This window comes from Arvicola amphibius, chromosome 2, assembly GCF_903992535.2.
Source record: "Arvicola amphibius chromosome 2, mArvAmp1.2, whole genome shotgun sequence".
In the NCBI taxonomy this organism is placed as follows: domain Eukaryota; kingdom Metazoa; phylum Chordata; class Mammalia; order Rodentia; family Cricetidae; genus Arvicola; species Arvicola amphibius.
In genome coordinates, this window is record NC_052048.2 from 24,474,732 (window position 1) to 24,700,432 (window position 225,701).

General features: G+C 49.2%; 14 protein-coding genes and 1 non-coding gene across 27 annotated transcripts; 11 read left to right on the forward strand and 4 right to left on the reverse strand.

The window, feature by feature from the left end:
* The first annotated feature begins 12,091 nt into the window (after positions 1 to 12,091).
* Positions 12,092 to 19,104, forward strand: Cops7a (COP9 signalosome subunit 7A). 5 transcript variants are annotated; one of them, XM_038320082.2, is made up of 8 exons: positions 12,092 to 12,233; positions 12,665 to 12,869; positions 15,198 to 15,273; positions 15,437 to 15,525; positions 16,672 to 16,874; positions 17,756 to 17,861; positions 17,971 to 18,122; positions 18,292 to 19,104. In XM_038320082.2, the coding sequence occupies exons 2-8, from the start codon at positions 12,708 to 12,710 to the stop codon at positions 18,329 to 18,331; spliced, it is 828 nt and encodes a 275-aa protein (XP_038176010.1). In that variant the 5' UTR covers positions 12,092 to 12,233; positions 12,665 to 12,707; the 3' UTR covers positions 18,332 to 19,104. The 5 variants fall into 5 exon arrangements, with proteins under 5 accessions (XP_038176010.1, XP_038176008.1, XP_038176007.1 ...); XM_038320080.2 differs by having other exon boundaries at positions 12,117 to 12,257; XM_038320079.2 differs by having other exon boundaries at positions 12,181 to 12,341.
* On the reverse strand, positions 13,198 to 13,304 carry LOC119808515. Its single transcript, XR_005284454.1, has one exon. It is a non-coding gene; the product is annotated as a U6 spliceosomal RNA (small nuclear RNA).
* Positions 19,105 to 36,891: 17,787 nt separating the features above from the next.
* On the reverse strand, positions 36,892 to 41,467 carry Mlf2 (myeloid leukemia factor 2). Its single transcript, XM_038319136.2, has 9 exons — positions 41,272 to 41,467; positions 40,684 to 40,761; positions 40,304 to 40,430; positions 40,020 to 40,055; positions 39,041 to 39,094; positions 38,580 to 38,708; positions 38,274 to 38,433; positions 37,622 to 37,834; positions 36,892 to 37,425 (listed from the first exon to the last, which is right to left on the reverse strand). The coding sequence occupies exons 2-8, from the start codon at positions 40,731 to 40,733 to the stop codon at positions 37,647 to 37,649; spliced, it is 744 nt and encodes a 247-aa protein (XP_038175064.1). The 5' UTR covers positions 40,734 to 40,761; positions 41,272 to 41,467; the 3' UTR covers positions 36,892 to 37,425; positions 37,622 to 37,646.
* A 13,503-nt stretch (positions 41,468 to 54,970) lies between these two features.
* Ptms (parathymosin) lies at positions 54,971 to 59,246 on the forward strand. 2 transcript variants are annotated; one of them, XM_038318826.2, is made up of 5 exons: positions 54,971 to 55,339; positions 57,976 to 58,047; positions 58,230 to 58,308; positions 58,474 to 58,535; positions 58,696 to 59,246. In XM_038318826.2, the coding sequence occupies exons 1-5, from the start codon at positions 55,295 to 55,297 to the stop codon at positions 58,744 to 58,746; spliced, it is 309 nt and encodes a 102-aa protein (XP_038174754.1). In that variant the 5' UTR covers positions 54,971 to 55,294; the 3' UTR covers positions 58,747 to 59,246. The 2 variants fall into 2 exon arrangements, with proteins under 2 accessions (XP_038174754.1, XP_038174753.1); XM_038318825.1 differs by lacking the exon at positions 54,971 to 55,339 and having other exon boundaries at positions 55,639 to 58,308.
* A 2,071-nt stretch (positions 59,247 to 61,317) lies between these two features.
* Lag3 (lymphocyte activating 3) lies at positions 61,318 to 68,868 on the forward strand. Its single transcript, XM_038319267.1, has 8 exons — positions 61,318 to 61,577; positions 61,805 to 61,952; positions 62,471 to 62,724; positions 63,273 to 63,536; positions 63,934 to 64,209; positions 67,777 to 68,013; positions 68,283 to 68,413; positions 68,668 to 68,868. The coding sequence occupies exons 1-8, from the start codon at positions 61,520 to 61,522 to the stop codon at positions 68,866 to 68,868; spliced, it is 1,569 nt and encodes a 522-aa protein (XP_038175195.1). The 5' UTR covers positions 61,318 to 61,519.
* A 23,760-nt stretch (positions 68,869 to 92,628) lies between these two features.
* Cd4 (CD4 molecule) lies at positions 92,629 to 124,218 on the forward strand. Its single transcript, XM_038320127.1, has 10 exons — positions 92,629 to 92,735; positions 103,284 to 103,379; positions 103,506 to 103,667; positions 116,765 to 116,923; positions 117,382 to 117,618; positions 119,935 to 120,270; positions 121,791 to 121,988; positions 122,643 to 122,767; positions 123,076 to 123,143; positions 123,637 to 124,218. The coding sequence occupies exons 2-10, from the start codon at positions 103,331 to 103,333 to the stop codon at positions 123,665 to 123,667; spliced, it is 1,365 nt and encodes a 454-aa protein (XP_038176055.1). The 5' UTR covers positions 92,629 to 92,735; positions 103,284 to 103,330; the 3' UTR covers positions 123,668 to 124,218.
* Positions 124,219 to 128,258: 4,040 nt separating this feature from the next.
* Positions 128,259 to 131,392, forward strand: Gpr162 (G protein-coupled receptor 162). Its single transcript, XM_038320885.1, has 4 exons — positions 128,259 to 129,125; positions 129,681 to 129,870; positions 130,419 to 130,576; positions 130,841 to 131,392. Exons 1-4 carry the CDS (start codon positions 128,259 to 128,261, stop codon positions 131,390 to 131,392), a joined length of 1,767 nt encoding a protein of 588 aa, XP_038176813.1.
* A 913-nt stretch (positions 131,393 to 132,305) lies between these two features.
* Positions 132,306 to 148,318, forward strand: P3h3 (prolyl 3-hydroxylase 3). The gene is made up of 15 exons (XM_038319930.1): positions 132,306 to 132,797; positions 133,704 to 133,856; positions 134,510 to 134,708; positions 134,796 to 134,927; positions 135,336 to 135,472; positions 137,170 to 137,259; positions 138,420 to 138,472; positions 138,575 to 138,642; positions 138,815 to 138,939; positions 144,056 to 144,157; positions 144,457 to 144,607; positions 144,761 to 144,878; positions 144,970 to 145,045; positions 147,530 to 147,670; positions 147,814 to 148,318. Exons 1-15 carry the CDS (start codon positions 132,306 to 132,308, stop codon positions 147,979 to 147,981), a joined length of 2,205 nt encoding a protein of 734 aa, XP_038175858.1. The 3' UTR covers positions 147,982 to 148,318.
* Positions 148,319 to 149,690: 1,372 nt separating this feature from the next.
* On the forward strand, positions 149,691 to 155,717 carry Gnb3 (G protein subunit beta 3). 2 transcript variants are annotated; one of them, XM_038319108.1, is made up of 9 exons: positions 149,691 to 149,747; positions 150,013 to 150,051; positions 151,511 to 151,617; positions 151,697 to 151,760; positions 151,888 to 152,050; positions 152,149 to 152,215; positions 152,312 to 152,513; positions 154,632 to 154,848; positions 155,611 to 155,717. In XM_038319108.1, the coding sequence occupies exons 1-9, from the start codon at positions 149,691 to 149,693 to the stop codon at positions 155,715 to 155,717; spliced, it is 1,023 nt and encodes a 340-aa protein (XP_038175036.1). The 2 variants fall into 2 exon arrangements, with proteins under 2 accessions (XP_038175036.1, XP_038175037.1); XM_038319109.1 differs by having other exon boundaries at positions 152,149 to 152,212.
* Positions 155,718 to 156,916: 1,199 nt separating this feature from the next.
* On the reverse strand, positions 156,917 to 161,713 carry Cdca3 (cell division cycle associated 3). 2 transcript variants are annotated; one of them, XM_038319111.1, is made up of 6 exons: positions 161,649 to 161,713; positions 159,474 to 159,621; positions 158,804 to 158,930; positions 157,722 to 158,015; positions 157,497 to 157,600; positions 156,917 to 157,378 (listed from the first exon to the last, which is right to left on the reverse strand). In XM_038319111.1, the coding sequence occupies exons 2-6, from the start codon at positions 159,591 to 159,593 to the stop codon at positions 157,226 to 157,228; spliced, it is 798 nt and encodes a 265-aa protein (XP_038175039.1). In that variant the 5' UTR covers positions 159,594 to 159,621; positions 161,649 to 161,713; the 3' UTR covers positions 156,917 to 157,225. The 2 variants fall into 2 exon arrangements, with proteins under 2 accessions (XP_038175039.1, XP_038175038.1); XM_038319110.1 differs by lacking the exon at positions 161,649 to 161,713 and adding an exon at positions 160,277 to 160,457 and having other exon boundaries at positions 156,919 to 157,378.
* Positions 160,647 to 175,280, forward strand: Usp5 (ubiquitin specific peptidase 5). Of its 2 annotated transcripts, none has more exons than XM_038319105.1 (20): positions 160,647 to 160,836; positions 163,669 to 163,794; positions 164,711 to 164,777; positions 164,905 to 165,038; positions 165,186 to 165,331; positions 165,590 to 165,774; positions 166,422 to 166,516; positions 167,160 to 167,353; positions 168,135 to 168,206; positions 168,512 to 168,599; positions 168,718 to 168,843; positions 169,387 to 169,540; positions 169,762 to 169,936; positions 170,503 to 170,591; positions 171,228 to 171,419; positions 172,049 to 172,192; positions 172,275 to 172,420; positions 172,622 to 172,775; positions 173,026 to 173,110; positions 174,651 to 175,280. In XM_038319105.1, the coding sequence occupies exons 1-20, from the start codon at positions 160,726 to 160,728 to the stop codon at positions 174,742 to 174,744; spliced, it is 2,577 nt and encodes an 858-aa protein (XP_038175033.1). In that variant the 5' UTR covers positions 160,647 to 160,725; the 3' UTR covers positions 174,745 to 175,280. The 2 variants fall into 2 exon arrangements, with proteins under 2 accessions (XP_038175033.1, XP_038175035.1); XM_038319107.1 differs by having other exon boundaries at positions 160,648 to 160,836; positions 171,228 to 171,350.
* Positions 175,281 to 176,119: 839 nt separating this feature from the next.
* Tpi1 (triosephosphate isomerase 1) lies at positions 176,120 to 179,410 on the forward strand. Its single transcript, XM_038318968.1, has 7 exons — positions 176,120 to 176,277; positions 177,412 to 177,535; positions 177,620 to 177,704; positions 177,780 to 177,912; positions 178,359 to 178,444; positions 178,669 to 178,756; positions 178,874 to 179,410. The coding sequence occupies exons 1-7, from the start codon at positions 176,163 to 176,165 to the stop codon at positions 178,990 to 178,992; spliced, it is 750 nt and encodes a 249-aa protein (XP_038174896.1). The 5' UTR covers positions 176,120 to 176,162; the 3' UTR covers positions 178,993 to 179,410.
* A 79-nt stretch (positions 179,411 to 179,489) lies between these two features.
* On the reverse strand, positions 179,490 to 181,454 carry Spsb2 (splA/ryanodine receptor domain and SOCS box containing 2). Of its 3 annotated transcripts, none has more exons than XM_038319706.2 (3): positions 181,303 to 181,454; positions 180,143 to 180,885; positions 179,490 to 179,851 (listed from the first exon to the last, which is right to left on the reverse strand). In XM_038319706.2, exons 2-3 carry the CDS (start codon positions 180,804 to 180,806, stop codon positions 179,721 to 179,723), a joined length of 795 nt encoding a protein of 264 aa, XP_038175634.1. In that variant the 5' UTR covers positions 180,807 to 180,885; positions 181,303 to 181,454; the 3' UTR covers positions 179,490 to 179,720. The 3 variants fall into 3 exon arrangements, with proteins under 3 accessions (XP_038175634.1, XP_038175633.1, XP_038175635.1); XM_038319705.2 differs by lacking the exon at positions 181,303 to 181,454 and adding an exon at positions 181,080 to 181,203; XM_038319707.2 differs by lacking the exon at positions 181,303 to 181,454 and adding an exon at positions 181,085 to 181,202.
* Positions 181,455 to 204,660: 23,206 nt separating this feature from the next.
* On the forward strand, positions 204,661 to 213,751 carry Lrrc23 (leucine rich repeat containing 23). 2 transcript variants are annotated; one of them, XM_038320741.1, is made up of 8 exons: positions 204,661 to 204,699; positions 205,468 to 205,634; positions 205,730 to 205,839; positions 206,259 to 206,512; positions 208,491 to 208,621; positions 211,747 to 211,883; positions 212,891 to 213,184; positions 213,614 to 213,751. In XM_038320741.1, the coding sequence occupies exons 2-7, from the start codon at positions 205,509 to 205,511 to the stop codon at positions 213,162 to 213,164; spliced, it is 1,032 nt and encodes a 343-aa protein (XP_038176669.1). In that variant the 5' UTR covers positions 204,661 to 204,699; positions 205,468 to 205,508; the 3' UTR covers positions 213,165 to 213,184; positions 213,614 to 213,751. The 2 variants fall into 2 exon arrangements, with proteins under 2 accessions (XP_038176669.1, XP_038176670.1); XM_038320742.1 differs by lacking the exon at positions 204,661 to 204,699 and adding an exon at positions 204,906 to 205,017.
* A 1,727-nt stretch (positions 213,752 to 215,478) lies between these two features.
* Eno2 (enolase 2) lies at positions 215,479 to 222,744 on the forward strand. 2 transcript variants are annotated; one of them, XM_038319927.1, is made up of 11 exons: positions 215,479 to 215,563; positions 216,019 to 216,114; positions 216,218 to 216,276; positions 216,582 to 216,651; positions 217,031 to 217,164; positions 217,376 to 217,598; positions 219,730 to 219,927; positions 220,619 to 220,820; positions 221,123 to 221,231; positions 222,286 to 222,344; positions 222,631 to 222,744. In XM_038319927.1, exons 1-11 carry the CDS (start codon positions 215,479 to 215,481, stop codon positions 222,698 to 222,700), a joined length of 1,305 nt encoding a protein of 434 aa, XP_038175855.1. In that variant the 3' UTR covers positions 222,701 to 222,744. The 2 variants fall into 2 exon arrangements, with proteins under 2 accessions (XP_038175855.1, XP_038175856.1); XM_038319928.1 differs by lacking the exons at positions 216,218 to 216,276; positions 216,582 to 216,651.
* The last annotated feature ends 2,957 nt before the right edge of the window (positions 222,745 to 225,701 follow it).

The window sequence follows — 225,701 nt, forward strand, 5'->3', positions numbered from 1 at the left end:
CAAAAACCAAAAAAACCCTTGTTTTTTACTTTTTTAAAAGATTTGTTTTTATTATTTTAAATTATTTATATGGAGTCAGTAGTGATGGCACATGACTTTAATCACAGCACTTGGGAAGCAGAGGCAGGTGGATCTCTGTGAGTTTAAGCCCAGCCTGGTCTACAGAATGAGCTCCAGGACAGTCAGGGCTATGTAGAGATAACCTGCTGAAAAATAAATAAATATAAGTAAATTATGTGTATGTGTTGTCTGGATATGTGCACCTGAGTTTAGGTACCCAGTGAGGCTGGAGGAGACAGACCTTCACAGCTGGACTAACAGGTGGAAAGCTGTTTAAAAAAGGGGGGGAATAAAAGGATTACTTGTTACTCTTGCAGAGGACCCAAGTTCAATACCCAGCATACATGGCAGCTCACCATCATCTGTAATACCAGTCCCGGGGATCCCACTTCTGGCCTCCATGGACACTAGGCACAAATGACACATGTGATCCATAGACATACATGCAGACAACACTCATACAGAGGAAATAGATATAAATTAAAAATAGCCCAAACTGATCTTGAATTCTTTTCTTAATGATGTATTTACTGTATTTTATGAGTTTTGCCTGAGAGTAGGTATAATCATCCCATGTATGCCTAGTCCTTGCAGAAGCCAGAAGAGATTAACGGATTCCCTGGGATGGGAGTACAAAGGGTGGCTAGCCACTGTTTATGTTATGGGAACCAAACCTGCGTCCTCTGCTAAATCAGTAAGTGCTCTTAACTGCTGAGCCAACTCTGCAACCCCAGCCTTGAACACTTTGTTTTGTTTTGTTTTGTTTTAGACAGGGTTACCCTGTGTGGTCCTGGCTGTCCTAAAACTCGATTTGTAGACCATGCTGGCCTCAAACTCATAGATATCTGCCTGTCCCCGCCTCCCCAGTGCTGGGATTAAAGGCATGAGTTACCACCACTCGGCTGTCTTGTTCTCTTGAATCCTCCTGACTCAATTTATTGAGTGCTAACATTATAGGTATACAGCTTGGTTTCATTTTGTAAAACTGAAACCCTATATCCATTAAACAATAATCCCCTCTCCAGTGCTAATTGTCCCAGGCAACTACCATTCAATCATCTGGCCCTATGATTTTAACTACTCTAAGAAATATGTGTGTCTGTTTCTGTATAATTTTTCTATGCCATGTATTTAAAGGTTTTTACATTTTATTTTATTTGTGATTATATGTATATGTGTGTGGTTGGGGCGTATAAGAAAAGTGAGTGCAGCTGTCCTCTGGAGTCCAGTAGAACAGGCTGGTCTCCAACTCACAGAGGTCTACCTGCTCCTGCTTTCCAAGTGCTAGGACTAAAAGTATGCGCCAAACATGCTTTTATAGATACTTGACATTATATATATTTGAAATTACATATGGTATAAAAGTCAGGACAATGGCTGGTGGTGCAGGCCTTTAATCCTAACATTTGGGAGGCAGAGGCAGGCAGATCTCTGTGAGTTCAAGGCCAGCCTGGTCTACTCAGAGCTCCAGGACAGCCAGGACTACATAGAGACTCTGTCTCAAACACCAAAAAAGGGAGGAAAGCTCAGTAAACAAGATACCATTATACATGTTAGGTATGAATAGCCTTGTTTTCTTGTTGAGATAGGATCTATGTAGCCCAGGCCGGTCTCTAATTCACTACTTGAACGCCTGATCATCCTCCCATCACTTCCCAGATACTAGGATTATAGGCGATGTCACCAGACTCATCTTACGGTTTTTCTGCAAATGGATATAAGCATAAACATACTTCCTGGGTTTACTTATTGTCAAGCAAGATCCATATATGTGACAACTTATGTGGTCTTCCAGAATGTTTATTTTCATTCAATATAACATTTTCAAAATTCACTCATTTTTGTATGAAGCTGGAGTTCTTTTGGGTTTTTTTTGTTTGTTTTTTTTGTTTTTGTTTTTAATTTGGTTTTTTGAGACAGGGTTTTTCTGCATAGCTTTGGAGCTTGTCCTAAAACTGACTCTGAAGATTAGGCTAGCCTCGAACTCACAGAGATCCACCTGCCTCTGACTCCTCAATGCTGGGATTAAAAGCGTGCACCACCACCGCTCAGCTAGGCTATTCTTAATGTTCTGGAGCATCTAGTACTTATTTGTGTTGATTCTGTTTGGTCCCCTGCAGGGTACAGTCTGTGGTTTTTCCTGGTTATTGTAAGGATGAGGCCTAGTCCCAGTATTGCTAGTCTGTAGCCTGCCATAGCTGCCCTAATGTTAAATTAGGCCTCTTCAAGGATGATCATGTATCCCATGCTGGCCTCAACAGGTATGCAGTTGAGTGTGACCTTGAGTTTTTTTAGGATTTATTCCATCCATCCATCGTGTGTGTGTTTGCTCATGCATGTGTATGACAGAGAGAGAGAGAGAGAGAGAGAGAGAGAGAGAGAGAGAGAGAGAGAGAGAGAGAGAGAGAGAGAGAGAGAGAGAGACCACAAGTGTGTGCCTGCCACTGTGCATGTGTGAAAGACATAGGTCTACTTTTTGAGGGAGCCGGTTCTCTCTTCCCACTTTGTTTGTTTGTTTTGAGACGGGATTTCTCAGTGAAACAACTCTGGCTGTCTTGGAACTTGCTTTGTAGACTAGGCTGGCCTTGAACTCACAGAGATCCTCCAGTCTGTGCTGGCCCCCTGCCCCCCCCACAAGTAGTGGAATTAAAGGTATGTGCCACCACCATTCCTAGCCATCTTAGTTTTTGAAAACAAGGTCTCTCACTGAATCTGGAAATCACTGATTGGGCTAGACTAGTTGGCCAGCAAGCCCCAGGTGTTAGGATTCAGGCACTATGTTGGCCTGCCCTAGCTTCTGGCAGGATGTAAGCAGGTTGTACTTTGGCCAGCCCAGGGGCCTAATCTGTATACAGGTGCAAAGGTCCCTTTAAGAGACAAGCTCCACCCACTCCCCCCCCCCCCCCCCCCCCCCCCCCCATTCTTCTGAAGAGGCAAGTTTCTCCCTCTCTCTCCACACTTGCTCCCTTTCTTCTCTTCTCTCTCCTCCCTCCCTCCCTCTCTCCCTCTCTGTCTGTGTCTCTCCCATCCCTCCCTCCACCTCTACCCTCCCAACACCTCAATAAACTTCACACTCACATTCTCTCTGAATGGCGCATTCTGTCACCCGCTGTGGCTTGGGTCTAACCTGCTATGGGATACTGCAAATGTCCCTCTGGCGCCATAGCTCAACACCAAGGATAGTGCCTCTGCCTCCTCAGCATGAGACTGCAAACCTGTACCTCCTAGCTAGGCTATTTCCCCTGGGTGATGGAGAACCCAACTCAGGGCCTCATATTTGCATGGCAAACACTTACCACTGAGCCGTTCCTCCCAGTCCCTGATTGCTTATTTGAGAAAGGGTCTCAAATATTCAAGGCTGGCCAAGAATTCATTAAGTAGCTGTGAATGACCTTCTGATCCTCTGCTCTGCTTCCTGAGTGCTGGGATTATTAGCACTGGATAAGAGTCTAGGTTCTATTCAAAGCTGGGGGCTGCACTCTGCTAAACCAGCACTCTACTGACTGGGCTATGTTTCCAGTCCCTACACACGTCTACTTGCTTGTCTGTCTGTTTTTGAGACAGGATTTCTCCGAGTAGCCCTAGCTGTCCTGGAACTGGTTCTGTAGACCAGGTTGGCATCAAGCTCACAGAGATCTGCCTGCCTCTGCCTTCCAAGTGCTGGGATTAAAGGCATGAACCACCAATGCTCATAACCACTTCTTTTTGATATTGAAATTCCTGTTATGGATTTGGGTTATCTTTCCATTGATATAGGCCTTCTTTGTTTTGTACAATTTGTTTATTTTTTAAAGTCTGTGTCCCTCTCTTTTTTTTTTTTTTAACATTTACTTATTTATTCTGTATACAATATATGCCTGCAGGCCAGAAGAGGGCACCAGACCTTATTACAGATGGTTGTGAGCCACCATGTGGTTGCCGGGAATTGAACTCAGGACCTTTGGAAGAATAGGCAGTGCTCTTAACCTCTGAGCCATCTCTCCAGCCCCCAATTTGTTCATATGTGTGTATACCCATACATTTCAGAGTGCCTATGGAAACCTTGTCTTGAAAAACTAAAACAAAGTTCAAGACCACATTAGTTCCTACCTCAAAATATAAATGAACAATGAATATAATGTTTACTACAAATTAAGGAAGACTGTTTTAATTTGCTACAACTTCTGTCATGTAGGGGTGTTTAATTCAATGGTGTTTTTTTAGTTGATCTCTTCTTTTTTAAAGATTTATGTTTACTTTTTATTATTATTATGTGTGTATGTGTGTATCTGCCTGAGTTTATATGTCCCACATGCATGCAGGTGCCTGCAGAAGTCAAAAGAGGGCATCAGATCCCTTGGAACCGGCAGTTGTGAGCCAGCTGATGTAGGTGCCAGGAACTAAACTCTGGTCCTCTGCAAGAGTAATATGTGTTCTCAACTGCTGAGCTGTCTTTCCAGCACTGAATCAAATGCTTGTAAGGCCGTTCTTATTTTGAATGTAAGACAGAACTATAAAGATAGCAAAGTATAAAATACAGCGAGGACTTAGAGGGAGAATTAGAGTACCCACATTGTGTGATCTCCATATGAAAACAGCTTTGAATGTAGTTCAAAAGACAGCATCCCGCCCAATTATATGTCTCATTCCTCACCAGTAGGGGGCAGTATAATGACTTTTTATAAAAATCACTTCCTTGTTTGCTTTTTATATATATAGGATCTCTGTCGCAGGTAATACAGCGCAGGTGTGTGGGTTCACACAGGTCCGTGAAATGAAGACTCAGAGACACCTTGAGAATGAACTTAGCCTTTGCAGCCACAGGGGTCCCCAGGCTCTGTGGATTGAAGTCCTTTCCCTTAGCCCTATGGCAATTTTAAAATAAAATGTAATGTTTACACTTTAGCTAGTGGATTTCCATATTAAAACAAACTGAATGAAGTTTCCAAAAATACAATGCCAGGTGCAAATACCTGATTCATGAGGTACCTTGGTTTTCTGGGTTTCCTCTGACCAAGTTTTGCATAGGCTTTGTATCCATGGGAAACTCTCAGACAAGATTCACATAGGGCAACAAAAGGTGTCTGTAACACAAAGAATGGACTAGGGCTGTGTGATAGACAACACAGGAGCTAGGCCGGGTATGGTCCAGTGGGGGCTCATGGCTAGCGGTTGCTTGCTGACCCTCTGGCGCCAGGCCATCATGAATTTCTGTCACAGGTCTGGCTGTATAGCTCTGGTTGTTCTGGAACTCGCTCTGAGTCAGGAAACCACAAAATTTGAGGGCAATCTGGGACAGTTATGTTTAAAAACAAAACGTTTAACCACTAGTCGTCTCATTATCTGTGTAGATGAGTCTCTTTGTTGTGTCCCAATCAACATTTGGTATTTTCAGGATTTAATTTTAGCAGCTCTGGTGTGGACAATGCTACTTATTGTGGCTGGAATTTGCATTTCCATCATTGCAAATGAAATTGAAGAAGTTTTCTCCTGTTTGTTGACCTTGCAGATTTCTTTTGTGAAGTGTTGGTTCAAACCTCTAGTTCACATTTGTAACTTTATTGTTAAGGCTTTCACTTTTGTTTCTCTTGTTCCTGTGTGGTTCTTTATGCATCCTGGACACATCTTTAAATACGGATAGGCATACTGAAGCATTATCTTTCCTTTCTCTTTGTATGGGAGGGAAGGTGGAGGATTGGATCTGGGGCCTCATCCTGATCACATCTTGTTGTTAGCCATGCGTCTGTGTATGCGTATGTGCCTGCCAGGAAACAACCTTGGGTGTCATCCCTCAGGAGCCATCCACCTGTTTTGAGAAGGGTCTCTCATTGGGCTAAGGCTTGCCAGTTCTGCTAGCCCTAACTGGTCAGGGAACTCCGGGAATCTCCGTCTCCATCTCCAAAACTAGGGTTACAAATCCATGCTACTGAGCCCAGCATTGTTTCATGTGGGTACCGGGACTTGATAAAGTCAATACATGCGTGTGTGGAAGCACTCTACTGGCTGGGCCATCTCCCTAGTCCCAGATTCTTCACAGTGATGGTCCTCCTTAGACAGGGTCACACATAGTCCAGCTGGCCTCAAACACTAGGTAACCAAGACGATCCTCCCGTCCCAGTCTCCTGAGTGTTGGGATTACAGGCTTGTACCACCAAACAGTTTATGTGGTACCAGGGATTGATCCCAGTGCTTTGTAAATATTAGGCAAACACTCTACTAACTGACCTATATCCCCATCTGGTGGCTTGTCTTTTGATGAAAAAATGTTGCCAAATGTATCAGTATTTGCACCTAATAGTGGGAATGAGGATTAAATGCTCCTCACTTGCATTAAATACCAGACTAGAATCCAGAAGCAGAGGCAGAGGGCCAGAGGATTCCAGGCCAGGAAGGACTACAGATAGAGACAACCTGTTTCAAAAAGCAAAAATAAATACTTCTCTGTCTTGAATTCATGGGTATATTCTTCTAAATTATATTCTCAAACCTTTTATATTTACTCTATAATGGACTGGGAATAGATTTGTGGTAAGGATTCAATTTTATCTTTTCTCATATATATCCAGTTCTCAGAATCAGTGAGAAGTATGTTATTTCTTTTCTGCACAAAAGGGCAAAGAGTCACAAAGTCATCTATATTTGTGGACCTGATCTGGGCTACTATGATTCACTGTCCATCTGTCTTTATGAATATAAATAGTATGCTTTCTTTTTTTGTTATTGCTTTCGAGACAGGGTCTCTCTGTGTAGCCCTGACTTTCCTGGAATTGGCTCTGTAGACTACATTAGCCTCCTGTTAGGATTGAAAGTATGTACCACCACCACCCAGCAATGCTTTCTCTTTGTACTGGAGATTGAACTAGGGCCTCACATATGTTAAGCATGTAGTCTACCACAGAACTATACCTACGGTCTTGGGCGTCATAGTATATGTCTTGGTATCTGATAAAGATAATGTTTATATCTTGGTCCTCTTTCAGAATATCTCCTTGCGAACAAGTGAGATGGCTCAGTGGGTAAAGGCACTTGGTGCCAAGCCCGACGAGTTAGTCTAATCCCCAGGACCTACATGGTGGAAGGAGAGAACCAACTACTGAAAGCTGTTGTCTAACCCAAACAAATCCATTGTGGTGCATGTGCACTCACACATGCACAAGTAAATGTAATCTTAAAATATTCTTGGCCTTCTATTTCCATGTACCTTTGTAAGTGGGCATAGAAGGGGTTGCTTGTTTGTTCCCGGCCACTGAGACCCAGAATAACCACACAGAAACTATATTATTACAACACTGCTTGGCCTATTAGCTCACACTTCTTATTGGCTAGCTCTTATATCTTAAATTAACACATTTCTATTAATCTGTGTATCACCACATGGCTGTGGCCTACTGGTAAGGTTCCATCCAGTGTCTCCTAAAGTGGCTACCTGGCTTCTCTCTGACTCTGCCTACTCTCTCCTCCTCTATCTGCTTGGAATTCCCACTTACCTTGTTCTGTGCTGCAATAGGTCCAAAGTTGCTTCTTTATTAACCAATGGTATTCACAGCATACAGATGGGAATCCCACACCGTACCTTCCTTTTTTGAGGAGTTTGAGACATCATCTCACACTGTAGGCTGGCCATGAACTCAGAATAATCCTACCTTGATGAATGTTGGTGTGATAGGCATGAGTCATCGTGTCTGGCTTCCAGACAGTCCTGATACCCCTCCATTTTTCACATTTCAGGATTCATATTTTACTGATAGCTTTGGTATCAGTTAATAAGTGATGTTGACTTACAATAATTTCTAATCTAATTTGATCCTTGTCTGAACTTATCAAACTATTTCTGACCTCATAGAATAAGTATTTTACACTTTCTGGAAATGTTTTTATAAATTTTAAGTGATTTGCACTCTGTCTTTTTAGTTGTCGGCCTGACCTTTAGTGGCTGAGCCACCTATCCAGCCCATGAGGCACAATTTAAAAATTTTGTACAATTTACTCTTACGTTATTATTTTGGATTTTTTTTCCCTAAACTTGTAATCCTTTTTCAATCTTCCAACTCTTGGATTTATAGGTGTAATTCTGACTGTAATGTGATTTTCTTTTTAAGGTTTTAGGTTGGTGTGTTAGTAAATGCTTTAAATCCCAGAACTTGGAGGCAGAGGCAAGTTGATCTATAAGATTTAAGCCAGCCTGATCTACCAAATGAGTTCCTGGACAGCCAGGAATGTTATACACACACACACACACACACACACACACACACACACACACAAATTAAAAAAAATTGTATAAGGACTGGAGAGATGGCTCAGAGGTTAAGAGCAGTGGCTGCTCTTCCAGAGGACCTGAGTTCAATTTCCAGCAACAACATGCTTACTCACAACCACCTGTGATGAGATCTGATGCCCTCTTCTGGTGTGCAGGTAGAACACTGTATACATAATAAATCTTTTAAAAAATTTTATGAACCAGGCCAGCCTGGTCTACAGAACAAGTTCCAGGACAGCCAAGGCCACACAGAGAAACCTTGTCCTGAAGAAAAAAAAATTGCACATGTATTAGTATTTTGTCTGCATGTGTGTATGTACATCATGTGCATGTGTGTACATCATGTGTGTATGCATATCATGTGCATGTGTGTATATCTGTGTGTGTATGTACATCATGTGTGTTTATGTACATCATGTGTGTATGTATATCATGTGCATGTGTGTATATAGTGTGTGTATGTACATCATGTGCACGTGGTGCCTGTGGAGGCCAGGGGAGGGAGCGTTGACTGAGGTTTCTGTCCTGCCCAGTTCCCACAGCCATCAAGTCCCAAAGAAACACACAGAGGTCTACATTAATCATAAACTGATTGGCCTATTAGCTCAGGCTTCTTATTAACTCTTATAACTTATATTAACCCATAATTCTTGTCTGTGTTTGCCACATGGCTTGGTACCTTTTTCGGTGAAGCAATCACTTCTTATTTGCTCTGTGTCTGGGTGACAACTGCAGACTGAAACTTCCCTCTTCCCAGAATTCTCGTTGTCCCGCCTATACTTCCTGCCTGGCTACTGGCCAATCACCATTTATTTAAAATACAAGTGACAGGTTACAGACATTGTCCTACAGCAGGGGGGCATCAAAACCCTCTGGAACTGGAGTTAGACAGCTCTGCTATCATATTGGTGCTGGGAACAGAACCAGGACTCTGCAAGAACAGCAAGCACTTTTAGCCACTGAGCCTTATCTCCAGCCCCCATGATATCATTCTTAAAACTCTTTTTCTTTTACACCTTGCATCTAATCCACTTGCAAATAACGTTCCCTCTACCTTTACATTCAGAGTCTGGCTATTCATTTCTGCTGTTTCTGCTTGGTCCACATCATCATCATCGTTCACCCAAACACTGTAGTTGATCTGTTTCTTGTCCGTAGAGCTATCACAATAGTAATTTAAAATTTTTGTAATACCCATGTGTAGTAACACAACTTTAATCTCAGCACTACAGAGGCAAAAGCCCACTCTATATAATGAGTTCCAGGATAGTCAGAGCTACATACATAGTGAGACCCAAAAAAAAAAAAAAAAAAAAAAAGACCCCATTATATCATTATATTATCTGGAGATAAATCTGTGGGGTTCTTTTTTTTTTTTTAAAAAAAAACTACTTACTTGCCGGGCAGTGGTGGTGCATGCCTTTAATCCCCGCACTCGGGAGGCAGAGGTAGGTGGATCTCTGTGAGTTCGAGGCCAGCCTGGTTTACAAGAGCTAGTTCCAGAACAGGCTCCAAAGATGCAGAGAAACCCTGCCTTGAAAAACAAAACAAAACAAAACAAAACAAAAAAACTACTTACTTCCCTTTAATCCCAGCACTCGGGAAAACAGAGGCAGGCAGATCAGTGTGAGTTCGAGGCCAGCCTGGTCTGCAGAGCAAGTTCCAGGACAGCAAGGGCTGTTATACAGAAAAACCCTGTCTCAAACAAAACAAAACAAAACAAAAAACCAACCAAACACTACATTCTTTGAGTTTGCTTTTCATAAGTGTATGTATGTACACCACATGCATGTCTGGTGCCTCATGGCCCATTCAGTTACCTGAAAATAGTTACTGATGCCTGTAGGTGTTAGTAATCAAACCCAGGTCTTCTCTAAGAACAAATGTTTTTAAATTCTGAATCAGCTCTCTAGCCCTGGGATTACCTTCTTGATTAATGATTTATGTGGTAGGGCCTAGCCCACTGTGGGTTGTACCACCACTGGGCAAGTAGTCCAGGAAGGGTATAAGAAAGGTGTTGAATGTGAACCCTGGAAGCGAGTCTGTAAGCAGCATCCTCATGGTGTCTGCTCATTGGGATGCATAAGCCAAATAAATTCTTTCCTCGTCAAATTGTTTTGATTTCAAGGCCAGCCTGAGCTACAGTGTGAGAGACCCTGTTTAAAGAAATTCTTAATCTCGGGTGGTGGTGCACACCTTTAATCCCAGCACTCGGGAGGCAAGGCAGGGGGATTCCTGAGTTATAGGCCAGCATCTACATAGGAAATTTCAGGTTAGCCAAAACTACTACAAAGTGAGAGTATGTCTCAAAACAGATAAGCAAAATCCTTACAGAAATCCTAGAAGGTAAAGCCATCTGTACTGGTACACATCTGTAATCCCATCACGGGGGGGGGGGGGGGGGGGGCGCGGCGCAAGAACAAGAATAGAAAGTTCATAGAATGACCTTGTACCTTGAGAGAGTGTCAGAGGTCTAGAGATAAAGGCTTTCTAAGTAACCTGTGAGACAAAGGAACATAGGATCCAAGTGCATGCGTATCTGATTCCAGCACTTCCCTAAAGAATGCGAGGCATTACATGTTTGTAATCTAGCATTTGGGAGGCTGAGACAGTATTTTAGGTTCAAAGGCAGTCTGGGCTACAGAGTGAGTTCTAGGCCAGGGTGGGTTATATATTGATCTGAGAGTGTTGGGGAAAGGGAGAGAAAAAGATTAGGACAGAAGGCAACAGGAAGGAGAAATGAGAAGTAATCTGAGATTTGTTCTTGATTCGCTTTAAACCACCTGTTTAAAAACAACTTGAAAGCCAGGCAGTGGTGGCGCATGCCATTAATCCCAGCACTCGGAGGCAGAGGCAGGGGGATCTCTGTGAGTTCGAGGCCAGCCTGGTCGACAAGAGCTAGTTCCAGAACAGGCTCCAAAGCTACAGAGAAACCGTGTCTCGAAATTTAAATGCTCAAAATATAACTCAATGATTACGTGTGGTAACCATAACCAAAAGTCTGGTCACGCAGTACAGCTCTGAAAATTTAACGAAAGAAAACCTGACCAATACACCCCCACTCCCTTTACTATTTGGGACATTGTTGTTTCCTTTTGAGACAGGGTCTCACATAGCCCAGGAACTTGCTATGTAGCTGAGGCTGGTTTTGAACTCCTGATCCCCCTGCCTCTACCTCACAAATGCAAGGAGAGAAGGAATGTGCCACCAATCTGGCTCCTTTACCTTTTAAAAGTTTTTTTTTTCTTAAAAACACGAGTGGTTGAACTACTCAGACTATGATTACCGCTAATTTCGTCACATTTTCCTCCTTTCTCCCTATTTATTTTTTAAATACTTTATTTATTTGTTTATCTCTATCTCTCTAGATAGCTCTATCTCTCTATTTATTATGTATACAGCTAGCCAGAAGAGGGCACCAGATCTCATTACAGATGCTTGTTAGCCACCATGTGGTTGCTGGGAATTTGGGATTTGAACTCAGGACCTTTGGAAGAGCAGGCTATGCTCTTAACCACTGAGCCATCTCTCCAGCCCTCTCCCTATTTATTTTTTCGTCTTCTCGCCTGCCTGAAGCTCAAGTCGCCGCAGAGACTTCGTGCCGCCCTCTCCCCTCCTGCAGCACCCGAGGGGCCCAGCGACCCAGGACCTCCCCCGAGCTGGGGTTTCCTCAGCACCCCGCATGCACCGATCTTGCGCCCATAAATCTTAACTACAGAGCGGAAGAGCGCACGTCCCAGGCCGTCGGAAAGCGGAAGCAGTCCATAGCCGCCGGGAACCCGCCTCCCGAAAGCGGAAGTACGGCCATAGAAGCTGGCCATAGACGCGGGCGGCTAGAGCGACCCTGCGGGAGGCGGCCGGAAAGGCTGGGAGCAGCTGCCGGAGGTGACGGAGCGGCCGCCCCGCCCCGTGCGCAGGAAGACGAGGCTTCCAGGTAGCCGCCGTAGTCTGTTCCAGGGTACGACCCGGCTTTGGGCGCGGACCCGCCGTTCCGGGGCTGCCGCTTTAAGGGAGGGTGGAGCCACGAGTGAGGAGCGTGGAGGTGAGGTCACGTGGTTGCGGGCACGTGCAGGACACGAGTTCAGAGCTGAGGGTGCGTCGTCGTTGGGGTGGACACCATGTGCCACCGCTTCCCTCACCACCTCTTCTGTTTTGGGGCTCAATGGGGTGCACGTGGTGGGGCTTGGGATTAGGCCCCGGGTTGGGGGACAGGGTGGGCGTGGCGGACTTTAAGGAACACTAGAGCTGAGTTTTAGACCTCTTGACTTGATTTCTCAGTGCATTTGTGGCTTAGTGCCTCTGGAGTGCATGCAGGTCCTGACAGCGCCCAGGGACCTTTAGCTTCACGTTCCTCTTTCCTTGCAGCTCCAGACGACTTGAAGCCAGAGCCCCGCACCTCGGTGCAGCCATGAGTGCGGAGGTGAAGGTGACAGGGCAGAACCAGGAGCAGTTTCTGCTCCTGGCCAAGTCGGCCAAGGGGGCAGCGCTGGCCACACTCATCCATCAGGTGCTGGAGGCCCCTGGTGTCTACGTGTTTGGGGAGCTGCTGGATATGCCCAATGTTAGAGAGGTGGGTTGTTTGCGCGGGGAGTCCACGGAGAACCTTGGGCCCGAAGTTTCTTCTAAGCGTGGGCCTGTTTTGTAATCAGTAACCACGCAGGTGAACAGGGTACTGATCATTAACCATCAATCAAATAAAGGTCTGCGCTTCTCTTTAGGGATGGGGGGGGGGTCTGTAAATGTAATGCCCCTCCCTCTACACACACTTTTTGAGACAGGGTTTCACTGTGAAGGCTTGACTGCCCTAGACTAGTGTCAGTCACCGCCTGGCTTGACGTTGGACTTGTGACAGTCTTCCTGCCTGTGCCTTGTGCAGAATTAAAATTTTTTTCTTATTTAAAAACGTGGAACATTTCTCGAACTTGCGTGTCATTTTTGCTTAGGGGCCATGCTGATCTTCTCTATATCATTCGCGTTTTTGTGCGTGTGCTGCCAAAGCGAGCAAGGATTTCTTTTGTTGTTGTTGTTTGTTTTGTTTTTTGTTTTTTCGAGGCAGGGTTTCTCTGTGTAACAGTCTAGCTGTTTGGGAACTTGCTTTGTAGACCAGGCTGGCCTAGAACAGAGATTCACCTGCCTCTGCCCCCTAAGTGCTGAGATTAAAGTCATGTACCACCACCTGACTGGATTTTTAATCCCCAGCTGGATTTTTAATTTTTAGGCGAAAGAGCAGGTCATTCAGAATGCTACTTGTAAGTTCCCGCTTTTCCACCAGTGTGATACCTTTTAATAATGTCGCCAGCAGGGTGGTGGTGGTACACACCTTTAATCCCAGCACTCAGGAGTCAGAGGAAGGTGAGTTCGAGGCCAGCCTGGTCTACAGAGTGAATTTTAGGACGGCCAGGGCTGTTTCACAGAGAAGCCCCGTCTTAATAAACAAAACAAAAATCATGTCACCTTGATCAGAGAAACCATATTAAAAGGCTCAGTTTTCTCTTAAAAATGGTGACGAGAAGCTGGAACATAACTCCGTTGATAGAATGCTTGCCTACTTACTGTGCATGGGACCTCAGGGTCCTTTTCAGAACTTGGAGTTCTGAAACTTGCTAAGGCAAGGGCATCATAAAGTTTAGGCCAGCCTGGGCAACTTAGACTCCACCTCAAAAAGGAGTAGGGATGTAGCTCAGTGAAAGAGCCTTTGTCTGTAGTATATGAGGCTGTCTGTGGATTGAAGTCTCAGAACTGCAAAAGGGAAAAACTATGCCAGGTGGTGGTGATGCATGCCTCAATCCCAGCACTTGGGAGGCAGAGGCAGGTGGATCTCTGTGAGTTCAAGGCCAGCCCTGATCTACAAAGCGAGTTCCAGAACAGGTGCTAAAGCTACAGAGAAACCCTGTCTCTTGAGAGAAAAAAGAGAGAGAGAGAGAAAAGAAAAGCCTAAGAAGCAGTGCTCCTCATAGTTACAGAAGTAAAATTGTGGGAAAGTCTAAAATCTAAAAATAGAAAGAATGAACATATTATCATGTTACCTCCCCAAGAGTCCCATATACTAATTCATTTAAGGTAGATAATGAGTAAATCACTATGAACTCAGCAGAGAACCACTCACAGAAATGACCGAGCAAACAGATTGCCCATGCTGTGGCCCCAGCCTGTGTCCTGAGAGGCTGATAGCAGGGTGTGGCTAAACCGAGCTGAGTTTTAGAAGGACTGTGGTTGAACCGGAGGATGTAATGGTTTTTGGTTGTTGTTCCATAGACAACTGGCTATCTTTTGTTCCTGATTTTATCTACAGTGAACTTAGTTGAGGAAACAGTTCCCAATTACCTAACAGTGTTTAGTGTTCTGCAAAGTGCAAGCTACCAGGCTTGCCCTTCAAGCTTGTATTCAGTTAAAGAGATCAGATAAGTGGATGACAATGCGTAAGTCGGTTATTTAGCAAGCGTTTACTTCGAGGGCCACGGTTCTGCTGCATCCTGTAGGCCTGCAGGTGCTGGGGCTGTAGCCTTGTTAAAAGGTACTGTTCAGTGAGCCTGCAGGGATGGCGTGCCAGGATGAGTGAGGGGAGGTATGAAACACTAGTGGATGATGTAAGACCACCTCACTGAGGATGGTCTGAAACAGGCCACAAATTCTGTGGCCTCTGGGGGCCAAAATAGCATAATTTACAATGTCTGCGTGTGATCCTCTGAACACTGAATGTTTTCAACCCTGATTTAGAGTAAGAATTCAATGTGTAGCATGTCAAAGGGCTAGAGGTAGAAGTGAGTGAGCCTTAGGTGTATGTTTGGAGAAGTAGAGAAAGCCTCTTGGTGGACCAGGATAGGTTCTGTTGAAGGACGGGGTCAACAAGTTGAGTTCAAAATAGGTCCTTCCTGTCACTTCCCTTATGTTCTTGCAGTTGGCAGAGAGCGATTTTGCCTCCACCTTCCGGCTGCTCACAGTGTTTGCCTATGGGACCTATGCTGACTACTTAGGTAACTAGGGGCTGGAGCTGTCATGCTGTGGGGGCAGGAGAAGGGTGGTTTCTGGAGAGACCTGGAAGAAACTCCTGGGGTGCCCTACTTAGGTGCCATGAGTGAACCGGGAAGCCTAAGATCGTGATGGGTCAGAAAACTTGGGCTTCTGTTCCTTTCCTAGCTGAAGCCAGGAGTCTTCCCCCACTTACCGAGGCTCAGAAGAATAAGCTTCGACATCTCTCAGTTGTCACTCTGGCTGCCAAAGTCAAGGTAAGTGACAGTCCTGAAGCCTGCCATCCTATTGTTTGTTCCTGGGAGAGCCATTGACCTCCCTCTGGCTCGGTCAGAACCAATTCTCCATTACTGCAGTCACTTAGGGGTGATAGTCTGTCAGTGTGGACCTGAGTTCTAAGTTATCATCTCTTGTGGTGTCAAACTAGCCGCCAGGACACTGTCCTGTTTATTGCCATACAGAGTTCTAGGGCTCAGAGCTGGAGATGGGGTTCTTCTTCCATGAAGCAAGCACCAGGCTTCTGACGTGTGTATCTCAGAAGTGTCCCTGTGGTCGCAGCCTTTTGTCACGGTGCATTAGGTGTCCCTAGTCTTCTCTCCCACGTGCTCACTAGAATTGAGCCCTGGTGATTTTTGCTGGAGTCAGGCTCATAGTTGTGGATGCCTTGACTAAGTTGTGTGCTAAGCGCAGTAACTCCAGACCCCTCCTATGATCCTCTGATGTCACGCTGACGTAATACAATACCCTTAGCTACTGCCAAAGAAATGGCACCGGGAAGATGTCATACTCTTGCTGTGCTGTAGGAGGTGAGGGCTAGTAGGAGAGCATCTATCATGTGTTTTAAGAGGGTCTTTTTTTTTTTTTTTTTTTTTTTTTTTTTTTTTTTTTTTCTTCTTCTTCGAGACAGGGTTTCTCTGTAGTTTCTAGAGCCTGTCCTGGAACTAGCTCTTGTAGACCAGGCTGAACTCGAACTCAGAGATCCGCCTGCCTCTGCCTCCCGAGTGCTGGGATTAAAGGCGTGCGCCACCACGGCCCAGCGTTAAGAGGGTCTTTTTTGAGTCTGGTGTTGTGTCTCATGTCACCTGAGCATTTAGGAGGGTGAGTCAGAAGGATTAGTTTGAGATCAAGTCTAGCCTGGACTACATAGTGAGTTCCAAGCCAGCCTGGGCTGTAGATGAGAACCTGTGTCAAAATACCAGAAAAGAAAAGAAAGAAAAAATGTTATTCTTTTCTGCTGATGTTCTTGGGATGGTACCACGTCTTGCTTTAGAACTAATTTTTTCTAGGAAGTAGTTTAGGGATAGGAGATGAAGACAGGTGGGACTCGGCCTTGTGGGGAAAAGAGGAGAGGGTTATGGAAAGACCTTCTCTGCTTTTGAACCCTCGTCTGCCCCTGGCCCCAGTGCATCCCATATGCAGTGTTGCTTGAGGCTCTTGCCCTTCGGAATGTGCGCCAACTGGAAGACCTTGTGATTGAGGCTGTCTATGCCGATGTCCTTCGTGGCTCCCTGGATCAGCGCAATCAGCGGCTAGAGGTTGACTACAGTATTGGGCGGGATATCCAGCGCCAGGACCTCAGTGCCATTGCCCGAACCCTGCAGGAGTGGTGAGAACTTGTCAGGCCTCGACTCCTTCCTTACACAAGCAGGAGAGCGCAGGGCTGGGCTGCAGAGGATTAGCCCAAGAGGAGAGAAAGAGACCAGCACTTTCCTCCAGAGGCTTCTAAGGGAATAAGCTTGACAGGGATGCTGGGTGCTAAGAGGCAGGATTGTTGGGGCAGTAATTGAGGAAGGGAATGGGAGTGGTGCTCTTGAGGTTTCTTAATGGGAGGCTTATCGCTGTCATAGGCTGAATTTAGTACAATGGCACATAGCACCATGGGCTATGGGGTCTCTGTCTCCTTTTCTTTTTTTGTATCCCTGTCTAAATGTATTATGATCTCACTGTGTATCCCAAAATCCTCTGCCTCTTTTTCCCAGTGTCGAGATTACAAGCATGCACCGTTGCACACCAACCACCATGGCTGGCACTCCTGTTTCGTGTGTGGTTCCTACCCTCGTCTTTTTGTTGTTGTTTGAATTTTAGTTTATCATGTTGAGCTGTGTGTGGTCGAGGGGTGGGTGTGCAGATGAGCGCAGGTGCTCACAGGGCCAGAGGTGTCAGATCCCCAGGAATTGGTGGTTGTGAGTCACTCAGTGTGGGTGCTGGGAATCAACGCAGGTTCTCTGGAAGAACAATACATGTTCTTTACCGCTGAGCCATTTCTCCATCACCCCGTCCCACCCACGTTGTATGTATCACTCAACTGCTTCCTTATCCCTTTCTTATCCAACTCCACGGTTTTGCTAATGAGAATCTGTCGGAGCTGCTCCCCAGGTGCTTAGGCCAGGGTTTCGAGTCCCCCTCAGAGGCTTGCTCTTGAGTTTATTGAATCTGTGATCACAGCCCTCTTCTGCTGACACCTTTCATCTGCCATGGCTCCCACAGGTGCGTGGGCTGTGAGGCTGTGCTGTCCGGCATCGAGGAGCAGGTCAGCCGTGCCAACCAGCACAAGGAGCAGCGGCTGGGCCTGAAGCAGCAGATCGAGAGCGAGGTGAGCAGGCGGGACTCCTGGCTCGCGCACAGGGCTGGGATGTGGATAATCAGGACCTGTCAGGTTCTGGAACCTGCTTTGCTATCCCCCATTCCTTTCATCCTGATAGGTTGCCAACCTTAAAAAAACCATTAAAGTTACAACAGCAGCAGCAGCTGCGGCCACTTCTCAGGATCCTGAGCAGCACCTGACAGAGCTGAGAGAACCAGCTCCTGGCACCAACCAGCGCCAGCCCAGCAAGAAAGCCTCAAAGGGCAAGGGGTGAGCCCGTGCGGGGAGCCGCTTGTTTCTGGGTACCCCACTCTTACCTTGGGGACCTCAGCCTGGCTGCTCCACTTGCTTTAGTCATTTGCATGGGGTTGGGAGTGGGGGTGTCCTCCAGGAATTAGGAGACCCCTTGCATCCCCTCTCTCTCTCTTCCCCTTGCCAGACTCCGAGGGAGCGCCAAGATTTGGTCCAAGTCGAACTGAAAGGACTTGTTTCTTCCCTGGGAATGTGGGGTCCCAGCTGCCTACCTGCCTACCCCTTAGGAGTCCTCAGAGAGCCTTCCTGTGCCCCTGGCCAGCTGATAATCCTAGCTCATGACTTTTCATCTCCTCCACCCCCAAGCATAAGCCACATCCTCTATAGGGAGAAGGCCAGTACAGGTCATGTTTGGTTGGTACTTCTGTGTTCCATTTCCTCTTCCTGCCACGCTTGCTCTCATCTTCTCCACTCAGCACTGTTCGTGCCCATTTCCCATGTCATTGAGCAGGTTGGCAGGCCTATGGAGGGTGCTGTCTCTTCACCACCCACAGGTGTTCTCTACCACGCCTACCCCTGCATGCCTAATCTGCAGTTCCTCCTCCCTCCCTGTGCCTATTGGGCTGCATCTGAAAAGCCATGGGGAAGGGTGTCCTCCACCTTCATCCCAGCCTTAGAGTTCTGGGAGTGGCCGACGCTTTGGTCCCAGAACCCATCACACTACAGTTGTTTCTTGTCCTCCCTTGTCTCCTTGGGTCTGGGAGTACTGCTTCAGCAACCCCAGAGCCTGAGAACAGCTATTTTTGAGATGTTAAGAAATGGTTCTTTGTTAACTAATCATCTTAGGAAACCCAATGGAAATCCTGGAAAGATTTATGTCTCTTCTTGTGATTTTGGTGGGGAAGGGAATATAGATTGTATATTAAAAAAAGGTATATATGAATAGGTCTATATATAACATGACACAGAAATAAATCTATGAGAAATCTGTGTACAAAAATGCCGGGAACTGGGCCTCTTCTGTCTTTGATGTTTGTTAACAGGGAGAAGACTAATCCCCAACCCCTCTAAAGCCGAGTGCTGGAAAGTGAAAGGAACCAGATACTGTTTGCAGACTCCTGGCTAGCAGCCGGGAGGCAGACCCTGGGCAGGTTGTTCCATACCTCAGCCCATGCCCAGAAGTAATGGGCGCCTACTGAGCACCACCATGTCCTAATAGTGGAGCTGCGGACTGACCGCCACTGTCCCTACGCCCAGGGACCCGCAGTGTAGGTACTGAGCACCACCATGTCCTAACAGTGGCTGCGGACTGACCGCCACTGTCCCTGCGCCCAAGGACCTGCAGTGCAGCCTGTTCCTTTCATCTCAGAATCACAAGGGGAGGTGTTGGTAGTGAACTTGAATTTTCACATTGAAAACACATAAAACTATTAGCTTTGTTGGTCTTTGGCCCTTTTGTTTCCCGAGAAGTATGCAAGAGGTCGGCCTAGAAGCGCTGCTTGCTTCCTAGCGGTGGGGGTGCAGGTGAAGGTGGGCAGTTGAACCCTCACCGAGTGTGAAGTGCTGTCTTTGAAGGGCCTAGTGGGTCTAGGTGACTGGGCCTGTGCTGTTCTCTAGCTGGGGATTTAGAACGAATTTCCTTCTTTTCTGTTTTGGACAGCATCTCTATATGTAGCCCTGGCTGTCCTAGAACTCCTGTGTTGAGCAGGCTGGCCTAGACGCACAGAGATCCACTTGCCTCCATCTCCAGAATGCTAAGAATAAAGACAAGTGTCATCCTGCCTGGCTATAGACAAATTGCTCTTAACTGCTTAAACTAGCAGTTATTGGACCAGAAAGTAGGGGCAAAGTCCTTTTGTTTTTTGTTTGTTTGGGGGTAGTTATTGTTGAGACAAGTCTTGTACATTTCAGGCTAGCCTTGAACGGCCTTGAATTTAGGATCCTGCTGCCTCCAGCTGAGCGCTAGGATTCCGTGTGTTTACCACTCTCCGTTTCTCAGCTATGCCCTAGATAAGCAAGCTGCTTGATTCTCTTGCTTCTGAAATAAACCTTTTTTGTCCCAGACCCTCTAGTGTACAGAAGGTACCGGTTTCTGGTGTTCTAAACCTGCCCTCTGACCCCTACCCATGCCCCGGTTTTCCCTTGGAACTTAGTTGTCTCCTTTCATGGAGACTGGTTCCAGACCACTGCTTCTGCATTCAATATTAACAGCTCTGAAGTGCCAAGAGAGCTTTGAACTGCCGGGAAAGGGGTGTGGGGGGTGGAGACACGACACACACCATTCCTGTCCCTCAGGACACAATAGTGCAGCGTGGATTCGAGGCACTGCCAGCTCCTGTTTTAAATCATAAGGGAAGGGAAATGATTGCTAGGCAGAGTGAGAGCTCAGTTTTGTTCGTTTCTTTTTGTTTTGTTGTGTTGAGACAGCATTCCTCTGTGTAGCCCTGGCTGTCTTTGGATCTCTGTAGACCAGCCTGGCCTCAAATTCACAGATACCTCCTTGCCTCTGCCTCCCAGGTGCTGAATCAAAGGCGTGCCATTATGCCTGTTGAGGGCTTGGTTTTTAATCGTGAAATTTGTTCAGAGGTTAAGGATCCCATGTGCTCAGGGTACCTGGAGTCCTAACAAGCACGTCTACCCGAGTACTCACATGTACTGACCCTCTTGTGCTGCAGTCTTACATGTCCCGCCCTAAGTCATGAAAGTTCAGAGTTCACATACATGAAACATGGCAAATGAGTATGCCAGAGGCTGGAGGGAGACATGGCTGAGTGAATAACATCTCTGCTCTGCAAGCTTGAGGGACTGGGCCCAGAATCCACCATACACCCGGGGGGAGGGGGGTGACTGCAACCCAGTGCTTCCGGGAGACGGGCCCTGAAGACTACCCTGACACTCATGGGCCAGCTAGCTGGGCATTCACTGGGGGAAGGAGGCAGAGTTCTGCCAAGAAACCCACTTTCAAATGAGGTAGAAGGTCAGGACTGATACCTAAGGCTGCACTCTGACCTCCCAGACTCTCAGGCTTAACAGGTGAAGCCAGGCAGTGGTACATCCTTTTTCCAGCCTGAGAGGCTCTCAAGTTCAAAGCTAGTCTGAGCTACATATTAAGGTCCTCAAAAAAATACCAGAGCTGGGGCTGTATAGCTCCTTGATAGGGTATTTACCTACTGCTCCCAAGACCGTGATTTTGATCCCTAGTGCTACCACCCTGTGTCATAAGTACCCATTCCCTTGAGCTGGAAAAGAGGGCTCAACATGTAAGGGTCTCTTGCCTTCAGGTCTGATAAAACCATGAGTTCACGCTGGGCAGTGGTGGCACACACCTTTAATCCCAGCATTTGGGAGGAAGAGGCAGGTGGATCTCAGTGATTTTGAGGTCAGCCTGGTCTATAAGAGCTAGTTCCAGGACATCTAGGGCTACACAGAGAACCCCTGACTTGAAAAAAAAAATTCGATCCCTGGACCCCGCATGGAATAAGAGAACTAACCACAGCAGGTATCCCCTTATGTACATGTGTGTGTGTGTGTGTGTGTTGGAAGGGATGCATAAATGTAATGAAGGCAAATTGTATGTACAGATTAGACCATGCCTAGTCTGTTTTTCCTTTGCTTGTTATATTTGTAGTTTTAAATTTTTAATGTATAAAAATGTTTGCATGTGTGTCTGTGTATCAAGGGGACAGGAGCTGCAGAGGGTATCAGATCCTCTGGAACTGGATTTACTTAAGGTTCTGAGCTACCATGTGGATGCTGGGAATCAAATCTGGGTCCTCTGCAAGAGCAGCCTGTGCTGTTGCTCGGGAGTCATCTCTCCAAACCCTAAAAACCTTGAAATTTTAAAAATAAAATAGAAATTAGCTTACAGAGTAGTGGGTTTGCATGGGCTTTTTCATCCTTAGCTCTGCTTCTACTCTGTGTTACGGAGATTACTCCCCAGCCCACCCTCTGCTCAGTTTAGTTTAGTTTTGGTTTTTGGAGCCAGGGTTTCATGTAGCTCAGTTTTGACCCAGAACACAACTGTGTAGCTGAAGGTGACCTTGAATTCCTGGTCTTCCTGTAAGTGCTGGGATTACAGGCATGCAACATCATACATACCTATGGGATCTTGCTACTTAGCAGAGATGCCCTGTGTACTATTTATTGAATACGTTAGAAATCAGACATTCACAGAGGCTGGAGAGATGGCTCAGTTGTTAAGAGTACATACTTCTCTTGCACTGAACCCACATTGTATTCCCAGCCTCCAAAGTAGATGGCTTACAACTGTCTCTAACTTCAGCTCCGTTAAGATTTGATGATTGGCATCTGCATTCCCTTGAACATACCCATACACAGATGTACGCATATCCACAGTAAAAAGAACTCAAGAAAATCCTGCGAAATCCATACATAAGAAGGCTACTAAAGGGGGGGCTGGAGAGATGGCTCAGAGGTTAAGAGCACTGCCTGCTCTTCCAGAGGTCCTGAGTTCAATTCCCAGCAACCACATGGTGGCTCACAACCATTTGTAATGAGATCTGGTGCCCTCTTCTGGCCTGCAAGCATACATGGAAGCTGAACACTGTACATAATAAATAAATCTTTTTTTAAAAAAAGGCTACTAAAACTCATAGTGGTGAGGGAAAGTTTTTTCTACTTAGGTGAACTTAGTCTAACATCGGTGGATAGAAGAGAGTTTCAGGGATGTAATAAATTCAAGCACAGCTGCTCTGAAACAAATCAGCCTGAACTAGAGGCTTAAGGCAGCCTGCTAGCTGGGCGCAGTGGTGCACACCTGCAATCCCAACATTTGTGATGCTGAGGGAGAGTTGCTGCAAGTTTGAAGCCACCCTGGGCTACAGAGTTCCAGGCTACCCAGAACTGTATAGCAAGCCCCTGTGACAAAACAAATCCCCAGCATATTGTCTTTGGTTGTATGGTAATAATCTAGGTAGAGCTGAGCTGAATTCTCACAAGGCTACATTTTAGGTGTGAGCCGTTGGGCTGAGTGTTACTCACTGGTGGTGCACTGGCCTGACATGGATTTGATCCCCCTTCCCACAAAAGGAAAGAGTATTCAATAAGGCCATGGTTCTCTCAAATGTGGTTGACTTGCTTCTGACTCAGTGGTCAGCAGGAATCACCTCATGGGTGTTATCAGGGCACTAAGCAATGGTTAGTGGCCACTCAGGTAGCCCTCACCATCATCGCAAGAACCAGAAAGACTGCACCAGCAGGATGAAGTCACCAAGAATGACAACAGATCATTTCCACCACTGAGTCATCCAGCTTATGCCCGAGAGGGTGGGAGCTTTTTACACAGGGTGACCTGGCAGAAAGCATTGGTAGGGAGCATTGGTAGCCATGATGTAAATGCCTGCCAAAGGCAATATTTCTGTGGACCTCCAGCATCAAAGTCCCTGTGCAAGCCAGGCAGTGGCGGCACACACCTTTAATACCAGCCCTTAGGAGGCAGAGGCAGTCAGACCTCAACATACATTTAAAATATAGCAATAGCCAGATGATTGTAGCACATGCCTTTAATCCCAACACTCTGGAAGCAGAGGCAGGCGAACCTCTGAGTTCAAGACCAGCCTGGTCTACAGAGTGAATTCAAGGGCAACCAGGTCTACCTAGGGAAACCCTGTCTCAAAAACAATTCCTGTAATTTTAAAAGGGACTTTGAGATGGCTTAGTGGGTAAACCTCCCTCAAGTTATCCTCTGACTTTATACACATGTGTACTTGATATGAACATGCCTACACATGTCCACATGTACTAAATACGTAAGAATCTCTAGATCAGGTCTAAGCTGGGAAGTCCTGGGTATGAAGCCCTCTTGCCCAGATGAATGACAAGGTGGTCTGACTGCGACCTGGTATTGAGGGCTTGGGAGGACAGGAAAACGCCCAGCCACCATCGGGAGGGATAAGCAAAGGTGAAACGGAGGACACGGAGCGTGAGCAAGACCGAGCTTGTCTTCTGATGTTCTCAAGTGTGTGGCTATAAACTGAAGGTTGGATGAGCTGAAAAGCGGTTGACGGAAAGCCACATCTTGCCTGGGGTTAAAAAGAAACCTCACAAGGACATGGCTTGGATACCAACCAAAAGCTGGGGTAGGAGTGAACTTACAAGGAGGGAGGCACCATGCTAGGAAGAAGAGCAGGGCCAGTTCCTGGACACAGAAGTATTAGCCTGTGCCTCCTGCTTGGCCAAATATGCGCTATGTGGGGCAGGATATACAGCATCGTGTTTTGTTGTCGTTGATGTTTGTTTGTTTTTTGTCAGACTGTTGGTAAATATATATTGACTGAAAAGCCTGAGGTAATAGAAAATGTTTATATTAAATTAGACACTCTAGGCATTGGAGTTTGGGGTGATTTTTTGTCTTTTTGTCTGAATCTGTTTTCTGGAGCTGGAGCGATGGTTTGGTGGTTGAAAGCACGTGTTGCTTTTGCCAAGGACCCAGGTTTGGTTCCCAGCATCCGCATAGCATGTAACAACTCCCTGTATCTCCAGTTCCCTTCTTCTGGCCACTGTAGGTACTGTGTGCACATGGTGCACAGACATACATGCAGGCAAAATACCCATAGACTTAAAATTAAATACATCTGCCGGGCAGTGGTGGTGCATGCCTGTGGTGATGGGGCTGTGAGCAGGCCTGCTTTTCATTCTGCCCGGATCCCACATGGCTAGCTTTACATCCGAAATAATTACATGGAAACTGTATTCATTTAAACACTGCCTGGCCTATTAGTTTCAGCCTCTTACTCACATCTTAATTAACCCATATCTAATAATCTGTGTAACACCACGAGTGGTGTCTTACCGGAAAAGATTCAGCATGTCTGACCTGGTGGCTGGCTCCATCGCGACTGTCTCAGAGAGGAGAGGCATGGCGATTGCCTGAGGCATCTGCCTGAGCCATCTACCTCACTTCCTTTTTCTTGTTCTGTCTACTCCACCCACCTATGTTCTAACCTATGAGACCAAGCCATTTCTTTATTAATTAACCAATGAAATCATCAGATAGATAGAAGACACACCTACATCACATGCCTTTAATCCCGCACTCAGAAGACAGAGGCAGGCGGATCTTTGTGAGTTTGAGGCCAGCCTGGTTTACAGAGCGAAATCCAGGACAGGCATCAGAGAAACCCTGTCTCAAAAAACCAAAAATGCATGAATGAATGAATGAATGAATGAATGACTGCATCTTTGGGGTAAGTAGGCTCGTCACTCTGTCATTCTGCTGTGCCCATTATTGGACTTAGAAGCCCAGCCTGTGCCCCAGCAAGGCAGGCTTAGCAGCTGTACTCAGTAAGCTAGTTAAAAGAACTAAATTCATAGTGGAAGAGAAAAAGTCTTATTCAGTGTGGCCACACCGGGAAAAGGGACAAAGAGACCCAGTGCCCTGCCCTGTCCATCTTTGAGGTCCTGCAGTGAGATTAAGGTTTAAGTGGAGGGCCAGAGTCACACCTATCTAAGCAGTCTAGGACAACGTGTGGTCAGACCACTACTGTCTCTTCTGTGGTGTGACAAGTTGTGAATCTCTTTCCAAGAAAACAGTCTCCCTTCTGGCTGGGTTAGCCTCTCGACTCCTCCTTACCAGCATGAAGTTTATAGGGAAACCTGGAGGCAGGCAGATCTGAGTTCTACAGCCTTGTCTACAAAGGGAGTTCCAGGACAGTCAGGGCTGTTACACAGAGAAACCCTGTCTTGAAGAGAGAGAAAAAGAGAGGAAAAGTTTCCAGAGAGGTGTCCATTTTTTCAATTGATAGCCAAAACAGGGGACCCAGAGGTCTCTTTAGTGTCCTCATCCCTGCCAGGCAGGTCACACTCGCAGGTGGAATGCATGGAACAAGTATCGGGGATCTCAGGAAAGTGTTAGCAGAGAGAACCTACGACTCAGTATTCTATCATAGCTTTCTCCTTCATTGTTGCCAGGCCTGACTAAAGGCAGCCTGAACGTGAGGTGTGTGTGAGAGGCAGACTGACATAGCTCTGCCCTAGAGCCTCTCCTGCAGATTTGATTTCCCTAGGCTGTCCCTGGAGACCATGGCTATACAGCATGGTGCAAGGATGTGTGCACACAAACACGCACCCTCATTCACACCTGTAGAGGGAGCACCTACACTCTGCACTCCCAGGACTAGGGTAGGGGTCTTGAGTACAAGTCTAGAATTGGTTACACAGCCTGGCCTATATGGAGACCCTGCTTCAAAACCAACCAGTTTCCTTCCCCACCCACTTCTCTCGCCATACGCTTACCTCAAAATGTGATTTTTACCTTTTTTTTTTTCTTGTGGTCCTAGAAGTTGAGCCAGAGTCTTAGTCATGCTAGGCAAACTCTTAGGGCTACATCTGTGGGCCTAGAATAAACTGCTTTGATTGTAATCTTCCCTAGAACTCAGCATTAATTTTCAGTCTGTGGAGTTTCATTATTTGTAGTATTTTATTCTTGTCCTTCTTAGAAATAGGTGTGTCAGCTAACCATAAAAGAAGTTGTCAGGGGGTGGAGAGATGGCTCAGTGGTTAAGAGCATTGCCTGCTCTTCCAAAGGTCCTGAGTTCAATTCCCGGCACCCACATGGTGGCTCACAACCATCTGTAATGAGGTCTGGTGCCCTCTTGTGGCCTGCAGACATACACACAGACATAATATTGTATGCAAAATAAATAAATAAATAAATAAATAAATAAGGTGTTAGGCGGTGGTGGCACACACATTTAAGCCCAGTGGATCTCTGAGTTCGAGGCCAGCCTGGTCTGCAGAGTGAGTTCCAGGACAGCCAGGGCTACACAGAGAAACCCTGTTTCTAAAAAACAACAGCAAAAAAGAAGATAAAGGGCCCTGTGTGATGGTAACCTCCAGAGTTCACTAAGGTGATGAACAAATTCTAAGTAGACAGTGATGTTTGTCTTCTGTAATCCCTAGATGACTTGGTAAACCATACTCCTTAGGCTGTATGAAGGCCACTGCCTCGCCTGGTGTGTGTGTGTGTGTGTGTGTGTGTGTGTGTGTGTGTGTTTGGGAGAGGCGGTCATGTGTGGGTGGATGCATTCACAGAGGTATGCGTGTGTGGTGTAGGTCAAAGGACAACTTTGGTTGGGGATTGCTCCTCAGGCACCAGCCGTGGGTTTTGTTTTGTTTTGTTTTTTGGTGACACTCACTAGCTAGGGACTTACCAAGTGGCCTAGACTGGCTAGCCTGTGAACCCCAGGGGTCCTGTGTCTCCACCTCCCCAACACTAGGATTACAAGTTTGTACTGCCATTGGTTTTTGTTTTGTTTTGTTTTGTTTAAATACAGGTTCTGGGTATTAAACTCAGGTTCTAAGGCAAGTACTTTTACACATAGAGCTATCTGCCCAACACCTACACTGCTTCTTTTTTAAAAAACATTATTTATTTATTTATTTATTTATTTACTTTATATACAGCTAGCCAGAAGAGGGCACCAAACCTCATTACAGATGGTTGTGAGCCACCATGTGGTTGCTGGGAATTGAACTCAGGACCTTTGGAAGAGCAGGCAATGCTCTTAACCACTGAGCCATCTTTCCAGCCCCCACTGCTTCTTTTTTATAAATAAAATTTTAACATAATCATGTCTCATTTATTTAGATGTTTGCCTAATGTTGCTTTTGTATTACAGTGTCAAAGTTGAGTGTTGGGAGAGACATTGGGCCTATAAAGCCCAACGTATTTATTATCTGGCCACAGAAGAAGCTTGCCGTTCTCTACCTACAACCACTAAATATATGTATAAAGAGAGGTGATGAAATAACACAGAGGAATTTAGTGGAAAAAATCAATACATTACTTTCAGTATTCGGTAATACAGGCCTGTAATCCTGACACTTGGGAGGCAGAGGCAGGAATATCGTAGCCTGAGCTCCACAATGTGACCCTGTCTTAAATAACAAAATAAGGAGCAGGAAAAAGGGCTCAGTCACTAAAGACTAGGCTCACAACCCAATGTCAAAAGTAAGAAAAGTAAATCTTTTTAAAAATGGAGCTGGGCAGTGGTGGGGCACGCCTTTAATCCCAGCACTTGGGAGGCAGAGTCAGGTAGATCTCAGTGAGTTCAAGGCCAACCTGGTCAACAGAGAGTTTCTGGACAGCCAGGAGACAGAGAAACCCTGTTTTGGGAAGGAAAAAAAATACTAAAGAACATTCAAATGAATCTGAACAATTCTGGAAAGCAGTAACAGGAGTTACAAATGCAGTGACAGAAATAAGTCACCTACCTGCACATTCCAATTCAAACAGAATGCAGCTATATGCTAGTTCCAAAAATCCTACAGTGGGCCTAAAAGTAAAAGGCTAGGGAAAAATACCATCAAACACTGAATAAAATAAGTTAAATTGGGACTGGCAAGATGGCTCAACTAATAAAAGGACTTCTGTTGAACCTGATGTCCGGTTTGATCCCCAGGACTTTTGGCGCACACACACACACACACACACACACACACACACACAAAAGCATGCACGTGCGTGAGCACACATACACAAAATGAATGCAAAAAACAATTTAATTAAGGGCCAGGAGAGATGACTCAAAGGTTAATGAATGAAAACGAGGACGTGGCTGAGCCTAGGCAACGTCGGGTTGAGAAAGGTTTTATTGTAGCTGTGAGGGAAGAGTTCAGCCAGAGGTATCTGGAAGGGTCCTGACTGAGCCAGCCCTGAGAGGTGGGGGTGGTGGACCAAGAGAGGAGCCAAGAAGTCAAGAGAGATTGCAGTTGATAGAGAACTCAGAAATGGGGGGGGGGGCATGCCCAGGAGCGGGGTGGGGTGAAAAGTGATGGGAGGAGCCACAGGTCGTGAGTGAGATCTGTACCAGGTTTCTTTGGGACCTGACACGGTACTGGCTGTTCTGCCAAGGATTTGGGCTCAGTTCCAAGCACCCACTTGGCAGCTCCAGGGCAACCTGATGCCCTCTCTTGGTCTCCACAGCACCAGCCATCACACATGTGGTACATAGACTTACATGCAGACAAAATACCCGTATACACATAAAGTAATAAAATAATTCATTTTTTCAGTAAAAAAGAAAATTGGTTGTAATATCGGTTAACAGTTGAAGGGGGCATTACATAATGATGAAACCGTTTTCTAAGGAAACACTCTCTGGAAGGCATCTGTTATGCAGGGGCTTCTGAGTCAACACAGAACATACCCAGACACCAGATTCTCAGCACAAAGGAGCATTGCCCCAGAGGGACAGGAGGCAGTAGGGTGAGGGTGAGGTTGGGGGGGGGGATCTGAAGGGGGCTCCCTCTGGATCCTCAGTGGCAAGTGTCTGTGAGGAGTGATTTTTTGGTTTTGGTTTTTTGAGACAGGGTTTCCCTGTGTAGCCAGGGTGGCCTCCAACTAATAAAGATTTGCCTGCCTCTGTCTCTGCTGGGATTAAAGGCATGCACCACCAGTGCCCAGCTGCAGCAGTGGTTAAGGAGAAAAGGGGAAGTCTGTGTTGGGATGAGTTGGTAAGCCCTGATTGGACAGGTCAGTCAGTATGGCCAAATAATGAATTCTGATAGTTGGACCTTGGTGTTTTAGTCGGGCATAAGGAAGTGGTCAAATAAGGGAATAGATCTTGGTGGCTAGCTTTAGAGATGTAATCTGTTTAGAGGGGGAAGAGGAGAGGGCAAACCCTGCTGGCCATGCTCAGATCTGTTAGCCCTTCATGTAACAGTTAGCTTCGGCTCTTAACTCGACACAAACTAGAGAGGCGGGCAGAGGGACCCTCAACTGAAGAATCCCTAAGATCATATTTGCCTATGGCATAGCTGTGAGGTGTTTTCTTAATTGCTAGTTGATTTAGGAAGGCCGGTCCCACTGTGGGTGGCATCCCTAGGGGTGTGGCCTGGACTGTATCAGAAAGGCAGCTGAGCAAGCCTGGGGACAAACCCTGTTCTCCCACCATCTCCGTTTCGGTTCCTGTCTCCAGGTTCCTGCTTGACCTTCTGTTTCGACTTCCCTCGATGATGAACTCTAACCTGTAAGCGGAAACAAACCTTTTCCTTCCCCCAAGTTGCTATAGATCAGAGTATCTATCACAGCCACAAAAAGAAATAAATAGCCCCAAACCTCAATAACCAGCAACTAAATAAACAGGAAGATAGAGAACAGAACACTTCCACCAAGTAGCAGGATTGAGGTGACACGTAGCAAACTTTCGGAGGCTGGAGAGATGCTCAGCAGAGGACTCGGGTTCCGTTCTCAGCACACACATGCTACTCAGAATTGTCTGCAACTCCAGTTCCAGGGGATCTGATGTTCCCTTCTGGTCTCCATGGGCACCAGGCACACACAGAATGCCCATATCTTAACAAATTTAAAATAAATGATACAGAGCTGGGATGTAACTTAGTTGACACAGTGCTTACTTAGAATGCACCAAACCCTGGGCTCAGTCACCAGCACCGTATAAAGCTGGGAACACACACACCTGTAATTCCAGCACTCAGCCAAGAAGGCAGAAGGATCAGAATTTTAAGGTCACCCTTCTTGCTTTGAGAGTGCAAGGCCAGCCTGGGCTATGTGATACTCCATGTCTAAATAAATAAATGAACAGGACTGGGAATGTAGCTTACTTAGTTCTAGAGTGCACAGCAGGACAGGCTGATGACGCGCCTTAATTTCAGTACGCACCAGGCTCAGGTACCAGATTGCCACATATCTGAGGTCAGCCCGGGCTATGGAACGAGACCCTCGCAAACAAGTTAAAAAGCAGTAGAGGACTCACCTAGCATGCACAAGATGGCGGGTTCCACCCTGTGCTGTAAAACAAATGCGGAAGTAAGAGCTGTCGTGGCGGCACGTGACCAGCAGAGTCCTAGCTTTGGGAGACCGAGATGGGAGGATTTGTAGTTCAAGGCTAACCTGGGCTACATAGTGAGACCCTGTTTCAAAACAACAACAAAAATTCTTTTTTATTATGTATGTCTCCCTTCCTCCCTCCCTCCCTTTCTCTCTCTCCCTCCTTCCCTCCCTCCCTCCCTCCCTCCTTCCCTCTCTCTCTCCCTTTCTCTCTCTCCCTCTCCCTCTCCCTCTCCCCCTCCCTCCCTCCCTCCCTCTTTCTCTCTGTCTCTCTCTCTGTCTCTCTCTGTCTCTCTCTGTCTCTCTCTCTCTCTCTCTCTCTCTCTGTGTGTGTGTGTGTGTGTCCAAAAAGGCCAGAAGATGCTGGATGCCCTGGAGCTGGAGTTACAAGCAGTTAGTTGTGAGTCACCCAGTGTAGGTGCTGGCATCTGAATTTTGGTCCCCTGCCATGACTTCTGACCTTTGGTCCTCCACAAAAGCAGCAAGTGCTCTTAACTCCTGAGCCATCCCTCCAACCCCCAGGCCTTGAGCTTTTGATTTTCCTGCTTCTGCCTCCAGAGTAGCTGAGAGCACAGTCTTTCAATTTTGGAATTGTTCTGTAGACCATAAATTAAGTCCCCTCTATACTGGGGATCAGCTGGTTCCTTCCTGCTGCATTCTCTGTCAATTGGCATTTGTCCTTATCGAAAATTCAGGATGGAAATTATATATATAAAATTTTTGCTGGGTTGGAATCAGGACCTCGTACAAAGCAGGAAAGCTCTCTGCTGACTGAACTCTCCCCGTGGCCCCAGGACGTCTTTCCCTAAATTCCCTGATAAGAGCAGCTTCGCTTTCTCCCACCAAACCATCTTCCACCTCATTGTCGCCTTGACCTCCATGCTCTCTCTGTGCGTCTTTTAGAGCCCCAGCTGCAGCCCCATAACACTTTTCTAGGCTCCTCATCTCCTCTCTTCCTTCAGCCCCCTTTGCCACTTGGTCAGCCTCCAGGCTGGTGCAGAACCTGCAGCCCCTCCATGTGGCAGGGAATAGGCAAGAAGAGGGTCCGGTACTGATGCTGGGAGAAACAAGAAGGGATACTGGCCGGGCAGTGGTGGTGCACGCCTTTAATCCCAGCACTTGGGAGACAGAGGCAGGCAGATTTCTGTGAGTTCGAGGCCAGCCTGGTCTACAGAGCTAGTTCTAGGACAACTAGGGCTACACAAAGAAACCCTGTTTTGAAACACCAAAACCAAAAAAAGAAAGAAGAAGAAGAAGAGGAGGAGGAGGAGGAGGAGGAGGAGGAGGAAGAGGAGGAAGAGGAGGAGGAGGAGGAGGAGGAAGAGAAGAAGAAGAAGAAGAAGAAGAAGAAGAAGAAGAAGAAGAAGAAGAAGAAGAAGAAGAAGAAGAAGAAGAAGAGGAGGAGGAGGAGGAGGAGGAGGAGGAGGAGGAGGAGGAAGAGGAAGAAGAAGAAGAGGAAGAAGAAGAGGAAGAAGAAGGGCTACTCCACACTCATCCAAGAGGTGGCTCACTCAGGGAGGAAGAGTGTTAAAGGGCAGAGGAAGGGCAAGGATCTCCGAACACTAACTCGCCCGTCTCAGGGGCACCCACAGGGCCTTAGGCAGCCAGGGTCAACAACATTGGCAGGGCAGATCCTTCAAGGCACTTTCTCTCAAGTAGGGCCAGCTCTGTCTCCGCCACTGTTTCTCCCTAAGGATGGAAGGACAGCGTGGAAAGCCAGCCACACAAGGTCCGTTCTCTGGGCCCAGCCGGGGGCTCGTTGCTTTGACCTCCCAGGACCTACGATACCATACTTTTCCCATCTTTATCCCCTCTCCCACACAGCGTCACACATCTCTTGCCCCTCCTACCTGAAGACCTTATAATATAAAAGAGCAGGAGGTAGTTGGTGTGGATGCTTCTCACCTCAGCTACACAGGGAAACTGAGGTAGGAAGGCAAGTTAAAGGCTTCATAGGAACTTGCCTCGAAAAAGACAGCAAAATGGCCTGGAGATGTAGCTTAATGGGAGTGCTGTCTAGTGCCACACTCATGTACACACAAAGGCTGGGCATTGTATCACATCCATAATCTCAGCTCTTCACAGGCTAAGGTGACAGTGAAGTGGCAAGTTCAAGGCCAGCCTGGGCTGCATAGTAAACCCCTATCTAAAACAACCGAAGCCAAACCCAAACTCCTTACTAACACAAAACAAAACGGCAAGAGGTAAAGGCTTCTCTGCGCTCGCCCCTAGCTTAACAGGAAGGGCCTAAGCGAAGGGCTTCTTGCCCTTGCTGCTCCCTTAGTCCCGGAGCTCACGAGTGGGACATGTCTTGACGTGTGATTAAGTAGATTTAAAATATATGAGCTGAGCTGGGAGTGGTGGCCCACGTCTTTAATCCCAGCATTGGGGAGGCAGAGCAGGCATATCTGTGAGTTCAAGGCCAGCCTGGGCTACTGACCAAGTTCCAGGACAGCCAGGGCTATAGAGAGAGAAGCTGTCTCAAAAAACAAAAAAATAAAATAGATAGATAGATAGATAGATAGATAGATAGATAGATAGATAGATAGATGAATTCTGAGCTGACATCACAGATTTAATTTAGTTTAGTTTCTTTGGAGATATTACATAGCCTGGGCTGGTATGCAGTCAGGCTGGTCATGAATTCACAGTTCTTCCTCAGCCTCCTGAAGGAAGGTGCTGGGATTATAGCATATGTCACCATGCCAGGAATTGCTGTGATCCTCCTCCAGCTCGGTTCCTGATTCTCCAGGTAACAGCATCTATACGACTTGGACACGGAATGAAGGAGGATGAGAAAGGACCAAACCTGGGGTCCTTACCGTAGGAGGGAGAAAAGAATCCAAACCACAGTGGAGCAGAACCTAAATGTTGGCTTACACTTGCCGTTGCAGGAAGGGCTGAGACATGAGGGAGGCCAAAGACCACGGCTCCCAGCCGGGAGAATGGATGGTTAGAGGCCAAGTCCCAGCCAAGAGGAGGATTTCCAGTTTGTGTCTGAAATGTTAGGGGCTCTGAGGCGAGTGGGGCCCAGGGAGCATGGAAGCAGCTGAGGGTAATTGAAATCCCAAAAGCAGGACCCGGCTCTGCGTCGCCTAAGCTGTATCACGGACATCCATGCAGTTCTGAGGCGGGACTCCATTAACCCAAGCCTCCAGTGTGATGCTGGGAACCAGTGCTAAGAGACAGGAGCCCACTTAGCATCATGGCTCCTGAGTGGCTGAGTGCGTGGCTAGGTCTTGCTCATTATTGACTGCATTGCCCTGCTTGGTCCCACACCCCGGACCAGTCTTCTTCCGACTTGTACTTTTCTGGAGGTGGGGCCAGACCTGAATGTGTCTACCCAATGTCTGGGCTGTGGGGGGAGTTGTCGAAGTGAAGCTGAGCCCAGATGGAGAGCTGGCAATGCCAGCATTCCTCGGGAGAGTCCCCTTTTTTTTCTTTTCTTTTTCTCTTTCTCTTGAGAAAGGGTCTCTTAACGGTGTGTGATGGTGCATGCCTTTAAATCCCAGCACAAAGGAGGCAGAACCAACTTCTGAGTTCAAAGCTATAAGGCTATCCTGATTTACAGAGAAAAGGTTCCAGGACAGCCAGGGCTACACAGAGAAACCATTGGTGGGAGGGGGAGATGAGAAAGAGGCAGAGAGAGACTGATTATTTGCATAGCTCTGGCTGTCCTGGAACTCATTTTGTAAACCAGGCTGGCCTCAAACTCGCAGAGATCCTCCTGCCTCTGCCTCCCCAGTGCTGGGATTAAAGGCATGCACCACCACTTCGCGGCTCCTCAGCTCACCTCACTGTGATCTCAGAGGTCAGGTGCTGGGGGCGGGGGGCAGAATGGTTAGTTCTTCTCCTGGCACCTTGTGTCCTACAATATGTCCCTGCTGAGCACTACAATCACATGGCCCAGGCTGAAGCAAGGTGATCATGACCAACCCTAGAGCAGGGACCAGGGGAAAACAGTTCTTTAAGGCCGGGGCTGTAGCGCAGTGGTAGGACACTTGACTAGCCTATGTGAGAAAGCCCAGGTTCCATCCCCAGCCCTACAGAAACAAAACAATTCGTCTATAGACCTGAAAACCAGGACGGGAATAAGAGTGTGAAACACTGGTTGTGGCGTTTGGATAGAAGTCCTTGCCCTGCTCTACTTCGTCTGGAACTACATTCAAAAGCTGCCTGAGGTAGCTCAAGTCTGGAATTCTAGCACCTGGGAGGGTCAGAAGTTCAAGGTCATCTTCAGCTCCACATTGAGTTCAAGGCCAGCCTGAGCTATATGAGATTCCTTCCCACAAAACAAAGGAACGGACTCCGAAGAACAACACAGGAATGTGGACACTAGAAAGAGGCCAGGCATGAAGCACACACATCCTACGACAGAACTATGTAATTGAGGCCCAGGTAAGTGCGAAACTTGCCCAAGACCAGGTTAGAGGTGGACTGGCCCGGGAACCAAGCCTCTGGTCTTCTTCAGCCCTAGCTACTTGAGAGCCACTTCTACACCCAGGAACTATGTGCCTCCCTGCCCATCTCAGAGTTTATACTTGAAGTGCTGGACTTTGAGTTTCCACCAAGGCGATGCTGCTGCCCCTGCAAGCACGCACGTTCACCAACCCTCTAAGCAGGATGAGTACCTGTTCCGGGCTTGTAAGTCAGGGCCTGAATGGCGGGCTCAATTTCATCTGCCTGCTTCTTGGTCAACTAGAATCTATCCCTTATCCACTGAATCTATCAAGTCAAAGGAAATCCTTTCTTCTTTGTGAGGGCCCAGAACCTTAAGGTCTTTTAACCTGTGTTTTGTTTTGTTTGTTTTGCTTTGTTTTCTGAGACAGGGTTCTCACTATGTAACCCTGGGTGGCCTCACCTGTGGAGACCCACCTGTTTCTGCTTCCAGATGCTGAGATTAAAGGCATTCACCACCACGACTAGCTCAATAGGCTTTTATCAGCAGAAAAATAACGGAATAGAAGAAACCTGAACTGCTTCCAGGCATAGTGGTACATGCCTGTAATCCTACCACCTGAGAGGCAGAGGCAGGAGGATCAGGAATTTAAGATCATTTTTAGCTACAGCCAATCTGGAGCCGCATGATACCCTGTCTGCATTAGAAAAAAAAAAGGAACTTGGCTTGGGGACAGAGTGGCAGAGTGCTTGCCTAACACGCAGGAGGGACAGAGTGACCCATTTGGCTGCAAAGCAAGAGGGAGCATGCTGAGAAATGCGAGCTCCTCCTGCCCTCCAGGCTGCTCTGGTTCCAGCCTTCTCCACTGCTCTCCTTCCCTGGCTCAAATTCTCAGCATCTGGGGCTTGATGAGTTTGAGGGATGCTGACTCCTCCTCCCCTCTCGAAGACTTTTGAGAGGTACCCTGTGTAGGTGTCTGCCCAAAGGGCAGGCTGGCCAACCCCACGGGCTACACCCGGCACCCTAACTTGACCTGGAGTGAAGTTACAGTCAGATGCAGGGGAGAGGGCAGGCTAGGCGGGTTTGGCAGTTCCTTTTTTCCTCTTGTCCCCGCTCCCCCGGAGCTGTTCACTGTGACTGCAGAACATGGTGTTTTGACTGAGAACGGCCAGCACAGGTTCATATATTTGGATGTTTGGTTCCCAGCTGGGACGGAGTTCAGGAAGGACTAGGAGGTGTGTGGCTTTCAAAAGCCCCAGCCTTTCCCAGTTGCTCGGTCTCCTATTTGCTGATCAGATACGAGCGCTCAGCTTCTGCTACACCACGCCTGCCTGCCTGCCTGCCTGCCTGCCTGCCTGCCTGCCTGCCATGCCGTCCCCACCATGATGGTTATGTACTCACCCTGGAACTGTAAGTAAGCCCCCAATTAAGTGCTTTCTTTTATAAGCTGCCTTGGTCATAGTGTCTTGGTCAAGCATAAGACAGCTGGGCCACATGTGGAGCCAAGAGGGAAGGTAAGAAAGTGTCTGGGACAAGGGAGGGTGAGCTGGGGAAAAGATGAAAGGACAGCCAGAATCTTATTTTCTCATTCTCCTTTATTCCATAAACACCTAGTTACAAGTTGCACAAATCATTTATTTTTATAAAGGCAGAGAAGGGTATAGGAAAGTGTCTTTTTGTGATGTGGGGTGGGAGAAGGGAGGAAGAGTTGGGAACTAGTCTGCTCCCTCCACAGCCCTCATAGGACTATGGCATCTGCAGTGGGGCTCTGAAGAGGTGGGCAAGGGTCCAGGGGAGCTGAGGGATGGTGATCCCTAAACCCAGAGCTTGCACCCCAAAACCTTCAATGTGTGGCAGGGGCTCAAGGAAGATGAGGCGTCTTGGAGATGGAGCAGTAAAATGAAAACTCAAGTTAGTGGAGTCAAGGTGGGTGGGATCATCATGGTGAGGGGAGAAAAGACGGAAAAAGGAGGTGGGGGCAGTAAAAGGTTCTCCCTGAGACCCCCAGGGAGAGGTGGGGGCCAGCTTGCCTGTTAATTTAATATTAAATTGGGATGAAGTTGGGAAGGACGTTATTTCACGGGATGATCTCTCAGCCTCTCAGCCTGTACCTGAGGAAGAAAAGATGAATCTGTCAGAGGGAGAAAAGATACAGAAGCCTGGGGTCGGAGCTACTCTTCCAGACACTCAGAGAACCAGCTTCTCTTCCCATGATAGCTGAGCTACTCTACCCAAGGCATAACTAGCTGGAAGCCCAGAAGGCACACAGGTCGGTCACCCTTCCATTCCTCCCTCTCAGGCACTTACAAGAGAGACTGAGAGCCTGGGGCCTTCACCAGTCATAGCGACGGGACTGTCGGGAGGGGGAGTCCTCGGGTCCCTGGATAGCCAGGCGGGGAGGCCCCTCGCCCCTTCGTCCTCCACCCGCAGATGCCTCATGCCGTCGAAACTCCAGAGGACGCTGCTGCCTGAATCGGGATGTCTCCCTTCGCCATTCATCATCAAAGGCCGCGGCCTCACCTAAGGCAGACACAGTGCAGGCATGGAGGGGCCGTGAGCCACAGCCTTCCAACATCAGAAATCGGGGCAAAGGTGGAGATCACGCATGTGAGAACAGGGGTAGGGAGCCATTTTGGCATAACCACTGGACAAAGACCGCAGGAGTTATAGGCACCATGGCAATTTAACGAAACCACACTAATCTGAGAGAGATGAAGGCTGGGAAAAGAAAAATCACTGATCCAGGTATGGAACAGCACGACACCATCAACACCTGACTTCAGTCACAGGATCTGCCTCCTCCCTAGCAACACCTGACTCAACCCTGAAGCTGGCAACAAGGCCTAAGCATAGGGCTCACTCACAAGTCTGCCTGAGAGATACCTGTGGGATGGAGAGACAGCTACGATCTAGCCTACAGGAACTAGACGTGGGGCTGCTGGTCGCCAGGAAGACTCACTTTCATCCAGGTTGATGTAGTCCTGCCGTTCTTCCTGGTCCCCTGTGCGGTGATTTCGGGAGCGCTGGAGGATGTGAGCCCTGTCCCGAATGTGATGGCCAATGGACATCTGCTCTAGACCACTGTCTGAGTCCCGGACAGTCCTCCTTGTCTCTCGGATCTGGGATGAGGTGGACACAGCACAATCAACTCCCCTCCCAAAGCCCCAGCTACACCACCCTGACCCACTCCTGAAAGGAGCTATCAGGGTTTCTGTGGATGCCACTCGACCCTGCTTCCTGTGAGAGAGGGGGGTTCCTCACTCACCCCGCCTGGAGCAGAGCGCATCTCAGATGTCTCCTGGTAAACTTTCGGGGCTCCATCCCCAGTGTTGGAGTAGGAGATGACGGTGGAGGAAGAAAAGGTCTGGCAGTTGCCTCCCGCGGCCATGTGTTCCTGAGGAAGAAAGGGGAACGTCAGACTGATGAGGGGAAGCTACTCTGTGGAAGGGAGCTCCCTTCTGCTGCTTGTTCTTGCCACATCCTTCTTAAACTATGTGAGAACATGAGAATCATAACTTGCCCAATTCTTCACCGCTCCACACTAAACATACTTAACCATGCACAGGGATGAGAGCAGACACAGGACCCCGGGGCTCTGGCTCAACTGGCTCATCCACCCCAGCCTCTTCACAAGTGTACTTCTCCCCCTCCCGTCTCAAAGGGTGCCAGGGATGGTGGCTGCCACTGAGAACAAGGCCCAGGAAGACAACGGAACAAGAGTCATACCATGTTCCCAATCATGTCGTTCATCATCCCAAACATGTCCATGAAGCCACCAGACTGAGGGGAGAGAAGACAGTCAGGAAAGCAAAGTAGTAGTGGTGACGCTGTTTTGGAACTGCCACCAGCTCCGACTCCAGGCCCTTTCTCTTCCTACACACCTAGTCAGAACACTCAACCTCCTCCTCCATAAAGAGCTGGCCCCTCCTCAGGCCTGTGGCTGCTTTGATCCTTCTCTGCTTGTTTCCTTATCTTTGGGGAAGTGAACCCAAATCAATGATTTAAAACCTTTAACACTCTAACACAGAATCGTGAAAGTGTCCCAAACTCTATTCCCTGGACCTTCAGATGCATCTTCTCCTTAAGAGAATGCTGCACAGTTGCATTTCCCGTGGCTAAGAACACCCAGGAGCCAGGATTATCTCGCTCCAGGAGATTTTTTTCTTTTTGGTTTTTTGAGACAGGGCTTTTTTCTGCAGCTTTGGAGCCTGTCCTGGAACTCACTTGGTAGATCAGGCTGCCCTGAACTCACGGAAATCCACCTGTCTCTGCCTCCTGAGTGCTGGGACTAAAGGTGTGCGCCACCACCACCCTGCAGATTCCTCTGCGTGTGTGTGAACATTTTATTATTTTTACATGTATGGGTGTTTTCCTGCATGCATGTCTGTGCACTATATTCATGCAATGCATGGTAGGTGACAGAAGATGCCATCTGATCTCCTGGGACAGGAGATAAGACAGCTGTGAGCTTCCATGTGGTGCTGGGAATCGAACCCTGGTCGTCTGGAAGAGCAGACAGGTGCTCTTGACTCTTGACCATCTCTCCTGCGCTAGCTCCAGGATTTAAACCCAATGGGCTCTGAATGTGTCAACTCTCCAAAGAGAAGATTTTGAGACCATCCCTGAGACTACTCCAGAGGGGCACATTTGGAAACAACATCTATCTGTGTCTTAGATACAGGGGAACAGGAACATAAGGACTCACCATTCCCAACATCCCAAAGGGAGAGACAGCCCCAGCCTACAGGAACACACGAGGAACACAAGTTAGAACAACATTCTGCTTTAAAACAGAAGCAAGCAAGGTCCGTGTCCCCCACTTCCTCCTCATCCTTCCCTCAAAAGGAGCCACAAATCCCCTTCCCCAGACTCCTGACCCCACTCCTCAGCCTCCCACACCGATCGTTTCCTTTTTAAGCTGGTTGTAGGACAAGAACAACAGCATGCTTTAATAAGCACCCTGCATCTCTTGTCTGTTCCAACTGTTACCTGCATCCTGCGGCTGGCGGGCCTGGTTGCTGGCATATTACCATCTGTGATGCTAAGAAAGGGGCTATAGCCAAAGCCACCTGACAACATGCGGCTCATGTGCTGGCGGTGAATGGCGAAGGGGTCCCTGTGGAGCGAGCATACACTGTAGACAGCCAAAAGACCAAGCTGTCAACACCCAGCCTTCCCCAGCTCCCCCAAACCAGTTAGGGGCACACAGTGGCACAGACGCCAACTTCCCTCTAATTGAGAGCTGCAGCTGGGTATCCAGCTAGTTCGAACTGGTTCCAGACGGGAACCCGGAGGTCTGTCTGAACTGCTCAGACCTGAAGCAGGCAGAGTGGGGTGAGTGTTCAGCACTCGGGGGAGGGAATTCTCACATCAGGAACATGGGATCTTCAGGCTCCACGTCCCTCATGAAGCGGAACATCCTGATCTCAGCTCCAGGGGGCTCCACGCTGCGAAGATACGGAGGCTGAGTTCCATGCAGGAGCCCGGGTTTCTGCACACCGGCTCAGGGTGGCTACTCTTAAAGCTGTCTCTTACACACACTGTCACTGAGCCCCCCAAACTCCAGGGAGACCCTTCGGCTGCTGGGCCATACCACCTCTTAGTCCAGAGAGCGAGCGGCTCCCCAAGCCCATCTCGCGGGTCATGGAATTTTTCCCAAGGCTCTCGGTCTTGCTCCCCCCACCCCCGCCCGCCATCCTCTTCCCCGAGCCATGGTCAGCTCCTCCTCCGACGCCAGGCTCGACGAGAATCCCGAACGCCGCCCCATTAATGACCCCAGCTATTCCGCCTTCTGCAGGCGCCGGCCTCTGCCAGACCTGCCCGGCCGGCCTCACAGTCCACCGAGCCGGTCGGCGACTGTCCCAGCCCGTGCCTCCCGCCGGGCGAGCCGGAGAGGGAGATCCGCTCCGGGGCTCGCCACCCTGCAAACCGCGCAGGCCGCGGCGCCCCAGCCTCACCGGTCCCCGACTCGGGCTCAGCGGCCCATCCGGCCGGCCTCTTCTCGGGGCGCTGCAGGAGCAGGGTCGTGGCCCGGGACGCAGGGATTGGTCCGCGCGGGAGCTTCTCGCCTCCCGCACCGCCTCCTGCCTCAGCTGCCACCTCCGTACCCCCGCCCTCGGCCCGCGGAGCCGAACCTCGGCCAGACCAGGACGGAAGTGACGTCACGGCGTGCAGCCCCCGGGGCGGGCCGAGGGAGCCCCGCCCACCAGCATGGGAGGGGGCGAGCGGTGCGCGTGCGACAGAGCCCGGGGAGGGCGGGTGCTCTGGGACGGGGGGGGGGCCCTCATTAAGCTGGCTGGGGGGTGGGATCCAGGGACAGGAAAAGGCTCGGGCGAAGGTGGGGGAGGGCGGATCGGATCGGGAGGGACGGGCTAAATGCAGCGTGGGGGCAGGGTGTGCCGCACCTTCTCGGGGGTGCGGCGGTGAGGCCGTCTGTGGGCGACCGGTGGGGCGGATCCCCGTGGGGACCTTTAAACACACTGGAGGAGGGGTGCTTAACCGGGGAGTGCGGGGGCCAGTCCGCTGGAGAGACGCTCCGGCGGGCGGGGTCCTCGCAGTGACGCGGAGGAGGAGGAGGAGGAGGAGGAGGAGGAGGAGGAGGAGGAGGAGGAGGAGGAGGAGGAGGAGGAGGAGGTGACAGTTTAGCTCAGGTCTAGTTCAGGCTTGGAAAAGGCCGCCAGGGAAAGAGAATCCAGGTTGGGGGCCTGGCCGCCAGAGGGCGCTCCGGGGCCAGCCTGGAACTTCAGCGCCTTAGGACTCGGTGTCGGCTTAGGCTTCTGAACCCCTCGACCTGTCTGAGAAGGGCGAGCCTGAGCAATCGCGTTAGTCCTGAAGTCTGTGGTTTTTGTTGTCGGGTTTTTTGTTTTGTTTTTTGGTGCTCAGGAATCCAAGCATGCTCTACCGGTACGCTACAGTCCAGCCCGTTTTCTCTAGCTCTTAATGTCTCCAAAACTTTCTTTTCTCTAAGCGGATAGGTAGGTCAAGAGACTGAAGTTTAGAAGAGTAAAGGAGTGGAAAGTTAAATTAAGCAGAATCACCCAGGGGCGGAGCTACAAAGTAAGCCCAAGAGGCCTGACGCCAAAGCCAAAGACTGATATTTTGACATCCTAATTGTCCTGCACAAAGTCTGGCCGAGCTGCAGAGCCCTCCCTTTGGGTCAGAGGATCTGAACCGTTTTAGGTAGACTTTGACCCACAGAGATCCGAATTCAAAACTCTTCTTTACTCTGGCTGCCAGCCCACATTGGTACCGTGTGGAACCTGATCCAAAGAGAAAGGTTTATTATCTACAATTCCCTTGGGGGGAAGGGTCTATGGTTATTCAGGAAACGATTGGGAGCAGTTTCTTTCCATTTGATTATTACTAAGTGGAAAAAACAGGGTTCTCAGGAGGAACAGTGATATCATTAAGGTATGCTGGCAGATTGGAAAAGCGAAACCAAAAGAATATAAGAAAAATTGTTTTTCATTGATATTTGTAGGGAAGTGTAAAACTTTCTTAAGTCTGTACATCTCAACCTATAATTGCCCGTTTTGCTCCAAAGAAATGCAGTTTGACGTTCTATCAAGGGTACCTCAGAGTGGGGCGGTAGCTGCCCACGCCATTAACTCCGGAGGCAGAGACAGGAGGATCTCTGAGTTCGAGGCCAGCCTGGTCTAAAGAGTGAGTTTCAGGACAACCTGGGCTACACAAAGAAACCCTGTTTTGAACACCCTTCCACCCAAAAGAAGAGTACCCCAGGGTTGTATAGTCGGTTCAGTGGTTAAGTGCCTGCTGCTGTTGATGGGACATGCCTTTGATCCAAACCCTGGGAGGCAGAGACAGGAAGATCTCTATGAGTTAGGGGCTGTCCTGGGCTATACAGTCAGTCTAAAGAAAAAAAATGTAAGCAAGTAAACAAACAAAAACATTAAAAAAAAAAAAAGGCTGGCCTGGAGAGATAGCTCACCAGTTAAGAGCACTGGCTGTTCTTCCAGAAGTCCTGAGTTCAATTCCCAACAACCACATGGCAGCTCACAAATATCTATAATGGAGTCTGATGCCTTCTTCTGGCATCCAGGCGTACAGGCAGATAGAGCACTCAAACATAAAATATATTTAAAAAAAAAATCCCAGCACAAAGGCAGGCAGATCTCTGAGTTCAAGGCCAGCCTGGTCTACACAGAGAGTTCCAGGATAGCCAAGGCTACACAGAGATCCTGTCTCAAAAACAAACAAAAACAGTTTTTGCTGCTATTGCAGAAGAACCCACTATGGTTGCAGAGTTCCCACTCCACGGGATCGCACACCTCTCCAGGCATCCAAGGGTGCTCACACGCCTTATACATCTAAAATCTCAGAAAGAGCACTTCCTGCTCTTGCAGACACCTGGGACAATTTTCAGGACCCACGTCTTGACTCAACAATCACCAGTGAAACTCCAGTTCCAGGATATGCAATGCCCTCTTCTGGCCTCTGTGGAACACACATGGTATGCATACATACAAACATATAGGCAAAATACTCATATGCAAAAATAAAAATAAAATAAATTTGATTATTTTTTTTAGAGTTACTTTAATGAGTATTCTGCCACCTAGACTTAAATAAAGAGATGCCACACAAGCTCCTTGCTGTTGTCTCCTTTCGAAGAAGTCCCGCTCTGGGACAGGGTCTCACTATGTGGCTCTGGGACGAAAGGTGTGTGCCATCACACCTGGCCATCGAAGCAAGTTCTTCACTGCTTGACCAACCAACCGGTATTTAATGAGCTTGTCCTGTGCTAGGAGAGTGTATTAAACATGCAAAGCTAAGTAAGACAGCTCTGCCTGCCACCTTGAGGTGTATAGTGTTTTAGCCTCCTTGCTGTGAGTTGTGTTTTTTGAGATGGCGTTTTGCGCTATAGCCCTGACTGGGAACACTTGAACTAAGGGTAATTCTGCCTCAGCTTCCTGGCTGCAAGGGTTTCAGTTGCATGCCACCATGGCCAGTTAGATCTCCATGTTTCTTTCTGTTCTTGCTTGTTTTGAGACAGGGTTTCTCTGTGCCCTGGAACTTGCTGTGTAGACCAGGCTGTCCTTGAACTCAGAGTTCCACCTGCCTCTGCCTCCCAAGTGCTGGGATTAAAGGCGTGTGCCACCACCGCCCGGCAGCTATCTCTATGTTTCTTTTTCTATTATTTGATATCTTTGTCTCCTGCCTTTAGGCATCTGGAGCCCTTTCTCTTCTGTCTCTCAGACTGTAAGAATGTCACTAGGGATGTTGGGTATACATCTGTAATCCCAGCTGGATACATAGCAAGTCTCTATGTAAGATGTTGTCAAAAAAGATAAAAACCAAGCAGAACACCATCCGCTTTACCTTTGCGTGTGTGTGTGTGTTTTGTGGTGACTCCAGGCATAAACCCAGGACCTTGTATATGGCAGAAAGTGCTCTTCCATTGAGCTAAGTCCGCAGCCCTATTTTGTATTTGGGACAGCCTCATTGTGTAACCCACGCTGACCCGAAACTTACTGTATTGAAGTCCTAATTCTCCTGTCTTCACCAACCAAGAGGTGGGATTCTAGGTATGTGGGGCTATGCCCTGTCTTTGCATGATTTTATTTTTATTAAAATCTTTGATTATATTCATTCGTGTATGGGGCACATATATCATGACATGCATGTGGAGGTCAGAGGACAACTTGAAGGAGTTCTCTTCTTCCACATGTGGGCTCCAGGAAATCACACTCAGAGCGCCAGGCTTGGTGGCAACTCAACCTGCTAAGCCATATCACTGGCTCTACAGGATTTTAGTTTAAGATTTATTTAGGCTAGGCATGGTGGTGCATACCCTTAATCCTAGCACTTGGGAGGCAGAGAGGAGGATTTCTTTGAGTCCAGGGCCAGCCTGGTCTACATAGGAGTTCCAGGACAGCTGAGACTACATTGAGAGATCTTATCTCAAATTATTTCATATGTATGAGAGATGAGTGTTTTGCTGGCATATGTGTCTATGCTTGCCTGAGGGCATGCAGAAGTCAGAAGAGAGTGTCAAGATCCCCTGGATCTGAAGTTATGGATGGTTGTAAGGCACTATGTGGATACTGGGAACTAAACCTGGGTCCTTTGCGAGAGCAGCAAGCACTCTCAAACATTTAGCTATCTCTCCAGCCCCCTACACGATTTTAATTGAGTGTATTTCTTCTCCTAGGCATGTTTACAAATTACAACTTCACTTCTACTAGACACAGCCTGAAATCTAGATTTGTTTGTTTGTTTCTCCTGGCCCAAAAGGTCTTGAGTTAGGCTTGGGCTCTAGTCCAGTGTCAGAGAGCTTGTGTTGTACACACAAGGCCAGGTCTTGGATCCTCAGACAGACAGACAGACAGACGACAGACAGACAGACAGACAGACACACACACACACACACACACACACACACTTGAGCAGCTGAGACTAAGGGAGGCGCTATGAAAGCTCATTTTCAGCATGCCTGGTGACATACATAGGCAGCTCTCTAGGAACTGAAGGGATATAATTTTACAAGCAAGTAGCAGTTATGCCCGTCTGCCTTTTCCCCTCGCCTCCCTGTCTTCTTCCCCTTCTCCCCTCCCTCCCTCCCTCCCTCCCTCCCTCCCTCCCTTCCTCCCTTCCAGTCTATCTCCCTCTCTCTTCTCTGTCCGCGATCAATGAAGGGCAGGAATTTGTCATTCACTGGCGTTTCCCGTAGATGATGTGACTCAGGAGGGGATGCAGCTTCTTCAGGGGATGAGGCTACAGGGACAAGGACTGAATGTGCCTCCTCCATCCGCGGGTCGTCTGGCTGGAGTCAGTCAGGAAAACCTTGAGAGGGGAGAGCTGGGCCGGGGAAGGGGCCCTCTTTGGATGTGAGGTCACACATCTGGAATCAACCCAGGACAGTTGGATATTTGAACAGAACGAGGGTGGAGCAACGTTGGGAGTAGGGAAATTACAACAGCCTGTTTGTATTTTAAATCGAAAGGCCGTTTACACATTCCTGGAAACTTTTTTTTTTTTTTCCTTTTTGATCGTGTACAATACAGCCGGTGGAACTAGGGAAACCGAGGTAGGTGTGACGATACTTAACTCATTATTGACAATCAGAAGGTGCTTAAGCTTAACTTCCGATGGTGTTGAGCCCCTGAGCAGGGACGAGTGGGTGTGGAGATAAGAAGTAGCACCGAACAAGCTAAGAATGGAAAACTGAGGTCTAGTGGGGCCCCTTTGGTGGACGCTTGCATGGAGGGAAGTCCCACCCACCAAGAGAGGAAACATGGGAGACTTCTGTCGGACTCTGTTACTTTGGGGCCCCGTGGAGCACCCGGAAAGAGGAGAAGCTAAATTTCTCAGTCTGGACCTCAGGAATAAAACCAGTGCTAGAGACTCTGGAGTCACCAGAGTTTTGTGGTTGGTAGCAGGACGGGAGCAGACATCCATGGTGGAGCAGCCTGGGGAGCGCACATCAGTGCATCAGGTCTCCCTGTCGTGTCCTCGCTACCCTTTCTGTCTCCAGCTTCTAGGCCAAGGAAGCCTGTCCCATTTTCACGAGCCTTTCATTTTTTTTCTTTACTGGTCCCTAGATAATCCACGGTCTGTGTAATGCGTGAAAACTCTAAACACACACCTAAGGGAAAGCACTCAGCAGTCGCCTGTATGGACTGGAACACAGCAGCCAGAGCTGCTCTCTGACATTCTAATTACAAATTGCAGGGGCTGGATGTGGGCAAGGAGGCAGGCTGCAGGCTGGGTGGTAGCTCAGTAGTGAGGCATGTGATTAGCATGTGCAGAGCCCTGGGTTCAATCCCCAGCACAGCTCAAATAAAAAAAGGGGGGGGGGGCTGGATGGGTGGCCCAGTGGTTGAGACCACATACTGGGCTCTCAGAGAATTAAATGTCACTCCAGCTCCAGGAGACCGGCCCCTCTGTTGACACCTCTACTTCTGCGCACATACTCACACAGAGACACACATAATTTAAAGGGAAAATAAATCTTTTTTTTTAAAGGAGGTAGCTTAAAATAGAGATCTAAGATTGTAGTATTTAATGCGGTAGCCGCTAGGCACATACAGCTATTTAAGTAGGGCTGATGGTGTAGCTCAGTGGTATGAGCCTTGATTAGCATGTACTAGGCCCTAAGTCTGACTTTCTACAGAGCAAAAACAAATAGCAAACTTAAATAACTCACTTTATTGGGCTGGAGAGATGGCTCAGTAGTTAAGAGCACTGGCTCTTCCAAAGGTCCTGAGTTCAATTCCCAGCAACTACAAGGTGACTCACAACCATCTGTAATGAGATCTGGTGCCCTCTTCTGGCCTGCAGGCAGAATACTGTATACATAATAAAATCTTAAAAAGAATTAACTTTATTTCTTAGTGAAACTTGCCACTCTTACTTATTATTGTTTGGAGGAATGGGGTCTTAAACTGACCACAAACTCCCTAAAGAGGAGTTTCTGATCCTCTTTACCCCATCTCTCAAGGACTAGGATTATATATGGGGCTACCACACCTAGGTTATGTAGTACCAAGTACCCAACTCAGGACTTCATGCATGAGATTATAACATCTCCGGCCCATGAGCTAGACACATTTTCAAGTGTTAAGTAATCATGTACCTATTGTATTGAAAAGAACAGATGAGGACTCCCAGGTCTGGCAGTGTAGGTCAAGGATAGAGCATGTGCCTGCTATGCATAAAGCCCGTGTTCCATGCATAACACTATTTAAGTGCAGAGTTGGGAAGCACCTATAAATGCCTGCCTGCTTCCTTCCTTCCTTCCTTCCTTTCTTCCTTCCTTCCTTCCCGACAGGGTTTCTCTGTGTACAGGACTGTGTACAGTCCTGGCTGTCCTGGAGCTCACTCTGTAGACCATGCTGGCCTCAAACTCAGAGATCCGCCTGCCTCTGCCTCCTCTGCTGAGATCAAAGGTGTGAGTCCCCACTGCCCTGCTAAATCCTATCTTTTTTACAGATTTTTCTGACAGTCTAAAAAGCCGTTTTGAAGAGTAAATATGAGGGAGAATTTGAGATAACAGCAGAGTTGGACCAGAGTCAGTGCCTCTAGGAGCACAAATGAAGGAGGAGACAGAGAGCGAGAAAAGCCAACCGACCAAAGAGCAAGGCTTGGTGGCACACGCCTGTAACCCCAGTGTTCAGGAAGCTGAAGCAGAAGAATAAATACTACAAGTTTGAGGCCAGCCTGGTCTATGTAGCTAGACCCTGCCTCAAAATGGAAGCCAGACAAAGGTTCTGAAGAAGTACAATGGTGAAACCGATACTTCACCAAGGAGAAAGTTCAGGAAGGAATGTAAAAGCACTAAAATTCTCCTAGGACAGGGCCAGCCTAAATAGAGGGAATCTGGCTACATAGAAAGATCAAGGACAGCCTAGGCTAGATGTGAAAACCTGTTTTAAAAAAGCAGAAGCGGGCTTGGATATAGTTCAGCTAGTAGAGCACTTGTCTAGTATGTGTGAGTCCTGGGTTCGGTTCCCAGGGCTGTATAAAAATGGTCTTGGTGGTACATTCTATAATCCCTGCTATAATTAGGAGAAGGGTAAGGAACAGAAATTCAAGGTCATCCTTGCCACATACGGACTTGGGGGTCAGCAGCCTGGGGTACAAGAGACCGTCTCAAAACAAAAACATATAAACAGCTGGGGATACCTGGGTGGCACATCTCCTGAAGCATGAGGTCTCAGTTCTATTCTTAGCAAACACAGAGAGAAAAACATAACTCTTATACTTCATCAAATTTTAATTGACCTCTTAGTAGCTGTTAGGGACTGTGGACTACAGTGGAGAGAGAAAAGTGAGAGAAAAAGACTTGGTTCCATGGAGGCTGGAGAGACGGCTCAGTGGTTAAGAGCACTGCCTGCTCTTCCACAGGACCTGAGTTCAGTTCCCATGGCAGCTCACAACTGTCTGGAAATCCATCAGGGGACCTGAAACTTCCCAGGGCAAAACACCAATGCACACAAAATAGAAATAAATAAATAAAAATAAACAATTTAAAAAAAACAAACATGTACGACGATCCCTGTCTGAACGATTTTAGATCAAGAGCTTGTCAGTAGCCTAGATGCTACTGCAGAGATGGGGCTGCTCTTCTTGAGGGCCCGAGTTCCATTCCCAACACCTGTAACCCCAGCTGGGAGTTAGATCAGGAATCTTCTCTGAGGGACTACAGGTAAGTGGTGTGCAGACATACATGCAGGAAACCCCCCCCCTCCACACACACACCCAAGAAAAATAAATACAAAAATGACTTAAAGTACAGCCGAAAAGGGATGCGATATGATCATTCATGAGGCCCAGCAGTCAGCCTCAGAGTGCTGGTTTCACAAGTGTGGGCCCTCACGTCTGCTTTACGATTTAAGTTTGCACAGAGCATGGTGGCGCATGCTCTTCTCCTTGGCACTTGCGAGTCAGAGGTAGGTGGATCTCTGAGTTCATAGAGTAGAGAAACCCTGTCTCAAAACATTAAAAAAAGAAAGAAAAAGCTTGATATGGACATACAATGGAAATTTAAACTTCTTCAGCTAAAACTGACTTATATCGGAGTAGAATTTTGATGGTGGATAAACTAATTTTTAAATTTAATAATTATTCCCATTCTCTCTTCCAACCAGACTAATTACACATGATGTGACTGTTTTAAAGGTGATTTCTTTTTTGATCACTTTTCTTGAGAGGGGGTCTCGCCAGAGCTGGCATGGAATTCACTATATAGCCCAAGCAGACAGAATTTGAGGCACTCACTCCTCCTGCCTCAGGCTCCAGACCACTGAGATCTCAGAGCTGCGTTACCACGTCCTGCTTTATGGAAGCTACTTTTCTTCTCATTTGCTTGTCTGTTGGAACAGAATTTTACCTAGCCCAGCCTGGCTTCACCTCCAACTCTATATGTAAGATAAGCCTTTAACTGCTGATCCTCCTGCCTCCACTTCTCAAGCATGGGAATTACAGTCATGTTCATGCCCCCCATACACATACATACATACATACATACATACATACATACATACATACATACATGAATGAGCTGGAGTCCTGGGCTGAATAAAAAAGGAGAAAGTGAGGGGCCTGGAGAGATGGCTCAGGGGTTAAAAGCATTTGCAGTTCTCGCCAGAAGGCCCAAGTTCAGTTCTCCCAGGTCCAGTTGCCCTCAACTGCCAGTAGCTGCAGCTTCCGGAAATCCAAGTCCTCTTTAGAACTCCAAGGGCACCTGAACATGCTTTCAGCATACACACAATTTCAGCACCGGGAGGGCAGCAGCAGGAAGCTCTTTGTCTGAGGCCAGCTAGGTCTACATAAGAAGTTCCAGGACATGCTGGGTGGTGGCAGCAGCGCATGCCTTTAATCCCCAGCACTCGGGAAGCAGAGGCAGGCGGATCTCTGTGAATTGGAGGCCAGTCTGGTCTACAAGAGCAAGTTCCAGGACAGGCTCCAAAGCTACAGATAAACCCTGTCTCAAAACACCCCCACCCCCCTCAAAAAAGAAAAAGAAGTTGTTCCAGGACAGCCAGTCAGAGCTATATAGTGAGACTCTGTCTCAAAAAAAAAAAAAAAAAATAGGGAGGGGGGGAGGAATGAGGGTAATGAGGGTGGTGGGAAGCCACTAGAGAGGTAGCTCAGCTGTTAAAAGCACTTACTGCTCTTCCTGAGGACCCGGTTTGATTCCCAGCACCCACACTGAGGCTCACATTCCAGTTGCAGGGTTTCACACACCCTCTTCTGGCCTCCTCTGGGGAACAAGGAACACAAGCAGTGCACAGACACACATGCTGGCAAAACATCCATATATACAATAAAAATAAAAGGAGGACGAGCTGAGACGGTAGTGGGTGGTGAAGCACACCTTTAATCCCAACACTCAGGACACAAACACAGACACGGATGAGGAGCTCCGAGCTGGAGACCAGCCTGGTTTACAGAGTGAGTTCCAGGACAGACTCTACTCTCCAGGGCTACACAGAGAAACTCTGTCTCAAAAAACAAACTAACATAAAAGGCAGCGAGTACAAGTGTGCACTGTTCCCTCCTGTCTTTGAATGTAATGAAGGCTGCTGTCTCTTGCTCCCACTACCACAGTCTCCCCTGCCATGGCAAAAAAAAAAAAAAAAAAAAAAAAAAAAAAAAGCCAGAGAGATGGAAAAGTCACTTGTCCACCAAGACTGATCTGAGTTTGATCCCCAGGACCCACTGGCGGAAGGAGAAAAACAATTCTCACAGTTGTGTTCTGATTTCTGCTCAAGCACACACACAGCAAATGTAATAAAAAAATTTATGTAAAAAGCTTGGCTAACTTCTCTCTCTACTCTCCTTACTTGGAGTTAAAAAAAATTAATATAAAGGAAAAACAGGGAATAAAAAAGAGGTCACTGGGAGTGAAATATGGATTTAATTTAGGGTGAGGGAGATGACCCAACTTCTGTCTTCCAGCCTCAGTAATAGGTTTTCTTAGCATTCACCTGAGATAAACATACACACTGACATCCACTACACACACCCCAGGAAGCTGGAGACTTCACTAAGAACACACACACACACCAGGAAGTTGCACTAACACACACACACACACACACACACACCAGGAAGCTGCACTAACACAAACACACACACACACCAGGAAGCTGCTCTAACACACACACACACACACACACCAGGAAGCTGCACTAACACAAACACACACACACCAGGAAGCTGCACTAACACACACACACACACACCAGGAAGCTAGAGACTTCACTAAGAACGAGTCTGAAGCAATTAGAAAGGAACACCTTCCACACTTGGTAGCAAGACCAACTTCTAGGAACTCAGCCAGAGGCCATGGCTTCCAGGGGCTCTGGTCTTTTCTTCTCACCTGGCCTCTCCTTTTTCCCACTTCCAGAAAATGTGTAAGCACAGGTTCCCCCCCCACACAACTCGTGGGAAATTTCTCAATTGGGCTGTAGAGTAGCAGCTCTAGGAATAGGCAGGCCTCCACAAACCTCAGAAGTACGTCTACTGAATGGAGCAAACGTTGGCACTTAACGTTACTGACCCAGGGCACACGACAGACCATAAAGGCCCGTCCCGGTGGGTTCTCAACATCCCATTCCCTCCAAATTCACCCTAAGCTTCCCAGCTGTTTCCATAAAGCCAAACTTTAGGAGTCTGATCTGTGGTCTAACCAGAGAGAAAAAGACGATGGGTGCTTCCTCCACGTAGGAGTGTCCTAGATGCGGCCCTATCACCCTGTAGCATTCCCCCAAGTCCCTGCAGACCCTAATGTCCAGGCTCTTTTAGATTGCCATGCAGTCCCTTGGGCTTTGGGGCAGGATTCCCATTCTCTGCCTCGCCATCTCCCTGGAATTTTCCACTGCAGCTGCCTCCGCTCCCAGACACCCCTCCCTGGGCAAAATTCCCGGCTCCCTCCGCCTCCCCTTCCCTAATCACACCTCATTCCCACCCCCAGGCTTGAGGCCCAGCCCACAGTCCAGCCCACTCCCCATGGTCCGTCCCACACCTCACAGTAACCCTGGCGGCCCCATTTAGAGAAATGGGAAAGTAGGCCCTTTATGTGAAGGTGAACTAGAGGGTCCCACATCTCTTTCCTAGGCTGCAGAGAAAGGACAGTGGAGGGGCTCGTCCCCTGTTGGGCTGGAGTGGGGGAGTGGCCCTCTTCACATCCCCTTATAAGGCAGGGCAAGCAGTTAGGCTCCTGGATTGGCTGATTCAAATGAGCATTCCACCTGGCAACAGGGTTTCCATTGGTTCTCAGGAAAAATAGGAGAAGGTGGATGGAGGTTGTTGGTGGCGGTGATTGGAGGGGGGGGAGGGGAGTGGAGGTGACCGGAGTTGAGGGCGGTTACCAGGGCAACAGGGTAAGAGCCCAGCAGGGTGTCCGAGACAGCAGGCGGGGCTGGAGGTGGAGTAAAGAGACCAACCCGGAGGGAGCGAGACTGGGCGGGCGTGGGGGGGGGGTGGGGATTGGAGGGGTAGATAAATGAAGCCAGAGAGGATACAGAGATGGAATATGGTGAGAGGTTGCTAAAGACATCACTCACTGAAATCTGAGAAGCACATTGAAAAGGGGAAATGGAAAGATATCAGAGAAAAGGTGGACCGAATCCTGCCAGGAAAAACCAGGGTGGGGCTCCCACGATTTATGAGACCAAGACGGAGAAACTGAATAGTCAGAGAAGCCAGGAGGTGTGTACCAGAGACCAAAAGATGGTGTGTGCGTGTGCATGTGTGTGGTGGCTCACCCACATGCTAAATGATGGTGATGGAGATCAACGATGGCTTCTTTTCTAAATTTTTTTTTTGGGGGGGGCACAACAAGATGTCTCACTGTGTTGCCCTGGATGCTACCAAACTAATGGCCTCCCAAGTGCTGGAATAGGTCAACTGGTTAAAAATGTCTTTATTAATGAAAATGATTTGGAAAGGTGAAGAGGAATGATAACAGATAAGAACGGGTGCCACACATACACCAAAGACAATCATTTCCCAAAGCCCGGTCCTCTGCTACACCCACCTTTCTGACCTCAAATCCACATCTCAGCCCCTGCCCCCTTCTGAGATCCCAGGGTTCTCAAAATGATCCACTGCTGCTGAACCTAGGGGTGAGGAGCTGAAGATGCGAGCCCTAGGGTGTGGCTGAAACTCCAGGTGTTTGCAAAGGAGGCCGTGAGAATACAGAAAGGCAGCAGTGAGAGAGAAAAGCAAAGCGAGGAGGCTAGAAAGGAGATTTGGTAATCAGCTAAGCATACAGGGGCAGGTGACTGAGTCAGGCAAGACAACGGTGTTGTCTAGAGAGACGCACGCACGCGGCAGAAGGAATGAGGTGTAGATGGTTGGTTGGTTGTAAGGGAGGAGGTCTTGGTCAGTAAGAATGAAGAGAGTTGAAGAGAAACAGAAAGACCAGGCAAATGAAAGTGAGGTGAGACATGAGACAGGTAAGAAGACAGAGAAAGAGGCAGCAGAGATCAAAGGCCTCTGGCAACCCTCAGATCAAGGAAACAGACGGGAAGGAACCCGCCAAGGACCACAAATGTCAGGTCCAACCTATGAAAGGTCCGGGCTGTCCTTTGCTCTTGCCCTTTCCTCCTCAAGGCCACCTAGAGAAAGCGGACGAGAGCGAGAAATGGAAGTGGCTCGGCAGCCTGTTCCCCTTCTTTCCACTTTTGGTTTCTCAAATACCTGCCCAGCTTTTCCATCTGCGCCTCCCCCCCCCCCCCACATTATGCCCCCCGCCCTTTAGTAAAATTTCACCCGCCCTTTAGTAAAATTTCAGGGCTTTGAGGAGGTCAGCAGGAGTCTGGCCACCTCTCCAGTACGCCCCCAGGAGTCAGACTCCAGCTTCGCAGGCAGTAGGCAGGCAGTAGGCTGGCATTTGGAGCGGTATCTCCCCGCTGGAACCCCACCCCTTCCCACCTCCTCGCCCCACTCGGCTCTCTCCCGAGCCGTCAGTCTCTCCTTTTCCCCCTCCCGGTCTAGTCCTTCTTCCCGCCCCGCTCGCTCTCCCGCCCTTCGCTTTCATCCTCCTATCCCCACCTCTCCAACCTCCTCTTTCATCCCCCTCCCCTCTCCTCTCCTCCCCGCTCCCGCCTGCCCCACCCCTGGGAAGCCCCTCCCGTCGGGCAGCGCCGCCTTAAAAGCGGGTTCCCTGGCCGGGGGCGGCAGCGGCTGGTCGGCGGCAGCTCTGCTTGTGCGGGGGCGGCGAGCAAGACCGAGCGACCGCGACCGGAGCGCGCCGGCCACCGCCCGCATCACCCTCCCGCCCGCCCTCCGGACGGCCGCAGCCCTGCGGGTCTCGGCTCGGGACCCACCCCGCCCCACCCCGCGCGCCTCTGCCGCCTCTTGCAGCGAGCCAGCTTGCCGAGCGGCCGTCGCTGCCGCTGTCGCCGCCGCCACCGCGCCTAGTTCCGGCCGCGGCCACCCTCCGCCGTCCAGGGCCCCTCCGCCTCGGCCCCGGGACCCCGGCTCCCCGCCAGCCCCGGCCCCGGCACCATGTCGGAGAAGAGCGTGGAGGCAGCGGCCGAGCTGAGCGCCAAGGTACAGGCAGGGGCGGCGGCGGCCCGGAACCCCGGCGGCCCCGGGATCGGCGCGGTCGTTCGCGCCCGGTCGCCCCCGACGGCCCCGAGCGGCCCTGGCGCCGGGTCCCTACGGACCCCGCTGCGCCCTCCCCCCCCGCTCGGAGCCCGGCGCTGCCTACCCCGCTCGGCGCCTGCCTGCGCCCTCTAGCGGCCCAGCGCGCGTTGCCTCGGGCCTCGCCGCCCGGCCCCGCCATCCCCACCCCTCTCGTGCCCCGCCGCGCCCGCCGCGGCCCGGTCCGCCCTCCCGTCGGAGAGCGGCGCGTCCCGCCTCCCGGGCCCGGTGTCCGTGCCGCGGCTCCAGGTCTCTTAACACTATGACCTCACCTTTCCTCCGCTAAGCGGTTTGGGATCCTCAAGTGTAAACAGGACTCTCGGGGGAGGCTACTCCTCGGCCCCTCCCCTCGCGGCCAGACCGTCTGTGCTCGTCCCCGGAGGGCTGCGCCTCTTCTCTCCTACACCCTCTTTTCTGCCCATCCTCATTCGTTCTCCCTCCACCACCGACTTCCAGTTTTCTCTTTATTGCCTCCCCTCATGTCGAATTCCTAAAAATCAGAAAGGTGGAGAGAATAGCCTTCGAAAAAGCCGAAGCTCAGCATCGCCTGACCATACGTCAAGCTGTCTTTGCTCTCAGCAGCTGCCTTTCCCGGCCTCATCCCTTTGCCCTTGTCTCTCTTCCAGCCTTCCTCTAATTTCCCCAGGGATACTGCGGAGTGTCGCTTAGGGAAATTAATGCGGCCAGGCTTGGGGGCTGGGAGCCTTGTCTCTTTTTTTGGGGGGGGGCAGTATAGTTCTGGAAGCTCAAGTGGAAGGGGGAATCTAATAGCATGAAAGGCAGTGGGAGAGGGGACATGTGAGATTTGACAAGGTGTGCCTGTGTAGCCCTCCGGTGGGTTGTGCGGTGGCATGTGACTTCACTGAGTAGGCGTCTTTGTATGTCTGAGATCCAGCGAGTGTGTGGGACTGCCCGTGTCAGTTACATGTGTGCATGTGGAGACCGAGATGTTCCGGAGGCATGATGCCGCTTTGTGATTGCCGAGTGGCTGGCTACACTGTGGTCCTGTGAGAGTGTGCCAGAATGCCCAAACATTGGGCCATGTGTCTCTGGAGCGCGTGGGCGCTCCCCTGTAGAGTTGGTGTTAGCCTGTCTGAGCTTGTGTACCCGTGTAGAGGTCAGAGAGCTGCTCAACACTGGCGGCAGGTCTCATACCCTCCTGGAAAAGAGATCATGGGAGGACAGTGACCAGAAGGACAGGACCCGGGAGCAGAGGGGCCAGTCCTATGGACTTTGGTCTCTGGAAGTCTCCCTTCCCCTCACCCCTCCGTCAACCCCGATGGGAAACTCAGGCCAGGGCCTGACACAAGCTATGCTGACTTAGTCGCTGCCTGGCCCAGGATAAAAGGGAAAGCTCACCTGGTAGAACAAGAGCCAGACCCACCATGTGACAGAAATGACAGCTAAGCAGAATGAAGAAGGAACCTGCCTAGAGCGAGAGGGCCAAGTGTTCTTGTGCTCTGCTCCCCTAGAGGGAGAAGAGAGCCGAGTGTCCCCAGGCTGGTCATTTGGCACCAAGTCCCTCTTCTACCCCAGTCTTGTTCAAGAAAGGACATGTCCTTCTGGGAAGATCTACTTATGAAAACTCCGACCCACTTGGGATCCTGCACCCTAGAGTTGCATACTAACATGAGATAAGATCATAGGAGAACATGTACCTGCCAAGGAGTGTGATGGGGGAAAAGCAGAGTCTGCACGGGATAGAAAGGCTCCACTGTCCAGAGGGGCTTACCCACCGGAGCAGTTCCCTCTGTCGGGGCACCTGCTGGGATCTCAGGATGAAGGGGAGGACAGTGGGGGGGCTCTCTATAGGTAACACCCACCTTCCCATTCAGGCACAGACTTCGCTGTGCTGGCTCCTTCTGTGTCTTTCTTTTACCAGACTTTCCCTTTATGTCCACTGAATATGGCCACTTCTACTCATCCATCCCAGTGCATGGCCCGTGAAGGTGGAGAGGAGGGGACACTGAAACTGTCCCGTTGGGGATAGGAACCCATGTGGGAATATGCTAGGGTGATCTTCACACCCCTGTACTGCTTGGCCAAGTAGGAACGGAAGGATTAGGGAGACACAGACAGGGAAACAAAGGCCTCAGAAGCTGAAGGGGACGTTGGGAGGATGCCCAGGGGAGAGAGTACTTAGGCAAAGGCCCCTGAGGAAGACAAAAGGCAGAGCAGGGCAGGCAGAGAGGGTGAAGGGGGTGGAGCGTCGAGGCTGCCAGCAGATGGGGATTTGCTTTGTGGAGCTCACTCAACTCTTAAGCCAGGAGAGGTCTGGAGGAACTTGACAGGGTGGGAGCTTCAGTTACTCTTGGCTGCTTGCTCCCCTTCCCCGTTTTCCAACTCCCCTTGGGTCTTGGGGAAGAAAGTCTGGTACCAGCCAATTCCGGCCCAAATCTCGGAACCTGAGGACTTGTGTTGTACCTTAAACTGTGACCACTTTTCACTTAACACCTTTGACCTAGCTGCAGAGTTGGAGAAACAGATTGGGGGAGTCAAGGCTGTGCACCATTAGTGCTGAAAGGGGACCTTCTGCCTTGCAGGACCTGAAAGAAAAGAAGGAGAAAGTGGAGGAGAAAGCTGGCCGGAAAGAACGGAAGAAAGAAGTAGTGGAGGTGTGCAGACCGCGGGCAGAAGATGGTCCCACTTTGTCCCAATGTCCTTCCTACCTCCTCTTGCCTTCCTGGGGGTGTTGGGGTCCTACCTTTCTCTTGATCCCCCCTCATTTTTTCCCTATCCTGAGTCTTTTTATCACCCAATGGGTGGCCACGCACTCTCCTTGTCTTGGTACCCACAGGAGGAGGAGAATGGAGCTGAGGAGGAAGAAGAAGAAACTGCTGAGGATGGAGAAGATGATGATGAAGGAGATGAAGAAGGTAGGGAGGGGCAGGGGAGGCTGGGCTGGAAAAGTTAAGGCTTATAGGAGCAGAGGCAGGGAGCAGTTGAAGACCAGAAGTCAGACTGAGGGGAACTATGGATTGGCTGTGGGTCTGTGCCCGGAGCCGCCCATCTTCCCCATTGACTTGTTTCTGGCTCTTCAGATGAGGAAGAAGAAGAGGAGGAGGATGAAGGCCCAGTGCGGAAGAGAACTGCTGAAGAGGAGGTTTGACTGGGTTGGGACCCGAGGGACTGTCAGGAACATAGCAGGGGCCCTTTGGAGTTGGACCTAGGATCTTGTGGCACAGGCAGGGCTGGAGCAGGGCCAGCAGGAAGAGGGGGAGGTCTCCTTCGTACAGCAACCTCAACTCTTATCCTTTCCACAGGATGAAGCCGATCCCAAGAGGCAGAAGACAGAAAATGGGGCGTCGGCATGAGCTCCTGCCAGTGGGCTTGGGGATGGGAGGCCCCTCAGGTCCTGGAGGTGGGGCGGGAACACACACGTACAGCCCCCCTTCTCCTGGCTCCCCGCTCTGGCCCTGCCCCAGAGCTGTGACCCTTGTCCTTCCACCCAGCCTCATTTCCATCTCTCCAGACACTGCTCCTCCACCCTCACTGCCATCGGTCCAGCTCCTGATCTGCCTCACCTGAGCTCCCCAGCCGGCCCTCACTTGTCCCCTTGCATTCCTGGTTCTTCCCTGCCTCCCTCACCAGCCCGCCTGTCCCAGCCCCTTGCAAAGCCTGCCCTTACCCTCTGCACCCCCAGCCTCTCATCCAGCCCTTCTCTCTCCTGCCTGATCCCTGGGTCTCCCTCAGATTCCCTCCTCTCAGACAGCGCCAGGCCGGGGTGGGGCCGGGGTTGGGGCCAAGCCCCGAAGCTGCCCCCCTCCCCTTTTTGTATAATTTAATAAAGAAACGGTCGCGCTTCTGTTTTTAACCTGTCTCCTGATTTCCCATGGTCCACTCAGTGCCTGAAAGGGTTGAGAAGGGGTGGCTGATCCTATATCAGGATGGTAGAAGATAGAACCAGCCCTCCAGGGTGGACTAGGAGCCCAAAGTTGTGTTCTAGGGGCTGACCTATGGTCTGTTTTGGATTCCTGGGGATGTTTCTCCTCAGCAATACACACTATCACGTTAACCCACACAAGATCTAGACACTGCTGAGCCCAGTGGAAACCTGGCTCAGTTGTGCTGAACCAGGCAGATAGAAACAGCTCTAGAAACAGGAAGTCCCGCCCCGAAGCGGAAGAGGCTGGTAGGCTTGGGTCTCAACCTAGGGTTTGAAAAGAATTACCAAGCAGGGACTTGTTTTGACACGTGGGAAGCAGGGTCCTCTTAAGTCACGCAGGGGGTGGGGGGGGGTGGGGGGAATGGCTCCACAGTTGCTTATCAGGTCTGTCTCCTTGCCACCTCTGATTCTCTCGACTGAGCTGGGGATTAAGAATTGACAGATTCCTCTAGTCCTGCTTCAGTTCCCATTGTTTTGAGGCAGTCCGGCTATGCAGCCCTGGCTGGCTCCAAATTCACAGAGAACTGCCTGCCTCTGCCTTTCAAGTGGGAGAGAGATCTGTTGTTAGTGGTGTTGTCGTTGACACAAGGGATACCTTGTGGCCCATGATGTCCCTGAATTCACTAGGTAGCCTAAGCAAGCCCAGAACCAGTTCTTCCTGCCCCCACTTTCCAAAATGTCGGGTCACAGTTCTGTATCGCCATTCCTGACTCTTCAGTTTTTTCTCGAGTTTGCTCTGCTGCAAGATTTCGGCATTATTCCGTCTCCATAAACCCTTGCCTTCATTTTTTAGTACAGAATCATTAGGCCGGGGCAGCTTTGAAGATGGCAAAGTATCTTTTTTTTTTTTTTTTTTTTTGGTTTTTCGAGACAGGGTTTCTCTGCAGCTTTTTTAGAGCCTATCCTGGAGCTAGCTCTTGTAGACCAGGCTGGTCTCGAACTCACAGAGATCCGCTTGCCTCTGCCTCCCGAGTGCTGGGATTAAAGGCGTGTGCCACCACCGCCCGGCGATGGCAAAGTATCTTATGGTCAGGGCTGGAGAGAACTATCTGATGAACTCATCAGTTATGAGTACCTGCTGCCCTTCCAGAAGACCCAAGTTTGGTTTCCAGCACCCAGACTGGGCAGCTCACAAGTCACCTGTAACTGCACTTCCAAGGAGTTTAACACCCTCTTCAGACCTCTGGGTATTCATACACAGGCAGCATTCACACTCACAGACACATAAATAGAAATAAATCCTCAAAACGAGTATCCATGGTCATTCTCTTCCTAGAAGATGAAAAGCCACTCCAATAATGCAAATAGGATCAGGACTAGGGCATGCCTTCATGCCCCCTAAGCCCGGCAAGTTATTGAATGCCTGTGAGTCTCAATTTCCTCTCTATTTTCACAAGTTGCTTTATGGAAAATGTATAATACTCTAGCACAGACTGAAGAGTAACACCATGTAGCTGCTATCCTCTGCCACCAAGCCCTTCCTCAGATCTGCTAACGTGTGGTTCGGTGGTACTTCCTGTCTACCTGCCCAGGAGGTTCGGAGTTCTCCTGGAACAAGTTCTTGGAAAGTTTTTGGGAAAGAGCCTGTGAAGAAGAAAATGTGACTGCGGGGACATAAGAGGCAGCTTAGAGATACAGCTGTCGTTCTAGGCAGACAGGCTTGGCAGAGAACCCGAGAACCCGGGAGAGGGGGGCAGAGGGGGAAGAGGTGAAGAGGGGGCGGTGGGGAGACCCGAGTCTGAGGAAGTAAACAAGGGGAGTGCCACAACAGACGGAGGGCTCTGCTGCTGGGAAACAGCCCCCTCACACTTTCCACTGCGAATCGAAACCCTGAGCCCTGGGCTGGGGGGCGGGCAGTGCGGAGGGGAAGTGGGGAAGGTGGAAGGGAAGCAGAAGGACTTCAGATGCAGATCAGCATCCCAGCTCACTGCCCGGCCTTGCGTCTACTCTGCTTTCTGCCCCAGCCCTGCCCTGTCCCAGGGGTGTGTCTTCCCCCACCCCCATCTAACCAGCTTCCTCTGGTCTCCAGCGTCTGGTCATTGGTCCTCCTCCAGACCACTCACCCTCTCCTGGGGGTCGTCTTTACCCTACGTTCTTTCACCCTGTCTCACCTCCCTCTTTGTAGAACTTCTGTTTTTCTTCTCCCAGGACCCCTTTCTGACCTCCCTTGGAGGGCTAGGGAGGCCCAGGCCATAAAGGAGATGAGGGAGACTCTGCTCCTAGGCCTTCTGCTTCAGCGACTGCTGTGGGAAGCTCCAGGTAAGATGGGGAGTTGGGGAGAAGCCAGCAGGGACCTCTGTGACCTGTCTCTTTAGCACTATGATGGTCTTCTAATGCCTTTTTAAAAAGGATAATTCTTCCAATCCCAAAGCCACCTCAGTCTCCCCTTGACAGGGAGGAATGATATTTCTCTCGGAACGCCGAGACCTTTCTCTATTCTCAAATCTCTTGACTCATAGCCCTTGGCCTCTCTTTTGCTCCACTAGCCGTGGTTTCAGAGCCTGGGAGAGAGGACTCCGTGGTGTGGGCCCAGGAGGGGGCCCCTGTCCATCTTCCTTGCAGCCCCCAACTCCCCCACCGGAATCCCGACCTTCTGCGAAGAGGAGTGGTCACTTGGCAACATCAACCAGATGGGTATGCACCCCATGGTCGGGCGACAGAACCTCCCAATCCAGTTCTAATGGCATTCTGATAAAACCCCGTCCAATGGCCAGGCAGTAGTGGCCTTTAATCCCAGCACTCAGGAAGTAGAGGCAGGTGGATCTCTGTGAGTTTGAGACTAGCCTGGTCTGCAGAGTGAGTTCCAGGACAGCCAAAAGCTACACAGAGAAACTCTGTCTCGGAAAAAAAAAATCCAAGCCAGTTTTGTCCCCTCTGTGAGTCCCTCAGAAGCCAGTTGCTCGGCCTCTTCACACAGCCTTTTAGTGACTTCCTTGCAATCCGTGGTCCATAGTCTGCCACCTCTCCAGTAGCAGATGGGGTGACTGGGGGGGGGGGGAGCGGGGAGGCTGCTAATGGTCGAGTGCTCTCTTAGGCGGGTTGCTTTATCCTCAAGAGTGTGTTTGGAGTGCATCTCTTTACGGCTTTTTTCAAATTGCCTCGGAATTCCTCAATCCTATTTCCCACTCCGCCCCTGCCCTTGACCATCTCAGGGGGAAGTCCTTGCGTGGGAGGCCGGCCCCCCATCGCTACACGGTGCTGAGCGTGGCTCCAGGAGGCCTGCGCAGCGGGAGGCTGCCCCTGCAAAGCCGCGTGCAGCTGGACGAGCGCCGCCTCCAGCGCGGGGACTTCTCGCTGTGGCTGCGTCCAGCCCGGCGCGCCGACGCCGGCGAGTACCACGCCGTGGTGCGCTTCCCGGACCGCACCCTCTTCTGCCATCTCCGCCTGCGCGTCGGCCAGGCCTCGAGTAGGTGGGGCGGGACAAAGGGAGAGGGGCTGAGAAGCAGGTCCCTGTCGCCCCGAGGCAGGAAGAGCCTGAGGACCTCCAGAAGTGTTCAGGAAGGGGTGACCGCTTGATGGCAGGGTGGAAAGTGCCCCCTAAAATGCATGCCTCTAGGCGGGGGTGAGGAGCCTACGGAGAAACTGTATCACATATCCCAGCTTCTTCCTCCGCCCCCAACCTACAGCGAGCGGGAGTGCCCTCCTTGGTGAAGGTAGAAGAGGGAGGGCGCCTCTTTGGGGGTCTAGAGTGACTCATTTAAGACATCCATAGCTCATCCTTTATAGGTCTGCCCAAAGAACAGGCCAAGTAAAGTAAGTGGAGGCAGGAGACAGAGGAGTCCTGGATCTCTTGTTAAACACCCCAGGTTTCAAGTACTGAGCTGGAATGGGAGGCTGTGAGGATAATCTGAACACAGCGTCCCTGTTTCCAAGAGTTTTCAGCTTACTTGGGCTGGCTGCATTGAGAAAGTGTTTCCATCTAGTCCACTGATTGGTCCTTTTACTTTCTCACAGTGATCGCCAGTCCCTCAGGACCCCTCAGGCCGTCTGATTGGGTCATTTTGAACTGCTCCTTCAGTCGCCCTGACCGCCCAGTCTCTGTGCACTGGTTCCAGGGTCAGAACCGTGTTCCTGTCCACAAGTCCGCCCATCACCACTTAGCTGAAAGTTTCCTCTTTCTCCCGCAAGTCAGTTCCCTGGACTCCGGGACCTGGGGCTGTGTCCTCACCTACAGAGATGGCTTCAATGTCTCCATCACACACAACCTCGAGGTTCTGGGTAACTCTCCCAAGCTGTCTTTACTCTTGACCCCTTTCTGCCGCCCACCTTTCCTGACTCATGCGCCCCCCCCCCCCACGGGTCCTCAGCTGCCGTGTCCCTTCAGAGTGCCGTGTAGCAGTGTTCAAACCCTTTCCTCTGTGGGAGTCTTTTAGCTGCCATCTCTACCCTAGTTTGTCCCTTGGCTGTCCATCCTTCTGATAGCTTTGGTATCCTGCTGGTTCAGCCCAGTCTGCGTTTTCCAGCTTCCCTAGCCTGTCTGCTTTATTCTGTTTCTTTGTGTGTTACTCCCAAGTACCTCCATCGTCCTCTGCCTTCCTTCCTCAAAGTTCCTGCCTGCTGTCCCATTGCATGCCCACCCCCGGGCATTGATCTTGGTGTTTCCTTTTTCCTCCAGGTCTAGAGCCCCTAGCTCCTCTGACAGTGTACGCTGCTGCAGGCTCTGGGGTGGAGCTGCCCTGTCACTTGCCCCAGGGTATGGGGACCTCTTCTTCACTCACTGCCAAGTGGACTCCTTCTGGAGGAGGCTCTGAGCGTCTGGTGACCGGGAAGAGTGGCAGTTTTGCCCTTCGACTTGAGAGTGTGGGTCTGGAGCAGGCTGGGACCTACACCTGTCGTGTTCATCTGCAGGGGCAGCAGCTCAGTGCTATGGTCACTTTGGCGGTCATCACAGGTCAGCCGCAGGTGGGAACGGAACAGCTTTCCTTCTCAGGGGGAGTGTTGGTTGTCAGAGACTGTGCGGATGGGCTCCATGATGCTGCGCCAGTCCACTCATGCTGTGACTTCTTCCCTTTTCAGTTTTTATGTGAGAGGGGAGAGGACGAGCATTTGAGGGCTGCATGTTCCTCACACATGATGAGGTCACAGGACAACTCTGGAGTCAGTTCCCACCTTTTTTTCTGGGCTCTAGGGACTGAACTCGGGGTGCCAGGTTTGCCTGGCAAGCGCCTTTTCTTCCGTGACCCAGGCTGCTGTGGTTTAGGATGACTTTGAACTCCTGATCCTTCTTCCGCTTCCTAAGCACTGGGGGGGACAGACAAATACTACTGTGCCTGTCAAATTATGGGCTCATTTCTTGTTGTTTGTTTTGTGGTTTTTATTTGTTTCCTTTCTTTTCTTTTCTTTTCTTTTCTTTTCTTTTCTTTTCTTTTCTTTTCTTTTCGAGACAGAGTTTCTCTGTGTAACAGCCCTAACTGTTGTTGTCGCCTCAAACTCGGAGATCCAGCCTCTGCGTCCCAGAGTGCAGGGTTAAAGGCATGCACCACAACCACGCCTGGTTAATGGGCTGTTTTTTTCACCCCCACGATAAAACAAAAGAAAAAACAAAACCGAAACTGAAAATCTCCCCTTGACTCACAAAATAAAAATCCCACTTCTTTTCTAAGGGACTCCCCTACTCTGAACTGGCAGAAGGTCTGAGGAGTTAGAAACAGTAGGTAAGAGTTTAAATGGTTCAGAGGAGGCACCATATATTCTCAAATCCTTGTCTGCTTTTGGCCTGGGACTTGGTTAAAGTTGTGCCAGTTGACCTGAATTTAGAAGGAGTTAATAAATCAGCCCCTAGTCAGCAAATATTTGTTAGGGTTTTCCAAGACAATATAAAAAAAAAAACAGGCCAAAAAAATTAGAAAGTACATGGTCATTGATTGGCAGCTACCAGCCGTGATGATTTATGTCTGCATTAGTTACCTGTGGCCGTTAGCTACATAGTAGGTGCTTAGTAGTGTGTACTGGAGCCAGACGTGGTGGCACATGGCTGTAATCCCAGCCCTTGGGAGGATCAGGAATTCAAGTACGTAGTGAGTTCCAGACCAGCCTGGGTTACTTGAGATCCTGTCTCAGAACAAATACTGATTACATGACCAAGTAAACGAATTAACAAACAACATATCTCTAGGCTGTTAACCCTGAATCCCACTCACCTTACCTGTAACTCTGTCTAGATATATTATACACCCCTCAGCTTTACTGGGAACCCCCTCTTCACATCAGTTCTTTTGCTAACCCAGTCTATTGGTAAGTCCACTGGAATTCCATACACCCCCTAACCCTTCTTTGCCAGTTCTCAAAACCCACCCATACTTCTGCCCAGTGTTAATGGCCAGGGTCTTACTGGCTAAATATCTGAGACTCTGAGCTTGGCCTTGAACTCCTGAACTCTTGATCTCTGGGCCTCTACCACCAAGTGCTGGGATTACAAGTATGACCCACCATGCCTGGCCTCCAATGTCCCCCTCTTCCTCCTCCTTCACTTCCTTCTTTTCTCTTTTGACACAGAGTCTGATGTATCCCAGTTTGGCCTGAAACTCACTATATAGTGGAGGATGGTCTTGACTTTCTAATTCTCCTGCTGCCATCTCCCAAGTGCTAGGACTATAGACGGACAGACAACTACCACACCCAGTTTCTGTGGTGCCTGGCACTGAACCCAGGCCTTCATGTGGTTAGGTAGCTCTATCATCTGAGCTAAATCACCAGCCCTCCAGTGTCCTCTGAAACATTAGCTGTGTTTAGCTACTGGGGTGGGGGAGAGGCACACGTGATACTGTCATTTCTGCTTTGCAGAGAAGGTGTGGTCTCAAGGTGGTACCACCAGGAGATGCTGGGCTCCCGGTCTAAACTTGAAACGTGGATGTCTGTGTCACCAAGTTCCCCCACATGCTATGCTCAGCAGGGTCCAGGCCCTTCGCCGTTTGCCAACTACCACCCTGTTTCTAGTCAGCTTTAGCATGCTCTGCTTGTGGATCCAGCAGTTGGTTACTTGTTCTGTGAACATTCAGCAAGGGGCCATGATGTCCCCTTAGCGGCGGCACAGAGATGGCGGCCCTGGGCGTGTGAGCAAAGTGATGGAGGCAAGGGAGGTTGTTGGGAGTGCTGGCGCTAATCCCCCTGACTGCTCATTGAGAGTCTGAGCATCCCAGAAGACAGTAAGCTTGTGCGAATGCGTTTCTGTGTGAGATGCGCTCGTGCGGTGTCCAAGGAGATGAAAAGAAAGTGTTCAATTCCCTGGAGCTAGTGTTACAGGCGATTGTGAGCTGCCAGGTGTGGGTGCCGGGAACTGAACCTGGGTACCCTGGAAGCGCAGTTAACTCTGATAACTTGGTAAACTGTGAATCATCTCTCCCTTTTTGCTTTATTTAAAGATGTATTTTATAAAGCCGGGTGGTTGTGGCACACTCCTTTAATCCCAGCACTCAGGAGGCAGAGGCAGGCAGATCTTTGAGTCTGAGACCAGCTTGGTCTACAGAACAGAGCAAGTTCCAGGACATCTAGGGCTATACAGAGAAACCCTGCCTGAAACAAACACCAACAACAAAGGGGTGGGTAGTGGTGGCGCATGCCTTTAATTCTAGCACTCTGGAGACAGAGCACAAGGATCTCTGAGTTTGAGGCCAGGGCTGTAATATAGAGAAACCATGTCTCAGAAGAAGAAAAGAAGGAAAGAAAAAGAAAAATTTTATTATATGTGTATGTATATTTTTTGGACTTGTACATCTGTGGCTGATGTCCCCAGAAACAGGAGGGGTTATCAGTCTCCTAGATCTGAGTTACAGACACAATTGTGAGCTGCCAAGTAGGTACTGGGAATCAAACCTGGGTCCTCTGGAAGAGCAGCAAGTACTCTTAATCACGGAGCCATCTCTCCAGCCTTATTTTCTTTTAAAAACAAGGTCTCATGTAGCTCAGCCTGACCTTGAATCCAATGTGTACTGGCTCTTTAACTAATGATTTTCTTCTATCCACACCCAGTTTATATGGCGCTGGGGACTGGACCCGGGGACTTCTGTGTTCTAGGGAAGCATTCTGCCTGCTGAGGTTCAGCCCCAGCATGAATAATGCTCATGTGGCCTTCAGTACTAGTTTGAGTTTAATATAATGGCTGAAGTGTTGGGAACATTCTGAGCAGGGGAAGCAATCAAACTGGAGTGCTGTTTTAAGATTCCTGTGGTCAGGTGGGACACCCCTGTGATCCTATTACTTACAAGAGAGAGCCAGAGGATCAGGAGTTCCGGGTTATCTTTGGCTACGTAGTAAGTTCAAGACCAGCTTGAGCTATTTGAGACCCTGTCTCAAAAATACAAACAAAACCAGAGATAAATTTAATCATGTCCTGTGACCTCTTCCCCTGAGGTTTTCCCAATCAGATTGCCAATGAGAGTAAGGTGACAGAGATATGGGATTGTAACTGATAATCAAGAGGTCAAGACCCCCACAAGAGTTTTTCCTTCTACTTTTTCAGTGACCCATCAGTCCTTGGGGTTACCTGGCTCCCTGGGAAAGCTGATGTGTGAGGTAACCCCTGCATCTGGACAAGAAAGATTTGTGTGGCGTCCCCTGAACAATGGCTCCAGGAGTTCTCCAGGCCCCGGGTTGGAGATAAAGGAGACCCGGTTCCTTGCTGAGCCTTGGCAATGCCAGCTTTTTCAGGGACAGAAGCTTCTTGGAACAGCGGTGCACATCGCAGAGTCTAGCCCAGGTCGGAGGCTCCAAAACGCCATGACCCCAACTCCAAAGCTGTCACCTTGGTCGTCTTCCAAGTCCTCTACTCCCACCTCTTCCCATTCCCATTCCTCGACCTGACTTCAAGCTCTCCAAGCCTGACCTGTTTCTGTCCTTCATTAGCTGAACAATCCTGGACAAGTCCCTTAAACTCTCTGACCTCATTGCATCTGTAAAGGATGAGGGTGTAGCACAGTGTCCTGCTTCATCTCCGACCCTAAGTCTAATCCAGCGCTTTCTTCATAGGTGCCCGCAGTGCAAGGAGAGCCTCAGGTGACCTTAAAGGAGACCATCTCTTTCTCCTTCTGATCCTCAGCACATTCTCACTGTTCCTTGTGGTGACTGGGGCCTTTGGCTTCCACCTATGGAGGAGACAGGTGAGCCGGGGACACAGTTCCCTCTCCTCAGAGTGCTGTGCAGGACCCCTTCCTTGAGGAAGATACCATGACAAATTCTGAATATGCTCCCAGCGCTCCTGTACTGGGAATACCTTGGGGCTAGAAAGTTTAAAGGGGCCAAAAGGAGACCCTGAGCCAAATGGGGGAAGGCTGGAGAAAAAGCGAGGGTCAGGATTTGTCCTGTTCTTTCCTCCTCCTTCGTCCTCCATTGTCCTCTCTGTCTCTCCCCACAGTGGCTATGGAGAAGATTTTCTGCCTTAGAGAACAGGATTCACCCACCTCCCTCTCTGAGTAAGACAGAGGAGCTGGAGCAAGACCTGGAGATAGAGATGGAGCAGGAGCCAGAGCCGGAGCCAGAGCCGGAGCCAGAGCCAGAGCCAGAGCCGGAACTGGAGCAGGAGCCCCAGCCGGAGCCAGAGCCCAGGCAGCAGTGACCTGGAGCTGAGTGGCCAGCAGATCTCAGCAGCTCCAGCCAGAATAAACTCCCTGTCAGCAGCAGCAAGCTGGAGTCTGACTCTTTCTTGTCCAGGGACGGTTCTGTCTCTCCCAGCCACTGGGGGCTCCCTTCTCCCACTCCAGCCTCCCAACCTACTTTTCCAGCCAATCTTTCTCATTCCCTAGCTGTCATTCCCTCTTCTGTTGCTTGCCTCTTTGTTTCTCTTCTCTGTTGCTCCCTTTCCCCCACTAACGCTCCAGAGATCACCCACGTCTTTTCCGTAGCCCTTTCCCCAAGTTCTACCCGCGTTTTGTTGGCTCTCCTGGTCTCCTTTATATTCTTGTCCCTTTGGCCCAACACCAAGCTCAGCTGTACCTCAGCACTGTGCTTAGACTCCTAACTACAGCGACGGGAGACACAGACAGGCAGGCAGACACGTGCACACGAGCCAGCCATGTGAAGTCCTCCAGGAGATGGGGGCCCCCTAATCTTCCTGGGTTATCAGCTGACGTTGCTACCTCTGCCCCTTCCCCCCATGTTTGTCATCTCTGGGTGACTTTTCTGGTCCCAGACATGACAACACACTGCCACCTAGTGGCCACTGCTTGTCACAACCCCGAGGAGACCAACTGTCGCAGGCCTGACATCTAACACACTGCAATAGGCAAGATGGAGCAAGCATGCAGATGTGCTTTCTGGGGTGTGCAGCACCAAGTGTGCTCCCAGAATCTGTCACATGTCTTATTTATCCTGCAGAGAGGGACTAAACAACACAAGTTTCAGTAAATACAGCCCTGGTCCTGGCAAGGTTATAACCCAAGTGTGACAACGGGAAGTCTGTAAACAAAGGCCACAGGTAGCAATAGAAACAACCCACGAGGCAGCTGGGTATCGCTGCAACCGTGGGAGTCAGAGTCCTGGATTCTCACTCTCTTACTGCTGGTGGGGCTGTTGCAAATCTCTTTGAGCCTTTTGTTTTCTAGCCTATTAATTGGGACGATGGCCAGGTACAGAGGGGACGGAGACAGGAGCATCCCCTTGGGTCCAGGAGTGTTGGACAAACATTGATAACATATGAGACCCCATCTTTAACAAAATGGATGTAGAGGTGCCTGTCTGTAATTCCAGCATGTGAAAAAGTCGGCTACCTAGTAAGTTTGAGGCCAGCCTAGTAAATTTGAGGCTAGCCTGGGCTACATCAGACCCTACCTAGTAAGTTTGAGGCCAGCCTAGGCTACATCAGACCCTACCTAGTAAATTTGAGGCCAGACTGGGTTACATTAGACCCTACCTAGAAAGTTTGAGGCCAGCCTAGGCTACGTCAGACCCTGACTCAAAAATAAATTAATAGACTGAGTGGCAGTGGGGTGCACCTTTAATCCCAGCACTCTGGAGGCAGAAGCAGCTGGATCTCTGGAGTTTGAGGCCAGCCCAATCTACAGAATTCCAGGACAGATAGGGCTACACAGAGAAACCCTGTCTCAAAAAGAAAAACCAAAATAATTAATTAGTTAATTAATAGAATCCTGGGCATCGTGAGGGATGTCTTAATCTCAACACTTGGGGCGTAGAGGTAGGGAGATTTCTGTGAATTTAAGTCCAGCCTGATCTACATGGTGAGTTCCAGGATAGCCAGGGCTACACAGAGAGACACACAGACAAATATTTTAATTAATAGACTTGGTGCAATGGGGCAGAGGGTAGAGGAGCTTGCCGTACAAGCTTGGTGACCTGATTCACCAATGCCAGGAACCCATGTAAAGAAGGAAGAAACCACCAATCCCATGAAGGTGTCCTCTGAACTCCACACGCAGGCCACCTCCATATACACAGCATGTGCGCTACATCATCATCATAATAACATAGTATTATAATAAGACAGTGATGGAGCTGAGAGATGGTTCAGCAAATGCAGGGCAAGCACGAGGACCTAGGTTCAGATCCGCACCACCCCTATTAAGACCCTTTAGGACTTGACTTTACAGTGTGCTCGTTCTTGTCCCTCCTTCCTGTGCCACAGTGTTCCCACAGTGACAACGCTATAGTTCCAACCACGATCCTGAGTCTCAGGACCTCAGATTGCTCTAAATGGCTCATTATTCAGGCTCCGGGGCTCCCCCTTCCCTATGACTTAACACAAAGTAATAGCGCTACTTTTCATTCTCTGTCCCCAGGTCTCTGTCCCTTGTGTCTCCATAGAGACAGAGATCTTCAACCTCCTGTTTGCGCACAGACACCTGGGAGGGTGTTTATGCCCCCGGGAGCCTCCTGCAGGTGTAACGTTCAAGCCCCTGACAAATAGGGTTATCTGAGGCCAGTGCCTGCCAGGAACTCCTTATTCACCACAGGCAGAGGTCTCAGCCTTGACTGAGGCCCAGAGAGAGACAGCTGCTGAGGTGGCTTCTCAGCAGCCCTGCCTCAGGCCCTCTTTCCGTGGTCTCAGTGGAAGCCACCATATTTTCACGGGGCAGGGGTTTCCTGGAAAGTTCCGTGGGTGGCGTTTTTGCTTTGTACTAGATGATGACCTATGCCCTTTGGGCTTATGAGAGTTGTTGCGGATTCACTGGGGTTCATGCAGGGACTTCCCCGTGTTCTTTCATGAAGGGAACAGAGGCAGAATAGAGGACCACCTTGTTCCTCTGTCTCACACAGAAGAAGGGAGAGGAGCTAAGGCCTTGTGGATTACAGCGCTGTGCTCTGGGGACTTTCTCAGGGGTGATGTTCCTGCTCGCGTTCCCTCCGCACGAAGCCCCACCCTCTAGCCAGCAGGGTAACTTCTAGCCCTGTCTGTGTCCTCCTAAGGTCTCTGGGAGTTGCATTAATTCGTTAGGTGTCCCCGAGTGGTTGTTCGTTTGTTTCAGTTTTTTATGGCATTGGGGATGAACCTATCAGTTTATCTATAAGCCAGTGCTCTGGCCTGGGAGCCTGGAGAGGAAGGGATGTGAGGAGACATTTGCAGGGAGCTTTAGGGAGTGGGTGGGGGGAGTCATCTCAAAAGCAAAGTTCATATTATAGCTATCTATTGCTACATTTAAAAAATCACCCCCAAACTTAGGAATCCTCCCTCTCACAGCCAGAAATCAGGCTAGCTGAATAGTTCTGATACAGGCTCTATCTAAGGTGTGGCCAAATCTGTGGTCAAGAGCAAGCTTGGCCTGGGCTGAGGGATCTGTTTCTTAAAAGACTTTAAGTGCCCTTTAGTGCAGTGGCAGCTGGCTCCCGTGTGACTGGCAGGAAGGATAAGATTAAAGCAATCCATCCCATCACCTGATCCTGAAAGTGATAAGCTGCCCTTGTCTGCAGATCACACAGGCCAGTTGTGATCCAGTATAGGAAAGGGCAAGATAAATATGTGAACCAAGGGAAGTGGGATTGCTGGGGCCACTTATAGCCTGGCTGTCACGAGGTAGCTGTGCTTGATTGACAGACAGCCTAAGAGAGGGGAGGGGCGGTATCATCCCTCCCTGGCCTTCTCAAGGACCTGACAGTCTCCTCCACTGTCAACTGTCTGGATGTGCTGGAGGCTGATGAAAGTGGAGCCTGTCAGTCAGGAGGCTAGCCTGTGGACATTCAGGCCATTAGCCATTGCCCCACCCGCTCCTGAACTGTCAATCATCAGGAGGCTAGCCTGTGGACATTCAGGCCACTAGCCATTGCCCCTCCTGCTCCTTAACTGTCAATCATCAGGAGGCTAGCCTGTGGACATTCAGGCCACTAGCCATTGCCCCTCCCGCTCCTGAACTGTCAATCATCAGGAGGCTAGCCTGTGGACATTCAGGCCATTAGCCATTGCCCCTCGCACTCCTGAACTGTCAATCAGGAGGCTAGCCTGTGGACATTCAGACCACTAGCTGCTGCTCCTCCCACTTCTGAACTGGTTTTCTGGTCTCCATGGGTCAGAATCAAACCAGAAAATTTTCTGCCCTACATCCCCAGTCAAGCTGAGGTGTTGGGGTTCAAATTTGAGCCCCTGCTGTGATCTTTGTGCAAAGAAGACAGAACAAAGGGCCTAGACTTCCTTCTGAGCCCCACCCGAAGATGGAGTCTTTTCTTTAAAGGGAATGAGGTTGGGGTGGAGTAGGTTCTAGCAACCCCACTGTGGCTGACAGTTTCTCCAGAGTCACAGGTGTCAGCTGGCTGAGCCTCGGCTGAGCCCTGAGATGTGTCACTCCTGTCTTCTCATGGCTGGAGGAAGCCTCTGGGGAGTCCCTGAAAGTGGCCATGGGGCTCAGGAAAATGTGGTCGGGGTGGAGGTGGAATTGGTCTTCCTAGGTACAGCTTCCAAAAAGGTTAAAAAAGGAAAGCCTCTTGTAACCCCATCTAGGTACTCGCCCATGCCCACCCGGTAGCTATCTTACAAGAGTGTTTGTGGGACAGCAGATGGTTCTAAGGAGGTCACCACAGTCTGCACCTGGTGCTCCACTTCTCCAATGCACTGACTGATCTCTAGAGCTGTTGGTAGCCTCTCTCTCATAATGCAGGGAGGGCTCTCATAATGTCGGGGGCGGGGCGGGGGCGGGGGCTTTCTCTCCCTTTGGTTACCTCCCCGTCTTTTATCTAGGAAGCACAGAATCCAAGCAGCAAAAATAGCTCCCACCAAGAACTCGAGCTTACCAAAACACGTGAGAGGACTTTCTACAGTTTTACCTCAGTGGGCCTGAGGATTGGACCCAGCGTCTCATACACATGGGGGAAATGCTCTTCCCTTGAGCTGTCCTCAGCCATATCTATTCATTCGTTTCGAGGCAGTGTTTAACTAGGTAGCACAGGTTGGCCTGCAACTCCTGTTCTTCTAGCATGAGCCTCCTAAAACCTGGGATTACCTGTATTTTTAGCTGATCTATCAAAACATTAAAATGCATTTATTAAGCTGGGTGTGGTGCTACAGGCTTTTAATCCAGCACTCAGGGGGCAGAGTTGGCCAAAATCTGAGTTTGGGGCTAGTCTGGTCTACAGAGCAAGTTCTAGGACAGCCAGGGCAACTCAGAGAAACCCTGGCTATTTTGTCTCTTTAAAGACTTTGTTTTATTTTTTAAACTATTTTTTCTTATAACTGCCTATACCCATTTTCTTAAGCCTACATACATTTTTTAAACACACTATGACCTGTTTAGAGTTTTTTCCCTTAAATCTGTCTTTATTGCGTATCTTTGATCATTTTCTGACCAGGAGAGTTTTTAAAATGCTAAGTGGGCATGACCAGGATCAAAGCTGAGGCTTTGGGTGTTGACTTCCCAACATGGTGGAGGTACATTCACCGCCCACTCTGGGAGCCATGCTCACCGCCCCAACTCCAGAGATGCAGCAGGTTCACATTGCCACCAAGCATCCCACCGCGGCCACCCAGCAGCTTGTAGCACACGGCCCACAAACCCCATTCAAGAGCCCCATAGCAGGACCTCTCGTTCCTTCTGCCAGCACCATCCAGGATGCTCTTAAAGGAGCCGCACATCTGTTCACTGCCAGCAGACAAAGCCTATCTGAAAAAAATGCAGCTATCAAGAAACTGTGCCTGACCTCCATTTTTGTGAATTTAGAAGCCCTCTTTTTCTTTTTTTAAGCCTTTTTAGGTCTTATGTGGATCCATGCCCCACATTGGGCACCATTTTTAACTGGAGGCTCCTCTTCCACCCACCAGTCCCAGAATATCCACACTGAAGCTTAATATTAATTTCGATCTGTTTAGCTGGTGCCTCAGGCTTATTACTAACTAGCTTTTACATCTTAAGTTAGCCCATTTCTATTAATCTATATATTGCCACATTCTGTGGCATTTCCTCACATCTTGCTTCTCCAGCAGCTACTGGCATCTTCTAGATTCTGCCTTCTCTTCCCTATATCTTTGCTTGGATTTCCTGCCTGGCTCTATTCTGCCTGGCTATTGGCCAAATCAGCTTCTTTATTAATCAATGGTAATAAAATATTTTCAAAGCATACAGAGGGCATCTGCACCACAAGATAGCTTTGAATCTATGGTAATCCTTCTGCTTCAGTCTTATGAATACTGAGATTATAGGCATGAACTGCCATATTTGGTTCTCAGCCCAGTTTGTCTTTTGGTATGTGTATGTTCGTCTGCTTGTGTGTGTGGTGTATATGTCTGTGTGCCTGCTTATGAGTGCATTGTGTGTGTGTGTCTGTGTGCCTGCTTGTGTGTGCAATGTGTGTGTATGTGTGCCTGCTTGTGTGTGCAGTGTGTGTGTATGTGTGCAGTGTGTGTGTCTATGTGCCTGCTTATGAGTGCAGTGTGTGTGTGTCTGTGTGCCTGCTTGTGTGTGCAATGTGTGTGTCTGTGTGCCTGCTTATGTGTACAGTGTGTCTGTGTCTGTGTGCCTGCTTATGAGTGCAGTGTGTGTGTGTGTCTGTGTGCCTGCTTGTATGTGCAGTATGTGTGTTTGTGTGCCTGCTTATGAGTGCAGTGTGTCTGTGTGCCTGCTTGTGTGTGCATTGTGTGTGTGTCTGTGTGCCTGCTTGTGTGTGCACTGTGTATGTATCTGTGCCTGCTTGTATGTGCAGTTACACATGCATGTACACAGTAATATGGAGGCCAGAGGTCAACTTTGAGCATCTTTCCTCAGGAGCTGTCCACCTTGCTTTTGTTTTTTTATTTTTGTTTTGTTTGTTTGTTCGACACAGTTTCACTTTATAGCCTTGGTCTCAAATTGACAGAGATACACCTGCTTTGGCTTTCCAAGGACTAGGACTAGGACTAAAGGCATGTGCCTCTCTGATGAGTCTTACAGTGTTTTCTTTTTCTTTTTCTTTTTCTTTTTCTTTTTTTTTTTTTGGTTTTTTCGAGACAGGGTTTCTCTGCAGCTTTTTTAGAGCCTGTCCTGGAACTAGCTCTTGTAGACCAGGCTGGCCTCGAACTCACAGAGATCCGCCTGCCTCTGCCTCCCGAGTGTTGGGATTAAAGGCGTGCACCACCACCGCCCGGCATCTTTTCTGAGACAGGGTATTGTACTGAGTCCTAAGCTTGCCTATTGGATTAGGCTGACTAAGGGGCCCCTATCTCTCTCCCTAGTGTTGGGATTACACGTATGTGCTACTACACTAACATGAGTGAGGGCTCCAAACTCACAGCCTTGTGCTTGTCTGCGAGCTTTATCTTACTGAGCTGTCTTTCTAGGCCCCTCAGCCACAAATTTTGTTTTTTAAATTGTTTTTATTGAGCTATATATTTTTCTCCACTCCCCTCCACTTCCCTTCTACCCTCTCCCATGGTCTCCATGCTTCCAGTTTACTCAAGAGGTCCTGTCTTTTTCTACTTCCCATGTAGATTAGATCCATGTATGTCTCTCTTAGGGTCCTCTTTGTTGTCTAGATTCTCGGGGATTGTAAATTGTAGGCTGGTTTTTCTTTGTGTTATGTCTAAAAGCCACTTATGAGTGAGTAAATATTATATTTGTCTTTTTAGATCTGGATTACCTCACTCAATATGATGTTTTCTAGCTCCATCTATTTGCCTGCAAATTTCAAGATGTCATTATTTTTTCTGCTGAGTAATACTCCATTGTGTAAATATACCACATTTTCCTTATCCATTCTTCAGTCAAGGGGAATTTAGGTTGTTCCCATGTTCGGGCTTTGACAAACAATGCTGTTATGAACATAGTTGAGCACATGTGTTTGTGATATGATATCCTTTGGGTGTATACCCAAAAATGGTATTGCTGGATCTTGAGGTAGGTACTGATATCCAAAGGGGCTGTACCAGCTTGCACTCCCTCCAGCAATGGAGGAGTGTTTCCTTTACCCCACATCCTCTCTGTAGAATGGAGCGGCGGGCTGTGTCCCGCCACCCGGCTAGCTTTACCCAAAATAATTACATGGAAACTGTATTCTTTTAAATACTGCATGGCCCCTGGCCCATTATCTGTAGCTTCTTATTGGTTGATTCTCATATCTTGCTTTAACCCATATTTAGTAATTTATATAGCACCACGAGGGGTGGCTTACCAGGAGAGATCTTAACCTGCATCCATCTCGGAGAGGAGAAGCATGGAGACTGCATATGGCGACTGCCTGAAGCGTCTCCCCACTGCCTGCTACCCAGCATTCTGTTCTGTCTACTCTGCCTACCTAATTTTCTGTTCTCTTAAAGGGCCAAGGCAGTATCTTTATTAATAATGAAAGTAACACATAGACACTCCTCCATCACCTCTCCAGCGTAAGTTGTCATCAGTGTTTTTGATCTTGGTCATTCTTTTTTTTTTTTAAGATTTATTTATTTATTATATACACAGTGTTCAGCCTCCATGTATGCCTGCAGGCCAGAAGAGGGCACCAGATCTCATTACAGATGGTTGTGAGCCACTATGTGGGTTGCTGGGAATTGAACTCAGGACCTCCAGAAGAGCAGTCAGTGCTCTTAACCGCTGAGCCATCTCTCCAGCCCGATCTTGGTCATTCTTACAGGTGTAAGATAGAAACTCAGAGTTATTCAACACAATGCTCAACAAAATCGCAGCAAAATTCTTCACGGACCTCAAAAGAATGCTGGGAGAAAAAAGGTAGAATCAGGGAGAAGCCATGTAGTTCCGCCAGAGACAGATGCCAGTCGGAACCTTGCTGGTCAGCCACAGCCACAGCCACAGCCACAGCCACAGCCACAGCCACAGCCACAGCCACATGGCGATGATACATTGATGAATGGAGGAGATGGGCTAGTGCAGGATATAAGAATTAGCCAGGAATATGCTTAAGCTATCGGCCAAACAGTATTGCAAATAATATGGTTTCTGTGTGATTATTTTAGAGCAGATGGGAACTAACATGCAGGTTCCCATAACAGTATGCCATTTTTTTTATTGGATTATTTGCTCTTTTGATGACCAATTTCTTGAGTTCTTTGTATATTTTGGAGATCAGTCTTCTATCTGATGTGGAGTTGGTAAAGATATTTTCTCATTCTGTAGTCTGCTGTTTTGTCTTGTTGACCGTGTCCATTGTTTTACAGAAGCTTCTCAGTTTCAGGAGGTCTCATTTATTAATTGTTTTTCTCAGTGTCTGTGCTACTAGGGTGATATTTAGGAAGTGGTCTCCTGTGCCAATGTGTTTAAGTGAACTTCCCACTTTCTCTTCTGTGAGGTTCAGTGTGGTTGGTTTTATGTTGAGGTCTTTGATTCATTTGGACTTGAGTTTGGTTTTTTATTTTTAAATTTTTGTTGTCTTTTTTTTCCAAGACAGGGTTTCTCTGTGTTGCTTTGCAGCCAGTCCTGGAACTAGCTCTTGTAGACCAGGCTGGCCTCGAACTCACAGAGATCCACCTGCCTCTGCCTCCCAAGTGCTGGGATCTATTTTTATTCTTCTACATGTTGAGATCCAGTGATGTCAACATTATTTGTTAAATATGCTTTTTTTCCCATTTGATATTTTTTGCTTCTTTGTCAAAAATCAAGTGTTCGTAGGTGTGTGGATTAATATTCAGGTCTTCGATTCAGTTCCATTAGTACTTATGTTTTTAATGCCAATACCAGGCTGTTTCAGTACTGTATCTTAGTAGTAGAGTTTGAAGTTGGGGGTTGTTATGCCTCCAGAAGTTCATTTATTGTACAGTATTGTTTTGGCTATCCTGGGTTTTTTTTTTTTTTGTTTCTCCATATGAAGTTGAGTATTGTTCTTTTGAGGTCTGTGAAAAACTCTTTGAGTTTTGATGGGCATTGCATTGAATCTGTAGATTGCTTTTGGTAGGATTGTCATTTTTAGTGTGTTGATTCTACTTACCCAAGAGCATGGGAGATCTTTCCATCTTCTGGTGTCTTCTTCAATTTCTTTCTTCAAAGATTTAAAGTTCTTGTCATACAGGTCTTTTACTTGTTTGGTTAGAGTTACTCCAAGATATTTTGTGTTATTTGTGGCTATCATGATGGGTGATGTTTCTCTGGTTTTCTCAGCCCATTTATCACCCGTGTAAAGGATGGCTACTGATTTTTTTTAGTTAATCTTGTATCTTGCTACATTACTGAAGGTGTTTATGAGTTGTAGAAGTTCCTTGGTAGAATTTTTGGGATCACTTATGTAAACTATCATATCGTCAGCAAATAGTGAGAATTTGACTTCTTCTTTTCCGATTTGTAGCCCCTTGCTCTCCTTTTGGTGTCTTCTTGCTCTAGCTAGAACCTCAAGAACTACCTTGTCCTGTTTCTGGTTTCAGTGAGATCACTTTGAGTTTCTCTCCATTTAGTTTGATGTTGGCTGTTGGCTTGCTGTATGTTGCCTTTATTGTGTTGAGGTATGTTCCTTGTGTCCCTGCTCTCTCCAGGGCATTATCATGTTGTATTTTGTTGAGGACTTTTTTCTGCATCTAAGGAGATGATCCTGTGGTTTCTTTTTTTTTTTTCAGTTTGTTTATATGGTGGATTACATTGACAGATTTTCATATGTTGACCCATCCCTGCATCTCTGGGATGAAGCTGACTTGATCATGGTGGATGATTTTTTCTGATGTGTTCTTGGATTTGATTTGTCAATATTTTATTAGTATTTTTGTATCAATGTTCATGAGTGAGATTGGTCTGTAATTCTCTTTCTTAGTAATGTCTTTGTGTGGTTTGGGTATCAGGGTAATTGCAGCCTAAAAAAAAGAGTTTGGCAATTTTTCTTCTGCTTCTATTGTGTGGAACAATTTGAGAAGTATTGGCATTAGTTCTTCTTTGAAAATCTTGTAGAATTCTGTGCTGAAACCATCTGGTCCTGGGCTTTTTTTTGTTGTTGTTGGGAGACTTTTGATGACTGTTTCTATTTCTTCTGCTTCATCTATATTGGGGTGTTCAAGTCTTGCTGTTGTAGAGCCAGTAGTTTTTGTTGGTGTCATTGTAATGGATTAAGTAAAATGCTGCAGATCCCCGACTGTCTGCAGTGCCAGAAACACTGCAGGTCCCCAAGCCGTGGCAGTGGGCAGTGGGTCCTGAGAGCAGCCAGTCCCAGGCAGGGATGGCACAATTCCCAAGTGGCTGCATTGGGCTACGAGGGGTAGCAAGTCTCATGAGGAGAGACAGACAGATGGGCATGCCATGAGACCACACTGCAGGCAGGCAGAGAGCCACACAGTGGGGCAAAAGATAGAGACATGGATAGGCATGCCATGCAGAGTGAGGTTGGATATTTATTTAGTGGGTTATGGAAGGGAAAGAGAGAGGGTGTAGGGAGAGAAGGGGGAAGAGCAGAGAGAAACAGAGAGATGGGGGAGGGGAGAAGTGGGGAGAATAGAGTGAGATGGAAGATACCTCTTAGGGGGAAAGAAAGAAAAGAGAAGGGACTCAGATTGGAAGCTGAAGATAAAGAAGGGGGAGTGGGCATGGCTTGTCTCTTAAAGGGACAGAACAGATCATTACAATTATGTTGCTCTTTATGGTGTTGAGTGTGTTCTTACTTTGTCTATCCATCTTTTCCTCTGACTGGTGTAGTTGGGGCAGTGTCTCTGGTGATCAGTCTTCCAGGTGCCAGTGGATCCAAGGCCCAGATGGTTGCTCCTCGCGGTGTTGAAACGGGATCTCATGTAACTTCAGACTCTCATATAATCAAGGCTGGCCTTGGACTCCTGGTCCTTCTTCCTCCCCTCCCGAGTGAGTGCTAAGACTACAGATGTGAGCAACCACACCCATTTTTTAATTTTTAAGATTTATCTTGGGGGGGGGGCTTGAGAAATGGCCCAGTGGTTAAGAGCACTTGCTGCTCTTCCAGAGGACCCAAGTTCAATTCTCAGCACGCACATTGGGCAGTTTGCAAATGCCTGCAGCTCCCACGCCAAGGGATCTGACGCCCTCTTCTGGCTTGCAGCAAGCACTTGTATACATGTGGCATTTACATACAATTAAATAATTATAATCATAATAGTAAAGGATTATCCTATATGTGTGGGTGTTTTGCTTGCATACCTGTTCATATGTGCCCATGAAGGCCAGGTGAGGCATCAGAGCCTCTGGAACTGGAGCTGCTTTTTGTGTGCTGGACATCAAACCCAGGGTCCTCAGAAAGAACAGCCAGTGCTCTGGTTGGCCTGGAATTCATTATGTAGATCAGGATGATCTCAAATTATGTCAATTTTCCCGCCTCTATTTGTCAAGTGCTAGAACAGGTATGAATCACACTCTGAAGAAGAAAAGGAGGAGGAGGAGGAGGAGGAGGAGGAGGAGGAGGAGGAGGAGGAGGAGGAGGAGGAAAGAGAGAGAGAAGTAGGGAGGGAGGGAGGAAGGGAGGGAGAGAGAGAGGGAGGGAGGGAGAGAGAGAGGTAGGGAGGGGGGAGAGAGACAGAGGGAGGGGGAGAGAGAGAGGGAGGGAAAGAGGGAGGGAGAGAGAGACAGAGAGAGAGGAGGGAGGAAGGGAGGGAGGGAGAAGAAAGGGAGGGAGGGAGAGAGAAGAAAGGGAGAGAGGGAGAGAGAGACAGAGAGAGGGAGGGAGTGAGGGAGGGAGGGAGGGGAAGGGAGGGAGGGAGGAAGGGAGGGAGAAGTAAGTAGGTAGGTAGGTAGGGAGGGAGGGAGGGAGAGGGAGGGAGGAGGGAGAACAAAGGGAGGGAGGGAGGAAGGGAGGGAGAGGTAGGTAGGTAGGGAGGGAGGGAGAGAGAGGGAGGGAGGAAGAGAGAGAGAGAGGGAGGGAGGGAGAAAGAGAGAGGGAGGGAGGGAGAGAGAGAGAGAGAGGGAGGGAGGGAGGGAGGGAGGGAGAGAGGTAGGTAGGGGGGAGGGAGGGAGGGAGGGGGAGAGAGAGAGAGGGGGGGGGAGGGAGCTTTAGGCTGGGAGATGGCCTAGTGGATAAGGGCTCTTGCCTTGAGAGAACGATAACTCAGAGCAAATCCCCAACACTCATGCAGCTGTATGTATGCACCCCTAGCCCCAGTGCTGGGGGGCAGAGATCACTTCCCACAGCTCATTGGCAACCAACCTAACTGAAATGGCCTGTTTCAGGTTCATTGAGAGACCTTGTCTCAAAAACCTAAGTGGAATGCCACAGAAAACATCTGACATTGTCCATCTGACCGGTGTGCACACCGGTGCCTATGCACACATATGTACACACCCCCATTTTTAATATACAAAATAACAGGGTTCCACTGAATCACTGTAGTCTGTCCACACACACACACACACACACACACACACACACACACACACACTTTCTTTACCCTTTCTTGTCCAAAAGCAGGTTTTTTGTTTTATTTATTTTTTTAATATTTATTTATTTATTATGTATACAATATTTTGTCTGTGTGTATGCCTGAAGGCCAGAAGAGGGCACCAGACCTCATTACAGATGGTTGTGAGCCACCATGTGGTTGCTGGGACTTGAACTCAGGACCTTTGGAAGAGTAGTCAGTGCTCTTAACCACTGAGCCATCTCTCCAGCCCTTTTGTTTTATTTTTCATTGTTATTTTTTAAACAGGGTCTCTCTGGCTGGCCTAGAACTCACAGAGATCTGCCTGCCTCTACCCCCCACCCCGAGTACTGGCACCACAGTCCAGCAAGCATTTTTATAAGTAGAGGAAGGAAAATGTGAGCGTTTAAAGTATAGCGACTCTTGGCAGTCAGCCACCTGATGTTTGTATATATCAAACCTTTGATATATACATTCAGAGTTGCAGGATATTTTTGTGGTGCTGGTGTTGCTAGCTGAATAGCTTCTCTTGCTGCTCTTCTCCATCTTCAGGCCCTGTTGTTAAATTTAGGGCAGCGTGGAACTTTTCCCTAACATAGTTATAGCATCAACGCCACCGTCCATCGCTGAAAGTTTTTCAGGCTCCCCACCTGAATTCTGTCCTCATGAAACGCCATAACTTCCTACATATGTGCACGCGCGCGCGCGCACACACACACACACAAATGGGGGGCTTGCTAGGTCCCAGCTCTTTGATGATGAATGAACGGATGAACGAGTGAGTGAACAGAAGAGGGTTGGCCTACCGCAGTAGGTCTCCAACCTAACCGTGTGCTAGGTGAAGTGAATGAGAGCGAACTGGCTGTAATAGGGAGAGGTGGGAACGAAAGAAAGTCGGGGGTACCCACCTCATCTAGGAAGCGTTGAAGCCACCCTCATAGGTTCAGCTGAACCAGCAGAAGTTTATTTCAGATAATATCTCACGCAGCCTGAGACTCACTCCCCAGACCAGGCTGGTCTTGAAGGCCCCGTCATCCTGCCTTCTGTCTCCCAAGTGCTGGGATTATAGGTTTGCACCACCATGGCCTGCTCAGCAGTAGAACTTATATCATAACGACAGAATGTGAGCCCAGAGTAGCCAGCTCTGTCAAAATTCTAAAGGAGAGTAAGAAAACCAGCTATTCTGTAATGTCTTCTTAGTCTAATGACCACAGGGAAGTGTTCTGTAAGGCCACTGAGTAGAGCAAAGCTTTCCCAGGCCTAGCTCTAGCTCTAGACCCACAAGTTTGCAAACCAGCCTGCTGGGGTATAGGCTGTGACTGGTTGTACAGCTGGGCTCCTGGGAGTCAAGGATGTGCAAGCCAGTTTCCCCTGAGAGGCCTTTTAGAGAGGACAAGGAAAGAGGAAGAAAGGTCTGTGGTGAGCACTTGACTTAGCCACAGGTTTCCTATGATTGATGTTTGTTTTTTTAAAAATATTTATTTATTTATTATGTATACAATATTCTGTTTGTGTGTATGCCTGCAGGCCAGAAGAGGGCACCAGACCCCATTACAGATGGTTGTGAGCCACCATATGGTTGCTGGGAATTGAACTCAGGACCTTTGGAAGAGCAGGCAATGCTGTTAACCTCTGAGCTATCTCTCCAGCCCTGTTTGTTTGTTTGTTTTGGTTTTTTTTTTGAGACAGGATTTCTCTGTAGCTTTGGAGCCTGTCCTGGAGCTAGCTCTTGTAGACCAGGCTGGCCCCGAACTCACAAAGATCCGCCCGCCTCTGCCTCTGTGCTGGGATTAAAGGCATGCGCCACCACCGCCTGGCCGGCTGATTGGTGTTTATTTAATCCTTACAAGAATGGCAGGAGGGGCTGGAGAGATGGCTCAGCGGTTAAGAGCACTGACTACTCTTCCAGAGGACCTGGGCTTGAATCCCAGACCCACATGGCAGCTCACAGCTGTCTGTAACTCCAGTTCCAGGGAATATGGCATCTTCACACATACATGCAGATAAAACATCAATGCACATAAAATGAAAATAAATAAAACTTAAAAAAAAAACAAGAATGGCAGGACGTGGGCACTATTCCCCAAGCATAGATATGGAAACGGGGGCAGAATGATAGTTTTTAAAAACTGAGCCAGGCGATGATGGTGCCTGCCTTTATTCCCAGCACTTGAGAGGCAGAGGCAGGAGGATCTCTGTGGGTCTGAGGCCAGCCTGGTCTACAGAGTGAGCTCCAGGACAACAAGGACTACACATAGAAATCCCGTTTCAACAAAACAAAAAAATGAAAACAAGTGATTTTTTTTTTTAAAAAAGTTCTTGGCTTGTAAAGCCTAGTGAGTATATTTTCAAGCACTGTTTAACTTTGCTCTGGAAGTCTTGAGAATGTACCGTTTCCTAGCAAGAGTTGGTAATGATTCAATAAACCCTTTTATTTCTGGAATCTCTTGGTCTCAAGAGTTTTGCTGTAAGGTTAAATCAGTAGAGCACGCCTGTAATCACAGCACTTGTGAGGCTGAGACGAAAGGATTTGATCTTTTGTTTTGCTTTTCAGCAGGGTCTTGTGTTCAGGCTGGCCTCGAATTTTCTATATAAGCATAGGATGACCTTGAGCTTCTGATCCTCCAGCTTCTACCTCCCAAGTGCTGGGACTTTAGGCATGTGCCACCATGCCTGGTTTAACAGAAAGAACTTCTGAGTTAGAAGCCTATATAGAATATGTAGAGAGACTGCTGAGAAGGTGAAAGGTTTCAGTTTAATATAGTGAGTGTACTTAATCCCACAAAGGTGTGCATTTTTAAATGGTTTTAATGTGGGCTGGGATATAGCTGGGTGAGAGAGCTCATAGTTAGCATGTGTCCAATCCTCAATCCTCAGGACCAAAAATTAATATATAAAATTTAAATGGTGTAGAGCTAGGTATGGTGGTGCATGCCTGTAATCCCAGCACTTGGGAGGCAGAGGGAGGAAGATTAATAGTTAAAGGCCATCTTTGGCTATGTATCAAGTTCAAGGCCAGCCGGAGATACCTGAGACCCTTTTACCTCCAAAAAAAAAATCATTACCACCACAAGAAAAACATTTACATGGCTAAAATGACAAATTTCATGGTGTGTATATTTTACCACAAGAAGTTTAATATCAATTTCATGTAAATTAATTTTAGCATATACAATATATTCAATAAATGATATGGATATAGGCCATGATTTAGGAAATAATCGCTTGAGAAAATGGTTTAGAAATTGATAAAACAGGGGCTGGAGAAATGGCTCAGTGGTTAAGAGCACTGACTGCTCTTTTGGAAGATCCTGAGTTCAATTCCCAACACACATATCACAGTTCACAACTGTCTGTAATTCCGGTTCCAGGGCATCTGACACCCTCACACAGACATACATTCAGGCAAAACACCAATGAACATAAAATAAAAATAAATCAATCCCTTTAAAAAAAAATAAAAACGTTGATAAAACAAAGAGCCGAAAAGTTGTGGCGTACGCCTTTAGTCCCAGCATTCCTGAGGCAGAGGCAGGCAGATCTCTGAAATCTGGCCAAATCGAGAAATGGATAAAAACAAAACAAAATCATATCCTGGCCAGAGTCTGCAACAGTTCTTGTCCCGATGACCCAAGGTCAAAACCTCATCCACTCAATATACAGGAAGCAAACAACACTTGGACTTGATTCTAAGAAAGTAGCTCCTAATTCTGGAAAAAGTCTGTTCCTGGGTTGGAGAGACAGCTCAGAGGTTAAGAGCACTGGCTGCTCTTCCAGAGGTCCTGAGTTCAATTCCCAGCAACCACATGGTGGCTCACAACCATCTGTACTGAGATCTGGCGCCATCCTCTGGTGTGCGAACATACATGGAGGCAGAATGTTGTATACATAATAAATAAATAAATCTTTAAAAAATCCTCAAAGGGAGGGGGAGGGGAGTGAAGGGAGGGGGAGGGAAATGGGAGGTGGGGAGGAGGCAGAAATTTTTAATAATAATGATAATAATAAATATATATATATTATATATATAATCTTCAAAAAAAGAAAGAAAGAAAAAGTCTTTTCCTGCAACACTAAGACCCTAAAACAACCCAGACAGGTGATAGCTGAGACAGAGAAGGGCTTACCTCACAAGCACGAGAACGTGAGTTCAGTCCCCAGACCCCTGAGCCTTGGCTGCTCTCTGTGTCTTGGGCATATACTCTGCTCTTCTTCTGTTTGTTCCAAGAAATCTGCCTGTCCTTGTTGAAGCTCTTTTCAAAAGGGGGGGAGTCTTGTTATGTGGCCCAGGTGGCCCTAAGCTCAGAGCCCTCTGCTTCCCTTAGTCTTCAGTGTTGGGATTATAGACATGGGCTGTCACACTCACTTTCCCTTGGATTTCTTTTCCCCAGAACACCGAGAACCCCTGGGACGACAATCTGGTGACCTAGGTATGGAATCTGTAGGGTCTCTGTACTCTGCTGGGATCCTGGGGGTGGAGCACTAAGTAAGGCACTGGCCACTGTCCTTGTGTTTAGGGAGATGGACACCACCTAATACGTATTTTATTCTGGTTGAACGATGGCTACAGAGAGGAGGCACAAGGTGTCCCTCCTACCTTACGTTAGGAAAGTGTATTTCATCTGAGGAACTGGCACGGCCTTAGACTATAGGCAGAAGTCAGGATGGGAAAGCAACAGGAAGCCAATGCCAGGCACTAACACCTGGTGCTCCCTCCCACAGAACCGCCTGCCCAGGACCTCTTTCATATGAGGAATAAACTCGCATCTTGGTCAAGTCAAGCTACTGTCTTGCACTTTCTTTCGTTTGCAGCAGACAAAAGCTTGCGCTACTTCATAATACATATGTCGTTGACATAAGGAGACTTTGGTAAGCTCTCTCAGCCCTCCATGTTTTTCCTATTGTAGTGCATGCCCTCTGCAATGAGATCATTCTTTATGGATGTGTTGCCCAAAGCCTGCAGGACCCTATCTGTTTTCAGATTCACTGTCACACCCCAGCCCTGACTAAATTGCCTCAGGCTGGTGGGTAGTTAACACCCCTTGAATATGTGGATGGAGGGACGGACAGATGGACGGATGGATGGACGAATGAATGGATGGATGGATGAGTGGATGGATGGATGGACGAACAGACGGACAGACAGATGGATGGATGAGTGGATGGATGGATGGATGGATGGATGGATGGAGAGTATAGAATCGAGTCACAAATTCAACTGCCTACTGAAGCCTGCTAGGTAATGCAGATGAGATAGGAGGGCTGGCTATATTAGAGAGAAGGTGTTTGCATGCCAGACTGTCAGAAAAGAAAGCCCAAGGCTGGGGGATCCGCACCTGGCTGCTTTTATTTATTTATTTATTTATTTATTTATTTATTTATTTATTTATTTATTTATTTATTTTTTGGTTTTTCGAGACAGGGTTTCTCTGTAGCTTTGGAGCCTGTCCTGGAACTAGCTCTTGTAGACCAGGCTGGTCTCGAACTCACAGAGATCCGCCTGCCTCTGCCTCCCGAGTGCTGGGATTAAAGGCGTGCGCCACCACCGCCCGGCTACCTGGCTACTTTTAAAGAGCAACTCAGAGGTTCTGTCTAGCCCTTTCACTTCGATTCATTCACAAAACTGCGTCACTTGGCCAGGCTGACTGCAAAGGAAACTTGGAAATACGTCATATCTGGGTCGCGAAAGTCAGAGCCGGTTGCTGCAGCTCTGTAATCCCAGCTGCTTGAGAGGCTGAGGCAGGAGGATTGTTTGAGCCTGGGAGCTGAAGACCAGTCTGGGCGGTATAGTAAGATCCCTTCTCAAAATAAATAATTAGTAAAAATTGAACTCAGCTAAAAATCATGAGTTCTAGGGCTAGGGAGATGGCTCGGGGTTAAAGATTGGTCTCGCAAGTATGAGGATTAGAATTTGGGTACCCCAGACCCCACATAAAGCCAGCTAGACGCAGCAGTGAATGTTGGTAACCGATACGGGAGGCAGAGGTAGAAGAGCCCCAGGAAGCTCGGGGGCCCAGGATATGTAGCAGTGAACAAGAGACCCTTTCTCAAATAAGGAAGAAGGCGATGACTAGCAACACTAAGATTGCCCTTTGACCTCTGTATGTATTCAGTGATACACTCGTGCTTGCACTCACACAGATAACCTCTCTCTCTCACACACACACACACACACACACACACACGCACACACACGCACACACACACAAGCTAAAATAATTGAGGGACCTATTACTAAGAAGCAGAAAACCGAATTGAGAAGCAGCTACAAAGAGAGCTAGGGTCTGAAGAATGAATGACACCTCCCTAGATTTGTGAATCTCGATATGTAAGTGTGGCCTGTGGACCCCAGGAGGCCCCGAGACCTTCCAGAGAGTCTTAAAGGGCACGCTAGTTCCACCAAAGTGACAGGACCCCATTTGCCTGCTCCTGTGTTGCATCCCAGCGAGGCTGCAGAAAGTTCCTGTGAGAAACTGCAGCACAAAGCAGGGTGGTAGCGTGAAGACGTGCCACGGGTCCTCCTCTGCCAGGCACTCACGATGTAAGAACATGCCCATAATTTACTGAAGAGTGTCTTTGATGAAACAATAAAATTTAATTTTATTAAAATGCAACCCTTGGGAACACCGTGCTAAGAAGCAAGAAGAAGCAGGGAACATTGTCTGCAGATGAAGCCGCGACAGTTGCTGTGAGTAAAAGCACTATATTCATTGTGGGTGTTACAAGCCTAACTGCACTTTTTAATATCTCTCTTTTATTATCATTATTTTTAAATAACTAATCTGTTTTAGCAGCCAGCACTCTTAACTGCTGAACTATCTTGACAGTTCCTTACTCTATTAAAGTCAGCATGCAAGGTGATGGGTTTCATTATGGCATTTTCATACATAGACGTTATTATACTTTGTTCGTATCTTATTCTTCCCCCTCCCCTCTGCCCATCTTTCTGAAGTAGCCCCCTTTTCTGTTGTTAATGTGTGTGATGATATTTTGCCTGCATCTCTGTGCATAGTGTAAGTACCTGGTGCCTGAGGAGACAAGAAGATGGGAATAATCAGTCCCCTGAAGCTGGAGTTACAGACAGTTGTGAGCCACCAGGTGGGTACTGGGAATCAAACCTGGGTCCTCTGGAAGAGCAACCAGTGTGTTCTTAACCACTGAGCCACCTCTCCAGGCCTGGAACCAGCTAATTTTTTAGAGTAGGGACGGCCAGAGGGCATGTGCACCGTTTGTAGTCAGCACTCCGGACTGCTACGTGGAACATGACCTGGAGGAAGGCAGGATAGGGTGCCATGGCCAGTCCAGCTGTGGGTATCAAATAGACCTGGAGAGAAAGGTCACGGTAGGCAGAGGTCCAAAACTCTGGATTCACTTCAAGAATGAATAATTTTTCCGGGCATGGTGGCACATGCTTTTAATCCTAGCACTCAGGAGGCAGAGGCAGGGATTTCTGTGAGCTGGAAGCCAGCCTGGTCCACAAGGCAAGTTCCAGGACAGCCAGGGCTATGCAGAGAAACTCTGTCTCAAAAAACAAACAAACAAAAAGATGGATACTTTACTTTTCCCACCATCATTTGTGCACTGTTTCTCCAGCTACCAGAGACTGCACTGCAAGCAGAACTTGAAGAAACAGCATCTCTGACCCTTAGATGAGTTCTTCCTTCTACACTCCCTGCCCTGTGGCTTTGTCTTGCTCCACAGGACAATCCCTCCTAGGTCTTATCTGTGCTTGCAGCTTTCCAAAGTCATGCAGTCAGGGGGCCACATCTGGGTCGGGGAAATAGCAAATCACTTGGACCCCAACGGCACGGGTCAGGAGATGGGAGGTTGAGGCAGGAGCTACTGCATAGGGTGGCAGTGTCACCCAAGCCTGGAATGGTGGCACTGGTGCAGAGTGGCCTGGAGAGATTTTTGAAGACATTTAGAAGGTGAAGTCACAGGATTCATAAATAGATACACGAGAGGGGTTACATGAGGAGGTTAGAGCGCTTTCAATGTGTTTGGCTTGAGTAGCTTGGATGGCAATGCCTTCACTCAGTGGTTAGCCTGGGACAAAGGTGTGCAGATGCTAAGTTAGTCTGGAACTAACCTGAGCGGTGTAGAAATTGCTACATCTGTGTCTTAATCACTGGTCCATTGCTGTGAAGAGGCACCATGTCCAAGGCAACTCCTTTTAAAGAACTATTTAATTGGGGGCTTGCTTACAGTTTCAGAGGATTAGTCCGTTTTCATCATGGTGGGGAGCATGGCATTGGAGCAGTAGCTGAGAGCTACATCCTGATCTGTAGAAAGAGAAAGAGAGAGTTTGTATGTGCGTGTGTGTGTGTGTGTGTGTGTGTGTGTGTGTGTGTGTGTGTGCGAGAGAGAGAGAGAGAGAGAGAGAGAGAGAGAGAGAGGACCTGGCATGGACTTTTGAAACCTCAAAGTCCACCCCCAGAGACATATTTCCTCCAACAAGTCTCTCTCTGTGTCTCTCTCTGTGTCTCTGTCTCTGTCTCTGTCTCTCTCTCTCTCTCTCTCAGTTTTTTGAGACAAGCTTTCTCTGTGTAACAGCCCTGGCTGTCTTGGAACTAGCTCTGTAGACCAGGCTCGAACTCACAGAGAGTCCTTCTGCCTCTGCCTCTGAGTACTGGGGTCAAAGGCATGTGCCAACTAAAACCCAACTAAGACCACATCTCTTAATCCTTATAATCCTTTCAAATAGTGTCACTCCCTGGTGACTAAACATTCAAATATATGAGCCTCTGGGAGCCGTTCTTACTCTACCACATTATGGTAAACATGCAACTGGAGATGTTCACTGGGAAGGCAGGTATCTACTCACAGAACTTAGAAGAGAGCTGGGCTAAAGAAGAGTTAGGTGAAATTTTGAAGGGAGCAGGCAAAAGCACTTGGCCATTTGACTTCAGACTCCATTTTAGATGTAGGGTAAAATGGAATTCAGGTTCCCAGGCCCTGGGGAACTGAGAACTTTCCAATGGCCAACCAACCTCTTCCCTAAACCACAGCAACAGTCATTATGCATCTTTAGTTCTCTAGAAATGTAGCTATTCCTAAACACAGAAAGAACAAATGAATCTGATTGGTTGGACTAAACGGCTTGCATTATGTGTTGGTTGATACTGATGGAACAGGCGAGGAAAGTCCCTAATCTTATTTTTTAAACTTTATTTAACTTTATTTCATGCGCATTGGTATAATGATGTCAGATTCTCTTGAATTGGAGCTACAGACAGCTGCAAGCTGCCGTGTGGGTGCTGGGAATTGAACCCGGGTCCCCTGGAGGAGCAGTCAGTGCTCTTAACCACTGAGCCATCTCACCAGCCCCAGTCTCTAATCTCTGATTCCTGATTGTTGAAAATTGTAACTGTAACTTGGCAACAAATGGTTGTGAATTTTGTGCTTATGAACCCCACTTCTGCCTCTGTTCAAGGTTGTCAAAAGAAATAAGGTTCTCTAGTCCTAGTCTTGCAGCTGATTGATCACTTAGGTGGTGATTTAATAAAAATTTTGGAACCCATAAGTGTTGTCTCTCTTCTTCATCTTAATGCATAACAGGCTAGGTGTAACAGTGTTAGCAATGGTGTGGTCCATGGTCACTCTGGTCCTCTCAGGCATCCACAGTGTGGTCCACAGTTACTCTGGTTCTCTCAGGCATCCACAGTGTGGTCCATGGTCCTCTCAGGCATCCACAGTGTGGTCCATGGTCATTCTGGTCCTCTCAGGCATCCACATTGTGGTCCATGGTCCTTTCAGGTCCTCTCAGGCATCCACACTGTGGTCCATGGTCCTCTCAGGCATCCACAGTGTGGTCCGTGGTCACTCCGTTCCTCTCAGGCATCCATATTTCAACCCAGGCCTTCTCTGCCACAGTGGACCAGATACATGGCCGCTACTGTTCACAGCTCTGGAAGAGGCCACACTGCACAAATATGCTCAGAGATGTGTAACAATAATTCTTTTGTGGCATTGCTACAGCTGCTTTCAAGGAAGAAGGGTCGTGTTTGCCCACCTGTCCAAACACAGTGACCCTGCTCTTCCTGTCAGAGAGGCCGTGTAGTCTAAATGACTTATCCATACTTTTTCCATAGAGGAGACACATACAATTCTCATGCTGTTTGCATCTCGGCAGCATGCTGCCTACTCAGTCCCCAGGAACGGAGGGAGTAAAAACCAGATAAGTACCGAGTTCACCGCTGTGGAACACAGGCTGGTTCCCTCTAGGCTCTTTATCATCTCTTAACAGCTGACTCAGTGGGTTTGTTGGGCAATATAATCTCATCTAAATTTTCCACTGATTTAATTTTTGCTAACTTTTCTTTTTCACACGTGGTATTACTATGTAACCCAGTCCGGCCTTGACTTTGTGATTCTTCTGCTAAATCTCCTCAGTTCTAATCTGGGGTTATAGCTATGTGGGCCCTAAGCCCTGCCTCGTGCTGGCTGGGTCTGATTGTGTTGGCCTGTTTCTTGGCCCCCAAACAGACAACAGTGACATTCCAGGCTCCAGCTCAGTTCTGCTTCGCTGTCTCCAATGACTTTGGTGGTTTTAATTTCTCAGTTTCCCCAACAGCTGGGGTGGAAGGAGGGACTCCAGAGGGCTGGCCCACGTCTGGCGCAGCGGAGCCTCGCTACCAGGCTTCCTGTTTCTTCACTTACAGACATCTGTGAAGACATAGCAAAACCCTCTTCCTCAGGAGGCACCTGTTTGTAAAGCCTGGCCTCCTCACACAGACACACCTGAAAGAAGCTGAGCCGAGAAGGGCTGGGCAGAGGTAAGAGCAGTGCTGGACTTCGTTCTTTCAAGGAGCTGGAAGGGGCAGCAAAGGTGGCAGCAGAGGCGCGGGAATGTTCGGGATGTAGCTCTCTGTACCTAGCTGTGGCCCAGTTCTCCTGGGTTTCTCTCATAACAGGCCATGAACCATGATCTCCCACTGGAACTACAAGCTTCAAGAGGTTAAGCAGTAAGCCATGGTCACCCTTGCCCACCCACCCGGGTGGAATACAGAGCTCAGAGCAGCAGGCACTCAGGGAAGCACCCTGGCTAGAATGCAAGATCAGAAAGGCGATGGCCGGGAGAGACAAGAGGAGGCAGCTGGCTGGGGAGTCGTGGTGGAGAGGTGAGGCTGGGAAGAGAGAAAAGGCAGAAACAGTTACGGAGAGAAGGGAAGGCTAGAAAGAATGGACATCTGTTGAGTACGGAGGAGGCGTAAGAAAGGAAAAGAGAAAGAGAAAACCAGGACCATATGCAAGTTTTCTAAATTCTGCCCTAGGAATCTTCACCAAGGGTCAGACACTCAAGAACGATTTAAACCATGTGATCTCTGCAGCCTCTTTCAACTCTTTTGTGATTATGTGAGCTCTTTAACGTTTGTCCTTTTCCGTGAAGTTTTAGGAGTTTGGTTTGTATTTTCCTTTCAGGTCTCACTCTGTTGCCCAGGCCGGTCTTAATAGCCTGGGCTCTGGTGACGCTTTTGCCTCAGCTTCCCCAGTAGCTGGGACCAAGGCACATGCCACTGAGCCTAGATTGATATTTAGAATCTTTGAAGTGTCTCAGGGAACTCTGTTTTCTTTAGCTTGAGTTAGAAAGGGAGGAAGGGAGATCCTCAGAAAGCATTAAAGCTGGACTCTAACCTCTGGAGCGCGGCAGATGGCTGCTTCTTTCGGGAGACAAGTCGTCAGGACAGCTGATTTGGCTGCCGACCCTGATGCTCTTAGTGGGAAGTGGGCATGAAGCCAGGCTCTATTTCTCAAGGAGGGGTGCACTATCCAACTCTAGCCCTGTCCCCGCACCCTCAGACCTTTCTCTTCTCTTAGTCAAAATCATGCTGTGCCCCCGAAAGTCCTTCAGTTCATAGAGTTATCCCCTGAGAGGTCCCCTGAGGTTCAGTCTGATCCTTCAAAATGGAAAAGTTCCATTTTGATAATTCAAAGACTTTACTGGGTGCATAGCACTTCCCAAATGTCCTGATCTTGAAGGGCACAGTGTTTTTTTGTTTGTTTGTTTGTTTGCTTGCTTGCTTGTTTCTGTTTCTGGTTTTGGTTTATTTTATTTTATTTTGGCAAGCAAGGCTCAAGGGCCTGATGAGGGAAGACCGCTGTTATTTTTGTTCTTAGGATTTCTGCTGTTGCCTTAGATTCTGTAGGTTTGTACAAAATGGCTGCCTTACCCTGCTGACAGAGGGCCCCTGAAGAGCTAGAAAGGCAGGAACCACTTTCCCTTTTCAATCCTAGGCACTCTCAGAAGAGGCCTGCCTCTGAATGCAAATTCTCCCCCACCACCTCCAGTTCTCTGCCGTGACTTGAGGTGGCCTCAGGCCTTGCTCTTGGCCGCAGGGCTGAAGTGGCAGAGTTTGGAGTTTGGTGGTCAGGTCTGGCACATTTTAGACGCTTAGTAAATGCTCGTTGGATTGAATAACTCGGATGGAGATGGGAAATAAGACCAGGGGAGGATATGGGCGTCGGGAGGGTGAATGTTGCATGCTGTTTACAGCTCTAGTGCTTTCAGAGAGAAGGGAAGGAAGGGGTGCAGAACCCCAATCCACCCTCCATCATGTGGGCATCTGAGGCAAAGGAGAGGGTGACAGAGGTTGCAGCCGCTGAACCACAAGGGTCGCTTAGAGGGTCGCATCTCTAGGAAGTGTATGTGAAGCCCGTCAGAGTTGAAGGGTGTGTGGTGGGGGCCACATCCCACGACTGGGCTAGAGTGGGCTGACTGGGGGCCGTGAGGGGAAGATAAAAGTGCCCGTGGGACCACAGACTGTCGCTGTGGTGGAGTTGTGTCGGGACCGTGCCCTCCTCTCCCGTCTCTGGGGGCCCTGTGAGGTTAGCAGGAACCTCAAGCACCCTGAAAGGTGTGTGGTAGGCATTGCCGTTTTCATCGCATCCCTGTGTGAGCCCTCTTTGCATCTTTTGTGTCCCCTGCAAGCTTCTTGCCTTCCAGAATCCCTTCATGTCTTTGCCTCTCCTCTATCATTCCTGACAGGCCCTGTGTGCTTTGTGTGTTGGTGGATGCTGGGACGGGTGGCTGTTGCTTTAATAACCTCCCTGAGTCCTTTCTCCTTCCCTTGAGGCCTCTGTGCTTTGTTTCCAGAAAATCTGCCTACTGTCCTTTGTCCACTGTGTCTCTCTTACTTTGCAGCCAGTTCCTCTGCCTCCACCCCTTGGGTCCAGCCCATCCTCTGCAGCTTTGCCGCAGATCAAAGCTTTGGAAGACCCGCTGGCCTGCAGGAAGCCAGGCTGCTTGTTTACAGTGTAGAAAGAACCATATCTCAGTGGCATCTGGAGAGGGGAAAGAGGAGAAAGGGACAGGGGAACTCCAAGGAGAAGAGAACAGTAAGGACAGTAATGGTTGCAGCCCAGAGGAAGCCACCCTGGGAGCATAAGCATGGGAGAGAGAGATTCAGAAATGCTGATGTGAGCAGAGAGAAGGGGAGGGGGACGCTGCAACCAGTCACTCTCTGCAGCTTCTCCCAGGGGTGATGTACACAGGATGCTACCGCAGGAGGTACAGCGCCCCTGGGGAGGCTGAGGATGTGGGAATCAAAGGCCAAGTCTCTCGGGTGGCAGCGGAAGCCTACAGCACCAAAGTAGGCTGTGGCTGGAAACCCACAGCCTCCTCCACTAAGCCAAAGTCCGGAGTGCATTGGGGTGATGTTAGGAGCTATAGACAGAGATAGCTCTCTGCAGAATCTTGGAGTGATGGGGAGAGAGTGGCTACTATCTGGGGAAGAGCCAGAAATGCCCTCATTCCTCAAGCATCTTTACCAGGACCAGGGGAATTCTGATCCCACGGAGGGAGAACCCATGTAGACTGTTTCTCTGTTAGCTTCTCCAAGGAGGAGGAGAAACATCTGCAGGGAAACGTTCTCCATCCGGGAGTAGGGGGGCAGTAGGAAACCCTTTCGGGGCTACACTGCCCCTACAGCTCTTGTCACCACACCCTTCCCTTAAACGCTCTGCAGGCCCCACCCCAAGCTAACAGAGCCAACTTGTGGGCACCCTCAGGACTCAAGGACAAGTTTCTTGCTTCCCTCATCCCCAGACTCCTCTTCTGACCACTTCTCTTTCTAGCTCCTTGTTTTCAACAAAATGTATTCTCTCTCTGTCTGTCTGTCTGTCTCTGTCTCTCTGTCCCTCTGTCTGTCTCTCTGTCTCTCTCTCTCTCTCTCTTTGTCTCGCTGTCTCTCTCTCTGTCTGTCTCTCTCTGTCTGTCTGTCTCTCTCTCTCTCTTTGTCTCGCTGTCTCTCTCTCTGTCTGTGTGTGTCTCTCTCTCTCTCTCTCTCTGTGTGTGTGTGTGTGTACCCATCATCTATCTGTCTCTTCTTCTGAAGCATCTATTGTGTTTCAGGTTCTGGAGAATTTCCTCTTTCACCCAGTGGAGGAACTGGACAGGGTTATTTCTTAGCTTACCCCAAACCTCTGAGTGCTATATCCCTGTCAAGAATTATGTATTTATGGCCAAGATGGCCCAGTGGGTGAAGGGTAAGTGTCACGACCTGAGTTCAATCCCCAGCACCACTAAAGATGGGAGGAGAGAACTGACCCAGAGTTCCCTGGCATTCTCTCTTCCCACTCTCTCTCATAACACAATAATAATTAAAAATATGTGTTAGAGCCCAGCAGGAAATCTACCTCAGATGGTCCAGGGACTGCATAGAAAGGGAGTTATTACAGAGTCAGGGACAGGGACCGGGACAGAGAGACCAACCAGCATGTTGAGGGGCACAGACACTAGCAACAGCAGCGAGGCATTAGAAGGCAGGAACTGTGGATAAGGGCTGACAGACAGCAGTTGCAATGTGACAGGGTGCTGGGAGGTTGGACACACAGCTATTGGTGGTGAACACACCAGAGCATGGAGAGAGAGGGAGGGGGAGAGAGAGAGAGAGAGAGAGAGAGAGAGAGAGAGAGAGAGAGAGAGAGAGAGAGAGAGAGAGAGAGAGAAAGAGAGGGAGAGGGAGGGAGGGAGGGAGGGAGGAAATACACTCTCTCTCTTACTAAGACACTCCCATCTCCTTTTCGCATTTCCTCTGGGAAATGCCCCAAGTGGTCCCTAGAGGGCCAGGAAGCCTAATGGGCACAATGGCAGCCAGCCCTTCCGTAGAGTTTGGGCGTAGACGATGGAGAAGAATAAGCTGCATGCTTGCGGATGACTTGGCTCCCTCTGGGCCAGGGCTGGGTGTGAATACACGCTTAGTGACTGGCCTTGCTTCTCCTCCCTCCCTTCTCAGGTTCCCTCTCTTCCCCTTCCCTTCCTTCTTCGTGGCTACATTTTTGTAGTACTGAGGATGGAACCCAGGGCATGCTGAGCAAACCCTGTACCACTGAGCTACATCCCAGCCTTCAATGACCCAGTTAAGAAACAGAATTCGTGTGCTACATGCAGTAAGACACACCAGTGAGTTATTTTCCTCTGTCCCATCCTACGGTGGCCTAAGCTACACAGGCGAATTATCCAGTCTCTGCACTTGCACTGGTGCCGGCCTTGTGGCACTCAAGGCAGCCTGGACTGTTCAGCTTAGCGGAGAAGCGATTACATGATCATTCTATCTTAAGGTGGACTATGGGACACAGCCAAGAGAGCGGCAACAGGGAACTGAGTTCACAGAAGGCAGGGTACTGTAGAGCAACACAGGAAGGATGAGACAAGCAGAGAGAAAAACCAGGCTCGGGAGGAAGAATAATAAGAAAGTCTTCACGAATATCTTGTCTCATCAGCTCTGGACCAGATCCCTGGGGAGTTTCTAACAGTCACTTCTCTGAGACCTACTATAGCCTGGGCCCCTGGGTTGCAATTTGTGTGTGTGTGTGTTTGTGTGTGTATGTGCGTGCGTGTGTGTGTGTGTGTGTATGTGTGCGCATTTTGTGTGTGTGTGTGTGTGTGTGTGATCAACAGTGGCTCCAGTCACCTCCAGAACTGAGCGAGTCTCAGCTCTCCTAGCTTGGCGTTAAGATTGATTGTCAGGCCCCAATACCATCGTCTGTCAACGAGCTCCCTGCACCTGCTGTCCCACGCTCTCTTTGTTCTCAGAACATCTGGCACACCCCACACCTCGGAGGCACTGAGAACGCTCCTCCCCTTTCTCCTCCACCTGAGTGTGTTTTAGGACTTGAATGTGCCTTGGTCTTCTAGAGGTTTGTGAACATGCCAGTGTGAACCCCATGTGCCAGCTTTGGAGCCCTAGGTCTGGGGTGGGTCTGTGAATCTGTTTCTTACAAACACGGTTTCTCACCTGTTTTCCTGGATATGTGGCAGCAAAGAATCACTCTTCCTGCACTTGGGAGGCAAAGGCAGGCAGATCTCTGTGGGTTCAAGGCCAGCCCGGTCTGCATAGCGAGTTCTAGGCCAGCTACGGCTAGTAGTGAGAATTGCTCTTATCCTATAAGGCTTTCTTGTTCCTGGAGTCTGTTGCCCTCTTTCACATCTTCTTCCTCAACTGTCAGCTTCACTAACAGGCGACAGTCCTTGTTTTCTGCTGACCCAGACTTCATAGGCTTTACACCGTCTGTCTGTCTGATACTGACCTACTGACCAGGAAACGAGCATTCTGGACGTTTGTTTTGTTTTGTTTGCCTCTCGGCTCTACATGATTCTAAGTCCTTATCTTAAGACAGGCAAAGTAGTGGTGCATACCTGTAACCCCAGAATTTGGGAGGTCCGGGCAGGAGGATCAGGAGTTCAAGATTATCTTTAACAAAAAGAGATGAACAAAGAAAGAGAGAAAGAGAGAGAGAGAGAGAGAGAGAGAGAGAGAGAGAGACTGACAGATAGACAGACAGACACAGACAAACATCCGGCCCCTCTGCTCTCTTGCCTTCCAGCTGTCTTAGGGAGGCTGTGCCCTCTCCGTAGAATCACACCTTGGCTTTCTCAGGTTTATCCTTCTTCCTGCAACTGGCAGGATCCATTTTGCAACCAGAATCACCTTCTCCGCCTAAAACTATCTCCTGGTTCCTGAGCCTCCAGGATCAAGGCCCAGGGTCTCGGCCTACACCCCAGGGCCTCAGATCCTGGCTCTGTCGCCTCAGTCCCCGTCACTTCGTCATTTTCTGAAACCACTTTCTGTTTCCATTCACAAATAAGTCGTTCTTGGCCCCGGGCACAACATTGAAAAACATCTGAAGAATTTTTTTTTCTTTGAGACAGGCTTTTTCCATTGCTTTGGAGCCTGTCCTGGAACTCGTTTTGTAGACCAGGCTGGCCTCAAACTCACAGAGATCCACCTGTCTCTGCCTCCCGAGTTCTAGGATTAAAGATGTGCGCCACCACCGCCTGACTTGAAGAAAATTTTTGACAGGCTCTTGTGTAGCCTAGGTTGGCCTCTAACTCTCTGTGTAGCTAAGGATGACCTTGAACTCCTTATTTCCTGCCTTGCTCTACCTCCTGGGCTGGGATTATTGGTTTGCACCCGCGCCATGGCAGCTAGTACCACTAATAGTCCTGGAACTCCTGAACCCAGGGCCTCCCATACGCTAGGCAGGTACCTACTAACTGAGCCACATCCCCCATTTTAATTTTTTGAAAATTTTTTTATTAGAACATTGCCGTTCTCACCACAGTGACTTAGTGGTAGAGCACTTGACTCATGCGTTTGGCCCTGAGTTCCACCTCAGCAAAGAAAGTGAGTAAACCGGGCTGGTGCGATGGTTTGGTGGGCAAAGGTGCCTGCTGCTAAGCTGGCATCCGTCTAGACCCCTAGGCCCGACACAGTGGAAAGAGAGAATGGGCACACACAGGTCGTTTGCTGACTGCCATGCAAATGTAACAATATACAATATTATATAAATATACAATATATACAAATTATATACAATAGATAAATGAATAAGTAAATAAAGTAAAAAAAATAATAATTTTTATTGTTATTATTCCCTGCCCACTTCAGTAAGCGATGTGTTTTGTTTTCAGTTGGATGCTTTTCTTTCTTTCTTAAAAATGTTTTTCTTAGACAATCTTGTACGTGCATAGAATGCATTCTGATCACCCATCCTCCGCACCTTCGCACCTTTCTCCCGCCCCTGTGGATACTCTCCTCTACCCAGCAAGTCCCTTCTCACGTCTTTTTGGTTTCCTTGTTTCGTGACCCGCCCAGTTTAACTAGGGTAGTCCCAGAATCGCTCTGGAGCTGTCTGTCCAATGCATGGACAAGGCACCAGTGGCCATGCCCAAAGACCACTACTGTCCCTCCTCCAGCAGCTGTCCGCTACCTATAGTTCCTCAGGGAGAGGTAGGGCCATGGCCTCCTGAGCTCCTGCCCACCCATGACTGGGCCCAGTCTTGCACAAGCTGGATGGTTTAAAGATGACAGAGGTACTCGGTCTTGGAGCAGCTTTGCTTTTGGCAAGTAGGCAGGAGATGCAGCAAACCCAGAGGCCTGAGGATCCAGTTTAGTGACAGAGCTCTTGCCTAGCAGGTGCAAGGGGCTGGGTTGCATCCCTGGTACCATAAAACAGAAAAAGAAGCCAACGATGCAGCCTGGTGCAAGGTCCATCCTGTAACTATATTAAATATTTGAAAATTACAGCTATCAGGACTGGGAGAGTGTAGAAGTGCTAGAGAGGTTCACGAGGGCCTGGAATGGACTATAACAAAGGTTTATTTATTTGGGGATAAACTCACAGTAAGGGATCCACAGTCTTCTGCGTGCACTGGGAACTGGAACCGAATCCAGCAGAGAAAGGACTGTGCATGCTTTTCGACTGCACTTGTAGTACATGAGACTACACCCAAAGTAGGTCGGTATCTTAAAGGCTATTGGCTGAAGGAGTTCTCACAGCAGGAGAGTGACTCAGTAGTAGGACAGCTGCCTGCCCTGTGGGAATCTTTAGCTTCTAGGCCCACAGAGGAAAAACAAAACAATTTTTTACAATATCAGTAAAGGTGATACGGTTTGTAGGTAAAATAAAGCTATCTGGAAATGGTTTACCAAACTTTCTGAACCCGGACCAAAATACATATATGTATATGTATGTATGCATGCGTACATATGTCTATATTATTTTATTTACATGAAATGAAATTTGTCAGTCTATCCTTATACTTTAGTTTTATAATTTACTTTATATGTATGGATGTTTTGTTCTCTGTGTGTCTGTGCACCATGTGTATACCTGGTGCTGTGGGTCTGAGTTCCAGACAGGCCACCAGTGAGTGCTGGGGATTGGACCCAGGTCCTCTAAAAGAGCAGCCAGAATTCTTAACCACTGGGCCATTGCGCCAGCCAATGTTTATTTTTTATCTATCTATCTGCCTATCTATTATCTATCTATCTATCATCTATCTATCTATCTATCTATCTATCTATCTATCTATCTGCCTATCTATCTATCTGCCTATCTATCTATCTGCCTATCTATCTGCCTATCTATCTATGTATCATCTATCTATCATCTATCTATCTATCTATCTATCTATCTATCTATCTATCTATCTATCTATCTGGTTTTTTGAGACAGGGCTTCTCTGTAGCTTTGGAGCCTGTCCTGGAACTAGCTCATGTAGACCAGGCTGGCCTCAAACTCACAGAGATCTGTCTCTGCCTCCCGAGTGCTGGGATTAAAGGCATGTGCCACTACCACCTGGCCGCCAGTGTTTAAAGCCCAAGTCTAACCAGGCCATAGATCTAAACTAAAAAGATATGTTTCTTTTTTTTTTTTTTTTTTTTTTTTTTTTGGTTTTTCGAGACAGGGTTTCTCTGCAGCTTTTTTAGAGCCTGTCCTGGAACTAGCTCTTGTAGACCAGGCTGGCCTCGAACTCACAGAGATCCGCCTGCCTCTGCCTCCCGAGTGCTGGGATTAAAGGCGTGCGCCACCACCGCCCGGCTAAAAGATATGTTTCTATATCAGAATCCAATAGCTTCTTTTATGAACTACTTGTCCAAAGCTTCAAATAATTCTCAAAACAACAAAACCCATTCATAATATTGTCTCTCAAAACTAGATGTGTGTGTGTGCAAGTATGTATGCTTGAGTTAGCATATGGGGGGCATGAGTGTCCATGCCAGCTTGCTCCAGGGAGCCCCTATCTCTACCTCCCAGTTGCTGGGATTACAGTTGCCGTCCTGGCTTTTGAGTGAGGTCTGGGGGTCCCAACTCCAGACCTCACATTTGCATGGTAAACATAGTATCCACTGACCAGTTCAAAACTAGATATTTATTAAGCAGAAATGTCAGAAAGAATTATATTTTCTGTTTTGTTTTGATTTGTTTTTACAGACAGGTTTTCTGTGTAGCTCTGACTGTCCTGGAACTTGTTCTGTAGACTAGACTGGCCTGAACTCAAAGATCCACCTGTCCCTGCCTCCCAAGTGCTGGTATTAAAGGTGTGCACCACCACGTGGTAATAATTATTTTTATTAAAAGACTAGTGGGTTCCTGACCTTTGAGACAGGGTCTCATATAACCCAGGTTAGCCTTGAACTTGCTATGTAGCTGAGGCTTGCCTTGAATTTTCTCTCTTTCTCTCTCTCTCTCTTTTAACTAAAAATATATATTTTATGGTTATGGGTGTTTGCCTGCATGTATGAATGGGCACCAACTGGGTGCCTGGAGCCTGCTGAGGTCAGAAGAGGGTATTGCATCCCCTGGGACCAGAGTTACAGATAGTTACAGGTAGTTACCTACCATGTGGGTGCTAGAAATCGAACCTGATCCTCCACAGGAGCAACACACGATCTCAACTGCCGAGTCAGTCCCCCAGCCCCTTTAATCTTATTTTTGAGATGTGGTCTCACTATGTAGTCCTGGCTGGCTTTGGACTCTTGGTTCTCCTGCCTCAGTCTCCTGAGTACTAAGACTTGACACATATGTGCCTCCATGCCAGGGTAGGAGACTAGAACTCTTCATGGAAGTGCCTGAGATTGTGGTTTGTAGTTGACACCCATGATTATACTTATCTCTTTGTATATGTAATACGCTGCTATTGCTTAGGATGTTAAAATTGCTATTATGCACCGGGTGGTGGTGGTGCACAGCTTTAACCCAAGCACTCGAGAGGCAAAGGAAAGTGGATCTCTGTGAGTTCGAGGCCAGCCTGGTCTACAGAACAAGTTCTGGGACAGGCTCCAAGGCTACATAGAGAAGCCCTATGTTGAAAAACAAACCAAACCAAAACGTGCTTATGCTACCAACATCACACAGTCTTAATTCGGCATGGAATATTGCAGTACATTACTGCAGGGTGCCTGCTTCGTGTATGCAAATAAGGTGCTGGGGCTAGTTACAAAGGCCCTGAGGGAGAGAGGGGTCTTGTATGCTCCACATCCAAGGAATGCCAAAGACTAATGATTTCTATCTGCCTCTGTCCCTGCCGTTTTTTGCAGACTCCAGTCCCCAGTGACTCAAGTCGGTTGACCTCAGCAAGGCCACAATGAACCAAGGAGTCTCTTTTAGGCACTTGCTCCTGGTGCTGCAGCTGGGTAAGTTCTCAGACTTGAGGACCAGCAGCAGATGGTGCAGGGAGGTGGGCAGATGGGAAAACGCAAAGGGCGGGGCACGGAGGGAGCCGGCAGAAACACTGAAGCTCGCCCTTCTTTCCTATCCAGCACAGCTCCCAGCTGTCCTTCAAGGCAAGACTGTGGTGGTGGGCAAAGCAGGGAACACGGTGGACCTGCCCTGTAAAAGTTCCCAGAAGAACGTGTTCTTCATCTGGAAGCTCTCTGACCAGACGAGGATTCTGGGGAGTCAGAATAACTTTCTGACTAGAGGTAAGATTCCCTGTCCCCCAACCCAGGGAGGAAAACAGTTGAGTGAACTTCCTGTGCCTAGGCCAATGTCCCGTGGTGGCTAGGGTTGACAAAAATCTCAGAGGTCCTCTACTCTGGGATTTCCTTTCTTCAGCTGCTGATGACGAATCGCTTCTGGTAGGATCTTTTGTTGTTGTTCTTTTAATATTCATGACTTCAGTGAACACTGGAAAATTCATCACAGAAAGTATATGATTTCAAGAGTATTATTACTACAGACCGCGAAGATGATGTGGTATTTTGTTTACTCCCATTAAAAGCAACAGTTAGTAATAAAGAGTGCTTGCCTAGAGCATCTAAGGGTTTGAGTTCCCCCAAAAAAACAAAGAAAGAAAAAAAACCCTCCAAAACCAAAGCCAAGTGGTGGTGGTATATACTTTTAGTCCCAGCACTGAGGAGGCAGAGGCAGGTGGATCTCAATAAGTTCAAGGTCAGCCTGGGTATAGAGTGAGTTCCAGGACAGCCAGGACTACACAGAGAAACCGTTTCTTGGAAAACCAAAACAACCCCCCCCCAAAAAAAACCCACAAAAAACAAAAAACAATAGTTCATGTCCTGTGATCTTAGCATTAGGACTTAAGGCAAGAAGGTGGTAAGTTTTAGGTTGTATACCAAGACTGTCTCAATAATAAATGAAATAAATTTATTTAATCTTAAAAGTGAACACATTCTGAGTGAGTTCCAGGACAGCCAGAGCTACATAGAGAAACTCTATCTTGAAAAACCAAACAAAAACAGAACAAAACAAACAAACAAACAAACAAACAAAAACCCTGAACACATTCTAAGATGCTGCATAAAGTAGATAGATTTGGTTAAACTATGTGCGATGTCCCTGAATGGCTGAAGTTTGAGAACAGCCCCAGTCTGGCCTCTACTCTTCTTGGTAGGCAGCTGAGGCCCCGCCCCAATCTTTCATGGCCTACATAGAAGCAGAGCTGGGTCTGGAATGCTGGCCCCGGGAAGGGGGGGCTCTAAAAAGCTGTGTTCTAGGCAATGAGATCCTGCTTGATGTCTAGACAGGCATTTTAAAGGTGGCTCTGTATTCCAATGTGTATAAATACATGTGCCTGGCTGGTAGGGTGACTCAGCAGGTTAAAGGTGTCCACTGCCACATCTGCTAACCTGACTTTCAGTTTGTGACCCACGTGGTCCACAGTTTGTCTTCTGACCCCCATGTGTTCTCTGTAGCAGGCGTGAGTGGGAACGCTCACATGTCCTCTAAATAAACCAGTAAATGTAGTAAAAGAAAATTAAAAATACTTATAAATATCTGAAGTGGATATGTATTTCTAGCTATTTATTTTCTGTAACTGCTAATTCTTTATTCAACTCTACTACAATTTATTTACTTGACTAATCCCATATTGTTGGACATTTAGGCGCTTTTCAGTTTTAACAAGAGGATCTCCAGGGAATACTTTTGAGCTTATTTTGCAAATACCTTTTTTCCCCCATCAAAGCAGGGTTCTTCTGTTGCCCCAGCTGCCCTGGAACTCGCTTTGTAGACCAGGCTGGCCTTGAATTCAGAGAGTCAGCTGCCTCTGCCTCCAGACAGTCCTGTGCTGGGAAAGGCCGGCACCATCACCCTTGGGCTCATTAGGTCTTTAAGGTCAGCATAATCTGCTTCCGGGCTAGATTTGCATCCAGGACTCTGCTGGGTAGAGCCCTGTCCCCTTGGCAGAGGCCAGATAGCCTGGAGAAACTGAGACAATGGCTCTGAGGATCCTTGAATCGCTGGTGGGGTGATTTTTCTTCCTCTTGAAAATAGCCCGTATTAATTCCTAAGTAGCTCAACTGTCTACCCTTCAAATCAAGGATCCATTTTACCCCTGCCATCATTCTATGATTCCTTCCGTTCAAACCAGCAGTGTTTCCGCGCATAATATCCCGTGAGCTCTCACTGACCGGAACACATTTCCTCATGTTTGGAATATGAGAGGACTGATAATTTCCCAAATCTTTAAGACTGGGTCCTTTGTGCTTAGAAACCTCTTCAGCTAAATATTCAGTTTCATTATTGTGAATTCTACCTACACAAAACAGTAAAAAAATAGCACAGCTTAGACAAGTCCTTTGTCACTTTGTAATAAGAATTATTTCCAACAATGCGCGCCTCACTTCTAAGATCTGGAGCCCAAAGCTATCTAGACATGTGGAATAGGCCCAGAAAGAAAGGAACCTCAGTGAAAGACAGCCTTCACTTGATGAAGACTAGGGAAGAAACCCAATCTAGAAAGACAAAAACCTCTTAGATAATTACTGCCCTTCAGCCAAACATCAGAAGCAAAACTGTGTCCTGTTCCCTAATGTATGCCAACAGTGAGCAAGGAGCCACACTTCCTCCTCTTGAGACTGAACTGGAGAGTCCAGACACCTCTGCTGGGACGGTGCCCTCGGAGGTGAAGTTGAGAACTTGCTGTTCATCCAGGACGGTCTGTCATGGGCTCCTGCAGTGTTGGTAGAGCGTGTCAGAGAGTCTGGCTCAGCCCGCCTGACAATCAAGAATACCACTTCCTGTAGGCGGTGGTGTCAGAGGAGACCTGGTGGACAGTTAGGATTTCCATCATCACCAGCAGCAATGAGATCACCACGCTGCTATATGGGTGGAGACCAGGGTACGGGCTGGCGTTTCCACTCAGCCCAGTAGTAATGAGGGGCATGCCCCTCAAGGGTCAACAGATGATAGGAGGAATTTGCATTTCCACCTATCTGCAGTGTTAAGGAGGTTCCTCACCTTCCCTGAACAAATGTCATACAAAGGAGTCAGTCAGAGGAGAGAGTTTAACACAAGCCACACATCTTTTTGCTGTTGTTGTTGTTGTTGTTTGTTTATGTTTGTTTCTTGAGACAGGGTCTCTCTGTGTAGCTCTGGCTGTCCTGAAACTTGCTGTGAAGACCAGGCTGGTCTCAAACTCACAGAGCTGAGCCTGCTCTGCCTTCTGAGTGGCTGGGATTAAAGGCTTGTGCCAGAAAACTCAGAACAATACAAAATCTTAAAGAGTCCAACAACAAAGTACTTACAACACAGCACTCAAATCTCTAAATGTCCACATTGCTTTTCTCCCTTTCCTCCTTCCTTCCGTCTTCTTCCTTCTCTCCTTACACACACACACACACACACACACACACACACACGCAATGATTTTTTTTTTTTTTTTTGGTTTTTCGAGACAGGGTTTCTCTGTAGCTTTGGAGCCTGTCCTGGAGCTAGCTCTTGTAGACCAGGCTGGTCTCGAACTCACAGAGATCCGCCTGCCTCTGCCTCCCGAGTGCTGGGATTAAAGGTGTGCGCCACCACCGCCCGGCCAAATACAATGGTTTTTTTAAAAAATGATCAAACACTAGGAAGGCAAGAAAAGGAATACTGAAACACATGACTGAAGGATGTAGATTGGTTGGCAGACAGGAAACCCTGGGCTAGACTCTTAGCACATAGGAAAGCCTGGGTTAGACCCCTAGCATACCATACACTGGGCCTGAGAGGCTTATAACACCAGGACTTCAGCTCTGAAGCAAAAGGATCAGAAGTCCAAGGTCATTCTTAGCTACAGGAGGAGTTTGGGGCCAGCCAAACTCAAAACAAAACAAAACAAAAAAGAAAGCTAAAACAAAGTAACAGGCACAAACCCTAACATATCAACAATTACATAAGGTATAAATGACCTGCATACATTACAATAGTCGACATGAATTGTAACAGTCTGCACACATTATAACAATCGACACACATTGTAACAGTGTACAACATTTACAGCCTAAAAAAAATAAAAAAAATTTACAGCCTATACCCTTTATAACAGTCTGCACACATTGTAATATACACATTATAACAGTGCACACATTATAACAGTGCACACATTATAACAGTGCACACATTATAACAGTGCACACATTGTAACAGTCTATACACATTGTAACAGTCTATACACATTTTAACAGTCTATATATATTATAATGGTCTACACCACATAATAGTCCACATGCGTTGTTGTTATTATTATTATTATTTATTGTAAGACTAAGTCTCACTACTTAGCCCTAGATGGCCTGGAATTCACCATGTAGACCAGCCTGGCCTTGAACTCATAGAAATCCTCCCTGTCTCTGCCTCCTGAGTGCTGGGGTTAAAGCTATGTGCCACCACACCTGGCCATTATTTTTATTTATGTATTTGCTTATTTTGGGCTGTGCTGAAGGTTTGAATCTAGGGTCTTCCACATGTAGGGCAAGTGCTCTACAGTTGAATTTTATGTCCAACCTCCAGATATGTATTAACAGAAAGCATTGAGGGTATGGCTGTAGCTCAGTGGTGGAGTATGGATCAAGTCCTAGGTTCAATCCATGGTGCTTCCAAAAAGGAAGAAAAGAGCCATAGACAACATTCTTGAAATTCCAGATTATAGAAATGGACAACAGAAAGGGATGAGGGTCCACAAAGAAAAAGGATGTGAGCCGGGCGAAGGTGGTGCACACCTTTAATCCCAGCAATTGGGAGGCAGAGGCAGGTGGATCTCTGTGAGTTCGAGCCCAACCTGGTCTACAAGAACAAGTTCCAGGACAGTTAGGACTGTAACACAGAAAAACCCTGTCTCGAATAAAAAAGATGATGTTTTAACTTTCTTTCATTCATTTGTTTTGTTTTTGTTTTTCAAGACAGGGTTTCACTGTGTAGCCCTGGCTGTCCTGGAACTCACTCTGTGGACCAGGCTGGTTTCTAACTCACAGAGATCCGCCTGCCTCTGCCTCTCATGTGCTAGGGTTAAAGGATGCGCCACCATGCCTGGCGTACCAGTTTTGTAAGACATGACTATTGAGACAAACTGGGAAGAGTCCGTAGGATTTCATGCTCTTATTTCTCACAATTGCACGTGACTCTACATCTCTAACTAGAATAACATCAACTTCCATAAGCTGAAAACAAACACCCATAAAGGACCTTGTCAAGGATATCCTGCTAAGTGAAAGCTGGTGGGTAGACATGTCATAGAATCCCATTGGAAAGATTGCTTTCAACTCTGTATGAATGTGTGTCTGAGTGCAGTTGCTAGAGGTGGCCAGAAGAGGGCATCAGATAACCTGGAGCTGAAGTCACAGACTTGCAAGCCACTTGACAATGGATTCTGGAACCAAATTTAAATCCTCTGCAAGAGCAGTATGTGCTCTTAACTGGTGAGCCTTCTCTCCAGCTTCATTTTAATTTGAAGATTGATTGTATGTGAACGTTTGCATGAGCCAAAAAAAAAAAAACCACGGAAAACTCTATACCGAACTGTTGATAGAACTAGAACAGTGGACAGAGAAGTGAAACTTTTGTTTAAATGACTGACCCGAAAAAATAAAATTATCTTAAAGCAGCTTTTAAGCTGTATGTTATGGCCAGGTGGTGGTGGCACACGCCTTTAACCCCAGCACTTGGGAGGCAGAGGCAGGCGGACCTACAAGCTGAGTTCCAGAATAGCTGTGGCTACATAGAGAAACCCTGTCTCAAAAAAAAAAAAAGCCCAAAACAAACAAATAAAAATATTTTTTATATTTGTATATATTTATATATATTTCCCATTTCATGAAATACTATATAAAAGCATTTAGTGTCAACTCTAGTCGTCCATGGAATAATGACCTCTAGTACATAGCCATGGTGGTTTGAGTAAGGATGGCTCCCATAGGCCCATATGTTTGAGTGCTTAGTCCCAGGGAGAGGAACTGTTTAAAGGATTAGAGGAATCAGGAGGTGTGACTTTGCTGGAGGAAGTGTGACACTGGGAGTGGACTTTCAGGGTTCAAAAGTCCATGCTGGGGGCTGGAGAGATGGCTCAGAGGTTAAGAGCATTGCCTGTTCTTCCAAAGGTCCTGAGTTCAATTCCCAGCAACCACATGGTGGCTCACAACCATCTGTAATGGGGTCTGGTGCCCTCTTCTGACCTGCGGGCATACACACAGACAGAATATTGTATACTAAATAAATAAATATTTTTTTTAAAAGTCCATGCTGGCCAGGCCCAGCTCTCTCTCCTTGCTGTCTGTGGGTTGATCAGGACGTAGAATTCTCCAGCACCATGCCTCATGTGTGCCGCCATGCTCCCTGCCGTGGTGACAATGGACTAAGTCTCTGAAGCTGTAAGCAAAGTCCTAATGAAATGCTCTCCCTTGTAAGAGTTGCTGTGGTCACGGTGTCTCTTCACAGCAATAGAACAAAGACAATAACCATTATCATTTTCTGTCTTTTGAGACAAGGTCTCATTTGGTAGCCTAAGCTGCCTTTGAACTTACAGTAATTCACCTGCCTCAGGCTCTCAAATGCTGAAAATAAAGGCATGCATCAGTGATATTTAATAATACCATAACTATGATTTTTATTTCAATATAAGGTCTTACCATATGGCCCCACTAGCCTACAACTTCCAATGTAGCCTAGGTTGGCCTTGAATTTGCGATGCTCCTGCACAGCCTTCGAGACACTGGGTGTCCAGGAGTATACCACCACACCCAGCTAATCACAATTTGTGAGCCTAAATTTTGGTTTGCGTTTAGAAAGTGTTATTTTTAAATGTTCATTTGCTATTAGCAACAGCAGCAGCAGCAGCGTGTACATGTGTGTATTTGTGGGTGTGGACACGTGCGAGTCTCTGGGCACGAGCTGAGATCAGAGGGCAACTTTTGGGAGCCTGTTCTCTTCTCCTGCTGTGGACTTCAGGGATTGAACTCAGGCAGTAAGGCTCGTGTGGCAAGGACCTTTACCTGCTGAGCCCTGAAACCATTTTTGTTGTTTCTGAGGTTTTTCTTTGTAGCCCTGGTTGCCCTGAAATTTGTTGCATAGACCAGGCTGGCCTTGCACTCACAGATATCTGCCTGCCTCTACCTCCTGAGTGATTAAAGCCACACTCAGGTTAAATAATTATTTATTATTTATTCATTTGCTTGGTTTTCCAAGACAGGGTTTCTCTGTGTAATAGCCCTAGCTGTCTGGAACTAGCTCTGTAGACCAGGCTGGTCTCGAACTCACAGAGATCCGCCTGCTTTTGCCTCCCAAGTGCTGGGATTAAAGGTGTACACCAACACCCATCTAAAATTGTAATCTCTAAGATAATGTTTTATAAACTAAAGCCTGATGAACTTTATTTACTTATTTAGATACAGGGTCTCTTGTAGCTGAGGCTGGCCTCAAATTCAGCTGTGTAGCTGAGGATGACCTTGCACTTCTGACCCTCCTGTTTCTTGTATCTTCTGAGTACTGGGATTACAGACCTGTAACAACATACCGCCTCGTCTGTGTGTCCTTGTGTGGTACTGAGGATCAAACTTAGGTCCTTGTCCAGCATGCTGTGAAGGAGCTCTCCCACATCCGCATCCTGAGCTACAACCAAGCCTTGTTTACTTATTGTTTAAAACAGTCTCTAGCCTAGGCTGGCCTTGAACCCATTATGTAGCAGAGATTACCTGGAAGTTTTTTTTTAATATTTATTTTTTATTATGTATACAATATTCTGTCTACATTTATGGCTGAAGGCCAGAAGAGGGCACCAGACCTCTTTACAGATGGTTGTGAGCCACCATGTGGTTGGTGGGAATTGAACTCAGGACCTTTGGAAGAGCAGGCAATGCTCTTAACCGCTGAGACATCTCTCCAGCCTGAGCTGGAAGTCTTGATTCTCTTTTGTGTTCGATTTACACGCAAACCCATTTTATTGGTACTAGGACCAAAGTCAAGATTTTGCATATGCTAGGCAAGCACTCTCTCCACTAGGCTCAAGGGTATAAATTTAATAAACCAGTGAGCACAAACTGCACTCCAGATGACTCTTTATGCAATCTCTAATCAACGTTACTGTGTGCTTCTACCCCCAGCATCATGACCAGCATCGGACATATTATTCGAACCTGTGTGTGCACTTGTTTGTGGGTGCGGGGGCATACATACCACAACAAACACATGGAGGTCAGAAGTCAGCCCCATGTGTTGGTCCTCACATTCCTCCATGCTTGAGGCAGGCTCTCACGCTGTTTGTCACTGTGTGTGCCAGGCTTGCTGGCCTGTGGGCTCCCACACATTTTGCCATCTCTGCCTCCTACATTGGTGTAGGAGTAGCTGGGATTTATAGACACAGGAATTTGAACTCAGATCCTCTTGAGTTCATGGTAAGCGCATCACTTACTGACTCACCTTAACTTTTTTTTCTCCTTCTAATTTGATAGTTTAAGAATATGTTGTTTTAATTTGCATTTATTTTCCTCACCTGCGAGATTAAAACACTTTCTAAAAATTCCTAGTCTTTTGTGCTAACGCTTTTGTTCTGTTTCTATGATCTGATTTCTGTAGCAACTGTTCCCTTTCTAACTTCCTGGTTGTGTGTGTGTGCGCATGTGAATGTATGTGTGTGTTTTCAGGTGTGCTCACCCTGTGTATCTAGGTGGAGATATTGGGTGTCTGCTTTACATGGTTACAGGAGATTTGAACTCAGGTCCTCACGATTGTGCAGCAGATTCTTTACCCATTGAGACCCCATCCCCCCGGGTCCTTCACTTCCTGGTCTTTAACAATGACAATGTCACCTCTTGTGGCTTCCACTTGTGTGGAAGGGGTTTGTCCTTTTCTCTGCTCCAATCTCTCATTTCTCACCGGTCTCCAGCTACAGTCACTTCTTTCTTCGACTGTTGTTTGATTCCCTCCTTTCAAGGCCCATTTGTCTGTCTCCTGGTCATTCTGTCTGTCTGTCTTCTTGGATTTCTCTTTCTGCTGCTGGGATACTGACTTCCAAAGCATCATCCCCCGCCTAGGACCAAGGCAAGCAGCTTCCACTGGACACTCTGCCCTCTCGGCACCAGTGCCCACAGCTCCCCAGCTGGAAACCTTCATACCCAGACGTCTTTGACAGATTGCCTTGTGCTACTTCCTTATGCCAGCTCCCCTTCCTGGAATGTCCTTCCCCCGCATCCATTTTTCTGTATTTAAACATTTTTCCCCCTGTGGCTGGGGAGATGGCTGGTGCCTGAGAGGACCTGAGTTGGAAACTCCATCACCCATGTGAAATCTGGAACAGTGTTACCACTGCAATCCTGTTGCTGCACAGGGCAGAGACAGAAGGATCACCGGGGCTTGCTGAGCACCGCACTAAGTCCAGGGTTAGCAAGAAACCTTGTCTCAAAGAAACAAGGAGGCGAGTGATTGACAGAGCGTGCGTCTGACGCCCTCCTTCGGTTGCCTACACACTCGCGAGCACGTAAAAACACACACACACCAAAAAAATTGAAGTATTTTTTCTTATCATGTTAAAAGCTGAACACAGAGGCACTGAGCCACACCCCTAGCCTGCCTTGTTTTTGTGTTTGTTTGCTTGTTTTGTCTACTAAGAGACAGGGTTTCTTAGTAGCTATGGAGCCAGTCCTGGAACTCGTTCTGTAGACCAGACTGGCCTCAAACTCACAGAGATCCACCTGCCTCTGCCTTCTGAGTACTGGGATTAAAGGCGTGTGCCCTTACCGCCGGGCTATATTTTTCTTTTTAAAAATAATTTTATTGATTATTGGGCTGGAGGGATGGCTCAGTGGTTAAGAGAACGTTTTGCTCTTGCAGAGGACCTGGGTTTGGTTCCCAGCACTCATGTAGGGGCTCCCAACCATCTGTAACACCAGTACCACCGGATCTGACTCGCTCTTTTAGTTTCCACGGGCAGCAGGCACACAAATGGTGCTCATACATGCATGATGTCAAAACACGCATACTTTTTTTTTTTTTTTTTTTTTTGGTTTTTCGAGACAGGGTTTCTCTGCAGCTTTAGAGCCTGTCCTGGAGCTAGCTCTTGTAGACCAGGCTGGTACGCATACTTTCAAAAGTAAAAGTAAATCTTTAATTGTTTAAATTTATCCTGGGCAATGGTGGCGCACGCCTTTAATCCCAGCACTTGGGAGGCAAAAGCAGGCAGATCTCTGTGAGTTTGAGGCCAGCCTGGTCTACAGAGCAAGTTCCAGTACAACCTAGGCTACTCAGAGAAACACCCTGTCGCAAAAACCCTATATATGTGTGTGTATATATACATACATATATGCTTTATTATTATTATTATTAATTATTATTATTATTTTGATTTTTCGAGACAGGGTTTCTCTGTGGCTTTGGAGCCTGTCCTGGAACTAGCTCTTGTAGACCAGGCTGGTCTCGAACTCACAGAGATCCGCCTGCCTCTGCCTCCCGAGTGCTGGGATTAAAGGCGTGAGCCACCACCGCCCGGCTATTATTATTATTATTACTACTACTGTGTGTATGTGTGTGTGTGTGTGTGTGTGTGTGTGTGTGTGTGTGTGTGTGTTTAGAGAACAAGTTTTAAACTCAGTTCTCTACGTTTACCTTTCTGCCAGTTCTGGTCTGCATTATCAGATGACAACTTTAAGCCATCTCAACCCCCACCCCATCCCATCACACGCACTCTTGGTGGTGGTGGGACAGAGACCGAACCCAGGACCTCGTGTGTAGTAGTCAAGTACTCTACCACTGAGCTACACCCCCAGCCAGGCTCTAAGATTTGGTTCAATACCACTCTCCTCGACCAGTTTGTTCCAGATTTGCCCAATTTCTTAGTCACTCTGTACTCTTTTGAATTGCCTTTGCCAGTTACAGGGCAGCATGGACAGATGGGTCGTGATTTTCTTCACCAGAACCAAAGGCAGGCAGGAAGGGAGCCACACTTCAGGAGAAGGGCACTACGTATCGTGAACAGTTGTGTCTGGAGCGGTAGGAGGTTATTCACGGGAAGCTAACTGTCCCTGGGGCTCTGAGAAACATGAGCCTAGAGGAGAGGAGAGAGGCTGGGCTTGGAAATTCATTTGCAGCGATAATAGAGACATTTAGTGGAATGGGGGTGGGGAGAACGGAAAGAATTTAGGGTAACAGCAAACAATGGTCTAAGACACAGAATAGGAAATGGGACCTAGCTGTAAAGGAGAGGAATCAGTAAAGGTGGGTGGGGCTGGGGAGACAGTTCAGCAGGTCAGGGCACTTCCCACCACACTTCATCCCTGGGTCCCACACAGTAGAAGGAGAGAACCAGCTCCCCAAGGTACTCACATGGGATCACATATAAAGACACACACAGAGAGGAGAGGAAGAGAGAGAGAGAGAGAGAGAGAGAGAGAGAGAGAGAGAGAGAGAGAGAGAGAGAGAGAGAGAGAGAGAGAGAGAGAGAGAGAGAGAGAGAGAGAGAACTGAGTAAGCAATTCCTTCAGGAAGTGTGCAGTGTGTTCAGTAGTGAGAAGAAAGGAATTGTGGGGCTGCTCCTGCATCTGGAAAGCTACAGAGAGGAGTTTTCCCTTCACCGTGGCCGCTGGATAAGCTGAGAAGTGTATTCAATTTGATGGGATCGGGACCCACCCACTAGGAGAATTTGGTAGAGACTGTGTAATCTCTGCGCATGCCTGAGAGGACTTGCCTTGGACAGAGGCAAGCCCACCGTGGGCGGTGCCATTTTATAGGCTCAGTCCTGAAATGAACAAACGGGGAAGAGGGTCGGGGTGGGGAACACACGGGGACCGACCAGATGAGCACAAACATTAATTCATCCTTCTCTGCGCCCTGCTTGTGGACGCAATGTGACCAGCTCCTTCAAACTCCCGCTGCCCCGATTCTTGTGCCATGACGGACTACCCCTTGAGTGAACCAATAGGAGCCCTTCCTCTCTTAAGTTGCCTCTTTTAGGGTGTTTTAACAAAACAACTGGAAAAGATATGAGAGAGGAGGCCGGCTAACTCACAACGCTGCCTGCTTAGTATGTGTGAGACCTCGGAATCCACCCCCAGCATGAGAGAGAGAGAGAGAGAGAGAGAGAGAGAGAGAGAGAGAGAGAGAGAGAGAGAGAGAGAGAGAGAGAGAGAGAGAGAGAGAGAGAGAGAGAGAGAGACTCTTCGCAGAGAAGCATTGCAGAGTGTGTGCACGCACATACGGGGCCTGAACTTAAAGCCACGTCTTACAGATGTCAGGATTTTAAAGGAAGAAACCAGCTGTGCATGGTGGCACAGAGGTGGAGGTGGGGCAGGTTCGGTGAGTGGGGGGTTCAGCGGCGGAACAAAAGCAGTTGGACCTTTGAGTTTTGAGTTTATGGCCAGTCTGGTCTATAAAAAGTCAGTTCTGGAACAGCCAGGACTATAGAGAGAAACCCTGTCTCAAAAAAAAAAAAAAAAAAAAAAAAAGTTTCTATCATGGGTGTGGGTGTGTTCAGAGGGTAAGTTGTGGGGCTTTGCTCTCTCCTACCACATAGGTCCTGGAGACTGAACTGCTCTCATCAGAGTTGAAGGCTTTTACTAACTGAAGCATCATCAGGGAATTTTTTTTTTGACAGGGTCTCACTATGTAGCCTAAACTGGCCTTGAGCTCTCAATCCTCCTTCCTTAGCCTACTGAGGCCTGGTTGGGATTTCAGGTATATCACTATACAAGACTGAAATGTGGTATATTTAGCTATCCTTTGGGAGAGATATAAACTTCTGAATGTGAATTAACTTCGACTGAGCCAAGTGGTGGTGGTACACGCCTTTAATCCCACAGAGAGGCAGGCGGATCTCTGTGAGTTCAAGGCCAGCCTGGTCTACAAGAGCTAGTTCCAGGACAGGCTCCAGAGCTTCACAGAGAAACCCTGTCTCAAAAAACCAAAATAACAATAATAATAATAATAATAATTCTGACCGATATGACAAATTCCCAAGACGTATTAATTTGAGCAATTGTTCCAGCGCTGAGTGATAGTGTCCATATCCCATATCTGCACTGTAGGTGAAGCAGTCTGGGTTTCCTGGAATCAGTGTGAAGATCCCTGGAGATGGTGCACATAAAGTGTTCAGCCTGTAAGAGTGGGTGCTGTCCAAATAAGCATACTGTTTTATAATATTTTTGAGCTAGTGGGATATTGTTCCCATCACGTAAATAGATATGATTTCTCATCATCTGGGGTTCCCTATGGGATGAAGCAAAGGCCCTGCCGCTCAGCCCAGCAGAACTGTGGACACTCTTCTCAGCAGGGATGCCAGGGCACCAGGTTACCTTAACTTCCTTTGTACGGCTTCTGTTCACAGCTCAGTCTGAGCGGTTCAGCCGTTTTGATTCGAGAAAATCCTCATGGGATAAAGGATCGTTTCCTCTCGTCATCAATAAACTTAAGATAGAAGACTCGGGCATTTACATTTGTGAGGTGGATACCAGGAAGACAGAGGTGGAGCTGTTGGTGTTCAAAGGTGAGTAGGGCAGCCCCGGGACATGGACACCCCCTGAGTAGAGCAGCCCCGTGACGTGGACAGCCCCTGAGTAGGGCAGCCCTGGGATGTGGACACCCCCTGAGTAGGGCAGCCCCGGGACGTGGACACCCTCTGAGTAGAGCAGCCCTGGGACGTGGACACCCCACACACTCCCTTCCACTCTTGCTCTAAACTGGGACCTGACCTGAGCTCATCTCAGAGACCACAGGGGTCAGACTGTTCGTCTTGGCTAACAGGGGAGGGGCAAATGCTGAGAGAGGAGGAAAGGAAAGGGAGGAAGAGGGGAACCCTGCCTTGTGCTGGGAATATGCAGCGGGGAGAGAGCGGCAGGTGGGGGGAGGCACTGTGGGGCGAGGGGGATAATGGACTCTTGTTTTCCTTTCTTCGTCCTTTATCCTTGGAGATGCTGTGTGTAATGTAGGTCTCTTCTTCCACAGTGACTGCCAGCCCGGGCACCCACCTGCTGCAGGGGCAGAGTCTGACCCTGACCTTGGAAAGCAGCCCTAAGGTCACTGACTTCTCAATTGAGTGCACGTGCCCGAGCAAGAGAAATTTCAGTAGCTCTAAAGCCCTCACCGTGCCCAACCTAAGCATTCAGGACAATGGCATCTGGTCCTGCAAGGTAGTCCTGAACAAGCAAAATGATACATTATCTATGAAGATCTCTGTGCTGGGTAAGAGGCTCAGGAACTCCTAAGTCTTGCTCTGCTCTTAAGGTGGCTTTAGGAGCTGCTGGAGCGGGTGATGGGGGTGTCCAGACCCTTCTTTAGCTGTGGTTTGTCCTCAGGATGCTTCCACTTTGTGCAGGGGTCCATGACAGCAACCTAGGAAGTGTACAAGAAGGAAGGCATGGGAAGTGGGAGGTGAGAGATTCCAGGGGCCACGGTAGAGAAGTGGCAAAGGCACTTGTCCTTGTCACTGAGCTCCACTCCTACTGAGTTGACAATCCGTTTACTCAGGAATACTCCCTTCAGCAAACCAGTCACGGAGAACCCTGAACACAGATCCTGTGTGGTACTGTTTTAAATCCTTACCCTGCCCCCCCACAGTCCTTTTTTATTATTTACTTATATTTTTGAGATCATAATATCATTAGATCATCTCTTTCCTTCCCTCTTTCCAAACCCTCCCACCCCCACTCTCTTTCATATTCATGGTGTCTTTTTCTTTGTTTTACATATGTGCACATGTGTGCGCATGCACACACACACACACACACACAACTTGCTCAGTCTGCTTGTATGCACATGTTTTCAGAGCTGACCGTCTAGTATTGAACAGTTAATTGGTGTGCTTTTCTCTGGGTAAGATTCTTTCTCTGCTCTCAACATTCATTCCTCGGTTGCCTGCAGCTTTGTTTTTTTTTTTTTTAAGATTTATTTATTTATTACGTATACAACATTCTGCCTCGATGTACGCCCGCACGCCAGAGGAGGGTGCCAGATCTCAGTACAGATGGTTGTGAGCCACCATGTGGTTGCTGGGAATTGAACTCAGGACCTCTGGAAGAGCAAGCAGCCAGTGCTCTTAACCTCTGAGCCATCTCTCCAGCCCCTGTTTTGTTTTGTTTTGTTTTTCTCCCCTTCCACATTAGCATGTCCATTGGAGTCATCCTGGTTCAGATCATGTGTGGGCAGCCACATTGGTGAGATTCTATGGGTGTAGTTTCTGACATTTGTAGGAGACACAATCTCACGGCAAACTCTCGGTTCCCCTGGCCCTTCCAATCCTCCCACAGCCTTTTCTGAAATGATTTCTGAGCCAGAGGTGAAGGAGTTGTGTTGTAGATTTATCAGGTGGGGTTGGGCTCCACACCTCTGCATCTAAAGGTCTCCATTTGTTACAAAGAGAGGTTTCCTTGATGAGGGGTGAGAACTACACTTATCTGTGCGGATAAGGACAAATAATTAGAATGTCGTTAGGGATTATGCTGGTTTAGTAAAGTGGTGGTCGTAGGTTGTGAAGGTTTGAATAAGAATGCCCTCGGTCTGGGGCACGGGTGGTGCAGCACTCGGGAGGCAGAGGCAGGTGGATATCTCTGAGTTCGAGGCCAGCCTGGTAAACAGAGCAAGTTCCAGGGCAGTCTCTAAAGGTACAGAGGAAAAGAAATAGATTGCCTTCATAGGCTCACAGTCTGAATGCTTAGTCTCGGGCATGGTCTCCTCATGGCATCAGAACACTGATGAAGGCACAGGTTCTCCTCCGGTACCCACGATTCCACCAGCTCTGGGGAGTCTGTTCGGTTTCCACGACCAGGAATGCTTTCCCTCTTGTTGAGTGGTTGCTGTGTACTCTAATGTTTTGGTTTCTGCATCTATAAAATAGAAATGGTACTAACTTTGGCGGCACCAACCTTCTAGTACAATAGTAAGAGCCACAATGTGCCGGGAGGTGGTGGTGCATGCCTTTAATCCCAGCACTCGGGAGGCAGAGGCAGGTGGATCGCTGTGAGTCTGAGACCAGTCTGGTCTACAGAGTGAAGTTTCAGGACATCCAGGGCTGTTGCACAGAGAAACCCTGTCTCCAAAATCCAAAAGAAAAGAAAAGAACTACAGTGTACAGCGTCTAGGCCGGTGCCTGGCCACAGCAAGACTTATTTTCTTTTTTAAAATTTATTTATTTATTATGTATACAATATTCTGTCTGTGTGCATGTCTGCAGGCCAGAAGAGGGCACCAGACCTCTTTACAGATGGTTGTGAGCCACCATGTGGTTGCTGGGAATTGAACTCAGAACCTTTGGAAGAGCAGGCAGTGCTCTTAACCACTGAGCCATCTCTCCAGCCCAGCAAGCCTTATTTTCATGTTGACTGGAGGATGAGAAACAGATCAAGTTATTCCTGGACTCTGGGGTCCCAAGGAGAGAGAAATGACAACCTTGGTGGGCAGACTGACCTGATCCCCTGTGCCACACGCTTGCCCCGCCATATACTTCCTCATCTTCCTCTTCCTCCTCACTCAGAGTTCTTTCTGTTCCCTTCTCACCTCCAGGTTTCCAGAAGGCATCTACCACAGTCTTTAAGAATGAGGGGGAGTCAGCGGACTTTTCCTTCCCCCTTAACTTGGGTGATGAAAGCCTTCAGGGGGAGCTGAGGTGGAAGGCAGAGAAGGCCCCCTCCCCCCAGCCTTGGATCACCTTCTCCCTGGAGAACAAGAAGGTGTCCCTGCAAAAGACCACAGGCAACCTCAAGCTCCAGCTGGCAGAAACACTCCCACTCCACCTCAAGATACCCCAGGTCTCACTTGAGACCGCTGGCTCTGGGAACCTGATTCTAACTCTGGCCAAAGGAACACTACGTCACGAAGTGAACCTGGTGGTGATGAAATGTAAGGGGTGGGCTGAGAAAGGGCAAGCCGGGGTCAAAGGAAAAGAGATGGTCCAAGGCTCTCCATGGCCTCTCTCAAAAGGGGAAGGGGGATGCTCTAGCCCTGCCTGTCTGCCTAAATGATGAAGGACTCTCCAGGTTGCTGTTTGTTTTGCATTTTGGGGGGGGGGTGGTGCTGGGGACAGAAACCAGGACCACATGCATGCTATGCACAAGCTATTACTGAGAGGCACCCAGTCCTGGAGTGGTTATGAATTGAGGTTGAAATCCACACATCCTTCCCCAACATTCATAGCTGGGATTGGCTCCACTGAGGATCGGACTAACAACTAGAATCTAGTTCTTCCTCTGTTTGATGGCCTGTGGCCCTGGCTGAGCTCCTTCACACCTCAGACCTGCTTGCTCACCTTTTCTTTCTTTGTTTCCTGTTTTTCTTTTCTTTTGTTTTGTTTTTGTTTTAGTGAGACAGGGATTCTCTGGGTAGCTCTAGCTATCCTAGAACTCACTCTGTAGACCAAGCTGGCCTCGAACTCTGAGATCCGCCTGATTAAAGGCGTGCACCACCACCGCCTTTATTTTTATTTTATTTTATGTCTGTGTGAGGGTCAGGTTCCCTGGAACTGGAATTACAGACAGGTGTGAGTTGCCATGTGGGTGCTGGGGATTGAACCCAGATGCTCTGGCAGAGCAGCCAGTGCTCCTAATCACTGAGCCATCTCTCCAACTCCTTAAGATTTATTTTTATTTATGTAATGTATGTGCATGTGTGCGTGTGTGTGTGTGTGAGAGAGAGAGAGACAGAGAGAGAGAGAGACAGAGAGAGACAGAGAGAGAGAGAGACAGAGAGAGAGAGAGACAGAGAGAGAGAGAGAGAGACAGAGAGAGAGAAGATGTGTGCTGTACAGGTCATGACAGGAGGCCCAAAGAGCATCGGATATCCCTGAGCTTGAGCTACAGAGACGAGCTGTCATTGTGGGTCCTTCTAGAGAGACGAGCTACCATTGTGGGTCCTTTGGAAGAGCTCTTGGCCGTCTCTTCTGCCCTATCATCTTTTTAACATGGCCCAAAGTCTTTGCACATAGCAATGGTTGTAACATCAACCTTGCATCTGAGTTATTTGTATCTTTAACTCATCATTACACCAGCTCTACAAATAACAGTGGCTAACCCTGACACCAGCACATGCCAGGCCCCGTGCAAACACTCAGGCACTCAAACATTCCATTGCTGTTTTGGTACAAGTGGTTAAGCAGTTTGTCCAGGGACATACTATATGTGTCTCTGCAAACGCCAGGGCTGGTGGAGTAACGGTCGTGTGCAGCAAGAAGGGTTCAAATCCAAGGAGAGCTCAGTCCCAGGCTGTTTCTCCCTGGCAATTACAAGAAAATACAATTCAAGGAGCTAAAAGGACACTCACATGTAGGATCGTTTTCCCCATTCTACGGAGTCATTTTACTTCTAGCTCGAGAGCGCAAGGGCCCCTGAGCAAAAGGCTCCATGTTTCTGTTTCTTCCTCTGCAGTGGCTCAGAAAGACAACTCTTTGACCTGTGAGGTGAAGGGACCCACCTCCTCCAAGATGCAACTGACCCTGAAGAAGGATAATCAGGAGAACAGGGTTACCAAGGAGAAGGTGCTCCAAGTGCCAACCCCTGAGGCAGGGCTGTGGCAGTGTCTCCTGAATGAAGGGAATGAGGTCAAGATGAGCTCCGATATCCAGAGTAAGGAATCAATTCCTAAGGCTCACGCTAAGCCTCGGTCTCTTCAACTGTGGAACCTTCGCAGGGATTAGCCAAGCTGACCCAAAGTTACAGCTCCCTAGCTCCTTTGACATGGAAACAGTATGTGCACTGGCCTGAAGACATAGGTCCTGGCCTCCAGGTTCCGACTTCCATACAGCCTAGGAATGAGGCCTTCCTGGCTAAGAGGTACCCTCTTCCATGGCTTCCTTCTAAACCTAAACAAACACACAGAGCCTGACATCAGCCCCAGGCTTCTAGCTCTCTAGAGACCTGTGTAAGAAAAAAATCTCCCTTCCCTGTTCTGTACCCCTAAGCCTTGTGGCCTTTGAGAACCCTGTATCCTCAGCTCTTCTATCTGACCTGGGTCCACAGGCAAGACTCTCTCTCTCTCTCTCTCTCTCTCTCTCTCTCTCTCTCTCTCCCTCTCTCTTTCTCTTTCTCTCCCTCTCCCTACCTCTCTGTCTCTGTCTCTCTGTGTCTCTGTCTCTCTCTCTCTCTGTCTCTCTCTCTCTCTCTCTCTCCTCTCTCTCTCTCTCTTCTCTCTCAGCACTGCTTGAGGTGGAACCCAGGGCCTCCCTCCACCAGTGCTATATCCCAGCCAAGTACCTCCCCTCTCTCCTCTCTCTCTCTCAGTTTTATCCAGAGGGTTGAACCAGAACCAGCCAATGTTCCTGGCTGTCGTGCTGGGAGGCACCTTCGGCTTTCTGGCCTTCATCGGGCTCTGCATCCTCTGCTGTCTCAAGTGCCGTCATCAACAGGTGAGTGAGCTCCCATCATCCCTCATTGGGCCCTCCCTCAAGCACAGCATCTTGTAGGAGCTGAGCGCCATCTGACTTGGCGCTCCCCACCCCCACCAGGCCCTTGAAGTTCCTCACTGTACACCAGACCTTGCCTCTGATCCCATTGGAAGGGAGACACAAAAATGAGCAGAGTCAATGACAGGACAGGTGGCTTGAGCCACAGTAAATGCTTCTTCTCTGCCAGCATCCCCCTCTCCCCCCTCCAAGGGGCACCTCCCTCCTGGAGGACTGGGACTCTCACAACTCCTCTCCTTGTCCCTGGGCAGCGCCAGGCAGAACGGATGTCTCAGATCAAGAGGCTCCTGAGTGAGAAGAAGACCTGCCAGTGTCCCCAGTAAGGATCTGGGCTGAGAGGGAGGAGGGAGAGGGAGGAGGGAGGCAGAGAGAAGGGAGAGAGAGAAGAGAAGGGGGAGAGAGAAGAGAGGGAGAAAAGGAGGGAGACGAGGGGGAAGAAATGAGAGAGGGAGAGAGAGGAAAGGAGAACGGGAAGGAAGAAAACCCATGAAGGAGGCAAAATGAAGGAGTTGAGAAGAAAAGGAGGCTCAAGGAAGAGTGAGCAAGTAGATGGGGTAAAGAAGAGGTAATGGGCCCATGGGCCTGTGACATGTCTGGGCAGGGGTGGCAGAGGTGGAGGTCATGGGGCAGAGGGGCTGTAGCCTGTCTGGGCAAGGGTGGCAGAGGCTGTGGCATGTCTGGGCAGGTACTACAGCTCTGTCCGTTGGTACCACTATGCTCCAAGAGAAGAGTGGGGTCTGGGAACCATGGAAGCCACAGCACACTGTGGGGTTGGGAGAATGGATTTGCTTCCTTTGTTCTTTTTCTTCCAGCCGGATGCAGAAGACTCAGAATTTCATTTGAGGCTAAGGCCCCTTTGCAGCCGACCACCTGCGTCTTGGCTGCTGAGGCCTGTGGACCAGAAGAATGTAGCAGACCCGTTACTCTGGCCTCCTGCCCTCCTCTTCAAGAACTGGCCACTGCTCCTCTCTCTCTATTCCCAAGCCCAAAGTAGAGCTTGCTCTCTAATTTTCAGACACTTGAACACACTTTGTTTTTCCCAGAGTCCTTTTCACCAAAACCTCAGCTCTTCCCTGACTGCTGTTCAGAACCTCTTTCCAGTTGTCTGGGTCTAAGGGTAGTGCACAGAACCAAACATGGATGGTGGGGCCGGCATGTGGAAATATTCAGCACAGTTCACAAGAGAGGGCCCTGGGACCAGACTGAGTGGGGACTTGTGTCAATCACCCAGCCTTTCAGGCACAGATGGAAACCCAAAGGCTGCTGATGTCAGCCTCAACTCCCCATACTGCCTGCTTCTCACTTTGTGAGAAGACCAGACTCACATTCTGGCCAGTGCACCAACACACACCCAGGCCACATACCTCTGCACATAGCCATACACTTATCCATAGTTAAATAAGCCAGCTATTCAGCCCTAACAAGAACCTTATATGTGGGCAAGCAAAATGGTTCAGCTGTAAAAAGCTCTTGCTGCCAAGCCCGAGGACCTGTGTTCAATCCTGGAGGGTGGAAGGAGAGAGCTGAACGTTGTCTTCCACTTGTGTGCCATGGCCCTCATGTACACACACACACACGCACGCACACACACGCACACGCACACACACACACACACACACACACACACACACACACACACACTGCAATCCTGTGAGCTGGCAGTGATGACCAAGATGGCAGAAATGACCAATCATCTCTAGCAAAATGGGATTAAGGCTACATGACTGCCCAAGGTTGCAGAGTTAACTACTGTAGATGTCAAGATTAACCCAAGGCTCCTGATCCCTGGAGCCACTATCTGCAACACAGGAGTGATTGCCAGGCAGATCTTTCGAGCTAGTCACAGGCATCCAGTATGCACCTTGGGAGCATAGAAGCACACACAGCACGTGCAGGATAGCGGGTCTCCAGATTCTTGTTTGAGTCCCTCCTTGACCACTGCTGTTTGTGGATTCCTTTACTGGAGGACAAAACCCCAGTTCTCTTAGAGCAAGGGCAAAAGAAATGTGCAGAGACCTGCCACTGTGTGTGTGCAGGGCCCGCCACTGTGTGTGTGCAGAGACCGCCACTCAGTGTGTGCAGAGACTGCCACTCAGTGCGTGCAGAGCCCGGACAGGGAGCCGTGTTCAGGTGTCCTTTGAGAAGATCCTTGGGGAAGCCGACCATGCCTTTCCCCTTTGCCAGGCATCCAGGAAGATCAGGGTTATAAGAATTCTCCCTGCCAGTCTTGATCTGCTTCTCTCAGATGCTCAGCTTCCTCGGCTTCTTTCACTCTCCTACCTTAGCGCCTCCCTTTTTCTTTCTGACCCTATTCCTTTTTTTCCTCTTCTTTTCCACATGGCCTCTTCCAGAAAGTGCGCCCCCTTCCCCAATTGCTGCCAGGCTCCTCATTGCTTACTTTTGATTTGTTTTCACTGCCCACTCCTGCTCCCTCAGCTAACAGAAAAATAAAGGCCATAAGTAAAATGCACTTCGCATGTGTGTGCACGCACGTGTGTGTGTAATGTGTGTATGCGTGTGTGACGTGTGTGTGTGTGTGTGTGTGTGTGTGTGTGTGAAGTGGCATTTACTTCTCTGAAGACCCAGGAATCTTTGGGCCAGGCCCAGGAAGAAGATAAAGTTGCCCGGAGAAGGAAGAATTCTCTAGAGGTTGATTTCCCACCTCCTCATCCCAAAAGTCCTCTGTGTGACTCTGCAGTTCACCGAGAGATTGTGGTGTGATGTGTGCCTCCTGCCATCCGTGTATAGGAAAGGAAGAGGACATGAGAAATTGTAATGTTTGTAGCAATTGTGTGTGTCCTCATCATAAACGTATGCTTGCGTTCTGGGAGGAGAAAGAGGGGCGCACAGGTGCACCAAGAGCCCACATCCTTTTTGATCCATGCCACCACCTCCCAACTTCACAAGCGGTCTTAGCTTGCTTGCATCACAAGCACCCTTAACTTCCAGCAGCCCTTCTTCAGGTGCTGCCCCTCTGAGTTCTACCCAAGAACAGCCCCCACAAGGATGCGCACAGTGACACACGGTGACACACGCTTCTTCCACCCCGAACAGCTAGCTCCTCAGTCCCTAACAACACCAGCTGCCTCCTCGGGCTCATTCGTGTTGAAAAAGAGGGACAGGGTGGGGGCAGGACACCAACTGCTTCACCAATGAAGCCCGCTCCCCGCCGTCCTCCTCGCCCCCTCCCTCTCGGCTCCTTCCTTGCCCCTCCTCCTCTAAGTCACCGCCGTCCAGTTTCCCCGCCCCACCCTCGCCACCCCCGACCCCAAGACTGGCCAGCGGCTCCCTAACCCCGGGCTCGGAGGCCGATGACCCCGGGAGACAGGGGCCTCGAGGGGCCGCAAGCTAGTGCGCCGCGGGCTGCGCCTGAGAGGCCGGACTGGTGGGGGAGGAGGCCAGGAGGGAGGGAGCGAAGGAAGGAGGAGGGCTGGCGAGCTGGAGCCGGCAGGCGGCGGGAGCCCGGGCAAGCCTCGTCGAGAGTGCGTCTCACCGGCAGAGCAGGACACAGCCTGAGGTAAGAGGACCCTTGCCCGGTTCCCCGCGTGTCTCCGCTCCCCCCACCCCGCCCAGCCAGCTGCCTCCGCTCCTCTCTTCCCCGCCCCCTCCTCCCCAGCCACCTGCTGTTTCTGCCCTGGAGAACACCCTGGGTGACAGGAGGGTGGAGCCACCTGACCTTATCCCATCAAGGCGAAGGGCGAGGGACCCCTGTCGGCCCGGAAGCCCCCAATAGCCCTCCTCCCTTTCCCTTATCTCTCTCTGTCCTTCATCTCCTTCTCTCTGTCCTTCACGTCTTTCTTCTTCCCTCCCTTTCTGACTCTCCCTCTCTCTTTCATTTGGAACCACCAACTGGGTCTGGGGGTGGAGGTGGGGGTGAGGGTGGGTGGGAAGGGGTCCAAAGGCTGTAGGGGAGCAGTGGGGGGCATCCGAACCTATTCCTTACACCTCCCCCGGCTGTCCATTGCCATGGCAACTAGGATGTACTAGGCTGGAAGAGGGGGAGACAAAGCTGGGGATTGGACTGGGACCTCTTGGAAAGAGCTAGGGTCTAAGGTTCTTCCTCAGGAAATAGACGGTGGCACAGCTGTGCCCGACTCCCCCACCCCCCCATTTGCCCCGAAGCCGTTATGCCAGTCCTTACAGCCTCTCCTCTGTTCAGCGTTGACTTGATTTCCTAGTGTCTTCCCAGGTCTCACTGGACAGTGTCACTAAGATCAGGACCCTCCTCCTCCTTCCCGTCAGAGGGAAACTGAGGCTGGGGCCAGAGGAGGAGACCCAAGATCTCTTAGCGAGGACAGTTTACTGAAGGTCCAGCTCCTGTTCTCAGGCTCTCTGTCCCGCTGCTCCCTACCTCCATAATCCTCCTTCCCACGCCCCTCCCTCCAATGTCTCCTCCCCAGGGGTTTCTGAACCTTCTATTTTCAGATACTACCACTTTCCCCCTCTTTCTTTTCTGCTCAAACTCTCCTCCTTCTCCCTAGTTCCCCCTCTTTCCATTTCTGGATGCTTCTGATGTCAGTGGTTTCCCCGCCTTCAGGTTCCCTAGCTATCCCCCACTTCAGTCCCAGCCTCCTTCCCCCATTTTCCTTTGGCAGCTGAACGGTTGAAAATCCAGGCTTAGAGAAGGGGGCCAAGCAGGAAGGCTGCAGGTCTAGGAGAATGGCCTGCAAGACAAGGGCTCTTGCTTTGCTGTGAGCCCCCAAGAAGGAACACATCACATGTCTCCTATTAGCAACTGAAGAAAGATCTGGGGACGCGCAGACAGGGGTGGGTAGTTCTGAGCACAGGCTATTATAAGAAGGAACTTTGGAATTCCAAAGCAGGAAGAAAGGGCTAAAAAAGATGGAGACAATGAGACTTATCCCACATAGTCTGCAAGTATAGGAGGTCTTATCCGTGTGGGTAAGCAGGCGTCCGATTTAAGGCTCTGAATGACCCCAGTGACCCTCAGCAATCAGTCCTTTCTAGAGTACAGCACAGGCCTAATTCTTGCCCCCTCATCTCCTCTTCCCACACAGCACATCCAGGTGACTGAGCTCCACCCCTCGGCCCTGACTGGTCAAGACTCCCTGGAGAGGCAGATCTGGAAGTCCCAGCATGGGAATCAGAGGTCCCTAGCCAGTTTCAAAGATGGGGAAGCAGCAAGCTTGCTCCCCTCATCAATTACAGGGATAATTAAGAAAGAGCCCCACCAACATGGAGGCTGAGGACCACTACGTCTATTGAGTCTCTGCCTTCTGCCCTGCCCTGCCCGCAGCGCCTTAGCTGGGTCCCTCATGCAATGCTGAGCAGAAAAGGAGACTTGGGGTCAGCTTGCCTGGCTACAGGGCAAGGATTGTGGGCATCATGGGGGAGTGTGTGAGCGGGGCTCCAGGGTGAGACCTAGCCCCCGCCCCCAGGAGTTCAAGGGGGTGGGGGTGGGGCTGAGACTAGGATGGCTCGGGGTGCCCTGGGGGCAGAAGAGGCCTCCCTCCGCTCAAACGCACTGTCCTGGCTGGCCTGTGGGCTCCTGGCCCTGCTGGCTAATGCCTGGATCATCCTTAGCATTTCGGCCAAACAGCAGAAGCACAAGCCGCTGGAGTTGCTGCTCTGCTTCCTGGCGGGCACGCATATACTCATGGCGGCTGTGCCCCTCACCACCTTTGCCGTGGTGCAGCTCCGGCGCCAGGCGTCCTCTGACTATGACTGGAACGAGAGCATCTGCAAGGTCTTTGTGTCCACCTACTACACGCTGGCCCTGGCCACCTGCTTCACAGTGGCCTCCCTCTCCTACCATCGCATGTGGATGGTGCGCTGGCCCGTCAACTACCGCCTCAGCAACGCCAAGAAGCAGGCCCTGCATGCCGTCATGGGCATCTGGATGGTCAGCTTCATCCTTTCCACCCTGCCCTCCATAGGCTGGCATAACAACGGCGAGCGCTACTATGCCCGAGGCTGCCAGTTCATAGTCTCCAAGATTGGTCTCGGCTTTGGTGTTTGCTTCAGCCTCTTGCTTCTTGGGGGCATTGTCATGGGTTTGGTCTGCGTGGCTATCACTTTCTATCAAACACTGTGGGCCCGGCCCCGGAGGGCTCGGCAGGCCCGGAAAGCTGGGGGCAGTGTGGGAGCCAAAGTGGGTGGGCTGGGGGGCTTGGGTACCCGACCGGCTTTTGAGGTGCCAGCCATTGTGGTGGAGGATACTCGAGGGAAGCGGCGGTCCTCATTGGATGGCTCGGAATCTGCCAAGACATCTTTGCAGGTCACCAACTTGGTCAGCGCTATCGTCTTTCTCTACGACTCACTCACGGGGGTGCCCATCTTGGTGAGACTGAGGTCCCTTGACCTGTTCTATCGGCCTCGCAGGAGCTCCCTCGTGTTTCCACAATTGTCCTTTCCTCCTGGCATTTGTGGTTCCCTGTCTCTATCATCCGTCTCTAAGCTCCTACTACTCGGTCTCCCAGCTCCACCAATCATTTTCATTTCTGTTTCTCGTCTGCAGCTCCATCTTCTCTCCTGCCCCTCCAGTGTTCAGCCTGGCACCCAGCTGCCCAGAGGCGCTATCTCGTCCCTAATTCCCTTTGGCAATCACAGTCACACTATCCAGGCCCCATTCCTGGGTTTCCCCCAATCTTTATGTTTCTTGCGGTCTCAAGTCTCTCTTTCTCTGTCTCTCTGTGTCTGTCTCTGCCTGTCTCTCCCCAACTCAAACCCACAACTCCAGGGTTTTGTCTATAGCATTTCCTGACTTTCCTCATTCAGGCCCTCCTTACTCCCCCCACCTCCCTTCCTACTCTCCTGCATTAGGGGTGGGTATCAGGCCCGTTAGGTGGGGGCCCGGGCTCTCACACCTGACCAGTCATTCCCTCTCCCCTGCCAGGTGGTGAGCTTCTTCTCCTTGAAGTCTGACTCGGCTCCACCATGGATGGTGCTGGCTGTGCTGTGGTGCTCCATGGCACAGACGCTGCTCCTGCCCTCCTTCATCTGGTCCTGTGAGCGCTACCGCGCCGACGTGCGCACGGTGTGGGAGCAGTGTGTGGCTATCATGTCGGAGGACGATGGCGATGACGGTCAGAGGAGGGATGGGGACTTTTATTTCCTGGACAGCTACCTCTATTTTCTGTCCTTTCTACTAACCTTCTCCTTGAGGAGATGTGCTGCCCTGGGGTGCCCCCTACTGGGCTGAACTGGAGCCAGCTCCAGTCTCCCCTTAGCCTGATTATGCTGTCTGTCTTGCCAGCCCTGCTTCTTTCTGCACTGAGGGAACATTCCACTAGGCTCTGCTCCTCTCTAGAGGCCTACACTGCCCAGCTTGGTCTGTGCCAAGTAGACTTCCAGAGAAAGGATCCTCAGTCCTAATGCAAAGAAAGTGTGACCTTAAAGGGAAGCTAAACTTCATGAAAGAGAGTCCCTGCTATTGGGACAAATCTCAGAGAACAAGCAAAAAAAAAAAAAAGAAGAAAGAAAGAAAGAAAGAAAGAAGTCTGTGTAAAGGACCGGGGTCTCAGTGACTGTAACAAAGCCAGCCATTCCCTTGGTCCTCCTGGACTTTGTGAAGGGGATGGGGAGGTGGGGAGGGTTCTCTGCTTGTGACCACTCTGCTGTTTCTCTCTCTTAGACGGAGCCTGTGATGACTGCACAGATGGCCGAGTCTGCAAAATTCGCTTTGATGCCAACGGGGCCACAGGGTCAGGGGGTCGGGACCCCAGCCAGGTGAAACTGCTCCCTGGACGGCACATGCTGTTCCCGCCTCTCGAGAGAGTACACTACTTACAGGTATGGGGCAGGAAGATCCCCTCCATTCTGGTCCCCTGCACCACTACTCCTTGGCTTTGGACGGCAGGGTGCCCCAGGGGACAGATAAGGGAAAGACGGGGAAGGAAAGGTTCCCTCGGGTCTCTCAGAACCAGGTTTGCCTGCTAGAGCAAACACTTTGCAGAAACGGAAGCGCCGAAGCCATCTTGCAGAGTCCCCTCTTTGCTTTCTGCCACCTCTACTTTTGTTTCTGCAGCACCTCCAGTTCTCTCCTCCTCTTCCCAGGTCCCTTTGTCCCGCCGGTTGTCCCATGATGAGACCAACATTTTTTCTACTCCTCGGGCACCAGGCTCCTTTCTGCACAAATGGTCATCATCCGATGATATCCGGGTCCTCCCAGCCCAGAGCCGAGCCCTTGGGGGCCCTCCTGAATACCTGGGACAGAGACACAGGCTGGAGGATGAGGAGGATGAGGAAGAGGCTGAAGGCGGGGGCTTAGCCAGTCTTCGCCAGTTCCTAGAAAGTGGGGTTCTGGGGTCAGGTGGGGGACCCCCACGAGGCCCTGGTTTCTTCCGAGAGGAGATCACCACTTTCATCGATGAGACACCTCTGCCTTCTCCAGCTGCCTCACCAGGACCCTCTCCCCGTAGGCCCAGACCACTGGGTTTTTCACCTCGACGCCTCTCCCTTGGGTCTCCTGATAGCCGAGCTGTTGGGCTTCCTTTGGGGCTAAGTGCAGGGAGACGCTGCTCTTTGACAGGGAGCGAGGGGAGTTCAAGGGCTTGGGGAAGACCCTGGGGCCCAGGCAACCCCATCTTCCCTCAGCTGACCCTGTGAGGTTACATGAACCTGCTTAACTCAGAGGAGGGGGCCGTGGGTAAGTACTCCTCATTCTGGCCCTGAGCCTATGGCAGCTGCCTCCGAGGAGATGGGCGCTAGATCTGGGCTCTAGGGCCCCAGCTCTCTCTCATCCAAGTGACCAGACACCCTACTCACCCATCTTCACCCCTAGCAAAAACGTATTAAAGGCTGAAGTGTTGCCATGGAAACCCTGGTCTCTAGCGTCTGTCGGGGGTTTGGAGGAGGACAAGATGGAGAAAGGGCAGGGGAAAGAGGCACAGAAGGAGGTGTTCAACATGCAGACACGAGGAACGGACTCGGGGCATGTGACACTGGGGTGGGGCCCTGGACACTGGAGTGTGTTAGTTTGAAATGCAAAGGATCTGTGTTAAGATTAGTAGAGGAGTTCAATCCTCATCTCCCCACAATGCGCCCGGGTGCGCACTTGCTGGGTGAAAAGTTTTGGGGCCAGAATGGAGTCCCAAGCCTGGAGTCATCCCCTTCCACGATGCCTTCCAAAGATCCTTTGATGGGTTGGCAGAAGTGTGGGTTAGATACACGTGTGAGGGGCGTCCACAGTTCTTTTCCAGGACCCAAGGATAAACGGGGACAAAATTATCCCCACATCACAGGCCTCCCAGATCCCCCATTTCACCCTCCTTTCTCCATTTCCTTTTCTTACCCACACTAGACCCATATATCCCTCGGAATTCTCACTCGGTCTCACTTTGGATTTCGCTGTGGCAGGCCTAGGCCCAGCAGGCTTCTTTGGCTTCACTTACTCCTTCTCTTTTCTTCTCCCTCCTCCTCTCCATCTTTCCTTCCTTCTCCTCCCCCTGACCCCCCTCCTTCTCCCTCCCTCCGGGCTCCGCATTTCCCTTCGGCAGTGGGCCCCGCGGCTCTGGGCACCATGCTCCGGCTCCTGCGGTTGCTGCTGTTGCTGCTGCTGCCTCCCCCAGGGTCCCCCGAGCCTTCCGAGCCCCCGGGCCTGGCCTCATTGTCGCCGGGGGCGCCTCCCCAGGCCCCCGACTTGCTCTTCGCGGACGGGCTGCGAGCCTACTCCGCCGGGGCTTGGGCATCCGCGGTGGCGCTGCTGAGAGAGGCGCTGCGGAGCCGGGAGGTACTGGGCCGCGCGCGGCGGGACTGCGGGGAGAGCTGTGCGGCCGAGCCTGACGCCGAGCTCCCCGGCCAGCTCCTTGGCGCCCCGCAGTCTGCCTCGGGGCCCCGGGCCTGGGAGCCGCTGTTCTTGCGAGCCACGCTCCGTCGCGCCGAGTGCCTGACCCAATGCGCCGCGCGCAGGCTGGGCCCCGGGGGCACTGCGCGACTCCGCATGGGGAGCGTGCTGCGGGATGCCTTCCGCCGACGGGAGCCTTACAACTACCTGCAGAGGGCCTACTACCAGGTGCGGGAGCCCCTAGGGTGCTACCCCAAGCCAAGGGGATGTCTTACTTGGAGCTGACCAGGAGAGGGCAGGATGCTCAGCGCCCGGACTCAGGGGTGGAGTCGTGGGGGGCGTATAACGGGCTTCTACATTTGAGTGGGTACCATCAAAACGGTGGCCAGGACTTGTGATGGTCGCAGAAGTAGGGCCAAAAGAGAGGTCAAGTTGGAATGAAGAGGAGTGGGAGTAGGTCGAACACGGAGGGAGGGCTCCGCAGTTTTATTTTAGCGGATCTCAGTGAGTGAACGCAGCCTCTTCCTAAGTATGAAAAGCAGATGGTGAGGGCCCAAACCAGGCACAGCAGGATAGGAAGTGTGTTTGTGTGTGTGTGTGTGTGTGTGTGTGTGTGTGATGTTCAGGAGTGGGAGTCTGACTGTGAACCTTCTCTGGGGACAGACAGGACGAACCTTCAGAAAGGCTGAATGAGAGAGGTTAGGTTTGGAGAAGGAAGCATGGTTGGGGCTGCAATCTGGCTCTGTGGCAGGAGACAGCGAACAGCTACCAGGCCGGTAGTGAATGCCTACGTGGCTGGAGGCGGGAGGGGCTCTAGTTACAACACACCTCAGCTCAGGGTCCTAGAGGCCTGCAGATTCTGGTCTTCTGCACAGCCCCATCTATTTCGGCGGCCATTCACTTCATTGTCTCCCAAACCGAGGCTCTGAGGGCCTCTGCCCATGGCCCACCCAAGCCAAAGCTTTCAGACTGCCTTTCTTCCTGTACCAGAGTTCTGGGAATACCACCTTCTGGCTTCCAAGGGATTCGGTAGTTACTACTTGGGACAAAGGCTGGTGAGGGGACATTGGTCTGAACTCCCTCCCCCCCACACACACCTCGGGGCTCTGATGTCTCATCCCTTTGGCTCCTCAGTTGAAGAAGTTGGACCTGGCGGCTTCTGCAGCACACACCTTTTTTGTGGCAAACCCAACACACTTGCAGATGCGGGAAGACATGGCTAAGTACAGAAGAATGTCTGGGATCCGCCCCCTGAGCTTCCAGGACCTGGTGACACCCCTCTACTGGGTGAGCCTCTCAGTGCTGACCATCTGCAGCTATGGCATCAGGAGATCTGGGACTGTTTCTCAGTGGCCCTGGGTGAAGAGTCTTTCACTAGCTTCCTCTGTGGCCACTAAAGTGTGTGCTGTTCCAACGTTCTGATTCTGAGGTCACACTGTTCTTCCTCTGGGTCCAAGCAGCAGGACAGGGATTAACCGCTGAGCCATCTCTTCGCTAGCCATTCTCTCTCTCTCTCTCTCTCTCTCTCTCTCTCTCTCTCTCCCCCTCTCTCTCCCCCCCCCCCCCCCTCCCTCTCTCTCTCTCTCTCTCTCTCTCTCTCTCTCTCTCTCTCTCTCTCTCTCTCTCTCTCTGGGTTTATCTGTGTAGCCCTGGCTGACCTCGAACTCACAGAGATTCACTTGCCTCTGCCTTCCAAATGCTGGGATTAAAGGCGTGCGTTACCACTGCTCAGCTTATCTTTCTTTTTGAAACAGGGTCTGACTGTGTAGCCCTGGCTGTCCTGGAACCCACTATGTCCACCAGGCTGGCCTCAAAGTCCATGAGATCCAATTGTCTCTGCCTCCTGTGTGCCAGGATTAAAAGAATATGCCACCATGCCCTTCGACCTCCCAATCTCATTGATACCCCACCACTACCCATCTTGCCCCCTTTCCCCACAGGCAGCCTATGACACTGGCCTGGAGCTACTGGGGCAGCAGGAGGTGGCACTGGCACTGCCCAAGCTGGAGGAGGCCCTCCAGGGGAGCCTGACCCATATGGAGAGCTGTCGTGCCGGCTGTGAGGGACCCGAGGAACAGCAGGTGTCTGAAGAGGAGGTGGAAGAAGGGATCCAGGGGGGGCTGTATGAAGCCATTGCAGGTGAGGGGCTGGACTGTGTGCTGCGGGAGAGCACAGATGCCAGGGGAGGAATATGCACGCCCTATGGCTCATTTGTCTTCTCTGCAGGACACTGGATCCGGGTCCTGCAGTGCCGGCAGCACTGTGTGGCAGATATAGCCACCCGTCCTGGTCGCGACTTCCCTGTCCCTGACTTCATTCCCAACCAGCTGAGAAGACTGCATGAGGCCTATGCTCAGGGTCAGCTTGGGAAGGATGAACCCTGGGAGTGAAGATGTATCTCTGCTGCCATTCTGAGCCCATCTGTCCCTCCTTCTTCCCACCCCACTCTGCATTGAGAGTTTCACTGTCGGGGGCCATGAGGAACCACGCTTCAGCATGGAGTCCTCTGGCACCATGTGTGGAGCTCAGGAGATGGGTCACTGGGCTCCTTCAGCCCTCTTTCCTTCCCGTCTTCCTTTATTTCCTTCCCTCTTCCTCTTCTTTGGGCTCTGCCATTGAAAGTATGTTTGAGAGTGCTTTTGGAAATGGGTTCATCTCCCAGTCGGGCTGGGGCTTCTTGGAGTTGGCAGCCTTTCTGGTGACCGTCGGTTTTCCTTTTTCTATCGTGTTTGCTGCTGTCCCCTTCCTACCACCCTCCATCTCCAGTGGGGAACGTGTCTAAGGCCATGGAAAGTATCCTGAGTGTCCTGCTCTTCTACCCAGAGGATGAGGCTGCCAAAAAGGCTCTGAACCAATACCAAACTCAGCTGGGAGAGCCAAGACCTGGCCTGGGACCACGAGAGGTAATCCCCCACCCACGCTCACTGACAGGTAGGGCTTGGAGCAAGCCAAACACCCAGGAGTGTACTTTGTTCTTGCTTCCTTATTTATTTTATTTGATTTTTTATTTGTTTATAGGTACTTGTTTATTTTATTTTATTGCATGTGTGTGCTCTATATAATGTGCTCTCACAGATCAGAAGAGAGCATGAATCTGGGCGTGGTGGCACACGTCTTTAATCCCAGCAACTCAGAAGTTAGAGGTAGGCAGATCTCTGTGAGTTTAAAGCCAGCCTGGTCTACAGAATGAGTTCTAGGACAGCCAGGGCTATATAGTGAGACCTTATCTCAAAACAAACAAACACGAACAATGAAAAAGAGGGCGTGGGATGGGATGGAACAAAGATCCCTGGAACGGAGTTAGGATGGTTGTGAGCCACCTCGTGGGTGCTGAGGACTGAACCTGGGTCCTCTGCAAGATCAACAAGTGCTCTTAACTACTGAACCATCTCTCCGATCCAAATTTACTTATTTTTTTTTTTTGAGATAGGGTCTCAATGTGTAGCTCTGGCTGGTCTGGAACTCTAATAGACCAGGCTATCCTGGAGCTCACAGTGAGCTGCCTGCTCTGCCTCCTGAGTGCTGGGATTCAAAGTGTACAAACCACACTCAGCTCTTTCTGGCTTCTTACCCAAGCTCTTTAGCCACCAAAAGGACACCCAAGTCTAGGTTCTGACTTCTGCCTCAGCTCCCTGCCCCCTACCCGTTCACTTGGGAGTCTATCCCAGCACTATTCTTTTCTCTTAGACTCATGTCTGCCTGTCTGTGGGCGTGAATATACACACACACACACTCGCGTGCACATGTGCACACACACAGAGTCTCTCAGGTCCTCTCTTACTCATACACACACACACACACACGTACACAGAGTCTCTCAGGTCCTCTCTTACTCATACACACACACACACACGTACACAGAGTCTCTCAGGTCCTCTCTTACTCATACACACACACACACACGTACAGAGTCTCTCAGGTCCTCTCTTACTCATACACACACACACACACATACACAGAGTCTCTCAGGTCCTCTCTTACTCATACACACACACACACACACATACACAGAGTCTCTCAGGTCCTCTCTTACACACACACACACACACAGAGTCTCTCGAGTCCTCTCTTACACACGCACACACATGCACACACACACACAAAGTCCCTCAGGCCTTCTCTTACACATGTACACACACAGAGTCTTTCAGGTCCTCTCTTATACACACACACAGAGAGAGTCTCTCAGGTCCTCTCTTACACATGCACACACACACAGGGTCTCTCAGGTCCTCTCTCACACACACACACATACACACACACAGAGTCTCTCAGGTCCTCTCTTACTCATACACGCACACACATGTACACAGAGTCTCTCAGGTCCTCTCTTACACACACACACACACACACAGTCTCTCAGGTCCTCTCTTACACACACATACACACACAGAGTCTCTCAGGTCCTCTCTTATACACACACAGAGTCTCTCAGGTCCTCTGTTACTCTGAGCCCAGATACTCTGAAAGGTGAAGCATCTGTCAGACTTGGTGGTGGATCTCAAGAGCTTGCAAATGTCCCCTAGGACCTGGGCTGGCCTGTTCTCAGCTTTCCCTTCTCTTCTCCTTATGGCTCCATTCCCCTGTCTATCCTGCTCAGGACATCCATCGCTTCATCCTTCGGTCTCTTGGGGAGAAGAGACAACTCTATTATGCCATGGAACACCTGGGCACCAGCTTCAAGGACCCGGTAAGGAGTTGTGCTCCTCTCCCCAGGGAGAGGCACAGTGATGCTGGACTTCACACGCCACTGCAGTCAGCAACAGTGTCCCACTTGCCCACAGCCCTGCAGACTTACAGAACTCTGGCATCTCAGGTTCCCAGGAACCTGAACGGTGTGCGTACAATTAAAAAGGTCATGGGATCATGCATGGCTAAGAAGCAGGCTCTCTGCCACAAATACCCTCTGGTTGTCTGTTTGCCCTTAACTCAGTTTCTTTACCTGTAAACTGTAAAGATCACACATGTTCCACAGTCCTGTTGTTGAAGATATGCCATCTGATTAAAAAAAAAGTACAGAAAGCATCATTGCTCCTGAATCCATTTAGTCACTCCTGAATCCTCCTTTAGTCACGAGCCCAAGTCCAGTGCCAACATTATGGAGCCAGTACTCAACATAGTGCAGTAGTTTTTATTGACTCTTTGAGGACCTGGATGACTTAGTGATGTGTGCTTGCCCAGCACACATAAATGCCCAGGGTTCTAGCTTCAGCATTGCCAAAAGAAAAGAGGGAAGGAAGGGAGGAAGGAAGGAAACTATTTTGGACCCAAAATTCTTTGTTGGAAGAGCGAATGGGGCTGTCCTCGAATTTGATGGGTCTTTAGCTGTTGTCCTGACGTTTTCCTAGTAGGTGTCAACAGTATATTGATAGCCCAATCGTCTCCAGACTTTGTCTAATGTCCCCTGGGGAGTCAAATCTGCCTCACAGAGAGCTGCTGAGTAAAAGTGAGGGCTGCAGAGCTGGCCTAAATCCTACTCTGCCCCTTACGAGGCTGTGAAGTCCACTCTACTCTTCGACCTTCCTGTGTCTCAGCACGTCAGAACTACCTGTTCCATCAGAATTTATGAACTATTATGAGCTCTAAGCCACAAAATCTCACTGCAAGAATAAAGCTTTTAGCACTTGGCAAACAGTAGGCGTGATAGAAGTCGTTGTTTGTTACAGCCTGGTCTAGAACTCAAGGCACTTGACACTGTCCTGTGAGGTGGCCCTGGCATGGGTCCAGGCCTTTCTCACTTTGCCTTCCTCTCTGGAAGCTGGAGGACCTAAATATGGACCTTCAGATTCTAAAGTCAAGAATCCCAGGAGCTAGGCACGAGGGTGATGGCCCTGTTCTTGACGCTCACAGGATTCTTGGACCCCAGAAGCCCTCATCCCCGAAGCTCTGAGAGAGAAGCTCAGGTAGGTGGGGGCTTGTGGCGGGGGCCAGTTGGCCCAGGCTGGGAGGTGACAGGATGGGTCTGCGCTGTGACGTGACGACTGAGTGTGTCTCTCACCCCTGAGAGAGGATCGAGAGAAGAGGCCTTGGGACCAGGAGCCGCCACAGTCCAAGTCCTTGCCTTACTGGAAGGGTGAGTTCCTTAGTATGTGAGGGGTTAGGGGGCAAGATCCGGGAGCGGGGGTAAAGAGGTAGAAAGGCAGGGTGGTGAACATCAGGAGGCAGAAGTGAGGGCCTGGAATCTGCCAGCTACTTCCCTTCAAATGAACACTACTGGTGAGCTCTGCCCCCCTTTTCCCCTGTAGATGTCCTTCTCCTGGAGGGTGTGACCCTCACCCAGGATGCCCAGCAGCTGAATGGGTCGGAGCGAGCCGTGTTGGATGGACTGCTAACCCCAGCTGAGTGTGGGGTTCTACTGCAGCTGGCCAAGGTATGATGGTGTGTGGTTCAGCCACCTGGCAAGGGACCCTCAGGTTCAGCCACCTGCTCCTTGTTCTTGGCCTGTGTCCATCCAGTGTTCTGTCTGCCTCTCCTCTCCTCCCCTCCCTCTCAGATTTATTTGTTGTTATGTGCACTGGTGTTTTGCCTACATGTATGTCTTGGTGAGAGTGCCAGATCCCCTGGAGCCAGAGATACAGACAGTTGTGAGCTGCCATGTGGTTGCTGGGAATTGAACCCAGGTTCTCTAGAAGGCCAGGCAGTGCTCTTAACCACTGAGTCATCTCTCCAGCCCCATCAAGTTTCTCCTAATGTCTGTGTTTTATCTCAACTGTGGAAAAGTTCTTTTTTTCTCTTTTTATTTGTTATGATTTTTGTATAAACATGATGAGTTTATTCATGATACACTCTTCATATTATCTCACTTAAAGTCAATAGCTAATAAAGTCTAGTTTAAACTATGCTGATAATGTGAATACAGACATACACATGAAAACAAAGCCTCCTGATTTTAGAGATCATCCTACTGTGGAATGTCCTTTTAACATTTTTAGTGTCCGTGCTGGGTGAGACGGGGTGGCCTCTTCTGGTGTCATTCAACCATCCTCTTGCCCTGATCCTGTTCTGATGGTGTTTCTCCTATGTACAGTGTCTATGGTAGGATTTTTTAAATGGTTCATTTTGGCGGGGCAGTGGTAGCACACACCTTTAATCCCAGCAACTTGGGAGACAGAGGCAGGCAGATTCCAGTATGATCATTATAATCAACTATATTTTTGGTTTTGATTTTTTGAGACAAAGTTTCTCTTTATAGCCTGGGCTGCCCTGGAACTCTCTCTCTATAGAGACTGGCCTCAGACTCAGAGATGTGACTGCCTCTGCTGCCCAGCTATAATCTACTGTTTTTATCTTGTGTGTTCTGGTCTGCAGGTGCACACATGTACATACAGGTGTGCAGCTGAGCTGTATGTGGAAGCCTGTAGCTGGAGGTTTCTTTCCTGCCTGCCAGTTCCTGAATAAATACTCAGAGGCTTAATACTAATTGCAAACTCTTTGGCCTATTAACTCAGGCTTGTTAATAACTAGGTCTTACATCTTAATCTATTTCTATTGTTCTATATTTTACCATGAGGTTTGTGACTTGTTACCTCACATCTTGCTTTCATGGCTACTGGCATCTCCCTGACTCTGCCTTCTTTCTGTCTCTCTGCTTAGATTTCCCACTTGGCTCTATTCTGCTGGCTATTGGCCAAATCAGCTTCTTTATTAACCAATGAGAATAATACATATTTACAGTGTACAAAGATTGTTCCACAGCATTCTTCCTGTTTTCATTTTGAGACAGGGTCTCATGCTGTAGGCCAGGCTGGCCTTGAATTCAGAGTCCACTTGCTTCTGCTTCTTGGGTGCTAGGATTAAAGGTGTGAGCTACCAAACCCATTCCTTCTGTGTAGTTTCCTGGAGCACTTTCTCAGAGTAATAGCCACAGAAAACATGTTTCTGCTTCCGGTGACCATAATCGAGACAAATATCTAAATTGTTCTTAACTTAATAAGGTTGTAGGGCCTCTTTTCCTACCCCTGTTAGCTTCAATCCCGTATCTGTTTTGGGAGCTGCCATCCAAAAGATCCTATCTAAAAGGACTGGGGCTTTCCACGGGCATCATTTGCTAGTTCTGTGAATATGGACGGACCCTGGACTGCTAATGCCCACAGAGGACTGCAGCAGCTTCCGGAGTTCCCAGAATGGTCCAGGGTGCACAGCCCGGAGCGCCCTCAGCAGCAGTGCAGGCACCATATTCCTCTACTTCCTTGTTCTCTTAATTTAGCTGATATAGATAGCATGGGTGCTCTTATTTGAGACTGGGACTTGCTTTGTTGCCTAGGCTGACCTTAAAATCAAGATCCTTCTATCAATACCCCAGCTAAACCTTGGAATGACAAGCCTTGCAGGTATATGTCACCACGTCTGGCCAGGGTGGATATGCTTTACAAAGAATAGGAAGAAAAGACAAAATGGAAGCACATAGACATGGGTGTGTACACATGGAAGGTTCCTTGGTTACCTGAGAATTCAGGATGGCGCCCAGGCTTTCTTTCCCAGGCATTTCATCCTCTCCTAGCTTGTGCTGAATGACCCATGCTCACATGCTGAGGCTGTCATCTCCTGATGCTTCACTCCTGGCCCGGATTCATTCCTTCCCTATTCATGGAGCACCTGCTGTGAACTAGAAGTGGCTAGATCCCAGGGCAGGGGGGGGGGGCAGATGAGCAAAGCTGCCCTTTAGAGTTATGTAATGAGGAGGGAAACCAACATGGGGACGTAATTGGAGCAGGTGGTAAGTTCTGTAAAGAAGTGTGTACTATCTAAACAGAAGCACCGACAATGGTCCTAAGTGGCTTTTCAGGGAGCTGATACTCCAGTCTTGCTGTGGTTTGCAGTGCTGGGGCGGGGGGGCAGAGTTCTCAAGCCCAGGCTATTGCACACTACGCAGGCACTTTGCCACGCCCTCGGCTCCTTATGCCAGCCTTACCCATGTGTTGTCCTCCTAGCTACTGGGAAGGCATAGGAGGGAGGATTGCTTGGGATCGGGAGTTTGAAGCCAGCCTGGGCAACATAAAGAGACCCACCCATCACAAAGGAGAGGAGAGAGAGAGAGAGAGAGAGAGAGAGAGAGAGAGAGAGAGAGAGAGCGCAGAGAAGGAGAAGACAAAGAGGAAGGAGGAGGGGCTAGAGAGACAGCTCTATCAGAAGGTCGGGAGCACTGACGGCTCTTCCAGAGGACCAGGGTTCGATTCCTACCACATGACAGTTCACAACCATCTGTAACTCCAGTTCCAGGTGATCTGAAACCCAGACATACATGCAGGCAAAACACCAATACACATTTAAAAAATTATAATAAAAACTTTAAGAAAAGATGGAATAACAAAGTACTTTCTAGAAACTGCAGGAAAACATGGGTTAAAGGTGTATGCCAATTTAAATAAACAGTTAACCTGTTTGTTTGTTTAAATGTCTGAGTTAGTTCCCCGTGTGTAAACTTGGATTTATCATGTTCCTATCTTGGTGGTTTCCTGGTAAATAAATTAGAACACTGTGAAGCCTTTAGGAGAGTAAAGAAAGCTCTCAGGAAGCTGAGCAGCTGTATCCTGCTGCTTTTTATCAAGAGGGGTTATGGGTAAGAGGGAGAGCGTTTGAGTGATGGCCTGTGGGCGAGAGGGCCTTCTGTTCCCTCCCCGGGAGCCTCAGCTTTATTGGTAGATGGCGGACAGCTGCTGATGGATTTCAGCGGTTTCCTTCAGAGTGTAGACAACCCAATTCGGCATCCTGTAGACTCAGGAGCCCCCTCTAGTGGCAGTCTCTAGAAGAGACTGTGGCCTTAGGTTCTGGTTGTGTTCAAGGGAATGAGGAGAGCCTGGGTGAACATATGAGAGAGACAAGGGACACTAAGGAATAAAAGTTAGAAAAGCTAAGGACTTAGTCTGCAGGAGATAATTAGAAGACAATACCAGGGGTAACCTCAAGATGGCATTCTGTTTCTTTTCTAATTTTGTTTTGGTTTTTCGAGACAGGGTTTCTCTGTGTAGCTTTGGAGCCTGTCCTGGAACTCGCTCTGTAGACCAAGCTGAGCTCGAACTCACAGAGATCCACCTGCCTCTGCCTCCCGAGTGCTGGGGTTGAAGGCGCGCCACCACCGCCTGGCTTTGTTTGTTTTGTTTTGTTTTGGGGGTGTCTTTCCATTTCTTGACGCGGTCTGGCCACGGGACCTTCACATTGGTTTCCATTTCATATATTCAAGTGGCGTCTCTGCAACATTTGGTTTCCGTCCAGATGTCACCTCTGTAAGCAGCTGTGAACGAACGCGTGTAAAATCGTAACCCCACTTTAATTTTCTTCATACCACTTATCACCATCTGAATGGGTTTTTCTATTGATTTGTTATCTTAAAACACAAACCTGAGGGGCTGAGGAGGTAGCTTATTTGGTGGAGGGTTTCCCCAACATGCACAAAGCCCTGGACTTGATCTCTAGCACCGCATAAGCCCGGTGTGGTGGCTCAGTCTGTAACCAGCACTCAGGAGACTGAGGCAGGAGGATCAGGACTTCAAAATCATCCTCGGCTACATAGCAAGTTTAAGGCCAGCCTGAGCTACACGAGACACCATCTCAAAAGGCTAACAGTCAACGCATGTAAACAGTTCGGTGTATAGCCAGCTCCATGGTGGAGACTGCTTAGCCTTGGTTAGCCCCTAGTTTAATCCCAGCACTGCAAAAGAAGAGGAGGAGGTAGAGGTAGGAGCTAGACCACTTGGTGACTAGGTGGACTCTCAGGGGTGAGGTTTGTATGTAGGGATAGCTATGGAGTGGGACCTACACAGAGACTCAACAAGTCGGCTAGAGAGTGAATGTCTTCAGGGCATGGTGGTTCATTCTCTTCTCTGACCCCAGCACTTGGGAAGTTGAGGCAGGAAAACTGCTGCAAACGAGGCCAAACTAGGCCACATATTGATTTCCTGGCCAATCTTGGCTACAGAATGATACCCTGTCTCAAAAAGAAAAAATCTCATAGACAGACATCCAGACCAGGGAAGAGCCCAGGAGAGATGAGTCATGGGAGGCAGTTGGGTAATAGGGATCCAGCATCAGAGGCAGTAGAATCGGGGAGCCCAGAGGTTCTCTAAAATAAATAAATTACTGGCCTGTCAGACTTCCTGTTAGGGTCCTGCTTGCAGAAGGACTCCCACCTCCCTAGGAAAGGGTGACCCAGTACTTCCTTCCTTGGACCCCAGCTCTGTCTCTCCTTCAGCCACTCTTACGATCTCAAGGTCCCTTCTTCCCCACCGCGGGGTGCTTTCCAGGGTAATGTCCACATACCCCTTGGGAAGTAGCATTCCAGGGCTTTTTTGAGAATGACAGTCCAGAAAACCAGGCCAAGAGCCATTTTCTGGGAAAGGGCCATAGCTCAGGAAAAAGTCACAAGGGAATTCTGGAAGTTCCTAGTCAGCTCTGGGGACTGAGAAGGCATGAAGGAGAGCCTGGGAGCCCTGGAACCCTGTGGCAGTGAGGGGTGCCAGGAATGCCTGACCAGAAACCTTCCCATTTAGGATGCAGCTGAGGCTGGAGCCAGGTCTGGCTATCGTGGCCGCCGCTCTCCTCATAGTCCTCACGAACGCTTTGAGGGGCTCACAGTGCTCAAGGCTGCTCAGGTAAGAAAGAGGAGGCACTCAGGTAAGAGGAGGCACTCTGGGAAGAGGGGCTGTGTCAAGAGGCTGGATTCCAGGCCTGGGCTTCTGTGGAGGAATTCTCTGGGGACCTAGATCACTGCATGCTTGGTCCATCGTTGAGAAAGGGTGTATTCAGTGACCTGGGGCCCTGGTGCTGTCATGGATTTGCTGGAAGGAGACATTTGGGCTACCGGACGGACGGTAGACACACGTAGGACGGTAGTGTCAGAGACACAGGTGCTAATACTAGACCTACTTTTCCCACCTTTCCCTGCCTGCAGCTGGCCCGGGCTGGGACTGTGGGCAGGCCGGGTGCTAAGTTGCTTCTGGAGGTGAGCGAGCGAGTGCGGGCCTTGACTCAGGCTTACTTCTCCCCGGAGCGGCCACTGCATCTTTCCTTCACCCACCTGGTGTGCCGAACGGCCATAGAAGGTAACCATCAGGGAACCCCATCTGTATGGGTGCCATCGCCACTGCAGAGCGCCCCCTCCTGGCCTACTGGGGACAGGGAGCTTCTCCGTTTGTCACCACCAGGAGGCCCATGGTGGGGACCCTGATTTACTCACTAGATCGGTTACATCCCAGGTGAGCAAGAGCAGCGCATGGACCTGAGTCACCCGGTTCACGCAGACAACTGTGTCCTGGACCCTGACACTGGTGAATGCTGGCGGGAGCCCCCAGCCTACACCTATCGAGACTATAGGTGGGTAGCCTCTCTGGGGACCTGTAGGTAGGCACACAAGGCCTGGGTCTGGGCGGGGTTCTCACTGCCTCCTGTCTTCTCGGCTTTCCAGTGGGCTCCTCTACCTCAATGACGACTTCAAGGGAGGCGACCTGTTTTTCACACAGCCCAACGCCCTCACTGTCACGGTAGGGGGCTGGGGCAGAGGGCCCAGCTGTGGGGTCAGGATTCAAAACAGGAGCTCTCAGAGGCAAATGCAGGGAAATGGATGGGGCCACCTTAACCCTGCCCCTTCTGGCCTCTCTGGTCTTGCTGGCCACTGGACCACATTCAAGGCTTTCCACAGAGGTTTATTGAGCCTTGCAGATCTCTAAATAGTCCCCCACCCCGCCTTGGCGGTTGGCCTTGCCTCCTCAGGGTGTCTGAGCACAGCCAGACACGGGGTACGCGCTTGCAGTCCCAGCTGTTGAGGAAGCTGAGGTTGGAGGAGTGATTAAATCCAGGACATCAAGGCCAGCCTGGACAATTTATCAAGATACCTTGTAAAAAACAAACAAACAAACCAGGGGCCAGAGAGGTGGCGCAGTGGGTGAAGGTGCTCACCCCCAAGCCTGAGTTTGCTCTCTAGAACTGACATGGTGAAGGAGAGCCAGCTTCGCACATTGCCCTCTGACCTCCACAATACACTGCACCATTCACCCCTCCCAATAAACAAAATAAAAACTTAGAACAAAACCAGAACAAGGAATGGCTGGAGAGAGGGCTGGGGGTTAAGAGCACTGGGCTGCTCTTCCAGAGGACCTGGTGTGGTTCCCAGCATCCACATGGTAGCTCACCCTCTAACTCCAGTCTTGGGCATCTGACACCCTCTCTGGCCTCTGTAGGCACCAGGAACACGTGGTACAGATGTGCACATGGAGACGAGCATGCACATAAAGTACAATTATAAAATATATTCAAAAATAAAACCATCTGAGGACTTAGCCCTTCCTCCCCCATGGCCAGGAAGCAATGGAGCTAGCTAGTAGCACAGGCTAGCTCAGGCACAAACAGGCCCATCAGCCTAGACTTCACGTTGGGGTTCTTAACACTTTTGAAACTCACTTTCCTAACTAAGGGTGATAGTAATAGTACCCATCCTTATCGACATTATTCCTGTTATTATCATTATTATAAACAGGGGTTTGCTACATAGCCCAGATTAACCTTGAATTGACTCTGCAGCTAGCCCTGGCTGCTCCTGAACTTAAAGTAATCCTCCTGCCATGGCCTTCTGGGTGCTGAGATTATAGACATGCACCACCCCAAGTGGTTGACTTTTGTTTTTGGAGATAAGGACTCATTGTGTAGCTCTGGCTGGCCTGGAACTCACATGTAGACCAGGCTGGCTTTGAGCCACAGAGATCTGCCTGTTTCCGCCTCTCAAGTGCTGGGATAAAGGCATGTGCCACCTTGCCTGGCTTTGCACACACCTGCCACGGTGCACATGTGGAGATCAGAATGCAACTCCAGGTGTCACCCTCACCTCCTGCCTCTCCCTCACATCTGGGCATGGGGTGTTGTGATTCAACTCCAGTATTTCATCTGGCTTTTGTGTGGGCACTGGGGACCTGAACTCACATCCTTATACTTGCACAGCAAGCTCTTCACCCACTGAATCATCTCTCCAGCACCATATTTTATGTGTGCATCTGTGTGTGAATGTGCAAGGGGTGGGTGAGGGTGCATACCACATACAGCTCATATGTAGAGAACAGAGGACAACTTGTAGGAGTTGGGTCTCTCCTTCCACTATGTATGTTCACACGTGTTCACCATGTGTGTTGACAAGTGCTCAGGTTGTTGGGCTTGGTGGCAAGCACCTTTACACCCTAAACCATTCCTTTGATCCTATAAAAAGTAATTTATACAATATGCTTAAAAGAATGAGCCAGTGCCTTGTATTAATAAACAATTAATGAGGGCTGGAGAGATGGCTCAGAGGTTAAGAGCACTGCCTGCTCTTCCAGAGGTCCTGCATTCAATTCCCAGCAACCACATGGTGGCTCACAACCATCTGTAATGAGATCTGGTGCCCTCTTCTGGCCTGCAAGTATACATGCAAGCAGAACACTGTATACGTAATAGATAAATAAATCTTTAAAAAAAATAAACAATTAATGAATGCTAGGTGTTGCCATTCTCCTAGTCCTTGACCGTGGAGCCTTCTATACCTGGGCCTAGAAGTGGGAAGAAGAGGAGTAGGCATGGTAGTATATACAGCTGTAATCCGATCCTTACGATCAGATACAGATACACCTGTGCTACCCAGAGGCATTCTGCCCTACTCTTCAACCTAGAGGCATAAACACAGAGGAACAATCGCCTTCTCTGTACTCATGTACAGTCTAGGATTTTCCAGGTAGAAATGCATCTAAGATCCTCGTCACCTTCCATCCCATCTAGGGCTGCTCTGGGACCCTCGGATTGCTTCACTCCAGGCTCATGGGGTTAGGCAGGAGAGGTCGGGATCCAGGACAGAGAACCCCCAGGAGGCACCTGCCCCCTTTGGCTTCCGTCTCCTGCAGCCCCAGTCTTGCATTTTTCCTTCCTGAGTCAAAGCCAGTCTCTGAATGAGGGTGTGAGGAGTAACAGACACGAAGTCTGAGGCTGTGTGTCCCCCCACTCCTCAGGCTCAGGTTCGCCCTCGATGTGGGCGCCTCGTGGCCTTCAGCTCTGGTGGTGAGAATCCCCATGGTGTGTGGGCTGTGACGCGGGGACGGCGCTGTGCCCTAGCCCTGTGGCACACATGGGCGCCTGAGCACAGGGAACAGGTAAGGAGGTGTAAGGGCAGGTTGGTGGAAGGTCACTACGGGAGTCTGTGCAGGAGTGGGGCTCACAGTGAAGCCATTGGGTGGCTGAGATGACCCAGGGAAGGTGGCCGCAAAGGACTGAACCATAGTTTTAATCCCCCCAGGAGTGGACAGAAGCCAAAGAGCTGCTTCAGGAGGAGGAAGAGGAGGAGGAAGGGGAGGAAGAGGAAGAAATTCTCAGCAGAGATCTTTCCCCAGAACCCCCAAGTCATAAGCTTCAGCGGGTCCAAGACAAAGCTGGGAAGCTACTCAGGGTCCGGGAGGAACTCTGACTGCTGAGCCAGCTTCAGCTTGTGAGCCAACCGATGAGAAGGCCCGGTGTGACGTCAGGGACAGAGCAGCAGGCCCTGTCTCTTCAGTTAACCATCCTGGGGACCTATGAAGACCACCAAGCCCTGGACTCACAAATGTACTACAGAGACTTAGCCTAGAGCCCACCAGGCCTGGAAGCCAGGTCTGGCCCCATCTGAGGACAAACAAAGATCATTATGCCTCCCTGAAAGACATGGCAAGGATTGAAGGCTAACTGCTTCTAATACGGAAGACACAGAGGAGCTATCCCATCCTCTCCCAACCTGTGCAATAAAGAACATGAACATTTCCCAGCCAGGGCCTGGTCTGGCATTCCCAGCTTCTCTAGTTGCTGGAGGTGGGGGTGGTCAGGGCTGGCCTGGGAGGAGACAGGTGGTGTCTCTTTGGGCCTCCCAGAGGCAGAGCCAGGAGAGCCTGAGATTTGTCAGGGAAATCTCAGCCACCTGCTGCCTCATGCAAATAGACCCACGTGCCCCATCTCCACCACCACAGCTGCCCCTTGGGCTCCAAGGTTAAGCCCTGTTATCTCCCCCTGAGTAAGGGTGAGAGAGTGGCCTTATTCCTCTGCTCGACCTTCACAGTCCAGCAAGACCCCAGGAGTAATGTGGGCAAGCGTGGAGACAGACCCCATCCTAGGAGCAGGATACAGGGTTCCCTTCTCTTTATAGAGCTTTCTTTGCCCGGAAGGCAGGGGCACATCGGCCCAGAGTCCCCCTGAATCTCCTGTCAGCTCCCCCAGCTAGGATCAGGCCCAGGGGCAGCTGGCTGGGGCTTGTCGAAAAAAAGGATTATCCAGATCAGCCCCTTCTAATCTCAGCTTCTGCCTGTACCCTCTTCCCCCACAGTCCTCATGAGGGAACATGGTTTGGGGTGTTGACAACAGGGTCATCTATCACCTTTCTGTCCTGGCTCCTGGCCTGCTTGCTGAACAGGCCTGCACTGCCAAGATCGTGACCACAAGTTAGGGCTAGGGCCTGGGGCCACTAGAGCTATGGCTGCTCTTGTTCTGTTCTCCTCCCCAAACCAGTAATCCTCACAGCTTTTCTCTGATCCATGGGCCTGATGCTCTTATCTCTGCCGGCACACTGACCATGGAGGCACCCCCTTTCCCCCCCTTCTTGTGGCTGGATGGAGGGTGCTCTTCTCTAGCTCACAGACCTCCTCCCCACCCCTCCAGGTTGGCCCAAGTCTCTGGAAGCCATCCGCCTCCCTCCCTGGCCTCTCCCCCACCCCTGCCAGCTGATTTCATTTGCCTGACGTGGTTGTCGTGGTTGTCGTTGGCCTTACCCTTCCCTGTCAGTTTCCCCCTCCCAGTCGGGGCCAGGCCAGGCCAGCTCCTCTGGCAGCAGAGGGGGGCAGGTGACAGGCAGGCATCGCAGCTGAGAGACTCAGGAGGCGCCTGGGAAGCGGAAACCTGGGAGAAGTCCAGCCATAGCCCAAGTAAGAGGGAGCTGGCAGGCTCTGCCCTCTGGGATTGGGGGCCCACAGGGAGGGCTCAGGCAGGTCTGGGACTGATGTACAGGACCTAACCCAGGAGGAGGGGAAGCCCCCCACCACTTCTCAGGAATGGGCTAGGATGTAAAGGACAGAAACATGGTCCGATGGGGACTCCGCAACACGTATTCCATGTTCCTGGCAGGAGCCAGGACCGCCCCTCGATCTGTGCACCATGGGGGAGATGGAGCAGCTGAGGCAGGAAGCGGAGCAGCTCAAGAAGCAGATTGCTGTAACCCCAGAGCCCTCGTCCTGGGGACCCTGGCAAACAGAGCTCAGGACATGTGGGAGTGTGGCCTGGGAGGGACTGGGGAACTGGGTCACTCCTGGGTGACACTTTAGAGACCTCTGATCTATAAGGATTCAGAGACTTTAAATCTGAAGCTCACATTTGAGACTACCGCCCAACTGCAAAGCCCCGTGCCCACCCATGTGTGAGGTGCATGTGCATGCCCCCTACCCTACCACAGCCTCCCTGATGCCCGCTTTCCCTGCAGGATGCCAGGAAAGCCTGTGCGGACACCACCCTAGCTGAGGTGAGACTTTCACCCTTCTGAGGCAGGACATGAGGGAGGAAAGGGGAGGGAAGAGAGGGAAGTGCTTCATGATCAATGACATACTGTTGCCTGAGCTTTTAGCACATCCTGTCCTTGGAGTGAGGAAAGACACTCATGAATTAATTTAACAAACATCTATTAAGATCTGCTCTGGGTCAGGCATTATATTGGATGCTGAAGACACAGACACTGGTCTTGTCCCCTTGATCCTTAAACCGTAAGGATGGAGGGAGCATGCAGGATTTCTCATAGGCTCAAATTGACAGTTGTCTAAGACTGCATTTCATCAATTCTAAGATGTTTGCTTCTTCACAGATTTCTCTGAAATTGAGATGCATTTGACAATACATAATACCTTGTTAGCCTAGTGTTTCTTTCTTGGTGACACAGAAAATAATGCTGTTTCTTAGAACTGACAATAAGTATCAAGCCGTGCTAGGTGGCACAGGCTTGGAATCCAGCCACATAGAAGGCTGCGGCAGGACTGAAAATTCAAGACTTGCCTGGGCTGCAGAGTGGTTTTAAAGCCAGCCTGTCTCAAAATAAAAAGTAAAAAGTTGAGCTAGGAAAAAAATTTTAAGAAGAAGATATGTTGGGTTGGGGTAGGACGTGAAAGGTGGATCTGGGAGAAACTAGAAGTAGGGGTGAATATGATCAGAATGCATTGCATGCATGCATGAAATTATCGAATAGTTAATAGAAATAGTGTATTAAAAAAGAAAGAAGTAAAAAGGGTCTGGGATGTATGTCAGCGGTAGACTTCTAAGCCAGCATACCTGAGGCCCTAGGTTCAACCCCCGGGTACTGAGGGGGAAGAAAGAACATAGAATCGATTGTATTAAGTATGTTCGTAAGAGTAAACATCATGAGAAAAGCACTGTGTTAGATGCTTAAATACATAATAATTCTGTACGATTCCCATGGCAACTCTGTAAGATAATAGGCTCAAGGAAGGTGTGATTTGCCGAAGTTGACAAACTATGACAGACCACCTCTGTGGACCTTGGTGGCTCAGCAGCTGGGAGGCTGGTTATGGTTGCGGGGTGGAGGACTGGAGTTCAGCAGGGGCAGGTCCGGATGATGGCAATGCCTCAGAACCCATGAGTGCTGGCTGGGTGCCACTGGTGTTTGAAGACAGGCACCTGCCAGCCTGGTATCACCTATGTGTCTCAAGCTAATGTTCAGTGACCTCGTACCAGCAACTTGAGATTGATCTAGGTGGGAAGGTCCTCTTCAGTCTGGAAACACTGTGCTAAACAACTTACCACTACCATTTAACAACTTGCCAGAAGCTAGCCCAGCACCTGTCTACCACAGGAGGCCGAGTCGCTCTAGGCCGGGGACCTCTGGAGCAGTTTCTGGTCCCCAGCAGGAGGTAGAACAGAGCAGGGGCTGTGGCAGACATGTGAAACCCAATAATACTACCCTTTCTCTGCAGCTTGTGTCTGGTCTAGAGGTGGTGGGACGAGTCCAGATGCGGACACGGAGGACATTAAGGGGACACCTGGCCAAGATCTATGCCATGCACTGGGCCACTGACTCTAAGTGAGGATCCAGAGGTGTCTAAAACGGTGGGGGGGAGCAGGGAGAAGAGGTGGGGATGACACAGGTGCCCTTTCTCCAGGCTGCTGGTAAGTGCCTCGCAGGACGGGAAGCTGATCGTGTGGGACACTTACACCACTAACAAGGTACCAGCCCTTCCTACTGAACGCCTTCAAGGAAGGACCCTCCATCCTTCCTAGGGTTGCATGCCTAACCTCTGTGCCGTTCCCTGAAGCTCAGGTCCCACCCGCCCCAAATCTACCCTCTCTTCAGGTGCATGCCATTCCACTGCGTTCCTCCTGGGTCATGACCTGTGCCTATGCACCATCAGGGAACTTTGTGGCGTGTGGGGGTCTGGACAACATGTGTTCCATCTATAGCCTCAAATCCCGTGAGGGCAATGTTAAGGTCAGCCGGGAACTCTCTGCTCACACAGGTGAGAAGACCTCTTTTCCCGTGTAGGGATCACGGAAATCCAGGCCCCTGTCCAGTTGTGACCCTGAGCCAGGGCCCTGTCCTTCTAATCACCTCCAGGTTATCTCTCCTGTTGCCGTTTCCTGGATGACAACAACATTGTGACCAGCTCTGGGGACACCACGTGGTAAGGGTTGAATGTCCGGGTGCTGAGGACTGGAAGGTCGTTCTGTGCTGGGCAACTGTGACATTTCTGTGTGATGGGCTTCTTTTCTCCGGACAGTGCCTTGTGGGACATCGAGACGGGGCAGCAGAAGACGGTGTTTGTGGGACACACTGGGGACTGCATGAGCCTGGCTGTGTCTCCAGACTACAAACTCTTCATTTCGGGCGCTTGTGATGCCAGCGCAAAGCTCTGGGATGTGAGGGAAGGGACCTGCCGCCAGACTTTCACTGGCCATGAATCCGACATCAATGCTATCTGTGTGAGTGTCCCTTCGTGTGTGCCCTTGAGGAACTAGCTACCTTAAACCCCAGGATACATCTCTGACCCACTTCCACACCACCTCTAAGCCCTTTCCTTATTATTTCTAGAAATAATTTTACCTTTGTAGGATAGTTTGAAAAGCAATGACAAGAAATCCCAAGTCTGCTTCACCCCGATTCACTGTTAGCACTTTGCCACCTAGGCTTTACCGTTGTCTCTAGACATTCCAGCGCGCAGCCTCACGCATGCGCACTTTTTCCCTGCTCTGTCAACAAGTGCCCTACCAGCAAGTACACCCTAGGTCCTCATTCCTGGATCCTTTGAGAATAGACGACTCATATCATGGCTCTGTGCCTCTCAAATACTTCTTGGAGGGCAGAGGTGGGTGTTGGATCCCCTGGAACTGTTGGAATCACAGTTATGAGCTGTCATGCAGGTGGGTGCTGGGACCCAGCTGAACTTGGGTCCTCTGCAAGAGCACGTGCTCTTAGCTGTTAAGCCATCTTTCCAGCCCTAAATCATAAGTTAAAAAAAAAAAAATCTCCCCTAAGACAAGGTCTCACTATATAGCTCCGGCTGGAATTTGCTATGTAGACCAGGCTGGCTTCACATTCAAGAGATGTCAGCCATGACCAATTTTTATTTTTTTTTAAAAAATTATTCAGTGTGTGACTAGTCAGAAAACAGATTTTAGGAGTCCGTTCTCTCCTGGGGATCAACCTCAGGTCATCAAGTCCTTTTCCCCATGGAGCCATCTGGCCACCCCCAGTCATTAACCCTATTACTTTATCTTCCATACTTTTTTTGTTTTGGTTTCTGAGACAGTGTCTCTCTATGTAGCTCTGGCTATCCTGAAACTCACTCTGTAGACCAGGCTGCCCTGGAACTCGCAGAGATCTGCCTGCCTGTGCCTCCCAAGTGCTGGGCTTAAAGGCCCGTGCCACCACTGACCAGTTTATACATTTTATTTGTCATGAAAGAGAATGAACCCAGGTTAAGCCTAGAGCTGTACCTCCGGTCCTGCCTTTCATCTTTTGAGACAATCTCAGAGTTGACCATGCTTTACTGGAACCCACTTTCTCACTCTGGAAGGCTAGCTTTAAACTTGAGGCAATTCTCCTGCCTCAGCCTCCCAAGTACTAGGATTACCAGTATAGGTGGCCATTCCCAGCTACAGTATAAGTTTTATGTGTATGAGTGTTTTGTCTGCATGTATGCCTGTAGAGGTAAGGTGTCAGGTCCTCTGGAACTGGAGTCGCAGATGGTTGTGAGCCACCATATGGATGCTGGGAACTGAACCTGGGTCTTTTGCAAAAGCAACCACTGAGCCGGGCAGTGGTGGCGCACGCCTTTAATCCCAGCACTCGGGAGGCAGAGACAGGCGGATCTCTGTGAGTTCGAGGCCAGCCTGGTCTACAAGAGCTAGTTCCAGGACAGGCTCTAAAAAAGCTTCAGAGAAACCCTGTCTCGAAAAACCAAAAAAAAAAAAAAAAAAAAAAAAAAAAAAAAAAGCAACCACTGATCTTAACTCCTGAGCCATCTCTCCAGCCCCAATATAATTTGTGAGAACCAGGAAATTCAATATTTACAGAATATTGCAGCTCATGCTCAAACGTTATCTCATAAATGTCCTTACTGCAAGGTTTTTCTACGCGGAATCCAATCCGGAAGCACGCACATCCTTGCCATGTCTTCTGTCTCTAGACCGGAACCACTGTCCTACTTTTCTGGGGTCTATGATATTACATTTTGATAAGGCACACCAGTTTTCTATAATTTCCCTGCAAGTACACTTGTCCTTCAGGATGATGTTCAGGTTACTTGCCTGGACCTCGTGCTGTTCCCGCACACCCTGGACTAGTCTGCAGGATAATCACAGAAGCCTGGTCTTTCATTCATGTGACCCTGGGAAACCCTGGTGCTCTTGCCTGCCTGCACCGCTGCAGCCACAGCAGAGAACAACTGTGCTGCAGCTGGCCGCCTCACCCTACCAAGAAAGAGACAGGCAGAGAGACCAAGTGAAGTGGCTTCCATGCCCCATGGGAACCAGGAACCAGGCAGAAAGGCGAGGCTGCCCCAGGGCTGAGCGCTGACCACTGCTTATCTGTATTCTCAGTTCTTTCCCAATGGAGAGGCCATCTGCACTGGCTCAGACGACGCTTCCTGCCGTCTGTTTGACCTGAGGGCAGACCAAGAACTGACCGCCTATTCCCATGAGAGCATCATCTGCGGCATCACGTCAGTAGCCTTCTCGCTCAGTGGTCGCCTGCTCTTCGCAGGCTACGATGACTTCAACTGCAATGTCTGGGACTCTCTGAAGTGCGAGCGTGTAGGTAAGGGTCTGCCCCAGCCCTCCCGCCTTTCCTCCCAGTTTCTTTAAGGGGACCCTCTTCCTGCTGTTTCCCAATTGTTGCCTAACCTGAGCCTTGGAAACCAACACCATTTGCTTCGGAAACTAAGACCAGATTCCCCAAACAGAAAGTGCTGTAAGCAGCCCTTCTGCCTTGTGCCGTGCCTGCTCCCAAACCAGTGTATCTTAAATGTCCAGACCTTTGTGTGCCTGAGGTTTAAGCGACAGCCTCAGAGAGGTGTGAGTAAGAGTTAACCAAAGGTCCTGGGCCTAGCCTAGGGGCTTTTCTAGGATTGGCACAGCCTAGAGTGGAAAGACAGCCTGGCTTCTGTCAGGAGAGACCAAGAGCTGAAGGAAAATAACACACACTGCTGAATCAGACTCCAAATCCTACTCAGTTGATTACTTTTCGAGTTTACCTACACATGTCACTTTTATGGGCCTTGCCTTTTCTTTTTCTTTTTTTTTAGACCTAGAAACAAAGAACCCCGTCCTTGGGTCTATCAAAATAACCCTGCCCTTCCTCACAGCTCACTGACATTACTAACCAATTTATCCTTGCCCTACCAGAGACTCTCTGGACAGAGGAACTGGCCTGATGAGAAATCCCTCTCCTGGGGGCTAATCCTCCCTCAGTTCCTTGGTCTCCATCAGGGCAGAGTCTAGCCTCCCCCGCTGGAGCTTCTGCACATCACGGGCCCTCACACACCTGGGAAAGTAGACTGACTTTTCCTCTCTTCCTCAGGCGTACTCTCTGGCCACGACAACAGAGTCAGCTGCCTGGGGGTCACAGCTGACGGTATGGCTGTGGCCACTGGTTCCTGGGACAGCTTCCTCAAAATCTGGAACTAAGGAGGCTAGAAGAAGAGAGGTGGGAGGCCATGAAGATTCCCAGCTGCTTCCTCCTGTGTTCATCTCTTTAGGATCAGTCTTCTATAGCCCAGGAGCCATTCCCAGTAAACTTTCTTTTCAGAGCAGTAGGGATTATGGGAGTGTGCCTTTGGAAGCATCAGGGACACAAGGGCAAAGAACTGCCCCGTTTCCGCCATGGCCTCCCCTATCCAGAGCCCTCAGTTTCTCCCTTAATAAACAGAAACAGACCCTCTCAGCCTCTAGGGTCCTCTGTCCAGACCTGGACTGGTCAGGGTGCCCAGCTCATGATTGTGGGTGTCACTAGTCTCCTGGCCCTTCACACGTTCTCCTTTTCTACCTTCCCCCTTTATTATTACCTAATAAAGCGTAGCTTCCACCCTTTATATTACAAGAAGACCTAGGTCCTGTTAACGGGCAACAAGATATTACAGGTGCTGGGATAAAGGCTAAGTACTAGGTAGACTGTGGGTAGGAAGAAGGATCAAGGCAGAAGCTGAGGTTTCTTAGGGAGGCTGAGTGGTTGGAGGCACACGACAGCTTGCTGCAGACTACAATCATGTGTGCATGCCTGCATAGGAGCTGGATGATAAAGGGCCTTGGAGGCCACTAAAGAGTTTCAAGTGGGGTATTACCATAATCTTTAAGCTTGTCAGGAAAACTGCTCTTCCAACAGTTTAGGGTGGTAAAATGGAAAGAGACTGGCCCTAGAGAGACATCAAGCTGGTGGCAAGAAATGCAAGGATGACAGGCCTGGGGCTGAATGTGAAGCCCACTAACAGAGTATTTGTCTAACATGAGCAAAACTCTGGGTCAACCTCCAGCAAAACACACACACACAGACAAGACAGGAGAAGAGATCAGAAACACGGAGTCACCAAGATCTAGTGATCATACTCACAGATATGTCACTCTGAACAGAAGAATTCAGTATGATGACCAAGGCCAAGACTAATGTTCAGGCAGATAGGTGGGTGAGGGTCTTCCCTATCCACAAGGATGGGGAATAGGCAATGAGGACTAGCCTTAGGGAAAGAAAATCATAAACTTTATTTTAAGGGAACTAACGCTGAGTGCTTATGTGGCAGCTGAATAAAAGTCAGGGTGAGAGAGGGACCTGAAAATTACCAGAAGCAAGTAAGTAATAACTAAGCCCCAACAAAAGGGGAAGAGGAAAGAGGGGCCAAGGGCAGAGCTTTGGAGAACATCAAAACTTAAGGCATAGAAAAGAGGCTTAGCAGTGGCAGTAGAGAGACATATCCAGAGCTCATAGACCCCCAGGCTACCATTCTACACACACAGAAGACCCAACACAGCCTTTTCTAACTTCCTAAAGCATCATTTAAAACCATCTCCTTTAATATGAAAAAAACACACAAAACAAAACAATGTCCAGGTACTAGAGGTGGTAGCCTGGGAGGAGCCAGACTTTCCTCGGTGCTCTTGTGGAAGAGGCTATCACCAGGCTCTGGGCGAATCCAGACCCAGACCTAGCTCTCCATTAAAGCAAAATGTTGATTTTCCTTGTCATGGTCCTGGCTTTTCTCCCATGCTCCTCCAGTTTTCAGGAATCTTCCAGTTCCAAGAATGACTCCTTCCTTTAGGTCCTTTCCATTCTCACTTAGAGGAGAAGGTCGTTTACCCTGCAAAAGGCAGCATGTGAACCAAGGGCCAGGGGACACGGAGAGGGGAGGGTGGGGCGAGGGCTCCGACTACAATGCTGGAGACTCATAGTGACAGTTTTCGCCCTCCTTCCTTTACCTGCCGCAATGTCAATGTCCCAGGGGAGTTGTCATCCTGCAGGACGGTGAGAGGAGATCTCCCTAGCACCTTGCTGTTTGCTTTCCGTCTACTGCGCTTAGAACCTAGAAGAAGAAAGGTTTAGTCCAAGTAAGGACTCAGAATTGGGCTTAGTTATTCTTCCTACACTATCCCAGGATGTGATTCTAGCTTCCTTCCCCTCCATCCTGCTCTTCAATTTTGTACCTGAAGACTGGGGAGTCTCAGGATCTCTTGAGGGCTTGTCTGAGTTCTGGCTGGCAATTATGGTTTCTGTGGATTGTTTTGCTTCCTCCTTGGTAAACACCTGTTTGGAGGGGAGTTCAGTCTGGCTCCAAGGCAGCAATGGGTCCTCTAGGGATAACTGAGTCTCCAAAGGCAGGTCCAGTTCAGAAGATGAAGGTGTTTGCTGGGGCAGAGCTAGCTCTGCTGGGGAGATGGATTTGGAAGCTTCGGTCTCAAATACTTCACTCAGTTCTCTCACCAGGGGACTCTGAGGGTCTAGAGGGAAGAAAGAAAACAAGCTGTGGCCTTCTGAGACAAACCAAGGAGGAAAAGAGAGAGGAGAATGGAGACCCCTGCTCAGATGGGGGAGGGAGTGGAAAGAACAAAGTCAAGGCAGGAGAAAACAAGCTATGGAGAAGACTGAGAAGGAGCTGGGGTGGAGCTCGGAGGTAAAGTGTGAACACAGAAGGAGGGCTGGGGTTTGGCCCAACTGGGCTAGGGTAGCTGGGCATGGTAGCACATGCCTGCGATTCTAGCACTCACATGCTAAAGTAGGACTGCCTCACTTCCGGAGCAGCCTGGGCTACAGTGTGAGACCTTGTCAGGCGGTGGTGGCACACGCCTTTGATCCCAGCACTTGGGAGGCAGAGGCAGGTGGAGAGGCAGAGGCACACTCTGTGAGTGTGAGTTCAAGGCCAGTCTGGTCTACAAAGTATGTTCCAGAACAACCAGGGCTGTTTCACAGAGAAACCCTGTCTCAAGGGTTAAAGAAAGAAGAAAGGAAAAAGGGCCAGCTTAGTGGATAAAGGAGCTTGTTGCCAAGCCTGACCTGAACTGGATCCCCTAAAGTTGCTCTCTGACCTTCACACATGAACTGTGTCAGGTGTCTGTCCATACATGTATATGTTTTTTAAAAAAATTAAGTGAGGGGTCCAACAGGAGGCTGTAGCTCCCAGCATGCTCAAGATCTTTGGCTCAAACCCCAGAGCTACAAAAAGAAGCAAATAACAAAACCCAGTAAAACAAAAATAGTCTCGATGGCACCCTAGATAGGTGTCACTTACCTGCAGCACCGATCTTCATGGGTGTCCGTGCAATGCCAAGAGTAGGAGAGCGGGGGTCTGAGTCCTGGGCTTGTTTAGGACTGTTCAGCTGGTCTGTTGGCAGACTTGGCTGCGGGGAGCTCTCCACCTGTCAATACCATAAAGTAGAACAAGCCTGGGCAGGGAACTTTATCTCCTCCCCATATTCCAGCCAGAATTGCTAATGCCCATGGATATGCAGCCTGTCAGATGCAGATTTAAAAAGCAGAAAGTTGCTAGGCATGGTAGTGGCACACGCCTTTCATCCCAGGGATTGGGAGGCAGGGGCAGGTCATTCTCTGAGATCGAGACCAGCCTGGTGTACATGGTGAGTTCCAGGCCAGTCAGGGCTTCACAGCGAGACCCTGTCTCAAAAACAAAAACAAACAAACAACAACAACAAACTCCAAAAAGTCAGTAAATGAAAAAGAGACCATAAATTTGAAGGACAGCAAGGAGGGGTATATGGAAGGGTTTGAGGGAGAAAAGAGAAGACAGAAATGATGAGATTATATCAGAACCTCAAAATATAAATAACAAAAGAAGGGTAGGTTCCAGTAGCAGGGAGATGAGGATACGCACAGAAACAAGCTAGACAGAGGCCCACGAATCCAGACAGCTTCTCTTCATTCTCCACCCCAGCCCAGCGTACCTGAATAGGAGTGCGCTGGATGCCGGCGCTTGGTGAACGAGGGTCTGCTATCCGAGCCAGATGCTTGTTGTGTGGCAGAGGCCGCGCTGGAGTGCCTGAGATGCTCTGAGTAGAGCCCATCTCCACGAACAGTGGGGACGGGGCCCGGCTGTGCAGACAGAGGAAGGGACGCCCGTCAGGAGCGACTCAGTTTACCGCCACTGTGGCGGACTCTGATCCCAGACCCACCCGATCGTTCCAGTTTCCAGCAGAGGAACCTCAGGGTCGCTGGCCAAGAAACCTCTGAGGGGACAATGAGCGGAGCTGTCTAACGGCGCATTCAGCTCTGCTGGAGCCTCGATTTAGCCACTAATTAGCATCGCTTACCGGGCCCCAGCTCGACCTCGGGGAGAACACTTATCAGCTCGAAAAACAACTCCCAAAGCCAGGCGTTTCAAACTTCCCGCCACGCCCCCTGCCCTGACCCTATTGGCTGGGCCGAAGCAGACTCTCATAGGCCAGTTGTGGGAAACGCGCCCTCCAGACCGGAAGGCCATTGGTCTGGAGAACGTCTATCACGAGGGCTGGCCAATGGGGTGTGGACTAGCTTGTTCCTCGGTGAGCCGAGGGGGACTTTTGTTCCGTATCCGCCCGTCAGCAGTAGGCGTGAGCCCCTGGGTGCGTCTCAGCTTTTCGCTTTTATTAAACAAAATAGGGCGAGCGAGCTATTTTGCCGTACGCGCAAAACTGGCTGGAGGCGGAGTTAGGATGGTTTGCCTAAAGCGAGACAGCAATCCTGATTGGTTGACGAAGTTATCACTCACATCTCTCAAAGTCTGCCTCATTGGCTACTGCTTTTCAAATACCCAGACGACAAGTGCCCGTTTGTTTTCCGATAGGACAAGTTTCAGTAATTCATGGGATTAAACAGCCCACAGTTTCTGCTCTTCACATAAAGATTGGACGAGTCCTTGAATCCGAGGACCCGCAACTGCGCGCCCTCCCCGCGGCTCTACACGCGCGCCCGCCCTGGAAGAGCGGGATTGGTCCTTTCGGCCATCAGCTATGCCAGGAGAGGTTTTCATTGGCGTTCTCTAAGTGTGGGGCGGAGGGCGGAGCATCAGGCGGCAGACTAAGGCCAACTGCCGTTCTCGCGCGTCTTGCCTTTAGCGCATGCGCTTAGCGAATCGCGCTCATTGGACGCGAGAGCAGGAGTGGGGAGGGACTTGGGACAGTGGAAGCTGCCGTGTGAGGAGGAGCTGCTGCCGGTGTCATGGCGGAGCTGAGTGAGGAGGCGCTGCTGTCAGTGTTACCGACGATTCGTGTCCCCAAGGCGGGAGACCGGGTCCACAAAGACGAGTGCGCATTCTCCTTCGACACGCCGGTAAGCCCATTCCCCATGCCCGCGGCGACCACGACTTCCTTCCATCGCCATGGTCATTCGGCCGGGCCTGCAAGCCTTGGGCTACCGCCTCCTTGCGGTGCACCCTGGGAGTTGTAGTTTTCCCCGCGACTCTCTGCTTTTGCTTTTCATTATCTGGAGCTGTAGTGTGACTACCATTCCCGGAAGCTACAGCTCTTGCTTGGCCCATTCCTGGTCTCGTGAAGCATTATGGGCATTGTAGTTACCCCTGTCTCTTGTTACCATTCTAAGATAGAGTTGGAACCTAACCGGCGGACTACATCCCCCAGGCGACACACAGAAAAAGCCTGGAGGTGGTCTTGCACGTTGCGCATGGCTCTCCGGGTTTTGTAGTTTCATGTGGGAGGGCTAGGGGAGACTCCCCACTGTTCTGGGTAGGGGTTGAGGTTGGGAAGGTGTGGTCCGCAGCTTCTAGTCTGGAAGAGGGATGTGAAGAAGTCCAGTTTTGGCGAAAAACTGAGTTAAACATCCTTCACTCGTGCTTAATTTGGATAGGGGATGGAGAGGAGGGTCACTGGTGGGGGGAGGGAAAACACCCAGTGGAAAGATCTAGTCGTTTCTTCTCGGAAGTGAATTATGGCCGCGCCCCCCTCCCTTTTCCTCCGTCCTTCACAGGTTACCGAGACAACCCCTTTTGAAGTATTCCTGGAGAGGGTTTCTTTCTCTGGAGGATGCTAAGGCCCCTTTACCATCTTGCTCCCACTCTTGTCTAGTTAGACAAAGCCGCCACCCACACCGTGCTTCACGTTCTGCAGGCTCCACCTCATACCTACCTCCCTTCCCGCAGTTCTGCCTCCCTGTGTCATCCTCAGCTGGAGCCGGGCCTCAGGGCCCGAACTGAAAAGGGCTGCAGTTTGCTTGGGATCCGCCCCCCTCACAGCCCCTCCCCTCAAGCGGCTGTTGGGCCCTGCCCAGAGCATTCAGCCAGACCAGCTCATGGCCTGAAAACTGCAAGTCAGAGTGGAAGGGCTTCATTAATGCATCCCCAGCGCTGAGTATAGCAGCCTGCTGAGAAGCCACTTCAGGACCAGTACTGTGATTTGTGGTCTGCTTGCTTTGCCGGGCTTTGATCTAAGCCCCAGATAATGCTCTGCTCCTCTCAAGTTGGCCTTGGTAGAAATAAAGGAGGACTGCTGGCGTAGAGCGCCAGGGTTTTCAATTCGGGCTGAAAGCAGCACCTTTTATTTTCATCGGAAGAGTTAGTTACTTAAGAGTGCCCACTTTTCTCCCAGGAGGGAAAGGAGACATCAGTGGGTCTGTCTTTACATTTAAAGCAATTTAAAGTTGTACTTGTCTCCTCCTTAGTAGCTACTTTAAATGACCCAGAAAAGGTGGGGTTTTTTTTGTTTGTTTGTTTTCTAATTTCCAACACCTTCCCTTTTTCCATTCTAAAACCAGAAATCTCAGTAGAGCCTTCCTGATTTAGTAATAAACTCGAGTACTGCAGATTATCTTCTGATTCTCTGTCTGGAAGAAAGAGAGTGTAGTTGACCTTTGTGGTGGGAAATGCTTCGCCTGTGAACACTGCAGCCTGCACTGTCCTAGGGGGTGGTACGGTGCACCGGTCCACTAACTGTCTTAGATAACCTAATTTCACTAGCACAGTGGGAAGTGTTCAAGGCCACTAAGCTTTTATTCCAGGAAAAGGACACCTTTGCTCAAAGCCTTGGGTCCGAGACCAGACTCAGTATTCTCCTGTCTCCTCTCCCACTTTCTCACTGTTACAGAGGCAGCCACGCTTACAAAGGCACTGGCAGACTGGCTTAGCTTTCCCTCCTCGGGATGCAGGATGGGCCTTTGTCGTTCCTGTTCTTGAGTTTTATGTAGTCTAACTATCCCAGTGAGTGCTGCCAGAGTGTTGGTAGAAGAGATATCTCAGCCAGGTGTGGTGGTAACACACCTGTAACCCCAGCCAGCCCCGGGAGGCTGAAGCTGAACAAAAGTTTCCATCATCCTAGGCTACACAGTGAATTCTATGCCAGTGTAGGTTACACAAGGGGACTGTGTGTTAAAAATAAACAAATAAAAGTAAATAAAAAGGGAAGGCTTTGAGGTTGCAAGAGACAACCCCTTGAAGTATTCCTGGAGAGGGTTTCTTTCTCTGGAGGATGCTAAGGTCCCTTTACCATCTTGCTCCCACTCTTGTCTAGTTGATGGGGCTTCAGTGGGGATCTTACTGAGGAGAGGGATGGGGTACAGGTAGCTAGTGGCTGTAAAATGATGAACTTTATGACCTTCATAATCTAGGTTCAGATTTAGCTGTGAGTCCCAAACAGGTATTTTCCTCTACAGCCAGGGTTTTCCTCTCGTAGAGTGTGGCAAAGCAAAGGTCTGGCTGTTGTCAAGCTCAGGGTTATGTGTACTGCTTGGTGCTGTGTGCTCTGCCCCTCTGGCCTAGGAGGTCTGGTTGGTGATCGGTCTGAAAGTGTAGGCCTTTTTTTCTCTGAGGAAGGACCTCTTTTTCTTCGGAATGTAGTCCCTGACACTGCCAGCCCTATTTACTTTCTGGATCTCCTGAGCCAAAGAAGAGGTGAGCTTCAAAGCCCACTCAACAATGAGCCAGAAGATCAGTCACTGAGGGGTGTTGTTCAGCTGCCTCATGTGCTTGTTGGTTGTTTTCAAACTCCTAGAGGGTGCTGGGAGATCTTCAGCCATACATCATGCCCCGGAAGGCTGGATAAGTTGCTAAGAGCCAGTGTTAGGAAACCTACAGTTTCTAACTCTAGGTCCTTAGTTTCCCCACATGTCCAGGTTTCACCCTGCTTGTGTTTTTCCACTTGTGTTGCCCTGCAGGAGTCTGAGGGTGGCCTCTACATCTGCATGAACACATTCCTGGGCTTTGGGAAACACTATGTGGAGAGACATTTCAACAAGACAGGCCAGCGCGTCTACCTGCATCTCCGGAGGACCCGGCGACTGGTAGGCCCAGTGGCTAGGGTATGGGCTGGGAACATCCAGACGCTTTATACAGGTGCCTGTCTTGTGTATCTGTTCCCTTTAGTGAGGGTTATTATTGCTATGAGACACTATGACCAAAAGCAAATTGGGGAGGAAAGGGTTACATTTTATTTGGCATATTCTTCCACACTATAGCCCCTCATTGAAGGAAGTCAGGGGAGGAACCCGGGAGGACCTGATGCAGAGGCCATGGAGGGGTGGCACCCACAACGGGTGGACCCTCCCATATCAGTCATTAATTAAGAAAATGCCCTACAGCAGTGGTTCTCAACCTTCCTAACGCTGTGACACGTTAATCCAGCTCCTCCTTGCGGCCAGCCTAAAACAGTTATCTTCATTGCCACTGCCTCACTGGCTCTGCTGCTCTTATGAATCGTGATGGGAATATCTGCTATGTGACTCCTGTGAAAGGGAGTTTGACCCCCAGCGTCACCAGAGAGGGGGTCAACCACAGGTGGAGAACTGCTGCCCCACAGGCTGCCTACAGCCCAACCTTACGGAGGCATTTCCTCAATTGAGACTCCTCCTCTCTGTTGGCTCTAGCATGTGACAGATTGACACAGAACTAGCCAGCACGCCTCTGACTCCCGCATTGTCCTTTGCTTTTCTTTCACCTGCTCTCATTTCTGTTTTTTAATCTTCATTCCATTGTACAGTTAGCCATTCCTTTCCCTCCATCTTCCTCATTTGTTCTGTCCCTGGGCTCATGGCTGCTCCTGACCCTCCTTTTTTCTTTGTTTTTGTCTTTTTGAGACAGAGTCTTACTGTGTAGCCTTGGCTAGCCTGGTACTAATAGAGATCCTTCCTCTGCCTCCTGAATGCTAGGACAAAGTCATGTGCCATCACACCCGGCCCTCTGAACCTCTTTTCACTGCAGAAAGAAGAGGACACTACTGCAGGCACTGGGGACCCACCTCGTAAGAAGCCCACCCGGCTGGCAATTGGTGAGCTACCTGTTAGGAGAGCCCTAAACCTGATGATTGGCCTTAGCGCTCTGGAGGGGACAAATTGGAGAAGAGACAATGACAAATGGTAGTTGCCCTCCTTTCCTCCTCTTCCCTGTCCTCCCAGGTGTGGAAGGTGGGTTTGACCTGACCGAGGACAAGTACGAGTATGACGAGGACGTGAAGATCGTCATTTTGCCAGATTACCTGGAGATCGCCCGGGATGGGCTGGGGGGGCTTCCCGACATTGTCAGAGATCGGGTATGATTCTCTTACCTACCCAGAGACTCTAGGGCAGGAGGGGCTGCTGTGGTTGTGGCTTGGACAGTACTAACAAAACTGGAGACGAAGGGTAGAAAGGGTCTGTGGGGCAGGGGTTGGGTCCTGCTGACTCTCTGATCCTTCTAGGTGACCAGTGCAGTGGAAGCCCTACTGTCAGCTGATTCCGCCTCCCGAAAGCAGGAGGTACAGGCTTGGGATGGGGAAGTCCGTCAGGTGTCTAAGCATGCCTTCAATCTCAAGCAGTTGGACAACCCTGCTCGGATCCCTCCCTGGTGAGGCCTGCCTCCTCCCATCTCTGGGCACAATCCCTAAATCAAGGGTAAAGAGCCAGCCACCCTTGTGCTGGAGCTGGTCAGAGAGAGGGTAGGGAGCAAGGCCAGAAAGAAGTGGGGAAGACGAACAATGCAGGGTACAGCCAGAGAGAGAAGAATGGTCTCTTGGACTGGCTGGGGCCTGCAGAGCCCCTTCTCACTGCCACCCCCATAGACCCCCAACCCAGAATTCAGCTAATTTTCTTCTCCCTGGGCTAGTGGCTGGAAGTGCTCCAAGTGTGACATGAGAGAGAACCTGTGGCTCAACCTGACAGATGGCTCCATCCTCTGTGGCCGACGCTACTTTGATGGCAGTGGGGGCAACAACCATGCTGTGGAGCACTACAGGGAGACTGGCTACCCCTTAGCTGTTAAGCTGGGCACCATCACACCCGATGGAGCTGGTACTCGCCTGCCCCTCCCCACTTAATGTGTTCCACTTACTCATTTCATATGACATGAATGATACATAAATGTATTCCCTTGATACAAAAATGAAAAGATTTAAAATTTCACTGCTACCTTTCACAATCCTAGTCCCCTTCCTAGAGACAGCCATCGTTATCTGTTTAGTAACTGTCTTTCCAAGCCTATCTTAACTGTAGTAACTTGTGGTCCAAGGGCGGAATTGGAATCAGCATTAAACTGGGTATGGTAGTGCACTAGTCCATCTGTTAGCCCAGTGCTTGGGAGGTGGAGGCAGGAGGATCAGAAAGTGAAGGTCATCCTCAACTACATAATGAATTTGAGGTCAGCCTGGGCTACATAAGACCTAGCTCCAGAATCAGAGAGAAAAAGAAGAAACCCTGCACACGCACGTGAACACACACATGCATTTAAAAAGGAAATCACAATCCCACCTTCATCCTATTTGACCCTCTTCCCTCTGACAACCAATCCCAGGTGGGCTTGTTCCTCACTGATGCTCGAATGAGCCAAGAGGGGGATCTTTAATGGCTGTCCTATGTCCTCTGGGCAGGAGGTAGAATTGTTGGCTAGGCCAGTGCCAGCCTGTGTCCCCTGCCCACATTGTGTCTGCCTTTTGCTCTAGATGTGTATTCATACGACGAGGATGACATGGTTTTGGACCCTAGCCTGGCAGAGCACTTGGCCCACTTTGGCATCGACATGCTGAAGATGCAGAAGGTGAGTTCCCCCTCTTCCTGTTAGTGCCAGATTCTCTTTCCTGCCTCTTTGGCCTTTCTGTGCCTGAAGCTGAGGTTACCCAGTCCCCAGGATGCATGATTTCTCTTGGAGAGAAGTCTACAGTCAAGTGGTCATTCTGTGAATGCTACCAAACACTTGTTACATACGGGGCCTGGGTGAGGAAAGTAGATGTGCTCCTTGTTTCATAGGCATGGCCTAGGAGCATGGCGGGTCCCAGTCATGTTCACAAAGGAATGGATAATTGCAAACTACTGGTTTGAGAGTGGACTGAGCGATGGATGATGATGTGACACTACCATAGTTTTGTAGCAGAGGCCCTGGGCTGGCTAGGGCATCAGGGACATTTCTCTAAGGAAGTGTTCTTCAAGTAAAGGTGAGTAGGAATGACTTTAGAATGGGAAAAAACATTTTGGCTAGGGGAATCTCACTCATTTCACTCCCTTATTCAAGCAAAGACCTGTTAACTAATGGATCTAGGATGGTTGCCATTCTGGATCTTAGACACTACATGATATTTCATGCCTAGGCTAATTCTGTAAATCCTAGGCTATATCTTGCCCTAGACTCTGGGAGACTTCAGGACTGAGTTTTTTTGCCCAGTCTAAAGCCCCTTTCCCTGCAGACGGACAAGACAATGACTGAGCTGGAGATAGACATGAACCAGCGGATTGGTGAATGGGAGCTGATCCAGGAGTCAGGAGTGCCACTCAAGCCTCTCTTTGGGCCTGGTTACACGGGCATCCGGAACCTGGGGAACAGCTGCTACCTCAACTCTGTGGTCCAGGTGCTCTTCAGCATCCCTGATTTCCAGAGGAAGTGAGTGGTTCTCTTTACTGCTGTTCTGTGGCTATGTGCCTGCACAACCTGGGTATGGTTTAGTTTTTCCACATTTTTTAATTAAGGAGGACCATGAAGTTGAGAGAATTATTAGTTAACTGAAACCAAATACCTCTTAACATCTTCGCTCCTCTCCTGGTTGCTGGTCTCTTTGCACACTGGCCTTGGGCTGTCCTCGTATTTGTGTGGCTGCTCTCATTCTTAGAATAGCCCCTGTTTGGGCTGGAGAAGTAGCTCAGAAGTTAAGAGCACTGCCTGCTCTTCCAGAGGTCCTGCGTTCAATTCCCAGCAACCACATGGAGGCTCACAACCATCTGTAATGAAATTCAGTGCTGTCTTCTGGCTGGCGGGCACACATGCAGGCAGAACACTGTACATACTAACTAAGTAACTAACTAAATAAATAATAAATCTCTTTTTAAAAAAAACAAAAAGAATAGCCCTTTTCTACTATGGCAGGTGTGCTATGAAGGGAACATATAAAACTGCCCTTGCACACACTCCCCAGTAATAGAGCAGAAAAGAACAAAAGAATATGACTTCTGTTTATTCTAATTCTGGGCTGGAGTCTCATTTCCTTGGCTTTGCCTTGGGAAAGAGGCCAGGAAAAGTGCCTTGAGCACAGTGCATGTTCTCTTTAGTTGAGAAGGGAGGATGGATAGGTTGCTGCAGAGAAGTTAACTATAACTCTAGGGAAAACATGATCCTGGGATTTGTAGATGATTTAGTCCTTTGTCCTGCTATTCTTTTTGCCTCCTAGGTATGTGGATAAATTGGAGAAGATCTTCCAGAATGCCCCATCAGACCCTACTCAAGACTTCAGCACCCAAGTGTATGTGGCTAGGACGTTTGTACAAAGGCTGTTGAGAGCATCACAGCTTTCTACTTTTCTGCACCATGCTCGCCTGGGGTGGGCCTTAGTAGAGACCCGAACAGGTAGAAGCTGTGGAGCTGTGGGCTATCTCTTGAGCTGAGTTCCTATGCAGCCTCAGGTGTCCACATCCCCACAACACCACACATACATTTTTAAGAGTTGTTCAAGTAAGGTCATGAGCAGGATTGAGGGGAAAAGATGCAGACAGCTGCAAGGATCATCACTTGACTGACACTAACTAGTCTTCTTGGCTGTACCTGCAGGGCCAAGCTGGGCCATGGCCTTCTCTCTGGAGAATACTCCAAGCCAGCGCTGGAGTCAGGTGATGGGGAGCAGGTACCAGAACAAAAGGTAATTTTAGGATTTTATCCTTCTCAGATTTTAGAATTATATAGGGAAACTAAGATCTGGGAGGTGTCCAAATTAGGTCAATTGGTGGCTACTGAGTCTCTGTCTTGGCTCTGCTTAGGAAGTTCAAGATGGCATTGCCCCTCGAATGTTCAAGGCCCTCATTGGCAAAGGCCATCCCGAGTTCTCCACGAATCGGCAGCAGGATGCCCAGGAATTCTTCCTTCACCTTATCAACATGGTGGAGGTAAGGATGGGAAGATGGCAGAGAGGCTAGTATTGGTTCTCCCATTTGCCTTCAGTTTGTACCCACTTACTTCCTCTCCTTAAACCCAGTCCTGTAATTCAGCAGTTTGTCTGCACTTAGCTTTCCCTCAACTAGTGGTTGCACCTGAGGAAAATAGTCAAGACAAGTGCTGGTCTTTACCCGTGATCCTTCTTGTGATAAGCCTAAGTAAGCTTAGAACAACAGCAACAATAAAAGACAAATGAGGGCTGGGAGGTGGGGCCCAGAGGTAGAACACTTGCCTAGCATGCATGAGTCCCCAGTTCATCCCCAGCCCAAGCATACTTACTGCTTAGAAAGAAAAATACAGGTAGAGTATTATGGGAGCCAGAATTGGGGTTAAGAGTGGTTGGTTAGGGAAGCTTTTACTCTGTCTGCATCCCTGTGCTCCTAGGTGGCTATCTTGTAATCCACTGTTGTTCCCTACTGGCTCCCTAATAAATTTTTGAGCCTCAATTTGTTCCCTGACTGCCTAGACTTTCCTATCCTGACTGTTTCCAATAGAGGAATTGCCGGAGTTCTGAAAATCCAAATGAAGTATTCCGCTTCTTGGTGGAAGAAAAGATCAAATGCCTAGCCACAGAGAAGGTTAAGTACACTCAGCGAGTTGACTACATCATGCAGTTGCCTGTGCCCATGGACGCAGCCCTTAACAAAGGTAACTTGCTTGCTCAGCAAGGCCTTGGTATGAATGAAGGCTGGGGGTCTGAAGCTGGGCCACAGTGGGAGTGGGTTGTTAGCACTGTCGTGGTGAGCAGCAGGGTACATGGGCCATGCATCCAGTGGGCTTCAGTAGGGTAAAGAAACAGGAATAAAGGGTAAAGCAGAACAGAGGACAAGGACATCCTCTAAGAATACACCACCCAATTCTTTCACCAGAGGAACTTCTAGAGTATGAAGAGAAGAAGCGGCAAGCTGAAGAGGAGAAAGTACCACTGCCAGAACTGGTTCGGGCTCAGGTGCCCTTCAGCTCCTGCCTGGAAGCCTATGGGGCCCCTGAGCAGGTGGACGACTTCTGGAGTACAGCCCTACAGGCAAAATCAGTAGCTGTCAAGTATGTCCTTTGGCCTGGGTTTGAGCTGTAGGCCTTTGGTGGGGTAATCATCAAAGATTTATTTGTCTCTTGGCTGTTTGCTCATCCCTTTTAGTTGAGATCTCAGGGTTAAATCCCCTGGACCTGGGGGTTTGTTCTGAAGGGACCAGGAGACCCCAGCAGGATAGACACGGGTGATGACTGCGTCTGTTACCTTATCCTTTCCTGACACTTCCTCTTTTATAGTGCAGACCTTTTTCCAGTATGGCCTCTGCACATCCTCCCCATTATGCCAGAGCATAGGCACTTGTGTCAGCTGAAGGGTCATCAGACTTGTAGCAAATAGCTTGCTTTTGGCCACTGGCATGACCTAGAGAACTGAAGAGGTGCTTTAGTTTTAGGACCAAGTCCCCAGCTTATTGCTGCTTCTGCCAGATAGTCCTCTTCCTGGCTCTTGCAGCTCCCCTAACCTGTACTCGGGCAAGAAGAGAGGAGAGTATCTTCTGGGACCCTGGACTTTAACTAGAGAGTCCAGATCCAGGTAGAGGAAGGAGCATCCTGGGTACCAGCACATTTTCTCTCTGCAGGACAACACGGTTTGCCTCCTTTCCTGACTACCTGGTCATCCAGATCAAGAAGTTCACCTTTGGCTTAGACTGGGTGCCCAAGAAACTGGGTATGCTGGTGGGGGTGAGGGTGGTAATGCAGAAAGCCCTAGAACAAGACAGTCTTAACATGTATCAAGGAACAATCTGTGTATGTTTCAAAATGTATCTAGTTTGAAAAGACTGATTAAAACTTTTTTGGGGTTTTTTGTTGTTTGTTTTTGAGATGGGGGGTCTCACAGTTGTAACCCTGCCTGGCCTGAATTTTTCTTAAGTGCTGGGATTAAGGGCATGTGCCATGATTCCTAGCTAAAACCATTTTGATAGTTGTGATTTACAACTGATTTTATTGTTAAAATTTTTCTAGTTGATAAGTTCTTATTGTGATAATCTTGAAGCAGATCTTACAGATCTTTGTCTCTAACTTGACATTACTGGTTTATCTTGATTTTCTAGATAAGGAAATTGAGACCTACAGATGTGTAAGGTGATTGTGAGAGCCCCTGGCCTGTCAGTAGCTCAGGTGGTGGTAGAATTAGGACTAGAATATAGGTCCCTTGACTCCTAGATTTCCACATGTTTCCCAAGGTTGGAGCTACTAAGAGCAGCTCCAGAACATAGGACAGGAGCCTGAGGGTCTGCTGTGCCTGTGCTGATGAGCATTAGGAGCTGCTGAAGTCACCCTTTTCCTGCCTTTCCAATTACAGACGTGTCCATTGAGATGCCAGAGGAGCTAGACATCTCCCAGTTGAGGGGCGCAGGGCTACAGCCAGGAGAGGAAGAGCTGCCTGACATTGCCCCACCCCTGGTCACTCCGGATGAGCCCAAAGGTAGCCTTGGTTTCTATGGCAACGAAGACGAAGACTCCTTCTGCTCCCCTCACTTCTCCTCTCCGACATGTTAGTGATTCTTCTTCCTGCCTGTCTCTCTCCCTTACTAATGGGGGAGGGCTTTTCTGCATTTCCCCACCATCCTTCCTTTATGTTTCTCCTGTCCTCCCTTTCGAATTTTCTCTGTACCTTTGTTGGATGTGAAGACTGGCTACAATACTCCCAGCTGCATTCTTAAGATGGATGTCTGTAGCCTTGGCTAATGTCCTATATCTTTGTTGTTTCCTTGGTTTGGCTTGGGAAAGGTATTATACTTCTTTTTTTGGTTTTTTTTTTTTTTTTCGAGACAGGGTTTCTCTGTGGCTTTGGAGCCTGTCCTGGAACTAGCTCTTGTAGACCAGGCTGGTCTCAAACTCACAGAGATCCGCCTGCCTCTGCCTCCCGAGTGCTGGGATTAAAGGCGTGCGCCACCACCGCCCGGCAGGTATTATACTTCTTAAATGGCAGAAAATCAATCCCCTTTGGGATACCAGGTCCACATTTTGTTTGTGGTTATTTTTAGTTCTGATATGGATACCTGTCTGTGGAAGAGAAAAACATGTAGGTAATTGGGAAAAGGCTAGAGGCTTGGCATGTGAGAGGATGAGGAACACATAGAAACAATAGCAGAAAGTCATAGTGCTGTCATTCTACCACAGCGCCCATGCTGGATGAATCCGTCATCATACAGTTGGTGGAAATGGGCTTCCCTATGGATGCCTGCCGGAAAGCTGTCTACTATACAGGGAACAGCGGGGCTGAAGCAGCCATGAACTGGGTTATGTCACACATGGATGATCCAGGTAGGCAGAGGTGGGTAGCGGGATGGGACAGGGCTTCCATCCATCCCCCTACCCCAAATACTCATCCCTTCCGCATCCACAGATTTTGCAAATCCCCTTATCCTGCCTGGCTCCAGTGGGCCTGGCTCCACAAGTGCAGCAGCTGATCCCCCACCAGAGGACTGTGTGACCACCATTGTTTCCATGGGCTTCTCAAGGGACCAGGCCCTGAAAGCTCTGCGGGCCACGGTATGGGCTGCCCCAGCTAAGGACTTGGAGCTCATGGGAAAAAGGGGAGTGGGAGTAAGGTTGTATTAACAGCTTTGGTTAGTGGTACCAAAACTCAGTGTAGTGTGGTTGGAGCTGGCTGCCCTCATGTGATTGTGATAGCCACAGTGTTGGTGAGCCTGCCTAACTTGGTAGTAAATGTGATACTTCCCTCCTCTCAAGAACAATAGTTTAGAACGAGCTGTAGACTGGATCTTCAGTCACATTGACGACCTCGATGCAGAAGCTGCTATGGATATCTCAGAGGGACGCTCAGCTGCTGACTCCATCTCTGAGTCTGTGCCAGTAGGACCTAAAGTCCGGGATGGCTCTGGAAGTGAGTGTCTCCAAGCATCAGGGCAAACCTGAGGCTACCTGCTGCACCAGGCCCCTCATCCTAGAGCTGTGTCCCCTAATCTGAGGGTTAGAAGCTTTGCCTCTCTGATGGGGCTTGTGAGGGTGGAATTCTAGGAGCTGAGATACCCTTTGCCCCTTATTCCCTGAAATTCTTGTCCTGAGTTTGAGCTGTTACTGTCACATGAAACATTGTATTTTCTCCTCTGCTTTATCGTCCTTTTCTTCCCCAGAGTATCAGCTCTTTGCCTTCATTAGTCACATGGGCACTTCTACTATGTGTGGTCACTATGTCTGCCATATCAAGAAGGAAGGCAGGTAAGTGGCTAGCAATATGCACTGTGAATGAAGAGGTGCTGGTGGGAATGAAGAAGGGCAGCCTGGAAGTCTCTAGAATATTTGTGGGAGAAGGCAGGAAAAAAATGCCTCCACACGGGTAGGCAAGCCATACCCCAGGGCTTACTCTGGCTATTTGCTTTTGTAAATGAAGTTTTACTAGTACATAGTCATCTGCTGTTTATGGACTGCCTGTGGCAGCAGCAAAGTTAATTGTGGCAAGGACTGTAGTTACTCAGTGAAGATGTGGCTGATACAGTAGCTGTGTGGTAGCTGCAGCTCTAGATGGAGCCAGGTGAACCAGTAGTTGAAGCCCATCCTTGGATCCGTGGTGAATGAATTAAGTGAGCCTGGGCTGTATGAGACCCTGTCTCCAAAGGGGGTAGGGTGGGCTATAGAGATGCTTATTGGCTAAGATCACAAGACCTGCTTCAGTTCTGGGCACCCAAATGGAGGCTAACAGCCATCGTACGTCACTCTACTTCCAGGGATCTGGCACCTTCTGGCCTTCATGAGCACCGTCACGCATGTGTAGTCACCCAAACACACACATGCTTTAAAAAGCCTTTTTTAAAAAAGAAAAAGGGGGCGGGGGCTGGAGAGATGGCTCAGCAGTTAAGAGCTCTAGCTGCTCTTCCAGAGGACCTGAGTTCAATTCACAACAACAACATGGTGGCTCACAACCATCTGTAATGAGATCTAGTTCCGTCTTCTGTTGTGCAGGCATACATGCAGGCAGAACACTGTATACATAATAAATCTTTAAAAAAGAAGAAAAGGAAAGGGATAGAAAACATTGGTCTCTCTGGTTTCTCCAGCTTCACAGGAATGGGTGGAAGATGATTATAAAAACTACAGTCCAGGCTGACAAGATCTTAATGAATAAAGGCACTAGCTGTCAATCCTTACAGCCTAAGTTAGATTCCCAGAATCAGAAAACTGCCCTCTGGCCTCTAAACACACCATGGTTCAAGTGCATATTAGTGCAAAATAAATAATTGTAATTTTTGAAAATACAATCTGGCTAGGCATGGTGGTGCACACCTTTAATACCAGAACGCAGGAGACAAAGGCGGTTGGAGCTCTCAGTTTGACACCAGCCTGGTCTACAGAGTGAGTTTCAGGATAGCCAGGGCTACATAGAGAAAAGGAAAAAAAAAACCTGGCCAGATGTAGTTGTATACACATCTAATTCCAGCATTATGGATGCAGAAGTAGGTAGATCCTTGAGTTTGTGGCCAGCCTGCTCTACTAGTATTCCAAGACAGCCAGAACTATTGGGATCCTGTCTCTAAATAAATACATAATCTGACATCAAATGGGAACAGACGCCAATGGGATTTTGAAGCTCCTTTCAGACTCCTAGCTGGAATGTAGACTTGGGGATCACAACATAGAATGAAGAAAGTTGGGATCCTTGCCCAGAAACCCCTCAGGGATCTCAGGTGGGCACGAGAGATGAACATGATACAACTTGGCATGCTCACTTTATTATCCTTCTCTGTCCCTTCCCACTTCCCAGGTGGGTGATCTACAATGACCAGAAAGTGTGTGCCTCTGAAAAGCCACCCAAAGACCTCGGCTACATCTACTTTTACCAGAGAGTGGTCAGCTAAGAGCCTGCCCTCAACCCTTACCACTTTGGGCAGGGGACAAACCTTCTGGCATGAGGGACAGGGTTTGAGGGATGGACTTCAGCCCCCTGCTCTGTACCCTTTTTCTTTTTGTCCCCAGCAGCTGGAAAGAGCTGGAGGCTATTGGAGAATGGCCAAGCAAAGAGGAGGGGTACTCAGTAGACTTTGGGGATAGAGCAGGGATGGGACAGGAAGGGGCCAACTGCCTGTCCACACTGGGACCTTGTTGCTTCCTTCCCCTGCCCCTGGAATCCACAGTGCTCTCTCTGCTTCTCTGTGATGGCCCAGCCCCTGGAGTGGGGAGGGGTCCTATCTGTGTGTGCGTGGGTGTGGCTTTATGCATCCTTCCTGGGGAGGGAGCGACTGTGTCTCCCCTCCCCTTAAGTGTTTGCTCCCTTGTGGTTGGGCAAAGAAGGATATGAGGGAAATAGGGACACCTTCCACCCCTTTCCCTTCTGCCTCCTCGGTCCTCTGGAAAAATGCCAAAATACACGATGTGAATAAAAGTAATGACTGGCTGTTTTTGTTTGTTTCTTAAGGGGGAACTTACTTTTCTTGGGGAGCATGTTCAGAGAGGCCCAGCTGAGGTCCTTTGCCATCCTCCACCCCTGGGCAATTCTGTCTCTAGTTCTAAAGTGCTCAGAAAATGGACTGGGGGGGGGGGGGCGGTGTAATAAGGGGGAAAGTCCAGAAGAGTGACCGCATCCCCCCACTGCTGACCATGGATTTGATCTGGCCCCACTCTTACTAGAGAAACGGGATCTAGAGCAGGCAGTGGCAGTCCATACTGGTATTAGCTGACAGGCCGTACAAGACAGCAGCCCATCTGCCCCTCCCCTCACACACACACACACACACACACACTAGTATCCCACTCTACTCCATTTGGCCAAGACAAGAGGCCCAGTAATCACCAGCGACGTGTGTGAAACACTTGAACCGCTTCCCTTGTGATTGCTGAAAAGGCTCCTCAACCATGGCTCTGCCTTGTGCTGTGGGGGAAGGGGACTTTCAGTTGGAAAGGCGCTCTCCGCCTGAGACTGGTTCAGAGCCCTGTTGCTGTCAGCTCCACCGGGAATACCCTTTGGCCTTCTAAAATCACAAAGTTGGTTTCCCTGAGCACGAGGCTCAACATCTCAACTGTCGAACCACAGGCGGGACATTGAGCCCCCGGAACCCCTTCGAACGTTGCTACAAGAAAGGAGAAACGTCAGAATACCGAAACACCGGGGGGTGGATAGGCAGAGGAGGGGGGGGGGGGAGTCTAGCAGCAAGGGGCCGGGCTAACCATGGCGGAGGGCGGGGAGAAGGAGGAGTTCTGCTTCACAGCGCTCTATATAAGTGGCCAGTGGCCAGGGCTGTGCGCTCATACTGACCTTCAGCCAGACTGTACCAGCGCAATGGCGCCTTCCAGGAAGTTCTTCGTTGGGGGCAACTGGAAGATGAATGGAAGGAAGAAGTGCCTGGGAGAACTCATTTGTACCCTAAACGCGGCTAAGGTGCCGGCGGACACCGGTGAGCTCCATTTAGGAGCGGCGGCTCGGCGGCGGGAGGCGGGGGGGGGGGGGGGGGGGGGAAGCGGGGGGAGAAGATCGGGGGTGGCAGCACCTACTCCCTTTCCGAGTGGACCTGGATGCTGGCCTGGGGATAAGGGCCATTTGGTGTCCGGGAAGCAAAGAGATGTGCTGAGGTTGGAAAGGCTTTTAAATGGTGCCCTGGCCCTGTGGAGCAGGAAAGTGATTCTTGGGGTGGGGGCTGGGTGGAAGGTCGACCCTGGGAGTGGACCGGGGCTGCACCAGCTAGGGGCCACGGTTAAGAAGCGGAACCAGTGTCGGGGTGGATAATCAAGGAGAGTGGCACGTGTCCTCCAGAGTGTGGAGGAGGAAGCTGAGCTTGCGCGGGCTCCCAGCTACCTGCCCCCTTGTTCTCTAGATCCGTAGATCGTGCGTCTCTGCACGTAGCCTGAAACTCCTCCCCCGCGTCGCAGCTAGCTTAGGCCTCTGAGCTGGGGGCTCCTACTTCTCTACCCCTACACAGCCTGGGCCACTGCTGCCTTCCTCTAAGGGACTGAGCAGGTGCCAAACATGCTGAACCGTTTGGAAATGAAAAGCTATCCTACCGCTCTCCTCAATCTGGAAATAGGAAAACACGAGGTCTCTGGGAGCTGCTCAACTCCCTGCTGCTCACAGACTCTATCCTCCATCCTTCCGCCTCCTACCCACCTAAATCAGAGAACCTTGAGAATGACCAAAGGGTGTTGATTGTCTGCTCGTTTATTTCCCAAAGAGCCCAATACAAACTCCAGTAACTGGCCTGTTTTCTTAAGCCAAAAATCCTTGCCGCGTTGGAGAAGTGGGGATGGGCTATTTTAGAAAGGATTGGCCCCGGAGAATGCTGACTCTAGGAGGTGCCCATTCCCAGAATAGCCTGAGGAAATTAGAGCCATGGCTGTTAAAAGAGCAGAGGGCAGGGTAAGGGCCATGGCCTATCAGGAGCGTTAGGAAAGCTTTGGGATTGGTACAGGCCTTGCCTGGGCTGTGTAGTAGACAAAGGTCATCTTTCTGGAATGAAAAGGGGAGGAAAATAGAACCAAGAAAGCGAAGGCATGACAGCCTGGAGAATGAAGGCTTTCTTTGATCTCATTCTCAGAGGTGGTTTGTGCACCCCCCACCGCCTACATCGACTTTGCCAGGCAGAAGCTAGATCCCAAGATTGCAGTGGCTGCGCAGAACTGCTACAAAGTGACCAATGGGGCCTTTACTGGGGAGATCAGGTGAGCCAGACGCAGAGAGGGGCGTAGAGGGCAGTTTTCTTGTAGGTTCCTTGCTGAACCTTGGTGTTTATCTGTTTGTTTTAGCCCTGGCATGATCAAAGACTTAGGAGCCGCATGGGTAGTGCTGGGGCACTCGGAGAGAAGGCACGTCTTCGGGGAGTCTGATGAGGTCGGTAAGCAGGAGAGGAGGTAGGGGATGCTTTCATCTGAGAGAGCTGGCTCACTGTATTTTTTTCTTCAACAGCTGATTGGGCAGAAAGTAGCCCATGCCCTATCCGAGGGGCTCGGAGTGATCGCCTGCATTGGGGAGAAGTTGGATGAAAGGGAAGCTGGCATCACCGAGAAGGTTGTGTTCGAGCAAACCAAGGTCATCGCAGGTATCTTTGGAGAAGGACCTTTGAACTTAGCAAGGGCCTCCGAGATGGGTGGGGAGGTCAAAAACCCTGCAGCCTGCCCGATTGTGTTGAGCCAGGAAAAGAGAGGGCGATTTGCGTGGCCCTTGCCACTTCTGTTCCTGCAGAAGGCAGAAACCCTACCTTCAAAAGTCATTAGGAGCTGGTGAAATGGCTCTGTGGGCAAGGGTGCTTACAGCCAAGGCTGAGGGCCTGTTTGATCCCCCAAACCCACATGGTAGGAGAGAACCAACTCCTGCAAGTTGTCCTCTGAGCTTTATATGTGTGCCACACAGTCACATATAAATTGCTAAATAAATAGGTGATGAGGGAAAGCTCATCGGGGGTAGCCGGCCATTACTGTTACCCAGAGAGCTTTGCTGGGCAGCTGCCTCCTCTTCGCTGTTCTCGCCCTGCTCTCTGTCCTGCAGATAATGTGAAGGACTGGAGCAAAGTGGTCCTGGCCTATGAACCTGTATGGGCCATCGGTACTGGCAAGACTGCAACACCTCAACAGGTAACTTCCCAGGAGCCCCAGAGGATCCCCAAACTCTCCAAGAAGCATGACTTCCCAAGGATGCTCAATTCTAGACCTGACTGGGATGGAGCCTTGCTATTCTCGGATCCCAGGGCTTTTCCAGAAACTAGACTCTGTCCAAGCACCAGTGTTTTTTTTTTTTGTTTTTCCCCCTTCTTTGAATGAACAGGAAGGGTCTTACTTAGTGTACCTTCTCTTTCTAGGCCCAGGAAGTGCATGAGAAGCTTCGGGGTTGGCTGAAATCCAATGTCTCTGATGCGGTGGCTCAGAGCACCCGAATCATTTATGGAGGTGAGTGGGTCTGGCTGGCCAGGATGGAAATGGGCTAAGATCGCCTGAGGCCCCACAGAGGTGTGATTAAGTGGATTACCCATCCCTGACCTAGCCGCCTTCCTGTTTCTGGTACAGGTTCAGTGACTGGAGCAACCTGCAAAGAGCTGGCAAGCCAGCCCGATGTGGATGGCTTCCTCGTGGGCGGGGCTTCCCTCAAGCCTGAATTTGTGGACATCATCAATGCCAAACAATAAGCACCGTCCATGTCCCCTGCCCTCTGCCAGGCCAGAACTACGTTGCCCAGAAGCTTAGGAACAGCTCCCACCAGTCACATGCTTCTGATGTCATCTGCCCCATCTTGTGTCCTAATCCATGCTGTACCTTCCTGAACCTTTTACACCTCCCTGTAATGGTTGGGACCAGGCCAGAATGAAATACATCGCCTGTTTCACCAAGGCTCGGGGAGGAGGGCAGAACGAGTGGAACTGATTCTGTCCCTTCAGGCGAGGCAGGAAAGTGAAATCACCTTTCCTTCCCTTCTTGGTGTACATTAAAGTCGAGATCCTCTCGCCCTAAGAAGCCGGGCATGTTCCCCTCTCCCACAGCGCCGAAGCCCTAGTATCATGTTTGTGAACCATCTTACATGTAAGGGAAATAAACACCTGGCCCTGAGCTTTGCAGTTTGTCATTTCCATATGATTTCTTAGACAGTGACAGGACTTTGGGGGAAGGGGTGTAACAAAACAGGCTCTGACAATACATCTCACTTTTTACTTGAAAAACATCTTTTGTGGCAGGCTGCCACAGCCCTTAGGTCCACTTTCTTGTCTTGGCCCTCTGTGAGGGATAGTGAAGGCGCCTAGCCTCTCCTCGCCTCAGCTTCACAGCCTTTTAAGTTGTTGGTCTAGGCCAATGGTGCCTCTCCACCTGTCCCCACCGTGCTGATGATGGCCAGGTGCCGGCACAATCTGGTGCGAAAGGGTCATTTGTAGAGCAGGTAGCGCTTCATGGCAGGGGGCAAAGGCAGGGTGGAGATTTGGCCAAGCCGGGTATCCCCCAGCGCATGGCGCACACACAGGCGGCTCAGGTGCAGAAGGGATTGTGGTTCCTCGGCTGAGAGAAGGAAAGCAAGGTCAGTGGAGATGCAATTGCAGTCAGACATCCGCAAACTCTTACGGTCCTGCTCAGGCTCCCTTATTCCTTCAGCTCTGCCTCCACCCGAGGGAGAACTAAGGCTCTGAATTTCCACACCACGCAGCCAGTAAGGCCTGGGAGGGAAGCTAGTTATTCAAGTGACAAGCCAAAGTGATTTAAAGCCCCCTTCCTGAGGCCCAAGCATGAGTTTCCATCCCAAACCATTGCCAAGAGTGACAATTCTCTCCCCACACTTAGGCCAGGTCTCACCTCTTCTCTCGCCCATGTAGCGGATGCGGACCTGGCACTGGCCCCAAACAGCGCTTACAGAGGGATAGAGGGTCCTGCCCTTCAGTCCACGGAAGGCTGGTCCCAGGTACATGCCCCCAATAGAGTAGCCCAGAGTCCCCTCCTCCATATCGAGAACCACCAACAGTCTCTCTGGCACCACTAGCTGCTCACCCTGAGGTCCGGCTGGGTACTGGGGGGCCTCCAGGCCCTTACTCTGATGATACAATTTGCCCCGCCCAATATCCCAGCCCCACGACTCGCCATTGCTGCCCAAAAGCGCCGCATAGTGGTCAACCTGCAGCGGGGCGAGGGCAGTGGCCACGCCCACCACGGCGTGTGTGCCCCTCTGCTCCAGGGGCCAGCTGATCTCCCAGGCATGCAGGCCCCTCGAGTAACCCTTCTTTCCCCGGACCCCATCGGTGCTTTGGGCCACAGGGCGTCGCTCGAAGCACAACCCCCCTTCCTTGACATCGATGTTCTCGGAACAATCCTTGGGATTCCAGCCGTGGCACCGTTGGGCCCCTAGGTCAAGAGGGGGTGCAGACAGGAGCTCCTCCAAGCCCTCGGGAGGAGAGAAGTCAGAGTACAGAGCCTGCGAGGTGGGGGTGCTGCTGCTGCCCCTTGCAAGGGCCGTCTGGCCCATGAGGTGAGCAGCTGAAAGGACCCTCGAAACAGACCTGCTGGGGCGTCTCTCTTCTGAAAGTTGAACTCCGGATCGTCCCCTGGAGCGGTGTGGAAAGAGAACCGACTGTGAGACGCAGCATCTTTCCCTCCGCTCCCGTCATCCGTTCACCCGAGTGTGCCAACCAGCCTGCTTACTTTTGGTTCCCCAACCCTCCTGGATCCATCACTCTGCTTTCATCCCATCTGCCCCGCGCCCCCTCCTCCAAGATTCTCACAAGTGTGCCCCTCAGACCTCATCAAGGGCCGTCCCCCTTGCCGTCCCTAAGCGTCACCGAGCCCGCACAGACCGACAGGGGTAAGGTAGGGTAGTCGCGCCCCTGACCAGCCACCGCTTCCGGCTCCAGCGGACACGCCGGACGCCCGCCCGCGCTCCGCCCCGGGACTCGGTGGGTGGTTAACCCTCTCGTCCCCGCCCAGACCACGCTCGCCAGCCACGCCCCCCGTGGGAACCTCACCCGCTGCAAGAGACCGAGGCTAAGAATCTGTGGTGATGCCAGCCGAGGACAGGTGCGCATGATTTGTGGCGCCCACTCTGGATGGGTAACCTCTTGTCCCCTCCCAGGACTCGATCTGCCCCGACGCGAGGCTCTTCACCGCACTTAATCTTTCCGACGCCACCTGAACAGCAGCATGCCCCGCCCCCCGCCCCGCTCCCGCGTCCCTGGTTAGAATTAACCCTTTGATGACATCATCGCCTTGGATTCTTCACGGAGAGTGTTCTCCACGGGACGAGTCATTCCAGAGGCCCTAAGAGTAAGAGGCACTGACACCCTTTCTGAACTACTGCTCCCACTCCGTAGAACGTAGGGGTTGTTTCTTCCCTGAGTCTCCCTATGATGCTGAAGTGGTAGCCATTCATCCTCCTGCCTCAGCCTCTTGAGACTACTAGTGGGTACCTCCTCTCCTGGATGTGCTTCAAGGATCAGTTTTGAGTGAAGCTAGAGCATTAGCTGCATTATCATGGAGATTGCCATTGAATTTTGACCTCCTCGAATGCCTATTGATAACACTTCAAATACCCCATAATGCTACAGGTAACTTTAACTCTTTTTAAGTGATTTTTTTTTTTTTTTTTTTTTGGTTTTTCGAGACAGGGTTTCCCTGTAGTTTCTAGAGCCTGTCCTGGAACTAGCTCTTGTAGACCAGGCTGGCCTCGAACTCAGAGATCCGCCTGCCTCTGCCTCCCAAGTGCTGGGATTAAAGGCGTGCGCCACCACCGCCCGGCTTTTTAAGTGATATTTAACTTTGGCTGGTCTAGAACTCCCCAGACATTGATTGGCCTGCCTCTGACTCCTAAATGTTGACCTAATTTTAACTTTTTTTTTTCGTTATTGTTTGGTTGGGTTTGAAATGGTTTCTTGTAGCCCATCCTAGGACAAACCTGGCTGTGCAGCCAAAAGCTGGCCTTCGACTCCTGCTCCTCTTAGCCCCACTTTCAAGTACTTGCATTATAGAGTTATGAGTCACATATGGCTAATTTTAACTTTTTAAAATTCAGATGTGGGGTTGCTGAGATGGCTCAGGAGTTAAGAACGGTGGCTGTTCTTCAGAGGACCCAGTTGGGGTTCCAGCACCCACATGGCAGCAGCTCACGACCAGCCATATATCCCAGTTCCAGGAGATCTGATGCTTTTTCTGATGTCCACATGAATGTAGCACAGACACACAGTCACAAAAGAAAAGACAAAAAGCAAATACGTATGTAGAATAAACGAATCTTTTTTTTTTCAAGACAGTGTTTCTCTGTGTAGCTTTGGCTGTTCTGGAACTCGCTCTGTAGACCAGGCTGGCCTCAAACTCAGAAATCTGCCTGCCTCTACTTCCCAAGTGCTGAGATTAAAAGGCGTGCACCACCACCATCCAGCAAAACAAAATAATCTTAAAAAAATAAAATCTAGACGTAATAATATCCTAAGTTGCCCAATTATATGTGATTGCTTCCTTTTGGATGCTGGGAATTAAACTGAAGTCCTATTTACTAAGCAAGCATTGCTTTACCATTGAGCTACGTTACTCGGTGAATTTTACATGCATGTGCACACTTACTTGACCACCACCAACAAGGTAAAACACTTCACTAGCATTCCAGAAGGCTTATTCTTACTCTTTCCCTGATGCTATACTCCTAAGGGTATGACACCCATGAACATAACTGGTAAATTTTTTTAAGGGGATCAGAATTTGTAGCTGTGTAGAACACACTACCAAGTGGGTCTGGAAAAGATGGAAGACTGCTTTTTTTTCTTTTTTTTTTTAAATATTTATTTATTTATTTATTTATTTATTATGTATACAATATTCTGTTTGTATGTATGCCTTCAGGCCAGAAGAGGGTACCAGACCCCATTACAGATGGTTGTGAGCCACCATGTGGTTGCTGGGAATTGAACTCAGGACCTTTGGAAGAGCAGCCACTGCTCTTAACCTCTGAGCCATCTCTCCAGCCCCTGGAAGATTGCTTTTCAACTAAGGCTTTAGGTTTCCAGTTGGGAAACAGAAACACAGTTGGGCATTTTCCCCAGGAAGATACCAATGAGTTACTGAGTACCAGGCTCAACACCCTCCCAGGGTTCAGAGCAGGATGTCTACAGCAAGCAAAGGCTGGCTAAGATAACTGGGGGTAAAGAAAATAAATTAGCTCACATAAGTCCTTTTTATCATGTCTCATTTATTCTTCCTGTGCTCTCTCCAATCTTCTCTTGATGTTCCTCCTCGCGGTTCCTCCACGCTGCTCCTCGCGGTTCCTCCACGCTGCTCCCCGCGGTTCCTCCACGCTGCTCCTCGCGGTTCCTCCATGCTGCTCCTCGCTGTTCTAGCCCTCAGGGTTTCTAGTTTATACTCCCACAGACATAGTTAACAATCATGCATCTTAAAATTTCTTTTATTTATTTTATGGATATGAGTGACCTGTCTTTGGGCACACCAGAAGAGGGCACCAGATCTCATTACAGATGGTTGTGAGCCCCCATGTGGTTGCTGGGAATTGAACTCTGGACCTTTGGAAGAGCAGCCACTGCTCTTAAGCACTGAGCCATCTCTCCAGCCCCAAACATGCATTTTGGGGGCGGGGCTAACAGGATGGACAAAAAACTGACAAGGCGGGCACTGTGTCTCAGAAGGGGCGTGGCTGTGAAGCTCTGGGGCAGAGACCAAGAGGATTAGGATTGTGCTCCCCCACCCCGGGGGGCCAAGCATCCCAGTGCTGTATCTGTTGTCACCCAGGTGACACTCGGGAATTCCTTCTCTGGAGCTGGTGTGGCGACCCAAGCCTTTTTTCTGTATATTTCAGGGGTAAAGGTGCAAACAGTTAATTTCCTAGACTAAGACCTTGTGTCAAATGAAAGGTGAAGGTAAGTACAGAACATTAATAGCTTGTTAGGGTAGAGTAAGGTTAGTCCATTACACCTCCTGAGTCTGCTGCTAGGGAATTCAGGGCCACCCAGACCTGTCTGTCAGTAAGAGCAGACATGCTGTCTCTCCTGCTCAGTGCCTCCTGCTCAGGGCTCCTTTCTTGTCAATACGTCCTGCCAATAAGGATAATTGTGGTGGACTAGCTCTATGTAGATTTGACTATGAGAACAAAGGGCCCCACAATGTGGGAGAAGGTATACAGTTGCCAGTACAGGAAAAGTCAGGTTTAAAGATTGCTTTATACAGCGCTGGGATTGGGGATGAATCCCATGATGGAAGGGAGAAATGTCAGGCTTTCACAAGACCCCTACAGAACCGACAGTGGCTATCCACAAGACAGGTGTTCCCGAAGCTCTGCCGATTGGGTTCTCCACTGGATCGTGCTCGTGTGAATCTGCTCACGGATCTATCGCTGTGCTTTCACTGTATAATACTGTGGTTTACATCAAGATACCTCGTTCAAGCTGGGAGACAGCCCTTTGCCAGTGTCTCTAATGCACCAGATCCACCTTGTTGCCTGTTCCCTCAGAAGACATAGCCTCACTAACAGTCTGCATGCTTTGCAAGTTGAAGTCATTTCTAAAACTGTGAGTCTATCGCTGGCTAGTCTTATCTAGCAGGAGGTTTGAACGGTGACTTAAGACAGAACATTAAAAAAAATTCATTTTCTGTGTATGAGTTTTTTATTGAGTGCACTCATGCATGTGTGTATGTATACCATATACTTTCTTGGTGTCCAAGGAAGCCAGAGGAGGACACAGGATCATCTGGAATTGTAATTATAGACAGTTGTGAACCACTGTGTGGGTGCTGGGAGCCAGACACTTGTCCTTCTGCAAGAGTGCCAAGGGCTCTTAACCTTTGAGCCATCTCTCCAGCCTGAAGACAAAACTTCCCTGTGGTCTCATTCTGCTGGTCATATTGGGGAATGTACCCAGAGCCTCGTGACCGTACTCCACTACTGAGCTACAAGCCCACCCTGAATCAGAGTGCCGCCTTGACGTTCTATGTAGCCTTGCATTGCCAGTGCTGAGCATTTTCTGCTTCATGTCTTCCAGCAAGAAATACAAGAAATCTATACAGCTTTGGATTTTGGTTGGTTTGGGTTTTGTTGTTGTTTGTTTTTAATTTTTAAAATTATATTTATTTTTGTCTGGATGTGGTTGTGTGTGACATAGTCTGCGATATGTGGGGGTCACAGGACAACTCTGAGGCAGCAGCTCTTTGTTTCCACCTGTGAGTCCCAGAGGTGAAGCCAGGCAGTCAGGCGTGGCAGCAAGTGCCTTTACCAAGTCACCATCTTACGGCCTCTGTGCATGTGTGTTGTTTAGTGTATATGGATGTTTTGCCTACATATATGTCTGTGCACCATGTGGGTGCAAAGCTTACGGAGACCAGAAGAAGGTGTTGGCTCCCCGGGGACTGGGGTTACTGATGGTTGTGAGCCGCCATGTAGGTACTGAGAATTGAAAATGGGTCTGCTTTAGTGCTGGAGAGATGGCACAGCAGTTAAGAGCACTGCTTGTTCTTCCAGAGAATCCGAGTTCAATTCCCAGCATCCACATGGCCATTTACAACTGTCCGTAACTCCAGTTGCGGCGTTCTGATACCTTCATACCAATGCACATAAAATAAAGTTAAATAACTTTCTAAAAAATAAAAGAAAGTGGGGCTGCTGGAAGAGCAGGTAGGATTTTTAATCATCAACTCTCTTTTGGGCCCTTGTTCTTTTGTGTTTGTTTACTTATTTGATTTTGTTGTTGTTGTTGTTGTTGTTTTCTGGGGGACAGCATCACATGTAGCCCAGGCTGGCCTCTGGCTAATGTGTTAAAGGATGACCTTTAACTCATAATCGTCCTCCAAATGCTAGGATTACAAGCACGTACCACCATGCTGAGCTCCCAATTTTCTTTAAAGATGAATCACTTGAACTTTGGTGGAACGGTAGTAACTTTAGAATTGGATGAACCACTTTTACAAACGTCTTCAATTGCATTTAGTTTTGTTTGGGGCAAAGGGGACACTGGTGAAGGTCAAAGGGCAACCATGTGGGTGCCAAGAATCTATACTGAAATCATTTAGACTTGGCCACAGGTGTCTTTCACCTGTTGAGTCACCTTGGTAGTCCACTTTTAGAAATTTCTTGAATTTATGCTTGAATATATACTAATGTCTTGAGATCATATTTAGATATCATATATATGTGTATATATAGTTTAAATCCCATGCACATACATGTACATATATGGAAACATACATATGCATGCACACATGTATATACCCATATATACATATGAATGTGTATACATATACACATATGTATATGGATACATATAAGTATGTATGTGTAATATATGCATACATATATTAAAACAAATATACATACATGTACATATGAAATGGGAGCTATTGGCCCTTGTTTAGTAAGCCAACTTTTTCCAGATTGAAAAGATTGTTTCTTTGCTTGGGTAACAAATGAAGTGCTAGCTGGGTGGTGGTGGCACACGCCTTTAAATCCCAGCACTCGGAAGGCAGAAGCAGATGGATCTTTGTGAGTTCGAGGCCAGCCTGCTCTAATAAGAGCTAGTTCCAGGACAGGCCCCAAAGCTACCTTGTCTCAAAAAACCAAAATACAAAAAAACAAAACAAAACAAAAACCAAATGAAGTACTTGGACTGCCTTCAGATGGGTCCTGTTGTATAGAAACAAGGTACCTTAAAGCAATATAATCTAAATAAAAAAAAAAAAAGCAAAACAAGACACATCTAGCCTTGGTCCAGCACTGGGTTCAGTAGAACATAGATCAGTTTCCATCTTACACGCTGGCCAAGTTCTGCCCTCTTTAATAAGACCATTGTTGAGTTCGCATTCTTGTCTGTTGTAAAACTGAACCTTTTATTCTCACGACAAGCGATTCCAGTTTTCACAGACTCGTACAGAAGATTCAGATACCTTTAACTTGGGAGCCAGAACATTTGCTGAGAGACTGTGTCGTCTAAATAGGACAGGGAAGCGGCACCAATGAAATTTCAACAATATGTTTGCCTAAATAAGACATGAACAATGACAGCGCTATCTGACATGCCACGGAGAAAGGGGGAAAATCTTACAAGGCCCCACCCCTGTATGAAGAGCTAAAGGCAATTAATGGCTGCTGAAAAAGAATCAGTCTTCCCCAGGGTTATCTAACGCCAAGGGGTCAGTTCTAAAAAACGTGTACATATGAGCGGCGCTAAATGAACTCAGCAGGTTGTATTTATGTTTATGTGTATCAACAATGAAAAACAAATAGTATTATGTAATATGTAAAACAAAACAGAAAGGATTAAACCTGAAAGGAAAGCCTATTTTCCGAATTCACCAATGAGGACGAAATGGCAACTGGGCTGAGGTTGAGAAACCTGGATTACTGGCCGCCCGCAAGCCCCGCCTCTGGCTCCGGCCCCGCCCCCTCCGCCCCTGGTGCCAGTCCCGTAACCAAGGCAACGCACTGGCAGGATGGAGTGGGAAAGCTGACTCACTCAGGCTGACGGTCACGTGCGTGGGCGCATAGTGTGCGCTCCGGAGGACTGGGGGGTCTCTCGAGTCCTCAGTCGGCTCCGGAAGTCTGCCACCTCGAGCCCTCCCCTGAACTGCAGCTCGTGCTTTGGGCGTTAACACTCAGGTCTGGAATGTTCTACCAGAGGAAACCTGGGCTGGAAGTTAGGGAAGGCCTTTTGGAGGAGAGCTAACCGAGGAAAGCCGGCGAGGTGAGCAAGGGTTAGAAAAAGCCTGGTGTCGTGACGCACGCCTGTAATCTTAGCTGTTTGGATGGCCAGAAGGATGATGGATAGCTTGAAGCCAGCTGGGATATACACCAAGACCTTTCCTAAAAAAAAAAAAAAAAAAAAAAAAAAAAAAAAGCTGAGCCGCGCGAGGTGGCGCCCTCCCAGCACTCAAGAGTCAGGTGGATCTCTGTGAGTTCCATGTCATACAGAGCCAGTTCAGGACAGCCCGGGCTACACAGAGAAATCCCATCTCAAAAATAGATAAATAGATAGATAGCTAGATCAATAATAAAAACAGAATCATACAGAAGAGTTTTAACTGCAAGCCAGAAAAAGCTTGGAAGTAGGGAGAACCAAACCTGGACCCAGGGTGGTAAAAAGGAGGGAGATTTATGAGAACATCTTAACTGAAGCTTGCCTTACCCCCAGTTAGTTTTGAAGACTCGGTTGTGGCAACCTGATAAAATGTTTCCTTGCTCTTCATTTGCTGATCTTCCCCCACAGGCAATCCCCCCCAACACACACACACACACACACACACACACACACACACACGGGTCTCAAGAAGGAGACAGCTCAGTCTGTGTTAGAAATCTCAGTTTAGCGGGGGTGGTAGATGATTGGGAGGGGGCTTGCCTAGCATATACTAGACCTTGGATTTGATTCCTGGAACTGGGAAAACAAAACAAAACAAAACAAACAAACAAAAAACCAAACCTCAGAGGAAGGTCTCAGGAGACCCCCCTACGTAGCTTCCTTGCGATTTTGTAGGCCGTCGATGCTAGGAAAGGGAGGAAGGTTTCTTCTGTGGTACAGACCTTGGTTAATTGCCAATGTCCCTTTAACAGTCCCTCACGCATGCTCCTGTAAGTTACCCTAAGCAAACTCACTGGATCCACAACCACCCAAATTGTGAAGTATAAAGGAACACACTCATTACAATAGCCATACCCTCTTAGTAAGGTAGCTCTGCCAACTCTACCAAGATTAGTCACCAAAAACCTTAATTTACCCAATAAAATGCTTTGTAATCCTAGCACTGAAGAGTCCTGGGCAAGGGGACCAAGAGAAAGCCTGGGGGACCTTGTATCAACAGTGATGACTGAAATACTCGTTTTCTTCTACCCTTGACATTCTTCAGGACCTGGGTTTCCTTCTGGAGGGTCCTGACTGGAGACCTTTCAGGCTCGCCATTTCACCCCATCAGTGCTTCTCCAGAGGAGGGAGGAGCGTTTTGTTAGCAAGGGCTCATCCAAATGGAAGGGAGGGTTTTCAATAATTACTTTTTCAAAGTATGGCAAAGTGGCCGGAAAGATGTCTCAGGAGTTAAGAACACTGACTATTCTTCCAGAGAGCCAGGGTTTGATTTCCAGTACCCACGTGGCAACTCACAACCTTCTGTAAGCCCAGTTCCAGGGGATCTGACGCCTTCTCACCTCAGTGGGCACCAGGCATATGTTGAAGGGACTCATGGGGCAAATACATCTCCTTTGTGCTGAGAACTTGGCCTTGGGTGTCTTGTGCTGACCTTGCAGTCCCTTTTACATATATGATATACACAGATATACATGCAAGTAAAACACCCAAACACATTTTTAAAAATAATTAAATGAGGCCGGGCGGTGGTGGCGCACGCCTTTAATCCCAGCACTCGGGAGGCAGAGGCAGGCGGATCTCTGTGAGTTCGAGACCAGCCTGGTCTACAAGAGCTAGTTCCAGGACAGGCTCCAAAGCCACAGAGAAACCCTGTCTCGAAAAACCAAAAAAAAAAAAAATAAAAAAATAAAAATAAATGAGCCACATTTAAAAGCCAACTCTGGTGCAGATATGCAATCCTAGGAGAACAGAAGGAGAGCCTGGGCTACAGTCTGGCAATTTAGTCAGACCCTGTCTCAAAACAAGAAATAGAGCAGGGCCAGGTGTTGTGGTACATTTAATTCCAACACTTGGGAGTCAGAGGCAAGTAGAAGTCGGCCTGGTCTATATAGCAAGTTCCTGGACAACCAGGACAATATAGTGAGACCCTGGAAAGAAAAAGAGACACTGTAGATGGAGCGGCGGGGCTGCGTCCCGCCACCCGGCTAGCTTTATACCCGAAATAATTACACGGAAACTGTATTCTTTTAAATACTGCCTGGCCCCTGGCCCATTATCTGTAGCTATTTATTGGTTGATTCTCATATCTTGCTTTAACCCATATTAAGTAATTTACATAGCACCACGAGGTGGATCGCTTACCAGGAGAGATCTTAACCTGCATCCATCTCGGAGAGGAGAGGCATGGCGACTGCATATGGCGACTGCCTGAAGCATCTCCCCCAACTCTGCTTCCTTTCTCCCACAATTCTGTTCTGTCTACTCCGCCTACCTAATTTTCTGTCTCTTAAAGGGCCAAGGCAGTTTCTTTATTAATAATGAAAGTAACACATAGACACTCCTCCATCAAGACAGAGAGCACACTAGTAGCTCCCTGGTAGAACACTTACCTAGCATATGCGAGGCTCTAGTTCAATCTCCAGGATCCCCCTCCCTTTGTTGTGTGCAGCACACACATCTACTCACACCAGCTAGGGAACCCATGACAGACCAAAGTATGAACGCTATCAGAGTCCAGTTTAGTGAGCCAATGTGTTTTCTTAGGGGTTACATACAGGAGTATGGGTGAGGAGTTACAAGAGCAGACATGACCCAAAGACAGCTGCATCACTAATGCCCACCCCAACATGGGTGAAGGCTCACTAAACTGGAAACCTGGGGTACACTGCACAGCCTGCAGGCAACTCAACAGGTTCCAGGGTGTCCTTCCCTGGTACTCAGCTGGTCTAGACCTCTTCCAGGCTGTTGTCTGGTCTCAGAGTCTTCTTTGAAGCTCATCAATTTTCTTCATCTCTCAGCTTTTATAGTTTATGCTGGCAGGGAGAGGCCTAATGAATCTGATCAGTTTCAGGGACTTCCTGGAGCTGTTTGAGTTGTATACATTCTTGCCCAAGGAGCTTCCTTGATGGATGAAATGTTTCAATCTCCGAGAAAAGTGTTAGAAAACACCGGTCCAAAAAAAACAGAACAAACAAACAAACAAACAAAAATACAAAAAAAACCCCAAAAAACCAACCCAAAAACCAAAAAACAAACAAAAAACCAACCAAACAAAAAACACTAGGAGGTGTGTGTGTGTGTGTGTGTGTGTGTGTGGTAGCACACCTGTAATCTCAGCAATCTAGAGACCCATGCAGGAGCATGGCTAAGGGTTGGAGAGGACTGTCTGGGCTACATAAAAGACCTGTCACTTGTCACAAAAGAACAACGGATGATAGCATATTAAGGGTATTGAGGTTGTTCAGTGGTTAGCAACTTGCCAATGAGCTTGCCACCTAAGTTAGATTCTTGGAACCTCATGATGGAAAGGGAGACCCCCCCCCCCCCCCCGCAACATGTGTACTGTGGCAAGTGTTCTCCAACACACACACACACACACACACACACACACCACGAAGTTAAAAACCAGCAGAAAAACCAATGAACCATGGCTTAAATCTAGCCTCCTTGGCCCCTGTGTATAGTGTAAGGCTCCCTTTGCTCAGTGTCTTGTCTCCACTGGTACTTCTTTCTCTGATGTCTTCAGAATTCTGTGGACAAAAAAAGAATGGCACTGGGTCGTGGTAGCACTCGCCTGTAATCCCATCACTCAGAAGGCAGAGGCAAGTGGATCTCTGAGTTCAAGATCAGCCTTGTGTACATATAGCTCCAGTTCCGGGACAGCCAGGGTTCCACAGAGAAACCCTGTCACAAAATAAGTAAATAAAAAATAAAAAGAATGCCAGCACACACTTTTTGGCTGGAGAGATGGCTCAGCAGATGAAGCAGTTGAGTGCTTGCTTCATAATCATGAGGACTTGAGTTCAGATCCCGTGTGCTGTTCTAATCTCTGAAGGCAGAGACATGTGCACCTACTCACATACTCTACCTTATGAAAATGCACACAAGATGTTTCTTCGAAGGGCTTCTTCTTCTGGACTTGCGGAGAGCCACGTGTGTCCTCGCGTGAGGCCTCAGGGGCCTCCTGACAGTGTCCCTGGTGTCTGTGTGTGTGTCCCTGTTTGTTTCAATGAAAAGGGAGGAACGGATGAAGCCTGGTACCAATCAGAGGAGGACCTGTGTCCCAGGAAGAGCTCAGCAGCTCTGCCAGGCTGTCACAACACCTTGTTGGAGCGTCTGAGCAGACACATTATTTTGGCTGTGCATACTCAGTGTTCTCTCTTTAATCCTCCTGTCAGATTAACTTGAGACCGGAAACCTGGACCTCGGATACTCTTCCCAATGTTGAAATAAAGCTTTCTCTGCTTTTCATTATTACTTCTCATATTGAGGGCGGGTGTAAAGCCCAGCCTGCCAGGGCAGCCACGACCCCAACTAACAATAACAAATTTACTGTAATCTCCATTTTTTCGAGACAGGGTTTCCTCTGTGTCACAGTCCTGGCTGTCCTGGAACTAGCTCTTGTAGACCAGGCTAGCCTTGTACTCACAGAGATCAGCCTGCCTCTGCCTCCCTAGTGCTGGGATTAAAGGTGTGCGCCACCACGGCCCACTTTATAGTCTGGCATGAGGTGGCTTGCCTTCACTGCATCTATATAGTGGAAATGCTGTCACAGTACGTGCCGCAGGTTCTCCCGTTTCCATGCTTAGTCACAGGTTGAGATCAGCCGTGTTTTACACTCCACACACAAGTGGGAAAGTACTTAAAAACAGACTTCTGTTCTTCCTGTGGAGTCTGATGTTAGACTTCGTCTTAGTCACTGTTCTGTTGCTGTGCAGACACCACGACCAAGGCAACATAGAGGAGAAAGAGTTTAACTGGGGACTCAGGGTCCTAGAGGGTTAGGACCTATGACCCCATGGCTGGGAGCATGATGGCAGGCAGGCATGGCGGGAGGCAGGCAGGCAGGCAGGCATGGCAGGCAGGCAGGCAGGCAGGCAGGCAGGCAGGCAGGCAGGCAGGAATGGCAGGCAAGCAGGCAGGCAGGCATGGCACTGGAGCAGAAACTGGTAAGCTTACATCCTGACCCACAAGCACAAGATGACGGCACACTGGGCAGAAAGAGATAGCTGGGAATGACCCCAATTTTTAAACCTCAAAGCACACCCCAGTGATCTGTCTCCTCCAAAAAGCCCACAGCTCCTACTTCTCCAAGAATTCCACAAACTAGGAACCAGGCGTTCAATACCTGAGCCTATGGGATCCATTCTCATTGGGACCATCACAAACTTTGTGTATTTATTTATAAACAGGTTCTGACCATATATAGTGTAGACTTGCCTAAAACTATTTAATTAAATAGTTAATTAAGTTTTGGGATTTTGAGGCAGAGTCTCTCTACATAAACTTGGGTGTCCTAGAACTCACTATATACATAGACCAGGCTGGCCTCAAACTCCAGATCCGCTTACCTCTGCCTCTCAAGTGCCAGGATTAAAGGCATTTGCTACCATGACCAGCGCCCTCAAATTATTTCTGTAAGAGGTTAAACAGAATGACTTGGCAGTTAAGAGTACTTGTTGCGGGCTGGAGAGATGGCTCAGAGATTGTGAGCACTGGCTGCTCTTCAAGAGATCCTGGGTTCAATTCCCAGGACCCACATGGTTGCTCACAACCATCTGTAATGAGATCTGGTGCCTTCTTATGGTGTGCAGGCATACATGCAGACAGAACACGAGTACTTGTTGCTCATGTTAAATTAAAGTTGAATAAACTTGCCAGGTGATGGTGGCACACTACACTAATCCTGGCACTTGAGAGGCAGAGGCAGGCAAATTTCCAGGCCAGTCTGATCTATAAAGCAAGTTCCAGGACACCTAGGGCTACACAGAAAACCCCTGTCTTTTGTCAAAAAACAAAAACAAAAAATAAATACATAAGCCGGGCGGTGGTGGCGCACGCCTTTAATCCCAGCACTCGGGAGGCAGAGGCAGGCGGATCTCTGTGAGTTCGAGGCCAGCCTGGTCTACAAGAGCTAGTTCCAGGACAGGCTCTAAAAAAAAAAAGCTGCAGAGAAACCCTGTCTCGAAAAACCAAAATAAATAAATAAATAAATAAGTCAATGAACTGTGGTGTGTAGAAATACAAAGAAGTTCTTCTGAGAGTCAATGGTTGCAGACAGGTAGGTCCATCAGAACTTTCTAATGAGACTTTGGTCTCATGCTGTTCCTAGTCTAGAGAACTTAGGATAGGCGTCTGGGTTTGGCGCTGTATATCTGTAATTACAGTAAAGATGAGGTGGAGACAGGAGGACCAGCAATATGAGGTTGGCCTTGGCTTATGAGCCCCAAGCACCAGCACCAGCACCACGAAAAAGTAGCCAGATATACAGAGTACATTTGGGAAGCCCCAAGGCACAATGGCCTGCATTCACACTGGCCAGGTCAAGTCCACATGATTAAACATAGTGTTATTAAAGTCCTAGACAGGCAATCGGACATGGCGGCTAATGTCTATCCTGCCAGGTAGGAAGTAGGAAGATTAAAAGTTCAAGGTTAACTGGTAGTAGTGGCTTAGACCTTTGATCCTAGCACTTGAGAAGCAGAGACAGGTGGATTTCTGTGAGTTTGAGGCCAGCCTGGTCTACAAAGTGAGTTCCAGGACTGCCAGGGCTACACAGAGAGACCCTGTTTTTTGTTTTTTGTTTTGTTTTGTTTTAAAAGTTCAAGGTTAGGGCTAGAGAGATGACTCAGTGGTTAAGAGCACTTCTTGCTCTTGCAGAGAGCCGGTGTTTGGTTTCCAGCACCCTTATGGTAAGTCATAATCACCTATAACTTCAGTTCCAGGGAATCCAGTTCCCTCTTATGATCTTGCTGGGCACCAGGCACACATGTGGTGTGTGCGTGCGTGCATGGGTGCGTGTGTGTGTGTGTGTGTATACAAGCAAACAATTAGACACACAAATGTAAATAAACAAAAAATAAAGTTCAAGGTTATTCTCGGCTACATAGCAAATGTATATAGTGAATTTGAGACCAACTTCAGGTACATGAGACCCTTAAAAATGTCCTACACATGGCAAGTTCACTAGCGTTCAGAAAGTGATGAAATACACCCCCCTGGACAAGTGAGGAGTCCGTCGGCAGCTCTGAGGCTCCACTGCGTTGCTGTCCCCTTAGCCACAGTCAATGATGACCCTACCTCCTAAAGAAAGCCCAACTCCCTTCCTCTTGACTAGACAAACTCAGTGAGACACTTCCAAAACTAAAGCAGAACTGAGGACGTGAAACTTGTTTACGTGTGTATATGTGCACGTTTGTGTGTTCAAGCGTGTGGGGTAAGCACGTGTGTAAGCACGGTTGGTCCAGAGGACGTCCTTAGCTGTCATCGTCAGGGGCTAGCCACTTCACCTTCTTTGAAACCAGATCTCTTATTGGTCTGGGGCTCACCTATTAGGCTAGCGTTGTTGGCCCAGGGATCCTCCTATTTCTCCCTCCTGGTTGTGGGATTATAAACCTATACTGTGCATTATGAAAGCTGAAAGCTTTGTTTTTTTTCTGTTTTTGTTTTGTTTCTTTGATTTTTATTCTTTTTCTTTCTTTCTTTTTTTTTTTTTTTTTTTTTTTGAGACAGGGTTTCCTCTGTGTAACATCCCTGCAGCCCTGGCTGTCCTAGAACTCTCTCTGTAGACTAGGCTGCTCTCAAACTCACAGAGATCCACCTGCGTCTGCCTCCAATAAAGGCATGCACCACCATGCCCTGCTTTGTTTTTTTTTGTTTTTTTGTTTTGTTTTGTTTGCATGTGTGCGTGCGTGTATGTGTGTGTGTGTGTGTGTGTGTGTGCGTGCGTGTGTGTGTGTGTGTGTGTGTGCGTGCTTTGACATTTATTTAGACAGGATTTCTCTATGTAGTACTGGCTGGCCTGGAGCTTATTGTGTAGAGCAAGCTGGCCTTGAACTAACAGAGATATACCTGTCTTTGCCTTCTGAGTGTTGGAATTAAATGTGTGCACCACCACGCTTGGCCGTGGACAGGGTCTCATTAAGTTCCAGACTGCACCCCAAGGCTTACCTTTTATCCCCCTTCCTCATTCTCCAAGGATTACAGATCTGCACCTCCAGACAGCATGTCTGATGTTTGTTTTGTTTTTGTTTTGAGACAGGGTCTCTTGTATCACAGACTGGCCTCAGAATCTATGTAGTCAAGGATAACCTTGAACCTCTGATTCCCTGCCTCACCAGTGCTAGGATTACAGATGTGCACCATGCCAAGTTTACGGGTTGTCAGCATTGAATTCAGGACTTTAGACATTCTAGGCAAGCACTCTACCTACTGAATTACAGCCCAGTCCTGGAGATGACGTTATAAAAGCAGAATGACTTCTAATCTTGTTCTCTTTCTTTCTTGGATCATTGGGTCTATGTGAACCTTCTGTCATAGCTAAGGATACTCAGCTTCTAGAGAGAAGGCCAGAAGTAGTGGACTGTCTGGCAATAGCCGTATGAGTGTGCCATCTTGAAAGCAAGTCTCTTTTAATTTATTAATTCATTATGTATACAGTGTTCTGTCTGCATGTTTGCCTATGCTCCAGAAGAGGGCACCAGCTGTCATTATAGAGTATATATGAGCCACCATGTGGTTGCTGGGAATTGAACTCAGGACCTCAGGAAGAGCAGCCAGTGCTCTTAACCTCTGAGCCATCTCTCCAGCCCAGAAGCAAGTCTTCCAGTTCCAGTCCTGCATCCAGACAATTGCAGCCGCAGCTGACAGTCTGGCTGCAACCCAACCAAGCCACTCTCAGACTGTGACACACAGAAACAAAGATAATGTTTTTTGTTTGTTTGTTTTTATATTTTCAAGACAGGGTTTTTCAGTGTAGCACTGGCTGTTCTAGAATTAGCTCTGTAGACCAAGCTGGCCTTGAACTCACAAAGATCTGCCTTGCCTGCCTCTGCCTCCTGAGTATCAGGAATAAAGGCATGTGCCACTACCGCCTGGCAAAACAATGTTTAAGTAAATAAAATGTGGAACCAATGACATGGTTCAGCAGGTAAAGTTGTTTGACACCAAGTCTTACGTCTACCTGACTCCAATCTCCTACATGGTGGAAGGTGAGAACAGACTCCTGTGAAATGTCCTCAACACTTGCCCTGTGGCATGCACATGCCCACACACACAATAAATAAAATCTGATGTTTTAAGACTGGATGTAGTGCTGCACACCTTTAATCTTAACATTTGGGAGGCAGAGGCAGGGGAATTTTTGTGAGCCCGAGGCCAGCCTGGACTACACATGGAATCCTAAGATAGCGGGGAGATACCCTGTTTCAAACAAGTGAAGATAGAATACAACAGACCATGCATATACTAGCTATCTCTAGAAGCCCCTGGCTGTGCAGAGCGTAATTTAAAACACAATGGAATGTACATATGTGGTGACACCGGCCAGTGACACATTCATATATAATGGAATGTATATGGGCTGGCAACACAGGTCGGTGGGTAAAGGCGTTTGAGGCTGAGCCTGACAACCTGATTTCAGTCTCCAGGATGGAATCTCCAGGTGGAGGGAGAGGATCTCTGACCTCCGCCCGAGTGTCACAGCATCAGTGGCTTCATCTTTAAAACAGGTCAAGAATCTAAGATCAGAGTCCTTTTAGTGGTCGATAGATCTGACTTCATTCACCTTTTTCATATTTTTCTAAAGATTCACTTTATGTTTTGCTCATACATGTGTCTATGCACCACTGCATGTCTGGTGCCTGAAGAGGTCAGAGGGCATGAGAGCCCCAGGAACTGAAGTTACAGACAATTGTGAGTCACTATGTGGTGCTGGCAATCAAACAAAACTGGATCCTCTGCAAGAACAGCGGGGCTTTTAAGTGCTGTAGTGGAGGGGCTGCGGGCCGGCTTCCCGCCGCCAGGCTCCCAGCCACCAGCTAGCTTATGCCCCGAAATCACAACTCACAAATTGTATTCTTTTAAATACTGCCTGGCCCATTATTTTCAGCCTCTTACTCACATCTTGACTAACCCATATTGAATAATCTGTGTAACACCACAAAGTGGTGTCTTACCGGGAAATATTCAGCATGTCTGACCTGGCGGCTGGCTTTGTCGCATCTCTCTCCCTGAGCAGAGGCATGGCAGTCTGCCTAACTTAGGAGAGGCGTGGCATCTTACTGATCCTTCTACCTTACTTCCTCTTCCTGTTCTGTCTACTCCACCCACCTAAGGGGCAGTCTATCAAATGGACCAGGCAGTTTCTTTATTAGCCAATGAAATCAACTCAAACAGAAGACTCTCCCACATCAAAGTGCTGAACCATCTCTCCAGTCTCCAGCTTTTTCATATTTTAAATTTTGTTTTCCTCTTTTACATATTTACAGCAGTTTGCTTATTGACACCTGTGATACATTATGCTAATGATACATAAAAGGAACATAAATGTATTTGTTCTCAAAATATATGAGCTGGTAAATATATTTGGGGTTGAAAAATATATTACCTTTTTGTTATTTTGTCTGTCTTTTTAAAAATCAATCTTATTTTGTACATTGGTGTTTTGCTTGCATGTGTGTCTGTGAGAGGGTGTCAGATCTTGAAGTTACAGACAGTTGTGAGTTGCCATGTGGCTGGGATTTGAACCCAGGTCCTCTGGAAGAGCAGCCAGTGCTCTTAACCATTGAACCATCTCTCTAGCCCCATTTAGTCTGTTTTTTGAGACGTAATCTCAATAAGTAGCCCAAACAAAATGACCTGGAACTTGAAGCAATCCTCCTGCCTCAGTCTTCCAAGTGCTAAGATTATAAATGAGAGTCATTGTAACTGAAGTATATATATTCTGACTCGACCAGCCACTGGGGGAAGGCTATCAAGCATGGTAGAGAATCTAGCTCTGATTGCATAGCGTACATGTAACCCTTGCCAGCTAAGCACAGAACAAAACCTTCAGTGGCTCCCCACAGCTTCCAGGATAAAGTCCAAGTTCCCGGCTGGGATCCAGCTCTGTTTTCCCTCCCACTGCACACCCCCCACACTCACCTACTGTTCCAGCCAGGAGAACCACCTGCTTTCCTTGAGCAGGCCTGTGATACAGGTACATCCGCCGTCTGGAATCTGCCCCAAATATATAATATTGTATATGCACAAATGCTGTAAAATGATCTCCGTGGGCATAGGGTGTGGCTCAGTGAGAGAATGCTTGCTTAGCAAGCTTAGGGCCCTGGGTCCCATCTTTAGCATGGAAAACAGAAACAATAACAGCAATAACGAAAACTCTCCAGCCACTCAGTAAAAGCCCCATTCTGCTGGTCAGCGTTCTGTATGATAGCACCTGTTTCATTGTACTGAATTACATGTGTACTTAACCCCAACACAGTGAACCCCTTGAAAAGGCAGAGACTAGACGAGGCTCGGCCCTGGGGACATAGCCCTCGAAGCCTGTCCCAGAGCGAAAGTACCTAACAAAAGTGCACTTGCAGATGCGTCTAATATGCCTGTTTCTCCTCAGATGAAACCCACACCTTTTCCCATCACTTGGGTCTTTCCCTTCTCCAATGAATTAATCTCTTTGTTGTTGTTTTGAGACAGGGTCTTGTTATGCAACCCAACCTGAGCAGGGTAGAGAGATGGGGAAATTATGGGGACAGGTGTCTTAAATTAAATTAGGATTTCTTTTTCTTTTTCTTTTTGTTTTTTTTTGTTTTTTTTTTTTGTTTTTTTTTGTTTTTTTTGTTTTTCGAGACAGGGTTTCTCTGCGGCTTTGGAGCCTGTCCTGGAACTAGCTCTTGTAGACCAGGCTGGTCTCGAACTCACAGAGATCCGCCTGCCTCTGCCTCCCGAGTGCTGGGATTAAAGGCGTGCACCACCACCGCCCGGCTTAAATTAGGGTTTCTATTACTGTGAAGAGACACCATGACTACAGCAACTTTTGTTGTTGTTGTTGTTTTTTGTTTTTTGAGACAGGGTTTCTCTGTGTAGCTTTAGAGCCTGTCCTGCAACTCCCTCGGTAGACCAGGCTGGCCTCGAACTCACAGAGATCCGCCTGCCTCTGCCTCAGGAGTGCTGGGATTAAAGGCAGTCACCACCACCGCAGGGCAACACAACTCTTATTAAAAACAAAACAAAACAAAAACCATTTAATTGGGTGGCTTACAGTTCAGAGGTTCAGGCCTTTATCATCATGGTGGGCCATGGTAGCAGGAAGGCAGACATGGTGCTGAAGAAGCAGAGAATTCTATATCTTTGATCCACAGGCAACAGGAAGGAAACTGAGACAATGGGCGTGGCTTGAACATATATGAGATCTCAAAACACACCCCCACAGTGACACACTTCCTTCAACAAGGCCATACCCACTCTAAACAAAGCCATACCTCCTAACAGATCACTCCCTATGAATTTATAGGGGTCAATTACATTCAAATTACCACACAAAGTCTTCCTCTCCCTACAATCTGAAGTCTCTCTCACCAGCAAAGACGTATCCTTTCTTATCCCTGTCCAACACTATTGACAGCATTCTATGTGGAGATTGCTGACAGAAGTAACAATCTCTGGGTATCTCAGAATTAGCTTGGTTTGCAGTAGAGATATTTTGCCTTCCTGCATCCCTGTGAGATCCAGCCACTGTAGTACCCTCAGGGGCCCCAGGATCTATCTGCTTAGCTTCCTTGTTGACCCTTTGAAGAAAATAACTTCAAACCACCAACATCTTTTCTACCACTGTGGTAAAGACTTGAGGGTGGAGCTTACCCTTTCTTTTCAAACCCTCTTTCCCTCTCTTAACCTGCAAGCCTAGAGTTTATATTAAAAAGGTTAACCGCATGGTGGTGGAGCACACCTTTAATGCCAGCACTTGGGAGGCAGAGGCAGGTGGATCTCTGTGAGTTTGAGGCCAGCCTGATCTACACAATGAGTTTCAGTACAGCCAGGGATACACAGAAAACTCTGTCTCAAAAATTAAAACAGTAAGGTTTCTCTCTGTCTCTGTCTCTGTCTCTCTGTCTCTCTGTCTCTCTGTCTCTGTGTGTGTGTGTGTGTGTGTGTCTGTGTGAGTGTGTTTCTGTGAATGCTCGTGGGAGGCCAGAGGTGGACCTCAGGTGTCTTTCTCTGCTCGTCTCTATCTTATCTTTTCAGACAGGGTCTCTCACTAAACCTAGAACTCATGACTTGATTAAACTACTTAACCAGCGAACCTCCTGTCTCTGCCTCCCCAGCACTGGGATTACAGGTGTGTGCCTCCATATATGAACTTTTGTTTTTGTTGTTGTCGTTTGGTTTGTTTGGTTTTTCAAGACAGACTTTCTCATAGCTTTGGAGCCTGTCCTGGAACTTGCTCCAACCAGGCTGGCCTTGAACTCACGGAGATCCACCTGCCTCTCCCTCCCCAGTGCTGGTATGAAAGACGTGCACCACCACCACTTGGCTGAACTTTTATTTTTTAACGTGGGTGTTAGAAGTCTGAACTTTGATCCTCATGTATGCCCGACAAGCCATGTATACTCACTGAGCCATCTTTCTAGCCCCCCAAATATCTTTTTTGAGTTTTTTTTATGTGGATGAGCATTTTACCTGAATATATGTTTGTAGGTGTACCATATGTGTGCCTGGTACCCAAGAAAGCAAGAGGAGAGCATTGGATCTCCTGGAACATGCAGTGAGCTGCCATGTGGGTGCTGGGAATCAAGTCTGGGTCCTCTAGAAGAATAGCCAGTGTACTTAGCTGCTGAGCCATCTTTCCAGCTACTTCCCACCTCCAAATATCTTTCAATAATAATAAAAAATTAACACTGCTTCATACTAGCTAGCTCTAGATTTTTTAAATAATTTTTATTTTATTAAAATATAATTACACAGTTTCTACCCCCTTCCCTTTCTTCCATCTCTCCTATGGCCTCTTTTTCTAATTATTACAGATTATATATATGCAAATAAATATATCAATGCAACCTGCTTGGTCTATTTAATGTTCCTGGTACTTGTATGTTTCTGGGGCTGACCACTTGGTGACCACTTTTTAGGAGGCTCATTCCTGGGGAAGACTAGTTCTCTCTCTCAGAATCATGTGAGATGTTCCTCATCCACCTAGTATATCGACTGTTGTTGTCAATGTTTGAGTCTTGTTTTATTTAAGTAGCTATCCTTAAATTAAGATTAATTGAGATTTCTTGTGATAGCCTGAGGTTACTTTCCCTGTAGGGTTGACCTGTGGTCACTGTGTCCCTAAGGGATTAAGGAAATTCCTCAGATTGCTGAGGGTAACAGGAAGCAACTGTCTCCTCTCTCATACCCTTGACAAGACTAACCTTGCCCTTACTGTGTGGTCTAGGCTGGCTTTGAATTTATTAGCAATCCTCTTGCCTCAGTGTTATGGAATACTATTTTAATTAGACAAAGATGTGTTACATTTGTTTGTGCTGTGGAATGTTACTTTAAGGATGTAAAAGTGTGTTACATTTGTTTCTGCTGCCTTTGTTAAAGTTGTAAAGATGTGTTACCTTTGCTTATGCTACATTTGTTTAATTACCTAAAGATGTATTGCGTTTGTTTCACTTTGCCTGCCTAAGGCACCAGATTGGTCTAATAAAGAGCTGAATGACCAAAAGCTAGGCAGAGAAAGGATAGTTGGGGCTGGCAGGCAGAGAGAATAAACAGGAGAACCTAGGCCCTAGGCTCTAGTAGGAGAGGAATGCGAAGAGAATAAATAGGAGAACCTAGGCCTTAGGCTCTGGAAGGAGAGGAATGTGAAGAGAAGAAGGGGGCAGCAACACCTGGGGCAAAAGCCAGCAGACACCAGCCAACTGTGAGCAGCAGGGAAAGTAAGGTACACAGAAGAAGAGAAGCAAAAAGCCCCGAGGCAAAAGGTAGATAAAGAAAAACAGGTTGAGCTAAAAGAGCCAGCCAGAAATGAGCCTAAACTAGGCCAAACATTCAAAACTAAAAAGAAGTCTCTGTGTCATGATTTGGGAGCTGACTGGTGGCCCAGAAGAAAAACCCTGGTACACCTCAATGACCAAGTGCTGTGGACTGCAAGACTGTGTCACCATGGCTGGCTTAATACAATCATTCCCTTTTGCAAAGCACTTCCAGCTTTCAGAATACTTAACATTTACTCTTCCACCTCTAATTCCAGCTGCTCAGAGGTTGAGGCAGGATTGCTGTGAGTATGAGACCAGCCTGGGCTACAACAGTGAATTCCAGGCCATCCTGGGCTACAGAGCAACATCTTATCTCAAAACATCATTTTTCTTTTTTCTTTTTCTTCATGACAACCTCAGTACTGAGAATACTGAGGAGAGAGTTGGGGACAGGAGTTTCTTCACTGAAGGGTCAACCAAGCGAAAAACCATTTATTGAAAATTCTCTAATCCTTCGAGGTGTGTGCTGTCTCATTTTGAGATAGTCCAAGCTGTAACCCCTCCTGCTTCAACTTCCAGAGAGCTACTGTTGGCAGCTGCGTGTCACCATGCATAATTTAGCAATATATATTTTTAGATAATGTAGGCTTGTGTGACCTAACCTGAAGAAACCACAGCGACTGAGTGACCGAGCTGCTGGGAACCTACTGTTTGTACTCTCAAGTCCCCGCTGTCCCTAAGGCCTCAGATCACTCACAACAAATGGACAGATTTTGTTCCTCAATCTAGACTGATCCAAAGGAACGCTTCCTGACTTTCAGCCCACACAGAATCAGACCTCCTTGCAATCTTTAAAAGATTTAACTATATGCATGTGGGGTCAGGGGGGTATGGATGTGGAGGCCAAAGACATTGACTCCCCTGGAGATGGAGTGATTAGGATAATGGGCCCCCTTTTATGGGTGCTGAAAATCAAACCCGAGTCCCCTGCAAGGATCTGATCCTCTTAACCAGGAGCCGTCTCTCTAGCCTCCAATTTGCATTTTATCTAAAGCGTGTAACAAGATAAATAGTCCCATATCTTCCTGTATCACCTAATTGTTCTGTTTTCTTTAGATTCCACAAGATAGCGTTAGCTCTGGTAGTGCACCTGTAATTCCAGCGCAAGGGAGGCTAAGGAGGAAAAGTGACTTCAAAACAACCCCGCCTTCTTAAAAAGACCAGTTACTTGACTGACTGCTGCCAGTTGTTAAGTTTATTCTACAGAATTGTAGCTAAATGGCTTCTAAACTGCACCTCTGCCAAGGCTCCAAGCCGGGACTCCATTTTTTTTTAGATTTATTAATTTTATCATTTTATGTGTATTGTTTTATGTGTTTGCCTGGTACCCTTGGAGGTCGGAAGAAGGCATCAGATCTCCCTAGAGCTGGAGTGTGTGGGTGCTGGGAATCCTGGGAGAACAGCCACCACGCTAAATCGCTGAACAATCTATCTGTCACCTGCAGGGCGTTCTTAAGGCAGGGCTTCTGCTCTGTCAGGTCACCTTTCGAGGCTTACCAGAAAATAGCAAATGAGCTGAACTCGAGCAGCAACAACAGATCCCATCCTTGACATTTCATGCTTCTCCTAGTGCCTTGTCCATTCATCCAAACCCCCTTTGCTTCTTAGGGATAGTCTTGAAGCACAATAAGTATCTTTGCAAGGGACATCTGGTCCCTTTAAGGACATAATGACCAACCCCGCCTCCCTCCCACCTCTCTGCAATGCTGTTCTAAGTGAACCATTGTTTAATGTCCTCGGACAATTAACCGCGTGACACTCTTCTTGTCTCCTCCAGGTTCGTGGGAGTGGGAATTTGGCCTCGTAACTTGGCAACCACTGAACTACCGGCTGAAGGTGCCTGTAGGGGCACTTGGGTTGGTGCTTTACGGTTGGGTTTCTCCGGGTTCTTAACGGAAGCGGGCTGCAAAGCCAAGCGACCCCGCCCCCGTTGCCATAACAACGCTATACAGCTCCGACTACCCTCCCCCAGTTGCGTCTTCCAAAACAACAACAACAAAAAAAGTAGTCCTGGCCTCTCGGCATCAATATCCTCTCCATAACTACTGTTAGAGGAAGAGAACCAGGGTCTGCGCCCCCTCCGAAGGCGAACAGGGTGGGAGAGTTGGAGACTGTGCCTTAGGGCAATGGTGTTAAGCAGAGAGATGGCATTAGAAGAAATGAAGGGAGCAGGGGTTGGGGGTGGCAGGGAACCCGGAGGTGAGGTGTAGGTAGGTAAGAGAGGGGAGGGGGGGCTGGTGGGGGCAGATTTTAGGAGGACCTGTAGAACTCTATCAAAGGGAATCCAGGAAGCAGGGACATCCGGGTTGCTGGGGCAGAGTTGGAGCCACTGTGAAGGCCAGAATGGTCAGGAGTTTGGGAAGGTGTCCCGGAGGGACCGGGGTCCTCCAAGCAGAGGCTGGGAACCCAAACATGTTCTCTAGGATGGGGAAAGCTGCACGGTGGGAGGTCAGCGGTGACAGGCTGTACAGGGTACCTGTAAATGAAGGTGAGGGGACCGGGGGTGTGATGGGGTGGGAATTAAGACCACTCTTCTCGGTGCCAGGACTGAGTTTCAGCTGACTCCAGAGGGCAGAGGGGAGCAAGATGTCGGATGAAGATGACCTGGATGACATTGAGCCAGACCAGGATGATCTGGAGAAGGAAGAGGACGACAAGGACACAGAGGAGTGGGAAGACTACAAGAAGGAGGGGGAAGAAGTCTCTGAGGAAGTGAGAGCCGGAAGGAGGGGTCCCGGGGCTGGGGGCTGGGGGGGAGGGCTAGAGAAGAGCTGCAAAGAGATGTCTTTACTGCCCTTCTCTTACAGTGGATGCCCACCCCCCTCACGGAGGCCATGATGAAGGAAGGGCTTTCTTTACTCTGCAAGACTGGCAGTGGACTGGCTCATGCTTATATTAAGCTAGAGGCTAAAGACAGGTGAGGACCAAGAAGCTGGAGCACCGCCAGCCTCCCCTCTCTCTTTCTGGAGTGTTTTGGCGAGACCTGGTGACTCTCTCATCTGACCTAATGGGAAGAGAAGGAAGAAAGACGTCTTCAGTGTCCATGACAGGTTGTACCTTGTACATGCTAGACAAGCCTTTTTACCACTAAGCTATGTCTCCAAGCCCAGACGGAGACTCCACAGTGAAGGCTTGTCTACCATGTACAAGGCTCTGGATTTGATGGCTGCACTGAGAAACAAGAACAAGACTCCACCTGCCTCCTCTTCCCCCTGCTACTCTGTCATCCCTCTATAAACTGTCTCTGCTGCCCTCTGCTCAGCATCTCTTCTCCAGTTCTTGCTGGGTTCTTATCCTTTATGGTGAATCTCCCCTCACCCCCACCCCATCTCCTAGGGACCTCACAGACATCAACCTGTTGCGCTCCTACATCCATCTCCGTTACGTGGACATTTCTGAGAACCACATAACAGACCTGTCACCACTCAACAGTCTCACCCACCTCCTGTGGCTCAAGGCGGACGGCAATCAACTGCGAAGTGCCCGGATGAACGAGCTACCCTACCTGCAGATCGCCAGTTTCTCCTACAACCAGATCGTGGACACAGAAGGCATCTTTCATCCCCGTCTACGAAGCCTGGATCTCAAAGGTGGGTCCTTAGGAAGAACTACACAGAACTTCCCTTCCTAGTGCGGGGCTGACGGAAGTAGGCAGTATATGACTCTTGGCTGAGCCACTCAGCTGTCTATATGGACTCACTCATAGTGTGCAGGACATGCAGGACTGGGGGTATAACTCAGTATTAAAGCCTTGCCTATACTTATATGAGGCCTGGTCAAAAAACCACTTATTATAGTTCATTATAATATTCTTTTTTAATTTTATTTTTAATCACGTGTGTGTGTGCATATGTGCAGGTGTCTGCGGAAACCAGAAGAAAGTGCCAGATTTCCTGTGATCTGCCTGATGTGGGTGCTGGGAACTGAACTCAGGTTCTCTGGAAGAGCGCCCAGTGCTCTTAACCACTGACCCATCTCTCTGACCCCTCCTAATAATATTTATTATGACAGTTCCTCATGCTGGAATACAGAAATGAGCAAAACCAAAAATCTCTATTCTTATGCAGAGTCACTCTGGTTTAGGGTGAGGGGCAGCTAACAATGAGCATAGGAAGTAAATTGGGGCTGGAGAGATGGCTCAGAGGTTAAGAGCACTGATTGCTCTTCCAGAGGTCCTGAGTTCAATTCCCAGCAACCATGTGGTGGGTTGCAACCATCTATAACAAGATTTGGTGCCCTCTTCTGATGTGTGGGCATACATGCCAGAACACTGTCTATATAATAAATAAATAAATCTTTTTTTTTTAAAAAAAGTAAAAGCCGGGCAGTGGTGGCGCACGCCTTTAATCCCAGCACTTGGGAGGCAGAGGCAGACAGATCTCTGTGAGTTTGAGGCCAGCCTGCTCTACAAGAGCTAGCTCCAGGACAGGCTCCAAAGCTACAGAGAAACCCTGTCTCAGAAAATAAATAAATAAATAAATAAATAAATAAATAAATAAATGCCAGGTTTGGTGGCTTGCAACTCTAATTCCTACACGCTGGAGACTAAAGCAAGATTGCTAGAGTTCAAGGCCAGTATGGGCTTCATAGGGAGTTACAGGTCAGCTTGGCCTACAGAGTGAGACCCTTTGTCTCAAAAAATACAACATAAAACTCAAAAAGGAGATAAATTCCATAGAAAAATAGATTGAGGAAATATCACTGTGAAAGGCACAGGTAACAATCTCTCTCTCTCTCTTGGTCTCTCTGTCTCTGTTTCTCTGTCTCTGTCTCTGTCTGTCTGTCTGTCTGTCTCTCTCTCTCTCGTGTGTGCGCGTGCGTGTGTGTGCATATGTGTGTGTTACAAAGGATTGAATCTAGGGCCTTGTGCATGCCAGGCAAGCCTCTTGCACTGACCATATCCCCAGTTTTTATAACTTTTTTATTTTATTTTTTATAAGATTTTAAAAGGTTTATTTATGCATCTTATGTATGAGTGCTTTGTATTCATGGACACCTGCACACCAGAAGAGGGCACCAGATCTCATTATAGATGATTGTGAGCCACCATGCAGTTGCTGGGAACTGGACTCAGATCCTCTGGAAGAGCAGTCAGTGCTCTGAGTCACTAAGCCATCTCTCAATCCCCAACTTATTTTTAATTTTGAGACAGGATCTCATAAGTTTCCCAAGTTGGGCTTAAACTCATTCACCCAATAGTAGCCTAGGAAAGCCTTAGATTTATGATTCTGCCAATTCAGGCTCTTGGGTAGCTAGAAGCACTAGGCCCGGCACAGATGACAATTTTAAACTGGTTGTTTAGGGGAAACATCACTTGCCCAAAAATGTGCAGGAGGGAAGGAAGTCAGACCAGTGCATTGCTTAGGGATCACTGATTCATTCTCAAAGCACTGACAGATAAACCCTCCAGGCCCACTTGCCTCGGGGCTCCAGAGATCTTACTCCAGGGTTGCTCCTTCTTCCCTTCCACCCTGCATGAGAGGGAGAGAGGATACAGAGGCACCAAAATTTCTAAGGCTGAGTATCCAGAAGGGACCTTTGTGCACTTGACTCCGTCCTTTTCTGCAGGCAACCGCATCCATCAAGTGAGTGGTCTGGACCCTGAAAGACTGACAAGCCTGCACACCCTGGAACTTCGGGGGAACCAGCTAGAGAGCACATTGGGAATCAACCTTCCTAAACTGAAGAATCTCTTCCTGGTAGCTTACTGGGCCCTAGGGTGGTACAGGGAAGGGATCACAGCCTTGGCTTCTACCTAGCTTCCGCACCATGAGGATGACAGGTCCTTCCATGATGTCTGATGCCGTGGAGATATAATGCTAAGACAATGCACACAGTCTTACGTTTATATTCCTAGTACTCTGGAGGACGAGGAAGGAGGACCACTGAAAGTTAGAGGCCAGCCTGGGCTACAGAGTAAGACTCCGTCTCGAGGAAAAGGGGGAGGGAGCAAGAGAGGTAGGCTTCCAACATAGCTACAATACATGATGAATGGAAAGTACAGAGAAAATGTATTGGTACAGGTTGTTGCAAAATGTGTTATTCAAGTACAGAAAGCAGGCCAAGGAAGCCACTTAAATATTTAATTATTGAGAGAGAGTCCTTTTTGGCTGGGGGTGGTTAAGACAGGGTTTAAACTGTGGTCTTGGTTATTCTGGAACTCCATCTGTAGACCAGGCTGGCCTTGAACTCAAGAGATCCACCTGCCTCTGCCTCCCAAGTGCTAGGACTGAATGTGTGCACCACCAGTGTCCACCCTGAAACAGGGTCTTGTGTAGCCCTGGTTGACCTGAACATACTACATAGCTGAAGAGGACCTTGAACTCCTCCTGATCTTCCTGCCACCAACTTCTAAGTGCCAGGATTCCAGGAAGGACCATTATAATCAAATATATTTTTGGTTTTGATTTTTTGAAACAGAGTTTCTCTTTATAGCCTTGGCTGTCTTGGAACGCTCTCTGTTGACCAGAATGGCTTTGAACTCAGAGATGTGACTGCCTCTGCCTCCCAAGTGCTTGAATTAATGCCAGAGATGTGACTGCCTCTGCCTCCCAAGTGCTTGAATTAAAGGCATGGGCCACCACTGCCCAGCTATAATCTACTTGTGTGTTCTGGTCTGCGTGTGCACACATGAGCGTGCAGGTGTGCAGGCATGCTGTGTGTGGAAGCCCGAGGTGGACTTCAAGCATTTTCTTCAGCGACTTTTTATCTTGTATTTCGAGACAGGTTTCTCTCACAGAACCTGAAACGCCTGATTAATTTGTCTGCCTGGCCTGTGGGCTCTAGGGATTTGTCTGTCTCTACCCCAACAGTAGGCATGAAAGACTGTACACCCCCAAGCTTGGCTTTTTATATGAGTGCTGGGAGCACGAACACGGGTGCTAATGCTTGCATGACAAGAATTTTACTGACAGAGCCATCTCCATGGCCTGTGTTTTGTCTGTTTTTTATTTGAGTTTTTTGTTTTTTGTTTGTTTGTTTGTTTTTTGGTTTTTCAATACAGAAAAATAACTTGTAGCTTTGGAGCCTGACCTCAAATTCTCTGGTCTGTCCCTGTCTCCTGCATGCACCACCACTGCCAGGCTTGGTTCGGTTTTTAAGGGTCATACCATGTAGTCCTGACTGGCCTATGTAATCCAGGCAGGCCTAGAACTCATAGCAATCCTCTTGCCTCAGTCGCTCAAGTGCTGGGATTTGCAGATGTATGTCACAATATCTTGTTTTGTTCTATTACTTTACTTTTAAAGATTATTTATTTTTATGCCTATGAGTGTTTTGTCTGTCTGTCTGTCTATATGTATGTATGTGTAGTGCCATGTGTGTGTGTGGTGCCCCTGGAGATCAGGAAGGAGGTCAGATTCCCTGAAACTGGAGCTGCCATGTGGGTGCTAGGAACTGAACCTGGGTCTTCTGAAACAGCAGCAGGTGCTCTTAACTGCTGAGCTATTGCTCTGACTCCAAGTCTTCTTTACTTTTGAGATAGGATCTCCCTGTATGCTAGTCTGAACTCCTTACATAGCTCAGACTTGTCCTCTTGTCTGTCCCTCAAGTGAGTGCTGGGATCACAGCTGTGCACCACCATACCAGGCTCTAAGTGTCTGTCTGTTTAGGCTGGACATGCTGCTTCCTAGAATGGTACTGCAGCCACTGCTCCGTGGGTGAGTGGGGCTCCTGGACCAATGGTAGCTTCAAGCATCTCTTCCATAATTAGAGATGACGTTGATGGAGATGGGGAAGACTGCTGAGCACACAGCAGGAGACTACAGCTGAGCTCTTGTTGGAGTGGTGGCTTCTTTTTCCTTTTGCCTTTCTTTCTTTCTTTCTTTCTTTCTTTCTTTCTTTCTTTCTTTCTTTTCTTTCCTATTCTTTTCTTTTTGCTTTGTTTTTTGAGACAGGGTTTCTCTAGCTTTGGAGCCTGTTCTGGAACTCCCTCTTGTAGACCAGGCTGGCCTCAAATTCATCTGCCTGCCTCTGCCTCCCGAGTGCTGGGATATTAAAGGTGTGTGCCACCAGCGCCCGCCTCTCTTTTGCTTTTCTTTTGGTCTATCCTCTCTCTCTCTCTCTCTCTCTCTCTCTCTCTCTGTCTCTCTCTCTCGCTCTCTCTCTCACAGTCTGTCTCTCTCTCTATCTCTCACTCTCTCTCTCTTCTCCTCCTCCTCCTCTTTCCCCTTTTCATCCTCCTCCTTCTTTTCTTTTTTGGTATCTGTAATTGAAATCAGTGCCTTGCACATGATTTAAGAGTGCTCTACTACCAAGCTGCCTCCCTAGCCCAGAAACTAGTTTCCAGTAATGATTTTTTATTATTGTTTTTATCATCATCATCATCATCATCATCATCATCATCATTATTATTTTTGTAGTTCTGGGAAATCTGGTTTTTAGACTTCTTTTTCTTTTTAAATTAAAATTACGTTACAATTCCTTTTCATTGGGGGTAATCACAGCCCAGCCTGCAGATGGAGTCAGAGATGACTTGCAGGAGTTAGTTCTCTTTCCACCATGTGGCTACTGGAGCATGAACTTGGGTTGTCAGGCTTGGCTCGTGGAGCAAACCTGCGGGCCCCTTCTTTGTCTTTTTTTGCTGGGGGTAGTATTTGAAATATGGTCTCACACTATAGTCCAGACATGCCTGGAGACTCACTAAGTAGTCCAGGCTGGCTTCTAACTCATGACAACCTTCCTGCCTTATTTTAGGGGTGGGCCACGTACCTACTTTTGTAGTTCCTTATTCTTTATACCACACTCTCTTATCTGCCCCTCCTCTACCCCCTCCTCCCTCCCTTTGCTCCCCTCTCTGAGTCACTGTATTGCATGCTGAGTATAGGCTCAGAACATGCTGAAGAAGATAGAAGGCCTGGAGAACCTCAGCAACCTGACCACTTTGCATCTCCGAGACAACCAGATTGAAACTCTGGACGGCTTCTCCAGTGAGATGAAGTCACTGCAGTACCTGAACTTGAGGTGCGGAGTACAGCCTCGCTAACACCCGTCAATAGCAGCTTCTGAGTCAATGGCCCTCCCAGTAACCCACAGCTGGGTCTTGTCCTCTGCTTTCCTTCCTTCCTTCCTTCCTTCCTTCCTTCCTTCCTTCCTTCCTTTTATTTTTAATATTTTTAATTTACTTACTTTTATTTTATGTGCATTGGTGTTTTGCCATAGGTATTGAGTCCCCTGGAACCGGAGTCACAGACAATTGTGAGCTGCCATGTGGGTGCTGGGAATTGAACCCAGATCGTCTGGAAGAGCAGTCAGTGTTCTTAATCACTGAACCATCGCCCTAGTCCCTCTGCTTTCCTTTCTTTCTTCTGCATTTGGTTCAAAGAGCAACACAAAGATCTTCTTGAGCCCTGAACATCTAAAAGAATCCGTTTTTTCTTTCTTCTTCTTCTTCTCTCTCTTTTCTTTCTTTTTATGGTTTTGGTTTTTCCAGACAGGGTTTCTCTGGCCTTCAACTCAGAGATCCTCCTGCCTCTGCCTCTTGAGAGTTCTGATTAAAGGCATTCACTACCATATCTGGCTTTTTTCTCATTTTCAAGCATGGGGGTCTTGCTACATTAACCAGGCTGGTCCCAACCTCTTGAACTCCTGCATAGCTAAGTTATAGGAATTCACCACTATGTTGCTAATCCCTGTTTTTAAGCAATTCAATTTGACCCCAATGCTACTTTCCTGTCTATATCCTATTTAGATGCCCGTCTCTCTTTTCTAGGCCCCACTACCTTTCCATTTCTGGTTTCTTTGCTCCTGAGCTAAGCATCACCTACCTGTAGAGGACAGCCCTTCACTGGCCGTGGTGGCCATGCCTTTCACCCCAGCAGTGGGGAAGGAGAGGCACACTTGGCAGATCAGTCCTCAACAGTCATTGCTTTCAGGGCCCAGCTGGTGGCGTTCTTACAGAGGAAGCCCGATTCCTGGCTAGCAGTCAAAGCCCATGATCTTGAGGTAAGCTCTTGTGACTTCATCCACAGGAGCAATATGATTGCTGACCTGGGGGAGCTGGCCAAACTGCGGGACCTGCCCAAGTTGCGAGCCTTGGTGATGCTGGACAACCCGTGTGCAGACGAGACCGACTACCGCCAGGAGGCTCTGGTGCAGATGGCAAACCTAGAGCGCCTAGACAAAGAGTTCTTTGAGGATGAGGACCGGGCTGAGGCAGAGGAGATCCGTCAGAGGCTGAAGGAGGAGCAGGAACAGGACCTGGATGCAGACCATGACATGGAACCATACCGGCCACCATCTTAGCGGCTCTTCCTAAACCAATAGTAAGGGAGATGCTGCTGGAAAGGCAACCTCAGAAGGTCAAAGGTTGTGCACACAGAGGAGGCCAGGAGAACCCTTAGTAGAGAGCAGACTTAGGGGCTGGAGGTATCTTAGGTATGAAGAAAAGATGAGAGGCCCAGGAAGAGCTGATAAAGGACATGGGGGACCAGAAAAGTGAGCAGCAGGCAGAGGTAATCATCCTGTAAAGGGCTGGTTACAAAGGGATGGGTCTGGGAGCATGGAGGAGCTCGTGGGGTACATGGAGGATGCAGCCGGGGCAGGGAAAAGATCCTGTACTAAATCTGAATCTAAAAATAGCAGGACACGGGTGGGGGGGCAAAAGGAGGGCAGCGAAGCAGAGAGTCTGAGAAGCCCAGGGATGTGGGCATTTCTAGTGGGGCACAAGCTGCCCTTCTGTCCTCTTCTTCCAGGAGACCAATGAGGCTGGCCTCAAGAACTGATAAGACTCCAGTAGGGGACCACAACATTCATGGCCCTGTGATAGGAAGTGGAAGATACTTGCTGTCTTTTGTCTCCGCATTAAAAATCCATCATATCCCAAGGCCCAGGCTCTTTGGTGGTCATCTCTGTGTGACTTGCTCTATAGGCCTAAACTCCTAAGCTCTGTCTGGAGCCTAGATGGGGGACAACCCTCAAGCAGGTCCGGGGTAACCAGGATGGAGTAGGGGTTGTCTAGAAAAAGGAGCTGAGGAGGTGGGCTGTGGTGTGACAGTTCAGGTTTCAAATAAAACGGTATTTTGATATTCTCGTGTCTGACCGAGTTCATGAGTCCGCGTGATGGGCTTCTCCACCAGCTGGGTCAGTACCTGCCGCAGTGCTGGAGTGAGGGGACGCCTGCTTCCCTCGAGTTGGCTGGACATGGGTTATGAGCGCAAGTGCATCCTGGTCCTGGATCGCCCCTCCCCTCCCCCACCCGTTCCCTACCACCACCCGCGCTCGTACGTGCGTCTCCGCCTGCAGCTCTTGACTCATCGGGGGCTCCGGGTCACAAGCGCCAGCCCGGTTCTGTAGGCGCCGCCCCCTGCCCGCCCCCCGCCCGCGCTGGGAGCCGCCGCCGCCGCCGCCACTCCTGCTCTCTCTGCTTCGCCACCGTCACCACCGCCACCGCCACCGGCTGAGTCCGCAGTCCTCGAGGTGAGGCCCGCATCGGGCCGCATCCCCCTTACTCGCTCCTTGCCGCGTTCACTCCCCTCTGTTCTGGGCTTGGCACGCCGGGTGGGTGACGCTGCAGACCTGCTTGTCACCTGCTTTCCCCAGCATCCTCCATCCCGGGCCTTTCCGGACAGCTCCCGGCTTTCTGGCTCTTACCTCCTCCCGGTTTAGGTACCAGCTCTCTGCACCCGCTTCTCTAACTGCACGGTTCTACCCTCGCCTGCCCCTCTCCCCACGCCGGTCTTCGCCTAGGGTCCTGCCGATTTGTTTCTTAAGTTCAATGTCTCAGCCCGTGGCGCGTGTTTGCCTGGCACGTCCTTTTTGCTTTGCATTTGGGAAGATACCTTCTCTCACCCTTCCTTGGCTGCCTCAGACTTGCTCTAGACTCGTTTTTCTATCCCTCCTTCTCTTCGCCTCTCTCCTTTGACATTTCCTTTTCTCCGATGCATGGGGGAGGGATGAGAGGAGTGGGGATTCTGTCTGGGGGTAGGGAAGACGATGGGTTCAGCCTGGACTACCTCACCATTCCCCACTGCAGCCCCTAGGGTCTGGAGGCCTGACCCCAGGATGCTGTCCCCAGCCAGACTCCTCTTGAAAAGAGGAGGAACTCATATTTGGGAGAGAGGTGACGACCCCGGAGAGTATTTTATAGACCCTGTGTATGGGGGCTGTCAAGTTGGGGCTCCGCTTGCCCAGACAACCCCTCTTCTTCCCGTTCCAAGATCCAAGGAAAAAATACCAGCCTGGCAGCCATCCGCCTGGGGAAGTCTAGGGGAACCCTACTGGTCGGTGAAGCTGCTGAGGGGCGAAGGAATCGCTGCCGTGCCCCTCCCCTCTTCACTGCGGGGTTCTCCCAGCTGGTCATGAGATGTACCCCGACCCTGCTGCAGCGAGCTCCCCTTCCTCACTGCATTGACCTTTCCCTATCTCCACGGGGGGAGGAAGAACCCCTTCCTTCTACAGAGGCCCACTGCAGTTTGCTCCTCCCCACCCCCAGCCACTGCAGTAACCAATTTCCCAGCCCTCCCAGCCTCTGGCCCCTCCCACTAGTCTCAGGCTCCACCCTTCTAAGCCTCTTATCTTTCTTCCATCTCTTCCACCCAAGGAGATCCCAACCATCATCATGTCTATAGAGAAGATCTGGGCCCGAGAGATCTTGGACTCCCGTGGGAATCCCACCGTGGAGGTGGATCTCTATACTGCCAAAGGTGATGGGCGGGGCATGGGCTTTCCACAGCCCCCGTGCTGGGTCTGGCAGATTTCAGAGGTTTTCCTTCATGCCCAGGGACCAGGGGGTGCAAGGCCAGGTTACCAAGGCTGAATTGTGGAGTCTGATCTTCCTCCACTTGTAGAGCAGGGCTAGATGGGTCTGTGTTCTAGTTCAGAGTGGAAACAGCCCTGCCTCTGTGTCTGTGTGCCTGCGCCAGCGCAGGAGCACGCATGCTCTGCCTAGCACAACGCTGTTTCTGCGGCCTCCCACATGTGCCTGTGAGGCCTTAGATGGGCGGGTGAGAAGGCCCTGCTTGTGCAGCTGGCTCGGTGTGTGTGAGGAGCAGTCTGCGGGGAAGTTTGGATGTAGCAGGTAGGAGTTTAGGCTGGAAGGTCCAAAGAGCTCTTGGCCCAGAGTGTCCTCCCTCCCTGCTCATCGTATGTCTTCTTCCAGGTCTTTTCCGGGCTGCAGTCCCCAGCGGAGCCTCCACTGGCATCTATGAGGCCCTGGAGCTAAGGGATGGGGACAAACAGCGTTACTTAGGCAAAGGTGATGGTGGCCCTCTCCTAGTGTGCGCCAGTCCCCTAGATGACTTCCCCCTCCTTTCCTCTCCACCCCTCCTGGACTAACCAGCTCTTCTTCCTCTTTCTAGGTGTACTGAAGGCAGTGGATCACATCAACACGACCATTGCACCAGCCCTCATCAGCTCAGTGAGCCCCGCTCTTTCCTGGGGGTGGCGGCTAGACCCGAATCCTAGAAGAAATCTTGGACCCAGGGAGGGACAAGGGGAGGCAAAAAAAAAAAAAAAAAAAAAGCCCATGCTTTAGGTATTGTGGTTACAGAGGGAGAGGTAGGAAAATACTGCTTACTGCCCCAGCAGGAACTCAAGGTCCCTAAAGCTGGCAGAGCAGGCTGCTGTCATAGGGATCTGGTGGGACCCTGCTCACTCAGAAGACTGTGTGTCTTAGGGCCCAGCTTCCATCTTGGCTCTGGGTAATGGGGGCTCTGCCCACAGGGTCTCTCCGTGGTGGAGCAAGAGAAACTGGACAACCTGATGCTGGAGTTGGATGGGACTGAGAACAAATGTAAGCAGGGCTGGGCTGGGAGGAACGGGGATAGCACAGAGAACAGAAGGGGCTGTGCTGAGGGCACAGTGGGTATCAGAGGACCTCCTCCTCCCTTGCCCAAAGCCACTGCAGAGGGAGGGAATGTCATTTGACAGAAAGACAGAAAGCTAAGAGTTGGCATGAGGTCGTCCAGGGGATGTTTAGGAAGAGGTGAGGCCTTCCCTTTCTTGTCACCTCCTCCTCCAACTCCACTATTTGTCGTAGAAAATGAATAAGTTGCTGCTGGAGGTTGGGGGGGGGGGATCTCATTAACTAGCTTTCCTTGGGAGTATAAGAGGGGCAGGGCTATAAGAGGAAGGGACATTTTTGCTCAGTGCCTTCCTCTCTACTCTCCCAGCCAAGTTCGGGGCCAATGCCATCCTGGGTGTGTCTCTGGCCGTGTGTAAGGCTGGGGCAGCCGAGAGGGACTTACCCCTCTATCGCCACATTGCTCAACTGGCTGGGAACTCAGACCTCATCCTGCCTGTGCCGGTGAGCCTAGTCTCTTCCAGAGGAGGAGGGGACTGCATGCTGGTGAGGGATGAGGGGAAGAAGGGGAAGGGGCAGCTAGAGAGAAAGGGTGGGGATGTGAAACCTGAGCCTGGCATGTGGGGGACCTGGAGATCCCATCCCAGGGGCAGGAGGGAAGGCTTTCTGACTCCTCTGTGACTCTTTGACTCCTTGGCCATCTGTGGCTCCCCAGGCCTTTAATGTGATCAACGGCGGCTCTCATGCTGGGAACAAGTTGGCCATGCAGGAGTTCATGATCCTCCCAGTGGGTGCTGAGAGCTTCCGGGATGCCATGCGTCTTGGGGCAGAGGTGTACCACACACTCAAGGGGGTCATCAAGGACAAGTACGGCAAGGACGCCACTAATGTGGGGGACGAAGGTGGCTTTGCCCCCAATATCCTGGAGAACAGCGAAGGTGAGGCCTGGAGCCCTTACTCCAGCTCTGAGTCTCACGCTGGAAAAGGTGGCACACGTAGGTCCTGAGGGGACTGGTGACAGGTCCTTGAACTTCTGAAAATCTCAAGAGGTACCAGCCCTTAGGGTGGGCTCCAGGGGGCCTTCTGATGTCACACATAGACCTTGGATATCAGTCTTTTACCTGCCCAGTCTAAACTGGGAGACTATTGGGACGTGGTCTGGCTAAGATTCATTTCATCCTATAATGCAACAGACTTAGAGGACATATATCGTGCTGTAGGGAGGTAATTCCACATCAGTCCCATCCCCTTCCCAGGATCCATGTTCTGTGCTGCAGAAGGGGACTGTTAAGGTCATGGTTACAAGTGAAGGCACCGGGTGAGGGGTATGGCTTCAGGGGTAGAGCGCCCGCTAAGGCTGAGGCCACCACACCACCCACAAATGTATACACATGCAAATGCATGCAGATGGGTACACAACGTGCACAGACTCTGCTCTGGAATCAGATTCTTTGCCTCTATTTGAACATTGAAGAGTTATTGGCTGAAATCCCCAACACTTGGGAGGCTGAGGCCTAAAGGTTGCTATGAGTTTGAAGCTAGCCTGGGCTACATAAAACCATGTCCAAAAAGAAAGAAAAGATTAATAATAATAATAATAATAATAATAATAATAATAATAAACAGAAGTGGTCTTTTAAGAACCAAGCATTTGGCCGGGTGGTGGTGGTGCACACCTTTAATCCCAGCACTCGGGAGGCAGAGGCAGGTGGATCTCTGTGAGTTTGAGGCCAGCCTGGTCTACAAGAGCTAGCTCTAGGACAGGCTCCAAAGCTATAGAGAAACCCTGTCTCGAAAAACCAAAAAACAAATGAACAAACAACCCCCCCTCAAAAAAAAAAAGAACCAAGCATTTATCAGGTGATAGTGGCACCCCAGCACTCAGGGAGGCAGAGGCAGGAGAATCTCTGTGAGTTCCAGGACAGCCAGGACTGTTTCACAAACAACACCAACAACAACAAAAACCCAAAACCAAACCAAAACAAAAAAATCCAATCATTTGCCGGGGGTGAGGTGGAGAGGGTGTGAGGTTGGTATAAGCCTTTAATCCCAGCACTTGGGAGGCAGAAGCAGGCAGATCTCTGTGAGTTCTTGACCAATCTGGTCTATAGAGCAAGTTCCAGATCAGTCAGGGCTATATAGAGAAACCTTGTCTCAAAAAATGGAAAACAAAAATAAAAAAACCAAGCATTTGGGCAGGGCATGGAGGTGTATACCCTTAATTTCAGGTAGAGGCAGGTACATCTCTGAGTTTAAGGTCAGCCTGGTTTGCCCAGAGATTTCCAGGCTAGCTAGTGTTACATGGTGAGACCCAGTCTCAAAACAAAACAAGAAAGTAATAATCCAAGTTCTACAAATATCATTGAGGACTAAATGAGATAAATAATATATGTAAGATGCTATGATGTGGTACCAAAGAAAGCCACTCTTAGGAGCTGCAGAGATGGCTCAGTGGCTAAGGATACTTGCTGCTCTTGTAGAGAGCTCAGGTAATTCCAATTACCTGTGTGATTCCAAGGGATCTAATACTTTCATCTGGCATCTGTGGGCACCAGCATGGGCATGGAGCAGATACATACATGCAAACAAAATACATGCATGTGCATACACACATGTGCACACACACACACACAAACTGCTAGCCAGGCCTTTTATAGCCAGGATGGTAGTGCAGACCTATCATCCCAACTACTTAGAAGCTGAGGAAGGAGAATTGGAAGTTTAAGGTATGCCCAAGCTACAGACTGGGTTCAAGGCCAGCCTGGGCAACTTAGTGTGACCCTTTCTCAAAATGAAAAAGAAAGGGGGTAGGAATGTGGCTCAGGGGCAGACATTTTGCCTCAAATGAATGAGGCCTTGGGTTCAAGATGCAGCACCAGGTATGGGGAGGGGGAGGAGTGTGGGGAGGGGGACCAGAACTACTAGTAACAGATTTCCACTCTGTTTCCCTGGCTAGCCTCTCTCTCCAGACCCTAGCCACACCTCCCTTTCCACTCTTCATTTCTTTCTCCTCCCTCTTTCCTTCCCACCCATTTCTCCTACCCATAACTTCACTGTGCTTGTCTCTAGCCTTGGAGCTGGTGAAGGAAGCCATTGACAAGGCTGGCTACACAGAAAAGATCGTGATTGGCATGGACGTTGCTGCCTCTGAGTTTTACCGTGATGGCAAATACGACTTGGATTTCAAGTCTCCTGCTGATCCTTCCCGATACATCAGTGGGGACCAGCTGGGGGCACTCTACCAGGACTTTGTTCGGAACTATCCTGGTGAGAGCAAGGGATGTGGGGGATACGAAGGGGGGAGAACAGAAAGAGGTAGGGACCCTGTAGGGCAACTTTGAACCTTACCAGGTACATTCTGGTACCAGGTAATGTCTTAAGGAACCCGAGAAGCAGGGAGAAGGGAAGGAGGTTTGAGTGTCATGTAGCTGTAATGGATCTCCTCCATCTGGTTCAGAACCTGGGCTCTCAGAGCTACTAGGTCCTAGTGGGGGCTCTGGATGGAGCAGGGATGGGGAGACATAGATGGATGTAAGAGGAAAGTGGCAGGCTTTAGCGTCTTTGATGAAGGTAGATACTGAAGTTGGTGTTGCCGCCTGGAAAGGCTTACTGAGTTACAGAGTCCCCAGATCTACCAAGGGCTTCTGCCCCACTCCATGGAGGCTGCTGGCCTCCATCTTCCTGAGGGAGGGCAAGGTAAAATAAATACCAATTCAGAAGGAGAGTTAGAGTAGGCATGAGGGCGGACTCCCTGGCAATAAGAATAGAACTCAGAGAGGGTATGAGAAGAACAGCTCCCTGGACCCCGACAAGGCTATGAAATAACAGGAGTCCAAGCAGGCTTGGGAAGATGGGGAGGGAGAGAAGGATGAGGAGGCTTTGTCAGGGGGCAAGTCAAAGGAGGGTGTCCCTCCAGAGCTCAAGAAGCATCAACGGTCCCTCTCTGCTCCCTCGACAGTGGTCTCCATCGAAGACCCATTTGACCAGGATGATTGGGCAGCTTGGTCCAAGTTCACAGCCAATGTTGGCATCCAGATAGTGGGTGATGACCTGACAGTGACCAACCCAAAGCGCATCGAGCGTGCTGTGGAGGAAAAGGCCTGCAACTGCTTGCTGCTCAAGGTCAATCAGATCGGCTCGGTCACGGAAGCCATCCAAGCGTGAGTGGTTTGCAGCCTTCTCCGGCCTGGCCCTTGTTCCTTCTGGATCCCTCTTCCAAGGCCTCCTAGCCTGGTTCTGCCCTGGAGTGTTGATGAAAGTTGGATACTCTTTGCAATTCTCACACTCCCCTTCTCTCTGCACTTCGCGATCCCCCCCCCCCCCCCCCCCCCCCCCCCCGCCCTGCGGCCTTTCCGCTTAGTCATTTTCCTCCAGCCGTTTCTTGACTCCTCGGAGCAAGCCTGGGGCTGGGAGGGAATGCCTGCGCCTCAGGGCAGCAGGTCAGAGCTAGTGTGTACTGCAGGTGCAAGCTGGCCCAGGAGAACGGCTGGGGGGTTATGGTGAGTCATCGCTCCGGAGAAACAGAGGACACGTTCATTGCTGACCTGGTAGTGGGACTGTGCACAGGCCAGGTGAGTGGAGCCAGTCTGCGGTATTAGGAGAGATCTTCGTAGGGTTGGTGGGTGCTAGGCCCAGGTGGTCCTGCCGGAAGACAGACAGTCAGAGGAGTTTGAAGGTAGAGGTGTTGCCAGGCATTGGCATCACACACATTTTGTCCCAGTACTCGGGAGGCAGGTGGATCTCTGTGAGTTCGAGGCAGGCCTGGTCTATATAATGAGTTCCAGGACAGCCAGGGCTATACAGAGAGACCTTGTCTTAACAAACAAGAGAAAAAGGAGGTGGTTTTGAGCTGGTGAGATGGCTCAGCTGGTGAAGGTGCCTGGTGCCAAGCCTGACAGACACCTGGAGTGTGGTTCCTGGGACCCACGTGTTGGAGGAGAACACCAACTCCCACCAGCTGTCCTCTGACCTCCATGTGCACACCGTGGCACGAGCGGACTCACAGACATGTACGCAAACACAAAATCAATAAAGTATTGATTTTTACAATTAATTAATACAACCGCAGAGTAGACGTTTCAGGTCTAGAGGTTTAGCTCAGTTGCAGAGTACTTGCCTTGCATGTGCAAGGTCTGGGTTCCAGCACTCAGGAGGCAGAGGCAGGAGGATCTCCATAAGTTCAAGACCAGCCTGGTCTACATAGCGAGTTGCAGGACAGCCAAGGCTACATAGTTAAACCCTGTCTCTAAACAAATAAACAAGCCGGGCAGTGGTGGTGCACCCCTCTAATCCCAGCCCTCAGGAGGCAGAGGCAGGCAGAGCTCTGTGAGTTTGAGGCTAGCCTGGTTTACAGAGTGAGTTCCAGGATAGTCAGGGCTACACCGAGAAACCCTGACTTAAAAAAACAAAGTAAATAAATAAATCATCAACAAACAAATGACCCGGACTTGGTGGCACATGCCTATAGTCCCAATGCTTGAGAAGTAGAGGCAGGAGAAACAGAAATATAAGGCAAGCCTGGCACTCTATGAAACTGTCTCTAAGTAAAAAATGGCAGGAGGGGGAGTAGGGTTATCTGACCAGGGGAAGGAAATCTTTAAGCTGTATATCCTCTGGATGTTTCAGATCAAGACCGGTGCCCCATGCAGATCTGAACGTCTGGCGAAGTACAACCAGCTCATGAGGTGAGAAGGGTCCCTGAAAAACAAGAATCCCCAGATCTAGGACTAAACGCTCCATTAGGCCGTCATCCCATCTCTAGCATCCAGGACCTGGAGAGTAGCTGATGCCAGGAAAATACTTTCACTTAGTGGGGCCAGGAAGGGTCTGATTGACAGATCACTAAGGCTACACTATTAGCCAGGGAATGCTCACCCTGGGGCAGTCCTCAGAGAAGGAGCCTGGAGGGACCCAAAGAGGAAGCAGATCCCTCCTGTGTCCCTGACTGCCACTTTCTGGATCATCTCTCAGAATTGAGGAGGAGCTGGGGGACGAAGCTCGCTTTGCGGGACACAATTTCCGCAATCCCAGTGTGCTGTGAACCCTCGCTTGCCTGAAGACTGGAACTTCCATCTCATCCTCCTGGAGCCTCCCTGCTGTCCTGACCTGCCATGGTTCACCCTGATACCTTGCGCCCAGAGTCACCCAGAACACCTCAACTCGCCTGCTCTGGCTGTTCTTGGCTTCCCCCGTCCCCTGCTGCTGCTGTTCTTCCTCTTCTCTGGGCCCCAGTTTTTGGGATTCCATCCTTCCCACTTGCCTGTCTATTCTCTCTTCTCTTAAAAAAAAAAAAAACTGGAAATGAGAATGAAGATTAGAACGGGGTCCACAGAAGAGCCATCAGCGTCTGACAGGAGCTTCAGGATTGGTGTGCTGAGGTGTTTAGGATGGGACCGTTTGGCATGTGTGCCTCGCTGCCATTTTCATGTTGTGTATCAGCCATGAACTATGTATGGACTCGGTGTTTGGGGAGTGCTGGATGTGTGGTCATGCTTTGCAAGGCTTTTGTGTGTGCGTGTGTGTGCGTTCGCATTTATTTATTTATTTGTTTATTTATTTATTGTTCAGCTTGTCAGTCAGTCAGCTCCCCATAACTATAGTCTGAAATTGACGTGACTTGACAGGATTCGGCATCTGTATTTTCATGTGGCTGCATCCCAAGATGACCCAGGATGGGAGGTCTTGTTAGCATGGGAAGGTAACAGAAAAGGGCCTTGGCAATTGTTTCATTTGCTGTACTGAAGCCTGGTACTGCACAGAATGCCACTGTGTGCCCTGGGGGCTTCCCCCCCCCGTGCCCTGGGGGCTTCCCCCCCCCCGCTACGGCTCTCTCCCCAGCCTTTGGTTCCCTAGTCTTTCTCCAGCTGCACCAGAGCACTGCCTCACTCCCCCACGCCATGTCCCACAGTTGCCACCGTCTTTGTGGCTTTGAAATGAGCACCACCATTAAAGTCTGAATCACAGTGCACCACCCCGTGTCCAAGGAGTTTTACTCTCTGTTCCATACGAGAGGAGGGAAGACAGAAGGACTGGATACTGGTGAAATGGGACAGCAGAGCTGGGAGGGCACAAAAAGAAGAAAGCCACTGCACATATGACCAAGTCTGTGGCATCTCTGACTAGGTGGGAATCCATGTTGATTTTGCCTTGTTTGTTTGTTTGTTTGTTTTGAGACAGGGTTTTGTGGAGCAGTGGCTGTCCTGGAACTTGCTTTGTAGGTCAGGCTAGCCTCAAACTTTGATTTTACCTCTTCTTCTTCTTCTTCTTCTTCTTCTTCTTCTTCTTCTTCTTCTTCTTCTTCTTCTTCTTCTTCTTCTTCTTCCTCCTCCTCCTCCTCCTCCTCCTCCTCCTCTTCCTCCTCCCTTTTTCCTTTCTCTCATGAACTAAGGATTCTTCACCTTCGGTCCAGGAGTCCCTCAAGGGTTAGTGTGTATCTGGGGTGAGGAGTAAGGTATTTCTGGTTCCCAAAGTCTTAGACCAGAGTTGGGATGAGTGATAGACTAGCAACTAAAGCATTCCTGTCGGGCCTCCTCAACAGAATTTTGGATGGCTTTGAAGACAAGACTTCAAGGCAACCAATTTCCTTGGACTGCGGAACAGAAGAAGAAGGGGAGGGAAGAATGGTATTGGGTATAAAGGTGGGCCTGAGAAATCTGAGTTCTTTAGTAAACTGGACACAACACCTGAAGGGCTCAACAGCCTCCCCTATGAGGAGGACATTAGTGTGTGGCTAGAGGCCCTCTGACCTTTCAGCTCCAGTGGGACTGTGGTGTTGACCACTCAGCCTTGGGACCACCCTGGGGGTCAAACCCTCTTAAAGATGACTATGCTTTGGGTGCCAGGGCTCACGCTTGCAAGCAGGATCTACCCATGGGTAACTGTGGCCACTAGGGGGAGCCCAAGTCCTGCAGGACGCCATACTAGACGTCAAGGTGAGGTTGGGGTGGGAAGAATTTCAAGGTTGCACCCTCCGCCCGTCTTTCACTCATCCTCTAGGGTTAACATTTCGTTGGTCAATGGGTGGGAGCCATATCTCTTTTTGCTTTCCTTCCTGTACCCCTCAGCTATTTTCCGTTCAAAGAACTTCTTGCCCTCTCTCCTTCCCTGTACCTCTTAATTTCTATGTAACCATCTCATCTTTCCCCTCTCTCCTAGCACCCCGTTATGTCTCCCATGGGGCTCACTACACTTTTCTCTGAGATTGCTTTCTCAGAAGCTCCCAGGCTGGCCAGGACTATGGTAGCTGCAGCCACCTTCCCTAACCCTGTCTTTTCTTTCCTCCTTCCTAACTAGGTGTCTCTCTGACAGCGCTCCCACCCCCTCCAGGTACTGGGTTGGATTGGGTTACAGCTAGCTCTGCTTGGGCCTCCAAGGTCCCTCTCTACTTTCCTTTTGTGTGGTTGCCTGGAGACCAGTGGATTGTGGGGGGGCTGGGGCCAGAGAAGGAGCTGGGGTGAAGGATGGGGGTGGGGTGTATGTGTGATGCTCCCAGCAGCCAAACTATGAGCCTGGCTTTGGGTACCAGAGGAACTAGAAGGGGTAGTGCTGGCTTCTTTTCTCATTCCCTGTCCTTATCTAGGCCTAGTTTTTTTTCTTTTAGGCGTAGATAAGTTACCATGCTGGCGTTTGCCTTAGTAGTTAAACAAGGAGAAAACCTCAGTCTAGAAAAGATTTGGAAAGAGCCTGGGCCAGGCCCAGTGGGAAACTAAAGGAAAGAGAGGAAATGCAATGAGGAGAGGGAAGAGGGAGGAGGAGTCTCGGAGCAAAATTAGTTGGTGGAGGGAAGGAGCAGAGGCTTTCCTGGAGGACCAAGGAAAAGAAGCCAGGGCCACAGGAGGCCAGGGAGCTGACCTGGTCTCTGGGAGGCCCTGGAAGGGGACAAGAAGATGGGCATGGGGGTAAAGTGAGTCCCTGCAGAGGCAGGGATTTCAGGGTAGTGCGATGGTGGGAGGATTCTCGCGCTCGGTTTCCCTAGTGCTTTGGAATCTGTTGAGAGCTTTGGGGTAAGTTCAAGAACTTGGCTGAATCTGGACTAAGGAATG

Excerpts from the sequence above, each read along its gene's own strand:
- Cops7a (XM_038320078.2), top strand. Across the intron at positions 15,274-15,436 it reads GACCTATGCTGACTACTTAG|CTGAAGCCAGGAGTCTTCCC; the intron begins GTAACTAGGGGC and ends TTCCTTTCCTAG. Across the intron at positions 16,875-17,755 it reads GCCCGAACCCTGCAGGAGTG|GTGCGTGGGCTGTGAGGCTG; the intron begins GTGAGAACTTGT and ends TGGCTCCCACAG.
- Mlf2 (XM_038319136.2), bottom strand. The coding sequence starts at position 40,733 with ATGTTCCGCTTCATGAGGGACGTGGAGCCTGAAGATCCCATGTTCCTG. Across the intron at positions 40,431-40,683 it reads GAAGATCCCATGTTCCTGAT|GGACCCCTTCGCCATTCACC; the intron begins GTGAGAATTCCC and ends CTCGCTCCACAG. Across the intron at positions 39,095-40,019 it reads CCTTTGGGATGTTGGGAATG|TCTGGTGGCTTCATGGACAT; the intron begins GTGAGTCCTTAT and ends CTCTCCCCTCAG.
- Ptms (XM_038318825.1), top strand. The coding sequence starts at position 58,089 with ATGTCCTTCCTACCTCCTCTTGCCTTCCTGGGGGTGTTGGGGTCCTAC. Across the intron at positions 58,309-58,473 it reads TGATGAAGGAGATGAAGAAG|ATGAGGAAGAAGAAGAGGAG; the intron begins GTAGGGAGGGGC and ends CTGGCTCTTCAG. Across the intron at positions 58,536-58,695 it reads AGAGAACTGCTGAAGAGGAG|GATGAAGCCGATCCCAAGAG; the intron begins GTTTGACTGGGT and ends TCCTTTCCACAG.
- Lag3 (XM_038319267.1), top strand. The coding sequence starts at position 61,520 with ATGAGGGAGACTCTGCTCCTAGGCCTTCTGCTTCAGCGACTGCTGTGG. Across the intron at positions 61,953-62,470 it reads TGGCAACATCAACCAGATGG|GGGGAAGTCCTTGCGTGGGA; the intron begins GTATGCACCCCA and ends TGACCATCTCAG. Across the intron at positions 68,014-68,282 it reads CATCGCAGAGTCTAGCCCAG|GTGCCCGCAGTGCAAGGAGA; the intron begins GTCGGAGGCTCC and ends CTTTCTTCATAG.
- Cd4 (XM_038320127.1), top strand. The coding sequence starts at position 103,331 with ATGAACCAAGGAGTCTCTTTTAGGCACTTGCTCCTGGTGCTGCAGCTG. Across the intron at positions 103,668-116,764 it reads GAATAACTTTCTGACTAGAG|CTCAGTCTGAGCGGTTCAGC; the intron begins GTAAGATTCCCT and ends TTCTGTTCACAG. Across the intron at positions 121,989-122,642 it reads GATGAGCTCCGATATCCAGA|TTTTATCCAGAGGGTTGAAC; the intron begins GTAAGGAATCAA and ends TCTCTCTCTCAG.
- Gpr162 (XM_038320885.1), top strand. The coding sequence starts at position 128,259 with ATGGCTCGGGGTGCCCTGGGGGCAGAAGAGGCCTCCCTCCGCTCAAAC. Across the intron at positions 129,126-129,680 it reads TCACGGGGGTGCCCATCTTG|GTGGTGAGCTTCTTCTCCTT; the intron begins GTGAGACTGAGG and ends CTCCCCTGCCAG. Across the intron at positions 129,871-130,418 it reads GGAGGACGATGGCGATGACG|ACGGAGCCTGTGATGACTGC; the intron begins GTCAGAGGAGGG and ends TCTCTCTCTTAG.
- P3h3 (XM_038319930.1), top strand. The coding sequence starts at position 132,306 with ATGCTCCGGCTCCTGCGGTTGCTGCTGTTGCTGCTGCTGCCTCCCCCA. Across the intron at positions 144,158-144,456 it reads CAGTGCTCAAGGCTGCTCAG|CTGGCCCGGGCTGGGACTGT; the intron begins GTAAGAAAGAGG and ends CCCTGCCTGCAG. Across the intron at positions 145,046-147,529 it reads CCAACGCCCTCACTGTCACG|GCTCAGGTTCGCCCTCGATG; the intron begins GTAGGGGGCTGG and ends CCCACTCCTCAG.
- Gnb3 (XM_038319108.1), top strand. The coding sequence starts at position 149,691 with ATGGGGGAGATGGAGCAGCTGAGGCAGGAAGCGGAGCAGCTCAAGAAG. Across the intron at positions 149,748-150,012 it reads AGCTCAAGAAGCAGATTGCT|GATGCCAGGAAAGCCTGTGC; the intron begins GTAACCCCAGAG and ends CTTTCCCTGCAG. Across the intron at positions 152,051-152,148 it reads GGAACTCTCTGCTCACACAG|GTTATCTCTCCTGTTGCCGT; the intron begins GTGAGAAGACCT and ends AATCACCTCCAG.
- Cdca3 (XM_038319111.1), bottom strand. The coding sequence starts at position 159,593 with ATGGGCTCTACTCAGAGCATCTCAGGCACTCCAGCGCGGCCTCTGCCA. Across the intron at positions 157,601-157,721 it reads TGAGACTCCCCAGTCTTCAG|GTTCTAAGCGCAGTAGACGG; the intron begins GTACAAAATTGA and ends TTCTTCTTCTAG. Across the intron at positions 157,379-157,496 it reads GGACATTGACATTGCGGCAG|GGTAAACGACCTTCTCCTCT; the intron begins GTAAAGGAAGGA and ends TGCCTTTTGCAG.
- Usp5 (XM_038319105.1), top strand. The coding sequence starts at position 160,726 with ATGGCGGAGCTGAGTGAGGAGGCGCTGCTGTCAGTGTTACCGACGATT. Across the intron at positions 172,421-172,621 it reads TGAAAGCTCTGCGGGCCACG|AACAATAGTTTAGAACGAGC; the intron begins GTATGGGCTGCC and ends CCTCCTCTCAAG. Across the intron at positions 173,111-174,650 it reads CATATCAAGAAGGAAGGCAG|GTGGGTGATCTACAATGACC; the intron begins GTAAGTGGCTAG and ends CCCACTTCCCAG.
- Tpi1 (XM_038318968.1), top strand. The coding sequence starts at position 176,163 with ATGGCGCCTTCCAGGAAGTTCTTCGTTGGGGGCAACTGGAAGATGAAT. Across the intron at positions 177,536-177,619 it reads GCCTTTACTGGGGAGATCAG|CCCTGGCATGATCAAAGACT; the intron begins GTGAGCCAGACG and ends TGTTTGTTTTAG. Across the intron at positions 177,705-177,779 it reads TCTTCGGGGAGTCTGATGAG|CTGATTGGGCAGAAAGTAGC; the intron begins GTCGGTAAGCAG and ends TTTCTTCAACAG.
- Spsb2 (XM_038319705.2), bottom strand. Across the intron at positions 179,852-180,142 it reads CTACATGGGCGAGAGAAGAG|CCGAGGAACCACAATCCCTT; the intron begins GTGAGACCTGGC and ends TCCTTCTCTCAG.
- Lrrc23 (XM_038320741.1), top strand. The coding sequence starts at position 205,509 with ATGTCGGATGAAGATGACCTGGATGACATTGAGCCAGACCAGGATGAT. Across the intron at positions 206,513-208,490 it reads ACGAAGCCTGGATCTCAAAG|GCAACCGCATCCATCAAGTG; the intron begins GTGGGTCCTTAG and ends CCTTTTCTGCAG. Across the intron at positions 208,622-211,746 it reads AACTGAAGAATCTCTTCCTG|GCTCAGAACATGCTGAAGAA; the intron begins GTAGCTTACTGG and ends TGCTGAGTATAG.
- Eno2 (XM_038319927.1), top strand. The coding sequence starts at position 215,479 with ATGTCTATAGAGAAGATCTGGGCCCGAGAGATCTTGGACTCCCGTGGG. Across the intron at positions 216,652-217,030 it reads GGATGGGACTGAGAACAAAT|CCAAGTTCGGGGCCAATGCC; the intron begins GTAAGCAGGGCT and ends CTACTCTCCCAG. Across the intron at positions 217,599-219,729 it reads TATCCTGGAGAACAGCGAAG|CCTTGGAGCTGGTGAAGGAA; the intron begins GTGAGGCCTGGA and ends GCTTGTCTCTAG.